The 285544-nt window shown below is 45.7% G+C and overlaps 1 protein-coding gene across 1 annotated transcript; it reads left to right on the top strand.

The window, feature by feature from the left end:
* Positions 1–75728: 75728 nt before the first annotated feature.
* Positions 75729–278168, top strand: adamts3 (ADAM metallopeptidase with thrombospondin type 1 motif, 3). The gene is made up of 23 exons (XM_056280392.1): positions 75729–75979; positions 77135–77156; positions 91702–92135; positions 120918–121074; positions 174302–174492; positions 186551–186634; positions 189393–189549; positions 200180–200285; positions 214383–214526; positions 215949–216081; positions 224179–224292; positions 225586–225731; positions 226072–226247; positions 229804–229937; positions 231022–231145; positions 240696–240779; positions 241332–241412; positions 248680–248843; positions 259498–259654; positions 261778–261910; positions 272331–272538; positions 273400–273517; positions 277678–278168. The coding sequence occupies exons 1-23, from the start codon at positions 75866–75868 to the stop codon at positions 278166–278168; spliced, it is 3672 nt and encodes a 1223-aa protein (XP_056136367.1). The 5' UTR covers positions 75729–75865.
* Positions 278169–285544: the final 7376 nt, after the last annotated feature.

The following is a 285544-nucleotide window of genomic DNA, read 5'->3' as shown; positions in this document are numbered from 1 at the left end:
TGGGAGTGTGTTGAAACTACATCCAGTGTGCCCTGTCAGCCTACCCCCAGCCGGTGGATTGGACACGTTCCCTTGGGATGCAGATAAGATTTATGAGATCTCCAACATTACCAATACACTACCCAGGTAGTAGTAGTATTAGTGATAGTAGCAATAATACATGTATTTACAAAGGATCTGAGCTTGGAAACACGCCAAGAAACTGAACCGAGTTTATATACTGACTGACTGTTTATACACTGACTGACTATTAGAGGGGAAATTGTTTATTATTTTGTTTTATTGTTTTCCACGTGTGATTCCCAACTTTATGGAATGCTGTTAAAAACCATTGTTACTGTTTTGTTTTTGTTTTTGTTTTTTTCCCTACTCAACCAGTGGTCGTGATCAATTCACTTCTGGAGCTGAATGTAATGTAGATTTTTGGCCCATATGTTGGCAACCTATGTTACGGCAATAGTAATGTGGGAATGTGATAGTAACCTTGGGTGCATGGACCACTTCACGGCGAGCCAGCCAGGAGCGTTTTGAGCACGACCAAGTCACACAGATTTACATTTTAGAGTGTTGTAATAGATACTGGTTATTTTCACTTTTTATGTAAAGTTTTTTTGTTGTTTGCATTGCGTGAAAGTGATTTGAGTCTAAGACCTGGATATTAAAAAGAAATATGGTATCAATGTAAAACGGTCCATCGCCTTGTCAGGCATTACCCAAACTGATACAGAAGACAACATCACTGCAACTTTTCAAAGGTATGGTGCAGTTGCTAAAATAGTGAGGGTGCAAAGTACAGAAAAAGAGGCTGATTGTACTGTCATTGTATAGTTTGCATCAGATGCTACTAATGCTGGGATTGAGCCTGATTTACCTTTTGACATACAGAATGTCCGTGACACCACTGTAACATGGCGCATAGATAGTATTAAAGTACTTATACAGGCTGCTCCCAATTTCAGCAACTCGGGTGGCAGTAGTGACGCTGATGATGGTGTCCACTCTGACCGTTGTACAACACCCCTGATTCGTAGATCTAGAAAGACACCCGACTTTGGGAAGCCCCTCCCACCCCAGGAGGCTCTTAGCCTGTAAAGACAAAGCCCAAATCTGTAGTGAAGGAGAGTCACTCCCCTTAGAGCTGATGTCCTAGATGAGGAGGTGATGAATCCGCCAGAAGTGAGGCATATTGTTGTCGAACACATAATAAAAAGTGATGTGCACAACTGTCAGAATCAATCCAAATGGTTGCGCTCTTTCTCTGGTCAAGTACCTAAGCCGCCAGGTGAAGCCGACTTTGAAACATGGCTGCTCCATGTACTTAGTGTTCCAAGAACATGTCTCTATAGAGGTACAGTGGAGGAAAATATGAGAGTTTGCTTCCCCCAACTTCAGATGTTGTGAGGCAGTTAGGCTCCTCTGCTCACCCCAGAGACTACATGAGGCTGTTGGAGTCTGCTTATGGCCTTGTAGAGGATGGTGAAGAGATATTCGCCAAGTTCCTGAACACAAACCAGGACCCAAGTGAGAGGACATCTGGTTATCTGCAGAGATTGCAAGCGCTTCCGAACACTGCAGTGAAAAGAAACGGAGTAAGACGTCTGAGGTCAGCGGCCGTCACCTGAAGAGACAGTTCAAGTGTGGCTGTTGGGACCACGACCTTGTCCTTCAATTGGAGCTGAAAACTGATGAGCCTCTTGACTTTGCTGAGCTTTTATTGCAGCTGAAGACAGAGGAAGACAATAGAGCTACTAAACTGGGCCGCATGCACCGCCATTTGGGGGGCCTCCAAAACAAAGCCCTCAATGAATGTGCAATCTGTGGCCGATTTCTCCTGTGTCTTTGATCACAATGTCAGTGTGTTACAGGCAGACATGTTGGACACCGAGAGCTTGAGGAAATAGGTTGCCAAGCTGCAAATGCAGCTGAACGCCAAGAAATCCAGGAGAGAGAGGAGGCGTGAGACGACAGCCCCTGAGGCCAGCCAGGATCCACCCATACCCAGAGCCGAGACCCAGGCTCACTAGGTGACTCCCCAGGTTACACCTAGGGCTCAGCCTAAGGCCTGGTTCTGTTTTAGGTGTGGCGAAGATGGCCACATAGCCAGAAAGTGAAAATTCCTTCAGCAAGGCTGCTGTTGACCTGAAGTATAAAGAAGAGGAGTGGAAAGCAAGGCAGGACTCGCCTTTAACACGAGAACAACCGGTATTTCATGCCTACCTAAAAAGACCATGGGCAGTCAAAATTACCGCCGGTTTTTAAACTCTATATTCTGTCTAGATAAATACCCAGTTGAGATATTAATGCATTACATATGTTAGTATGTCTGTTAGGAAACGGCTGACACCACAATTAACATTTTAACAACTTTAATACTATTTTTAAACAACTTGGGTGTCTGGGTAGCGTAGCGGTCTATTCCGCTGCCTACCAACACGGGGATTGCTGGTTTGAATCCCGGTGTTACCTCCGGCTTGGTCGGGCGTCCCTACAGACACAATTTTCCGTGTCTGCGGATGGGAAGCTGGATGTGGGTATATATCCTGGTCGTTGCACTAGCGCCTCCTCTGGTTGGTTGGGGTCCCGGTTGGGGGGGGGGGGACTGGGGGGAATAGCATGATCCTCCCACGCGCTACGTCCCCTGGTGAAACTCCTCACTGTCAGGTGAAAAGAAGCGGCTGGTGACTCCACATGTATTGGAGGAGACATGTGGTAGTCTGCAGCCCTCCCCGGATCAGCAGAGGGGATGGAACAGAAACCGGGACGGCTCGGAAGAGTGGGGTAATTGGCCAAGTACAACTGGGGAGAAACATTGGAAGAAAAAACCCTCCACAAACTTCAGAGAGACATGGTCGAACTTGGATAACAAAATTGAAAAAGTGAAAATATTACCTGAAAAACAAAACGGAACACACATATTGCTAATCTAACAAACGTACCAAGGCTTATGCGCTTCTCCCTTTCGTAACCCCTCCTTCCCATCCACCTCTGTATGTTTGTGCTGTGTTCATGTTGTCTTGTTTCACCCCGTTTATTATAAAGCGACTTTGAGTATTATAAAAACGCTATATAAGGTTGATTTATAATAATAATTATTATTATTATAAAACGTGAAATATAAGAGTAGAACTGAAAATAAATATTGAAACAGTCCCAAACAACGACCGGAACTTAAAAACTATTAGAATGACCATGGGTGGTCAAAATGACCGCCACAGTTTTTTATTCTATATTCTGTCAAGATAAATACCCAGTTGAGATATTAATACATTACATATGTTAGTATGTCTGTTAAGAAACTAACTGACACCAAAATTAACATTTTAACAACTTTAATACTGTTTTCCAAACAGTTTAAAATGGCCGCTGTCCAACGCCTGTAAATACTGCAGCGCCTCGGTGGTAGTCATGGTGCGTCTGTAACAGCGTCTGTAACCATCATGTTGGACATGATCACACATCAAGTTTAGACTATTTCTCTGCACTGGAGGACGCTAGTGTGTTTCTAGGACAGCAATAGCAATGAACTTCATGAAGGAAATGATGCGACCAACACACGTCATAAATACTGACATGAAGCACACGATGACACGCAAATTACAAGCCGTCTTTTTGACGGCTCGTGGTCATTTTAGGTAGATCTTATCATAACTTTTTTTGTGCAGTTGATCTAAAACTAATTTTAATGCAGATGTATGCAATTTTAGGAGCATTCGAGCAGCGGCAGGTCTGTAGTTAAGTAAATACTTAACATATTGTGACAAATGTACACTAACTTTCCTTTATGCAGAATTAAATTCCTCCACCCTACGCTTTTCCCGATAGCGCCATAACGCAATCCGCTCAGTGTAGGCGGAAGCCCCGCAGATGTAATCCGCTGTCTGGGGTGGATTCACTGAGCCAGCTTTCAGTGGAATAAAGGGCAGCAGAACATGTGAACTCCTTGTTCGTTCTGTTGAGGAGGTGCAGCTCGTCCATTTTGTCAGGCATGGAGTGGAGATTCGCCAGGTGAATCAGTGGGAGTGCAGATTGAAGTACCTGCCGTCAGAGCCTCCCCAGCGTACCGTTGCCTCCATGTCTCACAGAGATCCGCTGTTCCTCCAACTAAGATCTCCAAAAAACTTCCCGGGTTTGTGAAAACTGGTGAAAAACTAGCTGGAGTTTACTGCCTAGTGTTAAGCAGTTCTTCTCTGCTGAAAGTAATCGGGTTTGAATAACCAGACACAGAGAATAAACAAAAGCGAAAAACCTTAGGGAGCGCTGTACTGAGTCTGCCATCCTTGGCGGCATCTTGATGACCAGATGTCAAAAGGTTTTATTTACCCAGCTCTTCATCTAGTAATGGAGTGCTTGGGCAAAAGTTGTTTATCTCTAAAATGTAGAAGCAGTTACGTGTGGACAAGCTATGTGGCTTAATAATGATTTTTTGCTTTTGCCTTTTTTTGTTTTATCTCGATTTTGTCCCAAGTAAATTCATAATTTTTTGAACACTGCCCCTTTGTATTTTAAAATGAAATTCTTTGTTTTGTTTTGTTTTTTAAATTGGTCTGTTCAGAGTGGTGAGCAATCTGTTTAAAGTTGATTAAAGATCCAGTCCAGTGATTTTAATTCAGTCATGAGTGTTATTGTGCAGTATTAATATTAATGAGTCGTTTCTTGATCCTCAGAAGTAGCATTTGATTTGTTATCACTGTTAGCGTCCCCTCTCTGAACACAGACAATTCTCAGGAGGTTTCTCACAAAACTATTTATAGCTAGCTAGCTTGCTAACTAGCATGATGTTGCAGGCAACTATTCAAAAATAGACCAACTGACAGGCTGATGATGACAGTCATTGACTTTACAATCAAATCAGAGTGTTAGATGATGTCATTTATTAGCAGAAGCTGATTGGTTTTCTGAAACCATTTAATTATGTTGACAGGAGACTTTCTCAAGGGGCTTTAGTCATATTTTCACAACAGCACTTCTAATGGTTTGGGTAACTTTACATCAGCAAACCCTCAGTTAAAAAATACGAGATTGGAAAACACAATTTTCAGTGGACTGGATCTTTAATTTAACCTCCAAGGTGCATCAGCAAGGAAAACAAGTATAAACCAACAGTCATTAATCATGGCAACAAGTGGACTCTTGCCGCCACAAGGTCGTGTTCAACACATCACACCGGTCTTTCTGTTTCTGTCTCCCAACAGTGAAGCATCCAGTGTTGCCCTGCTAGCAATTTGAGATCAAGGAAGGTTTCACCCTTCACCCTTCATTACATTACATTACAGTCATTTAGCCGACGCTTTTATCCAAAGCGACTTACAATAAGTGCATCATTTAATGTAGGAGATCAGGAAAACTACTAGTCATCAGAGGTCATAAGTGCGTCTAAACAAGCATCTAAGAGCAAAACCAGTGCTAAAGTACAAGGAAAAGGAAAGGTTTTTTTTTTTTTTTTAAATGAGTGAATACATTAAGTGCAAAGAACAAGTAACAGGGTAGTAGTTCTTGAAGAGGTGAGTTTTCACCCTGCACCGAAAGATGGGCAGCGACTCCGCTGTCCTGACATCAGTGGGGAGTTCAGTCCACCACTGTGGGGCCAGGACAGAACAGAGCCGGGACCGGGTCGATCAGCAGCAGGGGCCTCTGAGCGACGGGTCAACCAGGCGTCCCGAGGCAGCAGAGCAAAGTGGTTGGGCGGGGTGTAGGGCTTGACCATGGCCTGGAGATAGGAAGGAGCTGTTCCTTTCACTGCCCTGTAGGCTAGCACCAGAGTCTTAAACTGGATGCGAGCAGCTCCTGGGAGCCAGTGTAGGGACATGAGAAGGGGAGGTGTGTGGGAGAACTTAGGGCGGTTGAACACCAGACGAGCTGCAGCTTTCTGAACAAGCTCCAGAGGTCTGATGGCCGACGCCGGGGCGCCAGCAAGGAGGGAGTTGCCGTAGTCCAGCCGGGAGATGACCAGAGCCTGGATGAGCACCTGTGCCATCTCGTCGGTGAGGAATGGGTGAATCCTCCTGATGTTATAGAGGAGAAATCTGCAGGACCGAGCAACCGATGCAACGTTTTCAGCAAACGACAGTTGGTCGTCCAGGATCACACCCAGATTCCTCACAGTCTGAGTTGGCGTCACCACGGTGTTGTCATGGTGATGGCCGGGTCTCGGTGCGGGCAACCTTTCCCCAGGAGGAACATCAGCTCTGTCTTGTCCAGACTGAGCTTCAGGTGACGTGTCACCATCCTCTCCGAGATGCCAGTCAAGCACGCAGCAATGTGTGTCTCTACTTGTGTATCAGAGGAAGGAAAGACAAGATCAGCTGGGTGTCATCAGCATAACAATGGTAAGAGAAGTCATGCGAGCGAATAACAGAACCCAGGGATGGCGTGTACAGGGAGAACAGGAGAGGACCCAGAACCGAACCCTTCACTTTGAAAAAATGGTTGCAGGCCTCTCTTTTTTTACCCCTTGCGGGATGTGACATGGTGTTTAAATAAAGAGACTCAAAGGCCTTTTCCTTGAGACTTGACTGATCAGGTACTTGTAGCTCATCGACTGTGAGGGTGCTAAAGTTGACTTGGTTCCATTGCGCCTCACGTTTTGCTTTGGGTTTTTTTTTTTAGTTGCAGTGAAACGGTGTAGTTCGAGAAAGGTTTCTTAGTTTTAATGTGGTGTAGAACTCAATAGGGTCGATGGAGAGTTTGGACACGCACCAATTTAATCTCCAAATGTGCAGTTTTTTTATGGAGAAATCCGGTTTGTACTTTGAATCGACTTTTTATCATCAGCTGCAAAAAAAAACCCAACTTTCCATCTACTGACAATTACATCTCTTGCTTTGTTCATTACATATTGGTTTTTTGGCTCAACAGTTCTTTCTATGTTTGTGGCTGTATCAGCAGGACTTCTGTTTGACGTTCAGTTTTATCTCTGTTGCAGCAAAGTCGGTTTTTGGTATTGGATCTTTAAGTTGACTAGACACACCATCCTTTAAATAAAATTTCCTTTAAATAGAATCCTTTGAATAAAAAGGCTATTCCCTTCCTTGACTTTTACTTTAAAATGAGGTCAGCGTACCAAAATGTTCGATCAGTCTTATTCTTTAAGAAATTTACACCATCGAAAAGATGAATTATACTTTTAAAAGAGGAAAAGCTGGATCTAAACCCCATATATCACAACATCTCTGCTAAGCACGTATATCTGCAAAAAGGTTTCAACGAGTCTTTCAACTACAGTCAGTTTTGTTAGATCGGTTTATTTCAGGTTTATTTCATATTTTTTTCCTCTTGTAATATTCTTATTCTCATTTTTTACATTTTCGTCATGACCGTTTTCATTGTTGTTTTAGTATTTACAAAATGAGGCAGCACGGTAGCGCAGTGGTTAGCGCGGTCGCCTCACAGCAAGAAGGTCCTGGGTTCAAGCCCCGGGGTAGTCTAACTTTGGGGGGGGGTCGTCCTCTGTGTGGAGTTTGCATGTTCTCCCCGTGTCTGCTTGGGTTTTCTCTGGGTGCTTTGGTTTCCCCCCACAATCCAAAGACATGCAGGTCAGGTGACTCGGCCTTACTAAATTGTCCCTAGGTGTGTGTGTTTTTGTGTTTGTGCGTGTGTGTGTGTGTCGGCCCTGTGTGATGGCCTGACAGGTCCAGGGTGTCTCCCCGCCTGCCGCCCAATCACAGCTGGGATAGGCTGCAGCATCCCCGCGACCCAGAGAGCAGGATAAGCGGTTGGGATAATGGATGGATGGATATTTACAAAGCGTAGTATAAGTCCTTCCTGAACATTTTGAGGTCTCAAGTGGCTAATATTTTGTTATTTTAATGTGGTTTGCAAGTATCCCGCTTAAAAATAAATTTCAATTCTGTGTATCTTAACCTTGCAGGCGTGTGTCCGACAGCTCGGCCGTTCAGACAGTTCTCTAACCTCCCGGTTCGACGTTGTGGATCTCGAGGCTTCTTTTCTGTGTTACCGCGGTTCAGAGGTGAGGTTCCCACAACAGCTGCCTTCCACGAGTTGGGTGCAAATCCAAAATCACACCATGCATAAGGAGTGGGCTAAATGGTGATGATGATGATGGACTCTTTATGTAATCGTTTAATCATAATTTTTAACAGATTGGTGAACACAGACAGTGTGCCCCGACATCTTTTCTGTTTGATGCAGCGCAGTCGCTGCAGGGCAGACCAGACATCCTTTATTTATTTATTTATTCGTACTGTTTTTCATTTTGCTCTCACTTATTTGGCCTTACTTGTATTTTTGCCTTGTCTGGTTTATTTTTTTGTAAAGCACTTGGTAACATTATTTTAGAAAAGCACTAAAAAATAAAATTATCATCATCATTATTATTAACTTACTGTACAGCTGCCCCCCCCCACACACACACACACCTTAAAACTTCATTTCCTTAGCCCTTAATCTAACCTTAACCTAATCCTGACCTTTAACCTAACCCTGCAATAGACCTTTAAAGAAGTGAGGACCATCCAAAATGTCCTCACTTTGCAGAAATGTCCTCACTCTGATGGTTAAAAACTTGAATTGGTCCTCATAAAGTTAGAAGTACGAGAACACGCACACACACACACACACACACACATCAAAACAGCTTTGGTTTTGTGTTGCTGCCATTGTAAACAGAGCTTAACTAAGCTGTTCCCGGTGAAGAATGACCGTCCCCCGGCCTCTGTTTTATCTGGCTCTTTGAAGTGCCGAGCTGTTAGGACAGACCCGAGTCCAGGAAGAGAGCGGCAAATTGGCTGTTAATCCTCGTCTGAGCAGCCGAGATGTCGGCTTTGAAAGAGTCAGGTGCAGGTGCAATTCCTGCTATTCCTCTGTAGCCTTTGTCAAGGGGGCTCTACCATCATCACATTTCTCCGGGCGGCAAATTCAGATTCAACCGATCCCAAAGTGATTCGGGGAATTTATTTTCTTTTTTCGGCGAAGCCTTTTCTAATGAGTCATGAATGGCTGTGTGAAAAGGCCAGGTGCTCTGTGTTGTCAGAGGGCTGCGGTTCATTTGGTTAGCTAACGCGGTCACTTTCAAGGCGGGAAACGGACCCCATCAGCTCCGACTCTTTGCACAGCTTAAAAGGGAAGGGCGGGAAGGGGCTTTGTCTTCCTGTGGATTCCGGGGTTCACTACCAGTTTAACGCATGATCGATAGAAAGGCTTGTTTTTTGTCGTCGTTGCCCTGAGCCTCGGCCAGCCGTGAGGACCACAACACATATAGACACACTCCAGGTGCCGCCGGAGCAAACGGTCACTTCCAAGTCCCGCAGACTTCATCCAGCGAGGGCAAGATGTGAACGTTATCCCTACTCTGCCTTTTTTTATCCGAACCAGACTCATAAGCCAGCATCCTTGAGACAATCCCTCCTGATGTTTCAACTGAAGTTGTCGTTTCTGTTTGCACGTTTAACCTTAGGTAATGCCCTGTGTGGTTTGTGCATAAACAAACGTTGAATTGAGCTGAATTGAATGTAGTTTGATTGAACTGAACTGATCAGTGCAGAAGCATGTGGACACATTTCCTCACTAGTGTTACGAAAGGCTGACAAGATTGTAAGTTAACTTCACCGTGTGCATGTGTTGTGTAACATATGTCAGAATCAACTCTTGTGTGTCAGTGCCAGATGGTTAAAAACTTGTGTAGTTTGTGCATGAACAATAAATATTGAGTTTAATTTATTTGACCTGGATTAAAGTGGGTTGAGTCGATGAACACAAAAGCATGTGGACACAGTTCCTCGCTGGTTTTACAGAAAGCCAACAAGTCTGTCAGATCCCTGAATGCTGGCGTTGTGCGACATATAATGTGTTGGAATGAACCCGACAACCACCTAAAACCCGGTGTCTCCGTCCACCTGTTGAACTAGGGGCCCGCCGGTCTTCGTTTTATGAGCTCCTTATTTTCAACGATTGATCGGTTTGATTAATTTAAATCAAAAGCCATCGTCCTATCTAGTTTTCCACAGGTTTACTTTCCCTTTAAAATTCCCCTGTTGCCCTCGGTTACGGGAATGTTAAAGCCCTCGTTGTGCTGTGAAAAGTGGACGTTTCTTGTTTTTTTGTGCTGTTTTGTTTGCTTGCTCGTGTGCGTGTGTTGCATGTCAGGACATGAACAGTAAAGCTGTGGGCTCTGTCTGTGTCCATCATAACAGATCTTCAGCGTCGGTCACACCAGGGCAGCTACTGACACGGAGAGGGAGTCTCACACCTAGAAACCAGATTAGTGACGCCACCGTGGACGAGCTTTAAAACAATGCCCTGATTTGGGTAAGTAGCATAGATGACTCGGTCGATGTCGCCCTCTAATATTATTTTATTTTAAGATATATTTTATTGAGCAGTTAATTCGTGCATGTACATATATGATATCATTTTTCAAGTACACAACAAATGACAAACGAGAAGAAAAACAACAGCTTAAACAACAACAGACGCTTCATGCAAAACAGATGTGAGATGCATACAACATATTGCATATTAATGGTACAAAACAGCTTAAGCAAATACAAAAATAAAATAAAAAGTCCCTCCCCGTCCCTCCACTACTCAGTAGGTGAGTAACAGTGAGATGTGTTAATTGTAGGATTAAATGTAGTAATTGTAGGATTAGCTGGTCGCACTAGCAGGCTAATGAATAAGGGGTAACCAGGTTTTTTCAGATGGTGAAAGTTTGAGAGAAGTCTTTTTCTCGCCACATGTCAGGTGTTGGACAGGTCGCTGAGTCACATCTTAGTCGTAGGGACCTCTCTGATATGTTTCCATGGTTATCCTGCACTGATGTCGGTTCAGAGTCCTGTTGCATTGTTTAAATGTGAATGGAAGTTAGATCAACAAACACCCAACAACAGCCAAGTACGTTCTGGATAAATGTAAATGATTTTTGCAAAAAAAAACCCTCACACGGTGAGCTGTAATAATCCACTCGACTTTAAAGACATTCACAACTCCTTCACTGGTGGCTCCAGAGAAATAAAGAGCAGGCGTGACTGTGTGCATAAGAAATGGCGCTTGTGGCAAGAGGACGGTGTCGCCATACCTCCGGGCGCCGGGGCACTTTACAGTCTGATGAGCTTTTTCCTCTTGAGTTTAGATGCACTTGCAGTTGTTGTATGGTGTGGAAGCCGGTTTGCGTTGTACTTCCACATGAAATAGAGTTCAGAAATATCACTCAGCCGTCGTTTCAGAGGAGTCCAAGAGTAACTCCTTCATTGCAAAACATTTTCCATCTCCCGTGGCCATGGCTCCCACTTCAAATTAAAAAACAAAACTGATTTGATTTGTGTGTTGAGGCTCTGTATTGTGTGTCTGTGCTGTGTGACTATTGCCAACATGAAAAGGACAAATGACAGCTTGCACACTGCAGGGCTCCAGTTTACACTTATTTGTTACACGTATATTTATTGCACCAACGCCACTGGGAGGTATGATAATGAAATATTGTGGTGCAACACATAAGTGGAAATTGGGGCCGTGCAGTGTGCGAGCTGCTCATTTGTTCTTTTCATTGTTTACTCGTTTTCAGCCCCCCAGCAGGCACCTGCCCCCCCCCTTTTTTTTTTGGCTTTGGATGTGTGAGTACATTCCTACTCAGTATGAGATTGAATGCATCATTTTTGTGAATGTATAGGGTTTTTGGATGAATGTGTGAAATTATACGTACATGTATATGTAACACTTTATGATAACTACACAAATGAAACATTAGTTAAGTGTTAATAACTACTGAATTCATCATTTATAAAGCAAGGCATACACCAGTGGTTTGTGAGTGTGTTAATAGATGTTTTATAAATACTTATTAATACTGCAATTCATGATTAATTCAGGTAGTTACTAGTTGTTGGGTAAGTATTTTGTATGAGCTCATCTAAAGTGAGGACTATCTGTGCCCTACAAAGCATTTACACATGAGACTGAAAGGCCAGCAGCACCTTGAGACTCACAAAAGCCTAAAAGATCATAAGATCCTTTAGAAAGTGAAAGTACATGATTAACAAACTATTTACATGTACATTTGTGCATGAATTAATCATAAATTGTGGTATTAATAAGTATTTATAAAACATCTATTAACACACTCACTAACCATTGGTGCATGTCTTGCTTTACAAATGATGCATTGAGTAGTTACTAATACTTAACTAATGCTTCTTTTGTGTAGTAATTATAAAGTGTTACCCGTGTATATATATTATAAAGTGTTACCCCCGTGTGTGTGTGTGTGTGTGTGTGTGTGTGTGTGTGTGTGTATATATATTACACACACACACATATACATATATAGCGTTTTCCAGAAACCGTCAATGGTGTTGATAAAAGTGCTCAACAAATGAGGAGCGGAATATCAATATTAATGCCATAAGCAGTTATCAGCTGTCAATATTAATTAAGATATATTAACATTAATTAACACTATTCATTATTGACAGCTGATGATTGCTAATGTCATGAAACAGGCTTGTACTGTCTCATAGAGAATTCACTTGACTGACTGGATTATTTTGCTCCTTATTTGTTGAGCACTTTCCCTACCGTTGACTGTTTCTTTTAACAAAGAAACAAATTTTCATATATATATATATATATATATATAGCGTTTTTTTTTCCCGAAACCGTCAATGGTGTTGTGAGTGCTCAGCTAATAAGGAGCGGAATATCAACACAGATACAGGAAAAAAGATTTTAATACACTGCAGTACAGGCCTGTTTCGTGCGTCTCGCACTCATCAGCTGCTGATGTGGTTCAACAAAGAATCGTGCAGTTTGCATTGCCCAGCGTCACACCCCGTATTCCAGTTGGACAGCGACCAATCAAATGGGGAAACATTCAAACCATAACAACCAATGGGGTAGGTACTTATGATGCACAAATATATCCCCTTTGTAACTATAAGTAAAACGTCTTTATTATTCCCCCCCCCATTAGATGATACACATATGACATTTATTAGTTTTTTAATATATTTTTTAATATTTTAACTGCCTGTCCTTCCAACTGTGCCCCAACACCACCTCAATATATAATTCACATAAGTTACCTTGTTATATTTTTAATGTGGGCCATTTCCACAGCGCCCTGGCCCCTACATGCTTTTCAAAACAAACCCCAGTCCCACTGGTTGTAATGTTTTCTACCCCTCCATTTGTTGCTGTGCATCATAAGTACCTACCCCATTGGTTGTTATGGTTTGAATGTTTCCCCATCTGATTGGTCGCTGTCCAACCGAAGTTAGGGGTGTGATGCTGGGCAACGTAACTGTATGATTCTTTGTTGAAACACATCAGCTGCTGATGAGTGCGAGACGCATGAAACAGGCCTGTACTGCAATGTATTAAAATCTTTTCCCTGTATCTGTGTTGATATATATATATATATATATATATATATATATATATATATATATATATATATGAAATGAATATGCTGGAACTTCGTCGATGTGTTTCAGGATAAAGGGTGCTCACTGTCGGCCTTTATCAGAGTCATGTTTAACCAGGTGTTGTGGACGGCTGTTGAAAAAGTGGAGCGTGAATGCAAACATAATGAGAAATCTTTGCTCCTGCAAAGTTTAATTCCAGAACAGAAATGAAGGAAGCTGGAGAGCTACCACCGCTATGCATCCCCCCCCCCCAATAATCGCACAGTTTGTCTTCTCTTTTTTTCTTTTTCATGGCTGAAAATTAAAGGCTTTTTAAACCTTTATTTATCCAAAGAATGCTGTCTGAGCACATTCGCTCCCTCACATAGACGACGTGCTTCCCACTCACAGCTTCATAAATTCCCATCTGGGAGCTTGTTGAACCGTAACCACAGTTTTCTGTGTTGCTCAACAAACGGAGCAGATGAGTATCACAATATTACAGTATCCTAGAACCCGCCTTTCATGTCAGTACCTCAGAACTGACCGCCTACACAAGATCTCACTTCTGTCATTTCCTTTGTACTCTCGTTCATTTTATTCTTATTTATTCTTATTATTTATTTGCACCAGCAGCTTTCACAAACTTTTTTTTCTCCATTTGGCTGAAAGTGACAAAGTAAAAGTACTTTGTTACTTTGGTACGTTTCTCGAGTATCTGTACGCCGTTAAATTTCAGCCACTTTCTCGACTTTTACTCCAGTACATTTCAGAGCAGATATCTATACTCCACTGCAGTCGTCTTAAAGAAAAACACATCAGGATTTATATTTATGCGTAGCAGAAGCAAGAAGAAGCAGTCGGACGGTTTCATTACAATGTTTTAAACTAGGATTCTTCAATTTAATCGTCGTTATTTTTACTGTTTTTTTGCAGTCTTTTCTTTTGTATGATTGCAGTTCATTGTTTAAGTCGACTTGGAGAAGAACGTCTCATTCTGATTTACAGACCAGTATTCATAAGTGGACATGTGGTTTGTAATGTGACCTGGATCACGTACAGTAAAAAACAAAACGGCTGCTTGTAAATGACTGCGACACCACCTGTCCTATTGTCTGATGTGTTGTAATCGGGGTATGTATTTGCACTTACCTACAGGAAAAGAGGTGTAGTAGATCTACCGTGAGGCGTATATAGGCTCTTTCATATCAGGGCAAAGAATACAACAAGTACTTTTACTTACCCCGGATCAGCAGACGGGGTGGAGCAGCGACCGGGACGGCTCGGAGAGTGGTGTAATTGGCCAAAGTGCAATTGCAGAGAAGGGGGGGGGGGCAATACAATATTACATGACTCTTTATCTATTGCCAAACATTCAGTCAGCATTTCTGCTCTCTGTTTATTCTCATTTATTTATTCCTACCTGATGACTGGCATTCTTAGTAAAGTACTAATAATTATAATGACATTTATTTATATTGCACCTTTCTGAACAGTGTTACAATGTGCCTTACACAGCAGGATAAAGTAACGCACATAGTCAAGATAAAACAACAAAATACAATCATAATGTAGCACATAATGCCAGATCCGCTCCACAGAACACAGTCAGGATAAAGTCACAAGAGCATCGTTAAAATAAAGCCAATTGGAGCCGATAAAACAGGGATTAGGATTAAAAACAGTTAAAATAAGGTCATGAAAGAAAAACAAATCTCAAGAAGATGAAAGGCAGAGGTATTTGGAAAAGGTGAAATATTTTATTCGGCCCCTGTGACGGCCTGGCGGCCTGTCCAGGGTGTCTCCGGAGCCGCCTGCCTCCCAATGACTGCTGGGATAGGCTCCAGCATCCCCGCGGCCCTGAGAGCAGGACAAGCGGTTCGGATAACTGATGGGTGGTTGGATATTTACAAAGTTTTACTTAAGTACACATGTCATTGTGTTACTTTCACTTTTTACCAGAGTAATTGTGTTTCAGATTATTTGAACATTTACTCAAGTAAAAGGTCTGAGTTCCTCTTCCTTCCGTCACTGACAGGTTTCTTGAAATGCCACACAGCCCTGCTGGGATGAGTGTGACAATAAAGGCAATAAAAACCAAATTATTTCGTATCACCAACAAGGTAAATACACACAGCTAGATTGGAGTCATAGATTTGAAAACATTTCACTGCTCATCTGATTTGGCTCTTTGCTTCAGATATCAGGTGAGTGCATCATGTCCTCTTATTGAAAGAGGACGTAGCTTCGGACATCGCCTCAGAGGACGTAGCGGTTATCTTATGTTTGCTTTATGGATGCACCAATACTCATATCGGATATGGGACCGATACCAGGCTAAAATGGAGTATCGCTATCAGCTCAGTGATCCAGTGGTCAGCACTGTTGCCTCACAGCAAGAAGGTCCTGGGTTTGAACCCCAGGCCGTCCCAGGTCCTTCCTGTGTGGAGTGTGCATGTTCTCCCCATGTCTGCGTGGGTTTCCTCCAGGTGCTCCGGTTTCCTCCCTCCATCAAAAAGACATGCATGTTACGGTTAGTACTCCTGCGTGTGCCCCTGAGCAAGGCAGTGGAAAGAAGAGCCGGAGTTGGTCCCCGGGTGCTGCAGCCGCCCTATACATTAGGATGGGTTAAATGCAGAGAACAAACTCCATTTTATGTTTGTACAGTGACAGTAAAGTATCTTTTTTTTTTTTTACTTTTTATTTCTAGGTGTTTTCTTTATTACAGGAACAAAAGGCAAAAAAACAGAAAACAAGAACAGGGAAAAAAATTCAAAAAACGAGGTCATGGGACGATCGGTCAACAAACTCAAACAAGAAGCTCATGATAAATGATGTAGAAATCGAAAATGTGTCGATAATCAAATTTATTGGTGTAATAATAGGCAATAAATTATGTTGGAAGCCACATATAAATTATATTAAAGCAAAAATATCAAAGTCAATTGCAATACTATATAAAGCCAAAGATCTCCTGCATCAACCAGCACTATACACCTTGTACTGCTCCTTCATACTTCCATACATCACCTACTGTGTGGAGGTGTGGGGGAACACACACAAAACAAACACAGATCCAATCCACATCCTTCAAAAGAGAGCCATAAGAATTGTAAACTAAACCACTTACAGAGAGCCTACAAACCCACTCTTTATCAAACTGAAAGCACTAAAATTTAAGGATTTGGTTGACTTCAAAACAATACAAATCATGTACAGAGTAAAAAATCAGCAGTTACCAAAAGTTCTTCCAAAAGAGGGAAAGTAAACACGATCTCAGAGGAATATGTACTGTATTCAAAAAATAACTAGTGAGGACAAATGCAAAACTTCACTGTATATCCATCAAAGGAGTCAATCTAGAAGACGTGAAGATGTGTACATCAATAAGTAAGTTTAAACAACTCTTCAAAAACAACATGTTGAATAGATATAGGACGGATGAACGAAGAGGTGGACTGGAATAACATGACATGACACATGACGTGTAAGGTGCCTTGTTTGACTTGTGCGGTTTTGTTTATTTTGAGCTCTATGCATTGGCATTTCTTTTCTTTTTTCCCACTTTTGGTTTATCTTGAAAGTTTTTGGTTGGTTTGATTTGATTGATAAAGTATAAGAAAGGGGTAGGACCAAAAAAGTCCTTTACTTCATCCTGCGCCCTTTTCCAACAGGGTCTAGTTATTACTTGTGGTGTTACAGAGAGTTTGGAAAATATGTTCACTATTATTTCCATTTGTTCTTGTATTCCTGCCTGTGTATTTTATTTTGTTACTTTAGCATGCTCGAAATAAACGAAACGAAATGATCAAGAAACCGCTTAAGTAGAATATCTCGTATACAGTATACTTACAATAACTATGAGCTATCCTTCTCATTGGCCAAATAAATACACCATTTTTCCCACCGTTTTCTCCCAGTTCTTTTTGGAGCTGAATAGAGTAAGTCATCTGTTCTGAAAGATGTAATCGGTTGACAATATCGATGAAAAGGCCGATAGTAGGACTATTTTTCTGAAGCCAGTGTTTCGTAATGGCCTTTTTACTTGCCGCCAGCAAGATCTTAAAAAGAGAGACATCAGTTTTATTTAGTCCATCAGGGACATGTCCAAGAAACAAAGATGAGAATGTAGTACTGATGCTAAAACCCAGGGTTTTTGAGATGATAACTGATATGTCCTTCCAAAAAGTCTGAATGGAGGGACTCAACCAAACAACATGAGCATGATCAGCCATGATTTCTCCACATTCCCTCCAGCAGCTCAGCTGAGGGCCGGTTTGTTTGGACTTCAGGTTTTTCCAGCAGACGTCTCTCCAGGTCCGGGAGTTGGTGGAGGACGATTGCGTTTTCTAGGCATCCAACCACATGTCCTCAGCTATTTCAGTGTCCAGCTCTTTTTCCCATCATTGTTTCACATCATGTGTGGAGTCCTTATTCAGTGATGTGATGCTATAGTATAACTTACTTATAAGATTTCTGTTGCTTTCTGAGTGAGATGCATCAATAAATAAATGAATGACAGCTGGAATCTCTCTTGGATTAGAACCTTTTATCTTTTTAGAAAAGTAATCGCGGAGCTGTAAATACCTATAAAAGTCCTGCCTCCCCACCCGATATGTCTGACATAGATGATCAAAACTGTCAAGCTCCCGGTTTTTAACAATCTTGCATATAAAAGTAAAGTATCTTCTTGTAAGAAGTGGTATCCCAGATTAAAATCCGATACCAAAAGTCATGAGTACCATGCAAAATGAAAGCACAGTGGCTTGATTTACTGCATTTTTGTACATTGAATCCTGTATTTCTTTGATGGGGGGAGGGGGGTAATTCCATATCAATTATTTTGCCCTTTGACCCCAAACTAATGGTCTAGATCTGCACCGTTTAGATCAGTGCTCTGTATCAAACAATACAGATTCATAGTCAGAATCGGTATTGGCCATGAAAAAATGATATTGTTGCATCCCTGATTTGCTCATATTTATTAGAACAGAAACAGTTGAAGGGAATGACTAATACGTGATGAATAGCAAATGGGAGATTAATGTGATGGACAGGTCAGAAAATATCCATTAGGATCTTTCGGCATTCTATGCAAAATTTAAACGACCCTGCTGGCAGGGGTCAACAACCTGATGGCTGGGGCTGTACAACAATTACATCGAATTGTACAATTGCCATCATCAGGGTATAATTCAAATCTATTCGGTCTGACTATCAAACTGACCTTGCATGGCAGTTCTCTCTTTCTGTCTGGGACAGAATTGAAACTAACTTAAATGGACGAGGGCGGATGGTTAGTCGCTTGTCTCAGTATTGATGGACATTAGGCCTCGACAACGGGGGCGATCCAGTTTGTAGAGAAAGCTGAGACATTTAGACTTCGGTGTCCAAATCTAACTTTTATAACATTTTTTCCGCAGTTTTTAATTTTTAATCAGCTAAATCAAGAGCCAATAAAGAATTAATGTAACAAGCTGCATATTTTGCAAACCAGCTGTACTTATGTAATCGATTAACTCTGTTTGCATTTGCGTTGGTTGTATTCTGGTCATGATGTTTGGGGGGGTTTGGGTCAGGAGTTCATTGAATGAGCCCAAATTATTTCTGCCCATCAAATTCTCATTGCATGGTTGCTCACTGCAGTGTTGAGCTTATTCGTTATCTTCAGTAATTGCTTTTATTTTCTCCCCAATTGTATTCGGCCAATTACCCCACTGTTCTGAGCCGTCCCAGTCTCTGCTCCACCCCTTCTGCTGATCCGGGGAGGGCTGCAGACTACCACATGCCTCCTCCCATACATGTGGAGTCACCAGCCGCTTCTTTTCACCTGACAGTGAGGAATTTCACCAGGGGGACATATCGCGTGGGAGGATCACGCTATTCCCCCCAGTTCCTCCTCCTGCCCAAACAGGCGGCCCGACTAACCAGAGGAGGCGCTAGTGCAGCGACCAGGACACATACCAACATCCGGCTTCCCACCTGCAGACACGGCCAATTGTGTCTGTAGGGATGCCCGACCGAGCCGGAGGTAACACGGGGATTCAAACGGGCGATCGCCACGTTGGTAGGCAATGGAATAGACTGCTACGCCACCCGGATACCCCCAGTAATTACTTTTAAAGCTGAAATCCACAATATTTCTCCATGACTTTACTTTATGCATTTGAAACAAGGTGATGTGGTGGTTGTGTTGGACAGGCAGTCTTACAGTAGAACAGTGTTGTGATATAGTTGGATGTGGGAGGCAGAGAGAAACAGACCTGTTGACACTGGTTGTGTGGGACTACAAACCAGGTGTAGCAGCCATTGTGGCTGGTGTGCTGTCAGCTCAGCAGTAAACAGTTCCCACCCTTGAGAAACTGGATCCTGGGACCACAGCTAACACACACAGTATAGTGTGATGTAGTACACACTACATCACACTATATGGGAACACTGTTGTACAGTCATATTGGTTGTCATGGACACATCACCATCATGCATCAATCCATTTCCTGTTTCAGTAGGAACATGTTTAGCGCTGCACCAGTGTTCGTCCTACCCGGTCAAAACATTTCATCAGCGGTATACGGAACCCGGAGAGTGTCTCCAACCATGGTAAAGATGACTGGTAGTGTTATGGAGCATGGCTCCATTGTCCAGATGGAAAAACAAATATTTATTAATGGAGAAAAAAATTCAGGATTTCAGCCTGAATGTGTTGATTGCTGACAAATTTTGATCTGGCTTCAGTATTTGTCACAATCAATTAATCAGTCGACAATCCATTAGTTCTCTCACTATAACTTAGGTATGTCCTGGGGATTCCTGTAAGGTCTCACATTGTGCGAGCTGCAGTCCATGCTGACCAGTGAGAAGTAGCAGGAGATGCTAAAGTCCTGGTTAGTCTGCCCATCAGCCCTCATAGTGCCGTAACACACCCATCATTGTGTATGTGTGTGTTTTTTGCACTTGGATGACATCGTGTTGCATGCCGATGACCTCTCAATGAGGTCGCCAGCCTGCGGTGTATCAAAGCTACCCACCCTCATTCCATCAGCAGGTCTTCATTTCTTTTACGAGACGGTCTTCAGCATGGCAGACTCCCATGTTGGTTAGACAGCTATGTTGGAGGGGTGTGTGAAGCTCAGCGGCGTTTGGTCCCTGAGGAGGAAGCCATTAAATAAGAAGATGCCAGTGTTGTTCTTTGTGGTTTCTTTTTGTGTGTTCGTGCTTTGGCCAGTGTCAATGGAGCTGTCATTTAATAAGAATGTGAGAACTGCTCTGAATCACAGCACTGACTGCATTGTAGAATGGCAGCATTTGAGTCACTTCATTTAAAAAGGCTTTTGAAATAAGTGTGGTTTTCTCTTGGCGGTACCTGTACAGAGATAGCTTTACCTGTAACAGAGCAATGCCGCATGCTATCAGACCTTATACAAGGACACCAGGTGTTTGTATTTAGTGTGTAAGGCGCCGTACAACAGATGGGTTACTGCGTACCTCTTTATAAATGTACATTCAGTTGTTTTGTGGTTGCAGCTGTGGAAGGCATTAGTGAGAGACGAGCCATGTAGATGACCATAGTATGAAGTCGTCACACCAAGTCGGGCAAAGTGTGTGAAATAAGATGCAAGCATAAATGCAACCCATTACCTATTACCTCTCTTTTTTTGTACCTACTTGCAGTACTGTTGGGCAACATGGAAAATATTAACATGATAATCATCAGGAATTTTACAGAATATTGATATACATCTTGGCATCTGTTTACATGTGAAAAAATTCAATTTTTAAGAATCCAAGCTGAGGTTCATCATGACGAACTGTTTGGTAATGTAAAATGTAATATGTGAGGGCAGCGGTGTTACAAATCAGTATCATAAAATCTCATTAATTTATTAACCAGTAATTTTGTTGTTTAATATTTTATATTAAACTACTAGAATTGATGGAATAATCAAATCAGTCTCATGAATCAGTCCCATAAAATCAGTCTCATAGATCTATCAACCAGTAATTTTGGTGTTGAGTAGTTATAATATTATAATTCAAGTTAATGGGATAATCAACATTGCACCAGTTGGAGTACTTTAATTGGCAGAGGATGGCATCAGTGAGTACTGTTACAAAACAGGCAGGGCAAACGCTTATTTAAAGTAAAACGATTTATTAAGATAATTACAAATCGACTAATACTAAACAACACTAATTGTGTACTGGCCATCAGGCATCTTCTACTTTCGGCTGCTCCCTTTAGCGGTCGTCACAGTGGATCATCCGTTTCCATCTCTTCCTGTCCTCTGCGTCTTCCTCTGTCACACCAGCCACCTGCCTGTCCTCCCTCACCACATCCATAAACCTCCTCTTTGGCCTTCCTCTTCTCCTCTTCCCTGGCAGCTCCATATTCAGCATCCTTCTCCCAGTATACCCAGCATCTCTCCTCCACACATGTCCAAACCATCTCAATCTTGCCTGTCTTCCTTTGTCATCAGTTGAATTGTCAAAGAACTGAATATTCCTGATGGCCGAGTTGCTCGGTCGTCACTGACCGATAAAGGCAGACAAGAAAGATCGAAAACAGAGACGTAATCATGTCGTTCTTCTGGAAGATGGATGTGAATACAGTGAATAGAATTTACACTTCAGTCCATCTCGGCTTTCTTCCTCCATGGAGTACATAGTGGTAATAGTCAGTGGATTTAAAGGGGATTTCCTGGGGATGGCAGCAGGGTTCAAAGGTTATGGCGTGAAGAGTACAAGGAAATGGAGGGAAGGCATGATGTGTGTAGAGAGAGTGAGCGGGAGAGAGCTTTAACTCCTGTCTCCTCATTCCAGCCCTCTCTGGCCCTGATGTGCTCAGGAGGAATTCAATCTGTGAAAGAGGACCGGGATTAAAACAGCCGCGGCCCGGCAGGTGGCTGGATCATAGAATAATAAAAAAAGGGGGGAAAAAAAGAAAACTTCTCAGTCTGTATCCAGTTGGCTCAACGGTCGACCCGTCATAACATTTCCCCGACAGCTGCCCTTTGATGTGACGAAGAGGATCAATTCATGAATACATCAAAAGAGCATTTCTGTTCTTTCTTTCCTCAAACGAGGTTCATACACACTGTATTAACCTCTTACTAGGAGGCAAACACAGAGGAGCACATTTAAACAACTCTTAATCGAGACGGGAGCCTTCCATCCAGAATGTTAGCCGGCCTGTGTGTATTCATGTCATAATAACTTTATTTATGTAGCACTTTTCTAAAACAATGTTATAAAGTACTTTATAAGGAAATAAAACTAGACAAGGCAAAAAATAAGAGTAAGGCCAAATAAGTAAGAGTAAAAATAAAAACAGTATAAATAAAAGCACATTTCAAATGTTTGTAAAAGTTTTTACAAAAATAAAAGTTTTAAGATGAGATTTAAAAGAAGCTAGAGACTTGGTTTGTCTTGGTTCAACTGGAAGCAAGTTTCATAATGTAGGGGCTCTAACAGCAAAAGCCCAATCACCCTTTTGTCACCAACTGAGATCTGGGAATAACCAGCAGGGCTCCATCTGCGGATCTTAATGGTCGAGAGGGCATATACCAGGTCAATAAATCAGATATATTTAGAAGCAAGACCGTTTAAGGCCTTCAAAGTGAGAAATAAAATTTGAAAATCGATTTGAACTATAACACGGAGCCGGTGTAGGGAGGCAGACACAGTGGGGATGTGACCATGGCTTTTTGGCCCAGTAATGAGTCGAGCAGCAGTTGTACCAACTGGAGATGGTGGAGGGAGAGGGAGATGACAGTGGACTTAAGGAGAAGCCCCCCAACACTGCCCCCGCCCTCACCACCACCATACTCCAAAGCATGGTGTCTGCTGTGAAAACGCTCAGGTTTCTGGGCTCCATAATCTCCCAGGACCCAAGGGGGGTGTCAAACAAATTCACAATCATCAAAAAGGCCCAATAGAGAATGTACTTTCTCCGTCAGCTCAGGAAGTTCAACCTGTCTTAGGAACTGCTGATTCAGTTCTATTCTGCAATACCCAGTCTGTCCTCTGCACATCCATCACTATCTGGTTTGGTTCAGCCACCAAACAGGACAGGGACAGACTACAGTGGCCTGTCAGGACTGCACAGAAAACCACTGGTACCAACCTGCCCTCCATTCAGGCCTTATACACATCCAGAGTCAGGAAACAGGCAGGTAACATCACTGCAGACCCATCACACCCTGGTCACAACCTGTTCCAGCTCCTCCCCTCTGGTCTAAAAAGACTGAAGATGTCGTTAGTTGAGTGATGAAATGTATCTGTCAATAAACGTGTCAAGATGAACTGATTCAACCTCCTCTGACTTACTGAACACAGTTAAAAACCAGCAGCACTGTATCAGACAGCATAAAATCAAAACAAAGCAGGTAGACAATAAAAAGTTAATACAACAGATAAGTATAAAATCATCATCTGCACGTAGTCCATGGTGGTGTAGCGGTCTAAGCATCGGCTTTGTGTCGGTGCAGTTGCCCACTGGGGACCGGGGTTCGCGCCTCGGTCTCGTCAACTCCGACTGTGGCCGGACTCGATGAAGCAGCAATAATTGGCAACGCTGTCTTCGGGAGGGGGGCGGAGTCGGCTTGTGTTCGTCACGTGAATGCGTCTCTGTGTATGGCGGAAAAAGCAGTGGTTTCGTCACGAAAGTGGTGAGGCGTCTCCTTCGAGACTGCCGGCCGGAGAGAGGCAGTTGGTGAACGCATGCAGTATGAGGGTGGGTGTTTGAACTAAAATAGGGATTGATTGGCCTCTAAATTGGGAGAAAAAGGGAAAAATCGGGAAAAAAATCATCATCTGCACAAAATTCAATGAAGCGTGGCTCAGACTGAATATGCCAGTTTGAAAAGGTGCGTTTTGAGATGGGATTTGAAGGTTGAAAGAGAGTCAATGTTGTGAATGTCTTGTGGGAGAGAGTTCCATAGGGACTGAAGGCTCTAGACCCCATGATAGTCAAGCGAGCTGATGGTGTAGTGAGTTGGAGAGCAGAAGAGGATCTGAGAGTGTGGGAGGGCGTGTGGATATGAAGGAGTTCAGAAAGATACGAAGGAGCTAGGTTATTAGGGGCCTTAAAGGTGAGGAGCAGGATCTTGAAGTCAATACAGTATTTAACAGGGAGCCAGTGGAGTTGCTGAAGAACAGGAGTGATATGATCTATGGAAGGAGTTCTGGTACTGATACGGGCAGCTGAATTCTGGACCAGTTGAAGTTTATGAAGACACTTGTGGGCAAGAACAAAGAGGATAGAACTGCAGTAGTCAATACAGGATGTAACCAGGGTGTGAATGAGTATGGCAGTGCTGTTAGGTGTAAATGACGGGCGAAGACGATTAATATTGCATAGGTGGAAGTATGCAGACCGAGTAACGTTGTTGATGTGGGCTTCAAAAGATAATGTGCTGTCGAAGATGACACACTGTATATAGTAACCTGTTAATAATTTATTCCAGCATCTTTGCACTATTGTCTCCCTGTTACATCATTGTTTTTTCTTTTTTATAATATACTTTTTTATGTACATCTATATCTGTACATAGTAGTTAAATGTTAATGTTTGCCTTGTTGCCTTTGTGTTAGCTGTATATCTAGTCTGTGTAAGTACATGGAGAGCAATGGAGAAACCGGACTCAAATTCCTTGTATGTGTAGGCCTACACATACTTGGCCAAATAAAACTGATTTTGATTCTGATTCTGATCCAGCCTTCAGGGCATCATTATCATTTTAGTTGATATTGTGCTTATATGGTGCATATTCATCAACAAATGTGCAACAGCAAACCTGGGGCCAATTAGTTTTGGAGCATAGGGCTACTCGTTAGCTTCTGAGGCCAAAAGCAAAATAAAATATGGGCATATCCTCATATGAGTCTTATGCCATAAAAGGTTTCAGATACCATACAAACAAGTTAGGATAATCAAATCCGTGTGTGCAGTTGGGGCCCCTTGTGTCCTGTGACTGCCAGCCATCCTACCAAATTGTGTAACTCATATCCCCATGTAATTAGTGCTGTTTACTTGGTCATGTCATGGTGTATGCTAGGTTTGCAGGTCAGGTCCCACTTTCTCTCAATGTTCGTAGATAGACTACCCCATTCTCTTAAGAAATTACTCTGTCATTTCTTCAAAATCCTGTGCACACCTGGTGTGCCCGACTTGTGTCACTATTTTCTCTCGTGCATTTTTAGCAGTCTCTTTCTGCCATGTGTAGTCTGCTGTGTTCACTGTAATTGGTGGACTTGAAGGGGGCGGGTACATGCACAATGAACAGACAGTAGACGAGTCAGGTTGGTGGAGGCCCATAATACATTTTTGCCCTAGAGCCCCCAAGTAGGTTAATCAGGCCATGGTTTGGGGGCATGGTTACCTTTGTTTACAGGTCTCTCTGGAGTGATTGACAGGTTTCTCATGCCTCTGAGTTAGGTTCATCTCGTTACACAAATTTAGATTTTTCCGGCTGCAAAATCTGACAAAATGGTGATGACTGTAAATCACACTGCTCAAGGCTTCAAAAAGGCTCTTCAAAGGCCTGTGGATGATGTCACAGATGCTGAGTCTATGTTTTTATACAGTTTACATTCTGAACTCATCTAAACCACTCGAGTCAATCAGCAACAACAGCCTGATGCTGGATGACAGTCCAACAAAAGTGTTGGCTAAAGGACACTGACCCTCTTTCTAGGACGCTGTTAGACTTTATTGCGTTTACATGGGCCTAACTTCATTAAACGAGGATTCCAGTTGACACTCATGGCAGCTCCTTATTGTCTCACAGCTTCCAATTTGAGTGTTTAATTTGTCTAAGTAAAGGGATAGAAGACGTAACATAAATCCATGCATGGGTTTGTAGTTTGTAATATTTAGAGCCTATACCAAAAGCTTCAAGCATTAGTGATAAAGACTGCTTATGTGTGTCTGTTGTAACGCCACTAGGAGGCGCCATGCAGTCTTCTGGAGGAGCAATGTGTGCCGTCACATAGACCATAGACTCAATGCTGAGAAACTCCACCGGTGTCATTCTTCAATACAGAAGAGACAAAACATGTTAAGTCCAAATCAGCTTCCACAGACCAGATGGTGGAAAGTGGCAGGGAAGGCAGCCAGTATGAATCAGACCAACAGTGTCCTTTAATAAACGCTTGATGTAATGAGCTGCCATCCCAGTGCTCCCAGTCTTAATGGCCGTGTGCTGAGCCCACATGATTTCTCTGACACCTTCACATAGTTTACACGGAATCCTCCAGGAGGAAAAAGGCCCAACAACGCCTGCATTTCCTGAGGAGGCTGAGGAGCGCCCGTCTATCCCCCAAAATTCTCACCAACTTCTACCACTGCACCATAGAGAGCATCCTGACCAGCTGCATCTCAGTGTGGTACGGCAACTGTACCTCAGTAGACCAGAAAGCTCTGCAGCGGGTCGTCAAGGCGGCCCAGCATATCACCGGTACTCAGCTCCCAGCCATATAAGACATTTATCACAAACGCTGCCTTCGAAGGGGTCTGAGCATCAGCAGAGATCCCACCCACCCCAACCATGGACTGTTCTCCCTCCTGCACTCTGGGAGGCGCTACAGGATCCTCAGAGCCCACACTACCAGGCTCAAAAACAGCTTCTTTCCACAAGCTGTTACCCACCTGAACCTGGCCACCCACTGCATATCTGTAGATATTTTTAAATATTTTGTACCATGGAGCCATGTTTGCAGCAGCCTAGCGATTGGTTAGCTGGTTGCCAGGAGAGATTGAGCTGTATTGGTGTTGTTTTGTGTGGCGAGTAAACGGAACTGACTCGACTCGATCTTTCCGTCTACTCATTCCTGCACTCCCACAATATAATATGTAAGCATAAGTTGTAAATATTCAACCATAACAAAACTGTTGTTGTGCATACATACTTACATCCAGTATTCTATTTATCATTCCATTTATTTCTGTTATTTATTTATTTCTTTTGTGAGTGACATATGTAAGTAGTAGACCAGCGGGTGCTAACCATGTGCCATGGAGAGCCATGTGTATGCAGGTTTTCATGCCAACCCGACTCCACACCAGGTGATTTCATGCATCCATTCTTCCTCTTTGGTTGAAGGTTTGCTAATCGGTGAAATCACCTGTTGTGGAGTCCAGCTTCAATGAAAACCTGCATACACATGGCTCTCCGTGGCACGTGGTTAGCCACTGCTGTACTAGAAGCTGCTGTAAACTGGAGTCAGATCCCTTGTGTGCATACACAAACTTGGCCAATAAATTCCATTCCGATTCTTTCTTCTTCTTTTTTTTTGTTGCTTTAGCTGATGGACTCGTTTAATAAATATATCGTTGCATTAAGCTGCATTTTCCCATCTAATATTGCTGTTATGTTTTTTTAATTCATAATAAATTAGACAAAGGAAGGTCTCTTTCCTCCACTGTCTACCATTACATCTTAACTATCCACTACTGTCCACATGAAGTCAGGGAAGCTTATCATCAATTTAGGGATTTTATTCTATATTTGCTGTTTCCGTCAAGCAGCGTTCGAAATTCCCCACAGCTTCCAGGACAGAAGCCCTCCCGTTGAGCATTAATGCCCTTGTAAAAAGCACTAGTTATAAAGGCAGCGTTGCCGCTGTGCCCTTCGTAGCAGTTTTTTTTTCCTCATTGTAACCGGTTTCAAGCCAATTTTCTGCTGTCTGTCTGTCTGTCTGTCTGTCTGTCTGTCTGTCTGTGTGAAAGGGCCCTCACTTTCCTCCCATGTTATTTACATCCCTCGCAACCCCTGACCCTGTGCGCTCATGCACGATTGCCCAGCGCCCTGCTGGGTTGGCAGGCGGCGGTGTAGGGGGTAACACATGGTCTACCGTTATCTTAACTAGCTAGCTAGCTAAGCAGCTCTAACAGGTGAGTTTGAAGATGAGTTACACGCATAACGTTACCATATTCCGATCGATCATAACATGTGAATGTATTGGGTCCATATTCTGGTACTTAAGCCTATATTCCAAATAAACTGATTACATGCTCTGAATAAACCCAGCCTCTGCAAATATTCCTGTATAACGTTACCTCCTCCGAATGTGTTTTCCCGCTGTAATTCCCTTGCCTTAGTGCTTTTGTTATCTCCAACTGCTATATGCTGTTAGCTAGCTAACCAAACTAGCAGTTTATTGACAAGTATTTAAAACGCAACAGACAGTTGCAAATACCACACATAGCTACCATAATACGGTGTTTAAACGAATTGGTAAGAATAATTGGCCATGTTTTTGTGTATTTTGCTGGAAGTTCCTATCTTCCAGTTAACCAATTTAGCTAGCTATATCGCTATGTTGGCTAGCTAGCAAGCGTTCATGCCCAATGTCGATATGGCACCACTCTCCGTATCGGGTGGGGGGAATCCACGCCCTTATAAGAACTGAAATGTAGTCTGCCGGCATTAATAACGATAAGCAAAGCTCCATTTGTCAACCAATGACCATATGACCGTTACATTTACATGATTCAATCTGAACACTACCTCTTGATATAGGATTTATTACAACTCTAGTTATAAAACCTTTTCAGGAAACCTCTGAAATCAATCTTGTAATATTTTCTTGTGGTATTTATTTGCGCAATGGTGTTGTGGGCTTGAATTTCTCAGTTGCCTTTGGTGCCCTGGTAAAATTAGGCATCATCCTAGGCAAGGTTGCCTTCCCCTAAAACAACGAATTTCGAACCCTGCCATCAAGCCTGTTTTCTTCAAAAAGACAATTCACATACAAGCAGCTGAACGGATAAATGGTTTGTAAACGCTGTTCTGTAATGAGAATTGATCATTATTTTCATCTGGTGTTTGAAACTCTAAATAGACAACCATTTAATGATTGTTCTTGTCATAATTAAAAATCTAATTAGACAACATTTAGTGATTGTTCTAGTCATAAGCCTTTGAGTCCTGGGTTAAGACACTAAACTGCAACCGTGGGCTGTAGAGGGGTAGCACCTTACCTCAGCAAGGGCCCTTTGGCGAAGGACGACGTCCCTACTGATAGCTCCGGTCCTCCTGCACTGCATGCCTGTATGGTACTTCCAATGGTGCCCCGTCCAGCCAACACACTGGGATAGGAGAAGGGCGCTCTGATTTCAAATCCACCTGCTGTCTTGTGGGTTGATGCCTCTTTAGGCAAAGGCTAGGAGAAGGTAACTCTGAATTCAGACCCCCGGGCACAGTCTACCCAGCTGTCAGTCCACCAGCTCAGTCAACTTGGCAGCGGTTCCAGCAACCGGCAGCTCTGTTTGTCAACTCGGCAGCAGTTCTGGCAAAAAGCAACAGGATTCCTCTGCGGCCGTCTCAGCTACGCTGTGCCACCGAACAACAGAGAATCTTGCCAAGGGGGCGCTATAGAGCACCAAATAGTGTCGTCATCTAGGGTGCTGCCTCACGTTAACCTGTGTTCTTGCTCGTTTCGGGTGAAGGCGCGTGTGTATATAGTCATAATTACTGAACAGGAAACGTGGACGTGATGTGTCGTGTTGTGTTGTTGGTTTTTGAAGTCGGACATAAATCAGTAGTCTGATTTAACTTTTCATGTCTGACAACCTTGAACATGGTGTAATAAAACATTCAGGGACAATGTTTTATTTGTAAATGACTAATAATGTATTATTTATACCTTTATCTATAACTGTGAGGGAGTGGTCTGGGCCTCATTAATATTCATGAGTCGAACTTTGACAAATATAATCAAGTGTGGGCGGGGTGTCATATTTTGAGGATTTGATCTGATTGGCTGTATGTAAATAAGTGTGATGACATAAGGATCAGAAAAAAAGATGGCTGAAAGCAGCTGAACTAGAGGACTCTAAATCAATCAGTCAATCAAGTTGCAGTTTATATAGCGTCTTTCTAGCTGCAACACTTTACAATTAATTCTCTCTCTCACACTCACACACACACACTTGTCATACACCGATGGCATGTCAACTATGCAAGGTAACAACTGCTCAAGTATTTAAGGTACAATTCAGTTTTTCTTTTTTCCTCTATTTGAGTCCCCTGGTTCAGCCTCTATCAGCCATCTTTTTTTCTGATCCTCATGATGTCATCACACTTATTTACATACAGCCAATCAGATCAAATCCTCAAAATACAAAACCCCGCCCACATTTGCTTATATTTGTCAATCAAATTTCGTCTCATGAATATTAATGATGCCTGGACCACTCCCTCAGTTATAAAGGTATAAATAATACATTATTAGTCATTTACAAATAAAACATTGTCCCTGAATGTTTTATTACACCATGTTCAAGGTTATTAGACATGAAAAGTTAAATCAAGACTATTGATTACAAATAGATCAGTCATTAAATGGTTGTCTATTCAAAGAGTTTCAAACACCAGATGAAAATAATAGTAAATTCTCATTACAGAACAGCGATTACAAACCATTTATCCATTCAAGTGTTTATATGTGAATTGTCTTAAATAGAGGAAAAAAGAAAAACTGAATTGTACCTTTAATACTCGAGCAGTTGTTACCTTGCATATCTTGCATAGTTGACATGCCATCGGTGTATGATGTGCGTGTGTGTGTGTGTGTGTGTGTGAATTAATTGTAAAGTGCTTTGAGTTGCTGTTGCAGCTAGAAAAGTGCTATATAAAATGCAACTTGATTGATTGATTGACTGATTGAATACTTATATTTTTACCTGTAGAAAATGCTAGTAAAAAATGCAAGCAATAAGCGATATTGGAAAATGTTAGTGTTTCAGCTTTGGTCTGACTTTTAAGGTCTTGAACAAATTACTGAAGTGGTTTATTGTAGTCCCCAAAAAAAATCACTTTACCATGTGACAAAAGACATTTAATTTTACCAGTCTTTGCCTTCTCACGTTTCTACTCGCCCCAGTGGTTGCCCCCATTCACACCAGCATGGCAAAAAGCTTACAGTGTGTCAACAAGACATTAGATGCAACACACACCACCCCTCTCACTCCCATTGATATTGACTGATTCACTTGCCTGTGTGCAAAAGAAGGGGACATTTATGCTCTGTAACTGAATCTGAAGCACCATTCAGTGGGAAGAAAACTAAGGAGCAAAGCTGAAATCCTTTATTATTGACAAAACACTGAAAGCAACAATTTCAAGAGCATGTGTGCTGGCTTTTTCAATACCCGACACCATCTGAGTTGATCCAAGCAGTGAATCTATAACTGTGTAAAAGGATGCATGCATTACCTATTTTATTATTATTTTTACTTTGAATTTTACCCTCCCTCCAATGGTTTGGTGTTATTGAACGAGACACATTTTATCATGCGGCTCAGGAGAAGACACAGAGGTAAATGTCATCTGGGAGAAGTTGCCTGAGTAAAGGGGTTCACAAGAGGCAGCTCCTGTGCAAGAGTCAGAAATCAGTCTTTGTGATGAAACCTATGCACATGCTGCAAACCACATGGGAAGTCCTCCATTAACATTCAGCAGAAGCATTACCAACATCCGTTCATTCCTTAGTGTTCAATGAAGAGCCTCATGAAATTCCCCTGAGGACTGTGAGACTTCAACCAACTGGCTCCTTGAAATGAGAGGCAGAAAATATTGTAGCGACCGGGGAAGGCAGTCGCTCTTACTGTTGGTTGCTCTGCGCTGGGGGAGCGCAGGGGCTCATGGAGCTGTCTGTGTTATTGAATGTTATGATTTATGTGTTTAAATGTTCTGTTCATGTTGTGATTATTGTTGTTTGTTTGGGGGTTCAACTCAGACTAAGTGGAAGACCATATACTGACTGACTGACTGTAGGACCGTGACTCAGACTGGTGTCGCTGGTTGTGACGTCGGGGGGACATCGTTGGGGTTGTGCGGTGTATTGGACATGGGTGCTGCCATTAAAACGAGATCTCTGCGTCTTGACTCATTCTTTCACGCCGGTTCGTCACATTGGTGTCAGAAGTGGGATTGAGCTGAAGAATGGAGAAGGGAGATCCAGAGTGTGGAGCGGGCCATCGAGCAGACCCGTTGGCGCTTGGAAAACTTGGCATGGCGAAAGATGGAGTCCACCATAGATAGAAGTTTTCCAGCCCAACCTGATGGCGCCAGTGCACTGTGGCTCCGCCCCCTAGAGTTCAGGAGGAACAGCACCAGGGAGCACATGCTGCTTGCCGCTAGTTCAGTTAGCGGCATGGCACAGTGGATGGAGCAATGAAGAGGCTGCCATCCACCCGACTCTGGCGTTGGAGGGAAAGGCTTTGCAGGTGCTCCTCGACCTAGCCCCAACGGAGCAGCGGGACTTTCAAACCCTGACTATGGCGCTGGAGAGGCGATTTGGGCAATGACTCCTCACTGACCAGAGCAGGGAGCAGCTAGCCAGCTGCTGCTGCCAAGAGGGAAAGAGCCTGGGTACCTTCGCTGCAGATGTGCAGCTACACACCCAACACAGTTAACCACAGTTCAACACAGCCACCCAAGAGGAGCTGGCCCTCCACGCTTTGCTGCGGGGGCTCACGCCGGAACATCTGCACCAGCATGTTCGCCTCACCACAGTCCCTTAGCGAGGCTCTCTGCAAAGCTGAACGGGCCGAGGTGATACACCATCGGGCCGAGGTGATACTCCAGAAGTCCATCGCTCTCCGACCACACGTCAGGTTGACCGATGATGAGGAAGAGGTAGAGGAAGTCTATCAAGTTCAACTTCTGCCACAACAGTCTCAGCAATGGCCTCCAACATCCAGGCGATGTCCACCCTGGCCAACTGACCGTTGTTACCGGTGTGACGAGCCTGGACACATAGCCTGCAACTGCCCAGCACTGGCGCCAAAAGCCAGAGTCAACCGGCCGGCGGGGAAATGACGGCGGAGTGGCCTAGTGAGGGGACCGCTACTCCAGTCTCCAGCCCCAGTTCAAGGCCAGTACACGCTGGTTGGCAGCCTAGGTCACGTCAAAGGACTGTATTTGGACTGCCAACTCAACGGTCGATCCTGCCGGGCCCTGGTAGACATGAGGTCTACTATTTCCCTGGTGCGAACTGGCGTCCTCCCAGGCACCACTGGCCCCCTCTCAGCGGCATGATCACCAACCAACACCCAGCTGATGACGGTGATAGGGAAGAAGGCTGGCATGAGAGGGAAGAGGTCACTGTGAGTCCAGGCTGGAGACCAGGAGCTGGCACATGAGTTCTGGCTCGCCAACATCCGGGACCCATGCATCATCGGCCTGTACCTGTTGACCCACTGGGGGTTAGCAGGGCCCTGACTTATACATTGGGGAAACTAAACAGATGCTGGCCAAAGAGGATGGCACAACACAGGAGAGCTAACACGTCAGGCCAGGTCTCCAGAGTCTACACCATCTACAGGCCAGTGGCCACTCTTTCAAGGATGAGGATGTGCACATCCTTGATAGGGAGGAGCCCTGGTTGGAATGGGGAGTCAAAGAGGCCATCTGTGTGAAAAGGGAACGACCATCCCTGAGCCGAGAGGGGGTCTAAGAGTACATCTGTCGCCATCTTATAATGCTGTAATTGCAAACATTCCCAAATCCTCTGTGAATAGTACACATGGCCATTGAAACTCTAGTTTATGGTCACGGCAATTTGAATATGAAACTGGTTATTTGTTTCGGTCATTTTGCAACTGTATTGTTAATAAGGGGTTGGGGATACCTGCAGTCAGTTTAGACTGAGGCTATCACTCAGTTGAGTGATAAAACCTATCAGTCCATAAACGTTGTATCCAGATGAACTGATTCAACCTTCTGTGGTTTTCTTACCCGGCTTGTTGAGCATGCATTAAGACAAGTTTATACGGAAGTTAGCCTGCTGCAACGGTCACAGTTCTTTGCAGTGGCAGCAGTTCAAATAAAAATGGCTGTCGCTTTGACCATCCTATGTTGATTTGAATGGGAATTTCTGTTCTACTCTCATTCCATTTCTATGGTTGTAACAGGGCTGCACAGAACCACAGCAGTAGGGTCACACTAGCTATGGCTCTTATCATGGTTTTGGCAGTATTACAATATATTTTCTTCATCTCTTGGCTGCTCCCGTTAGGGGTCACCACAGCGGATCTTCTGTTTCCATCTCTTCCTGTCCTCTGCATCTTCCTCTGTCACACCAGCCACCTGCATGTCCTCCCTCACCACATCCATAAACCTCCTCTTTGGCCTTCCTCTTCTCCTCTTCCCTGGCAGCTCCATATTCAGCATCCTTCTCCCAATATACCCAGCACCTCTCCTCCACACATGTCCAAACCATCTCAATCTTGTCTCTCTTGCTTTGTCTTCAAACTGTCCAACCTGAGCTGTCCCTCTAATATACTCCTTCCTAATCCTGTCCTTCTTCATCACTCCCAGTGAAAATCTTATCATCTTCAACTCGGCCACCTCCAGCTCCACCTCCTGTCTTTTCATTAGTGTCACCGTCAGCACAGTATCATAATATATCACACCATATCAATTTGTGACATTTGTGTCATGATACAAAAGCCAATGCACAACTTTGACATTAAGGGTTTTCTTCACGTTTTGATCCTGTTTTGGGGGAAAGAGGGTTTCATGTTTGATCAGCCAACACATCACACACAGTGGTGTGTGTGCTGTCGGTGAGCAAATCCCCTTTTTGGTCATTCAGTCGACACTTTAATCTAGACTCTGGAGCAGTTTGGAGCCACAAAGGAGTAAGATGCAGTTATGGGATCACGATCCAGCCAAGCAAAGTGGGCAAGCAAGTTGGGGTGTAGAAGGAAAACTGAGGGGCAGCCACGTCAGTTAGGAAAAGTAATGAAAATATGAAAATAGTACACTCTACTCAAGTCTCCCCAGCTCATACGTAACACGGTTCATGAAATCTTTGAATTCTTGAACCTCACAAGGTTTAAGAGCTGTGATTTCAGCGTTCAGTTGCTCTCAGGGTTAATGTGAATAACCGTAACCTAATCACCCCCTGCAAAAAAATTACCCTTTTTGCAATTCTGGGAGGAGAGCCATTTTTTTCCTCCCTTTTTCACCCATGGGAATCGGAACACTACAGCTCTGCTGCACCACACGAAAAAACAACACAGACATCTGCCTTTCTTTAAGTGAATCAGGAGCAACAAATACAACTCAAAATGTGCACATAATAAAATATAACTCAAAATGTGCACATAATAAAGTATAACTCAAAATGTCTACGCGATAAAATGTCAAAATGTGTATGTGATAACATAAAAATGAAAACGTGCGTGTAATCCTCATGGCATGATTGGCCGACTCACATCATCGTTGTAAGATGGGAGTGGCTGTTACAGGTATGTGGCATTTTCAGCATTTGCTAGGTTTTGCATACTGTGACCCATTTTACCTTCATTATCCAAACCGCTTATCCTTACTCAGGGTTGCGGGGATGCCGGAGCCTATCCCAGCAGTCATTGGGCGTAGGCGGGGAGACACCCTGGACAGGCCACCAGGCCATCACAGGGCCCACACACACTTTTCACACCTAGGGACAATTTCGTATGGCCGATTCATGTCTTTGGACTGTGGGAGGAAACTGGAGCACCTGGAGGAAACCCACACAGACACGGGGGGAGAACATGCAAACTCCACACAGAGGACAACCCCCCAAGGTTGGACTACCCCGGGGCTCGAACCCAGGACCTTCTTGCTGTGAGGCAACTGCACTAACCACTGCGCCACCGTGCCGCCCAGAATTAATAATTCCAAAAATAGGAAAATAAGTCACAGCATTACATAATAATTCTCTATCTCTTCAATACGGTGTCCCGTTTGAAAGCTCAAAATGCTCCATTAAAAAGTCTACAAAAACACACTGAATGAACCTATAAAAAAAAGGAAGCGATACAAAGGCTTTATGCCATGAAAAGTAACATTTTTCCACTTCTGACCCAGCGTTGCAACCCGAGTGGTAATGTTCTGAAAGGTTACAACGGAAAAGTACAGGGTGCCGACACAGTCTGTACAAACACAGACTTCATGGAGCTGTCAGCACAGCTCCATGAAGACCTGTTTTGTTAGGTGAAGATTCACTGTACAAATTGTGCTATGCATGTGATAAGTATGAGAACTTTATTTACTATGATAAAGCTCATGTATCTATGAAACCATGCTATGAATACTGAATAATTTCTAGGGGCCAAAGGGTCATGAAAATCATGCGCCATTGTTTAAAATTCATGCTCCAACAGGAAAAAGTTTTTAAAAAAAATCTCTAAAATTGCCCCTTACAGAATAAAAAAAAAACATATTTGCATTATGACCGAAGGCAATGGTTTTATATGCAAATTGCCGTGACCATTAACTAAAGCTACAATGCCAATGTATATTATTCACAGAGGATTTGGGAGTGGTGGCAACCACAGCATTGTAAAATGGTGACAGATGTACTCTTAGGCCCCCCTCGGCTCAGGGACGGTCGTTCCCTCTTCATATACTAGATGGCCTCTTTGACTCCCCGTTCAAACCAACATTCCTCTCCATCAACACACACACATCCTTTACATTGCCATTGTAACTCTAGTTAATTATCATGGTAGTGTTCTAGTACTCGAGATCAGTCTTGGTCTCGAGACCATTTTTTGAAGGTCTCAGTCTCGTCTCGGAATTGACTGCATTTTTACCTCAAAGAGGACTTGGGATTTTATTTCAAGACCGGTCAAGACCACAACAAGCCGTGCCTGTCTGGGAAGAGATGTCAGCAAAATCTTCTGTTGTAAAATTTAGCTACCTAAACCACAAACCTCAATAAGGCATCTGGTGGCCTGGCGGCCTGTCCAGGGTGTCTCCCTGCCTGCCGCCCAATGACTGCTGGGATAGGCTCCAGCATCCCCATGACCCTGAGTCTGAAAAAAAGCGTGAATTTTGCATGTGAAAAATCCTATGGGAACAGCCTCACATGTAAGATTTAACATGATTGAAATTAGGTAGGAAATATGGGGAAAATCTTGGAAATATTTTTCCACTTCCAGTGTGGGAAGATGGCGCCGCAAATTCACGTTTGCGGCGGCCTCCTCCAGTACCGTCCATGAACTGTCTGTCCACGTCTGCGTTTTAAGTTTTATCTTCACTTGATGGCTGGAAGAGCTGGTGCTGGATCGGCTGGGAGAGCTTGGTCTGCTGCATCCTGTCGGCCCAGGGACCACGGCCCTGCCTGGAGTGGCACCCAAAGAGGAAACATGGAGGGCGGTCTGACAGGACGCTGACGTAGGGCAGGCTAAGCTAACTGCTAGCCCATGCAGACCGGCAGTTCCGATAACACTGAGGGTGGTCTGGCAGCGGCCTTGCCTAGCATTGACTGTGTTTTTGGTGTCGTCGTGTGGAGTGTGGGGAGGTGTATCGAAGGTGTCTGGCTGGGAGAGCTGGCGTTGGCTTGGCTGGGGAGCTTTGTCTGCTGCGTCCGGTGGGCTGAAGGACCACGGCCCTGCCTGGAGCTGCACCTGAGGAGATAACACCGAGGGCGGTCTGACAGGACATGGAAGCGGGGCAGGCTAAGCTAACTGCTAGCCATGCAGACCGGCAGTTCCGACAGTCATCCTGGCGTTCGTTCTGTTGGACAGTGCAAAAGTTTTTTGTTGATATGTTGGATATGTGTTCTTGTAGTTTGGATATGTGTTCTTGTAGTTTGTATATGTGTGTTCTTGTAGTTTGGATATGTGTTCTTGTAGTTTGGATATGTGTGTTCTTGTAGTTTGGATATGTGTTCTTGTAGTTTGGATATGTGTTCTCGTAGTTTGGATATGTGTTCTTGTAGTTTGGATAAGTGTTCTTGTAGTTTAGATATGTGTTCTCGTAGTTTGGATATGTGTTCTTGTAGTTTGGATATGTGTGTTCTCGTAGTTTGGATATGTGTGTTCTCGTAGTTTGGATATATGTGTTCTCGTAGTTTGGATATGTGTTCTTGTAGTTTGGATATGTGTGTTCTTGTGGTTTGGATATGTGTTCTTGTAGTTTGGATATGTGTGATCTTGTAGTTTGGATATGTGTGTTCTCGTAGTTTGGATATATGTGTTCTTGTAGTTTGGATATATGTGTTCTCGTAGTTTGGATATGTGTTCTCGTAGTTTGGATATGTGTGTTCTCGTAGTTTGGATATGTGTGTTCTTGTAGTTTGGATATATGTGTTCTTGTAGTTTGGATATGTGTTCTTGTAGTTTGGATATGTGTTCTCGTAGTTTGGATATGTGTTCTTGTAGTTTGGATATGTGTTCTCGTAGTTTGGATATGTGTTCTCGTAGTTTGGATATGTGTTCTTGTAGTTTGGATATGTGTTCTCATAGTTTGGATATGTGTTCTTGTAGTTTGGATATGTGTTCTCGTAGTTTGGATATGTGTTCTTGTAGTTTGGATATGTGTGTTCTCGTAGTTTGGATATGTGTGTTCTTGTAGTTTGGATATGTGTGTTCTTGTGGTTTGGATATGTGTGTTCTCGTAGTTTGGATATGTGTTCTTGTAGTTTGGATATGTGTGTTCTCGTAGTTTGGATATGTGTGTTCTCGTAGTTTGGATATGTGTTCTTGTAGTTTGGATATGTGTGTTCTCGTAGTTTGGATATGTGTGTTCTCGTAGTTTGAATATGTGTTCTCGTAGTTTGGATATGTGTGTTCTCGTAGCTTGGATATGTGTTCTTGTAGTTTGGATATGTGTGTTCTCGTAGTTTGAATATGTGTTCTCGTAGTTTGGATATGTGTTCTTGTAGTTTGGATATGTGTGTTCTTGTGGTTTGGATATGTGTTCTTGTAGTTTGGATATGTGTGATCTTGTAGTTTGGATATGTGTGTTCTCGTAGTTTGGATATATGTGTTCTTGTAGTTTGGATATATGTGTTCTCGTAGTTTGGATATGTGTTCTCGTAGTTTGGATATGTGTGTTCTCGTAGTTTGGATATGTGTTCTCGTAGTTTGGATATGTGTTCTTGTAGTTTGGATATGTGTTCTCGTAGTTTGGATATGTGTTCTCGTAGTTTGGATATGTGTTCTTGTAGTTTGGATATGTGTTCTCATAGTTTGGATATGTGTTCTTGTAGTTTGGATATGTGTTCTCGTAGTTTGGATATGTGTTCTTGTAGTTTGGATATGTGTGTTCTCGTAGTTTGGATATGTGTGTTCTTGTAGTTTGGATATGTGTGTTCTTGTGGTTTGGATATGTGTGTTCTCGTAGTTTGGATATGTGTTCTTGTAGTTTGGATATGTGTGTTCTCGTAGTTTGGATATGTGTGTTCTCGTAGTTTGGATATGTGTTCTTGTAGTTTGGATATGTGTGTTCTCGTAGTTTGGATATGTGTGTTCTCGTAGTTTGAATATGTGTTCTCGTAGTTTGGATATGTGTGTTCTCGTAGCTTGGATATGTGTTCTTGTAGTTTGGATATGTGTGTTCTCGTAGTTTGAATATGTGTTCTCGTAGTTTGGATATGTGTGTTCTCGTAGCTTGGATATGTGTTCTTGTAGTTTGGATATGTGTTTTTGTCTTTTGGGGGCTGGAGGACGATATTTCGTTTAATTACATGCAGCTATGCAAGTGCATGAAATGAAATGACAAACGTTCCTGATTCCTGAAATATGCAGTTTTGGAATATTTGATGTGATATATGACGTAATAAAGTAATTCCATATAATGTAGCGCGTCATGTTGATGTGCAGAACAAGCCATGTGCTTCACACATAGCCACATGTAACGTGCAGTATACACGTGTGAACCGCACCTTACATCACATGGAAATTTCATGCATGTGTTTTCTGTCAGAGTGAAGTTAAGAATGTTATTTTTCGGCTCTGCAGGGGGAACATGGCTCTATCACATGTCCTACAAAATAAGGGAATACGAGAGGTTGTCATTCTGCTCTTGCAGCGTGAATAAAAACAGCTGTAACCTGGCGTGCTGCAACTACATGATGTCGGCTGGACGTCCCAAGACGAGCCGGTGGTAGTGTGGAGACGGCTATGACAAGGCTGAGATAAACCATCCAGATGTTCCATCCATCGATTGTCCAAGCCGCTTATCCTAATAAGGGTCACAAGATGCTGGAACCTATCCCAGCAGTCATTGGGGCCAACACATTCACGCCTAGGGACAATTTAATATCTGATAACCAACAAAAGTGAGCAAAGCCATTCAATCCCCGCTGATTCATTGATGTTAAATAATTTAACTCATATGTGAACTGATGAGTACTGCAAAACGTTTTTACGCTCGCTTGAGGAAGGAAAATTTGATGAAGGGAACGTTTGATGAAGGCCTATGGAGCTGATTTTATTGGAGTTTCTGTCATTAATGCTTGTTACCCCCTCCTGCTTTTCTCTTGAATGGTTTAGATGATGTGACCCTGCGCTAGTGGGGGTTGTTTAATCGCTTAAAGCTACACGTATGCATTTTTTAAATTAACAAATTGTTCTTGAGTTTATAGGCTACGGAATCAGTTGCACCCACTGGTGACTCAACACACCAAGCTGAAACACCAAGTTGTTTCACTGATCGTGCCTCAAGTGGTCTTAACCAGCCTTCTCACCTCTTTCTCACTTGCCACGTACATGTCTGGTCTCGCCATATTGTTGGTAATAAACAAGGAGAGCGCTCACACACTAAAGAGGGACTGGTGCTAATGCATCTGCAGTCATTCTGGATCAGTTAACACATGAGGGTAGACAAAAAATTGACCTTCTGGCATTGCAGCTTTGCAATTTTATATTGAACGCACTAAGGAAGTACCACTCACAGCCAACAAGCGGCGCTAATGTGCCAAACTTGTATAGCTTTAAAGGGACAAACCGTTGTTTTTGCATGTTTTAGCATATTTATTGCAAATGCCACATATTTAACATTACCCCTGTCCATTTTCCAAAGCATTTCTTAGTTTTTTATAATTCTGGTTGGGGTATTCATACCTTTCCAGGAGCCATTGGTTTTGTAGTGACCGGGGGAGGCGGTCACTCTGACTGTCAGCAGCTCCATGCTGCGGGAGTGCAATGGCTCATGGGACTGTTAATGATTGTTGATTTATGTTCAAATGATGTGTTAATGTTCTGATTATTGTGTTATTGTTGGATATTTGACCTGGACTGGGTAGACGACCATTTGACAGACTGCCTGTAGGACCATGGCTGATGTTGTTGCGGGAAGGCACTGTTTGGCAACTTTTGGATGGGGGCAGAATAAAGGTACATTTCCGGGGTCATGCAGTGTATGGGACACAGGAGCTGCCATTCTAAAATGCATCCTTGCCTCTTACCTCTCCTTTCCCATCAGTACCGAACGGAACTGATGGGGTGTTAAAATTAAATAACACTCTTGGGGTCGTGTGGTGTATGGGACACGAGTTGCGAATGAAGAGATTTCTATTTCTCCATTCTTTCACGCCGGCTGGCCACATCGGTGTCAGTGTAGTGGGACTGAGCGAAAACCTGGTGTGGCGGAACCCGCCAGAGATGGAAGTTTTCCAGTCCAAGCTGATGGCTCCAGTGCACCGCAGCTCCGCCGTCTCCCGGAGGCCTTTCCTTGGTGTGGCCTTGCGTTCTCCCGGGCACCACTGGCTCCTTTTCGTAGCATGGTCCTCAACCCACACCCGGGTGATGGGGATGACTGGGGAAAAGGCTGGGATGAGAGGGAGGAAGTCACTGTGAGTCCGGGCTGGAGACCAGGAGCTGACACACGAGTTCTGGCTTGCCAATATCCAGGACCCCTGCATCATCGGCCTGGACCTGCTGACCCACTTGGGAGCCAGTTAACATGTCGGAGGCAACCATTACCCTTGGCACAAAGACCGTGATGCTCCGGTCCGGCCAGAGGAAGAGAGGGCTCAGGAGCCAGCGAACCAGTTGGCGAGCAGCCGCTGCTCAGCAGGCTCTGAACTCTGGTGCAGCATTGGAGTGGTGCTGCTGCCAGCGGCAGGAGGAGCGAGGCCAGACAACGCCGACGGTGGCAGCCGTCCACACCGCCAGCAATGAAGAGAGGTTGTTCCCTTTGACCACACAGCAGCAGGAGGCAGATGTGGAACTTGCGCTGGTGAAGGGCTGGCTGGAGACAGGGTGGTGCCCCGAGTCAGTGCTGGGGCTTGTGGTGGGAGCCTACCACTCGCAGTGGGGCAACTTTGAGCTCCACCATGAATTGGTGCAGCGGAGGTGGCAGGTCCCGGGCAAGGCAGTGATCATTTGCAGTTATTGGTGCTCTGTCCCCAGGTTCTCCAGATGATTCATGGCTTGGTGGGGGCGGTACACTATGGGAATGCCAAGACTCTCCACCGCCTCCAGGGGCGGTTCTACTGGCCTTGTTGTCGATGCAACGTGGAGCTGCACGGGAAAGGGGCCTATGGCACACAGTGATGTTGTGTTGCTGTAAAGCCCCTTGAGGCTAATCTGTAATTTGTGATATTGGGCTATACAAATAAAATTGACTTGACTTGACACTGCTTTGGGCTGCCTGTTCGCCAGGAATAGCCCCCTGGACATTTGAGGGACTGTGTCTTGGGCGATAGGGTCGTCGGGGACAACTGACCCCTCAGGTGGGGGCTATGCAGTGACTGGGGGAGACGGTCGCTCCAACTGTCAGTGGCTCCGTGCGGGGGGAGTGCAATGGCTCATGGGACTGTTAATGATTGTTGAAGTTGTTGATATATGTTCAAATGATGTGTTCATGTTCTGATTATTGTTGTGTTTTTGTTGGATGTTTGACTCGGACTGGGTAGACGACCGTTTGACGGACTGCCTGTAGGACCGTGACTGATATGCGTATGTTCGGTGATGACTTGGAGTGTTGCGGTGTATGGGACACAGGAGCTGCCATTCTTAAATGCATCCTTGCCTCTTGCCTCTCCTCTCAGCTCCTTTCAGTTCTGACGGGGTGTTAAAATTGAACAGCAGTCACGGGGTGTATGGAACACGAGAGCTGCGAATAAAGAGACCTCTGTCTCCCCGTTCTTCCACGCCGGCTCGCTAGTTTTATCCCATTTCAATATGGTATGAAAATCAACTTGCAGAGTCTTGAAACTTACTTGAGATTAAATCAGGGATCAAGAACATTTGTCGTTTTATTTCATGCACTTGCGTACGTGAAATGAAACGAAATATCGTTTCCCCCAGCCCACAGCAGTACAACACAAAGACAAAGACACATATCCAAACTATAAACAAATTACAGAAACATATGTCCAACATTTTAAAAAAAAAATTCCACTGTCCAAGAGAGCGAATGCCAGGATGACTGTTGGAACTGCCGGTCTTATGGGCTTGCTGCTAGCTTAGCTTGCCCAATCCTGTCAGACCGCCCTCGGTGTTTCCTCCTCGGGCGCAGCTCCAGGTAGGGCCCTGGTCCCTCAGCCCACCGGTCGCAGCAGACCAGGCTCCCCCAGCCGATCCAACGCCAGCTCTCCCAGCCAGACACCTTCAACACACCTCCCCACACTCCACATGATGACACCAAAAACACTGTCAATGCTAGGCGATGCCGCCGCCAGACCGCCCTCGGTGTTATCGGAACTGTCGGTTAGCATGGGCTAGCAGTTAGCTTAGCCTGCCCTGCTTCAGCGTCCAGCATCAGACCGCCCTCGGTGCTTCCTGTCTGGGTGCAGCTCCAGGCATGGCTGTGGTCCCCGGTCCCACAGGACACAGCAGACCAAGCTCTCCCAGCTGATCCAGCGCTAGCTCTCCCAACCATCAAATAAAGACAAACTTAGACGTGGACAAAGACACTGCATGGATGGAACTGGGTGAGGCCGCCGCAATGACAACATAGCTCATAAATGCAATCTTGTTCAAGCAGCTGACTCTTAAAGCTATGATGACCGAATGCACTGGAACGCACCACTCCGATGACTTCATGCTTTCAGCTTCACTGTCCCACAATGATAGTATAACTCTGACAAAAACAAACATCAAAATGTTCACTGTGATGGGTTACTCATCTCAGGCAAGCTCCAAGTCTCTGCAAGTTTACTTGCATAACGTACTGAAATGAATGGAAACCAACGACCGAAAACCCAAAACACAGTTGTACGCTTTGGAAAATGTTCAGAGTTATGTTAAGTATACGGCATTTACAGTTAATGATCTAAATTTCAAAAACACTGGTGTGTCCCTTTAAAGGTGTAATTTGTAATTTCCACCTGAAGGCTGACGTCTTTTGTTTAGCAATACGGACAACACATGAAGCAGTCTCAAGCATGAAGCAAGTCAAGCAGATTCAAACAAAAGCAGCAGATCCATGGCACGTTGCCGTTTTCCAACTCCTTCCCTAAAGATCTGTTTTCTGCAGTCACTGCATGGTGGCCAGTGAACCATGCAGTGATTGTTCAGACAATAAAAACACTTGGTCCACACGGCGCCTGTGGAGCTGAAGGCAGAAATCTGGGGTGTGTGTGGAGGAGTGGGAGTTGTATGCTTTTTTTTCCCCAATCGCTGCCATTCAGTAACTTCTACTGATATTTATTAATAATGTAGTGCTGCAGGAGAGCAGAAATATATTGCAAAAAAAAACACACACACAAGCAAATAGAACATAACTTGTGCAACTGACTATTTTCATTTTGTTAAGTGATGGCATAACATTTAATTTACATTTCAGTGGATACGCAACCACTGATTTCTATAGTGCTGACTGAGCGTAGCGACGTGTTGGCACTGCACCTCATGGCCCTCATTATAACACAGCATGATGCTTCATAGATGGAGCAAGATGGCAGGAGGCATGGTGGCGGTGGTGGTGAACAACTGAAGGGGGTCCAGTTTAGTAAAGTGATTGATGGCTCTTCCTGAGAATCGATGGGTGGTCTTGGTGGGTCCACGTTCTGAATGGATTTAATGAAGGGGGGAAAGAAAAAGGTTGTTGCCTGCATCTGCAACAAAGTTGGCTGCAATAACCTCCCCTTACCCTTTTTTTCTTTTTCTTTTTCTTTTTTTTTTTTGCCCTGGTGTTGGGTACCTTCTCTCTTGTGTGTGCTTTATATTATTTATCATGTGTACCAGAAGATTTTAAGATGGCGCCCTTAACCGCTCCCATTGAGTGTTGCTCCTACCTCCTATTCAACATTATTAATGAGGCAAAAATCTTGATGACTGTTCATTTTATGAACGTCCATAGAAACTGAAAGTAGAGAAAAGGATTAAAAATTGATGAGCAAACACATTAAAAGAATGAAATTTGAAGAGAAATTGATCAAACTAATATTTGAATATCTTTATATATATATATATATATATACATACATATATACAGGTGTAGCTCAAAAAATTAGAATATTATGGAAAAGTTCATTATTTCCCGTAATTTAATTAAAAAAGTGAAACTTTCATATATTCTTGATTCATTACACATAAAGTGAAATATGTCAAGCCTTTTTGTTTTAATCTTGATGATTACGGCTTACAGCTCATGAAAATTAAAAATCCAGTGTCCCAAAATATCAGAATATTACAGAAGACCAATCAAAAAAAGATTTATAATACAGAAATGTCGACCTTCTGAAAAGTGTGTTCATTTATGCACTCAATACTTGGTCGGGGCTCCTTTTGCAGGAATTACTGCATCAATGCGGCGTGGCATGGAGGCAATCAGGCTGTGGCACTGCTGAGGTGTTATGGAAGCCCAGGTTGCTTTGATAGCGGCCTTCAGCTCATCTGCATTGTTGGGTCTGGTGTCTCTCATCTTCCTCTTGACAATACCCCATAAGCCACAGAAGGTCATTGCTGAAAGGGCTGGCTGTTCGCAGAGTGCTGTATCAAAGAATATCCATGGAAAGTTGACTGGAAGGGAAATGTGTGTAGGAAAAGGTGCACAAGCAACGGGGATGACCGCAGCCTTGAGAGGATTGTCAAGCAAGGCCGATTCAAGAATTTGGGGGAGCTTCACAAGGAGTGGACTGAGACTAGAGTCAGTGCGCCAAGAGCCACCACGCACAGATGTGCCCAGGAACTGGGCTACAAGTGTGGCATTCCTAGTGTCAAGCCACTCCTGAACCAGAGACAACATCAGAAGCGTCTTACCTGGGCTAAGGAGAAAAAGAACTGGACCGTTGGTCAGCGGTCCAGTTCAACCGACCAGAGAGGGCGCTAGTGCGGCGACCAGGACACATACCCACATCCGGCTTCCCACCTGCAGACACAGCCAATAATGTCTGTAGAGACGCCTAACTAAACCGGAGGTAACACGGGGATTCAAACCAGCCGTTTTATTCAAATCGCCGTTTTATTAGGCAACGGAATAGACCGCTATGCTACCCGGACAACTCTACTCTTATTTTTGTAGATTTTTATCAACTTTTTACATTCTGTATAGAAGATAATATGCTTTTTTGTTTGGCAACTTTTTATTCCTCTTGCCTCTGCCGTGGTGGAGAAGCAATCCCAAGAGCTGTGCTGTCCGGAGCTTGGCTCCTGCTAGGTTCGGTCAAGGGGGAGGTTCCAGACAAACTGCGATCCAACAAAGATCTCAACGGCGCAACTAGCGGAAGATGTCTCCAGGTCACAATGACAGTGAAGGCGGATGAAGGCTGTAACAGAGGGTGGTCCCCAATCGTCTTGGTTCTCCATGCCATTGGACCCTGGCCACCCCCTGCCAAGGACCGTGTGGTGGCTGTTTGAGCTAGCGGTGTGTAAAAACGAGGCATACTCCAAGTTAACAGTTAAGGGGCTTTAATGTCGAACTGTCAAGTATCAACAATACAGAGATGAGCTGATGTACGCAGGAGACTACGTGCCTTACGTAACATTAACTACAGTTAACATCCACTGGGTGGTGATATAATACCACCCGGAACATCTCCCTTTCCTTTAAGTAAACAAAACACTTCTTGAAATACCAACTTGTGAACTTCACCCAAGACATGGTTATATCTAGATTTCAAAAACAATTCAACAGCCTGTCTAAACACTGAACATTAGAACCAGTCCATGTGAGCTTATAGGTTTCGTCTGTTGCGAGGCCGTATCTGACAGCCATATCGAGAGAGAGCAGGGGAATGGGGTGACAATGGGACAGCAGAGGTGTCCAAAGTCTGTGGTGGGCCCGGAGCCCGTGGACTGCTGTAGAGCCTGTTGGGAGAGGGTCGAGGAGAGAACATGCATGCCCTCTCACCCTCCGTCATTTCACTCTGTGGCTGAGACCCACTGCATTCAGATGAAGGCCCCTCTGCACCAGCCCTAGGGTTTTGTGATGGCCTTGGCTCTGCCATATGCAGATCGACTTGATTGCGACGATACAAGGAGCCTCAACCTCTACCAGATATGACCGTGGGGCCACTTTCTGCAGACACACTCCCTGTTGCCAGATGCCAGTCCTGTCCCCTTCATCTGAACTGCTTCTCCCACTGCGAGCTCAGGTAAGTCCTTAGCAGTCCTGTCATAGATGAGTTTCGAGATTTGTCTCCTGTGCCGCAGTTTATCTACAACATCCGTAACGACGCGTGGCTCAAGAAGTGCATCAACCACTGGCAGAGCTGACTTCAAATGCCGTGACATCAGTCGTTGGGCAGAACTGCTGTCCTTACCCTCCATTGGGGTGTTTCTCCATTGTAAGATTGCCTTCCAGGCATCCTCGCCATCCCGTAGTGCTTTCTTGCACAGCTTCTTTGTGATTTTGACCGCTGCTTCTGCCTTCCCGTTGGCCTTGGGATGCCCTGGTGAGGAGGTGATATGGTCAAACCCCTACTCCATAGCGAATTGGCGGAACTTAGTACAGGCAAACTGGGGCCCATTGTCGGAAATGACCCTGTCAGGTTGCCCATAACGAGCAAATTGAGCCTTGCATCGTTTTATTGTTGTCTCCGCGCTAAGGTCTGGCAGAACATCAATCTCCCAGAAATCTGAGTAGTGATCAACTACCATCAGAAAGTCTTTCTCACTGTGTTGGAAAAGATCCAGACTTATGATTTGCCAGGGGCGCGTGGGCAGTTTATGGCTCAGTATTGTCTCCCTTTGCTGCTCAATCGCATACTCATTGCATGTAGGGCATTTACTGACATAATCCTTGATTTTGCTCTGCATTCCAGGCCAGTATATGGTCTCCCGTGCTTGTCTGTAGCAGGCCTCGCCACCGATGTGACTGCCATGTACTCTGGTAAGCATCTCAGGACGCAATGGTTTTGGGATCACCACTCTTTGCCCCCTAAACAAGACTCTGTTCTGGACGCTTAGCTCCTCTTTTTGATAGGCCAGAACTCTCTGACTGCCTGCTCTGTTTCATCCTTATCAGCGGGCCAACCCTTCAGGATAGTAGACTTCACGACTTGCAGCTGTCTGTCATTGTCTGTGTGTTGCTGTATCTGTAGCAGCCTTTTGTCTGTGACATTCAGATAGTTGGCCATATTTATGTGCTCAATTGCCAGCTGCTCTTCCACCATACTGAAGACTGTGTGCTCTGCATGCATAGAGCCAGGGGGTGTTTTGGAAGTGACAGCCCTGCTTAATGTGTCACTCACAAACATGTCCGGTCCTGGTTTGTAGATCACCCTCAGGTTGTAATTCTGAAGAGCCAGTAGCATGCTCTGCAAGCACTTGGGAGCATTGAGAAGAGGCTTGCTGAAGATTGCTACCAGGGGCTTGTGATCTGTCTCCGCTGTGATATTGTCTCTACCGTACAGATAATGATGGAAACGCTGGCAGGCAAATACTATACATGAGATCAGAATGTTTGTAGACAAAGAGCGCCAAGCTACTTCCGGGTGGATTCTAGTAGCTGGGTAGTGCCTAGTAGCTAACGTACATAACGGTTAGATGGCACTAGTTGAGCAGACAAATTAATTTTCAAAATGCCAAAATCGTGCTGTGTGTGGGGCTGTGATGCCAAATGTACCCCGGCAAACAAGTTTTTAGGCTTTTTCTGTTTTCCATCAGATAAATCTAAATCTACCCAGCGAAGTCTGTGGGCACAGAGGGTAAAACGGACGAAGAGCACTGCTAACATTACAAAGTGAGTGACATTGCCAGGAGGACTTGCTCGTGCTGAACTGGGAGGAGGATGGAAACCATCCATTCATGACCGGATCTGTGGGAGACATTTTATTACAGGTAAAAATTAACATTGTTGCCATTGTGTAGTGGGAGATTGTGTATCCGTTTCACCCGCTAGCTAACGTTACGTTGCCGTTGTTGCGTAGTGGGAGACTGGTGACACGAGGCTAGAGGGGCCATCCGTTTCATAGTTGGCCCACTAGCTAGCTACATTAACGTTAACGTTACTAACTAGCTTTGTAATTGAAAGAGAGAATATATACAGTCTGTATACTTTCTTGAGAAATCAAACGTTTTTCTAGCTAGCTATATTTTCTGTTGATTTTAGCTCACGATCAGTTTGTTGACCAAGACGGTCATCATGACAATCTTGTAACAAGGCTAGGTTAGTACGGTAGTCATGTTGACGGCGAGAGAGCCTACCCCTCTCGGTAGCCCAGCTAGAGCAAGTTGTCTAACTAACCTCAGTTAGACGTTTATCTTTTTTATTATTATTCTTATTATGCAGGTTGGCCAAGCCCTGACGATACCCACCCTGATTTTGCCCCATCCCAACACCTGGGACCCGAGTTGGCCAACTCCAGTTCCAAGAGAGCAGGAGATTCATTCACAGGCTCGGTACGAACGAGCTGTAAAAAGAAGAGTCAAAGTAACGTCAATCCCAGATCGCGTCATTTCTAATGAAAACAACATATAATATTGTCCATGAAACACCCAGCTTTCTATAGCTAGGCCTACTACTTTATTTTTGTTTCAACAGAATTATTAATTAATTAGTCGCGAACACTTCCTTACCTTCTCATTCAGCTAGGCGATCCAAAAATGTCCCAAATGTCCGTTAGGAGCAAAACGTCCAGAGGTGGACAGATGTCTCGAGAGATATGTCTCGAGACGGGACATAGGCATATTATGCCTCGAGACTGGTTTGAGCTGAATGTCCCACTGCTGGACGAGGCTCCAACACAAATAACGTTAGCTAGGCTAGAGAGCATAATCCAACCAACTTTTGTATTGATGTTTACACACGTTATTCACAGCAAGTTGAAGATAAAATGAACACAAAAACAATAGTTTAATTTAATCTGCACTCACAATTACTTTGTTATGCTCTTTATTTCATACACACATGGGACAAACCTCACAGACCCCTTGCTACAGACGTGTTTCGACTCTGCCTTCTGTGTTGTGTAAACATTGCACTCCGCAAAGCTAGCCACCCGGAAGAAGGTTGTTTGCTGTTGTGACGTCACGCTGATTTCTCGTATGCTAAGGCATTCCTTCTCTATCCGCGCATAGTTTTGCTCTGTAGGCGTGAGTGCCCTTGACGCGAAGGCAATAGGCTGTCCCTCCTGCATCAGACAGCAGCCCATGCCATGCTGGCTGGAGTCAGCTGAGTCACTCTGTACTGTGACGGGTTTTGACACGTCATAGTATCGCAGCACAGGCGTCTGGGTCACAAGCTGTTTTATCCCGCTGACAGCTGCATCGTGCTTCGGCAGCCAGTGCCAGACTGTGTCCTTGTCTGTGAGTCTCCTCAAAGGCTCGCATACTTCTGAGAGCCGCGGGAGAAACTTAGCCAAGTACGTGACGAATCCAAAGAGTCTCTGCACACCCTTGACGTCGGATGGGGCTGGCATGTCCAAAACCGCTCTGACTTTCCCCGGGTCAGCTTTTAGGCCTGCAGCCGACAGGATGTGGCCATGGAACCGCACCTCAGACACTCTAAACTGAAGCTTCTTGACACTGAGCCGCAGTTTCACTTGTCGACAGCGGTCCAGAAGAGCTACCAGCTTGTCATCATGGTCCTTGTTTGCCTCTTCATCGCTGTCGCCACAACCAACGATGAGGATGTCGTCAGCTATAGGCTCCACTCCCTCAAGCCCTTGCAACAGCTCCTGCTGTATCCTCTGGTAGACCTCTGGGGCTACTTTTGCTATGTCATCTATATATCTATACTAGAAGAACCCCGCTACAATGTAGCGGTTTGGTTCTCCACCCGTCTAAATCTCCCTCCTCTTCATCCTGCCAGCTAACCACCTTCCCCCTGCCCCTAAACCCCCCCCCATTCCAACTCCCTCCCACCAAATGCTCAGTATCATCTGAAATGCCGAGAAAAGTGGTTTTTAGGCATTTTTAGAAAATGCATATTTTGCATAATTATGCATAATTATTATAATTATTTTAATTTTCTGCTATTTTTCTGGCCCTCTCTGGAACAATACCTACCACCTCCAAAAAAAAATTAGGACCATAAGTGCATTTTTGCAAAAATGCATATCTACTCATATATTTTCGTAGTGTGTGTGTGTGTGTGTGTGTGTGTGTGTGTGTGTGTGGTGTTAGTGTGTGTGTGTGTGTGTTAGTTAGTGTAGATAGCGGGACCGAAAACTAAAGTATTTATGATCTTAATTCTTTTTGGAGGTGGTAGGTATTGTCCCAGAGAGTAAGGGAAAAATCCCAGAAAAGTAAAATTATGCATAAATATGCAAAATATGCATTTTTCTAAAAAACAATTTTATCGGCATTTCAGATGATTCTGAGCATCTTTGATTTTTTCACCTATATAACATTTTTTTTCTGGGACAGAAATGTTTTGGCATTATGCAAAATATATGCATTTTTGCAAAAATGCACTTATGATCCTAATTTTTTTGGAGGTGGTAGGTATTGTTCCAGAGAGGACCAGAAAAATAACAGAAAATTAACATAATTATAATAATTATGCATAATTATGCAAAATATGCATTTTCTAAAAATGGCTAAAAACCACTTTTCTCGGCATTTCAGATGATCCTGAGCATTTGGTGGGTGGGAGTTGGAGTGGGGGGGTTTGGGGGCAGGGGTAAGGCGGTTAGCTGGCAGGATGAAGAGGAGGGAGATTTAGACGGGTGGAGAACCAAACCGCTACATTGTAGCAGGGTTCTTCTAGTATATATACACTACCGTTCAAAAGTTTGGGATCACCCAAACAATTTTGTGTTTTCCATGAAAAGTCACACTTATTCACCACCATATGTTGTGAAATGAATAGAAAATAGAGTCAAGACATTGACAAGGTTAGAAATAATGATTTGTATTTGAAATAAGATTTTTTTTACATCAAACTTTGCTTTCGTCAAAGAATCCTCCATTTGCAGCAATTACAGCATTGCAGACCTTTGGCATTCTAGCTGTTAATTTGTTGAGGTAATCTGGAGAAATTGCACCCCACGCTTCCAGAAGCAGCTCCCACAAGTTGGATTGGTTGGATGGGCACTTCTTTGAGCAGATTGAGTTTCTGGAGCATCACATTTGTGGGGTCAATTAAACGCTCAAAATGGCCAGAAAAAGAGAACTTTCATCTGAAACTCGACAGTCTATTCTTGTTCTTAGAAATGAAGGCTATTCCATGCGAGAAATTGCTAAGAAATTGAAGATTTCCTACACCGGTGTGTACTACTCCCTTCAGAGGACAGCACAAACAGGCTCTAACAGGTACTATTTAATGAAGATGCCAGTTGGGGACCTGTGAGGCGTCTGTTTCTCAAACTAGAGACTCTAATGTACTTATCTTCTTGCTCAGTTGTGCAACGCGGCCTCCCACTTCTTTTTCTACTCTGGTTAGAGCCTGTTTGTGCTGTCCTCTGAAGGGAGTACTTATTTCAAATACAAATCATTATTTCTAACCTTGTCAATGTCTTGACTCTATTTTCTATTCATTTCACAACATATGGTGGTGAATAAGTGTGACTTTTCATGGAAAACACAAAATTGTTTGGGTGATCCCAAACTTTTGAACGGTAGTGTATATATATATATATATCAGCCAAGGAGAAATACAAACACGGGCCTAGTCCATCTCCCCGTTACAGCTCGTGGCTATTTCTTTCATTTTAAATCAGTACTGATCCAAAGACTGGTGGAACTAGACCAAAATAAGTTGCAATTCTAAATTTGTTCGCTGAAATTAAAAATAAATTATTTGATTTAATACAGAAACTATCCATCCAAACCGCGTATCCTGCTCTCAGGGTGGCGGGGATGCTGGAGCCTATCCCAGCAGCCATTGGGTGACAGGCGGGGAGATACCCTGGACAGGCCGCCAGACCGTCACAGGGCATACAGGAACTAAAAAGTGCTGAAATGACTTACCGTACTTCACCTGTTATGTGCGCATGAAACCTTTGTTTGGGCTACAGCGGTGGGTCTCACGGGAAAAATCCAAATCTTCTAACAGGTGTAATATAGGTGAAGTATGGTAGCTCCTTTCTGCACGTAGTACTTCTGGTATTAAGATTTTTTTTCAAAAGTATTTTTATTGGAGATGTAGGTACAAATACAGTATCCGATATTAACAAATATCTCCACGTTTTATAATGTTAAAGAAATGCAAAACAAACAGAACAGACAAAACATTAGATGACCCCCCCCCGTGCCTTAGGAGTATGGGAAGATAAAATGACATGAATACCATATCTCAGTGTCATCTGTTCATAACAGGTTCACGGGTTTACATTGATTTACTGTTATAGGCAAGAGCATTAAACAATGTACATTTGTAAAATATATGTAAAAAGTAAGCAAGCCAGCCAGAGCTGCAAGGGTACAGATGAATTAAGACACCTTCAGCATCGTCTTGATGGACTTAGGACAGAGCTCGTCCCCATCTGATCTCTACTGTGAGGGTAGTCCAGACAGGGAAGGAAAGGCTGCCACTTGCAGTAAAAACGTTCTTTTGAGCCCCTCAAAGTATGTGTAACTTGTTCTAAGGTTAAATATGACATAACATCTTTTCACCAGCCAGAATGTGGTGGGGGTGAGGGACATTTCCAGGCCAAAAGAAGAGATGTGAATGCAATAATATCACTTTGTTTAGGGTTCAAGGATAAGAACAAATTATTTGTTGGTACTGCAAAGACGGTGAGTTGTGGACTTGGTTCAATGGGGACTCCTAAGACATCTGAAAGGGTGTTGAAAACTAAAGACCAGTAATTTTGAAGTGTGGACCATGACCAGAACATATGGGTCAGATCTGCGGGTGAGTGAGAGCAATGGTCACACCGTGGATCTGAGCCTGGATATATCTCAGCTCATCTGGATTTACTGAAGTGGCTTCTATGTGAAACCTCAAACTGAATGAGTGTTAGGCTGGCACGTGATGAGGAGGAGTTTCAACGCTCCCTCCCAGTAGTCATCTGTCAGCTCAGTATCTACCTCCTTCTGCCAGTGTGCTTTGAGTTTCTGAGCTGAATGATGTTCTGAGCTGAAGAGGCTCTCATCCAAGAATGATGTCAGCCCTTCTTGAGCGGCGAGGACAGGGTTTAACTTTGTTTTTAAGACTTCAACTTAGATTTAAATTGTAAATAAGAGGTTTAGATAAAGTGGACTTGTTCGAGGTAAACTGAACCGATGTGTTAGTTTGTCCTACTGGTGCTGTTGTGAAGCAGAGTCTGTCTGGACCCGTCTCCAAAAACCTCCACAGTGAGGCCGGTATGCAAAATTGTATTACAATCAGTAGGAGTGATGAAAAATACTACAAAAATAAGACCCTGGTTAAAAAAAAAACTACACTGGAATTTTCCTTTAAATGTACCATGGAAGTTTCCAGGTAATCTATCAGACACCAGACTGCGTGTAGTACTGCCGGCCACGTGTACAGCCGAGCACCAGGAGCAGGAAGGAGTACTATTGTGGTAACTGGCATGAAACAGAGGGAATAACTTAACCCCACAACGCCCCCCTCCCCCCCCGTCTCTCTCTCTCTCTGTCTGTCTGTCTGTCTGTCTGTCTGTCTGTCTGTCTCGTGCAGGCCCTTGCCAGTTTTCATTGGCCTAATTGAAGAAGTGATTTGGGGTGCCTTGTAAATGTCATCTGGAAATGTGTTAAATCATAATAATGCAGAACAAGCAGTATACAACAGCTAAATGAGATGACTAATGCTTGGGTGGTGGTTTTTTTGGTTTTTGTTTTTTTTTGGTTTTTCATCCTGTTTTTACGAGGTATAGTGTAAAACGATCAGGCAGGGCAACGTGGCCTAGTTTTAACTCCGTATGGGGGCCACTGTTTCACCTCCTTTACAGTTTAGGTCAGCTTTACGGGCCGTTTCCAGTCGGGTCCCTCTGGTTTAGTAAAACTCGTCTAGATGAAGAGAAGCGGTGGTAGAGACGTGCTGCGTCCCATTCCTGTGAAGCCCATTTCACTGATGGCTCTCCTGTCTTCTGGACATCAAACAAGTGAACAGATTTTATCCAGGCTACACAGAGCAACACACACACACACACACAGGACCTTCTTGCTGTGAGGCGACCGCACTAACCACTGCGCCACCTTACCACGGTCTCTAATAATCTAACATCTAATTCCGTCTGTTCTAAATCAATCTAATTTGACCTAATCTCATTTAAGCTGTTCTGTTATCATTTAATATAATCTGAATTTCTTTTCTAATCTAACCCGGTCCCATTTCATGTAATCTGATCTAATTTAACACTGACTTGCGGAGATTTGCAGACTCTTGTGGCTCCGCTGTGCAAGAGGAGCTGCAGGAGCTAAAGGTCAAGAGAAGGAACCATTGGTCCAAGTGGTCGCCCCAGTGCAGAGCACATTACTGGGATAATACCTGCTGTTAGGTACACCTCCAGTTTTAGGATGAAATAGCAGTGAGGGAATCTTCAGTTGTCGCCAGGTTAATCTTTTGGGTGAAAGAATTTGCAGAATATCCCTTTTATCGCACAACCCTTCTCTTGATACCCCTGGATAGTTGGGTAGTTATGATCCCAGCAGATTTCACTCCATAAGCATATTATAACACAGTGCACCCTCTTTAACCCCCTCCAATTTAATTGTTTCCCCTCTGTTCCCAGCTAAGACCATTTAGAGGCGTTTGTGCTTATGCAAGAGCCGCCGAAAACGAACCTAGCAAAAATAAATCGCCTCCTCTCCGTAGGAGGGAACACGGGCTTTGTCTCCATTCAGAATATGACAACTGTGTTTTAAATTATGTCGAATCACGCCGCTCCTTCCATGCGCTGGAATGTCTCTCTTTGCAAACGGGGACTTTTACTGCCGTACCTTCCCCTCTGTCCTGGTGACAGGCGGGGACAAAACCAGCGCTGACCCCACGGGGGGGAACCGTTCCGCTCGCCACCTAGATGGACATTGTGACTCCAGCATAACTTCACCGTTAGACGTCACCAGTCATTGTGCGGGGAGGGGTTTTTTTTTTTGGCTGTTGTCTAAGGACAAAGCGTGAAAGAGAGAAAGGAAAACAATTGAGATGCCCTTCTCCGAAATGTGCTGGCTCGCAACCCCCCCACCCGCCCCCCCTTCCCTTTTATAATGCGGGTGGGGGTCAGCTTTGTGTTGGTCACAATTTAAAAGAAAGCCAACTTTCAAGGCACATACCTATGTCTTGTAGGTCAGCCGCCTCTTTTTTTGTTCTGGGCTTGCTGAGGACCCCGGGTCATTTGAAGGGGGTCATTTCCCCTCCGCAAATTTATACAATTTAACATGACGTAAGAGCTATGTGTTCGTCGTCCCACACTGATAATGGTACCCCTAACCTGTAAGAGCTATGTGTTCATCATCCCACACTGATAATGGTACCCCTAACCTGTAAGAGCTATGTGTTCATCGTCCCACACTGATAATGGTACCCCTAACCTGTAAGAGCTATGTGTTCATCATCCCACACTGATAATGGTACCCCTAACCTGTAAGAGCTATGTGTTCATCATCCCACACTGATAATGGTACCCCTAACCTGTAAGAGCTATGTGTTCATCATCCCACACTGATAATGGTACCCCTAACCTGTAAGAGCTATGTGTTCATCATCCCACACTGATAATGGTACCCCTAACCTGTAAGAGCTATGTGTTCATCATCCCACACTGATAATGGTACCCCTAACCTGTAAGAGCTATGTGTTCATCATCCCACACTGATAATGGTACCCCTAACACGTAAGAGCTATGTGTTCATCATCCCACACTGATAATGGTACCCCTAACCTGTAAGAGCTATGTGTTCATCGTCCCACACTGATAATGGTACCCCTAACCTGTAAGAGCTATGTGTTCATCATCCCACACTGATAATGGTACCCCTAACACGTAAGAGCTATGTGTTCATCATCCCACACTGATAATGGTACCCCTAACCTGTAAGAGCTATGTGTTCATCATCCCACACTGATAATGGTACCCCTAACCCGTAAGAGCGATGTGTTCATCATCCCACACTGATAATGGTACCCCTAACACATTAGAAGCCATGTGTTCATCATCCCACACTGATAATGGTACCCCTAACCTGTAAGAGCTATGTGTTCATCGTCCCACACTGATAATGGTACCCCTAACCTGTAAGAGCGATGTGTTCATCGTCCCACACTGATAATGGTACACCTAACCTGTAAGAGCTATGTGTTCATCATCCCACACTGATAATGGTACCCCTAACCTGTAAGAGCTATGTGTTCATCATCCCACACTGATAATGGTACCCCTAACCTGTAAGAGCTATGTGTTCATCATCCCACACTGATAATGGTACACCTAACCTGTAAGAGCTATGTGTTCATCATCCCACACTGATAATGGTACCCCTAACCTGTAAGAGCTATGTGTTCATCATCCCACACTGATAATGGTACCCCTAACCTGTAAGAGCTATGTGTTCATCATCCCACACTGATAATGGTACACCTAACCTGTAAGAGCTATGTGTTCATCATCCCACACTGTACCCCAACACGTTAGAGCGATGTGTTCATGGTCCCACACTGATAATGGTACCCCTAATGCAAGGCCTGGTTAAAGGCCTGTGGAACAGCGGGAACTTAACCATGTGTACGTTTTCTTCCTCGTCCAGGTTTAGAAAAGTCTGCCAAAGTCAACACATCAAAATCAGCAGCACAACTGAGAGAGGAATATGGAGACACGACGGAGGAATGAGACCCTACTGTCAAATCTTCTTCCTCAGTTGAACTGGGCGATTGTCATTATGGGCAGCTCACACAGTTGTGGTCCTGTTGTGAGTTTAATGTGGACCGCGAGTGAGGAAGATATCTGTTGCAAATGTGGAGTTTTACTGGAGCGAATGTGAAAAACAGGATATGAAATGGTGGCTGACTTCAGTGTTTAGCCCCATATTAAATTGTAAGGACATGGGGATCTTGTGAAAAACCAGATTTTTCTTTTTTTCTTTTTTTTAACCACAGGAGAAAAATACGACAGCAATTTCATCCGCACCCTTCAGAGGATCTCATTTTTAACACAATTGCCTGGTAATTGAGGACATGTGGCGTTATTAACACACCTATGTCAGTGGCACGTATCAATCAGACATATAATTAAAGCAACAAGGTTTTTTAAAAAAGAGCCAAAAGCCCCTTAATTTAATGGATGTGTTGTATTTTACAATATCCTCACGGGAATCCAACTTTCCCACACAGGCCTGTTTTCAGTTTTGCTTCAAGTGATTCATTGCCAATTATAACAGCGACTTAGTTGTGGCTTCATGGCGGCGGGAGGAAGAAAGACCAGATGTTGTGTTGGGTTCAGGTCAGATGTCGGAAGTCAGGGTGTCTCTCCTCGACGGGTCAAGGAATGAGCAGGATGTCGATTTACAGACAAACTACCCATCCTTGAGTCTTCACCCTGCTCCTCTTCTGCCAAGCTTTTCTTTACCCCCTCGTGATGCTATTTTTCTTCCCGTATCCCTTGTTTCTCTTGTTTACATCTGCCCCTTGACCCCCATCTCTTTTTGCTTTGTCTTGTCACTCTTTCTGGCCTCTAACTCTCGTTTTGCTTCTTTCTCTTTGTCTCGCTCTCGCTCTCGCTCTCTAACACTCTCTCTCTCTCTCTCTCTCTCTCTCTCTCTCTCTCTCTCTCTAACACACTCTCTCTCTCTCTCTCTCTCTCTCTCTCTCTCTCTCTCTCTCTCTCTCTCTCTAACACTGCCCCCCTCACTCTCTAATTCTCTCTCTCTAACACACACACTCTCTCTCTCTCTCTCTCTCTCTCTAACTCTCTCTCTCTCTCTCTCTCTCTAACACTGCCCCCCCTCGCTCTCTAATTCTCTCTCTCTAACACTCTCTCTCTCTCTCTCTCTCTAACACTGCCCCCCCCCTCGCTCTCTCTCTCTCTCTCTCTAACACACACTCTCTCTCTCTCTCTCTCTCTCTAACACTCTCTCTCTCTCTCTCTCTCTCTCTCTATCTCTCTCTTTCTCTCTCGCTCTCTAACACTCTCTCACTCTCTCTCTCGCTCTCGCTCTCTAACACTGCCCCCCCTCGCTCTCTAACTCTCTCTCTCTCTAACACTCTCTCTCTAACACACACTCTCTCTCTCTCTCTCTCTCTCTCTCTCTATCTCTCTCTTTCTCTCTCGCTCTCTAACACTCTCTCTCTCGCTCTCTAACACTCTCTCACTCTCTCTCTCGCTCTCGCTCTCTAACACTGCCCCCCCTCGCTCTCTAACTCTCTCTCTCTAACACACACTCTCTCTCTCTCTCTAACACACACTCTCTCTCTCTCTCTTTCTCTCTTTCTCTCTCTCTCTCTCTCTCTCTAACTCTCTCTCTCTAACACACACTCTCTCTCTCTCTAACACTCTCTCTCTCTCTCTCTCTCTAACACACACTCTCTCTCTCTAACACTCTCTCTCTCTCTCTCTCTCTAACACACACTCTCTCTCTAACACACACTCTCTCTCTCTCTCTCTCTAACACACACACTCTCTCTCTCTCTCTCGCTCTCTCTCTCTCTCTGCAGGCCATGAGGAGTGCAGATGTGCCAGTTAATCATGTTTCATTACCTGCATGCAAAGCATCTTCCGTCCAGCTTGGGCGGCTGTGGGACATGAGGGAGCAGACCTCTAAAGCAAGTCAACAACAAAATCAGACTTTTCTCTTTCTAATTAGGCAGTTTACGAAAGTCTTGAGCAGTCAACTGCATATGACTAGTAGTATATGAACTAGAGCGGGTGTGTGAGAGAGAGAGAGAGAGTGAGAGTGTCGAAGGAGGGCAGAGGAGCAGTGGTGAACTGAATGCCTCAACACAGACCTCGAGCAGCTATTTAGCTGTTTCCAATAAACGCTGTGATATACGATCATGTGTCTCCCATGTGTGATGTCGCTAAAGTCCTGCCTCACACAGCGCAATGGGAAGCAGGCGAGAGAGAAGCGATGGAGCTTTTGTCACCATCAGTGCAACTACCACTGGCGGCCGAGTTGAATCAGAATCAGAGACACTTTATTTGTCATTTCATTTCATGCACTTGGGCACATGAAATGAAACAAAACGTCGTTTCCCCCAGGCCCCAGCCCACAGCCGTGCAACACAAAGACAAAAACACATCCAAAAACTACAAGAACACATATATCCAAACTAACACATATATCTAAACTAAAACATTTTTTTTTTAAAATCACTGTCCAGGACAACGCCAGCCTGGATGACATTCGGAGCTGCCGGTCTGCATGGGCTAGCAGTTAGCTTAGCCTGCCCCGCTTCCGCGTCCTGTCAAACCGCCCTCGGTGTTACCTCTTCGGGTACAGCTCTAGACAGGGACATGGTCCCTGGGCTCACAGGATGCAGCAGACCAGGCTCTCCCAGCTGATCCAGCACCAGCTCTCCCAGCCGTCAAACAAAGACAAACTTAGACACAGACGTGGACAAAGACACTGCACGGACGGTACTGGTTGAAGCTGCCGCAAAGGTGAATTCACGCCGCCATCTTCCCACACCGGTACTGGATGAGGCCGCTGCAAACTTGAATTTGTGCCACCATCTTCAGTTAGGTAAAACAATCCCCCAGTTTCATGACTGCTTCACTGAAAGTTATCCTTTGCCTTTAGAGTCAAATTGAGATTGCCTTCATTGATGTCTGCACAGGTGAAGACGTGACTCCAGCGGAGCAACACAAGCCTTCTGCAATTTTGGTCTGAAAAGTCAAATATTATACTTTTAGAAAATTGCTTTGGCTTCTGACTCATGGGCGAAGGGACAGCTGAAGATGGGAAAGCAATTTTCCACCATTTCTCAAAATAACCCTGAAATTTTGGTCAAGAGGTTCTCATCAAATCGCCATCATTCATTTGCGTTTTGAAGGAAAAACAAAGTGTGAATGTACTGAAACAAGTTGACTCAAACTGTCAGGTCAACACCCAGGTATCTCCAAAAAAGTGACACTTACTCATACTGCTAAAAAAATGTTTTAATACTTTTAATTGCTTTTTTAAAAAGTACTAGCTGCTGCTCCATCGCTGTGGGTGGGCCTAGGTGGGCCTGGGCCCACCCACTTGGCACCCAGTCCCACCCAATCAGAAGGCTTCCTTTTTTGCTGGATCAATTACATGGATTGTCAAAAATGTTGGTCGGCTGTCTTGCAGTTTGAGCCATATCGCGACCGGACTTCCCACAATTCAGTGCGAAAGTACCTTTTTTGTCATTCATGTTTCTTTTTTATTGAAACGTTTAAATTCTGCATACAACAAACATAAAACAAAAGAAAGGGGGGGGTAAAAGTAAGGAAAATTAAAAAAAATTAAATTAAATTAAATACATAAATGAAAGGGAGGGGAGTCCTAGGGGTTCTCTGCAAGTTCAAGTTCTTCTATCGAGTCAGAGAGTCCCACAGCGTTCTTCTTCTCCATTAACCTCAGTGATGAGAAACAATGACACACTTTCCTATGAAATACGCAGACATTTGGCTGCGAATTTCATGAATCTGTTCTGATGTAAAAAGAATTTTCCAAGGATAATAATGGTGTTATTTGCCAAATCATGTGTTCCATCTTTCACAAGCATACCAAAAACCACATCCTCTTTTTTTTTAAATTCTGAGAAATTGTCAAATTTAGCAAACAATCAGTAATGCAGATCTTCCCAAAAGGCACCAGGAAACCGACATTCATAAAACACAAGTTCTGTTGTTTCAGTGTGTTCATTGCAAAATGAGCAGTTGTTACAGCCTACACCAAATCCATGTCTCAAAAATTCTCCAGAAGGATGTGCTCCATTAAGAATTTTAAAGAACACTTCCTTTACTTTTAAAGTGCACTTCCTTTACTTGGTCGGCACGGTGGCGCAGTGCAGTGGCCTCCCAGAAAGAAGGTCCTGGGTTCGAGCCCCGAGGTAATCCAACTGGGAGGAGACCCCGGGGAAGACCCAGAACTCGCTGGAGGGTGTTGCTGGGGAGAAGGATGTCTGGAGTGCCCTACTTGGCTCGCTGCCACCGTGACCCGACCCCGGAGATGCAGCTGGAGATGATTGAATGGATGGATGGATGGATGGATGAATGGAATTGTCAATGGACAAAACTGTTTGGCGTTTTCCCTGTAAATGTTCAGTGTGACCACAAGAATTGATTTTAAAACTCTGCTCTGGGTTTATAAAGCACTGAGTGGTTTAGGGCCAAAATACATTTGTGATCTACCTCTTACTCTATGAACCATCCAGACCTCTCAGATGGTCTGGAACAGGTCTGCTTTCTGTTCCCAGAGTCAAAACTAAACATGGAGAGGCAGCTTTCAGTTTTAATGCACCACATATCTGGAACAAACTCCTGGAAAACTGCAGGTCTGCTGCAACCCTCCGTTCCTTTTAATCAAGGCTGTAGACTTTCCTGTTTGCTGCTGCCTTTTGTTGAATAAAACTTGAAGCTTTTGATTATCGTCTTACACTGCACTGTAACTTTTATTCAATTTAACTCAGTTTATTGTCATTCAAAAAACAATGTGCAGAGGTCCGCGGTGGTGTAGCGGTCTAAGCATCGGCTTGGTGTCGATGCAGTTGCCTACTGGGGACTGGGGTTCGCGCCTCGGCCTCGTCAGATCCGACTATGAAAGGACTCGATGAAGCAGCAATAATTGGCAGCACTGTCTTCGGGAGGGGGCCGGAGTCGGCTCGTGTTCGTGAAATGAATGCGTCTCTGTATGTGTCAGAAAAAGCAGTGGTTCAGCCTGGAGTCACCTTGTCACGAAAGTGGGGAGGCGTCTCCTTCGAGACTGCCGGCCGGAGAGATGCAGCTGGCGAACGCACGCAGTACGAGGGTGGGTGTTTGAATTAAAATAGGAATCGATTGGCCACAAAATTGGGAGAAAAAGGGAAAAATCAAAAACAAATTTAAACAAAACAATGTGCACGCACATGTAAACAATGAAATAAGGGCTGCGGCTTCACCAAACAGTGCAAGACAAACACAGCAAACACAGTATAAGATATACACACATGAAGACCAAAAGCTAAAAATAAGTTAAAAAAGAGCACCAGTAAAAAAATATTCACAGACATTCAGTGGGTAGCCAGGTTCAGATGGGCAGCAGCTTGGGGAATGACACTGCTTTTGAGCCTGGTAGTGCAGGATCTGAGGATCCTGTAGCGCCTCCCAGAGCGCAGCGGGGAGACCAGGCCATGGTTGGGTGGGTGGGATCTCTGTACCGGTGATATGCTGGGCCGCCTTGGCGACCCGCTGCAGAGCTTTCTGGTCTACTGAGGTGCGGCTGCCGTACCACACTGAGATGTAGATGGTCAGGATGCTCTCTATGGTGCAGTGGTAGAAATTGGTGAGAATTTTGGGGGGTAGACGGGTGCTCCTCAGCCTCCTCAGGAAATGCAGGTGTTGTTGGGCCTTTTTCACAAGGGCCTGGGTGTTTGATGTCCAGGAATGTTCCTCGCTGATGTGGACTCCAAGGAATTTAAAGCTTGAGACACGCTCCACTTCCACCCCATTGATGTGAAGGGGGGAGTGGCTGCAGCTTCTAGACCTCATGAAGTCCACAATCAGCTCCTTCGTCTTCTGCACATTGAGAACCAGATTGTTGGTAGTGCACCATGATGTGAGGTGCTGAATCTCGTCCCTGTAGGCCATCTCATCGTTGTTGGAGATACGGCCAATGACTGTGGTGTCATCTGCAAACTTAACTATAACATTTGAAGGGTGAGTTGGCAGGCAGTCGTGGGTAAAGAGGGAGAAAAGGAGGGGGCTCAGAACACAGCCTTGAGGGGCAGGGTCAGGTTGGAGGAGGTGTGTGGTCACCTAATCTAACAGACTGAGGTCTGTTGGTCAGGAAGTCCAGGATCCAGTTACAGAGGGAGGGTTTGAGGCCAAGGGAGAGGAGTTTGGTGGATAGTTTGGTGGGGATGATAGTGTTGAAGGCAAAGCTGTAATCTATGAACAGCATCCGTATGTATGTGTTGTTAAGTTCAAGGTGGGTCAGAGCAAAGTGCAGGGCAGTGGCAATGGCAGCCTTCGTAGACCTTTTGGGATGGTAGGCGAACTGATGTGAGTTGAATGTGGGGGGGATAGTGTTTTTGATGTGAGCCAGAACCAGTCTCTCAAAGCACTTCATGGGGGTGAGTACTATGGGTCGGTAGTCATTCAGACATGTGAATGTTGTTTTCCTGGGGACAGGAATGATCGAGGTGGTCTTAAAGCGTGCTGGGACTATGGATTGGGACAGTAAGAGGTTAAATATAGTTATGAGGACCTCAGCCAGCTGGTTGGAGCATTCCTGGAGGAGCTGACCAGGTATGCTGCCCGGCCCGGCTGTCTTCCGTGTGTTCACTCTGCACAGTGATTCTCTGACCTCTGTGATTGATAGAGTGAGCACCTGGTTTTCTTGATGTCTGGGGATTTTTGTGGCTGGGTCAGTATTATAGTAGTAGTAGTAGTAGTAGTAGTAGTAGTAGTAGTAGTAGTAGTAGTAGTAGTATCTTTTGAAGCCCACATCAACAATGTTACCCGATCTGCATACTTCCACCTATGCAATATTAATTGTCTTCGGCTGTCACTTACACCTAACAGCACTGCCATACTCATTCACACCCTGGTTACATCCCGTATTGACTACTGCAGTTCTATCCTCTTTGGTCTTCCCCTCAAGTGTCTTTATAAACTTCAACTGGTTCAGAATTCAGCTGCCTGTATCATTACCAGAACTCCTTCCATAGATCATATCACTCCTGTTCTTCAGCAGCTCCACTGGCTCCCTGTTAAATACCGTATTACTTCAAGATCCTGCTCCTCACATTTAAGGCCTTAATAACCCAGCTCCTTCATATCTTTCTGAACTCCTTCATATCAACATGCCCTCCCGCACTCTCAGATCCTCTTCTGCTCTCCAACTCACTACACCATTGGCCTGCTTGATTACCATGGGGTCTAGAGCCTTCAGTCATTCTGCCCCTTGCCTATGGAACTCTCTCCCACAAGAAATTCACAACATTGACTCTTTCAACCTTCAAATCCCATCTCAAAACGTACCTTTTCAAACTGGCATATTCAGTCTGATCCACGCTTCATTGAGTTTTGTGCAGATGATGATTTTATACTTATCTGTTGTGTTAACTTTTTATTGTCTATCCTGCTTTGTTTTGATTTTATGCTGTCTGATACAGTGCTGCTTGTCTTTTGCTGTGTTCTGTAAGGTGTCCTTGAGTGCTCTGAAAGGCGCCCATAAATAAAATGTATTATTATTATTATTAGTAGTAGTAGTAGTAGTAGTAGTAGTAGTAGTACGGTCCTTGTCGAAGCGGGCATAGAAATGATTTAGCTTGTCTGGCAGGGAGGCATCATGGACAGTGGGACCGCTATTGGAGCTTTTGTAGTCTGCGATAGACTGAATGCCTTGCCACATGCACCGGGGATCGGAGTTATTGTGAAAGTGGTCCTCTATTCGTAGGGAATGTTTATGTTTGGCTGTTCTGATGCCCTTTTTGAGGTTGGATCTGGCTGCGCTGTAGGTCTCGCAGTTACCTGACTTGAATGCTGCATCCCGGACTTTCAGCAGCTGCCGGACCTCACTGCTCATCCAGCGTTTCTGGTTTGAAAAGGTGCAGACTGATTTTTTTGTTGTGACACTCTCAGTGCAAAAGTTAATGTAGGATAGTATGGCAGATGTCTGTTCATTAATGTCTGTAGGGGAGCCATGGGTAGCTGAATGTGCAAAAATACTCCAGTCTGTGTTTTCAAAACAGTCCTGGAGTTCAGAGACTGCTCCTTCTGGCCAGACAGTGATTGTCTTTACTGCTGGCTTGATCTGTTTTATGAGGGGTTTGTAGGTTGGGACCAGGAACAGGCAGAGTCAGAATGCCCCAGATGAGGGCAGGGAGTAGCTTTGTATGAGTCCTTGATGTTTGTATAGAGATGGTCCAGGGTGTTTTGTCCCCTAGTGGGGCAGGAGACATGTTGGTGGAATTTGGGCAATACAGCCCTGAGGTTAGCCTGATTAAAGTCACCACCTATGATAAAGACATTGTCCGGGTGTTGGGTCTGTTGTCTGCTGATGGCACATTGTAGCTGCTTCAGTGCTACCTTAGCAGTAGCATGTGGGGGGATGTATACAGCGGCGATGGTAATGGCCGTTAGCTCCCTGAGCAGGTAGAAAGGCCTGCACTGAATCATAAGGAGCTCCAGATCAGCAGAGCAATGCCTTTCGACCATCTTTATATTGTTGCACCAAGAGTTATTGACATAAATACTCAAACCTCCTCCGCGGGTCTTGCCGGAGTCCGCTGTCCTGTCGGCACGGAAGGCTGTGCGGCCCGCTAGCTCGACTGCCGAGTCGCTATGTTGCTGTTGAGCCAAGTCTCCGTAAACATCAGCAGACAGCAGTTCTGCAGCCTTTTCTGAGAGGACAGCCTGAGTCTTATCTCCTCCATGTTGTTAGCTAACGACCGGACATTAGCCATGAAGATGCTGGGGAGGGACACTTTGAAGGGAGCGCTACTTAGCCCGCCTCGTGTCCCCCTCTATTATTTACATTGCCGACAGGGGGCAGCGTTTCCACTGCGAGACCGGTGAGCGGATCATATGGATGGGGAAATTGTCCGTGATGGTGGAGGGAAGTGAGTAATCCCTTCTGAGGTTTAACAGGTCCTGACGGCTGTAGAAGAGCACTGGACCTACACTTGTAAATAAACTTAAAACGAACGTATTGTAACATGCATGGATAAGTAAACACGTTAGCCCTTAGCTAACGGGGCAGGCCTTTTAGTCGACTGGTTAACGTTGTCGCCCGTGGTGCGGAAGACCCGGGTTCGCGTCCCGGCTGCGGCGGTTCCCGAGCCTACCCCCCCCCCCCCGAATTCGCTACAGTATAAATAACAAAGAAAACATCACTGAACAGGGAGTTGGTTTGAGATGAATTCTGAAAAGATTCAGAATTCTTGGATCCACGGGAACTCTGTAAAATCATTGCAGACAATGACCTCCCAGAAATCCACTGCCAGGCATAACTTGCCTTGCCATCATTGTGTGCATCACATGCCCTCGTCCCCAGACAGCATCTGGATGTGGGCCACTTCAGGCAATGATGCGGCACTGATGGTCTTCTTCTGGCCCTGACAAAATGGATGTGAGCCTGAAGTGGCCCACATGTATAATAGCAAATATGCCAAATCAAATGTGGGCCTTTTTTGGCAAAGATGCGGTGTTCTGGGCAACATGTGATCTGGATGTGACCCTGAAGTGGCCCGTGTGGTAAATGGTGAATATGGCCCAAATATCACAAAAGAAAATATGGGCCAACTTTGGCAAATATGTGGCTATGTGGCACATGCGGCATTGCTGTGCCTTGGTTCTGGCCCAGATCTGGCAAACAGGAGCGGACTGCCCCAAGTGCCATCATTCCATGCGGTATGTGGTTCGGATGAAAGTGTCGGGTGTGGGACGGGTCTGGGCCACAGCAATTCTGCTATCTGGGTCACCTTCTATCAAACTATGGCTATTAAAATGGATGCAGCTGAAATCACCGTGGCAACACTTATCAGGTCTTGGAGATTCATCGCCATGTTTAATTGGAATGACTATCACGAGAGGAGAAACTGCAGCCTTAACCGTGTAACATCACTCACAGACCATTTGTGTTTTGTCGACTGTTTTATAATCGCTTCTATTTTGCAGAAAACTGCAGTGGAAACCTGCCTGTGTCTATCTTGTGAAGGGAAGATAAGGGGCTCTGTGCTGACGACCAGAAATAGAGCCAAATCTTCTTTGCTTGTTCCTGTAACTGTGAAGAGAGGTTTCCAGGACAAGGTCGCGAAAACAACTCCGTGGACCTAGAATTCCCAGTGAGAAAAGAGAGCTGACACACAATCCAGCCATTTACTGGATGCCCTTCTCCAGACTGGCTTGCAAAGAGAGCAAAATTAGACTTTAAGCTTCAATTCCTGGATCACTTGAACACTATAATTACAAGCAGCTAGCGGTAGGAAGGCCAGAGCCACAATGCCCTGACAGCAGTCCAGGTACAGGCCCTCTGAACATCTGTAGTCCAGTTAGCGGTGTGGAAGTGTAGCGATGATGGCGTATGGGCCAGGTCAAAAAACATCACCGGTACTTCTAAATCCTATCGATCATTGATATTCAGAGTATTTGGACCAGGACCAAATGCCCTCTCGTTAAGTTTACATGAAAAGAGACCATTAAAATGTATCCCTGCTGTTATTATTACAGAGCTTTACTGACTGTGACGTATGGCGCGCCAACTTGACCATCCTGGGTCTAATGGTCAGATGCTCCGTTGGGCCTTTTTTGTAGAGCTAATTTTATGTCATTTGTTTGGCTTTGATGAGAGTGTATGCGTCAGAGAAACAGGAAAAAACACAAGAGAAGGGAGACAAGGGAGAGAGACAGAGGGAGAGAAGACATGCACATGGACATACTGCAGGTCACCGTCATAAACGCTGACGTGGACAATGTTCCTCAAACACGCTATGTACCCCGATACCCTGATACCCCACATAGCACCCACCGACCTGCCTGTCAGCTGAGATGGCTACTTGGAAAATTATACAAAAATGTATTATTAAAGGCATTATGTAGTGAGAATATATCAATCAAGAGGCGTCCGGGTAGGATGGCGGTCTATTCTATTGCGTACCAACCCGGGGATCGCCGGTTCGAATCCCCGTGTTACCTCCGGCTTGGTCGGGTGTTCCTACAGACACAATTGGCCGTGTCTGCTGGTGGGAAGCCGGATGTGGGTATGTGTCCTGGTCGCTGCACTAGCGCCTCCTCTGGTCGGCCGGGGTACCTGTTCGAGGAGGGGAGGGGGAACTTTGAAAATTCGATTTTTTTGGGGGAGGGTTCTCCTCAGTTGTATCCGGCCAATTACCCCAATCTTCGTTGTTCCCCCCCCCCTGCCAATCCGGCGAGGACTGCAGACTACCACATGCCTCCTCCGATACACGTGGAGTCAGTCGCCAGCTGCTTCTTTTCCTCTGACAGGAGTTTCGCCAAGGGGATGTAGCGCGTGGGAGGGTCACACTACTCCCCGCAGTTCCCCCTCCCCCCCGAACAGGCGCCCCGACCGACCAGAGGAGGCGCCAGTGCAGCGACCAGGACACATACCCACATCCGGCTTCCCACCCACAGACACGGCCAATTGTGTCTGTAGGGACGCCCGACCAAGATGGAGGGAACACGTGTTGGTAGGCAACGGAATAGACCGCTACGCCACGCCATCAAATTAAGGTTAAAATCGATGTCGCATTAACAGAGCTAGATTTCTCATCACTCATTCGGTTTACTCTGCTGTGTCTACACCTTTATCGGGGTTGTGTAGGAGTAACGGTTGTCCTGACCCAAACGATAGCCAAAGGACAAAATCTGCCCTTCTTGCTCTGTCATCCTGGGTTTAATTCATGCATGGGCAAGACTGAGATTATTGATCATGCTCAGTGAAATGAAGGATCTTACTGCCCTAAAGGGTTTCTGTCTTTATAGTCGTCAAGTTTCGCCCCCTCTCAAAAGACATAATTATATTTACTCTACTTCTAGAGCAGCATTTGTCATGTAATATTTATCTATTTATTTGGCTTATGAAAGGCTTTTTGGATTCTGGAGGGTTGCATTGCAAAGCTGGCTCCTCCATATTGGAGAGTTGAAATATGCAGTGAGATTAATGTGTGGCGACCCATCCCAGATAGCAGAATTGCTGTGGCCCGGACTCCTCCCACACGACACTTCAGCCGGCCCACATACTGTGTGGAATGATGGCACTTGGGTGGTCTGCTCCTGTTTGCCACATCTGGGCCAGAACCAAGCCATAGCAGTGCCGCATGTGCCACATATTTGCCAAAGGTGGGCCATATGTGTTTTGTGATATTTGGGCCATATTCACCATTTACCACACGGGCCACTTCAGGGTCCCATCCAGACTACATGTTGCCCAGAGCACCGCATCTTTGCCAGAAAAGGCCCACATGTGATTTGGGCCATATTTGCTATTATACATGTGGGCCACTTCAGGCTCACGTCCATCTTGTCAGGGCCAGAAGAAGACCAGCAGTGCCGCATCATTGCCTAAAGTGGCCCACATCCGGATGCTGTCTGGAGTCGTTTTGTGGAGAGACATTGGATTTCTAGAGGGTGGGACGCCCTCTACTGGTTCGTTCACCGAGCTAGAGATTCTAGGATGGAACGCAGGATTTGAAAGCCAGAAATCTCAGCACCTGGCAAAGCTATCGTTTTGTAACTGGCATAGATCAACAACTCTTTCCATCCAACTGTTTCCAAAACTGAATCAATTCAAAAGATTCTACAACACGTCACCTGCTTTGACCCCTAAGAAGGGAAAAATAGGATTTGAGGTTAGAAAATACCGGAGTATTTCTTTATGTATCTTTAAATTACTTTACATTGTTCTTTAAACGCAACATACCACACTTCATACAGTAAACCACACTTGAATATATGAAACAAGTGTCTGTAGCAGACAACCCCAAACAGCCCCTCTACCTATTCAACACGAGAGTCCTGTCCAGTCGCAGTCTCGGGTCCGTAGCCTGTAGAAGAGTCTGCTTCTGCAGGAGGCTCGTCCCCTCTGCAGCTTCAAACATGGTAACCAGCTGAAAGTCTTCATCTGCACCTGTGCATCATGCATACATACATACCTGTATGTATTATGTAGTAGTACCCGTGCACTTCTGTGTGGTTGCATGGATGCATACATATTTGGAGGTATACTGTTTTTATGTACGGACTGTGGCAACAAACTTCCTTAAGCAGGACGATGAAGAATTTCTATATCTATCTATCTATCTATCTATCTATCTATCTATCTATCTATCTATCTATCTATCTATCTATCTATCTATCTATCTATCTATCTATCTATCTATCTATCTATCTATCTGTCTATCTGTCTGTCTGTCTGTCTGTCTGTCTGTCTGTCTGTCTGTCTGTCTATATCTGTCTGTCTATCTATCTGTCTGTCTGTCTATCTATATCTATCTGTCTGTCTGTCTATCTATATCTGTCTGTCTATCTATCTGTCTGTCTGTCTCTATCTATCTATCTATCTATCTATCTATCTATCTATCTATCTATCTATCTATCTATATCTGTCTATCTATCTGTCTGTCTGTCTGTCTGTCTATATCTGTCTGTCTGTCTGTCTATATCTGTCTGTCTATCTGTCTGTCTATCTATCTATCTGTCTGTCTGTCTGTCTGTCTGTCTGTCTGTCTGTCTATCTATCTATCTATCTGTCTGTCTGTGTGTCTATCTGTCTGTCTGTTTGTCTATCTATCTATCTGTCTGTCTATCTGTCTGTCTGTCTGTCTGTCTGTCTTTAACATGACGGTTATTCGGTTTGTGCATCCGTGGGATAATCGGCTGGTCTGCCTGCAGGCTGCCAAATGTTCCGGCTTTTCCAAAAGTAAATTAACTTTTTCTCACAGAGGAAACTTTGCTCTTCATTTCTGAGCGCCATGTTCCTGTTTTATTTATTTATTTATCAAGTTATTTATTTATTTATTTTTAATTTTCGTGTGTTTATTGTATTATTTGGTTTGACTGATGCTTTTTTAAATCTATTTATTTGAGTTAAATGGGTTATATCAAGTATGCTCACGAGTGAATGGACATCGCCTCTGTTTGATAACATGTAGCTAAATTAAAGTACTATGTTACATTATGTTAAGGTCCTCCACAACTCTGGCAGTGTATGCTGTCGGGGGATTGCGGTAAAAGTGCAAATCATTATGAAACGAAAGAGAGCCGGCGGGCTTTTCATATGTGTTGCTTTGCCTCTGCAGCTCTTCTCTGGGGGATAAGTGCTGTGTTTTCCGTCAGCTCTTCATTCTGACGGTTCATTTTCACTGGGTAACAGCTGAGGCACACGCAGGTCAGGCCCCCACATGTACTGCATGTGGGACGGATGCTGAATGAGAGCGTTTAGGCAGAGGATTACCATCATTACTGACCTACCCATTCCACGTGACCGGCTATTGATCACCTATTGATAATGTCTCATTCGGTTCGGACAAACCGATCAGAGGTCGTTCACCAGCCACGAGGAAACAACATTTGGGGTGACTGGGAATTTGGGGTAACCGAGAATGAATGTGTTCTTCATGGTGTCGGACCAGTTTACTGGACCACACCCGTGCACACGTTGTGGTGGAGGCGAGCTGCAGCACTGGCACCAGTGCCCAGGTGTCTTCTTCTTTTTGAAAGGACGGCAACATCTGTACTTTCGTAGCAGACTTGAGTTATTTCAAAATCGATTAAACTGTTCCCCTAATCCTCCATGGCGAGTGTGCTGCCCTGCGGTTTGTGCGTTGGTGTGGAAATAGAACACTGACAGGCCCTTTTCCGCCTCCCTGGTACCGGTGCCGGTGCCTACTCTAGAACCGGTTCCACGCTTTTCCACCCGAAAAAAAGATTCGGTGCCGGTGCCAAAAAAACTGGCACCAGCACGGCACCGCAAACTTTTTCTTTAAAACAAATTTAATTAATAACATGCAAAAATAAACAGCAACAATCAACCAACACAAATATAAACAGGCATGTATGCCAAGGGTCGTCAGGTAAATAACACATAACATGAAAGAAAAGAAAGGCACTGCAAAATGGCGGGGACCGGAAGTTGGAAGCTGACGTCAGCGGCTATGGGCGGGGCTACCGCAAGAAATTCGCCGCCCCTTAACCCTTAGCGCGTGTCTGTCGACGTCAAGTTTCGCGGTAAAAATAAGAAATTCGCCGCCATTTTGAGAAAGCACGAGTGAGAGCGGAGTGGAAGCGTCAGCAGAACTTCTTAAAGTCATTGTTCTTAAAGAGCGAGCCAAGCAAATGTCTTTTCTCCCTGCGGAAATTACCCGAACTTCCGCTACCTCACCTTCAGTTCGGTTCTCAAACCTGTCGAAATGCGGGCCGGTTCTCAAAAGAACTGGCTCCGCACCGGCACCGGCACCGTTCTGGTGGGAAAGAGATAAGCGGGGGGGGGGGCAGTAAAGAGCGGGTACGACAGTCGGATCTCGATGAACTGAACCTCTCTCGACAGAACCGGTACAAACCGGTACTTTGTATTGATCAGTCACATCCTCCGTCTATCGACAAGACGATTTAATGTAAAACACCAGGAATCGAACAAACTGTTCCGGGCTCTGATTCATCATGGCGGCCAAACACCCAGTTAAACAGTCATCCCGCAAGGACTCGGATCATGATGCTGTTTGACCGTTCACTTTGCCCCTTTTGGAGGACATTAAACTCTATCTATCTATCTATCTATCTATCTATCTATCTATCTATCTATCTATCTATCTATCTATCTATCTATCTATCTATCTATCTATCTATCTATCTATCTATCTATCTATCTATCTATCTATCTATCTATCTATCTTTGTCTGCCTGTCTGCCTGTCTGCCTGCCTGTCTGTCTGTCTGCCTGCCTGCCTGCCTGCCTGTCTGTCTGGCTGTCTGTCTGCCTGCCTCCCTGTCTGTCTGTCTGTCTGTTTGTCTGCCTGCATGTCTGTCTGTCTGTTTGTCTGCCTGCATGTCTGTCTGTCTGTCTGGCTGTCTGGCTGCCTGCCTGTCTGTCTGTCTGTCTGTCTGCCTGTCTGTCTGGCTGTCTGTCTGCCTGCCTGCCTGCCTGTCTGTCTGTCTGTCTGTTTGTCTGCCTGCATGTCTGTCTGGCTGTCTGGCTGCCTGCCTGCCTGTCTGTCTGTCTGTCTGTCTGTCTGTCTGTCTGTCTGCCTGTCTGTCTGTGTGTCTGTCTGTCTGTCTGCCTGTCTGTCTGTCTGTCTGTCTGCCTGCCTGTCTGTCTGTCTGCCTGTCTGTCTGTGTGTCTGTCTGTCTGTCTGCCTGCCTGCCTGTCTGTCTGTCTGTCTGTCTGTCTGTCTGTCTGTCTGTCTGTCTGCCTGTCTGTCTGTCTGTGTGGCTGTGTGTAGCTACCCTGTAATCCTCAGGTTCTGTTCACTAATTAGCAATGGATTTAGTGAACAGAACACGAGTCATATTGACCCAAGCCACCTTTGGATTTAATAGCGGTACAGTTGTAATATTTATCTAAAAACACCCAATGCGTCTTATCCTTATCTCACTTATTACTACTATTAACTAATATTAACACCGTTTTTATTAATACTATTAACTAATATTAACACCGTTTTTATTACTACTATTAACTAATATTAACACCGTTTTTATGAATACTATTAACTAATATGAACAGTTTTTATTACTACTATTAAGTAATATTAACACCGTTTTTATTACTACTATTAACTAATATTAACACCGTTTTTATTACTATTATTGACTAATATTAACACGGTTTTTATGACTACTATTAACTAATCTTAATACCGTTTTTATTGCTACTATGAACTAATATTAATACCGTTTTTATGAATACTATTAACTAATATGAACAGTTTTTATTACTACTATTAAGTAATATTAACACCGTTTTATGAGTACTATGAACTACTATGAACTACTATGAACTGCTATGAACTACTATGAACTGCTATGAACGCCGTTGTGGTTAGTTGTGATTCCAGACGGGACATTGCGAGCCACCCAGAGCAGCAGGGTTGGTGTCCTTCCTCCCCCGCCGGGTCCGGGCCGCCGGGTCCGGGCCGCCGGGTCCGGGCCGCCGTGGCGGTGGCGTGTAGTTCCGCTGGGCGGTACGGAGGAATGTTGGACTTTAGAAAGTGAGGGAACCGCCAGAAGATAATAACCCGTCCTTCTGCCTCAGCACCACCGAATGACGCGCCCACAGAGCGCGTGGTAGGCAGCGCGTGTTGGGGTGGCGGAGGGAGGGGCGTGTGTGCGTTTCGGTGTGTGCGTGCGCGTGCGTGCGTGTGTGTGCGTGTGTGACGTCAGGGTGGGGCTGGTCTCGACTTTATTAACTCCCAGGTTCGAGGGAGCTCGCCGTCTCTCTCCCCCCTCTCCCACACATACACATCTACACACTCGCGCTGTCCGGACAGCGAGCGGCTCCCGAACTTCCCGAAGGGATGGTTTTCCTAAAAGTTGGGAAGTGAGTCTGCACCAACTCTGACCCGAGTGAAAACTCCTCAACGACCTTCTTGTTTAAAGAGCGAGCAGCTGCAACGTTCACTCCAGTTGATCACTTCTTCTTCCTCCTCTTCCTCTTCTTCTTCCTCCTCCTCCTCTTCTTCTTTTTGAATGAGCGGGATACTTTTTTGTCGTCTTGTGTGTCTTTTGTAAAAAAAAGAAAAAGAAAAAAGAAAAAGAAAGCAACAGGAAAAGAAAGAAAAAGAAAGCAAAAAGAAGAAGAAGAAGAAGAAGAAGAGCGTCTCTTTGAGAAAGTGCTTTGGGATTAGTTTCCTCCTCCACTTGCTGGCCAGACCCTGCAGACTGGTGATGGCAGTCCTGTCCCGGACCGCGCCGCCGCCGCCGCCGCCGCTGGTGCCCCTGCTGCTGCTGCTTCTGCCCCTGCTGCTGGGACTCGTGCTGAGCCTGGCTGCGGCTGACCAGGTACGTGCGCGCGCGCGCGTGTGCCCCCTCCGCGCTGCGTGGGGTTAATGGCAGCGAGAGCGCATCGTTTTGGGGGAGGGATGGCAGTTCCACTGTAAGCTTAATGATGCTGTGCTGCTGCTGCTGCTGCTGCTGCTGGCGAGCCCACCCGGGGCAAACGTGTAGCTCGTGATACCGGGCGACACAAACCCGGCGCACTCCCCTCCCTCGCCCTGGCGTCGGCCTGCGGTGATGGGAGCGCGCCGGGCTGCTGTCTGCTGCCGCTGCCGCTGCCGCTGCGCAAGTGCGGCTTGTGCAGACTGCTTGCTTGTTCCCCGGGAGGAGCAGCGGCGTGTGTACAGAGGTGTAGTCTGTTACGTAACACATGTAGATACAGGGCTCTTCTTGCTCTCGGGCAGTTCTCAAGCAGTCCAGCAGCCTACACTAACAGTCCTACAGTATATATATATATATAATGGATGTGTGTACATATATTATTTGTGTGTGTGTATGTGTGTAAATATATATATATCAGTATATATCTCAGTATATATCTCAGTATATATGTCAGTTTATATCTCAGTATATATGTCAGTATATATCTCAGTATATATCTCAGTATATATATGTCAGTATATATGTCAGTATATATCTCAGTATATATGTCAGTATATATGTCAGTATATATCTCAGTATATATATCTCAGTATATATGTCAGTATATATCTCAGTATATATGTCAGTTTATATCTCAGTATATATCTCAGTATATATATGTCAGTATATATCTCAGTATATATGTCAGTATATATCTCAGTATATATCTCAGTATATATGTCAGTATATATATGTCAGTATATATCTCAGTATATATCTCAGTATATTTCTCAGTATATATGTCAGTATATATATGTCAGTATATATCTCAGTATATATCTCAGTATATATCTCAGTATATTTCTCAGTATATATGTCAGTATTTATATGTCAGTATATATCTCAGTATATATCTCAGTATATATCTCAGTATATTTCTCAGTATATATGTCTGTATATATATGTCAGTATATATCTCAGTATATATCTCAGTATTTCAGCTGGACGTTTCATTGTGAGAATATGATTTCCCTGACACGTGTTTAACTTGCTCTTTTTGGGGGGGGGTTTCTTTCGCAGGCTGGTGAAATAGATAAAGAGGGTAAGTTTTTAATTCATGTTTCCTTCAACACAACTGGCGACACGTAGAGCGGTGCGGAGTGTCGGGAGTATAAGGAGTTTTCCTATTTCCCCTGAAAGAGTCACACACAGACAACTGCACTGAGGCCAAAGTGGGAGAGAACTGTGTGGGTGTGTGTGTGTGTGTGAGGCGTTGTACACCCCCCCCCCAAAAAACATTCTCAAGCACATGCAAACACACACACGCACACACACACACACACACACACACTGATATTACTCGACTGAACCGCTTGAAGGGCTTTGTTATACAGGAAAGAAAACCCCATTTCTAAATCCTGCACATCTGTTCTCCATTCTGAGGTTAGGAAACAAGTGAGCTGCAGCGGCGTCCACGCGGGATCCTTTCCCACCACACATTATCCTCCGAACACCTTGAGCTGCAGCGGCGTCCATGCGGGATCCTTTCCCACCACACATTATCCTCCGAACACCTTGAGCAGGCCCAGTCGCCCCGGTCGGCCTGCACAACCTCCTCCCGCCTGCCATCTAGTAGCTCCCACCACCGTTCGGAGGGCAAACCGGAGGTGGGATGGGGGGTGGGGGGCGAGATTGCCCTTGGCCCTTGTGCTAAACACACCCAGAGACCACCTCCCCTCCCCGCCCCCTCCCGCGCTCCCATGGGCCACCAGGAGGGCTTGCAGCTTTCAGCCGCCTCTGAGTGGCTTGTGTTTGAGTTGGAGCGGTGAATAAGGTGTCACATGGAAGCCGACTGCGTCGCAACCCCGGGCCTGTTAATAACACCGGCCGAGGGGATGAAGGGGCCATAAACACTTTCTTAGCTATTTATTTATTTATTTGAGTTCATGATCAATGTTAAGTCCTTATTTTAAGTAAAGGATCAAAATCAAAGCCTCACCGTGTCAGTCAGCATAGTAGCTCTCCAACGCCCAACTAGCCGCAGTATGTTCTTCCTCGGTTAAAGAGGCTCGTTAGACGTGAATGGAAAGGACCGGTACCCCTGTTAGTCAGTAGGCACGGATGCTGCTTTTACTATTTCTTCCTCTTTCCTCTTCTTGCTCGTCTTTTCCTTCTCAGACTTTGGTTTCGGGCGAGTCTCTCACGCTGAGCAGGAAAGTGCTCGGACTCGAGGCCGCGGGGTTGTCTTCAGCTTTTTGATGATTTTCCATACTTGTAAGGTTTTGTTGTTTTTTAACTTTTATGGCGAATTAGACATTAATGGCCAAGTGTTGGGGTGGATTAGGAGCCTCACAGACTTCAATAACTTAGTTACTAGACGTTCACTTTCACTTGGTCTTTTTTCCCCCTCTCCTCATACAAGTTCTCTCCTCGAACCTTTCTCCTTTCTTTCTTTTAAATCGATCAACCACACCCATAGCAACACCCTAGCAACCACCAAGGAACGACGAAGATCAACTATCCTAGCAACCACCTAGCGACAACAGGAACCCACCAGCAACCGCTTAATACGTCTCGGCAACCACCTTAACAACACTCTCCTAACCACCTAGCAACCACTCATCAGTGCCCCTAGCGACCATCTAGGCGTTCTCTCAGCTCGGCCTAAAATGGTAGAATAAACTGGAGTCAGAGCAACGGACTCGCTTGTTTCTTTCAAGAAAGGCCTAGATGTTCCTTTTCCAGGCCTGCCTTAATCCCCAGATGATCTGGAAGCACGAGTGGTGTGCTGGGTTTTGTCCACATTATTTGTCATTTGAAACTTTGTGATCTACCTGTTGCTCATTTAACCCAATTAGACTTGGAATGACGCCCACCTTTCTCACTTTCATCCACTTTTTTCTTTCTTCCTTCCTTCCTTTTTAAGATGGTCTCAAATTCATAGCCTTCTTGGATATTTCTGGTTCCTCCTCGTCTTCTGGACTGATCCGTCTTATTGTTTTAAAGGTGTCCCCTGCACAGTCAGTCCTGTGTGGCTCAGCAGCTTTGCTCGGTGGTTTGGTGACAGTGAAGCTTTTCAGGTGTTTCATCTTTGCTTTTAGCTTGCTCACACTTTTCCTCCAGCGAATGTACCTCTTCTAACGCTAGTAGTACTATTTCTGCTAGTACCAGTACTAAATGTACCTCATCTAACACTGGTAGTACTATTTCTGCTAGTACCAGTAGTAAATGTACCTCTTCTAACGCTAGTAGTACTATTTCTGCTAGTACCAGTAGTAAATGTACCTCTTCTAACGCTAGTAGTACTATTTCTGCTAGTACCAGTAGTAAATGTACCTCTTCTAACGCTAGTAGTACTATTTCTGCTAGTACCAGTAGTAAATGTACCTCTTCTAACGCTAGTAGTACTATTTCTGCTAGTATCAGTAGTAAATGTACCTCTTCTAACGCTAGTAGTACTATTTCTGCTAGTACCAGTAAATGTAACTCTTCTAACGCTAGTAGTACTATTTCTGCTAGTACCAGTACTAAATGTACCTCTTCTAACGCTAGTAGTACTATTTCTGCTAGTACCAGTACTAAATGTACCTCTTCTAACGCTAGTAGTACTATTTCTGCTAGTACCAGTACTAAATGTACCTCTTCTAACGCTAGTAGTACTATTTCTGCTAGTACTAGTACTAAATGTACCTCTTCTAACGCTAGTAGTACCATTTCTGCTAGTACTAGTACTAAATGTACCTCTTCTAACACTAGTAGTACTATTTCTGCTAGTACCAGTAGTAAATGTACCTCTTCTAACGCTAGTAGTACTATTTCTAAACATAGTCTCTTCCTTATTTCATTGAGGACTGAATTGTCTTTGGGCAAAAACTCAGTTAAGGTAACGTGTCAGTCCAGGACGTCTTGTCTCTAGATATGTGAGGGGGACCCCCTGACCCCCCCCTCCTCCCACCTGTTGTAGGTGTGCGCTTTTTGCTATGTGAGCTTTTTTCTTTTTTTTCTTTTTTTGCCTTTTCTGTGCAATTACCCCACTCTTCCGAGCCGTCCCGGTCTCTGCTCCACCCCCTCTGCTGATCTAGGGAGGGCTGCAGACTACCACATGCCTCCTCCCATACATGTGGAGTCACCAGCCGCTTCTTTTCACCTGACAGTGAGGAGTTTCACCAGGGGGACGTAGCGCGTGGGAGGATCACGCTATTCCCCCCAGTTCCCCTTCCCCCCTGAACAGGCGCCCCGGCCGACCAGAGGAGGCGCCAGTGCAGCGACCAGGACAGATCCCCACATCCGGCTTCCCACCCACAGACACGGACAATTGTGTCTGTAGGGATGCCCGACCAAGCCGGAGGCAACATGGGGATTCGAACCGGCGTTCTCCATGTTACGGTACCCAGACGCCCTTTGCTATTTGATCTTAACGTTGTTCCCCCCAGCCTACATTTACCTGCTCCCTGCGGGACAGCCAGGCTTTTACCTCCCCCACCTCAGGTGTCCACTTAGTTCAGCGTGTTTGGCTGTGAGAGTACAGAGATGTTGACGTGTGCCTGGTCTAGTGTGTATCGTGTGTCCAGTGTGTATAGTGTGTATAGTGTGTCTAGAGTGTCTAGTGTGTCCAGTGTGTGTAGTGTGTCCAGTGTGTCTAGTGTGTCTAGTGTGTCCAGTGTGTCTAGTGTGTCTAGTGTGTCCAGTGTGTCTAGTGTGTATCGTGTGTCCAGTGTGTATAGTGTGTCTAGTGTGTCCAGTGTGTCTAGTGTGTCTAGTGTGTATAGTGTGTCTAGTGTGTCTAGAGTGTCTAGTGTGTCCAGTGTGTCTAGAGTGTCTAGTGTGTCCAGTGTGTCTAGAGTGTCTAGTGTGTCCAGTGTGTCTAGTGTCTCTAGTGTGTCCAGTGTGTATAGTAGTGTAACGTACATGGATAAGTAGACACGTTGATCCTTGACTAACGGGTCGGACCCTTTAGTTGACTGGTTAACGTTGTGGCTTGCGGAGTGGGAGATACGGGTTCGTGTGTCGACTGTGGCAGTTCCCGAACTGCCCCCCGAATTCGCTGTAGTGTGTATGGTGTGTCTAGCGTGTTAGCAGTAGCGAACCGTGCATTTCAGGCCTAGGCCTTCGGTGAGACGTCACCTCCTCATAATTATCCAAAGACAGGCTACAACGTTTTAGTCCCAAAAGTGTTTTTCATCACAATCATCACCATCATCGTTATTTGACACTTTTCACTTTCACGACAGCGACATCCTGTGGCGACATGGTGTAACGTACAGCCTTACTGGAAGTAGTCCCGCTGGGCATATAAATATGCTATCAAGAAACTCAACAAACACGTCCCAGCCGGGCCGCCGGGCATTAAAACAATCAAACATTAAGCAAAGCAACCAGCTGTACAAAAAGAAAATACATTTGACTCAGCAGTGTTGTCTATTTGAAGACACAATCCGTTCTCCTTTCTTCCTGGATGAAACGGTCCATCACACGGCCATACAGCACTCCTTTGGCCTTTCAACAAGACCAGCCAGGTTGTGGAAGCCTGTGTGGTTCCATGACCCCTTCTCTGAGGAGAACAGCAGGCCCGCCCAGCAGCAGTTCTCCGCCTTGCTCGGATCCAGGGAGCCCCGGGTACCTTTCGGAGGTGCCGGCCTGGAAACGCCGCACATACGTCGTCCCCGGTTGGGTCAGAGCCGCTACCTGTGGGGTCGGTCTGCCCACCTCCACAATCCTTTGCTTTCCCCAAACGATCGTCTTGAAAATGGCGTGACTAATAAATCTGCCACCACATCATTCACGACTTCTCCTTGAGACATTATTCTCATCCGCGGCTAGCTAGCTTAGCTAACTAAATCAAAAACACAAACGCTAGCTAACGTTAGCCACCACCTACCGCGACCTAGGCGCTGCTGCTGATTGGCTGAACAGTCAGTCACGTGGCTGTATGCAGCAAAGGCCCTATGACGCTGTGGAAGTGTAAAAGAATACGCCCATCCGCTACACATCAAAATCTGATTGGTTGAGTAATCTGTCAATCCCGTATTAACGCCTAACTTATTTAGATAGCGGAGACCTTCACTCGAGATGCCGAAGGCGCTGGCAGGAGGAGTCTTCTCACACGGTTACAACAGAGGGGAAAAAGCTGATTGGATGATTTTTTTTTTGGCCGAGAGACTGCAAGCAGAGCCTCCCGAATTCGTATGTGTAGTCGAAATCGAAACGTAATGCGATATTAACAGATTGATTAGAGGATTTATTATATTTATGAAAGTGTTTTCCCTTTTCTGTGGAGTCTTGGGCCTTCACCGAAGGCCTAGAAGGCCCTGACGGTTCGCCACAGGTGTCTAGTGTGTCTAGTGTGTATAGTGTGTCTAGTGTGTATAGAGTATATAGTGTGTATAGCATGTATAGTGTGTCTAGTGTGTTGGTCATTGGTCATCAAGATAACAAGTGGGGGTTGTGGTGTTGTGTACAAAACGTGCAGTATGGATGAAGAAAGGTTGACGTGTGGTTGTTTGTCCTGTTTAGTGTTTAGTGTTTGGTTGCAGCAGTGTGACGGTGTTTTCCCTTCACACGTTTGTCTGTGGAGACACTAGTAAAGCCTCTGCATGACTCTGCGTACTGGATTTCAAAATGTAGGGTGAGTCCCTCATCACCGGTACCGAGTTCAGTATGTGTAGGGTGAGTCCCTCATCAACGGTATCGAGCTCAGTATGTGTAGGGTGAGTCCCTCATCGCCGGTACCGAGCTCAGTATGTGTAGGGTGAGTCCCTCATCACCGGTACCGAGTTCAGTATGTGTAGGGTGAGTCCCTCATCACCGGTACCGAGTTCAGTATGTGTAGGGTGAGTCTCTCGTCACCGGTACCGAGTTCAGCATGTGTAGGGTGAGTCTCTCATCACCGTTACCGAGTTCAGTATGTGTAGGGTGAGTCTCTCATCACCGGTACCGAGTTCAGCATGTGTAGGGTGAGTCTCTCGTCACCGGTACCGAGCTCAGCATGTGTAGGGTGAGTCTCTCATCACCGGTACCGAGCTCATTATGTGTAGGGTGAGTCCCTCATCAACAGTACCGAGCTCAGTATGTGTAGGGTGAGTCCCTCATCACCGGTACCTAGCTCAGTATGTGTAGGGTGAGTCTCTCATCACCGGTACTGAGCTCAGTATGTGTAGGGTGAGTCCCTCATCACCGGTACTGAGCTCAGTATGTGTAGGGTGAGTCCCTCATCACCAGTACCTAGCTCAGTATGTGTAGGGTGAGTCTCTCATCACCGGTACTGAGCTCAGTATGTGTAGGGTGAGTCTCTCATCACCGGTACTGAGCTCAGTATGTGTAGGGTGAGTCCCTCATCACCAGTACCTAGCTCAGTATGTGTAGGGTGAGTCCCTCATCACCAGGACCGAGCTCAGTATGTGTAGGGTGAGTCTCTCATCACCAGTACCGAGCTCAGCATGTGTAGGGTGAGTCTCTCATCACCGGTACTGAGCTCAGTATGTGTAGGGTGAGTCCCTCATCACCAGTACCTAGCTCAGTATGTGTAGGGTGAGTCCCTCATCACCAGGACCGAGCTCAGTATGTGTAGGGTGAGTCTCTCATCACCAGTACCTAGCTCAGTATGTGTAGGGCGAGTCTCTCATCACCGGTACCGAGCTCAGTATGTGTAGGGTGAGTCCCTCATCACCAGGACCGAGCTCAGTATGTGTAGGGTGAGTCCCTCATCACCAGGACCGAGCTCAGCATGTGTAGGGTGAGTCCCTCATCAACGGTACCGAGCTCAGTATGACATATGTGCTTCACGTACACATGGACTTCTGTGGTGTTGGGCTTAACAACGTTTAAAGAAGTTGATAAAGATGCAGTAGTCCCTATGGTACCTTCACGCTATAAAGGGAATATAGAGTGTGCTCTTATTGTACACACACACACACACACACACACACACTCTCTCTCTCACACACACACACACGCACACATAATCACTCACTCAGTCACTGACTCTCACACACACTCACACACGCACACATAATCACTCACTCAGTCACTGACTCTCACACAAACACACACACACACACACTCTCACACACACACACAAATACATATACGCATACACTCACTCACTTACACACACACATACAAATACACACACACACACACACACAGAGTCAGTCAGTCAGTCACTCACACACATACACACACACACACACACACACACACAATAAGAGGGTGCTCTGTAAAAGTGTACTCGCTGTGCGTGCAGCACTGGCAGGTCAGGAGTGGTGTGAAGCTGGGTCCACTGAGCATCTCGTAGTCTCTTTAGATACCGACAGCAAAACACCTGCTGCCAAATGTGATCGGTGGTCACGTTTCACCAGAACATATTGTTCAGCTCTCCAGATACAGTTTAAAGATTAAAGACGTAGCGTCTGCGTGGGTTTCCTCCCACAGTCCAAAGACATGTAGGTCCGGTGAATCGGCCGTACTAAACTCTCCCTAGGTATGAATGTGTGTGTGTGTGTGTGGGCCCTGTGATGGCCTGGCGGCCTGTCCAGGGTGTCTCCCTGCCTGCCACCCAATGACTGCTGGGATAGGCTCCAGCATCCCCGCCACCCTGGATGGATGGATGGATGGATGGATGGATGGATGGATGGATGGATACCTCTGTGAATAGATTTATTGGTTAGTAATTGTGCAGAAAAAGCACAGCATGTAAAGAAGGTGAGAATGTGCTTCACGGGCGCGTTTTAGCGAGGGACAGGCAGGAAGTCACATGACCTGCTCGTTAGCGAGGGACAGACAGGAAGTCACATGACCTGCTCGTTAGCGAGGGACAGACAGGAAGTCACATGACCTGCTCGTTAGCGAGGGACAGACAGGAAGTCACATGACCGGCTCGTTAGCGTGGGACAGACAGGAAGTCACATGATCGGCTCGTTAGCGAGGGACAGACAGGAAGTCACGTGACCGGCTCGTTAGCGAGGGACAGGCGGGAAGTCACATGATCGGCTCGTTAGCGAGGGAAAGACGGGAAGTCACATGACCTGCTCGTTAGCGAGGGACAGACAGGAAGTCACATGACCTGCTCGTTAGCGAGGGACAGACAGGAAGTCACATGACCGGCTCGTTAGCGTGGGACAGACAGGAAGTCACATGATCGGCTCGTTAGCGAGGGACAGACAGGAAGTCACATGACCGGCTCGTTAGCGAGGGACAGACGGGAAGTCACGTGATCTGCTCGTTAGCGAGGGACAGACGGGAAGTCACGTGACCGGCTCGTTAGCGAGGGACAGGCGGGAAGTCACATGATCGGCTCGTTAGCGAGGGAAAGATGGGAAGTCACATGATCGGCTCGTTAGCGAGGGACAGACGGGAAGTCACATGATCGGCTCGTTAGCGAGGGACAGACGGGAAGTCACATGACCGGCTCGTTAGCGAGGGACAGACGGGAGTCACATGACCGGCTCATTAGCGAGGGACAGACGGGAAGTCACATGATCGGCTCGTTAGCGAGGGACAGACGGGAAGTCACATGACCGGCTCGTTAGCGAGGGACAGACGGGAAGTCACATGACCGGCTCGTTAGCGAGGGACAGACGGGAAGTCACATGATCGGCTTGTTAGCGAGGGACAGACGGGAAGTCACATGATCGGCTCGTTAGCGAGGGACAGACGGGAAGTCACATGATCGGCTCGTTAGCGAGGGACAGACAGGAAGTCACGTGACCGGCTCGTTAGCGAGGGACAGACAGGAAGTCACATGATCGGATAGGCTGGCCTTGCAGAAGGACAGACAGCATCTGAATGGTGTGTCGCTCTTCACATGACCCTTTTCTTTCTTTTTTAATTTAAGTTTTGATTGAGTTTCTTTAAGGGACATAAATACAAATGAAAAAGTACAAAAGGCCCAAAAAAAAAAGGGGGGGGCAAAAACAAAAAAATCCTCTTTTGAGTATGGCAATAGTTCAAAACGCGACCTTTCAAATCCTGCCGTCATGGGCTTTTTCTGTACGCCCACGGACACAACGCCTTCCTGGGAAATAAAGACGCCGTTTCCTTCCCCAACGTCCAACTTTCCAGAAGCTTCGGTTGGAACTGTTAATGTAGTGCCGATAACTTCCGGTGGGGGAAGATGGCGGCGCGAATTCACGTTGGCGGCGGCCTCGCCCGGCACCGTCCATGCGGTGTCTTTGTCCACGTCTGCGCCTAATGCCCCTTTTCCAGTACGTGGTACCGCCTTCACTCGACCCGACTCGACCTTATTTCGTTTTCCATTAAAGGAAAGTTCCGGCATTTTGGTAACTGTTACCGCTTTTCCTGTACCACCTTTGTCGAGGTTCCGAACAACACACTGGAGCGGGAACCGACATCAATGCAGACCTCTGATTGGTCAGAGAACCACGTCACTGCGTTATTTTGCGTCACTGCGTCATCAATACGCGCACGTGCTATCGCCCGGAATCTTTAAATACCGAAGCGGAGTTACGTTTTGAAATTGAAAATACTGGCGAACCGAAAATCCACGCCGTGCATTACGGTAATGGAAAACGACACAGAAGCGTGTCGAGCTGAGTCGGTACCATGTAGTGGAAAGGGGCACAAGTTTGTCTTTGGTCTGCCGCGTCCGGTGGGCCCAGGGACCGCGGCCCTGTCTGGAGCTGTGCCCGAAGAGGTGACACCGAGGGCGGTCTGACAGGACGCAGAAGCGAGGCAGGCTAAGCTAACTGCTAGCACATGCGGACCGGCGGTTCCGACAGTCATGCTGGCTGGTGGTCGCTCTCCTAGACAGTGATTTGTTTATTTTCATTTTTATTTTTTCGTTTAGATACATGTGTTGTTTTGGATATATGTGTTGGTTTAGATATATGTGTTGGTTTGGATATATGTGTTGGTTTAGATATATGTGTTGGTTTGGATATATGTGTTGGTTTGGATATATGTGGTGTTTTGGATATATGTGTTGGTTTAGATATATGTGTTGGTTTGGATATATGTGGTGTTTTGGATATATGTGTTGGTTTAGATATAGTGTGTGTTGGTTTAGATATATGTGTTGTTTTGGATATATGTGTTGGTTTGGATACATGTGTTGGTTTGGATATATGTGTTGGTTTGGATATATGCGTTTGTTTAGATATATGTGTTGGTTTGGATACATGTTTTGGTTTGGATATATGTGGTATTTTGGATATATATGTTGGTTTGGATATATGTGTTGGTTTAGATATATGTGTTGGTTTGGATATATGCGTTGGTTTGGATATATGTGGTGTTTTGGATATATGTGTTGGTTTAGATATATGTGTTGTTTTAGATATATGTGTTGGTTTAGATATATGTGTTGGTTTAGATATATGTGTTGTTTTGGATATATGTGTTGGTTTAGATATATGTGTTTTGGATATATGTGTTGGTTTAGATATATGTGTTGTTTTGGATATATGTGTTGGTTTACATATAGTATGTGTTGTTTTGGATCTATGTGTTGGTCTAGATATATGTGTTGGTTTCGATATATGTGTTGGTTTTGGATACATGTTTTGGTTTGGATATATGTGTTGGTTTAGATATATGAGTTGGTTTGGATATATGTGTTGGTTTACATATAGTATGTGTTGTTTTAGATATATGTGTTGTTTTGGATATATGTGTTGGTTTAGATATATGTGTTGTTTTAGATATATGTGTTGGTTTAGATATATATGTCTATGTTTTGGATACATGTTTTGGTTTGGATATATGTGTTGGTTTGGATACATGTTTTGGTTTGGATGTATGTGTTGGTTTGGATACATGTTTTGGTTTGGATATATGTGTTGGTTTGGATATATGTGTTGGTTGGTTTGGATACATGTTTTGGTTTGGATATATGTGTTGGTTTGGATATATGTGTTGGTTGGTTTGGATACATGTGTTGGTTTAGATATATGTATGGGTTTAGAAATATGTGTTGGTTTAGATATGTGTTGGTTTAGATATATGTGTTGGTTTGGATACATGTGTTGGTTTAGATATATGTGTTGGTTTTGATACATGTATTGGTTTAGATATATGTGTTGGTTTAGATATATGTGTTGGTTTGGATACATGTATTGGTTTAGATATATGTGTTGTTTTAGATATATGTGTTAGTTTGGATATATGTGTTGGTTTGGATATATATGTTGGTTTGGATACATGTGTTGGTTTAGATATACGTGTTGGTTTGGATACATGTATTGGTTTAGATATATGTGTTGGTTTAGATATATGTGTTGGTTTGGATACATGTATTGGTTTAGATATATGTGTTAGTTTGGATATATGTGTTGGTTTGGATACATGTGTTGGTTTGGATATATGTGTTGGTTGGTTTGGATACATGTGTTGGTTTGGATATATGTGTTGGTTGGTTTGGATACATGTGTTGGTTTAGATATATGTGTTGGTTTGGATATATGTGTTGGTTGGTTTGGATACATGTGTTGGTTTAGATATATATGTTGCTTTGAATATATGTGTTCTTGTAGTTCTTGTAGTTTCTGCATATGTGTTTTGTCTTTGTGTTGTACTGCTGTGGGCTGGGAGGGCACATGAAATGAAACGACAAAGTATTTCTGATTCCTGATTTTGATCTATGGGATATAACCGGGTCAGGTCCGGTCAGTCGATATGTACTGGTCCTCCAGCGGTACCTGTTTGTATTGTGCATCTATATTAAGTGGAAACTAGAGCTTTAGGGACTACTGGGGAAGAAATCCCTTAAAAAGTTGCTTTTGTAAAGTCTACATTAATATGTTGTGTCAGCACAGTCAGTAGCTGGTGTGTCAGTAGCGCCGTGGATCCATGTTGAACTTGTTTTTGAAGTTAAAAAAGAAAGACCCTTCATCTTATTTTCACTCCTGTCAGCTGAGCATCGGTTTATGTTGGAGAATATTGGAGGGTTTGGGGGTAGTTTTTTTTTGTTTGTTGGATTTTCCCCCGTTTCTCTCCAATTGTATCTGTCCACTTACCCCACTCTTCCGAGCCGTCCCGGTCTCTGCTCCACCCCCTCCGCTGATCCGGGGAGGGCTGCAGACTACCACATGCCTCCTGTGATACATGTGGAGTCACCAGCCGCTTCTTCTCACCTGACAGTGAGGAGTTTCACCAGAGGGACGTAGCGCGTGGGAGGTTCACGCTATTCCCCCCAGTTCACCCTCCCCACCAAACAGGCGCCCCGACCGACTAGAGGAGGTGCTAGTGCAGCAAAGCTGGAGGTAACACGGGGATTCGAACTGGCGATCCCCATGTTGGTAGGCAGCAGAATAGACCGCCATACCACCTGGATACCCCTTTTGGGGGTGGTTTTTAAGGAAGAAATGCAGTTTTGTCATACATGTTAAAGCCAGTTAACTTTAATGAATTTGTTACTCTTGCATGTCGGAATCCCTAAATAAGAATGCTGACATGCCAGATTAGAACCAGGCCTGTTTAGGATTAGACACTAAAAAACTAAACTAAAATACTAATACTCAGATCTAGTCCTTGACTTCTCTCTGACCCATTGATTCATATCCTCTTCATCCTTGTAGCCACCTTTGCAACAGCGTGGTGGCCCAGTGGTCAGCACTGTCGCCTCACAGCAAGAAGGTCCTGGGTTCGAACCCCAGGCCGTCCCAGGTCCTTTCTGTGTGGAGTTTGCATGTTCTCCCCGTGTCTGCGTGGGTTTCCTCCGGGTGCTCCGGTTTCCTCCCACCATCAAAAAGACGTGCATGTTAGGGTTCATACTCCTGTCTGTGCCCCTGAGCAAGGCAGTGGAAAGAAAAACTGGAGCTGGTCCCCGGGCACTGCAGCTGCCCACTGTTCCTATACAATAGGATGGCAAAATAAAGTGGCTGTAAAATGCTCCAAAGCCGAGGCTTGTTACACTACTCACCCACAGCAACAGAAAGGCGATCAAAGCTCGCGTTACATTACCCACATGGATTTTGTTCATACGGAAAAACGCTATGCATGGGTTAACTGGCGTACAGTAATGGTTTGGTCATTTGCCCGTAGAGGAAGAATGAGCTGAAGGAGGAAGAGGCCTTTGATGGCTTTGCATGCTAAACCAGACTCGTGCAGGTGATTTGCTTTGGCTGCAGGTGTGGATGTGGGAGGGCGGGACGATGGCGGCGGCGTGTTGCCTTATCAGCGTTTGACCTTACAGCAAGGTCAGGTTGTGATTGTGCCACTTCAGAACTGCTTTCCACAATATTCATTTTGCCGGTAATCAGAATGGCCCTTTATAATATCTACCATCTGTCCAGATGTTTGTTCAGAGCAAACACGCGAGGATTTGTAGAGTGCATAATTTCTTCAGACTTGTAATTTTTAGTGTTAAACAACAACACCTGTTTGAAACACTAGTTGCCCCAAAGAAAAAGAAAAAAACCAACAGACTAAATAACAAGGTGTTCATATTCATGTTGCCTTTTCTCCTGCTCCATCCATCATTTCCAGACTTCTTTAACTGCTTGCTGCTGTTCATGTTTGCACAGCAAATCAGACTTGATGGAAATTTTCCCGGTTCTGTATCAAAGAACTTTGTGTAATGTTGATTTTTACTGCAAATGGGCTGCTGAGTTTTGTGACTGAAGCACAACGCCGGGGTTAGACTGACTGCCGTCCCAGATATGATGGCCGACTGTTTTCCTTCTGTCTGTCTGACAGTTGCTTCATATGTTAAAGGAGACAGAAACTCGGGAGTCCTTTGGTGGTGTAATGTTGTGTGAAACAGTTGAGGTCAGAATCAGAAAAAGGCACCTGTCCAGGTGGCGCGGCAGTCTGTTCCATTGCCTACCAACACAGGGATTGCCGGTTCGAATCCCTGTGTTACCTCCGTCTTTGTCAGGTGTCCCTACAGACACAATTGGCTGTGTCTGCGGGTGGGAAGCCGGATGTGGGTATGTGTCCTGGTTGCTGCACTAGCGCCTCCTCTGGTCTGTCGGGGCACCTGTTCAGGGTGGAGGGGGAACTAGGGGGAATAGCGTGATCCTCCCACGTGCTACGTCCCCCTGGTGAAACTCCTCACTGTCAGGTGAAAAGAAGTGGCTGGTGACTCCACATGTATGGGAGGAGGCATGTGGTAGTCTGCAGCCCTCCCCGGATCGGCAGAGGGGGTGGAGCAGCGAACGGGGCGGCTCAGAAAATAGGGTCATTGGCCAAGTACAATTAGGAGGGGAAAAAAGCGGGAGGGCGGTGTATATGAGGTGCACACGCTGACCCCGTCAACGATGACTTCCTGTCAGATAAAATGAATGCGACTGGGTTTTTTGGTTTTGTTTACCAAGATGTGTCTGTCTTTTTGCTGTGAGGTTGTCCAGCAGTGTTTTTCAAAGTGCAGGTTGGGACCAACGGGTGGGTCTTGGGGAGATGTCAAATGGGTCCCCAAATTATTTTCTACAAGTATTAGACATATCCAGCCTTCTGTGGTCCATCGAAAAACAGAGACGACAAGTAAAACACTGAAGAACAATAGTTAAAGTTATACAAGCATGGTGAATGTGGCCCTGTCAGTCAGCAACATACTCGGTAAAATCAGTTTGGGGTCACGAGAGAACTTACCCTGACAATGTGGGTCCCCTTAACAACGTTTGAAAACCACTGTTGTACAAGTTATATATGTTTATGTGAAGACTGTGTACTGACATTGTGTCCTCTGACAGACCTGCTGAAGAACAGACTGAAGGAATATGGCCTCGTGACGCCCATCAGCACCGACTCTCAGGGACACTACCTGTCTCACCTCCTGTCCGCCAACCACAAGCAGCGCGTCAAGCGGGAGGTGTTTACCACTGGCGAGACTGAACCGGGCCTCTTCTTCAACATCACCGCTTTTGGGAAGGAGTTCCACCTTCGCCTGGAGCCCAACGACAGGCTGGTGGCCCCGGGTGCCATGGTGGAGTGGCACGACGAGGTCCAGGGCCTTGGAAACTTCAGCGACATCGATGACACCGGCGCCAGCGCCAACTGGACCGAGCCCGCTGGCGGGACGGAGAGGATACTGCACCGCGAGCTGCTGAAAACCGACTGCACCTTCATCGGTGACATCACAGATGTTCCCGGGGCCTCGGTTGCCATTAACAACTGTGACGGACTGGTGAGTCCTTCTCACTTGTAAAACCTGCTTTGTCCCTCCTCTTTTCCTCACCATTACAAAAGTAGCATGACCTTATTTTTATTTTTTATTTTTTTAGATGTCCGTAGGCCTACAGCGTGGCCTCTTCTTTCTTTGTTTTTGTTTTTTTGTTGACGTCAGCACTTGGCATTTTTACAGCACGTTGTTCTTGGAGTGACTTCTCGAGTTGACTGACGAACAGCTTTTGTGCTGAGGTTTGTCATGGGTGAGTGGTCCGCTATTGGCGCCCACAAACCCCGCGGATTTTCCCCCTCGACCACGTCCCAGCATAAAGCACGGGTTCCCTTTGTGCTTCACAAAAAGTCTGCAACCCTCCCCTCCCCATTAACCCTCATAAAACAGTTGAACGGTAATTGTGGGAGGACTCCGGGCCAGGAAGCCTTTTGCTGGCTTACATCTTGGCTCTCAACACTCGATTCAGATTCTCGGCAGGGGCAGAGGCCAGCTTATCAAACCCCGAGTAAAAAAGAAAAAGGAAACAAAACGAAAAACCAAACTTGAAATGAAGGTCTTTGCAGAATTGCGGCCAGGTCTTGAGACGTAACCACGCACACTTGGGCATGCTGTCAGGGGCAGTTGTGGTACTCGTCTCTTGCAGGCTGTGGTGGGATTGAAGCAGGGAGATGATAGTAGATATGAAGAGATCCTCGAGGTGCTTCCTTCCCATTCTTCCTTCAATCATGGTGAAACATGAACGCCAGGCCTCCGGCCTTTTGCTGTGTGTTGTCAGTGTGTGTGTGTGTGTGTGTGGGGGGGGGGGCAGGGGGTGTTTCTTTTTTTGTTTTTGTTTTTTTGCTCAAAAAGTGCCTGCATCCTCCACGTTTTGAGTCTCAGAGAAAAGGCACAGAGGTGCTCTGCAGGGGTTGTCTGTTTATTATTTTTTTTCCTTCCCCCTTTCCACGTAAAACTCCCATAACAAGGCGGCACATGTCGAGAAATTCCAGGAGTCGGGCACGGAGGAGGAAGAGGTTTGGACACGGAGGAGGAAGGGGTTTTGACACGGACGCCAGCGAGCAGAAACTGAGGGGTTTATTTTACTGACCCACGCTTTTGTAGGTTGAGGCTGGAGGTGGTGATGATAAACGGGCAGATTTCCGAGAAGTCTCCGGAGATCGCGTCACAACCAGACACCTGAGAGCCACTATTATGGTTTTGGCTGAGCCGTTAGTCAGCAGTTAAATGATGTGAGAAACAAACACAGGTCTGCTGTTTCAGCATGTAGCTCAACATCTTAAACTCACCATCAAACCGTCCCCTTTCCGTACACACCATCAACCTGGTATGAAGCTGATTGCAGAGGTATTAAAGTAAAGAATATATTTTGCCCGGGTAGTGTGGCGGTCTATTCTGTTGCCAACCAACTCAGGGATCACCGGTTCAAACCTTCAAACCTCCGTGTTACCTCCGGCTTGGTCGGGCGTCCCCACAGACACAATCTTGCATGTCTGCGGGTGGGAAGCCGAATGTGGGTATGTGTCCTGGTCGCTGCACTAGCGCCTCCTCTGGTCGGTCGGGGCACCTGTTTGGGGGGCAGGGGGGAGTAGCGTGATCCTCCCACGTGCTACGTCCCCCTGGTGAAACTCCTCACTGTCAGGTGAAAAGAAGCGACTGGTGACTCCACGTGTATGGGAGGAGACATGTGGTAGTCTGCAGCCCTCCCCGGACCGGCAGAGGGGGTGGAGCAGAGACCAGGACGGCTCAGAAGAGTGGGATACTTGACCAAGTACAAGCGGGGGGGGGGTGTATATATATATATGTGTGTGTGTGTGTGTGTGGCATAGTCATCTGTGCATGGTGTGTTATGCGTTGTCGTTCAGACGGTTTCCTGAAGGTGCAGGGTGTGGAGCACAGTAGTGGAGAAGGTGTGTGGTACGATACTGAAGAGAAGCTGTGCGACCGCGGGAAGCTGTGTGAGAACACGTGTTGTGCCCTGCTGAGTTGTGCACCCGTTCAAAAGTCTGTTAATCAGTTTACTGTGCGGTGAAATCCCACTGTACTTCCTGTGGAACCGGTGAACATGTGACGAGCAGCCAAGAGTTGTCTCGTGTCCTGACCGAGGCTTTAATCTCGTGTAGGCACGTCCGGCAGCACTTCCAGCGCGGCCAAAGTCACAGTTTTACAATGAGTCACGTTAACATAACTTGGTTTGGTCGTTGACTTGTCTGAAGTGTGTGACTCACCACAGCCTCCGGCACGGCGGATGACGTTAGTGTGGTCTTTCTCCGGGCTAAAACAACCCCCGCGTCTTAGGAAAGCCTTGACATTGATCGTTTACATCTTGGGTTGTTTTCCTTTTCACTTCTGTGGCTTTGTGAGCTCGAGGTCCTGAAAACTTCTACGTGATGGAGGTCAGTAAACATGCCGAGGCCACCGAGCCCGAAGTGTCCTGAGAGCAGAGCAGAAAGCCTGATGTGGTCCATGTAAACAGAAAAGGGCCACGGGGCCCAAGCCTGCCATGTCTCACAAAGAGACTAGAAGTATGTGAGTCTGACGAATAACAAAATCTGTTGTTAAGTGCAGTCGAGATGTTCATTAATTCAGGTTCAGCCACACACACATCAGAGGAAACACTGGTTGACTTTGGCCATACAGGGAAAAGTAAACAAATATTGTCTTTTTTTTTTTTTTGGATTCTCCCAATTGTACCCGGTCAATTACTCCACTCTTCCCAGCCATCCCGGTCTCTGCTCCACCCCCTCTGCCGATCCAGGGAGGGCTGCAGACTACCACATGCCTCCTCCCATACATGTGGAGTCACCAGCCGCTTCTTTTCACCTGACAGTGAGGAGTTTCACCAGGGGGACGTAGTGCGTGGGAGGATGACGCTATTTCCCCCCCCCCCCGAACAGGTGCCCTGACCGACCAGAGAAGACGCTAGTGCAGCAACCAGGACACATACCCACATCCGGCTTCCCACCCGCGGACACAGCCAGTTGTGTGTGTAGGGACGCCCGACCAAGCCGGAGCTAACACAGGGATTTGAACCAGCGTGCCCCTTGTTGGCAGGCAACGGAATAGACCGCTACACCACCCGGACGGCAAAAGTAAAATGTTGACCTGACAAACATCTGTGCCAATGAATTGAATTGAATTTTAATCCATCCATCATCCAAACAGCTCACCCTGCTGTCAAGGTCACAGAGATGCTGGAGCCTATCCAAGCAGGCAGGGAGACACCCTGGACAGGCCACCAGGCCATCACAGGGCCCACACACACACACACACACACACACACACACATGAAATTATTATATTATCAAATCAATCAAATTGTAAACTCCTCTTTTTTAATTATCATAATGTTGGTGATTGGTGATGAAATTACACCCGACAATGTACCCTATTGTGTCCAATCAATACAGATGTGATTCTTAGCTGATTTGAGCTAATGGCTAGTTGGACCATTGCTGTCTATTAATTTTCAGTTTTCTTTGAACTGGAGTTGTATAAAGTCCAGTCAGTACAACCTAGAGTTGTGGGGATGTGTGTGCAGCAGTGCTTGCGAGGACCTCGCTCTTCTATGAAGTGTTTCCAGCATGGAGGGAAAGCTTCAGCACACATGCAGAGCAGGTTCTGAACATCTGCAGTCCCATGTTAGACGTCACGTGTTAAACAGTCACGTAACAGCACTTGAATTCGGACCATAAACTATTAACAGCAAACGAATACCCAGAATCCAAACACCCAGGGGACTTTTTAACACCATCACTGCTGACGTGCCCACTCCCTCTGACAGACTCACCTGCCATAAAGTTCTACTTTTATGTACTGTACGGCTTTTAACCACATGGAAATGACCTCAGCAAACACGCCCTCGTCCTACACAAGCATTTTGTTCTTGTCTGACCTTCCAGTCTGACCTTGTGTCCAACACAACAGGCGAGGAACGGTCCCGTTGATTTGGAACAGGAGGAAGTTGTTCACGCCTGAGGGACCAGCTTGTTGCTTCTTCAGGAGTATTTACCGATGAACTTCTGTTTTTTTTCCCTTTTTCTTCTTTTTTTTGGCTTTTTTTTCCCCCTTTCTGCTCCCCAATCGTACTTGGCCGATTACCCTACTTTTCCGAGCCATCCCAGTCGCCGCTCCACCCTTTCTGCCGATCCAGGGAGGGCTGCAGACTACCACATGTCTCCTCCGATACATGTGGAGTCACCAGCCGCTTCTTCTCACCTGACAGTGAGGAGTTTCACCAGGGGGACGTAGCGCGTGGGAGGATCACGCTATTCCCCCCAGTTCCCCCTCCACCCCGAACAGGCGCCTCGACCAACCTGGTGTCCTTGGTCGTGCTAGTGCAGTGACCAAGGACACATACCCAAATCCAGCTTCCCACCCACAGACACGGCCAATTGTGTCTGTAGGGACGCCCCATCAAGCCGAAGGTTACACGGAGATTCGAACCGGCGGTCCCCGTGTTGGCAGCCAATGGAATAGACCGCTACGCTACCCGGATGCCCCCCGATGAATGTCACAGGCGATTCAAAGCCCCTGACAGGTCACACAGGATGTAAAGGCTTCATGTAGAAAATACTGTTTTGTCTGTTTCAATATCAGTCTAGTCATGGGACTTGATTATAATGGACTGAAGATCTGAGAAACAGTTCTTCACACCGCCACCATCATTAAAACACCAACACCATTTGGTGTTTTGATGATGATGATGGTGGTGGTGGAGAGTGCTGTCCAACATGTTGGTCCAAAATCTCCCATAGGTGTTCAGTTGGGTTGAGATCTGGTGACTGGGAAGGCCACAGCGTGTGATTTACATCATCTTCATCCTCATCAAACCATTCAATGACCCCTCGTGCCCTGTGGATGGGGGCATTGTCATCCTGGAAGTGACCACTTCCATCAGGACAGAAATGTCTCGTCATAGGATGAAGGTGATCACTCAGAATAACTTTGTATTGACTTGCAGTGACCCTTCCCTCTAAGTGGACAAGTGGACACAAACCATGCCAGGAAAATGCCCCCCACAGCATAACAGAGCCCCCGGACCCCCTCATTGTAGGGGTCAAGCATTCAGGTTTTTCCTTTCATGTCATTCACCCAATTGGCCACTTAAACATAAATAGGACAGGAGTCCGGGTAGTGTGGTGGTCTATTCCGTCCCCTCACAACACAGAGATCTCGGTTTGAATCCCCGTGTTACCTCCGGCTTGGTCGGGCGTCCCTACAGACACAACTGGCCGTGTCTGCGGGAGGGAAGCCGGATATGGGTATGTGTCCTGGTCGTTGCACTAGCGCCTCCTCTGGTTGGTGAGGGCGCCTGTTCGGGGGGGGGTGGGACTGGGGGGAATAGCGTGATCCTCCCACGCACTCCGTCCCCCTGGCGAAACTCCCACTGTCAGGTGAAAAGAAGCGGTTGGCGACTCCACATGTTTTTGAGGAGGCATGTGGTAGTCTGCAGCCCTCCCCGGACCGGCAGAGGGGGTGGAGCAGCGACCGGGACGGCTCGGAAGAGGGGGGTGATTGGCCAAGTGCAATTGGGGAGAAAGAGAGGGGAAGAATCCACAAAAAACCCCCAAAACTCATAAGTAGGACTGAGCATGAATTGACCCAAGAGGATTCTGTTCTACCGAAAGTTACTTTACCAAACTTAACTACAGTACATGGTACCATAAGCTGCACCTCTACTACCCGCTCTACGCTTGCAGTTGTAGCAAGGTAGCAGAAGTCCACTGCTCTCTCTCGGGGTTTGCAGCGTAAATGGAAAGCATAAAGCATGCTGCAACTTCACATCAAACGGCTGCAAAACCTGCAGTCTGCTGGAGCAGCCTGTCGTTGAGGCCGGCGCGCTTTGATCTCGAGTGGTAGCCCTCGTCCTCGCTAGGTGTGTGTTTTACTGTTTCTTAATTATAGCCAGCCTGGTGTCTGGAAGTCTTTACTGCGGCAGGCAGGCAGGCAGGCAGGCAGACAGGCAGGCAGGCAGGCAGGCAGGCAGGCAGGCAGGCAGGCTGGCAGGCAGGCAGGCAGGCAGGCAGGCAGACAGGCAGGCAGGCAGGCAGGCAGGCAGGCAGGCAGGCAGGCAGGCAGGCAGGCAGGCAGGCAGGCAGACAGACAGGCAGGCAGGCAGGCAGGCAGGCAGGCAGACAGACAGGCAGGCAGGCAGGCAGGCAGGCAGGCAGGCAGGCAGGCAGGCAGGCAGGCAGGCAGGCAGGCAGGCCGCTAGGCCGCCTCACTGCCTACGCTTATGAAGCGAGGTACTTCCTCTGGGATAGACAGGAGTTAGCTGTGTATGGGGGTGAAGCAAGGGCCCTCTGCACTGGTGTGTGTGTGTGTGTGTGTGTGTGTGTGTGTGTGTGTGTGTGTGTGTGTGTGTGTGTGTGTGTGTGTGTGTGTGTGTGTGTGTGACAGCCTTTGTGTCACATGTATATGTCAAAGGCACGTGGAGTGTTTTTGTTTTTTTTTTCGGCAGAAAGGAGGCAAAGACTTTGTAGTGTCTCGTCTCCTTTTCAGCTGTTACGTGTATGTGGACATTGTAGCTGTTACATGTATGTGGACATTTTATCTGTTACATGTATGTGGACATTTTATCTGTTACATGTATGTGGACATTTTAGCTGTTACATGTATGTGGACATTTTATCTGTTACATGTGTGTAGACATTTTAGCTGTTACATGTGTGTGGACAAAGAGTGCGTCTGTTTTGAATCACATTATGCCAAAGCAGTTTCAGAGGCACAAACAAAATGCCAGGCCCGGTCCAGTTTCCCAGCCTCCGGAATGGCCGAGTCACCTCTGCTGTTCCCTGCAGAGCCTTGTGCTATAATAAAGAAGCCACCTTGTGACTGATCCACATTAAGGGGTTAAAACTGAAGTGCATGACTGATAGAGTGGAGTATTGTATACAACCGGGGGCCCTTCCTGTTTTTTATGAGGGAGAGAGAGAGAGGACAAACAGATAGAGAGAGAAAGAGGGAGAGGGAGCCGTGGCACCTATGGCCAAAACCTACAGTAAATGACCCTGTGGAATGTAGTTCTAGCAGAATCCCTGTTTTGTATCTCTTCCTTATTGAGTTGGCGCCGAGATCCCTTGGTCACATGGTGGAGACGATCAGAGCCCGTCTTAAAACAGTTTGGTACATGTTTTACTACATTTGTAGGCGCTCTTGTGGCATCGATCATAGAGATGTTGCCATTAGCAAAACCCCAACAGACAGATCACCACAGAAGAAGTCGTTCTGTTCTCAGCTGTGCTGTTGAATCCAGCAGTGTGTTCTGCAGCGGACCATCTTCACATCCACGTCTCTGAAGGCTGCATTACAAACTAAACCACAGTGCAGTGTTTTATTTTTGGAGTACAGCAGTAAGAGCGGTGGACTGTAAAGATAAAGCTTTTTCTACTTTAATTCATTTCCTGGTTGTTAGGCAGAAGAGATCAGAGGGTTGTACACAGTGCTGTGACTTTGAGGTCCCATGAAATGGCATTTTGAGAACAAATTTGATGTTTATCTGAATGAAACCGAACATTTGGGTGGGCTTTAGAGAGGGGAGGGAGATTGACTTGGGGGACAGCCAATCAGTGACGGGCATTTTTAGAACGCAGATATTGATATGGTATTGGCTGGTCGCAGATTGGTGGTAGAAAATCATTGACTGGACAATTTTTTTTAAAAATGTCCCCCCTTTTTTCTCCCCATTCGTATCCGGTCAATTACTCCTCTCTTCCGAGCCCTAGGGATGCCCGACCAAGCCAGAGGTAACACAGGGATTCAAACTGGCGATCCCCGTGTTGGTAGGCAATGGAACAGACCGCCACACCAGCCGGACGTCAAGAGAAAGGCATTTTTAGAATGCAGATATTGGTATGCTATTGGCTAGTTGCAGATTGGTGGTAGAAAATCATTGACTGGTCATTTTTGTTCAGGATGACGTTACTTTAAAGGTATTGTATTGACCAGTAAGAGAAAAACAGTTTGTATGAACACAAAAATGAAAAAAATTTTGCTGAATTTCACCCAGCTGGTATTAGAAAGGTATAAATTAAGTGCAGATAAAAGAGTAAGGGGCTACGTGGTGACAAAGCGCTTCACAGAAGTGTGTCACAGATGCAAGAAGAAGAATGACAATACGTTTTCATTTCAGGGGATGTGTTGAGATCTGCAGTTTTTAGGATTCCTTGAAAATAAGCTGCAGGCTTTTGCATGTGAGGTCTGTCATCTCTCTTTAAAGCTAGGCCTGCAGTTCCAGTCAGAGCTGAACAAGAGCAAACTGCTGAAATCTGCATCCACAGAACGCTGTGACTTCTTCTGCAGAAAGCAGTGCTCTCTCCCGCTTTTCCTGCGTGTTGCATCACTTCGGGAGACGGTTTGCTGGGTCTGTGGAGGCGTTTGCTTCTGTTTACGGGGTAATAATGATAGTATTTGATCCCTGGAAACACACCTGGTCTGCATGGAGCGCTGCTTAGATTTACAAGTACAGTAAGTCCTTCGTAAACGTCCAGAAGCGAGGGCAAGCGAGCTCACATGTCTTTTTCTCTTTTTTGTTTCATTTTTTATTTTTTCATGGAGATGAACGGTACAACAGGACACAGCCCCTGACATGATGGGCTGCAGTAACATGACGGGCTTCATTAACATGACGGGCTGTGGTGACATGATGGGCTGCGGTGACATGATGAGCTGCGGTAGCATGATGAGCTGCGGTGACATGACGGGCTGCGGTATCGTGATGGGCTGCAGTAGCATGATGGGCTGCAGTAGCATGATGGGCTGAAGTAACATGACGGGCTGCAGTAGCATGATGGGCTGCGGTGACATGACGGGCTGCAGTAGCATGATGGGCGTAGTAGCATGACGGGCTGCAGTAGCATAACGGGCTGTAGTAACATGATGGGCTGCAGTAGCATGATGGGCTGTAGTAACATGACAGGCTGCAGTAGCATGATGGGCTGCAGTAGCATGATGGGCTGCGGTGACATGACGGGCTGCGGTAGCATGACGGGCTGTAGTAACATGATGGGCTGTAGTAACATGACAGGCTGCAGTAGCATGATGGGCTGCAGTAGCATGATGGGCTGCGGTAGCATGACGGGCTGTAGTAACATGATGGGCTGCGGTAACATGACAGGCTGCAGTAGCATGATGGGCTGCAGTAGCATGATGGGCTGCGGCGACATGACGGGCTGCGGTAGCATGACGGGCTGCGGTAGCATGACGGGCTGCAGAAACATGACGGGCTGCGGTAACGTGATGGGCTGCAGTAGCATGATGGGCTGCAGTAGCATGACGGGCTGCAGTAGCATGACGGGCTGCAGTAGCATGACGGGCTGCAGTAGCATGACGAGCTGCAATAGCATGACGAGCTGCAGTAGCATGACGAGCTGCAGTAGCATGACGGGCTGCAGTAGCATGACGAGCTGCAGTAGCATGACGAGCTGCAGTAGCATGACGGGCTGCAGTAGCATGACGAGCTGCAGTAGCATGACGGGCTGCAGTAGCATGACGAGCTGCAGTAGCATGACGGGCTGCAGTAGCATGACGAGCTGCAGTAGCATGACGGGCTGCAGTAGCATGACGGGCTGCAGTAGCATGACGAGCTGCAGTAGCATGACGGGCTGCAGTAGCATGACGGGCTGCAGTAGCATGACGGGCTGCAGTAGCATGATGGGCTGCAGTAAACAAGACAGGAATGTGATTGACCTTGATGTCAGCGGTGGGCGTAATGCTGTCATGGGTAAACTCTCTCGCTCTTCCTGTCTCTCTTGCTCTCCCTCTCTTTCTATCTATTCCCCCCTCTCTTTCTCTCCATCTCTGTCTCTCTCTTTCTATCTCCTTCCTTACCCCTCGCCTCTTTCTCTTCTTCTCTCTCTCTATTTCACTCCCTACCCCCCCCCCCCCTCTCCCATTCTCTCTCTCTGTGTCTCTGTCTCTCTCTCCCTCTATCTATCTCCCTCCCTCCCTACCCCCCCTTTCTCTCTCTCTCTCCCTCCCACCCGCTTGTGCTTCTCAGATCCTCTCTGGTCTCCCCCACTGACAGCTAACATAACTCCCGGTTTACATCTCCAGCCTGTCTTCATCTAAGTTCATGTTGGGCCTTGCCTGTTGTTGGACTGTGATTGTTAACAGACGGCAGATTTCTTTGGTAATCATGTCATTGATAGAAGAGGTTTCTCTCTTTAATATTTTTTTTTTTAAACAAAACCAAATACTGGGGCTGAGCATCATGGAAAATATTAGTATTATGACAACCAATGGGAATTTTTGCCCCCTTTTTCTCCCCAATTTTATGTACTTAACTAATTACGCCACTCTTTCTAGCCGTCGCGGTTGCTACTCCACCCCCTCTGCTGATCCGGGCAGGGCTGCAGACTACCTCCTCCTCCGATACATGTGGAGTCACCAGCCGCTTCTTTTCACCTGACAGTGAGGAGTTTCACCAGGGGGACGTAGCGCGTGGGAGGATCACGCTATTCCCCCCAGCCCCCCACCCCCGAGAAGGCGCTAGTGCAGCGACCTGGGCGCATACCCACATCCGGCTTCCCACCCACAGACACGGCCAATTGTGTCTCTAGGGACGCCTGACCAAGCCAGAGGTAACATGCGGATTTGAACTGGCAATCCCCGTGTTGGTAGGCAACAGAATAGACTGCCATGCCACCCAGACACCCAATGGGAATTTTAACACCATATCGATGTTTATGATGATATCAGCCTATACTGTGTTTCAGAGTCCAGCTGAGGTTCATCACGTTGAACTGTTTGGTAACGTGTGATGTCGAACCAAACCTAGTTTTAAATACTACCCCCTCAGACACGTCACACCTCACATCTCGAGAAACGTTAGCCAACAGGTGCTTGTTCTCATTCATTTGGGCAGCAAAACTGTGTATCACGATATGACAACGTCCGCATGTCATTCCAGTGTAACGCCGTTGAGAGGTGATAAATCGTAAGATTGATTTCTTGCCCAACCTTTATTAAAACATAGAAAGTGACGTAAGAGTTTATAAATTCAGGGTGTGTTTCATGTTCCGTAGAAATCTTGATTGAGGACGTCAAACACCTAATTCTTATTGAACTGGGTAGTCTTTACGGAAAGATCCTGTAAGTATAGAATCCTCTCTGATCTCAGTTTAGGAGGACATCTAGGACTTAAATCATTACAGAACATGTTATAACGAATTCAGGGGGCAGCCGGGACGTGAATCCGGGTCTCCTACACCATGGGCCACTGCGCTAACCAGTCAACTAAAGGGTCTGACCCATTAGCTAACTAGCTAGTGAGTCTACTCATTCATGCTTGTCCCGCTACCCCCCTCCTTCGGGAAGCACATCCCCGCACTTCAGCATACCCGCTCCCTCACGCCTCTGGGCGCACGCGCTTCTGATGGTCTCACGGTCTCACCTTCCCACTTCTGACACCACTGTAGCGAATTCAGGGGGAAGCCGGGAACGGCCACAGCCGGGACGCGAACCCGGGTCTCCCACGCCACGGGCGGCTCTGTTATGGCACGCTGCGGGCGGCTATGTTAACGTAGTCGCCCGTGGTGTGGGAGACCCGGGTTCACGTCCCGACGGCGGCGGCGGTTCCCAGCTGCCCCCTGAATTCGCTACAATATGTTCCCTAACTGCACTTCAAAAAAAAGTATCCCATCTTTACGATATGATTTCAGCTATTACAGAAGTGTCCCGACCGAAGAAACATCCTAATTTAAGAATCCTGTCGTAGGAGGACAGCAATGCGTCCATCTTGAATGACGACGAGGCTTTTTTCTGTTGGGTGTAGATGAAGCGAGGGAGAGAAGAGATGTGATGATAGAGAGGCTGGTAATGTCAGATGACGACATCCTTGACGTCTCAGATGAAGTGTTATTTCTTATTAGTAACCTGCAGTGTTTACAGACACCGGCTTTTAAAGAGGCTTGTGTGTCTTTATGTATTCTGTGTCATAAGTTCTGGTTATAAATCTCAGTCTAAATCAGCTACTTATGATGTGAAGACATTGCCTGGAGCTCCCTAGTCCTATGTAATCCTATGGAGTCCTATGTAGTGCTATGGGGTCCTATGTAGTCCTGTGAAGTCCTATGGAGTCCCATGTAGTCCTATGGGGTCATAGTCATAGTCCTATTGGGTCTATACTATATAGTCCTATGGTCTATAATACATATACTACATATGTAGGTCTGTACTACATAGTCCTGTGGGGTCTATGTAGTCCTATGGGGTCCTATGTAGTCGTAAGGGGTCCTATATAGTCCTATGGAGCTCCCTAGTCCTGCACCGCTTTAAACCGCAGGTCAGATTCAAACCCTTACGTCTCAGCTTGGCCTTCGGTCACCGCTTTCGACAGAGAAGGCGTTTGGCCGCCGCTCGTTTCCGGATTTTGGTTTTTAACGTGGACGTGAAGCGCCGTGCGGTTCCCGGTGTTTCGTTTCAGGATGACAGAGATAGTGTAAACAGTCTGCGAAGGCCTCAAAGCCACCGTGAAATTCTGCTTCAGCCTCAGATCATTTGTTTCCATGAAGCAGGACAGCTGGAACAAAAAACCTCCCCCGGTCCTCTGTTTCGTGGAAGACCAGGCTTCTATTTTTTCATTTTCATTTCTTTTTTTTCTTCAGCGTTTCCTTGGCAGGACTCGGCACCCTGACATCCTGACAGACAGAAACAAGAGACAGACAGACCAAAGAGAAACTGACCTAAATACAACACTGACTGGATGTCTGACTGTTGATTTTGCTTTTCTTTTCCTTTTTTCCTTTAACCTTTATTTCACGGGAGTGGCGGTGGGCTAAAACTTGGCTAGGCGCTAATGTGTGTCATGTTGCGTAATCGCACGCTGCCAGCCAGCCGGCGGGGGCACGGCGGCTGTTTCTGAGCCCCACGAATGTAAATACCACCCTGATGGGCAAAAATGCATTACTGAAACTGCCCTTTTCAACGGCAAGTCTGCCCTCTTTTTTTTTCCCTTTTGAAACTGAAATGAAGTATTTTCCGGATACTTAACCAGCGATCTAAGCGGGTGGGCAGTTATTCTACTGCCCGGCGTCGACTGGCGAGACTCGGCGAACAGCCACAATGCCGAGATTCATGTAAAGGGACAAAGTACGCAGATTAGATATGCTAATGTTTTGCTAGCAGCCGCATGTGTGTGTGTGCGTGTGTGTGTGTGTGTGTTCAGCGGGCCTAAACTTTTGGCCTCTGAGACATAAAAGAGCATTCTGGGTACATACAGCTCCTGACATATCTGGAGTTACTGGTGGAGAAAAACTAAGAAGAAGAAAATATCCCTTTTGATTAGAGGAGGAACGTGAGCCAGTTCCTCTCTGCAGCGAGGTGCAGCCGGGCACAAGACTTGTATTCACGGACAGTTCTTAGTGCTCCTTGTTGACTCAGCCGAGGCTTGCCTGTTGCAGGGGTTTGACCCCAGAAGCTGTTTGGGTATTGGGTTTGAGGTGCGGGAGGGGAGGCGCACCAAGATATGCAAAGCCCAGGCTATTTCTTTCCAAGTTTTCTCCTCGGCAGCGAGGAGTAAGTAGCTCAGTGTGTACGAGGCGCTGGATGCCTCTTTTTTTATTATTGGTATTTATGTGTTTAAACATTTTTAATCGTGACCTATATAAACTCCGGAGGAGCCCACAGTTTCTGTTGTCGGTGTGGACAGACATTGAGACTCATTCAGCGGCGTGGGTTTCTGTTTTCTTGTTTCTGATTTTAGGCGAAGTGTCTTGCAGACTCCCTACCGCCTTCTGGAAGCAGAAGGTGAATGTTTGTTCCGTTCGGAGGAGCGGCACAAAAAAAAAAGAGAAAAGAAATGGAGCCAGTTCAGATTTTCGTTTTGTGTCTTAAGGGAAATTGAATACCATTAGTGTCCATTTTGACCCGACCCTCCCCCCCCATCACCACCACCACCACCCTCCCCTCTGCCCCCTCCTGTCGTCCTGTCTCGTTATCCCATTAACTAATTGACCAGTTATTCCTTTAATGAATCATTCATCGCCCGTGCACCCTTTTTCTCCTTTGGGTGCGACTCTCGTAGTAGCTTTTGTTGTCTTTGGTCAACTTTTTTGACAACAGTTTGTCACGTTGGACAAGTGAAGTCTCGTCATGAATTCACGCTGCTGCTGCTCGGCGTCGGCTCATCTGTCAGTGTGGCGTTATTCGTTTTCTACTGGTCTGTGTGTTTCTGCAGACGTGTTGGTTTCTGCAGGCGAGCCAGCTTGAACACATGCAGGAAAGCCTTCACATGCAACATGCAGGCCAAGTCAAGGTAGTAAGACGGCTGATGAGCGGGTAATATGTGTATATCATTAATATGTAGACGTTTCCTTGGTGTACCTCCTAGGTATTTTTGTGGCTGTGTTTATTAATTGGCTTTTTGTAAAAAAAAGAAAAAGAAAAAAAGGTGCAGCTTTCAAATTTTCCTCCTTGCGACGGGTGACTTTCAGTCCTTTCTCTCCGCCCCACCCCACACACGCTTTCTACAAATCATAAGAAATTACCTTGTGTATTTTTTCCTTCGCCGCTTGAAAGTTCCTTTAAAGGCCGGGGATGAAAATGGCAGGTAATGATGATGAAGGTTTGCACACATTTTTGAAAGCAAACACACCTTTGAACAACACGGAGGGTGAAAGGTGGCAGTGTCCCGGCTCAATCCAGGCCTTTTTTCAGCATAGCACTGCCCTCCACTTTCCCCCCCCCCTCCCTTTTTTTTTTTCACGAAAGCACGTTCATACCGACCTCCTTAAGAAGTTTAGACTGAAAGGGACTGTTTTTAAAAAACTGGAGCCCTTCGGCTGAATCCCATATGTTTTTTTTGGCAGAGGAGTGCTGTCTGCTTGGCCGGGGCTGATGTTGGGGATATTAAACTGATGGAACACAGGACTCTTGATCCCTTTTTTTTTTTTTTTTTTTGAGGGTTTTATTTCGGTACCGGCGAACCGAGCCTCTGTCAGACACCTGCCATTGTCTCTCCACCTAAAGCGGTGCAATTATCTGTTGACTTTTTTTTTAAAAAAAAAGAAAAAAAAGTCATCCGTAAACCGATCTGGATCTTTGCAGAAGGGTTTTCAAAGTGCCCATTTAGTCGGAGCTGAACTGTGTCCAAAACAGATTTGGACACAGAATTTGAAAAACGTGTTGTAATTCAAATTCTTTTACAATAACAACTTAGTTCTAGTCAAATATACATTCAGCCAATTACTGAACGACATGATACAATAAACTTTATTTGAGGGAATTTGTCTTGCCGTTTCACAGAAATATCAGTCAGAAAGAAAATCTGCCCAACACATTTCTACACACTCACGTCGGCACAACACAATTACAACTACACAGTCAATATAAAACAATATAACTACATAAATACCAGTGTTTCCCCCTATAATTTTCCAGGTTTGGCGGCCGCCACGCTAACGAGAAGCCCCGCCAGGCCAAAAACAATATTTTTTTCATCATCAGAATCAGAATCAGACTTATTGGCCATGTAGGATTGCACACATATGGAATTTGACTCTGGTTTCATGGCTCTCTCAGTGTACATAACCTAGACTAACAACACAACAACACAGCAATCGTCAGATATATATACACAAGGATTGACACAAGGATTTTTGAAAGCCAAAATAATGCCAAATAGCCATTCATTCGGAAATCAATAATCATTTGCGTTTGGGAGCCTCTGTGCAGCGCTGTTCCGAAACGTAAGTCAACCTCTGTGTCGTTGCCTAAAAAACTCTTGACATGATGCGCGTGCCACTGCTATCAGAGTCCCTTTAAATGACTGCATAACGAGAGCATGAGCGTATGGGATGCAGGTTAGCTAATGTGAGCATGGCACCACCTTAAGAGGAAAAGCTCAAACGCGGGGGACGGACAACCACATATTAACTTTGTTCTCCAAAATGTTTCTCCGAGTAATTTCCATATCATGATGCCATGGGGACTGGAGGGTGTGCTCCAATTATCAGGGCATCACACTGCTCAGCCTCCCTGAGAAAGTTTACGCTAGGGTGCTGGAAAGGAGGCTCTGACCGATTGTCAAACCTCGGATCCAGGAGGAACATGTTGGATTCCGTCCTGGCCGTGGAACAACGGAACAACTCTTTACCCTTGCAGAAGTGCTGAGGGAGGCATGGGAGTTTGACCAGCCAGTCTACATGTGTTTTGTGGACTTGGAGAAGGCTTACGACCGTGTACCCCGAGGCAGTCTATGGGGGTACTGTGGGAGTATGGGGTACTGGAGCAGTTGCTACAAGCCATCTGGTCCTTGTATAACCAGAGTGAGAGCGGTCTGCATTCTCAGCACAAAGTCAAACACGTTTTCATTGGGTGTCGGACTCCGCCAAGGTCGTCCCTTGTCTCCAATTCTGTTTGTGACATTCATGGACAGGATCTCAAGGCGCAGGCAAGGCGAGGAGTGTCTGTTTTAGGAACCTCAGAATTGCATCTCTTCTCTTCACAGATGATTTGGTTTTGTTGGCTTCATCAGAACGCCACCTCCAGCGCGCACTGGGGTGGTTTGCAGCTGAGTGTGAATGGCCGGGATGAGAGTCAGCACCTCCAAGTCTGAGGCCATGGTTCTCTACCGGAAAATGGTGGATTGCTCCCTCTGGGTTGGGGATGAGTTGTTGCCTGAAGTGAAGGAGTTCAAGTATCTCGGGGTCTTGTTCACGAGTGAGGGCAGGAGGGAGCAGGAGACTGACAGGTGGATTGGTGCAGCATCAGCAGTAATGTGGACGTTGTACCGGACCGTTGTGGTGAAGAGGGAGCTGAGCCAGAAGGCAAAGCTCTCAATCTACCAGTCAATCTTCGTTCCAACCCTCACCTATGGTCATGAGCTTTGGGTAGTGACCGAAAGGGTGAGATCACGGATACAAGCGGCTAAAATGAGTTTCCTCCGTAGGGTGTCTGGGCTCAGCCTTAGAGATAGGGTGAGGAGCTCGGACATCTGGAGGGAGCTCGGAGTAGAGCCGCTGCTACTTCGCATCGAAAGGAGCCAGTTGAGGTGGTTTGGGCATCAGATTAGGATGCCTCCTGGGCCACTTCCTTTGGAGGTTTTCCGGGCACGGCCAACTGGGAGGAGACCTCGGGGTAGACCCAGAACTCACTGAGGGGACTACATGTCCAATCTGACCTGGGAACACCTTGGGATCGCCCAGGAGGAGCTGGAGGGCATTGCTGGGTGGAGGAACATCTGGAGTGCCCTACTTAGCTTGCTGCCACCGCGACCTGACCCTGGAGAAGCGGCTGATGATGATGATGATGCCATGGTGAAATTTTTCTCCAAGCCAAGGAAGATTAAGTGCAGCAATGACTCACGCACCTTTGCAAAACAAGTAGCACATCATTAACACAACTTATTTTATGCAATATTTTTATGCAATAAATGCAGCTCATAGTCATCCTCTCCTTGTGTTCACTTTGTTTTAAGTCTTGAATATACCAAGCAAACAAAAATTTGAGCGCAAATATAAATTGCAGACCGCCTGCTGCATCATCTGACTGAAGCCAACTGTGCCAGTATGCCATCCTGTGCGTCTCATCTGTTTAGGGTTTTTTCGGGGCGTACCACCAGGCCTGAAAAAGGTTCTAGGGTAAACACTGGATACAGTCACAGTATTTGTCAGTTACCCAGGACTACGTTGCAGAATTTCTCCGCTGCAGTTGCATTTATTGATTTATTGAGATGTGATTCCAATGCCAGTTTAATCACCTCGTGTGTTTTTTTTTTCTTTTTTGTCGTCATTTTTTCTTCAATGATTTCAGCTGGATGAGGTTTGAAAGAGGAGGTTTTGAGGTTTTGGTGAGGATTAGCACTAAGTACACAGTAAATTCATTTTTTTCCAGTGTTAAAATAGAAAACCGACCGAGTTCAATACATTCTTATTATAAGAATGTATTGTTTCAGTATAAGTTCTAGTTCCCCCTCAGAGTCCGGTACATGTTTTTGATGTTGTAGTTTCTAAAAGGGAGACATAATAAACTCCAATACCCCCGATGCTTTGTGCATGGGACGTTACTCCATGCATTCTCCAGCTGACTGTTTGCAGAATAATTGTCTGAAAATCTGGAATTCTTCTTAATTATTTTTTCTCCTGTTTTTAAAGGCTAGCTGTCCGCCATGTTCCATAATGTTGTCCAGGGTTAGCCCACCGACTCATCCGAGCAACTTTTTTTTGTGTAATGTGAAAAGGATGACAGCTAGCATGAAGCATTAAGTCGCTAGTTAGCTGATAATGGCCTGTGTATTTGAAAATTGTGTGAATCACTGCTGTTTAGCTTTAGCTATAAAACTTAAGAGTATCACTACTTCATATTCGTTTACCCAAAATACACAAGAAACAGTGAACCTAAACCAAAAATCATGAACCGAAGTAATGAAACTTTAACCACTCCGCACCAGCAAGAGTGTAATGTACCGTGTTGTTGGTCTGTTGCAAATGGAGATACTGTGTGTGTTTGTGTGGGGGGGGGGGTCTGTCCATACAGTCACATTCTTGTCCTAGTCTGTTTGACAATTAAAGCCAAGTTGACCTCTTCTCAACCATAAAGTTCCCTCATCAGAAGTCATAGAGAACATCCTGCCATGTTCAGCTCGTACTTACTTTTGCGTGACGGTTCTGCGTTTGTGATGAGGAGTAAAGCTGAATGTCCCATGGCTCCATCTGGGAGTCGTGTCACGTCTGGCAGCCGTATCTCCTGCAAAACCAGTGAGATTCGGGGTCATTTGTGCTCCGTTGCTACTTGGTTGAGAAGGTTTTTGTGTGAACGAATAAGTAGTGCCACATACACATCTTTCTGGACAAAGCTGACAAGGCAGAAAACAAAGTAGGCTACAGAGAAGTCGGTCGGGGGGAGATAGTTCAAGTACAGCAGTCATTTGTTCCAGGAAACTTTAATTCATGACTGAGGACATAATATGATTTATTTATGTCTGTGTAAAACGTCTTGGCGATGATTAATATGGTAGATAACATTCCCAAGTGTATGTCCACACTTCACTGATGCATGAGGCTCCAGGAAAATAGACTGGGAGCAGAAACGACGTGCTGAGGAAACACAGAACAAAATGGTTGCATGTCAAATCCAATACACGCACACCGCCCGAAAGCCCCGGAAAATAGACATCGGCCTCATGGAATCACCAGTTTACCAGTGCATCTAAAGTTTCCTCTGTTGGAGAGTTTCAAATCCTCGTGTTTGAGCCCATGCAAATAATAACAAGCACATAGAATCTTATTTATTTCGTTATTCCATCCATTATCCATTCCCTTATCCGAACCGCTTATCCTGCTCTCAGGGTCGCGGGGATGCTGGGGCGTATCCCGGCAGGTGGGGAGACACCCTGGACAGGCCGCCAGGCCATCACGAGGCCCTTTTTCTATTATGTATTATTATTATGTATTTATTTGTATTATTTATTTTTATTTATTAATATTTAATACGATTTATTTATATTTTTAATTAGATAATTTCAGCCCGAGTTAGGTTAAGTGGAAGAAACCACATCTACAAGTCCAACCATCCTAAAATATTGTATAGATATGCAGACGAGTGGTTATTGTGTACGTAGCCTCGATTAAAATTCCAAGTTGAAGATTGTTCAGCATGATTGAGACCCCGTATTGGAGCAAAGCAGAGGGTGCACTGTACTAACACGTGCACGCATGCACACACACACACACACACACACACACACACACACACACACACACACACACACAGGCGTACATGTGCAGAGCATCTCCTTTCTTCTCCCACACAGTCTTGCAAGCTCTTGCATAGTGGTTCAGGCTCTTGCATAGTGGTTCAGGCTCTTGCATAGTGGTTCAGGCTCTTGCATAGTGATTCAGGCTCTTGCATAGTGATTCAGGCTCTTGCATAGTGGTTCAGGCTCTTGCATAGTGGTTCAAGCTCTTGCATAGTAGTTCAGGCTCTTGCATAGTGGTTTAGGCTCTTGCATAGTGGTTCAGGCTCTTGCATAGTGGTTCAAGCTCTTGCATAGTGGTTTAGGCTCTTGCGTAGGGGTTCAAATGTCCAGCTAATTTAAAGTTATTGTAGCTGTGGATCGAGGGGCCAGTGAAACAGTGTTGAATATTTGCATCACCTCGAACACTGTTTGTCCTCTGCAGAGCAGCAAATGGCCCGAATCTAGAAGCAAAACTAAAGCCTTATGTTAATTTTTGGGACAGACGTGGCAGCATGGATCTATAAAGAGAAGAAGCCGTGCATGTCACACGTAGCTGACGGCTGTCAGCTCCAGCTAGATCACCTGCTGACTTACCTAACAGCCTCAATGCACGCTGCAGTGATTGACAGATCATTATCGAATATTACACCAGAGAAATCACTCTCATCAGCTCCAAAATCATCATTCCTTCAACCAACAGCTGTTGAAATGAGTGACAGCTCTTTTTGCGCCTGGTCTGGTTTGGTGGTTTACTGATACTCTGCACAAATTTCCCACTGAGTGAAAATAAAACTCGTTTTCTGCAGCGCAGTCAGTAGTTATTGTCATCAAGTGTAATTGTCCAAAGTGTTCTCCTTTTGTGAGTATGGGGGGGCTGCAGTAATCCTGCCTGCCTTTTGCATGAGGACTCCGCTGGCGTGGTGCTCCATCATGTGTCACCGAGCCATGTCTATTCAGCTGTTCATTACACCGACTCATTTCACCTCCTTCAAACAGGGCTTGGACCCTTGTATGTAAAGCATCCCAATGAAGCTGTGTGGGGCTAGACAGTCCTGCCTTTCATTTTCCCCTGAAGAAGATGGTTATGGGTTATTTGGCGAGTGACACCGAGTTGGTGTGTTATAAACACCGGCCCTGTCAAAGGTCAAAGTCAGTCACTGCTGGACCACAGACAGAGATTCCTGTCCTGTCTGAGAATGAAGTGATCACTAACAGATGCTTTTTTGGGGGGGGGTCCCCCCTCTTTTTCTGCCCAATTGTATTCAGCCAATTACCCCACTCTTCCGAGCCGTCCCGGTCTCTGCTCCACCCCCTCTGCTGATCCGGGGAGGGCTGCAGACTACCACATGCCTCCTCCCATACATGTGGAGTCACCAGCTGCTTCTTTTCACCTGACAGTGAGGAGTTTCACCAGGGGGACGTAGTGCGTGGGAGGATCCCCTCAGTTCCCCCTCCCTCCCGAACAGCCGCCCTGACCAACCAGAGGAGGCGCTAGTGCAGCAATCAGGGCGCATACCCACGTCTGGCTTCCCACCTGCAGACATAACCAATTGTGTCTGTAGGGACGCCCGACTAAGCTGGAGGTAACGGGGATTTGAACCGGCGATCCCCGTAGGAAAGCGAATAGACCGCCACGCTATCCCGACGCCCGATGGTTTTTTTTTTTTTTGGCATGGTGTGTCATCAAGTCATCGAGGCCTCAACATTGACAACATTAAATGAGGGTCTCTGGCCCTTTTCTCTCTCTCAGGCTCGAGCAGCAGAGGAAGTAGAGACAGATGAGCAAGGGAATGAAATTGAATTTAGTGCACTTTGATTTAAAAGGGCTTCATCACAGACTCTTTTCCCCCCTTTGGTTTGTTTTTCACACTTCACAGTTTGCTTACATCTTCATTGAACAAGCTCTAACATAGCAAATCTAAAATCATCCATACACTTCTTCCAGTATCAGCCGCCTCTGCTGCCTGTGCCCTGGCTTTACTCGGGGGCCTTATCACGGTGCCCCTTCTTGACTTTCATCTTGAAGGTATTGAGGTTTTCTACCTGGATGATGGCCAACAACAGCCTGTTCCAGTCCTGCTCACCGGTGAACGTGAATGAGCTCCGACCCATTTATTTTCTTGCTGCAGCTTGCCGGGAGCAGATTAGCTAGACTAGATCTAGTTCTGTGATTGTGGGCTTCTCTTAATCTTGGGAATTAGTTATTGAGTTATTTGGGGGCCCTGTCATTGACTATCCTGTGCATCATATTGAACTTTAGCTGCACAAATCTGGCTTCTCCTGGTTGTCAGTTGTAGCCTGGTTGCCAGTAGCGGTGTGATGGTGTACTGGTATTACAGTATACCATCATGTTTAGCATAATTACAGAGTGTTATGAATATGGTATTATCAGTTGTCAATAAGTACAAAAAAGAGAACTGTGGGATAATGTGCAATTTATCCAACACTCTAGAGCAGGAGTGTCAAACTCCAGGACTCGAGGGCCGCAGTGTCTGCAGGTATTTGTTGTAACTGTGCACTACACCACCTGGTTTAACTAAGTAGCTCACCACCTGGATCAAGGAGGGAAAGGAACTAGTTTAATCAGGTGGTGTAGTGCATGGTTGCAACAAATACCTGCAGACACTGCAGTCATCGAGGCCCGGAGTTTGACCCCCCCTGCTCTAGAGTCTTTTTTTTGTTGTTGAATTTCCCCCTTTTTTCTCACCAATTGTACCTGGCCAATCACCCTGCTCTCAGAGCCGTCCCGGTCTCTGCTCCGCCCCCTCTGCTGATCCGGGGAGGGCTGCAGACTACCACATGCCTCCTCCCATACATGTGGAGTCACCAGCTGCTTCTTTTCACCTGACAGTGAGGAGTTTCACCAGGGAGATGTAGCGCATGGGAGGATCACGATATCCCCCCCCCCCAAACAGGCACCCCGACCAGCCAGAGGAGGTGCTAGTGCAGCGACCAGGACACATACCCACATCTGGCTTCCCACCCACAGACACGGCCAATTGTGTCTGTAGGGACACCCGACCAAGCTGGAGGTAACACGGGGATTCGAACCGGCGATCCCCGTGTTGGTAGGCAAGCAAATAAACCGCCACGCTATCCCGACGCCTGATGTTTTTAGCACGGTGTGTCATCAAGTCATCGAGGCCTCAACATTGACCACATTAGATGAGGGTCTCTGGCCCTTTTCTCTCTCTCAGCTCGAGCAGCAGAGGAAGTAGAGACAGATGAGCAAGGGAATGAAATTGAATTTAGTGCACTTTGATTTAAAAGGCTTCATCACAGACTCTTTTCCCCCCCTTTGGTTTGTTTTTCACACTTCACAGTTCGCTCAGGGTCCGTGTGCACGTGTTGGAAGGATATCTGCGGTTGTGAGCTGTCGGATGAAGGACAAAGATGAGTTTCGACTTAATGAAAAATGCGAGCATTCCCCCGCCACGCTGCCTTGTGGAGTCATTTTAGGGCTGATCATCCCCAACCTTGTGTTTGAATTTATATGACTTGTGAGTGTTGTGTAATTGGCAGGTTGCTGAGCAAAGCAGTTCTGCATGAGAAACGGTGCTGACACGCAGGAGTCTTGTAATCTGGACCTCTCAGGGGTTCTGGTCCTGTAGGTATGAGATAAGAAATAAGGAGAAGGGGGGAAAGGGGTAGGAAAAGAGCTTTAGTGGGAAAACAAATGTGTTGGAAAGTTTGTTGATGTCAACTTTTTCACATGAACTCAGTTTAAAATGTTCATAAGACCTGACTTCATAACGGCTTCATGACGCGTAAATTCACATACACAGTGAAGGGGTCACACAGCAGGCAGGCTGTTTTTTCTTTTTGTTTTTTTGGCCTTTATCTCGCTTTTTCTCCCCAATTGTACCCCTCTAAGTACCCCACTCTTCCGAGCCATCCCGGTCGCTGCTCCACCCCCTCTGCCGATCCGGGGAGGGCTGCAGACTACCACATGCCTCCTCCCATAGACGTGGAGTCACCAGCCGCTTCTTTTCACCTGACAGTGAGGAGTTTCACCAGGGGGACGTAGCATGTGGGAGGATCACGCTATTCCCCCCAGTCCCCCCCCCCTGACCGACCAGAGGAGGCGCTAGTGCAGTGACCGGGACACATACCCACATCCACTTCCAACTAGGGTTGTGTATTGTGAGAATCTGGCGATACGATACGTGTCACGATACAGGGTTATGATTCAACATATGGTGATATGTTGTGATACTGTAAGAAAGGTGATATGTTGTGGTTTCATAGGCCTGTGTTCTTTGTGCTTATGCTACTTCCTGTCTCAGTTTACGTTTTGGGTCGGAGTGGAAGAGTCAGATGGCTGAAGATAGATGACAACACTGTTATGTAGCGGTCGTGGGATTACACACAACACAACATGTTATTCATGAACCGTTACATGTAAACAATTAAAATGGATATAGTGGTTTTGAGAATCGCTACAGTATCACAAAAGATAATATCGTGATAGTCGAGAGTATCGGTATTTTCTTACATCCCTGCTTCCGACCCGCAGACACGCCCAATTGTGTCTGTATGGACGCCTGACCAAGCCGGAGGCAAGATGGGGATTCGAATCAGCGATCCCCGTGTTGGTAGGCAACGGAGTAGATGGCTACGCTACCCGGATGCTCCAGGCAGACTGTTTCTATTAATCAAGAAAGTTATTTTATCATTATTGTTTCTTATTAACCTTCATTGCTCTTTATATTAGCTGTACGGTGGGGTAGCGAGCGTCTCTTTTGGCCAGGTGGCGACGTTAAACCCAGATGAAGGAAAGCTATGAAACTTTTAGCCACGGTCAAAGTAATCTGCTGAGGATGTGTCTCTGTTTGGAGGACAGGACGTGCACCAGAGACCAGTGTGTCAGAATGGTGATGTGACTTCATATGAAGGACGATGGCGGCGCGAATTCACGTTCGCAGCGGCCTCACCCAGTACTGGTGTGGGAAGATGTGGCGGCCTCACCTAGTGCTGTCGATGCAGTGTCTTTGTCCACATCTGCGTCTAAATTTTTGTCTTCGTTTGTTGGCTTGGAGAGCTGGTGCTGGATCGGCTGTGAGAGCTTGGTCTGCTGCGCTGTGGGCCCAGGGACCGCGGTCCTGCCCGGCGCTGCACCCGAGGAGGTAACACCGAGGGCGGTCTGACAGGACGCGTAATCGGGGCAGGCTAAGCTAGCTGCTAGCCCATGGAGACCAGCGGTTCCAACAGTCATCCTGGCTGGCGTTTGTTCCCTTGGACAGTGATTTTTTTTTTTTGTGGTCTGGATAGTTGTGTTGGGTTGGATAGGTGTGTTTGGGTGGGATAGGTGTGTTGGTTTGGGTAGGTGTGTTGTGGTTTGGATAGGTGTGTTGGGTTGGATAGGTGTGTTGTGGTTTGGATAGGTGTGTTGTGGTTTGGATAGGTGTGTTGGTTTGGATAGGTGTGTTGTGGTTTGGATAGGTGTGTTGGTTTGGATAGGTGTGTTGTGGTTTGGATAGGTAGGTGTGTTGTGGTTTGGATAGGTAGGTGTGTTGTGGTTTGGATAGGTAGGTGTGTTGTGGTTTGGATAGGTAGGTGTGTTGTGGTTTGGATAGGTAGGTGTGTTGTGGTTTGGATAGGTAGGTGTGTTGTGGTTTGGATAGGTGTGTTTTGGTTTGGATAGGTGTGTTGTGGTTTGGATAGGTGTGTTGGTTTGGATAGCTGTGTTGGTTTGGATAGGTGTGTTGGTTTGGATAGGTGTGTTGGTTTGGATAGGTGTGTTGGTTTGGATAGGTAGGTGTGTTGTGGTTTGGATAGGTGTGTTGGTTTGGATAGGTGTGTTGGTTTGGATAGGTGTGTTTTGGTTTGGATAGGTGTGTTGTGGTTTGGATAGGTGTGTTGGTTTGGATAGGTGTGTTGGTTTGGATAGGTAGGTGTGTTGGTTTGGATAGGTGTGTTCTTGTAGTTTTTGGGTGTGTGTTTGTCTGTGGGCTGGAGGAAACAGCATTTCATTTCACGTCATTTGTGCAAGTACATGAGGTGACATGACAAAGTTTTCCTGATTCCTGAGTCCTGGTGTATCCCCCCCGTTCTAGTGCCTCGCTCTTTAACCGTCCAAATCCTCTGGCTGCTGCCTCACTTGTGTTATCAGGGTTGTATCTGCATGCAAAAATCATTTGTCAGTCTGTTGCTGGGATTCAGCTTCCTCCATCTGTTTCCTTCACTTGTGTGGAAATCCATATAACAGGACTGCTTTGATACACACACACACACGAACACACACACACATAAAAAAACTTGACATGAGTCATGTGTCTGACAGTGCAGAATTACGGACACTCTGTGTGTGTGTGTGTGTGTGTGTGTGTGTGTGTTTGTTTTAATACTCGTTTTCTGCTGTTCTTCAGCACCCCTCATATCTATTTGTGTATAGCAGATGAAGTTCCTCAGTCAGACGTTGTCATGTTGTGATTCATGCACGATGGTTTTATTGTGAAACTTGTGTTATGGGGAAAACGGCAACAGTGCCACATAATGTTTGGAGGGTTTTTCAGTTGTTGCAGGAGTGAGTGTGTGTGTGTGTGTGTGTGTGTGTGTGTGCTGGCTGGGGGGGTTGGTTGCATTAATGGAGAAGTCAGAGTCAGGTACGGCCAATGTGGTGCAGCAGCAGAGTTGAACTGACTTAGTTTTTTTTAAAAATTTTCTCCCCAGTTGTACTTGGCCAATTACCCCACTCTTCTGAGCCGTCCCGATCTCTGTCCCACCCCCTATGCTGATCCGGGTAGGGCTGCAGACTACCACATGCCTCCTCCCATACATGTGGAGTCACCAGCTGCTTTTTTTCACCTGGCTGTTAGGTGTTTCGCCAGGGGGACGTAGCGCGTGGGAGGATCACGCTATTCCCCCCCAGTCCCCCCCCTGAACAGGTGCCCCGACCGCCCAGAGGAGGCGCTAGTGCAGCGACCAGGACCCATACCCACATCCGGCTTCCCACCCGCAGACACGGCCAATTGTGTCTGTAGGGACACCCGACCAAGCCGCAGGCAACACAGGGATTTAAACCGGTGATCCCCATGCTGGAAGCCAGCAGAATAGACTACTACACTACCTGGATGCCCCCTTTGCAATTTTGTTAATCAGTTAATTGTTCTTGAGTTTATACAGAAGTAATTGCACCTGCTGGTGATTAAATGTGCCTAGTAGTATGGCTGCTAGACCCAGCTGCTCTGGGTCGTTCACTCCGAGGCCGTCGGAGCTCGCTTGTGTTTCAGAGCGTTGCCATTCAGAAATTTAGAGCGCTGCAGTCTGGGTGTGTTCAGAGATAGTAGACGCTCCAGCTGAAGAGACGCTTCGTCTCCGGCTGAAAATGGCGGAACACAAGGTAATGGCATAATGCTACGCTGTGGCGTACTCGGCAAGCTACGAGAGAATTTACAAACACATCCTTGGTCTTCATGCATACAAAGAGGGCTCTGGCATGCTGGAGAAGACAAGCTAACGGGCTTCACTAGTGTTGAATAGGTTACAATATGGCCGTAGATGAAAAGAAGAGAGATTTTTCTAATATTTACTTCTGTAGTTTGTCCGGGAAGCGTCTCAGTAACGTCTCAGAAGCTGCAGGTCCTTGGTTTAGCAAAGCTGAGTGCCAGCTCAGATATGTCAGGAATCAGGACTCTTTTATTTTTCATTTCACTTCATGCACTTGCGTACATGAAATGAAGTGAAATGCCATTTCCCCCAGCCCACAGCAGCACAAGACAAAGACAAAAACACATCCAAAAACTACAAGAACACACATACCCAAACTAACACACATATCCACACTAAACAACAAATCACTGTCCAAGGGAACGAGCTCAAGCCAGGATGACTGTCGGAACCGCCGGTCTGTATGCTTGTTTTACGGTGGCGCAGTGGTTAGCGTGGTTACCTCACAGCAAGAAGGTCCTGGGTTCGAGCCCCGGGGTAGTCCAACCTTTGGGGTCATCCTAGGTCATCCTCTGTGTGGAGTTTGCATGGTCTCCCCGTGTCTGTGTGGGTTTCCTCCATGTGCTCCGGTTTCCTCCCACAGTCCAAAGACATGTAGGTCAGCTGAATCGGCCGTACTAAATTGTCCCTGGGTATGTGTGTGTGGGCTCTGTGATGGCCTAGCAGCCTGTCCAGGGTGTCTCCCCGCCTACCACCCAATGACTGCTGGGATAGGCTGCAGCATTCCGTGACTCCGAGAGCAGGACAAGTGGTTTGGATGATGGATGGAATGGAAGGTACAACTGACCCGGGTGCTGAAAACCTATAAATACACTAAGTCATTAGGCAATGGAGGCCAAAGTGTCGATGAGGTAGTTACAAATGTAATGGAATATTTCTCATTCTGCCTTTCCCAAAGTAGAGGAAAAGGGCACATGTGACAAATGCATCAGGTGAAGGAACTCTTCACGTTAGGGGAGGAATTTATACCGCGAAGAGAAACGAACAGGTCAGTCATCCAAAGGAATTGAATCGAGTGCAACTGGACTTGGTATATATCCAGACCAAGCTAGTCTGACTAGCTTGGTCTAGTTAGAGAGGCACGAACTGGTGAAGCCTCTTGGATGAGAGGCGAAACGTCTTCATGGATATATACCAAGTCCAGTTGCACTCGATTCAGTTCCTTTGGATAACCATGACCTGGATGAATGAGAACATTCACAGACATGAACAGGTCAGTCTTTGAAAGTTCATAATTTCATCCCAGCTGCACACAGAGGCCTGTAGCCCCATCTGGATGAAGACAATGTGATCGAGCGAGTGAGTAGATCATTCAAAAGACACCGTCTCATCAAGGGTAGTTGCTGATGGATGTCCCGTTTTCACAGCTTATCATCACACTGCGCTGAGCTGTCCTCTAACTCCCTGTGATTGTGCAGCCGGCTGTGTGCTGCTCAGGATCTATATTTAATCGACTCATGAGCTCCAAGGCTGTGTCTCCTGATATCGTCTCCTACTATCAATGTGAAGGCAATATCCTGATGTGTCGCCAGCGGTCATTCGACTGGTGGTGTCAGTTTAGCCAGTCTGGCCTGGTTGTCCGCCATGCTGCTTCACAGTGCACAAACAGGATCGTCTCTGTGTTAACTGTCATGGCCTAACGCATTTCCCGTGTGTTGATACAGGCTGGGATGATCCGGACCGACACGGACGAGTACTTCATCGAGCCGCTGGAGAGGGGCACCCAGGAGCAGGAGGACCAGGGCAGGGTCCATGTCGTTTACCGCCGGTCAGCGCTCCTGCGAGAACCCTCTGACATTTCTGTGGACTACGAGCTACCAGGTAAGCTGCACCCATCACAGCCTTCAGTTTGGTTTAGTTTACTAGAGAGCAGTTGTTCATTCGTTGGAAGGTCGCTGGTGCGATCCCTGGCTCCTCCTCACCTTGTGCCGAGGTGTCCTAGAGCTAGACACTGAACCCCTAACTGTTCCCAATGAGCAGACTAGTACATTGCACGGCAGCCTGTGCTGCCATCGGTAGGTGTGGTCGTGTAGTTTGAACGGGTGATAATGTGAAGCTTAAATTGTCAAGTGCTTTGAGTAGAAAAGAGTGATATATAATTCACATCCATGTACATGTTTCTAGAGGAATACTTCAGATTTTTGGAAGTCTTTCTTTATTTTATACTCAATATTCATGTAGTACGTAGCAGGTAAGTTTAATCTTAGCAGTGATCCATTTTCTTCGTACTGGACACACAGCTCCAACTTGCCATCTGCACTTTGATGCAATTAATGGGGGACAGATCCACATTCCTCATTCAGTGTAAAAAACAAAACACTCCACTGTTCAGCCAAAGCTGTCGTGACACTATGGCAGTCCGTCACAGCAAATCTGGATGGTAATTTGAAGTATTAACATTTGTTTTTACTGCTAAATTCCATCTTGGCATTGCTTTGCTGTCTCTTGTGGGCTGTGTTGCAGGAAGTAGCACTGTAGGACAAGTCTCGAAGCGACTGTAAAGAACGATTGTATTTTTTCATATTGTCACTCAGATTCGCTGTGATAGACTGCTGTAGCGTCACGTTATCTTTGGTTGAGGTGTGGAGCATTTTTTACGCTGAACGAAGATTGTGGATTTGTCCTCCATTAGTTGCATTGAGAATAAGGATAAGAGAAATAAGGGGAGAATAAGGTCAAAATGATAATTGGCCATAACTTTGTCAAAAATGATTTGATTTACTTCAAACTGACACCAAAATGTTTGATTTTCTGTGACAAAGCTGATGTTGCCCTCACCTATTATTATATCTGTAGATGATTACAGCATTGGTGACATGGTGGTGAAGTGGTTAGCACGGTAACTTCACAGCAAGAAGATTCTGGGTTCGAACCCCAGGGTAGTCCAACCTTGGGGGTCGTCCCGGGTCGTCCTCTGTGTGGAGTTTGCATGTTCTCCCCGTGTCTGTGTGGGTTTCCTCCGGGTGCTGCGGTTTCCTCCCACAGTCCAAAGACATGTAGGTCAGGTGGATCGGCCGTACTGAATTGTCCCTAGGTGTGTGTGTGTGTGTGTGTGTGTGTGTGTGTGTGTGTGTGTGTGTGTGTGTGTGTGTGTGTGTCGGCTGTGATGGCCCAGCGGCCTGTCCAGGGTGTCTACCTGCTAGAGTTGGGTATCGTCCGAAAATGTTTGATACCGATACCAAAACCAATACCTCTAATTCGATATGATGCCTAAACGATACTTTTTTTGATAATATATATTATGAAAACCTTATAGGATTATCAGCAAACTACTTTTCTGTACAGCGAGCACCACAATTCATTGACACATTGTGTTATTTTGGTTCTGTACTCTAGCACTTTGAGATTGAACGGATACAATGACAATGAGGTCAACGTACAGGCTGACATCTTTAATGTATGTTTGCTCATTCTGATTTAGCGTTCTTCTGCAGGAAGATAAGCATATCTGCCCTTTCTGGCAGGAGACGGGCCCTTTCTACACTAATTGTGTCCCCAGCTGTTGAGAATGTTCGCTCAACCGGAGTGGAGGATGCTTGGGGACACAAATACCTAGCACTTAGACCAAACAAGACTGGTAAAGTCTCCTTTCTCTCAAACCACCAGATTACTGGATTTGTTGAGGTCAGCATATTAGGTAGGCTTCTATACAGCTCCAACTCCTTTCTTGCCCTCCCTGCTTCAGTCTGCACGTTTGTGCTGACACCCTCCACATTTCTGCTGATGGTTAGGACCCTGTCTTTGTCCTCAAAGACTTCATGTATTTACTGTTACTTTTCCTAGTAGATTGTTGCAAATGTAACTTACCTAAAAGATGGAGATTCAACTGTGTTGAAGGGCTGCAACCCCTTAACTATTAAGCGGGTTAGTCCGCGGTGGTGTAGCGGTCTAAGCATCGGCTTTGTGTCGATGCAGTTGCCCACTGGGGACCGGGGTTTGCGCCTCGGTCTCGTCAGATCCGACTATGGCCCGACTCGATGAAGCAGCGATAATTGGCAACGCTGTCTTCGGGAGGGGGGCGGAGTCGGCTTGTGTTCGTCACATGAATGCGTCTCTGTGTGTGTGTGGGGGGGAAAGCAGTGGTTCGGCCTGGATTCGCCTTGTCACGAAAGTGGCGAGGCGTCTCCTTGGAGACTGCCGGCCGGAGAGATGCAGTACGAGGGTGGGTGTTTGAATTAAAATAGGGATGGATTGGCCACTAAATTGGGAGAAAAAGGGAAAAATCAGAAGTAAATGTAAAAAAAACAACAACTATGAAGCGGGTTACAGCCCAGTGACATTCCCCTCTCTTTTCTTTCCTCATCTTAGCATTGGTACTAGCCAAAGAGAATGGAGTCATGGAGACTTGACTTGGCTCGACTTGGCGATCTACACTACTGCAGGCTTGGAGTAGGGACGAATGAAATAGGAGATAAAGTCAGGAAAATGCAGAGCTAACGTTATCTTTTCTTTCTTTTTTTTAACCTCAGACTGCTAACTGTTAACTAAAGTTAGCTAAAAAAAAAAAAAACTAAAGTTAACTAGTGCTAGCTACGTTAGCTTCATTTTTATAACCTAGCGTAGCTAATGTTCTATGATGTTAGACTAGCTTCATTTCTTTTTTACCTCAGACATACTGCTAACGTTAGAACCAGAAACACTTGACAGAACCGTCCTTACCTGTTTCATAATGCTAGCAGTGGCACCAGAAGACCCAGTGGCAGTTGTCCCAGAGCTAACGTTAACGTTGGCAGCAGCATGGACATTAACGGTATCAAACACAGAGCAGTTGTCCACTCGTAAATTTATCCCATGTGTGATCGGACGTTTCATCATATTCGACGCGTTCCCAGACGTGCATTTGATGATCGCTTTGCGGCGGTGGCATCTTACTGTGTCAGGTTTGCTGTTTATTTTTACAAAGTGTAGCCACGCTTTGGAACGCATCTTGCCCGCGAGTTTTCAGCTCCAACCAGTCACTCACGAGACGCACACGCATACCAAATAGCTTCATGCTGATTTGTCAGTCTGTGTACAACAACGCCGGCAGTAATTGGCTGGCTGCGATAGTGTTCATGTCGTCTACCGTAAAGTATCGAAATTTTGCACCGTTTTTTTCCAAATAGTTTGATACTCGGTAGGACCGAGATATTTTGGTCGGTGCCATATGGGCCCCGTTTTCAATACCCAACCCTACTCCCTGCCTGCCACCCAATGACTGCTGGGATAGGCTCCAGCATCCCCGTGACCCTGAGAGCAGGAAAAGTGGTTAGGGTAATGGGTGGATGGATGGATGGTTGCATTGAACTCTTGATCACAAGCCAGAGCTGTGTATCCAGTTTGAAGAAACATACATGTGACTGTAAAGATGAAACCTTCCTACTTACTAAAGAAATGCTGAGCATTAAATAGAGACAGACTTCACAAAATCCAAACGATTCCTTTAAAGTCATGAAGGATAACACAAAAAGCCCCAGACTTTCCATTGGATTCCTTGTTCTCAGCACACACAACATAAAACACATTCTGCATACATGGTCATCTATATACAATCAATATCAACAACTTACATCTTCATTGAACAAGCTCTAGCATAGCAAATCTAAAATCATCCATACACTTCTTCCAGTATCAGCCGCCTCTGCTGCCTGTGCCCTGGCTTTACTCGGGGGCCTTATCACGGTGCCCCTTCTTGACTTTCATCTTGAAGGTATTGATGTTTTCTACCTGGATGATGGCCAACAACAGCCTGTTCCAGTCCTGCTCACTGGTGAACGCGAATGAGCTCCGACCCATTTATTTTCTTGCTGCAGCTTGCCGGGAGCAGATTAGCTAGACTAGATCTAGTTCTGTGATTGTGGGCTTCTCTTAATCTTGGGAATTAGTTATTGAGTTATTTGGGGGCCCTGTCATTGACTATCCTGTGCATCATATTGAACTTTAGCTGCACAAATCTGGCTTCTCCTGGTTGTCAGTTGTAGCCTGGTTTCCAGTAGTGGTGTGATGGTGTACTGGTATTACAGTATACCATCATGTTTAGCATATTTGCAGAGTTTTATGAATATGGTATTATCAGTTGTCAATAAGTACAAAAAAGAGAACTGTGGGATAATGTGCAATTTATCCAACACTCTAGAGTCTTTTTTTTTTATTATTTCAACCCTTTTTCTCGCCAATTGTACCTGGCCAATGTACCCTGCTCTCTGAGCCGTCCTGGTCTCTGCTCCACCCCCTCTGCCGATCCGGGGAGGGCTGCAGACTACCACATGCCTCCTCCGATACATGTGGAGTCACCAGCCACTTCTTTTCACCTGACAGTGAGAAGTTTGACCAGGGGGACGTAGCGCGTGGGAGGATCACGTTATTCCCCCCATTTCCCCCTCGCCCCCAAAACAGGCACCCCGACCGACCAGAGGAGGCGCTAGTGCAGTGACCAGGACACATACCCACATCTGGCTTCCCACCCGCAGACATGGCCAACTGTGTCTGTAGGAACGCTTGGCCAAGCCGGAGGTAACACGGGGATTCGAACCAGCGATCCCTGTGTTGGTAGGCAACGGAATAGACTGCTACGCCACCCGGATGCCCCAGTCATTTTAAATAACAAGGCTAAATGACATTAATCTAATGCACTTCGTGCTACATGCTCATTGTTAATGTTGACTGCCCCTGCAAACAGCCAGATGAGTGGAATAGATATCCGAGGTGACCCCGGCTTGGTGTCTGTGACACCCCTGGAAGTTGTAATCATATTTTGTGTATTTTGCACAAACAAATTATATCCCGAGGTGCCAAATTGAAAAATAGGATAATATTATTGCTGTTTCCTTTTCAAACTTTTCCTGTATAAGAGCAGCATGAAAGAGCGCTCAGCCCTGGAAAGGCCTCTTTACTTTGAGGATCCCCACGTGGCGGCCATGCACGCCGATTTTGATGAATGGGTTCACAGATACACACACACACTCCCATCCTCCATAAGTCCTTGAAACGCCTCTCTTCCAGCGGAGCCCTATGGCCTGTCTGTGGTCAGCTCACCGGGGAGGAAAGAACCGCTCCGCTCTTAATTTGATCAAAAGGAGACAACAGGAAAGGGAAACCCGCATGACATTAATGGCTGCGGGGGCTCGAAGCATGGCAGGAAAGAAAAACACAAATTAAGAAATTGCCAAGTTGTTCCACTCTGTAAAGAACAAATTGCTTTTGGTTTAAACTCTGGAGAATCCTTCCCTTTTGAATTATTTACACCCGTCTCGGAGATGAAATGAGATGAAGAGTCAACTCGCCACCGCCCTGATGGGAGTCATCACGAGAGGTTGTCGATGCCACGTGTGTGTGCACTGCAGCACTGCCTTTAATGAGTTATTTCTCCAAGGCCTTGGAGTTTTACATGTGACGCACCTCTTGAAATTAGCTTCTGTCTCACTCCCAATCTGACGGTCTCCTGTTCAGCGGTACCGTTTATCTGCGGGGGGGATCGCCGCTCTGGAGGTCCTCCTGCAGACAGGATGTGCACGATAACATGCTCTGTGAATGGACAGAGGAGAGGCGGAAAGAAAAGTGGAGAAGAGAAAATGAAAGATGAGAAGAGAAGATTTGGCAAAAGAGGCGAGGAAAGGGGAAAATAATGGGAGCAATCGGAGACAAAGAAGGCGAGTAGGAGAGAGAAGAGCCGGAGGAAATAAAATGAGGAAAGAGAAGGACGGAAAGAAGTAAAAGAGAGGAGGAGAAATGAAAGTAGTAGGGAAGAGAGGAGAAAATAAAAGAAAGGGGAAGGAAGATAAATGAAAAAAAGGAGAGTAAAGAGAGAAAACAAAAGAAAAGACAAAAGCTAGGGGGAAATGAAAAAGTAGAAAAGAGGACAGGTGACAAAAAGAGAAAAGAAAAGAGATGAAGATGAGAGAGGAAAATGGTGGAGAGGAGAGAAGACAAAAGATGAATAGAGAGTGTCTGACCCGATTTCAACATGGCGGCTACGCATTAGCGCTCATCTAGCTCAGAATACATCTGTCTGAGTGTAACCCACTTTCCAAACTGTTTAATTCATTAATACTTAATCCTGTATCGCCCTAACGACCGCAACTTAACTGTCTAAGACACACAACACAAGTCCACATATTGTAGTATAGCGCTTTTAAATAGTTGTGTTGTGCTAGCTGTTTAGCTCTCCAGCTAAGAGATTTATGATGCTTTCCCACCGCAGGGCTCAGTGGCTGTGAGCACAGAGAGAAACCATTCCAGTGGCGTTTCCATTACTGAGCGGTATTGCTGTGGAGCGAGCCCAAACCGTGTTCATTTCTGGAGTTTCGGTACCATTTGGACACAGCCAGATTGAGCCGCTGGGAGGGTTTAGTGACGTTGGTATTCAATGATTGGTTTTATACTCCAGCCAAATCCAGTGGATGCCACATCTGGTACGGTGTTGATATCCTACAGCACCATCATTATCCTACAGGGCATCAGAATCAGAATACTGACTAGCATACTGAAATACCAACCAGCAGTCGTCTTTCCATCACACAACAAAACAAAAATGTCTGAATCCGTGTTGTGGTCTGCAGAGGAGACATGTCGAAAGTGTATTATGTCGCCGTTACATCATGGCGTCTTTGTTGTAGTCATTGTAGTTTTTCTGTGGGACTTCCTCGTCCTGATATCAGTTCCAGCACTAATGGAGCTGAACATTACACCCCTATTCCATGCCTCCATTGCACTCCCACATTACACCTCCCCATTACATTTTGCTATTACACTTCTCCATTATACTCTCTTGTTACACTCCCCCATTATACCCCCATTACACTCCTCTGTTACACCTCCCTGTTACATGCTCCTCTTACACTCCACCGTTATACCCCCATTACACCTCCCTGTTACACTCTCCAGTTATACCCCCATTACACCTCCCTGTTACACTCTCCAGTTATACCCCCATTGCACTCATCCATTACAGCTCCCTGTTACACTCCCCCGTTATACCCCAATGATGCTCGTCCATTACACCTCCGTTACACTCCCCCATTATACTTCATTACACTCCTCCATTACACCTCCCTGTTACACTGTCCTGTTACACTCCCCTGTTATACCCCATTACACTCCTCCATTACACCTCCCTGTTACACTCCCCCGTTATACCCCCATTACAATCCTCCATTACAACTCCCTGTTACACTCCCCTGTTATACCCCAATTACACTTGTCCATTACACCTCCGTTACAGTTTCCTGTTACACTCCCCCGTTGTACCCTCATTACACTCCTCCATTAAACCTCTCTGTTACACTCTCCTGTTACACCCCCCAGTATACCCCATTACACTCCCCCATTATACCCCATTACACTCCTCATTATACCTCCCTACTACACTCTCCTGTTACACCCCCCGCTATGCCCTATTACACTCCTCCATTACACCTTCCTGTTACACTCTCCTGTTACACCCCCCATTATACCCCATTACACTTCTCCATTACACTCCCCCGTTATACTCCTCCATTACACCTCCCTGTTACACTCCCCCGTTATGCATCCCCATTACACTCCCCTGTTATACTACTCGATTACACCTCCCTGTTACACTCCCCTGTTATGCATCCCCAATTGCACTATTTTATTACGCTCCCCCGTTACAGTCCCTCATTACACTCCTCCATTACCCTTGGTGGTGGGGGTTATAGAAGAGTGTGTGGCAGGGGTGGAAATTAACTTTTTTGCCCACCTGCCACTGTGGCTGGTGGATTCCAAAATCTACCAGCCACTCAATTTTTTTACCAGCCACTTTCTTGTTTTAGCCGGCAGTGTGTAACTGCAGGTGAAAAATAATAAAACAAGATCTACAACATTCAAGCAATAGGCTATTTTAAATATTCAAACTCTTAAAATACTATTTTCCAAATCTAGTTTACTCTTCTATGGTTTTCAAAATTGTGTACACTACCTTTAAAACATTTAACATATTTGTCAAAAAGTAACCAGTGTATCAGTGCCACCAAAATCCCCTTTACTATTACATAAAGCAAGACTGTAACAAGAAGAAGGGATTGTGTCAGTATGGGTCTTAATTCAACACTTAAGCTAACGTTAGTAAATGACGATTTACTTGCTAACTACACGTAACGTTAGCTAGCTAATGACATCACATGACGGCTATATTCTGACCTTAACTCAACACTTAATCTAACGTTAGTGAATAGATTTCTAAAAAATTATGATTTACTTGCATTGCCACACGTAATCTGTAAACGGCCTTCCTTTTTTGGCGATGGCGTGGGCATTTCTAAACAGTAGGCTCATCTTCTCCAACTGGGACGTGTCCATGGCAGCGGTATCCTGCGGGGTCGATTTTCCCCGTACTATCTTTATTACATGGATGTGTCATTTGGATGATTCGTGGTCTTTTATGGCTTCCAATTTTAGGTTTTTAGTCCCAATAATGAAACTGTTAGCTTTCTTGTTGGCATCCGAAGCGTGTTGACGACATACCCAACAGAACATTGTCTGGCTTGTCTCCTCGTAAACTAACCAATCACGGGACTCTCTGTCTCCCTTGTCAGTTATTCTTATTAAAAAAAACGTTTTCGTGTCCGCGGTGGTGTAGCGGTCTCAGCATCGGCTTTGTGTCGATGCAGTTGCCCACTGGGGACCGGGGTTCGCATCCCGGTCTCGTCAGATCCGACTATGGCCGGACTCGATGAAGCAGCAATCATTGGCAACGCTGTCTTCGGGAGGGGGGCGGAGTCGGCTTGTGTTCGTCACGTGAATGCGTCTCTGTGTGTGTCGGAAAAAGCAGTGGTTCGGCCTGGAGTCGCCTTGTCACGAAAGTGGGGAGGTGACTCCTTCGAGACTGCCGGCTGGAGAGATGCAGTTGGCGAACGCATGCAGTACGAGGGTGGGTGTTTGAATTAAAATAGGGATCAATTGGCCACTAAATTGGGAGAAAAAAGGGAAAAATCAGAAACAAATTTATATATAAAAAAAACGTTTTCGTTTCGTCTTCGCCTCTTTAGCCCGTGTCTCCTGCTGGGATGTTTTCTCTGCAGACCTCTTAACCCCTGCGATGTGACGCCACATTGTGTTTTCTGGCTCTCTCCTCGTACTCGAAAGTGTCTCTGTGAATTAGCAGACTCGCGAGACAAGCGTCCCTATACTCTGCCTCTGATTGGCTAACCAACGATGGCAACAAGTACTAGCCAATCAGAGGCAGAGTAGGGCGGGTCATAGGGGGGAAAATAAGGCAGATTCGCGATTCAGTACCTCACACATTGCTACTTTTCTTTACCCGCCACCGTGGCTGGTAGGTTGAGCAAATTCACCCGCCAATACGCAAATCCACCCGCATTTGGCGTGTAGTGGGTGCTAATTTCCATCCCTGGTGTGTGGCCACCGCTACTGTTTTTGTTCGCCACCTTTTACTTGCTGTGGAGAGCTGACCAGTAGTGGAGTGTTAGCGGACGTGACTGGAAGGGGGATGAAAGTGAGAGACACTCTGCAGACTTCCAGAAAAGCTCCATTTGGCTTCTTCTTGTTGATGCACAGAAGTAAAACTCATTGGCATTTGATGCCGGCCGCCCCGAAACAGTTCTATACAGCGCACACTCTGGTTGAGACTGATATCCCCCAGCCAGCTCATTTGACAGCCAGAGAGAACTTCTCAACCTTTTCTGAGGTGACTTTGCCTGCTTCTCTCTCTGGGAATTTTCCTTCCCATTGGTCCCCATGTATAAGAGGGATTATCCAGCTGTTATGGAATCAGATTCTATGTAAATAACTGATACATTTTCACTTAATTTCTCGGTTTTAGAATTCAGTTTGTACAAAGAGGGGATTCTGCCGACAACCCCTGCAAAATTAAACAACCGAGAGCCATTCCCCTATTTTCCCATTTCCCAGGTTGCTGTGATATCAGACTCCAGGGAAAGCAAACAGAGGCCTTGAAATTACACACTGTAAAGTGCTAATAATCATGCAGAACATTGTTTCTTTACAGAGCTTCACAACGTCAACATTTCGCTTCACGGAGGACATTTTGAGCGGCAGCCGCCCTCCTCAATCAGAACTTGAGCCAGTGAAAATGCAGATAGGAGGCTTTGTTACCAAATGACACAATTCTCCATCTTTTAAAACCGAGAGAATTTTACACCACATGTGACTTAGTTAGTCCTGGCGTCCGTAGCTGTTATTTGGTGTCTTCAACAGTTTTCCTTAGTAACCGTTTCATAGTGTTAATATTGAGTTAAATAATGCTTGCGTGGGCGTCCGGGTGGCATGTTGGTCTATTCTGTTGCCTACCAACACAGGGCTCGCCGGTTCGAATCCCCATGTTACCTCCAGCTTGGTCAGGCATCCCTACAGACACAATTGGCCGTGTCTGCGGGTGGGAAGCCGGATGTGGGTATGTGTCCTGGTAACTGCACTAGCGCCTCCTCTGGTTGGTCTGGGCACCTGTTCAGGGGGGAGGGGGAACTGGGGGGAATAGTGTGATCCTCCCACATGCTATGTCCCCCTGGTGAAACTTCTCACTGTCAGGTGAAAAGAAGCAGCTGGTGACTCCACATGTATCGAAGGAGGTAGTCTGCAGCACTCCCCGGATCAGCAGAGGGGGTGAAGCAGAGACCGGGACGGCTCGGAAGAGTGGGGTAATTGGAGAGAAAAATGGGGGGGGGGGGAAATAGAAAACATGTTTACTATCCCTTAAATGGAATGGAAAACGCCATTTCCACTCATCCGCCTTACAGTCTCCCGAACTTGATACCACAAACTCAGTTACGGTGCACATCAACAGCAAGCATTGAGAAATCCAAATGTTACGTCTGCCAGGGGGAAACAATAGGAATTCTGCGTTCTTCACTTTCATTGACCTCCATTAGTAAGAAGGGTCCTTAATGCATCATGACAAGACTGAAACGTGTAGTTGTACTGATGTGTTGTTGGACGGCTCTAAAGAGTGGGGTAATTGGCCGGATACAATTGGGGAGAAAAAAGGGAAGGGGGGAATAAATGAATAAAAAAAAGTAGATCTGCAGGCAGGTATTAACTGGATCCAAGCCCCCACCCTGTGCAAGTCGCGCCTGGCGGCCCGAAGTCCTCCCAGTTTGGACCTGCAGGTCCACAGACCCGATGCAAGCTACGAGCTGAGAGCAGCACAGAGGGTTTAGAAGTGTTGTGGGGTGAGGCAGCTGCAGCCCGAGTGTCATATACTGTGTATTGGTCTACGGGTATGGTAGGATAGGATAGGGTAGGGTAGGGCAGGGTAGGATAGGATAGGGTAGGGCAGGGTAGGATAGAATAGGGTAGGATAGGGTAGGGTAGGGTATGATAGGGAAGGATAGGGTAGGGTAGGATAAGGCAGGGTAGGTTAGTATAGGCTAGAGTAGGATAGGATAGACTAGTGTAGGGTAGGATAGGATAGGCTGCAGTAGGATAGGGTAGGGTAGGATAAGGTAGGATAGACTAGAGTGGGGTAGAATAGTGTAGGGTAGGATAGAATGGGGTAGGATAGGATAAGGTAGGATAGACTAGAGTAGGATAGGATAGGATAGGCTGCAGAAGGATAGGATAGGGTAGGATAGGATAAGGTAGGATAGACTAGAGTGGGGTAGAATAGTGTAGGGTAGGATAGAATGGGGTAGGATAGGGTAGGGTAAGATAGGCTAGAGTAGGGTAGGATAGGGTGAGGGTGAGGTTGCAGCAAAGTGTCACACAGGACATGTATAGTACACATTTCGATAATAAAGGCCAACAGGTTTTGTGTGGTGTCAGGTGTTTGAAGGTGAAGCTGCCATTTTAGTTTTTTTTTTTTTTTGTGTGTAATTTTTCTAATCTAGCAAATAAAGTATTGGAAATATGTAGACACCTAAAATCAAATATTTAAAGTAGATAATCAAGGTAACATTATTTATACTGAACTAAAGGGATTTAACCTAAAAAGTAATTGTTAATTTATGGAAATAATGTTTAGTGGTTGTGGTGTAGTCATGTGGTGTAAGTTTTTTATGAAAGGTAAATTGGATCAGTGGAATCCAAAAAAAGAAGAACTAAGTAGTTGATGTCATTTCATTACTTCCAGCCTTGGCTTGCACAGTACAAGCATCTGTGGCCTGAAGTTGAGTGACGTCTTTAGAAAACCTTATTACTCAAAGATTTTAAACAACATGGTGGTGTTGGCTTCCATCACGCAAACCACATCATTTGTGTCATCCCAGATGAGCCGTGTAGCCGCAACGCTCAATGTTCAGCCTATGAACCACAACCTCATAGTGCTGTACGGACCGCCATCATGTAAAACTGGCCTATTCAAAAGCCCGACTACTGTAGTTTGTCATTTTAACAACTTTCAGGGGGCAAAACAACAACGGGTGATTTTACTGACAACACACTTGTTTTGAAATCAACAAGGTTGCAGTTAAATTGTAGCCACACCAGCAACAGAAAGTAGCACAGTATTTCATCACATTTACATAAGAGACATTGATCCTAAAATTGTTAATGTGCAAATAATATCCATAAACAGCAGCTAGCATGAACATGTTGCTGCGGGTTTCTTGCTCGATAGCTCGGCCCTGCAACAGTCATCACAAAAGTAGGTTTTGCATATTTGGCAGTTTTGTCAAAAAGCATCAGCTAGCAGCCGATTGGTGCCAAATTGTGCACAGAGCCCCGTGGAAAATGGGAAATTACTGAGCCAAGTTTCATGTTTATAGGACTGATTATTGCTAAGATATGCAACACTTCCTGTTTTGACAGGTGTGCCAGAATCATTTCAGTAGTTGGGGGGGGGGGGCAACAATGATGCATGTGCAGGGTGTACTGTATAGTGCTATAGGAGCGCAGCGGAGCGCAGCTCCGTATGCCTGTGCTTGCGGTTTTAATACAATAAAGTACGTTATTGAAGACACGTGTCCGCCCCATCTTTCTACTTCGTTGCAGTTAGGCAGTCTCAATGTAGTGTGTTGAGCTTGAGTGCTTTAGTGATACATTGTATTCAGTTTTGAAATCCCACTCTTTCTGCTGCCTGCCCATGGGTTAGCGGTATAATTCTGCATCTGTTTTAGGACAGTCATACATTCCTATGATGTCTTTGTGGACAACATAGCCAGCTGATACCCATCCCACAGACAGAGACAACTGTTCCTGCCCAGCAAAATCTGGAGTTTCATCCACAGTAATTGCACTTTTTTGCAGTGCTTTTTGTTCGAGTTAAGAGAGTCGTGAGAGATTCCCTGCACATCTCTTGTATAAGTTAATTGATTGACTCGTGTGATGCATATTTCCCGGCGAGCATGAAGCTTTTCCGAGTGGGGTTTTCTCCGCTACGAGTTCGACAAGCTTTCGAACATTGCTCTCCTTGTCGGTATGCCCCCCTGATCGCGAGCCCTCGCCAGGTTAGGAACTGCAGACAGCGCAGTTGCTCCGTCATTCCATCTCGTCTTGCCTCTTCTCGTCTCCTGTTCAATATCCTCTTGTTTGACAAGGTGAATATTGACTGGTGTTTGACTGACGTATGCACACTTTTTTTGCACACACTCTTTGTGATAGTGCGACTTTTCGTGGCGGTCCTGGAGGCTTAGGCACTTTTTCCAATTGTTAATTCCTGACTTTACAAAGCCGTCATCTCCACACTTGGAGAAAGTTACAAGCTGCTTAACAGCAGCAAATCTGCATATTTCACAGAAGGTTCGCTTACAGGGTTTGCATAGAATTAACCACTCTATTTTTATACCATTCTACGTTGAAGTATCTTCCCCTTTGACCAAACAACCCAGCAGTCTCCTTTTTGTCAATAATTAGCTGTGCAGCTTTACCCGTCTTTATGTCCCGACAACAATCCTCCACGCAGTCTGCGCTAGCACTAGCCTGTTTTGGTTCTATGCTGGTGGTTTCAACAGTCTCAGCAGTCCCGGTCCTGGAGCTGCTGCTTCGGGGTTGTGGCCGTGCTGGTTCTCGATTTTGGGGGGCCAGGCTCCAGTGGAGTTGTGGACGGCGGGGGTGTAACATTACTGTTAAAGTCTAGTTTTGTTTGGCTTCATTTTACTTTCTTATACACTGGTTCTTTTGACATTTTTGCAGAAGCATGTGTTTGCAGTAATGATAGCTAGCAGAGCTGACGTTAGCTAAGTTAACGGCTCAAACAGACAAACAGCGCAAACACACATCATTTTATTGGTTGCTATGTAGGCTACAATGCATTTGATTTGTGTTGCAGTGTAGCCTTAGATTGGATTAAAATGTGAATATTCTCCCTGATTCATGTCTGCATGTGTTATTTGACCTCATTTCTTAGAGTGGACGGGAATGATGGAAACGTCTTTTTACCGTCAGTGTTGCAATATAGGGGCATTAGTGGGGATATAGGGATTCCTGACTTTAAAAAAATGCGGAAAGAGGGTAAAATTGTGCCCCCCCGTTCCAGCGCCCCTGCTGCAACCTAGAGGAAGTTGCTACCTTTCTAACTTTAGCATTTTTTGGATTAACAAAACTCTTTTAGTCCGGGTAGCGTGTTAAGTCTATTCCATTACCTACCAACACGGGATCACCGGTTCAAATCCCTGTATTGCCTCCGGCTTGGTCGGGCGTCCCTACAGACACAATGGGCCGTGTCTCTGGGTGGGAAGCCGGATGTGGGTATGTGTCCTGGTCACTGCATTAGCGCCTCTTCTGATCAGTCGGGGCACCTGTTTGGGGGGCTGGGGGAATTGGCGTGATCCTCCCACGCACTACGTCCCCCGGGTGAAACCCCTCACTTTCAGGTGAAAAGAAGCAGCCGGTGACTCCACATGTGTCGGAGGAGGCATGTGGTAGTCTGCAGCCCTCCCCGGATCAGCAGAGGGGGTGGAGCAGCAACCGGGACGGCTTAGAAGAGGGGGGTGATTGGCCAAGTACAACTGGGGAGAAAATCCCCAAAAAACAAAACAATAAAAATCCGGGGGGGTTACAGTAGAGTTGCCAGCCCCTCGGCTTGAACCCCTGATTAAGTGACAGTAGCGTGAGTGTGACACTGTGGCACGTCGGGCGAACGGTTCACATCACATCGCAGATTCTCTGTGTAGCTTGGCTTCAAGAGAACTCGTAGCTAGATCTCATGGTTTCACAGTGTGAACACCCCATAGTTCCCAAGAGGGCTGAAAGAAACACACACACACACACACACGGGCAGAGATGCTTACTGGAGGCAGAATAGTAGTGCGGGGGGAGCTAAAATGACTGGGGGACAAACAAATTGAAAACGTGCTTGGAATCTGAAAGAAGACGGGGCTTGTTCCCATGACGATACTACCAGCCCAGACTGTCATCTTAATCTGGACAGTGTCTCCCCAGCTCATTGTACGGTCCCTTCTCATGGCCATGGAGATTTGTTGAGAGCGTGCAGAGATGTCTGAGGATTATGAATAGCCTGTGGAATATGAAATGGCCAGGAGGTGGTGGGGTACTCAGTGTTTTCAGGGGGAAATGCGGTGATCTCAAGAAAAAAACTCCCAATTTGAGATGTAATACCAAAACGCTGTAGTGAAAGTTTGAGGAGCGAGTAAGCGCTTGTCTTCATCCTGTCTGTCGGGGAGTAAAAAGAGGTGCAGCTGTAGAGGACAGTGATGGCAGTGCTGCCTTTTTACTCGCCTCATATTTGTGTCGTCTGTGTCACATGGGTCTGGCCGTCTATGGTGGCCCCACATGACGGAGACGGTTCGGAGGTGGTTCATCGTAATGTGTTTTCAGCCTGACGTGAGGAAAAGCAAAGACCCCTCTCCTCGACGCCGCCATGTGACGCGTCACATCCTACGTTGAGTCCATCATGAGGACAACCTGTTCTCACGTCCTAGACCCACACCGGCATGTTTTCAGTTAAAACAACGTAGAAAGGGGGCATCCGAGTAGTGTGGCAGTCTATTCCGTTGCCTACCAGCACAGGGATCACCTGTTCAAATCCCCGTGTTACCTCCGGCTTGGTCGGGCGTCCCTACGGACACAATTGGCCGTGTCTGCGGGTGGGAAGCCGGATGTAGGTATATGTCCTGGTTGCTGCACTAACGCCCCCTCTGGTCAGTCGGGGCGCCTGTTCAGGGGGGAATGGAACAGTGACCGGGACGGCTCAGAGGAGTGGGGTAATTGGCCGGATACAATTGGGGAGAAAAAGGGGCAACCCCCCCCAAAAAATGTAGTAAAAGTGTTTACTGCCCCTTAAGTGGAAAACACCATTTCTGCTCATCCGCCTTCCAAGCTTCTGAACTTGACACCACACACTGACGTGGCAGTTACCATGCACATTAACAGCAAGCAACGAGAAACCCAAGTGTTGGTCTGCGGGGGGGAAACGATAGGAATTCTGCGTTCTTCACTTTCTTTGATCTCCTTTAGTAAGAAAGTGCACCAATTTTGAAAGTGCTCAGTGCATCGTGACGAAGTGCTCAGTGCATCGTGATGAGGTGCTTAGTGCATCTTGACGAAGTGCTCAGTGCATCGTGACGAAGTGCTTAGTGCATCGTGACAAAGTGCTCGGTGCATCGTGACAAAGTGCTCAGTGCATCGTGACGAAGTGGTTAGTGCATCGTGACAAAGTGCTTAGTGCATCGTGACAAAGTGCTCAGTGCATCGTGACGAAGTGCTTAGTGCATCGTGACAAAGTGCTCAGTGCATCGTGACAGAGTGCTCAGTGCATCATGACAGAGTGCTTAGTGCATCGTGACAGAGTGTTCAGTGCATCATGACAAAGTGCACAGTGCATCGTGACAAAGTGCTCAGTGCATCGTGACGAAGTGCTCAGTGCATCCTGACAGAGTGCTTAGTGCATCGTGACAGAGTGTTCAGTGCATCATGACAAAGTGCTCAGTGCATCGTGACAAAGTGCTTAGTGCATCGTGACGAAGCGCTCAGTGCATCGTGACGGAGTGCTCAGTGCATCGTGACAGAGTGCTCAGTGCATCGTGACAGAGTGCTCAGTGCATCGCGGCAAAGTGCTCAGTGCATCGTGACGAAGCGCTCAGTGCATCGTGACAGAGTGCTCAGTGCATCGTGACAGAGCGCTCAGTGCATCGTGACGAAGTGCTCAGTGCATCGTGACGAAGTGCTCAGTGCATCGAGACAAAGTGCTCGGTGCATCGTGACGAAGTGCTCAGTGCATCGTGACGAAGTGTTCAGTGCGTCGTGACAAAGTGCTCAGTGCATCGTGACAAAGTGTTCAGTGCATCGTGACAAAGTGTTCAGTGCATTGTGACAAAGTGTTCAGTGCATCGTGACAAAGTGCTCAGTGCATCGTGACAAAGTGTTCAGTGCATCGTGACAAAGTGTTCAGTGCATCGTGACAAAGTGCTCAGTGCATCGTGACGAAGTGCTCAGTGCATCGTGACGAAGTGCTCAGTGCATCGTGACGAAGTGCTCAGTGCATCGTGACAAAGTGTTCAGTGCATTGTGACAAAGTGTTCAGTGCATCGTGACAAAGTGCTCAGTGCATCGTGACAAAGTGTTCAGTGCATCGTGACAAAGTGCTCAGTGCATCGTGACAAAGTGCTCAGTGCATCGTGACAAAGTGTTCAGTGCATCGTGACAAAGTGCTCAGTGCATCGTGACAAAGTGTTCAGTGCATCGTGACAAAGTGTTCAGTGCATTGTGACAAAGTGTTCAGTGCATCGTGACAAAGTGCTCAGTGCATCGTGACAAAGTGTTCAGTGCATCGTGACAAAGTGTTCAGTGCATCGTGACAAAGTGCTCAGTGCATCGTGACGAGACTGAAACGTGTGTAGTTGAACTGACGTGTTTCATCAAAGAAGAGCCGAGCAGAATTTAAAGTTCCTGGGGCGCTCGAGGTCATGACTGTCATTTATCACGAGCTCGAAATGTAAATAACATGGGTTGGGTCAAACGCCAGACTGCACGCACGCAGACATATTCATAGACACACACACACACACAGACACACACACACACACACACAACCAATCACACTGATAGATTTGTGTGATGGTTGAGAATTGAGGATCACCGTCAGAGTGATTCTCCGGACTGCCTGATATGCCTCCCTCACATGGCATCTCCTGTCCTCTTGCTTGCCCGGTAAGTGGGGGATTCTCCCACCGCAGCACTTGGATATTAGGTTTTATTTTCACATTACAGTGAAAATGGAGTTGCAGACGGGTCAAAGGCCGCTGGACGAGGGGGGCGCTGATGACTTTCTGGTGGGGCTTAGGAAAACAAGCAAATCTGCAAAGTTTGGAGTTGGGCTTGTATTTCCATGCAGAGAGAAGGGAGGTGGGGGTGGTGTGGATGGGGGGGGGTCCTGATGGTAAGGGAAGATGGTGATTTATATTTGTCACACAGATGTGTTAAGCAGAATGAGGGCTGGCTGCACGAGGAGGAATTTGGTGAGCTGGCAGGAATGAACAACACTCCGAGGAGGAAAAGGGGGAGGAGAAAAAGTGAGAAGGAGCGGTTTCTCTGGTGCATAATCCTGCTAGAAAACTCCTCGAAAAGCACGACCACTCGGGGAAGAAAGTGAGTAAAGTGAAGATGAAGTCCTCAGAGTAGCTGGCAGCTGGGCAGTTTTTGAGTGGGGCATTTCCACCGGTGCAAAGCCGCTTACTGTGGCAGTTATTGAGCTAATCACTTTATTATGATAATCACTTTATTATGATAATCACTTTTTCTCTGAAAACTCTCGAGGGCAGTTGAAAACCATGGAGATGCACACCTCTGTGCTGTGTGTCCCGGAACGGAGGTAGATCCCCCTGCTTATTACCCGGTCAGACGGATTTGCAATTTAAAAAAGAAAACTGTTGAGGGTGTTCTTTATGGAGTGTAGACAAAGGCTGCTGCTTTTTACTGTTACATCACAAAATGTCATGAAATTGGTTTTTAAAGTTGGTAATCCAATTTAACGTTTCATGTCTGACAACCAAGAACACGTCTTAATGAAACGTTCAACTTTTTTTTAGTTGTAAAATTACTAACATCGTATTTTCTATTACTTGATAATTGTTGTCAGTTGACTAAAGACCAGTGAGGGACTGGTCTAGTCCTGCATTAATATTCATGAGCTGACCTTTGAGTGACAGGTACAAGCAAGGGTTGATGGTAAGGGTGGACGGGGCTTCATATTTTCATGATTTGTTCTGATTGGCTGTATGTAAACGATCGTATGTGATGACATCGTGAGTATCAGAAAAAAAGATCGTCTGAGAGATCAGCTGAACTAGAGGGACCTCTTTTTTAATTTCAGATTTTCTTCTCCCCAATTGTACCCGGCCAATTACCCCACTCTTCCGAGCCGTCCCGGTCTCTGCTCCACCTCCTCTGCCGATCCGGGGAGGGCTGCAGACTACCACATGCCTCCTTCCATACATGTGGAGTCGCCAGCCGCTCCTTTTCACCTGACAGTGAGGAGTTTCACCGGGGCGGTGTAGTGCGTGGGAGGATCACGCTATTCCCCCCAGTTCCCCCTCCCCCCTGAACAGGCGCCCCGACCGACCTGCCAGAGGAGGCGCTAGTGCAGTGACCAGGACACATACCCACATCTGGCTTCCCACCCACAGACATGGCCAATTGTGTCTGTAGGGACGCCCGACCAAGCCAGAGGTAACACAGGGATTCGAACCGGCGATCCCCGACAGGGAGCTCTTTTAAAGATGGAACAGAAAAACGGAATTCTGCCTTCTGTACTTATAGATTTCTTTCAGCAGAAAGAGGCAGTACAGTTGCTAGATAATTAAAGTAACAAGTGGTGTTATAAGACGTCAGGGTTTCAGGTTGGGTCTGAATTTAAATGTTGGCTCAAGTAAATCCTGTATATACCACAGTGTGGCCCCTGTCTATGACCTGGATGTTACTCAGGTTAGCTGTGAAAATCTTTGGAATTAAAGTAGAGAATGACCCACATGCTTTCTTCCAGCCGAGGTGCCCCTGGGAGGGGCCCTTTAGTCCCCCAGCCGCTCCGGGGAAGCTCCTCAGTGGACACCAGTAGAGAGCTGTGTGTGGTTTCCCTGCGTAACTCGTATACGGAGCAACTCACAAGGTGCCAGCTCGCCTCTCTGCTGTTCTTTCCTGCAGACTTCATATAGCCTACCTTTGAATTGTTCGTTGTTTTGTGTCAAGCTCAGGAAAGTGATTTCCTGACTGTTCCCCAGGTTCTTTTTTTTCCTTTTTCTTTTTTGACTGAAAAGCGCCAAAGGAGAAGTTTATGTAGTCTGCCACAATATTCCCGTCAGTAAAAGGGTTAATCTCTTTTTCCCATCTGTTTCCATAGTACTATGGTGGAACAAGGGGGGTGTTTATGAGGTCTTTTCATCCAAGACGCGTTTTATGTCCGGGCTTAAAACCAACTGCTGACACCATAGAGTGGAATAAAACCCTGCGGTTTTCGCTACTTGCTGACCAGTTTAATTATCATTATTGGCTGATGTTATTGTACCTTGGAGTAGTGGTTGAATCCAGGATAACACAATGAGAGCAGAAGTAGCTTGGTAGTGGCACTTACGTAATAGTTACATAAGCGCTCTTCTGAGTTGGAAGACTACAATTTTGAATCCCTCAGACCAAGGAGACTCTGTTAGGAAAATGTCATGCCTCTCCTCATCATCAGTTATTGTTCACTTGCCATTGAGCAAGGCACTAAATTCCACACCACTTTAATGGCATGAAATTGATGGTCTGCTGAACAACATGGAACTTACTGGATTCTAAATGTGAGTGTCTGTAAATAAGACCCTGTAATTAGGTGGATGTTAGGGTGAAGAAAAAGGGGGAAAAAATCTGAGAAATGTATCTAAGTTGCAGTAGTGACATAATACTTCGCAGCACATAAAGGATATCCAAAAGAGCCTCCGATCTCAACGCGCTGTGAATCTGGTAAGAAGTCATGCGGTTTCGGTTGACAGTGGGGAATCGTGCTACACATCTGATTTTGTAATCGAGACGAGGCTGTGGAAAAGCATTGATCTCACATGTCCGTTGTAATGGCGCCGTTGTAATAGCGTCACACCACCAATGATGCATCTCAAACCTGCATGAGTTGTCTCTGAGTTTGTTTGATTTTTTGATTTTGATATTGATAAACTTGATTAATCCCTGTGGGGAGATTCCTCTCTGTATTCAACCCATCCTAGCTGTGTAGCTAGGAGCAGTGGGCAGCCGCCGTGCAGCACCCGGGGACCAACTCCAGTTGGTCTTGCCATGCCTCGGTCAGGGACACAGACAGGGGTATTAACCCTAAGATGCATGTCTTTTTGATGGTGGGGGAAACCGGAGCACCCGGAGAAAACCCACCGCAGACACAGGGAGAACATGCAAACTCTACACAGAGGACGACCTGTGATGACCCCAAGATTGGACAACCCAGGGGTTCGAACCCAGGACCTTCTTGCGGTGAGGCAACAATGCCGACCACTGTGCCACCGTGCAGCTCAATATAATATAATATAATATAATACAATATAATATAATATAATGCTCTGTAAAACGTGATACATTCACTATAAACTTACAATGCAGCTAAAAAATGCAAATGGGAACTCCAGCAAGAGAATGGTTGTTTCTGAAGGGCAGGGCCAGACACCTCTCCTCTGTAAGGAAGGGGGGAACGGGGGCGGATCTGAGTTTGTTTGCATCATCGTATGTTCGCGTGAATATCACCTTGATCAGTGGTTCTCAGTCGGGTCCTGGGTACCACCCATCCTGCTGGACTTCTATTCTACCAGGTAGTTCCTTACATCTTCCTGTTGTTCCACGTGGTCCAGCCTCCAGTCAAGGAGGTTTTGCACCTGGAACAACAGATGAATGTAATGACCTACCTGAGGACCTGATTGAGAACTGCCGGGCTCAGTGTTCATGAAAGAGAAAAGAAAGGAAACTTCTTCAGTGTTTTTATTTGGAATATGAAGTACTTGCCCTTTTTTTCACCGACATGGGTATTTATGTGGTGCCGGTGCTGGTTCTCAGCCGGGAAACCAGCAAACCTTTTTATGAACCGGCTGTGTTTCCACCGAGGTTGAGACATGAACAATTACATAACTGGATGTTGGAGTTCCCTATTAGGAAAACAGAAGTCGATTAATAATTCGTTTTGGCGTCCGTGTTGGTCGCTTTTGTTTTCAGTCGAACCTCCAACCTCTGCTTGCTGCTCACGCTGCTTCTTGCCGGCTGAGAACCTGTCTTGTTGGCTTGTTGTTGTTTTTCGGTGCAAACGTGAGGAATGTTGAGACTGGGTTGAGGAGCTGGCGAACAGCACCAGCCCTGCATTGGGGGAAAAGGAGCATCTGAGATCTTTCCAGGCCTGCAGGCATAACTCAAAAGGGTCCTTGTTGTTTTTGTGTTTGAGCTCTTCACATCGGTGCCGTCGATCAGCACCGATAACATGGAAGATGTGGTTGGTGGAATCGTCGGCTGTGATGAGTTTTAACGTCAGCAGTGTTTTGTGTTGTGACGTTCCTCTTGTGGAGAACACACGAGGTCAGTGAAAGGCCCGCTTAGTTGTATTGTTCCAGCGTCTGCAGTGCTGTGGTTTAATTTCCTTTTACTTTCATTTTGCATTAAAAGAACAGAACACTGCATTTTTTTTAGCCCCCTTTCAAGATAATTGAGTTTTACGTGGGCCTCCCTCTGATTTTTATTTTAGGGCGGTAGGACGTGTGTTTTGAATTACAAATGCTGCCAGGAGACCTGGATGTGTGGAGCCTCTTTGCCGATAGAGAGGGAAAGTAGTTCCCCCTCCCTGATCCAACCCAAGTAAGGTTATCAGCTGTTTGTTTTGTGCAGCTGATGTGAATGGTTCCTCAGACGTGCTGTAAAGGAAGGTAATTTCAGTAAGTTCAGATGTATGAGATAACAAACCACGGCATGTGGCATCCACTATACACACATTCTTATTGCACACGCAAGTGTGTGTGTGTGTGTGTGTGTGTGTGTGTGTGTGTGTGTGTGTGTGTGTGTGTGTGTTGTCTGCACAGCAAACCTCCCAATTATAGATGCGGTAAAGTATGACGGATAACCAACGATGCAAAGCAGGTGCTTGGTAAATGTAAATACGAACATCCAGTGATAGTTTCTCTGAAGTTTCTCTGTAGACTTTTTTGCAAATTTTTTTTTGGTTGCAATTTTGCAAGCCAAAATTGCAACCAAAAAAAAATTGTCCATTCTTAATGATGCATTCAAATTTTAGAACACACACACACATAAACTGAAATGTCAAAACATCTTTTCAATGAAGGCAATATTGTCTTTTGTGAAATTTCTGCCTTTCTGTCTGAATGATGAAGGCACACATTCTGAAGATATTTTCCATTGCTGGTGCTGTCAGCAACGCTAACCCGAACGCGCCTGATGAATTCTTTCCATTTGAAACCTGGTGATAATTAGTGACTCCGGCTCAAGCCAAGGGTCTGGAGGATGGAAGAGACCTTGGGAATATTGAGCAATATGTTGTATCAGAAACGCTCGGTTGTGCGCTCTCCTCACTTTGCTGTGACTCATTCAGTCGCTATGTCACATGGCAAGTAGAGGAGGAAAGGTTTATGAGCATCTCATTCTGTTTTCGTCTCCATCCATTCAGTACGCTAGCTCAACTTTCCTGCCAAATGCTTATAATTATTGATGCTTGTCGCACTATTGACGTCCATTGTGAAGAAGAAATTACAGCTTTTTTGCCGGCCGTAAAAACAGAATTGTGTTTCTTTATAATGTGTTTCAGTCCCTGTTTTTTTTTTTTCTCACTGCCAGGCTTTTGTGAAAGAATGCAGAAGGAAAGCTGTAATAACTGCCCATGGCTCTGGAAAATACACTGCGCACATAAAATATGAAAGAGATGTAAAAGAAAGTTGTGAGTTGTTTTGGGCTTAGCGATGGGTCGAAACAGGGACATTCACTAGAGTTGTTTATTTCAGTCCAAACCTCAAAGCTTAGTTGTGTGTCTTGACTGTTTGTGATCATTGGGGAGATATTTATGGAGTAGCAGTGTCCTCTGCAGATGCCATGAGGGTGCAGTAAAGTGAGAGCATGACAAAAGTGTGTGTGTATGTGTGTGTGTGTTCTCCTGGATCGCCACTTTTCCGTGGTGGAGAAGCTTGCGTGTACTAATGATCCCAAGAGCTATGCTGTCTGGAGCTTGGCTCCTGGTAGGGTCACCCAAGGCGCATAGGTCAAGGGGGAGATTCCAAACGAAGCGTGATCCAACAAAGACCTCAACTGCAGGACTGGCGGAATATGTCTCCAGGTAACAACGGCAGTGAAAGTGGATGAAGGCTGCAACAGAAGGTGGTCACGAGAGATCTTGGTTCTTCATGCCATTGGACTCTGGCCACCCCCTGCCGAGGACCATGCTCACCCCAGTTGGTGAGGGGGCTAGAAAAGGTGCCCTAAACATAATCTGCCTCATACCTCCTGTCTGGACCACCACTTACAGAGTGATCACAACCATGCAGTCAGAAACAGAAACTAGTATATTTTGGAGCCTGGAACATACGAACCTTCATGGACAATCAATCCATCCGTCGACCTGAATGGCGTACTGCCATCATCGCCCGAGAGCTGAGGAGATTCCGGATTGATATTGCTGCACTCCTTGAAATCCGACTGGCCAGCCAAGGGCAGCTGAAAGAGGAGAAGGGTGGTTACACTTTCTTCTGGAAAGGAAAAGCAGCTGATGAGCCAAGGATCCACAGTGTGGGCTTTGCCATCAAAAACAGCCTCATTTGCCACCTTGCTGAGCTTCCTCTTGGCATCAATAAATGCCTGATGACAATATGGCTGGCGCTTGTAAATAACCAAAGCGTCACTGTCATCAATGAGCTAAGACGAACTCTATAGCTTCTTTTAAATCTCGTCTTAAAACTTTTATTTTTATGAAAGCTTTTACAAATGTTTGATATCTGTTTTTATTTTTACTGTTTTTATTTTTACTCTTATTTGATCTTACTCTTATTCCTGCCTTGTCTGATTTTATCTGTTTTTTGTTTTTTTGTGAAGCACTTTGTAACATTGTTTTAGAAAGGTGCTATATAAATAAAATTATTATTATAATTATTATCATCAATGGAATACACTCTTAACACTTGACTCACAAGATGAAGTAAAGGAGACCTTCGATGCCGACCAGGACAATGTTCTCACCAAAGTCCCCAAGGAGGATAAGCTTATCCTGCTTGGAGATTTCAATGCCAGAGTGGGATAAATTACAACTTGTGCAGAAGCATATTTGGCAGGGAAGGAATTGGAAACACAAACTCCAATGGCATACTGCTGTTAACAACATGCCCAGAACACAGCATAATCATCAGCACACACTCTTCGGTGAGAAGAATAAATTTAAAACACCCTAGAGGCACCCTCCTTCTAACATTTGGCACCTCACTGACTACATTATCATCCGTCAAAGAGACTGATGAGAGGTACCTGAGTGATGATCAGTGCAGATGACTGTTGGACTGACCAGTGCCTTATCTGCTCCACCCTGTCTATCCATATTCACTGGAAAAGAAGGGTGCAGAAAAAGCTGAGCCACCCAAAGCTCACCCTCAAAAGACTTACTGATACCTCCTCTTATCAACAGTTCCAGGCCATGCTCAGTACATCATTGCCTAAGCAGTATCAAGATATTGAAAGCCGCTGAGATATGCTCAGGACTGCAATCACTGGCACCTGTCTGGCAGAATGACATCAACCACCAAAATAAATGAGCTGCCCATGCAAGAGCAAAGTCGGCCGTCCAAAGCCGGGTCAGGGAATTGAAGAACCAGTGGTGGACGAAGAAACAAAGAAGTCCCTTGAGATCCAACACCTTGCAGACTCTGGGGATACCAGAGGCTTCTTTGATGCCTATGAAGCAATATACGGTCCGAGTCATTGCTACCTAACCCCCTTTCACTCCAAAGACGGGCACACACTACCAGCAGACAATGAGTCAATCAAAGAGAGTTGGAAAGAGCACTACCAGGACCTTTTAAACCGCTACCCAAGCCCTGAGATGGATGCTTTCCAAGAACTCCTTCAACAACCCAAAGAGAAGGACATGGCAGAACCACCTAGTCTAAGAGAAGTCCAGGATGCCATCAGGAAGATGAAAATCAACAAGGCTGCTGATCCTGATAGAATACCAACAGAAGTACTGAGGGCAGGTGGACGTCCTCTCCTCAGACATATCCATGCCCTGCTACTTGAAATATGGGGGGAAAAAAGGAAATCCCTGTGCAACTTAGACACATTCATTGTCTCTATCTTAAGAAAGGGGATAAAGCTGAGTGCGGAAACTACCGTGGCATTTCCCTGCTTTCCACCACAGGGAAAGCCCTGGCTAGGGTCTTGGCGAACAGACTCCTCCCAATATCAGAGGAAATTCTGCCAGAATCCCAGAGCGGTTTTTGTCCTAACAGAGGCACCATGGACATGATTTTTACCGCTTGCCAACTCCAAGAAAAAACCCAGGAACAGAATCAACCATTGTACATGGCCTTTATAGACTTAACCAAAGCCTTTGATTCCATAAACCGCCAGGCCCTCTGGCTAGTTCTGTCAAAAATAGACTGCCCTGACAAATATATCAGATTACTACGACTACTACATGACAGCATATTAGCTAGAGTGTTCAGCAGTTATGCAGATGGACAGAGTCCTTCAAAGGCAACACAGGCATTAACCAAGGCTGTGTCATTGCCCCAACCCTGTTTTCTGTCTTCATTGCCACCATCCTCCAGCTCACAGGTCCCAATCTGCCTCAGGGAGTTGAAATCATGTACAGAACTGATTGCAATCTTCTGAACATTAACAGATTCAGGGCTAAAAGTAAAAGCACCACCACATCATAGAGCTACAGTACGCCAATGACAATGCCTTAATGTCCCTCGTAGAAGAGGAACTACAGAGCATACTGGATGCCTTTACAAAGATATGCAAGCAGCTTGGCCTGGCCATTAACATAAAAAAGACCCATATCCGCTACCAACCCCCACCCAATGGAAATATGCCCGCTCTGCCCCAATCCATCTCTTTAGACAACAGAAAACTCGAAAACATGGAACAGTTCCCATATCTTGGCAGCCTTCTCTCCTCCAAAGCCAACATTGACATCGAAATACACCATCGTCTCAGCTGTGCCAGCTGGGCCTTCTCAAGATTGCGAAAAAAGGGTTTTGAAAACCGTAACCTTCAGGCAAAAACAAAAATTCTGGTGTCCAAAGTGGTCGTGCTGCCCACCCTACTGTATGATTCAGAAACATGGACCACATATGGCAGGCGCCTGTAGGCACTCGAGGCATACCAACAGCGATGCATCAGTAAAAACAATCCTTAAGATCAGCAGGGAGGATAAGTGCACCAACCTCAGCGTCCTCGAGGCGGTCAACATGCCTACTGTAACTGCCACCATTGCACAACATCAATTGAGAGGGACTGGCTGTGTCCTCCGCAGTCTGGCTCTTGCCCCCCGAAACAAGTACTTTACTCTCAGCACATGACAGGACGCCGTGCCCCAGGAGGACAAAAGATGTGATATAAAGGTAACATCAAGGCCCTCATCAAAAGGTTTGGCATCGACCTTAATTCCTGGGGACAAGCAGCAAAAACCAGGGAGGCCTGGAGAATGGCTGACCATGAGGGTGCTGCGCACTACAACCATGACCTCCACCATGTTGCTGAAAACAAGTACTGACTCAGAAAGGAGCGATTTACCAGGTAGACCGAAATCACATCTTCAACATCGCCCCAAAATATGCGGCTCCAGGATCAGCGCCCACCTGAAGATCTATAATGACTCAGAAGGAGGACAGTTATACTCGACCCTGCGTGACCACTGATGATGAGGATGGTGTGTGTGTGTGTGTGTGTGTGTGTGTGTGTGTGTGTGTGTGTGTGTGTGTGTGTGTACACATGTATGCGTGCATGTGGGAGCTTCAGCCCCTGCCATGCCAAGTGTTGTTATTGCATTGATTGCCAAATCCAGTGACTGTGTTTAGTGATGGTTCCATTAAGGGGTCTGCATTGTTTGGAATAATGCGATCACTTCGATTATCTGAGTTTACAAGACTTCTTGGAGAGCCAAATCATGGAAGTGACATTACGTTGCATATGATCCCACTTCCAAAACCGTGCTAGAGATTTGTTTTTTGTTTTTTTCGGCCATCTCAAACCTTAAGGATATTAACCTCCTTCATTTTATTGAGCTGATAGGTTGTTTGTCTCTCTCCAGAAATGTGTCTGTTTACTGCCACTCACCATGTTGTCCTTTGTCTGTTGTTTCTGGGTCAGATGTCGGTCACTTTTTGGTACATATGCACAAACAATTCTCTGAAGGAACTGTTATTAAGGTGAATAATAGGCAATGTAAATCAAATAATTGATGGAAAAAGTCTAGCTCTGTTGCAATGATCAAATTATTGTATTAAATGTGATTAAAATCACGTTTTTAATCTGATGGTTGCTGTACTGTAGCTGACCCTATGGCAGTGTCATTTCACCGGGAAGGATGGTACATTGACAGAAGTTCCTAACCGGCATCATTATATATCCTTATGTAGTACTTTGTTAGTGCTTTCAGATTTGGGTGTAGGATTACTTAATCTCTGGATGTTGTATCTGTTCTCTTTCGACATGAGGGTAATGAAGGATTTTGCTTTTCTCTGCCTTGTCTGAAAACTGGAACTAAAATATTTTGTCCATACCTCAAACAATCTGACATTAGATGGATAGATACAAACCCCAATTCCAATGAAGTTGGGACGTTGTGTAAAACGTGAATAAAAACAGAATACAATGACTTGCAAATCCTTTTTGACCTATATTCAATTGAATACACTACAAAGACAAGATATTTAATGTTCAAACTGATAAACTTTATTGTTTTTTGCAAATATTCACTCATTTTGAATGTGATGCCAGCAACACGTTCCAATGAAGCTGGGACAGGGGCAACAAAAGACTGGGAAAGTTGAGGAATGCTCAAAAACCACCTGTCTGGAACATTCCACAGGTGAACAGGTTAACTGGAAACAGGTGAGTGTCATGACTGGGTATAAAGGGAGCCTCCCCGAAAGGCTCAGTCGTTCACAAGCAAGGATGGGGCGAGGTTCACCACTTTGTGAACAACTGCGTGAGCAAATAGTCCAACAGTTTAAGATCAATGTTTCTCAACGTACAACTGCAAGGAATTTAGGGGTTTCATCATCTCCAGTCCATAATATCATCACAAGATTCAGAGAATCTGGAGAAATCTCTGCACGTAAGCGGCGAGGCCCAAAACCAACATTGAATGCCCGTGACCTTTGACCTCTCAGGTGGCCCTGCATTAAAAACCGACATCATTGTGTAAAGGATATGACCACGTGGGCTCAGGAGCACTTGGGAAAACCATCGTCAGTTAACACAGTTCGTCGCTACATCTACAAGTGCAAGTTAAAACTCTACCATGCAAAGCCAAAGCCAGATATCAACACCACCCAGAAACGCCACCGGCTTCTCTGGCCCGAGCTCCTCTGAGATGGACTGACGCAAAGTGGACAAGTGTGCTGTGGTCTGACGAGTCCACATTTCACATTGTTTTTGGAAATCATGGACGTGGTGTCCTCCGGGCTCAAGAGGAAAAGGACCATCCAGATTGTTCTCAGCCCAGAGTCCAAAAGCCAGCATCTGTGATGGTATGGGGGGGGGTGTTAGTGCCCATGGCATCATGGGTAACTTGCACATCTGTGAAGGCACCATTAATGCTGAAAGGCACATACAGGTTTTGGAGCAACATGTGCTGCCATCCAAGAGAGGTCTTTTTCAGGGACGTCCCTGCTTATTTCAGCAAGACAATGCCAAGCCACATTCTGCACATGTTCCAACAGCGGGGCTTCGTAGTAAAAGAGTGCGGGTACTGGACTGGCCTGCCTGCCTGCAGTCCAGACCTGTCCCCCATTGAACATGTGTGGCACATTATGAAGCACAAAATATGACAACGGAGACCCCGGACTGTTGAGCAACTGAAGTCGTACATCAAGCAAGAATGGGAAAGAATTCCACCTACAAAGCTTCAACAGTTAGTGTCCTCAGTTCCCAAACGCTTATTGAGTGTTGTTAAAAGGAAAGGTGGTGTAACACAGTGGTGAACATGCCCCTGTCCCAGCTTCTTTGGAACGTGTTGCAGGCATCAAATTCCAAGTGAGTGAATATTTGCAAAAAAACAATGAAGTTTATCATTTGGAACATTAAATATCTTGTCTTTGTAGTGTATTCAATTGAATATAGGTCGAAAAGGATTTGCAAATCATTGTATCCTGTTTTTATTTACGTTTTACACAACGTCCCAACTTCATTGGAATTGGGGTTTGTACATGGCGGCCTGTCCAGGGTTCCTCTCCTTCTGCCACCCAATGACTGCTGGGATAGGCTCCAGCATCCCCGCGACCCTGACAGCAGGATAAGCGGTTTGGGTAATGGATGGATGGAGATATATATATATATATATATATATATATATATATATATAAACAACCGTGGAGTGGGTGGAGAAGAGTGTCAGGAGTGATTTGTGACAGAAGGGTACCAGCAAGAGTTAAAGGCAAGGTTTACAAGATGGTAGTGAGACAGTGGCGCTGATGAACAGACAGGAGTTGGAGCTGGAGGTGGCAGAGTTGAAGACGCTAAGATTTTCATTGGGAGTGATGAAGAAGGACAGGATTAGGAACGAGTATATTAGAGGGACAGCTCAGGTTGGACGGTTTGGAGACAAAGCAAGAGAGACAAGATTGAGATGGTTTGGACATGTGTGGAGGAGAGATGCTGGGTATACTGGGAGAAGGATGCTGAATATGGAGCTGCCAGGGAAGAGGAGAAGAGGAAGGCCAAAGAGGAGGTTTATGGAGGTGGTGAGGGAGGACATGCAGGTGGCTGGTGTGACAGAGGAAGATGCAGAGGACAGGAAGTTGTGGAAACGGATGATCTGCTGTGGCGCCCCCTAACGGGAGCAGCCGAAAGTAGTAGTAGCAGTAGTAGTAGTAGCATTAGTAGTAGTAGTAGTATTAGTATTAGTAGTAGTAGTAGTAGTAGATATGCTTAAGAAAATTACGTAACAAAACAAAAACTATGTAAAATATCTATCTGTCTAAAACAATAGCACGTTACCACCTTTATGCTAATGTCAAGTCATGAAAAAGCATATATTGTCTTAACATTTGAATATGATCAATAATGTAATCTTCCTAAACTGAAGCTCATGCCTGCTCTGTGTGTGGAAGGACGCTTTCCTCTCTTCTCATTTTAATTTAGCCCAGGGAGATTTCCTCATACATTGGTATACTTTGTGTTACCGTAACATTTGCATGACTTTTTGGTTATCAAAACCCATGCTTCCTCAAGCTAGCTACGGGCAGTGGGCTCAGATGGGGGAATAACAATTGGGGATTGCAGATCTGTCTGTTGCTATATGGGCTGACATTTCAGGCTCTCTGACTTTGCATAGAAATCCACATACACACACACATACACATATTTAGTCACTATTTTATCATTTGTTGTACCCACCCATCCAGTGACGGCCACATCTGGTACTATGGCGATACGCTACGTCATTCCTACGTTCTGCACTGACCCAGCAGCACGTCCTGAAATCACATCCAGCAGACGTTTGTCTTCTTCCATCAGAAAACAAAACTAAAGTAAAATGTCTGAATCCATGTCATGGTCAGTGGAGGAGACGTGTCACATGACGTAGACAGACTCTGTCACATGGCAACATCTGTTCTAGCCATAGTAGTTTTTCTGTGGGACTTCCCAGTCCTGATTTCAGCTCCAATGCAAATGGAAACCCAAATGAGTAGACTCCTTGCTGGCACGGCATCACATTCAGTTGCCTCATTGCAGCCTCAGCAAAACAATGGGGTAAAAGGTAAAAGGTGCTCCAGTTCACCTTAAAAAAAAATCAACACAGATACAGGAAAAAAAGCTTTAATACCTTGCAGTACAGGCCATTTCTTTTATGTTATGGCGGCACGGTGGCGCAGTGGTTTGCGCGGTCGTCTCACAGCAAGAAGGTGCTGGGTTTGAGCCCCGGGGTAGTCCAACCTTGGGGGTCGTCCCGGGTCGTCCTCTGTATGGAGTTTGCATGGTCTCCCCGTGTCTGCGTGGGTTTCCTCCGGGGGCTTCGGTTTCCTGCCACAGTCCAAAGACGTGAATGTGTGTGTGTGTGTGTCTGTGTCTGCCTGTCTGTCTACCTGTCTGTCTGTGTGTGGGCCCTGTGATGGCCTGGCGGCCTGTCCAGGGTGTCTCCCCGCCTGCCGCCCAGTGGCTGCTGGGACAGGCTCCAGCATCCCTGCGACCCTGAGAGCAGGATAAGCGGTGTGGATGATGGATGGATGGATTTTATGTCATACAAAGTTGACAGGCCTACAGAATGTGTTATGTTGTGTTCTGAATTCAGACCCAACTGCGGCTCCCATGTGGGTATGTACGCCTTAGCAGCCAATCAAATATTTTAGTTTGGATGGATCCAAATTTAAGTGGCCGCTGAGACTTAACGTCATCCCCTGGTCTTAAAGGCTGTGTTACAGTAAAGTGAGGCAATTTTCCGAACTTATTCGACTTTTTTAGTGAAAAAGTCGAATGAATGTCTCTAGCTGCTCGGTCGTCATATCCACATTACCGATGGCTATTCATGAGAACACCAAGAGTTGTCCACAAAGTATTGTCACATTATCAATGTCATAGCGTAGCGTGTTCACTCAAAAATATCGTTAAATTCTATTTGGTGAATATTGCCCAGCCCTGCTCACGACAATACTGCCCCACGCTGTGTTGAATAGACACCAGCACCAACATGTCACCTGAAACTAGAGCGGCTGCGTTCCCGTTTTCCGTGTTCACCTCTGGAATAGCAAGGCACCGCCACAACCAGCCAGCTCCAACCTGGAAATACTCCAGCCTGTTGCGCCTCATCCACTCCAGCACTCGTCTGCTGCAGGTCACGTCCAGTGGCTTTGTGATTTCACGAACAAAGAACGTCTACTTGGTGTGCTTTGTTGGAAGTTGAACTCACTCAGAAAGAACTACAGGATATATTTCTTCTAGGGGACCAGTTCACACCCAATCATGAATGAAGCCTAAGAGTTGTAATTCATGTTGTAGTGGACCAGCCTAAACAAGGCCCACCGTTGTTTACTTCACGTGTGTGTGTGTGTGTGTGTGTGTGTGTGTGTGTGTGTGTGTGTGTGTGTGTGTGTGTCTCTCTCTCTCTCTCGCTCTCTCTCTCTCTCTCTCTCTCACCCTGTTCACACCAGCGCTAACTACGGATGTCTCTCCTTGTTTTAGTGCTTAACTTGGTCAAGTTCACGCCGAGACAGGTTATTAACTGGGGCAACAACTCCTGGAAATGTGTCTTGCTGGAAACAGGAAGTGACAACCAGACATGACTCCGGTTTCTATTTGACAGAGTTTGTCTGTGTGTGTGTGTGTGTGTGTGTGTGTGTGTGTGTGTGTGGGAGTCGACATCCGATAGTTGATGTAATTAAATGTACGACGCTCCCTGAATGTTTCGTTCCCCTTAAAAACAATGGTAGGGGCGGTGGACCGTAGCACAGCTTGGACAGACGCTGGGACAAAACTCATTTAAATGTATGGACGGAACTTTTTTTTTTTTTTTTTTGCTGCATTCGCTACCAGAAAAGACATGAAAACACACATCTTCTCCGGTTTCTCTCGGCAGAAATAAATAAAAACTTGGGAGTACTGTCTCTGTTTGTTGACAGCGGAGAACACATTTACACCATCCATCCACCCATTATCCAAGCCGCTTATCCTGCTCTCAGGGTCCCGGGGATGCTGGGAGCCTATCCCAACAGTCATTGGGCGGCAGGCGAGGAGCCACCCTGGACAGGCCGCCACACCCACACCGATATTTGAAATGCGAGACCAGGGTGTCTCCCCCGCCTGCTGCCCAATGACTGCTGGAATAGGCTCCAGCATCCCCGTAACCCCGATTGGGATAAGCGGCTTGGATAATGGATGGCCTTAGCGTTGAGAGCCACTGCCACGCTACGACAAACTTCACGGCGCTGCTGTAACTACAGGAGCAAGTCCTGTTAAGGCCCACCTATGTTCATTTTATGTACGAAAATAATTAAGTCCATTTCAAACTATGTAAGCGTCACTGCCCACATATACTTCCATGCGTCCTTGACATTGGCGTGGATTTTAAGCAATATATCCACTAGAGGGCAGTTCAGAGTCCAACGTTTCTGACAGCAACAAACATGGCGACGGTGGAGGAGGTCGTTTGTCCCTGTGCCCAAGCGATGTGACGTCATAGATGTTTAAAATGTCTTAACCAACTCGCACAACCTCTGCTCAAAGAGTTCCGCCATAAAATAAATAAATATATATATATATATATATATATTATTTTAAGATATTAAAAAATATTATAAATAAATAAATAGGATTTTTAAATAATAATAATAAATGTCTTTGTCGCGTCTCGCTGGTCTCGCTTGAACTATTGGCTACGCTGCCCCCACGATTTCCGATGGAACTGCTCCGTTTTTTCCCCCTCCATTTTTTTATTTAACAAATGTTATTTATAAATTGCAAGATTAATCAACATCAATATATACAGACATAGGGGTTTATGAGGTAAATCAAATATAAAATGAAAGAAAAAGGAATTTAAAAAAAGAACAAAAATTAAATAAAAGAGAGGTTCAGCAGTTCAGACAATTATATAGTTAACACACGTCAAGAGTTTTTAAGGCCAATTTGGGGTTTGTAGAGTGTTTTGGTGATTATTTCTGTAAATCTATCAAAACACTTGATTCAAATGGCAATTCTTCAATCAAACTTAAACATGGTACTCACCCTGGTCCCAATTATCTCGAGGAGTTCGTCAAGGCTGCCCTGTCTCCCCTTATTTATTTTTGCTTGCTGCCCAACTCCTCTCCACATGACTTCTTGAAAGGAATATTCACGGTACCTCCCTTGCTGGCAGACATATTACCATAAGTCAGGTGGCAGATGAAATGGCTCCGTTTTATCCGTGTCCGAAAGCTTTCAGGTGACGGGCACAAAGATGGACGAAATGAACGCAGAGTACAGACAGAAGGCCCCATCCGTGTCCATGTACGTATTAAACATTGAACACAAATGAGGCTTTACTTGTTCATACATGGAAGTGTTCTTAGTTTTCCATATTTGTGTGTGTGTGTGTGTTTGTGCACAGACACAAAACGCAAGCAACACCAGAAGAAGTGTTTTGTGGAGCCCTAAGGTGAACAGGGCCCCTGTTTCTCTTTCTGTCTGTCTGTGTGTGTGTCTGTGTGTGTGTGTCTGTCTGTTTGTGTGTCTGTATGTCTGTGTGTCTCTGTGTGTGTGTGTGTGTGTGTGTGTGTGTGTGTGTCTCTCTCTCTCTGTCTCTCAACACTTACAAAGAAGTACAAACAGGATAGCAATATGGCATATGTTGTTTGTGTTGTGGGTCTCTCCCGCAGAGCAACAGATGTTGTTTTGTGAAACAGGCCGCTTAGGAGTTGTGCGGCTACTCATAGACAAGCAGGTTAAACAGTTTGTTTGGTTTTTTCTGCTGACATGAAAGAACAACACAGCAAAAGCAAAAAAAGAACCTGAATTAGCTCTTGAGAATATTATTTTTTTTTAAAAACTATCTTAATATAGTGTTCCTCTGGAACTTATCCATTGATTTGTTCTTGATTTAACTTCCTGATTTCTCACCCAGGGATACCTTCGATCTGCACTCCCACCGGTACGGCGGCAGCCTGTTTTGATTCACTGAACAATTTTAATCTTGTTATTATTGACTTTACGACAATGGGAAGAACAAAAACAAAATAAAATAAAAAACATGGCAAAATTGCTCATCTGTTGAATGAGGAAACTCGTGATCAGTGTAGTCCGATGTGGGTATACTTGTTGTGGCAAAGGTCATTTTGTAAAAATGAGAGTGCATGCTGTAGTCAGCAGTCCAGGTTGTAAGAGTTCTAGTCAGTGCTTAGCTTTTAAATCAGGAGGTCCTGGACCACAGAGAGGCTTCTGTTCTGGTGGGTCAGGGGAAAGAAAAAGTCATGGAACTCATCAAAAAGTCCACAGTGGGGCGGTCGGGTGGTGTGGCGGTCTATTCCACTGCCTACCAACACGGGGATCGCTGGTTTGAATCCCCGTGTTACCTCCGGCTTGGTCGGGCATCCCTACAGACACAATTGGCCGTGTCTGCGGGTGGGAAGCCCGATGTGGGTATGTGTCCTGGTCGCTACACTAGCGCCTCCTCTGGTCGGCCGGGGCACCTGTTTGGGGGGGGGGGATAGCGTGACCCTCCCACTCACTACGTCCCCCTGGTGAAACTCCTCACTGTCAGGTGAAAAGAAGCAGCTGGAGACTCCACATGTATGGGAGGAGACATGTGGTAGTCTGCAGCCCTCCCCAGGTCAGCAGAGGGGGTGGAGCAGCGAGCGGGACGGCTCGGAAGAGGGGGGTAATTGGCCGGATACAATTGGGGAGAAAAAGGGGGGGAGGGGTGAATTCCCCCCCCAAAAAAGGGAAAGTTTTGACAGAGCGTGCCATTTTCAGATGTAAAGCAGACCCTGCAGCCTCCTTCCACTATCTACCAAAGACTGCCATTATACTGCTGAAATGGTTCAGATTTATTTGCAGACATCAGGCTCGATGGCTCATATGCCTACAAACAAAAACTGACAAGTCTGTTACCACGAGGGGGCTTGGACAGAAGGGACGGAGGCAAATATTGTCAGTCACAGATATATTTATTAGGACACGTACATAGAGACACAGAGTGGACAGTCGGCCACGGATCTGGCTGGCTCGGAGAGCTTTCCCAGTCTTCCCCTGCCGCACCTCGCGCCCCTTCCTTTCTTCCCTGCCTCTTCTTCCTCATGATGACGCTGAACCAGCGGTGGCCCCGCGTGGCGCCGGGTGCTGTCCGTGGCACCCGTGGCATCTCCCTCTATCTCGGCCCAGCATTCCCCCGTGGCGTCGGGCCCCTCTGGCTCTCCCTCCATCTCTCTCTCCGTCCACGCTAGCTTGCCGTCTCTCTCGTCTGTCTCAGTCGTCTGGTACATTCGCCTCCACCCAGTGTGGTATTGGTGGCGAGGCTCCACTTGCCATGCTGGCTTCAGGAGGGCGAACCGGTGGCTTAGTGGCCAGCGGGGAGGATAATGGCTCCACAATCACGCCACAGCGACCCTGTCCAATTTGCTCTTCTTCTTCAGAATCGGTTTGTGGTTCAAACACGTATGGCTGAGTTACTCCTGTACTACTGCTTGCCATTGTGTAGCGTACAGCAGCAAGCGAAACAGAAAACAAGCCGAGGTTACTGTGTTTGCCGAGCAGAGTCGACGGTGAGCAGGTTTATGCACTGCAGGCGAGCGGCGGAGGGGTGGCGAGCTGCAGGCGGGGGGGTGGGAGGTGGGGGAGATTTGAACTGAAGGCAGAGATAATATGCATATTCATAGATTCTGGATTTTTTTTTAATGTGGGAGGAGTAGATGTGATTTCCGGGACTTTTTATTGTGCAGATAAAACACAGCAGACTGTTATGTCAAGCAGAGCATCAACGTGAGTTGAAGGGGGACTTTCATGATAATGAGATACTGGACAGAAAGGTCTGAAAGTGTTTCTAAGATCAAGATGGTGAAAGTATGAAACTAAGATGAGATGTAAATGGCCTTCAGAACCTGTTTGCGTTTAAATTCTTCTTTTATAATGACCATTTAATAATCTACCTATTATGGTAAATATGGTGCTGACTGAATGCAAATGAGCTGCAGAGGTGCTTTTATTTATGAAAGTCAGCCCAGGGAGTTCCATGATGGCCTCAGACAGACAGACAGACAGACAGACAGACAGACAGACAGACAGGCCTCCTCAACAGTGATTTTAACTGACGTTTAACTCTTTCATTTTTACCCAGGTGGCACGGTGGCGCAGTGGTTAGCGCGGTCGCCTCACAGCAAGAAGGTCCTGGGTTCGAGTCCTGAGGTAGTCCAACCTTGGGGGTCGTCCCAGATCGTCCTCTGTGTGTAGTTTTCATGTCCTCTCTGTGTGGGTTTCCTCCGGGTGCTCCGGTTTCCTCCCACAGTCCAAAGACCTGTAGGTCAGGTGAATCAGCCGTACTAAATTGTCCCTAGTTGTGAATGTGTGTGTGTGTGTGTGCGGGCCCTGTGATGGCCTCGGCCTGCCCAGGGGGTCTCCCCGCCTGCCGCCCAATGACTGCTGAGATAGACTTCAGCATCCCCGCGACCCTGAGGAGGATAAGCGGTTTGGATAACGGATGGATGGATGGACTTTTACCCGGCATGGAGACGGTGCCTCCACTGGCCTAAAATGAAACGTGTTCAACGAGGCTGAATTGACGCGACAACCTGATGATGCAATTGGCCTGCTGTGACAGGTTCTTCATTTTCCTTTAAGAAACGGGAGCTTGTGACTCCATGTTGAGAATGGTAGTGGGCGTAGCCAACGGTTTCACATCATTAGCGATGCTTTAGTGGAAGGCCTGCTGGGATGATGAATCCTGGTCTTTATTAAATGCTGTTGACGCCGCAAGAGCTCGTAAGTGTTTTAGAAGCTTGAGGTGGCTTGTAAAGGGTGCACGTGAACACGCTTGCATGCACACGTGTGCACACACACACACACACTTTAAAAATCTCATAACAATAATTTTCCTCCATCTTCAAAGCCGGTGTAATTAGCCTGACGTGTGTACTGTATGCCGTGTTGCTGACAAAGCTTTTAAAATAAACACATTGCAGGACGAGGCACCAACAATCAGATCCAGCTTGTGCTGTAGAGTAATTATTCATTATGTTACATGAAGCGTGAGGTTTATTTTAATGTTTGTGAAACGTAACAATAAACACTGCTTATGCAGAAGTGCTTATTGAACCCCCCCCCCCCCCCCGTGAATTTGTGAGCCCGAGGCGTTGCAGTGTTCAGTAAGACAGCCCGGTTCACATCACTGCTTAATGCCCCTCGCCCCCAAGAAATCCATATCCATTTGAAAGTGGAAGACTTCATGTTACAGCAGTAATGGGGAATATTATTCACTGCTGTTGTGAATTGAAACGTCTACCGCTTCCTCCAGATTTGTGGCGTTAATGGTTTCGGACAAGCTTTGCTCTGTACGTTCTCAATAATGGGGAATGTGACTCGGACCGTTTGCAGTTTATTTTTGTGATTATTGACTAATGCTACACTTGTAAAGATGCCAGGGTTTGGTTATAGACAAGTATGAAAAGGGAATGCATCACAATTCTGGTCAGAATAAGTGCTCCTCATTTTGGTGCATCCTCGCTGTTGGAGAAATGAGAGCTGGTACTGAGCAACATGGAAAATATTGTCAAGATGGGGCGCCTGCGTAGCGTGGCGGTCTATTCCGTTGCCTACCAACACGGGGATCGCCGGATCGAATCCCCATGTTACCTCCGGCTTGGTCGGGCGTTCCTATAGACACAATTGGCCGTGTCTGCGGGTGGGAAGGAGGATGTGGGTGTGTGTCCTGGTCGCTGCACTAACGCCTCCTCTGGTCGGTCGGGGCGCCTGTTCCGGGGGAAGGGGGAACTGGGGGGAATAGCGTGATCCTCCCACGTGCTACATCCCCCTGGTGAAACTCCTCACTGTCAGGTGAAAAGAAGTGTCTGGTGACTCCACATGTATCGGAGGAGGCATGTGGTAGTCTACAGCCCTTCCTGGATCGGCAGAGGGGGTGGAGCAGAGACCGGGACGGCTTGGAAGAGTGGGATAATTTGCCAGATACAATTGGGGAAAAAGAAAAAAATCCCCCAAAAAACTATTGTCAAGATAATTATGGGGAATTTTACTTGATATCTATACATTTATAAAGCTGCAAGAAGAAGTTTATAAAATGTGGTCTGATCTTCATCTACGTCACAATAATAGACAAACGGTCTGCTGAAAGTAATGACAAACATAATTTTACTTGTTCTTGTCAATACTGAATAGACCATTGAAACATTCCCAGTCTAAAAAACTATGTTAACCTCTGGGCTGATGACTCCTCCCAAAGCTAATTGGAGTCAGATGTTCCCATCAATGAGATGAGATTGGAGGTGTGGGTTGTGGAGGTGCCCTGCCCAATAAAAAAGTCCCACGATGTCTGGTTACTGACAGTCTGCACTTCCCAAGAAAGAGCTGTTCATGTAAACCATGCCCCGATCAAACCACATGTCAGACGATCTTAGAAGAAGAATTGTAGAGATGCACGAAGCTGGAAAAGGCCACAAAAGCTTTTCTAAAGACCTGTGTTTCCTTCAGTCCGGTTAGACAAATTGTGTAAAAATAGAGGGAATTCAGTACTGTTGCTACTCTCGCTAGGAGTGGGCGTCCTGCAAAGGTCACACCAAGAGCACGACCTGCAATGCTTAAGGGGGTGAGAAAGAACCCAAGCGTAACAGTAAAAGACCTGCGGAAATCCCTATAACTTGCTGAAGTCTCTGTTCATGTGTCCACTATAAGAAAAACACTGGGGGAAAAAAAAGGTGTTGATGGAAGGACACCACAGAAAAGCAACACAAAACAACATTGCTGCACATCTCAAGTTTCCACAAGACCATCTGGATGTTCCACAACGCTTCTGGGACAATGTTCTGTGGACATGCGAGACACAAGTTGGGACTTTTTGGCAGAAATGCACAATGCTGTGTTTGGAGGAGGACCCCCCCCCCCCACTGCACACCAGCACAACACCTCGCCCCATCTGTGAGGCATCTCGGAGGGAGCGTCCTGATGCGGGGCTGCTTTGCTGCCTCAGGGCCTGCAAAGCTTGCAAACACTGAGGGAACAGTCAATTCAGAATTGTACCGGGACATTTTTACAGAGGAAGGTCAGGGTGGTGCTTTGTTTACACGGCAACGTTTTCAACATAAAACGGTAAAGTATTGTAGCGAATTCGGGGGACAACGCAACCACAGGAGCTGCCGCGGCCGGGACGCGAACCCGCATCGCCCGCACCGCAGGACACATCGCTAACCGCTCGACTAAAGCAGTGGTTCTCCACCTTTTTGGGGTCCTGGACCCCCTGCGTATTTTTGATCTCCCCTGAGGACCCCTCCACCTGATCTTGGGGGAGGGGGGTTGCAATTTGATAGAAACAGTAGAAACTGCATTTTAAATTGCATTATAGCATTTATTCACTCTTTGGGGCAAAAATAAGAGCTTTCAGTTGTAACTTAGATATAGTTAACACAACAGAGTACTTATGCAGTAACTTTCAGATATATGTAACAAAACAGAATTCTTATGCAGTAACTTTCAGATATATGTAACAAAACAGAATATGTATTCAGTAACTTTCAGATATATGTAACTAAACAGAATATGTATTCAGTAACTTTCAGATATATGTAACTAAACAGAATATGTATTCAGTAACTTTCAGATATATGTAACAACACAGAATATGTATTCAGTAACTTTCAGATATATGTAACAAAACAGAATATGTATTCAGTAACTTTCAGATATATGTAACAAAACAGAATATGTATTCAGTAACTTTCAGATATATGTAACAAAACAGAATATGTATTCAGTAACTTTCAGATATATGTAACAAAACAGAATATGTATTCAGTAACTTTCAGATATATGTAACTAAACAGAATATGTATTCAGTAACTTTCAGATATATGTAACAAAACAGAATATGTATTCAGTAACTTTCAGATATATGTAACAGAATTTTTATGCAGTAACTTTTAACAATGCAAACGGGAGCGAGATCTCTTATTAAAATACAATAAATCACACTTGTGAAACAGATGTAATTACAGAAAAAAAGTCCTGTTACCCTTTATAGTTTAGGTAGATAAAGGTCTCAGTCACATTTTAGTAAAATAATCCTATTTCTATAAATGTCATAGGATCTTTTTTTAAAAGATATTTTATTTTCACGGACCCCTTGCAATTACACCACGGACCACTAGGGGTCCGCGGACCCCCGGTTGAGAAACACTGGACTAAAAGGCAGACCCGCCCGCCACCCAGCGGCCAGCGTGTCTTCTTAACCATGCACGTTACAGTATTGTTGCGTTTTGGCCGTTCGTCCGTCCACACGACTGAAAACCTGAAAACGCAAACGTGTGGAACCGGGTTCCAGAGGGAAATCTTATCGAAAACGCAGCTCCGGCGTCGCCGTGTGAACTGGCAAAACCGGCTCCTACGAGAGCGGTGACGTCACGGTTCCACTTCGCACATGCGTATTACGTTTTCGGTCAAGCAGCCACGCGCGGGTAAGACGACAGCGTGAACAATGGCGGATTAGCGGGCCGTGTTTGTGCTCCGGTCTCTGCCAGGTTTATTAACGCTCCTCCAGCAAAGTGTGGCTTCGCTCCACCATCACCGTGGTCGGCGGAGGCGCGCCATGCGCCAGATCCTCAATCCACCTACACGCCGACGGAGGGCCACCGAATGGCGCTTTGGGACCAGACCCGGAGAACAAGCCGGTGTTTTCCCCGCCGCTCTGAGAACACAGCGTTTGTGCGCAAGCGTGTAGTGTCCACCGGAAGAGCTCTCTAGTACAAAGTTTCACACCGCCACCTACTGGCCTGGCATGCGTACTACAGCGTTTTCAGTCGGGTTTTTTTTTGCGGATCTGTGCGCGTGCAGATATTCAAAACGATGTCGTCTGAACGCGGAACTTTTTTTAAAACGCAAAGGAAAAACCTTCCCGTTTTTCGCAAGACCGTTGTGGTGTAAACGTAGCGTTTTGCTGCGGGAATGGGGACCGCGAGAGCAACGCAGGGGCAAGCCAGTCACGTAACGGGGGACAGGTGAGCAAAGCTGGGGCCGAAATGCCAAGCCACATCCGGGAATGGGCAACGGGTGAGCCGAGCAGACCCACACCACACGACCACGACAAGCTCATAGCCTGGCATTTTTAGCATACTGTTGTTGAGTCTTTTGCAAAAGACTCGCCCGGTTCTTTGATTCAGGTCGACATAGGCAAATAAGAAGTCAGACGGCTTCTTGCTGCTTCGTGATGTTTTATTGGCACACAACAGATAGTTCACAGGTAATGCTGCAGACGTGCCCTCGGTGCAACCGGGAGTCGTCTCCAAATAGTGGAAGAACATAATCTTAAATACTAAAACAACAAGGCGTGGTGCTTTTTCAGAGACAGGCGTGATCTTCTTCTTCTTGGTTTCCTTTCGTCACTGTCGGTCCCGTTTCCCTCATGTTGTCTTGCAGGTGTAGCACGTGTCCTAATCAGGTTTATGTGCACGGCGCTCCTGCTCCAAGGCCCTCCTAATGAGGTGGGTGCACATAGTGTTTCTACTCCAAGGCCGGCGTACAGTGTTCCTACTCTCAGGCCCAGCTCCTCTACTGTCTTTTTCCGATCTACAGTGATTTTTATATGCAGCCGAGCGGTTAGTGGTGTCGCCTTGTGGTGCAGTATCGAATCCCGTGTCGAATCCCGCACCGGGCAAGAAAAGAACCGGTACAGTACTGAAGCCATAATATGGGTATTAAGACAAAACAGCGTCCTTTGGCACAAACTTTAATACTCGACGTTGTGTACGTTTCTGATTATGAAACGCAAGTGGTGATATGTGTCTCAGAATTTGAGCTGTAGACGGTATAGACATTATAAAAGGCAAAGGTCCAGTCTTGTTGGTCAGGAACATTTCCCAAGATGGTGGCCGAGGGGGACGACTTCTGTAGAGGGGCTTTGCCGTCATCGCCCCTTTCCAGCCCCTCTGGGTGGGCGGTACCATGGGAAGTACATGTGGTGTAAGGCAGTCTTCCGTCTTTGAGATTACGAGGCTCCATGAGTGCAGTAAAAGCTCTTTGTGGTTTTGGCAGTGATGTATAAATGTAAAAAACAGAACAAAACCAGTTTCGTTAAAAGGGAAATCCATCATAAAGATGACTATGACCACTGTTATTGCAGGTTAATAGGATTTACTGTTTCAGCATTGAATGTTTTTATATTGTCGCGGGACTGGGTTTAGATGTTCTTATATTAAGTAGTTGGAGGCTGGGAATTATGGTGCGACAACACAGTCTCTGGCGTTAATTAGCCGGGCTAGGCTACGGGTTTAGCAACCCACCTTGCACTGCTCCTGCAGTCTGCAGACGATGACGGACGCTGGCTAGCCTGGCTGGGATGGTCTCACTCTGCAGACACTCGCACTGTCACTGGCTGCACACTCTGATCTCTCTCTGGGGGCTGGTAATCACTCTTACTGGTTCTATTATGGTCGTCGCTGGTTAGTCACTGTCTAGCGTCAGCTCAGTCGAGGTGTAGGAGTCAGGAATGTTACGTCTGATCGCTAACACGTTATGCTAAGCTAACACTGTGTGACAGTCTGTAAATCACTATAACAACTAACCCACGCTGTGCTGTGCAATGGATAACAATAGGCAGCACGCACGCATTCCTAAGTCTCTTCTCATTGGCTAACAGGGTCTCGCGTTACTTTAGTCAGACTGTCCGTCCGTCACTATCCGTCAGGGAGCTGTCCCGCAACAATATGTAGACGTTTGGACGCGTGTCTTGCCATACACGTTCTGGGAGGGTTGATTTTACCGGCGGCTGCTGATGACGTCACGTTTCGCAGTTTGAAACGTGCGCCTCCTCTGCTTGTCTGGCTCTTTATTTGGCAGGAAACAAATGCTCAACGAAAGGCAATTAGATCGTGACCATATCTAGGCTTGTTACGGGAGAGCTGCCATGTTGACCGGCATTGTGTTGCTCCACAGGGGGTGGACAAGATGTCGTCAGCGGGCTGTTGCTGTTGCACAGCTTGTGTTAGTGTTGGTGGCGCGTGTCGGCACCTGCAAACCAATTAACGAATCAAAAGACAATTTTGGCATTAACACCACTTTGCCTTGTTTCCAGGCATCCATGAAATGAGTTGCAGTGGTAACTGACACGGCTCTGTGGCTTAACATGGATCTGATAACTGGGCTTCTGGGTGGCGTAGCGGTCTATGCTGTTGCCTACCAACACGGGGATCGCCAGTTCGAATCCCCGTGTTGCCTCCGGCTTGGTCGGGCGTCCCTACAGACACCATTGGCCGTGTCTGCGGGTGGGAAGCTAGATGTGGGTGTGTGTCCTGGTCGCTGCACTAGCGCCCCCTCTGGTCGGTCGGGGTGCCTGTTTGGAGGGGGAACTGGGAGGAATAGTGTGATCCTCCCACGCGCTACGTCCCCCTGGTGAAACTCCTCACTGTCAGGTGAAAAGAAGCGGCTGGCGACTCCACATGTATGGGAGGAGGCATGTGGTAGTCTGCAGCCCTCCCCGGGTCAGCAGAGGGGGTGGAGCAGAGACCGGGACGGCTCAGACAGCGGGGTGATTGGCCAAGTACAATTAGGGAGAAAAAGGGGGAAAATCCCCCAAATTAAAAATAAAACATGGACCTGATAACTTGGATTTGAAAGTAGGAACCCATCCATAACCAGAAATCAAGTTGCTGAGGTCATGGATATTCATTTTTGTTGAAATTATGGATTGCACTGTTTTTGCAAAACGAGTGAGTTTCTGAACTCATCAGTGTGAACGTACTAATTTATTTTAGTTTTACCTCATTTTTCTTTACAGACACGTACCCTGTGGTTTCTTTGATGATCACATACCATGAGCATCCCGGGCTATCAAGACGATCATAATAATATACAAAGATAAGATGTATTATGAGAAGATACTGAGACATAATAGCATAAAGGTGCCACAGTGGATGGCCACAATGTTGTTAAACTTGACAATATCATAACAAATTCTTTACAGTACATTACTAAGGAGAAAGGCCATGCCAAAGTCCTGCCCAGGACTGTTGTAGTACCATGGTGGGTTTTTTTAAAGATGCCAAATAAAATTAATCTCCTTTTGTTCACGGGTGGTTTTGAGCGATGGGTCATTCCCAATCATGAAGCATCCTATCAGTACTACCCCCCCCTCCTTTTTTTCTCCCCTATTCCATCCGGCCAATTACCCCACTCTTCCGAGCCGTCCCGGTCTCTGCTCCACCCCCTCTGCTGATCCAGGGAGGGCTGCAGACTACCACATGCCTCCTCCCATACATGTGGAGTCACCAGCCGCTTCTTTTCACCTGACGGTGAGGAGTTTCACCAGGGGGATGTAGCGCGTGGGAGGATCACGCTATTCCCCCCAGTTCCCCCTCCCCCAGAACAGGCACCCCGGCCGACCAGAGGAGGCGCTAGTGCAGCAACCAGGACACACACCCACATCTGGCTTCTCACCCGCAGACACGGCCAATTGGGACGTCTGACCAAGCTGGAGGTAACACGGGGATTCGAACCGGCGATCCCCGTGTTGGTAGGCAACAGAACAGACCGCCGCACCACTCAGATGCCCTGTATTACTTGATGTGTGTGGGCCAGCAGCCCACCCACCACCTTAACCAGAGCACCAGATTAGGACCCGGGATGTAGCTTGGTGTGTTTGACAGGTTTTCATACCTGAAGATTTATCTTGCAGTTTGACGTGATCAGACTCTGGAAATAGACCAAATGGAAAGCACGGCAACAAAAAAGGAATAAGGTCCAACAACTCTAGCAGTAGTGTTGTCATTTGTAGTCATGCATATTCATGTGTTTGTGCACACACACACACACACAAACATACACACTCCCAGTTTTCATGAATTAATGCATTTTTTACTCCATTTTAAAATTACTACATCCTTGTATATTTATTCAGCAGTGTAGCCATGACCAAATATTCATTCACTGCCAAAGGGGTATTTGTGTGTGTGTGTGTGTGTGTGTGTGTGTGTGTGTGGAGGGTGGGTCTTAATTCCGTCCCGGCCGACACAGTAGATTTCCACTCGGGGCCGATGGCGGCGTGCCTGTCGCCTGCCCCTGTGCCGTTTTTGGCCCTGCGGTGGCTCAGTCTGGCCTCCTTGCTCCCTTGCCACGTGTGGGCAAACGCTATCCCACCTTTTCCCTGGCCGCCGCTACTACTGCTGCTGCTGCTACTATGGCGGGGCTCCCCCCTGGGACCGGGGCTGCGGGCCGGGTCCGGGTTGTTGGGGGGGGGGGGGGCTTGGGGGCACACTGGCCTTCTCAAGGAGAGCGCTGAGGGGAAGTCCTGTGCTTTTGAAGCAGGGACCTCAGAGAGCCTGTTTACTCTTGAGGAGGGAGGTGTGTGTGTGTTGTGTGTGTGTGTGTGTGTGTGTGTTGTGTGTGTGTATGTGTGTGTGTGTGTTGGGGAAGGGGGGGGTGCTGTTTAGCCCTCTGCACAAGAATGCCTGTGTCACGATGGGGGCGGCAGAGAGGAGGAATGCGCTCCACAATCCCAACACTGTCAGGCTCAGGGCACAGCCGAGGTGGCGGCCGTCTCTCTCTGTTTATCTAAGCCCGCCGCGCTCAATCGCCGGCTGTGTCTGCGGACCCGAGCATCACCGGAAAAATGAAAAGTGGCTCACGCTTCACATTTGTGGCAGGAGTTAGTTTTTTTTTTTCCAGGGATTTTTTTTTTCGTTGACGCAACATGTGCTGTGAATGTGGATAAATGATTTAAAAAAAAAAAAAAGATGTTAAACTTTATTTACTGTGTGTGTGTGTGTGTGTGTGGGGGGGGGGTTGATGCCGTACACACATGCAGTGTGCTCCTTTCCTGCAACACCCTGCTTTATTCTGACACCACGTCTCCATCATGTTCTGTCCGTTTCGGCTCTCCTTCCACACTAATCCGCTGTTCTCGGCCACTGAAAACGGACTTTTCAGAAAGCTGATGTGTGACTGATCACCTTGTGATCTGCAGTAAAGCTGCAGTTGTGTGCGCCTGCCCAGCAGCAGGGACTCTAACGCTGTTCTGGTGTTTCAGCATTTCAACGTGGACAACGAGCTTCTCAAACGACCTGAAAAACCCCAGCGTCGCCGTAAAGGCTTCGACATGGAAATGACATTTTATATTTTGTTTTATGTATATATATATGTATATATACACACACACATATACACATACATATTATTATATTTTATAATTTGTTTTATTTTTTTATTTATTTTTTATATATTTAATTATGTTTATATATTTTTTAATATTTTATGTTATATATTTTTATATTTACATTTTTTAAATTTTTGTAATATTTCTGTTTCATATTCTCTGGATAAAACTGGACAGAAGCCATGTTTCCATCACAGCGTTTTTGTGCGCATTAGAAAGTATTGTATTAAAAAGGCTAGATGGGAAAGGGAAAATTCAATTAAACCTCCCCAGTATCACAAAAGCAGTTTTTACGTCTACTTAAAATGGTTTTGGAGGCGTCCGGGTAGTGTAGCGGTCTATTCCGTTGCCTACCAAAACAGGGATCGCTGATTCGAATCCCCGTGTTACCTCCAGCTTGGTCGGGCGTCCCTACAGACACAATTGGCCGTGTCTTCAGGTGGGAAGGAGGATGTGGGTATGTGTCCTGGTTGCTGCACTGGCGCCTCCTCTGGTCGGTTGGGGCGCCTGGTTGGGGGGGGAGGGGGAACTGGGGGGAATAGCGTGATCCTCCCACGCGCTACGTCCCCCTGGTGAAACTCCTCAATGTCAGGTGAAAAGAAGTGGCTGGTGACTCCACATGTATGGAAGGAGGCATGTGGTAGTCTGCAGCCCCCCCCCGGATCGGCAGAGGGGGTGGAGCAGAGACCGGGACGGCTCAAAAAGGGGGGAAAATCCCCAAAAAAGGTTTTTGGTATCGTCTATAAAGTATTTATACATTAACTGGGTGATGGAAATGCATTTACCGAATAACTAGTATGTGATCACATGATCAGTTGTTTCCTCATGTTTAACTGGTCCAGCTTCCTGCTGGGTGTTGAAGTTCAGACACGTGATGTTTAAACAGATCTGGCGGTGAGGCGTCCAGTTCTCATTTTCTCACCGCGGCTTTAGAAAAGTTTGTTTAAAACGTCCTTGACAGTTGAATGCAAACCTAACGGCTGTCTTCGTCACAAACTTTCATACCTGCGATTTGCTGGACACAAAGCAGCTCCAGTAGAGCAACTGGAGGCCTCAGTGCCTTGCTCAAAGGTAGTTGTCTATGGAAAGGAGGTGCTATTCAGTATTATATGTTTCTGAAGCTCTCCTGCTCAGGTTTCTCAGACCAGCTCTAAACCTACTGCTCCCTGGTCGGAGGGGCTGTCCTAAGTATTTCCGCTCCTTGCTGCAGGGAGATTTATGAGGTCATTAGTGTGCATAAGTCAGTCTGCAGAAGGTTGTATGTACAACTGTCAGCATAAAGTCTTAAAGGCAGGCCTTATCAAGAGGCGTTTTGATCTAAAATAAGGTCTCATGATGCTGACGGACCTGCTGAGGGGTTCTAAAGCAGCGGGCGGGGTCGACAGAGACCGGCATTATAGCCATCCAAGTGTACGTCGACGCTCCGTCAGGGGAAAGTTGAGTATTGGTGGGTCACTCCTCCAGAAGATGAATTATCATCAATTTCATTGAAGACCAGGGAGTGTGGGGGGGAACCGGATAATGTCAAGTCAGCTGATTTTTTTTTTTTCATAGGAAGCGGAGACAGACTAAACTTTGACGACAAATCTGATTTTCTTACTATAAAGCCTCAGACGATAATCTGAATTGTAAAATACTGGCCTTAGATAAGGTCTTAACTTTTCTGCATTATCATGCAACCCCCACCGGTTTTACCGAATCCCAGAGGGCTTCATGCTGAACAAGAGACATCAATAAAATTTTGTGTTCAAGTCAGCAAAGTCGCCTCCCGCACGTCAGGCAGTTTTAAAACGCTCTTATTGGACCCATTATCCCTAAACACACTTCCATGTGAAGCCCCGTGGCTGCGTGGCGCTCACATGTGGGCTTTCATCTGCAGAACTGAGCCGAGGAGCTGAGCTGAGCTGAGCTGGCATCCTTTAGCAGCTGCAGCACATGACTTGTGCCAAGGAAACGAGGTGTTGATGAGTTATACGGACATTTATTGTTTAAAAAACACACCTCAACATGTTTATTCTTAGGCAGGCGTAACACACGGAGCGACTTTTTTTACGCACGTAAGGTGTCTTGTGTGATCACATGCAGTTCCCACTGAAATAGGTCTGATATGTTTTGATTGTCTGTGAATGTTCTCATTCATCCAGGTCATGGTTCTCCAAAGGAGTTGAATCAAGTGCAACTGGACTTGGTATATATCCGTGAAGACGTTTCGCCTCTCATCCAAGAGGCTTCCTCAGACTAGCTTGGTCTAGTCAGAAAGGCACGAACTGAGGAAGCCTCTTGGATGAGAGGCGAAACGTCTTCACGGATATATACCAAGTCCAGTTGCACTTGATTCAACTCCTTTGGATATGTTTTGATTGTGCTTCATCAAAATATATCAAATATAGATTTGCAATTACTGTCACGTGGATGTAATCAGCAAAACTTGATAATGCATGACCTCATCAAGCCCTTGTAGTTTTTTTTGTTTTTTTGTTTTTGACCAGATTCAGTGTCTAATGTTTAACTAGCAAACTGGGCTAATGTTTAACTAGCAAACTGGGCTAATGTTTAACTAGCAAACTGGGCTAATGTTTAACTAGCTAACTGGAGCTGTCAGGGAAGAGGAGAAGAGGAAGGCCAAAGAGGAGGTTTATGGATGTGGTGAGGGAGGACATGCAGGTGGCTGGTGTGACAGAGGAAGATGCAGAGGACAGGAAGAGATGGAAACGGATGATCCACTGTGGCGCCCCCTAACGGGAGCAGCCGAAAGTAGTGGTAGTAGTAGTAGTAGTAGTAGTAGTAGTGTGGCACTAACGTTTGGCACTATACAGTTCAGCCATGGAAACCAGGCCAAATATGTTTGTATTTTTTCACACAGTGTCACAAACATTAATAGTTGCGTGACTGGATGTCATTATACTCTTTCAGATGTCGGCACTTAAATATTTCAGTGTTTTCACAAAGCCTGTTGTCCATACTGATGTAGGTGCACCCGGCGGTTCCAACAGGAGTCTCAGTTTCACAGCAAATGGGGGTTGGTGACTAAGCCAAGTGTTCACGTCATTGACTTTTTGTTTTTAACCCCCCCCCCCTTTTCTCCCCAATTGTGTCCAGCCAATGTGGCAGTGAGGTCCGTGTGAAACGTAATTTCGTTCCCTTGTGTGCATGAGACATGCATATGAGGCAAAGACAAATAAAAGCAGTCTAAGTCTAAGTCTAACAACGACCGCCATTGGTGCTGTGCCCTCACAGGGTACCGATGCAAACTATCATATCCACTGTGGTGACCCCTGGGAAACTGGGAACAAGCCAGAAGAAGATATGCAGCTTTAAATAAGCTCTGTTTGTATAATTTACCATGCAAACAATGATTGGGGTGGTTTTCAGGGGGGAAATAAAGCAGCTGATGAAGAAGTCATTAAATCAGATGTAATAATGTTATTTATCAGCTCCATTAGAACAGCACTTCCCGAATCTTCTCATGCTGTGAGCCCTGTGTAATTTATGGCTCTAGACCCATTAAATATTTTGTGCTATGAAATAAGCAGTAACTTCTCATTACCTGTCAGAAAGCGGGATAATTAATCTACATTGTTCATTAAGGCAGTATTCTCCTTCCGGTTTTCAGCCTACTATTGAGCAAATGAAACAGACGAGGCCCGGCAACAGTAACTACTACTACTACTACTACTACTTTCGGCTGCTCCCGTTAGGGGGCACCACAGCGGATCATCCGTTTCCATCTCTTCCTGTTCTCTGCATCTTCCTCTGTCACACCAGCCACCTGCATGTCCTCCCTCACCACATCCATAAACCTCCTCTTTGGTCTTCCTCGGTTCCTCTTCCCTGGCAGCTCCATATTCAGCATCCTTCTCCCAATATACCCAGCATCTCTCCTCCACACATGTCCAAACCATCTCAATCTTGCCTCTTGCTTTGTCTCCAAACCATCCAACTTGAGTGGTCCCTCTAATATACTCGTTCCTAATCCTGTCCTTCTTCATCACTCCCAGTGAAAATCTTATCATCTTCACCTCTGCCACCTCCAGCTCCACCTCCTGTCTTTTCATCAGTGCCACTGTCTCCAAACCATACAACATAGTCGGTCTCACTACCATCCTGTAAACCTTCCCTTTAACTCTTGCTGGTACCCTTCTGTCACACATCACTGCTGACACTCTTCTCCACCCACTCCACCCTGCCTGCACTCTCTTCTTCACCTCTCTTCTGCACTCCCCGTTACTTTGGACAGTTGACCCCAAGTATTTAAACTCATATGCCTTCATCACCTTCACTCCTTGCATCCTGACCATTCCACTGTCCTCCCTCTCATTCACACATAGGTATTCCGTCTTGCTCCTACTGACTTTCATTCCTCTTCTCTCCAGTGCATACCTCCACCTCTCCAGGCGCTCCTCAACCTGTACCCTACTCTCACTACAGATCACAATGTCATCCGCAAACATCATCGTCCATGGAGACTCCTGCCTGATCTTGTCCGTCAACCTGTCCATCACCATTGTAAACAAGAAAGGGCTCAGAGCCGATCCTTGATGTAATCCCACCTCCACCTTGAACCCATCTGTCATTCCAACCACACATCTCACCACTGTCACACTTCCTTCATACATATCCTGCACCACTCCTACATACTACTTTTCTGCAACTCCCGACTTCCTGGCAACATTAAATGGCCCGTAAACATTAAATGTGACTTAAATTATATCTTGGAATGCAGTTAATTAGTTGCATTGTTTGCATTGACTCAAACAGTTTGAAAATAAGTGTTTTCTTTCATTTCATTTTCATTTAAATGAAAAACATATCCGATCACAAAAAAAGAAAATAAACATGTCCCGTTTTTCTTCAGACACACAAACGGTGTTCATTTTGACACCCTGCGACTCAGTTGGTCACAACCCGTAGTTTGAAAAGCACCGCGCTAGAAGACTTTTCCTTAGGAGTAGTCATTAAAAAGTGCACCTTGCTGGATTTTCAATTATTTTCTATGAAGCAGTAACAGTTTGAGCCTGTTACGACTGATGGGCCCAGTTTGCAGAACATGGCGTCGTTTGCATCATGACTATCACACATGTCGCGATGTTGATTGTGAAACGATATGTTGTTCAGCCCTTGCAGAAAGCGTCCTCTCTGATGTTGCCGTGTTCCCCTGTCTTCTTCCTGGTGCAGAGCCGGAGCTGGACATAGCAGGAGCCCTGGATAGCGTTGCCCGGCAGGTCAACCAGACCGTGAGAAGATGGCGGCGCCATGCAGGGGATGATGACTACAACATTGAGGTGTTGTTGGGGGTGGATGACTCGGTGGTCCGCTTCCACGGGAAGGAGCACGTCCAGAACTACCTCCTCACACTCATGAATATAGTAAGCCAGCACTGCTTCTCTGACTGTCTTCTGGTACCCAACCAGTAGGCCATCATTTCAAATGTGCATGTGTGATGGTTTGTTTCTGGCCTTGCATGGTGCATTGACACGGTGTAGGTCTGTTTTGTTGGTTGGTTTGGGTGTGGACTGATTTAGTGTTGAATGGATTGTGAGGTCATCTTTCCAACAACATACAGTAGGAAACTCACTGGCTTGTACGCACTGCAATACAGAAGTAAAACTGAACACACAACGGAATAACAGATTGAGAGCCTTTTCACTTTATTTTCAGAATAGTGATGATAATAATAATAATAAATTCAACTTATATAGCACTTTTCTAATACTCAAAGTCGCTTTACACTTAATTTGGGTGAAACAAGACGACAGATAAACATAACACAGACATACGGGTGGATGGGAAGAGGGGCTACGAGGGTGGATGGGAAGGGGGACTAAATGTAATAATATTACATTTATGTAGTGCTTTTCTGTACACCCAAAGTGCTTCACATTGAATGATAGTAATAAATAATAATAGTTACAATAATAATAATAATTAATAATGGCAGCACAGTGGTGCAGTGCTTAGTGTGGTCGCCTCACGGCAAGAAGGTGCTGGGTTCGAGCCCCGGGGTAGTCCAACCTTGGGGGTGGTCCCGGGTCGTCCTCTGTGTGGAGTTTGCCTGTTCTCCCCGTGTCTTTGCGGGTTTCCTCTGGGCGCTCCGGTTTCCTCCCACAGTGCAAACACATGTAGGTCAGGTGAATCGGCCGTACTGAATTTTCCCTAGGTGTGTGTGTGTGTGTGTGTGTGTGGTGGTGGTGGTGTGGGGGGGGGCGCCCTGTGATGGCCTGGCGGCCTGTCCAGGGTGTCTCCTCGCCTGCTGCCCAATGATTGCTGGGATGGTCTCCAGCATCCCCATGACCCTGAGAGCAGGATCAGTGGTTTGGATAATGGATGGATGGATGATAATCAGAATCACCTTTATTCGCCAAGGTACTTTACATGCATTAGGAATTTTACTCGGTGTTCTTCGTGCAGCTCAGTACAGAACAGTAACTAAACAGAATACACAATAAATACCATACAATGTACAATACAACAGTGGCTACAAGACATACAACATACAGTATAATACAATACATATGGTATCAGGATGGTGAGTAGTATTAACTAAATATAAATAAGTGATAAATGATGTATAGCGTTTACAGTAGGTAAGTGGTGAAGTGGTGTGAGTGATTAATACTGAAGGCTCAGTGGTACCACATAAATACAGAATACAACATACAGTAGAAGGGTTCAGGAGGTAATGAGAGGGCTACTGTGTTGGGACAGAAGCTGTTCTGGTGGTTTTAGTCTTGACAGACCTGCACCACCATCCAGACCAGTCTTCTGAACAGGCTGTGGGCTGGATGGGAGGGATCAGCCACATTCTGCCCTGCGTGTTTCCTGTCTCCGGAGCTGTGAAGGCCCTCGATAGCGGGTAGGTGGCAGCCGGCGACCGTCTGAGCCGCGTGCATGACTGTTTTTATCTTGGCCGTAGATCGGGTAGACGCAGAGTCGTACCAGACAGTGATAGAGGATGATGATGGCTGATTTTCAGCTGAGATTGTACTGAACATGAACTACTCATCCTCCTCCCTAGACATGATGGGAAATTAACCTCGAAACGGGGTCACAGTAACGATTTACCGCTATTTATTCTGCATTATGAAATAAGCTTCAAGATGGGTTTATATCACGGAGAATATTATTGAAGATAAGCTTTTAAAATGGGTTATTCATGGGACTGCTGAGTCTGGACTGGTTGCCATATGAGATCTTATTTCACCTCCTAATCGGCATCTCTGTCATGCCAAAGCGCTGCTCCCGCTACTCCCACTATTCAGGTTGAATTGCAAAAGATTTGAACAGCATTCCAGGAATTATCACCAACCCCTCCCCCCTTTTTTGTTTTTATACCAATAGCATGACTATATAAAATTAAGACTCATTTGAACAAATTTCGAAATTGAATAATTCCCAATAAAATCTTACTAAGCTCAAGTCCAGCAGTGTTGTGTTGATTCAGTTCATCTGGATGAATCTTTCATGCTCACATCACTGACAAACCCAAACTGTCCGTAAAAACGATTTCTAACTATTCTCTCCTTTGTTCCGTAAAACTTAAGGACGTTTTTAGCAACAGGTTGTGAATGCTGAAACAAAAAAGCAACTAACCGCCTGTTTGTCAGGCTGCTGTAGAGTCACGGAAGAGAAATGATCAATATTCACACATCCTTTAAGCCTTTCATACTGCCAGTTTCTGGCTGTCTCTCATAGAAGTCAATAATCTCTGCCATTTCAAACTTGTATTTATTCTGAGAATGTTAACTGAGTCTAGTCAAATCAGTTTTATTTGTATAGCCCAACATCACAACATCACAAATTAAAAATGTTCCTCAGGGGGCTTTACAGCAACACAACATCCTGTCCTTAGACCCTCGCATCGGATAAGGAACAACTCCCTAAAAACCCTTTGACAGGGAGAAAAAACCTCAGGGAGAGCAACAGAGGAGGATCTCTCTCCCAAGACGCACAACGTGCAATGATGTTGTGTTTACACAATTTACACAATACAACATCGAAAGAGGATAACACAATTCTAATGGAATTATAAGATACCAATCAATAAAGTTGCATTTTATAGAGTGCTTTTCTAGCTGCAACAGCCACTCAAAGCGCTTTACAATCAATTAAGACACACACACACACACACACACACACACACACACACACACACACACACACACCGATGGCATGTCAACTGTTCAAGATAACAGCTGCTCAAGAATGTGACGAGGAGGATGCCAAGCAATGTCCAGATGCTATTAGAACAGCCCAGGACCTGAGCCACACAACCACCGTCACCATGGAGACCTGGGAGGAGGACAGACTGACTGCACATGCACACAGGGGAGGCTCACATCACACCATTCACGCACACGGCAGAGGAGACAAGAAAACGCATCAGTCACAAATCTTAGCGAGAGGAGATAACGTTGAGACAGGATAACAAAATTATATGGATTTATAAGACGCGTTACAAAAAATGTGATGAGGGGGATGCCAAGCAGTGTCTAGGTGGTGACCACCGTCACCATGGAGACCTGGGATGAGGACAGACTGCACGTGCACATAAGGGAGACTAACACGACACCATTCACACACAGAGAAGAAGAGAAAGGAGAAGACATCATTCAGAGAGAGAAAAGACGTGTGAGAGAAGAGAACAGTCTGCAATAGTCAATAATCTATACTCTATAATCTATACGTTATAATTATACTCAATAATCTATACACTATAATCTATACCCTACTCTAATCTATACTCTATAATCTATACACTATAATCAATATGCTATAATCTATACTCTATAATCTCTACACTATAATCTGTACTCTACAATCTATAATCCATATGCTATAATCTATAGTCTGTTCGCTATAATCCATACTCTAGTCTATACTTTATAATCCGTATACTATAATATATACTCTAATCTATACTCTATAATCCATACGCTATAATCTATAGTCTATTCGCTATAATCCATACTCTAGTCTATACTCTATAATCTGTATGCTATAATATATACTCTAATCTATACTCTATAATCCATATGCTATAATCTATAGTCTGTTCGCTATAATCCATACTCTAGTCTATACTCTATAATCCGTATGCTATAATATATACTCTAATCTATACTCTATAATCTACATGCTATAATCTATAGTCTATTCGCTATAATCCATACTCTAGTCTATACTCTATAATCTGTATGCTATAATATATACTCTAATCTATACTCTATAATCCATACGCTATAATCTATAGTCTATTCGCTATAATCCATACTCTAGTCTATACTCTATAATCCGTATGCTATAATATATACTCTAATCTATACTCTATAATCCATATGCTATAATCTATAGTCTATTCGCTATAATCCATACTCTAGTCTATACTCTATAATCCGTATGCTATAATATATACTCTAATCTATACTCTATAATCCATATGCTATAATCTATAGTCTATTCGCTATAATCCATACTCTAATCTATACTCTATAATCTACACGCTATAATCTTGTCGGCAGAACAGTGAGACAGAAACCGACCCGCCATGCAGTACAAGTTGTGAAGCACTCAGTTTAAAGGCAACTAATTGTAGGTTAAGGCAAAAAGATGAGTTTTAAGTTTGGACTCAACAGACTGTCTGACGGCAGCAGGCAGGTTATTCCACAAGAACGGGGCCCGATAGGAAAAGGCCCTGCCACCAGCTGACTTCCTTTTAACCTTGGGGCCACACAGGAGCCCTGTATTTTGAATTAGTGTAATATGGTCGAAGGTTGTCGTGTCGGTCAGGTCAGACGGTTGTAATCTGCTTGTTTTCCAGTGGCAGTGGATACTGAATCTAGGCAAACAGAAGGCCCTTGGTTCGCGGGGTGGATTAAAACTGCATTGTTTACTCCTCGGGTTCTGACAGATGTCGTGGTGCGGGGGATGAGTGTGAGGAGGTGAGCCTCACAGGTAGCATGAGAAATTAGCCGCCATATGTGCTGCTGTTTGCCGGTGGCTCGCTGTAATGCCATCCTCGGTGGTGAACATCTGCAAACGTCTGTTTTGAGCACGGGGGCGAGCTAATGAACCATTTTTATGCAAATTTAAATGCAGGGATGATGGTTGCTCTGTTGGTTTTCATGCTGTCTGAGGAGAGAGGGGCGCTTCCCAATGGAAGCTGTTGCCGGATGTTTCTCCACAAGTTGGTGTGATGATCAAAGCACGCCTGGCACGCCTGAAGGAGGACACAAGTAACTGGGTTGTGATGACAGCGGATACACACACACACACACACACACACACACACACACACACACACACACACACACACACACACACACACACACACCCCGGTTGTGCCAGTCCCTTGGGGATGGTTCACACTGTGCGTTGCAGGGGAGGACAGTTGGACTGTAAACATTATAGTAAGTTTGTAGTGAATATGTCCAAAGCCCCCAAAAGCTAAGAAACAACCAGATCAGAGAGACCGCTTGTACATGGGACGGCAAGATAAGGCTTCCACGTGTTCCGCGTACTTCTGAAAACCGACTGTGAACAGTTGTGTTGCAGCACTATGGAGTGTGTGACATTTTCAGTTCATCATCTTTTGATGGCAGCAAAGGCTGTTTTTTGTTTGTTTCTTGTGACGCCACTGTCATAGAGTACTACTGGACCAGAATAAGCCATTTCTTATCCTTCAGAAGGGCAAACTAATACTCTCTGAAACATAATGTTCAAAAAGCATGGATTACATCATTTTATTTGCTCCTTGTAGGTGGCTGTCTGGCTTTGTAGGAGTTTTTTTTCTTCTCCCCAATTGTGCTTGGCCAATTACCCCACTCTTTCGAGCCGTCCCAGTCGCTGCTCCACCCCCTCTGCCGATCCGGGGAGGGCTGCAGACTACCGCATGCCTCCTCCCATACATGTGAAGTTGCCAGCCGCTTCTTTTCACCTGACAGTGAGGAGTTTCACCAGGGGGACGTAGCACGTGGGAGGACCACGCTATTCCCCCCAGTTTCCCCTCCCCTCCAAACAGACACCCCGACTAACCAGTGGAGGCACTAGTGCAGTGACCAGGACACATACCCACATCCGGCTTCCCACCCACAGACACGGCCAGTTGTGTCTGTAGGGATGCCCGACCAAGCCGGAGGTAACACGGGGATTCGAACCGGCGATCCCCGTATTGGTGGGCAACGGAATAGACCACCATGCTACCCAGACGCCCCGCTGTGTAGAATATCTGTCTGGTAAAAATAATGGAGGGGGGAGTCCTTGATCATCTCTCATGCCTCTGAAGGTTTCACACTTGAAGAATGTGCACAGTTGGTTTATTTGAGTGAAATTTAAGAGAGCATCTTTAATGCTCTACTGTAAATGTTTCAACCGCTCGCCGAAATGAGAAGTTTGTGAGGACCACTAGACAAACTGTAACTCTACAGAGTTGACTAATTACTGAGCAGGTGCAAGATGGAGAAAAGTCAAAAACTCTTACTTGCCATTTTACAGCTCTCTCTCTAAACTCTGTCACCTCTCCATCAGCAATTTTTGAATCTAAATTCTGTAGGGTCCCCCACCAGTGACCATCGGGGGTGCTGCAGAAGCACCAGCCAGATGATAAAAAGTGGAATATTAGAGTGCTAACTAAAGAGATAGACCTGATTTTAACCCCATGGTTAACAAGGTAGACGTTTGGTAGAATCGAATAGAATACTCTTTATCAGTACTAATACCCTTTATTATAGGGGTAGCACGGTGGTTAGCGCGGTCGCCTTGTGGCAGGAGGGTCCTGGGTTCGAACCCCAGGGTAGTTCAACCTTGGGGGTCATCCTGGGTCGTCCTCTGTGTGGAGTTTGCATGTTCTCCCCGTGTCTGTGTGGGTTTCCTCCCACAGTCCACAGACATGTAGCTCAGGTGGATCAGCCGTACTAAATTGTCCCAAGGTGTGAATATGGGTGTGTGTGTGTGGGCCCTGTGATGGTCTGGCAGCCTGTCCAGGGTGTCTCCCCGCCTGCCGCCCAATGACTGCTGGGATAGGCTCCAGCATCCCCGTGACCTTGAGAGCAGCATAAGCGGTTTGGATGATGGATGGATGGTTAACAAGGTGTGCCATGGAGACGATAATGGTAATAAGTAAGGGATAATCCACGACAAGGGTTAAAGGATTTTGATGTATGAAGCAGAATCACATGACCTGAAGTGGTGGGTGGTGGCCGCTTCGGGTCACGTGACCTTGTTGTGGATTATCCCACTTGTACCGTGGTCACTTGGTCACCAAAGAAATAATTTTTTATTCAACGTTTTGGACTCAGAATTAAACAGTTATTAAGCAAAAATTAGCCCCTAAGCTAACTTTGAATGTTCACTGGTCTTCCTACTGGTTCAGCGTGTTGCTATGGTTACAACATATGAATGTAGAACAGTGATAAACTTGAGCCGAGCTACATGTGTATTAACCGGTTTTAACGAACACCCTCCAGCCTACCAGAGACCAGTTTTCTCGGTCACCATGGTGTAATGATGTAATTACAATAATGATGATGATGAGGGTAATGAAAGTGAGAATGATAATGAAGACGCTGACTGTGTGGATGCCAGGGTAGACGTTGGCTTGAAGTTTGAAGGTTGTTGGTTCAGAGTCACAACCCAGTATATCTTTGTAAAAAGAGAAGTGGTTTGCTTTACATCCTAATCATCCATCCATCCATCCATCCATTCATTCGTTATCTAGTCCCACTTAACCTAGGTCAGGGGTGGGCATGAGTCTACCCCAGCATGCATTGGGATGGAAGGAAGGGAGACTCCCTTGACAGATAGATAATCCATCACTGTCACTGAGTATGATTTAAAAAAACCCCACTTATTAGAAGTTATCACTTCCTGTTTTTATTCTGATTGCCACATCTGCCTGATGTTTTGTATAATCGCTGCATGTTCCACAAAAACAGTTTATGAACTGCTTCCCTCCATCTCTCTCTGTCTCTCCATCCTTTAGCCTCTGCGATGGGTTTCTGTCACTTAAATCGACAGGCAGTTTTATTTTTCTCGTTATTACAATATTAGCAGACAAAATAGCAACCGAAAGCAGACGGAAGGACATCATGGAAAGGCCTTCACACGGGCATTTCAGTAATCGCCGTGTGAGCAGGGTAAGATCGGGTGTATTATGCCCCTTTTCCGCTCCGCTACATGGTACCGGCTCGACTTGACTTTTTCGTTTTCCATTATTGGAAAGTTCCAGCATTTCGGTAACTTGTTACCACTTTTCTGGCACCACCTTCGTCGAGGCTCCAAAAAACGAGCAGGTACCAAAATCGATGCAGACCAGCTACACTGAGGGGGGTTCTGTTACAGTGATGGAAAACAACACTCTGCCAGTCGAGGGGAGTGGAGCTGGAACCGTGTAGTGGAAAAGGGGCATTAGTGTGCATGCAGATACACCCATCCACTCACACACCATTCACACCTGTGGACAATGTGGAGGCCAGTTCAGCAAACATGTCTTTCGCCTGTGGGAGGAAACTCATGCATAACATTGGGGAGGACATGCAAACGCCACACAGATAGGCTGGATTTTGAACCAGGGGGCCTACGTGACGACCCCCCCGAACCTCTGTTCCTACTTATTGGCAGATGTAAATCCTCTGTCTGCTTGCTCTGTACCGCTGTGTTGGGGTGAGCGTTTCCGGTGCATCATCCAAGTGGACCTTTCACATTAATGGTGGAGGAAGTGAAGGTTCCAAACCGCTTATCCTGCTTTGAGGGTCGTGGGGATGTTGGAGCCTATCCCAGCAGTCACTGGGGAGCAGGCGGGGGGACACCCTGGACAGGCCGCCAGACCATCACACAGGGGGCACACAGACACACACACACACACATTCACAGCTAGGGACAATTTAGTACGGCTGAGTCACCTGACCTCCATGTCTTTGGACTGTGGGAGGAAACCGGAGCCCCCGGAGGAAACCCACCCAGACACGGGGAGAACATGCAAACTCCACACAGGACGACGAGCATAAGTCAGGTGTAGAGCAGCATGTTTCAGAGGCCGGATGTAATGTGTGGTTGTTCAGTGTGTTGTCCAGAAGGGGTCGTTATCCGTCCCTGCGTTTAGTCATTGCACTGATTTGCATCAAAGCATCAAAGGCATCTCTCTCTCTCTCTCTCTCTCTCTCTCTCTCTCTCTCTCTCTCTCTCTCTCTCTCTCACTTTCTCTTGCTCTCTCTCTCTCTGTCACGCTCACAGTCACTCTCTTTCTGTCTGTCTGTCTGTCTCTCTCTCTCTCTCTCTCTCTCTCTCTCTCTCACTTTCTCTTGCTCTCTCTCTCTCTGTCACGCTCACAGTCACTCTCTTTCTGTCTGTCTGTCTCTCGCTCTCTCTCTGTCTCTCTTTCGATCTCAATTGCCTCCCTTCCCTTCCCCCCCTCATCCTCCACCTCTTCACTAGTAAAGGGATTCCTGAATAATTGTCACTCAAGAGTAAAGGGGAAATGGGTCTGCCTCTCCAAAGGATTGCATTTGATTACAACACACACACACAAACACACACATTCCTCCTCCTGTTCCTCTGTCCTACGAGATGCGGTTGCCCATCTGTGTTTTTGGTTCACATGCGCTGCGTCGAGGCTGCTGGCCTGACGGATGGAAGTGTGTAGCGCAGTCCGCTGGACCTTAAGTAATCCGTCAGTTCGGATTTGCTTCTACGCCACTGACGAACTCCCACTTCCCCATCTTCTGCCGCAGCCTGTGCAATTTTGACCGACCGCACTCTCCGGACAATTTAGTGTGTGATTATTCACCACTTTGACTGAGAACACACACACACACACACACCTCCTTATTTACCTTCTCCTCTCCACATAGAATATGCTGATGCATGTGCAGCGAGGCGGATCACAGAGAAATCACCGGCCCCAAAATGAAAATGTGGGTGAAACTGTGAACTACACCTTGTAATCCGCGTGTGAATGTGCATTGTTGCAAATGGAGGTCATGTGATAGACGTTATGTAGGTGCGGTGGTGCTGGTGGAGCAGCTGATCTGTTCACCGCATGGCAAACAGAGACGTATTTCAGCACCTAAGGTGCGCTGTATGATGATGCGGTCGCACCTCGCACTCGATGAGCTGGCTGTGAGCGGTCGGATGGACAACGTTCACGAGGCTCAACGTTTTCGGTTTTTACCGATTTTCACCGAAAAATGCCCAGATTGTTTAAAAGGAGCAGATCGGTCTAAACTGATTTTCACCCGGATTTTATGTTTCCACGCATCCAAAAGTTGTTCCTGTTCGTGTGAGGTTATGTAACAGTGTCCTCTTGTGGTGAAATTCGGCATGCTGGATGGCTTTGAAAAATAAAAACCGAAAACACTGAGCCTTGAAGGTTCAGTAAGTCAATTAAACTTTATTGTGATTTTAATTCACCTTTCACCTGTGAAGTGATGCAATGTGCTTAACTACAAGACTTCATTTTATCTGTGTGTGTGTGTGTGTGTGTGTGTGTGTGTGTGTGTGTGTGTGTGTGTGTGTGGCGGGTGGGTACAAGCCCTGATTAAAGTAAGGGTCCAGCCAAGGCTGGATTAGTACCCCCAGGGGTCCCTGGGCACTGAAGCTCATACCCCCCACCCACGCACACACCACGCCATTAAACCCCACCTTAATTATTTGGAGCTTCTGGTCAAGCTGGCATGTCAGATCCACCAGACCATAATCACACACCTATTGGTCAAAGGCTGAATAACCAGTCCAGCTGAGCAGGTATGCCCATACAGTTCAGTAGAATTGTCCATTTCTTCTCCCGTTTTCTCGTCGTTTTCCCTATCTTGTTGCATCCCTAGCAGAGGCAGTGTGTCGCTGCTGGAGCTAAAAACGTTCAGGCTAACGTTTTTGTTACTAGCTAGCTGAGGCTGTGCATTTCGGCAACTGATGGTGGACGCTTCCAAGCTATCGTTACTACCAGCTAGCTCGACATCTTCTATCGGAATGCCCTCTTCACTTTGTTTAGCTTTTTTGAAAAACGACTTATTAGTGGGACATTTTTTATCGTGGCCACTTCTTTCACTTCCTTTTCCTTTCTTTTGGCAGCCCTGCTGGACGTTTGGTTAACGCTGTCCATTTTCTGCTACTTGGCAGTTTTTCCCGCACACTTCTCACTGATACAACCTAACTGATAGCGGGTCAGGTGAAAATTAATTCCACTGTTTTTAACCCTGACTTGGCTTGAGAAAAACTGATCTGGAATCTGTGCAATGTAAGCCACCTGCTCTCTATGCCCACCCACCTTGACCGTTAGCCAGTCTATACAGTGTATTGCCGCTTGCTCACCAGCCACACCCGCCCAGCCATCTCACCAATATAATAATCAGTCATGAGACTTAATTTTCTTGGAGACAACTTTAATTTCATTCTGACTGGATAATTATCAAGAGAATGGCTCAAGCTCGGTGTCATGTCTGTTGAGCCCGACATAAAAAAAGAAAGCATACATTTTTTTCCTCCTATTGCGGAAGGCCCTTTTACACTTAGGGACCCCTGGGCACATGCCCAGTTGCTCATATGGTAGATCTGGCGTAGGGTCCAGCACGTGTATAGTATGGATGTGTTTATGTGAGCGGGCCGGTCGGTGAAAACAAGCCCCAGCTCGAGGACGGGCTGAGGGTATGTCAGAGTGTGTTAGCGTGACAAGTGTGTGTCTGAGTGTGTGTATGTGCGAGTGTTTCTGCACATGTGGAATAACTTTAAACAAAATCAGTGTGTCAGTACCCTCCAAATGATGTCAGGTAAAATGCAGAGTTGATGTGAAATGTTGGGTTAGTGTTGCATAGAGTCAAGTGGGATACGATGCAACAGGCTGCTTTAACTCCCCCTCCAGTCATGTTCTTTTTTTCCTTTGGACCCCCCCCCCCCTTTCTCCCAAATTGTATCCGGCCAATTACCCCACTCTTCCGAGCCATCCCGGTCGCTGCTGCACCCCCTCTGCTGATCTGGGGAGGGCTGCAGACTACCACATGCCTCCTCCAATACATGTGGAGTCACCAGCCGCTTCTTTTCACCTGACAGTGAGGAGTTTCACCAGGGGGACAAAGCATGTGGGAGGATCACGCTATTCCCCCTATTCCCCCCAGTCCCCCTCCCCCGAACAGCGACCCGACTGACCAGAGTAGGCGCTAGTGCAGCGACCAGGACACATACCCACATCCGGATTCCTGCTCGCAGACACGGCCAACTGTGTCTGTAGGGATGCCCGACCAAGCCAGAAGTAACATGGGGATTTGAACCAACGATCCCTGTGTTGGTAGGCAATGGAATAGACTGCTACGCTACCCGTACACCCCCAGATAAGGGTTTCTCATGGACACTGTGGAAGAAACAACCATGAGCAGCACTTATGATCTCCAGAATCTTCTGAAGAAATGCAGATCCTCATCTTTCCTCTGTTTTCTTCAGGTGAACGAGATTTACCACGACGAGTCTTTGGGGAGCCATATCAACGTGGTTTTGGTGAGGATGATCATGCTCGGATATGCCAAGGTGAGTTCTACGTTTTTGAGTCTTTTTGGTTTTCATTGACTTACCATTACATCTGTGGGAAATAGGCCGTTCTTATTTCCGAGGGTTGTAAATGTCTGTGAGACTTCAGACCTATGTTCAGTTCAAACACCAAGAGATTCGATTCAATGAATGACACGTCCCACCTGCAAAATAACGTGGCTCTGATGGCAGCCACATCATGACCGTGTTGAACCAAAATTCTCAAAAACAGTCAAAGAACCAATGTCTGGAGGGTGAGGTTCCGCGCTGGAAGTGTGAAATTACTTTGTTGTGAACAGGACGGTACAGGATCATTTTCTTAAGTGTTATCCAAAGGAGTTGAATCAAGTGCAACTGGACTTGGTATATATCCGTGAAGATGTTTCGCCTCTCATCCAAAAGGCTCAGACTAGCTTGGTCTAGTCAGAAAGGCACGAACTGAGGAAGCCTCTTGGATGAGAGGCGAAACGTCTTCACGGATATATACCAAGTCCAGTTGCACTTGATTCAACTCCTTTGGATAACCATGACCTGGATGAATGAGAACATTCACAGACATTGTCTTAAGTGTGTATTATGAAGTAGGTCTAGTACTGACTGCACATTTTCTATCCTGTAGCCAACATTACACATTATTTACATCATATCCTGACTGGATGCTTGACGCTGACATTGTAAAACAGATGTTTTAGCAGCGGCTCAACAGAGTTAACGTTAGCTTGTCTGTCATATTTTTAGCTAACCGACAACCCAGAAAATCAAGCTGACACATCAGAAACACTTAAAAACTTTAATTTATGGATTGATTTGTGTAAGCGGGTTAATGGTGATGGAGAACGTCTTACTTGCATCTCTGTCGATGGAGTTTCTGTGAAATCCTGCCTTGAATGAAACGACACGGACAATACCAAGAGATAGAACACGAGGTAGAGACTACGAGAGGATAGTGGTGGTGGGGGGGGGTTTAATTTACCACTTCTCTTACCAGTGCAGATTATAATGTTGATAAAAGAAAACACAAAATCTCTTAACATTTTACAGCAGCATATATTGTTAGATGCACCCACTGGAGTGGTCACAGTCACCCACCCCGAATCTATGCAGGTGGTACAAGCTTGACGTGAGACTCAAGTGTCAGTCTGTGAGCGAGTTCGAGGCAGGTTCATCATTCAGGATATCTTAAAAAAAAACAAAAAACTGGGGATTTGCTTTGTAAAATGTTTTCACTTTTTCAGCTGTTGACTTGACATTTGGCAAACAAGTCACCCAATTTCCATTTAATAAAGAACGTCTGGGAATGGCTGTCTGCCCCGTGGAATGCTGAAAGCTTTTTTCCCTTAATTTTCTGTTGGGTTAACAAATGTGCAGGGCGGCTTCAGAGGTTGAGGCAGCCTGCACATGCACACGGATAAAGCAGAGGCGGATGTCGCAATACCGGAAGTGGTAAATGGTAGGCCCCAGATGTGAAACGCCTAGAAAATGTATGCAGGTTGCAGGGGTTTGAAGGAGACACAGCTTCTTTCCCTCTCTCTCTCTCTCTCTCTCTCTCTCGCTCTCTCTCTGTCTGTCTGTCTGTCTGTCTGTCTGTCTGTCTGTCTCTCTCTCTCTCTCTCTCTCTCTCTCTCTCTCTCTCTCTCTCTCTCACTCACTCGCTCGCTCTCTGTCTGTCTGTCTGTCTGTCTGTCTGTCTGTCTGTCTGTCTGTCTGTCTGTCTGTCTGTCTGTCTGTCTGTCTGTCTCTGTCTCTCTCTCTCACTCACTCGCTCGCTCTCTCTCTCTCTCTCTCTCTCTCACTCACTCGCTCGCTCTCTCTCACTCACTCACTCACTCACTCACTCACTCACTCACTCACTCACTCACTCACTCGCTCGCTCGCTCGCTCTCTCTCACTCACTCACTCACTCACTCACTCAATTTCAGTTCAGTTCAGTGATGTTTTATTGGCATGACTGCATTAATTACAATGTTGCCAAAGCAGGTGACAGCAAAACAGGTCAACAGAGCACCACACAAAACAAAATGGAAAAAGGAATAAATAGAACTGGCAGAAACATAGAACACTCACTCTCACTCTCTCTCTCTCTCTCTCTCTCTCTCTCTCTCTCTCTCACTTACTCATTCTCTCACTCACTCACTCACTCACTCGCTCGCTTGCTCACTCACTCTCATTCACTCACTCTCTCTCATTCAAATTTGTTTTTATTAGCATGACAAATATACATTTGTATTGCAAAGCATTTTCACATAAAGGACAATAACAGTGCACGAATAACCTAGATGGTCAATACTCTCTAAAACTTAGATGGCCAATACTCTCTCTCACTCACTCACTCATTCACTCTCTCTCTCTGTCTGTCTGTCTCACTCTCTCTCTCTGTCTCTCACTCACTCTCTCTCAATTCACATTCACATTCAGATGGCTTTATTGGCATGACATAATGATGTACATATTGCCAAAGCAAGCATCCAAACATTGAAAAAAGCCAAACATCAATTGGAAAACACCATTGAAAACAAACATACTACACTTTCATCTGCCTGCCGTGTGTGTGGCGAGCGCTGCTGAGACCATCCTGAGTTAACAACGCAGCTATTTCACTTCCCCAGCAGCGTATTCATTAAGCTGCTCCGTCCGTTGTTTGCTTTTCTTCTCTAATGACATGCCAAGTGTGAACTTAATGGTGGTTGCTTTCTAACCCCATTGCCCCCCTCCCCTTCCACCCCCCCTTTTTTTCACCCCCTATTTTCTCCCCTGTCAGTCCATCAGCCTCATTGAGAGAGGTAATCCGTCACGGAGCCTAGAGAACGTATGCCGGTGGGCCTTTGTGCAGCAGAAAGCCGACCCCGACCACTCGGAGCACCACGACCACGCCATTTTCCTCACGCGCCAGGGCTTCGGCCCCACCGGGATGCAGGGTAAGGGCCAAAAGGACACTCTAGCAAAGTGTGTTTATGGGGTCAAGTTAGCCCCATTTGGGACTAGCCCACACTGCTGAGTGGGTGCTAATCCCTCAGAGAGTATCAGCGTTTTGCACTGTTTGTGGCACTTTTTGACTCGGAGTGGCCGAGGTTTCCTGGCTGAAATTGATGGATCTGATGAGCTTTCTGAAATCCTTGAACCCTTTTCTGTTGCCTGAGGGAAATATACTGCTTAAAGATATTTGTAATTGGGGAATCCGGGTGGCGTAGCGGTTTATTCCGTTGTCTACCAACATGGGGCTCCCCGGTTCGAATCCCCGTGGGAGGGATGAAGATTATTGGCTGACCTTGTAAAATATTACCTGGGGGGCGCCCCGGTGGCTCACCTGGTAGAGTGCGTACCACATAAGGGTGAGTCCGTACTGCAGCGGCCTGAGTTCAAAGCCGGCCAGGGCTGCATGTCATCCCCTCTCTCTCCCCTGCCTTTCCCGTCTCTACCGTCGCTATCGAATAAAGGCGGAAAATGCCAAAAAAAAAAAACAATTACCTGCTATATTGCAAAGTTTATTGGTGAAAATATGTTTGGACATCACCCCCCCCCCCCCCCGCTTTTTCTCCCCAATTTTACCCGGCCAATCACCCTGCTCTCTGAGTCGCCCCAGTCTCTGCTGCACCCCCTCTGCTGATCCGGGGAGGGCTGCAGACTGCCACATGCCTCCTCCCATACATGTGGAGTCGCCAGCCACTTCTTTTCACCTGACAGTGAGGAGTTTCACCAGGGGGACGTCGCAAGTGGGAGGATCACGCTATTCCCCCCAGTCCCCCCTCCCCCTGAACAGGCGCCCCGACCGACCAGAGGAGGTGCTAGTGCAACGATCAGGACACATATCCACATCCAGCTTCCCACCCGCAGACGCGGCCAATTGTGTCCTTTGGGACATCCGGCCAAGCCAGAGGTAACACGGGGATTCGAATCAGTGAACCCTGTGTTGGTAGGCAACGGAATAGAATGCTATGCTGCCCAGATGCTCCTGCTTGGACATTTAATTTAAGAGTGTGTTGCTATCATGAATCCTGTTTGTCTTGTGGTGGCTATGACATGAGCTCAATATGATCCAGTTATATCATAATCAGCGTGTCTGTCAGGGACAGATAAATTTATGAATCCTGCAGATTAGCTTGAAACTCTTCAGCAGACGACAGGTTGTGGTTGTGATAAATTGTGTATCGTAGACCAAGTAGTAAAAGATAGTCATGTGATTTCCTTCAGAGGGAGCGAGTTACTCAGTCGGTTCAAACCAGGTCCAAGTTATTGAGAAAACATCACTAAAAGAACAATTCATCCATTATCTATGCAGATGTGGGCCTCCTGATAATAAAGCTGCAGGCTGGACAGCTGGTCTGTCCTGGATGACTGTGACAAACAGCTCTTGTGTGTCTTATTCACAGTGATCTGAGCTGCCAAAACCGATTCGAGCTTGGCAGTCCTGCCGACAGACTCTAACTACAAAACTTGGTCCGAAATTGGAGCTTAGGCTTGCTTGGGATTTCATTCCTGGGTCTGTTCCTGGATTTCCATGCTCATCAGTGTGGGCTTGCAGAATCTGCAGGATTAAGGCCATTTAACACTGTGTGCCAGATATTGACAGATTTCTCTCCCACTTGTTAACTTGTTAACTTTTCATCAGCCAAACTAAAACAATAAGGGGGGGGGGGACAGCCACAAAAGTGTGATCTATATGCAGAGTTAAGACCCAGTGACATGGTGCTTTCTCACAGTTGATCTCCACCCTTTTTAGCAGCATCTGACTTCATTCTTTTGTCTTGTTCAGGTTGTGATGAGCCATTATGAGTGAATGAAAAAATTAGAGAGGAGGAAGCAAGGTGCAAAGGAATCTACCTTAAACCGGGTGCAATTAGATGTGTCAGACTAAAGGTTTTCATAAATATTATCTATATAAAATCAGCCTAGTTAGATTGCTGTCTGCCCATGTGGTGAGTGCCAATTTGTGATACTAGGCCTCATTTTTCAGAGACTGCTGCTGCCAGTTTGCCTTTTTCAGGTCCGTTGTAATCCACTGATGTTCTTGAATAGTAACTGTGGTACAGATTTATGTCATTGTCCAGCTAATTTCGAATCCTCCATACCTGGCATCACTGCTGGTGAGCTACCTGTCGCTAGCTTAATGCTAATAGACTAGTCATAGTCATCGACTAGTCATAGTCACTGGTCATAGTCATCGACTAGTCATACTCACTAGTCAGTGCTGACTAGTCATTATGCTAGACTAGTGACCATGACTAGTCTATGACTGACTAGTGACCATGACTAGTCGATGACTATGACCAGTGACTATGACTAGTCGATGACTATGACTAGTCTATGACCGACCAGTGACTATGACTAGTTACTATGCTTAGTGTATGACTATGACTAGTCTGCTATAGGTGCCTGGAGCCTGACACACGAGCGTATCTGCAAATTGCTAACTCTTTTAGGATGCTTTGGATAAAATTGCGGCACGGTAGCGCAGTGGTTAGCGCGGTCGCCTCACAGCAAGAAGGTCAGGACCTTCGAGCCCCGGGGTAGTCCAACCTTAAGGGTTGTCCCGGTTTGTCCTCTGTGTGGAGTTTGCATGGTCTCCCCGTGTCTGTGTGGGTTTCTTCCGGGTGCTCCGGTTTCCTGCCACAGTCCAAAGACATGTAGGTCAGGTGAATCGGCCGTACTAAATTGTCCCTAGGTAGGGGTGTGTGTATGTGTGTGTGTGTGTGTGTGTGGGCCCTGTGTGATGGCCTGGCAGCCTGTCCAGGGTGTCTCCCCACCTGCCCCCCAATGACTACTGGGATAGGCTCCAGCATCCCTGCGACCCTGAGAGCAGGATAAGGGGTTCGGATAATGGATGGATGGATGGATGGATGAAAGTGTCTGCCTAAATGAGAAAATATAGAGTGTAATGCAGTGTTGGACAAGCACGTATGCAGGTTGGTTTAGTTATAGGCTTGGTTTTATAATAGGCTTTAGTAAGTAAAGAAATAGCAGGGCTTATGATCATCACAGATGATTTGCACATGTCATGATAAATAAAGAAGAGATGATTTCCAGGCCAGCAGATATTGGGACCAGCTGTGGATGGATGTCACAGAGCTGCAGCGCCATAAAGGTAGACCATTAGTAGATTCATAATGAGCACCATGGATCACTCGGGTGTGATGTAAAACAAACTGACCTACACTCCTGAGAACGCCGTTGGTGCCGGTACTGATTTAACAGATGTCAACAGAGCAAAGTACCTCTAAATCTGGACACCGATAGTAATGTCAGTAAACCAGGGCTATTAGCCACTACGCTGTGTAGTGCTGTGCATTACTTGGCCCATGTTGTTAGCGAGGTCTGTTTTTAAGCCATTCCTTTCAAATTACGTCTAAGCACGCAGCATTGACCTATCAGTTCCCACGGACTCCGACCCAGCTGGCTGCTCCAACGAGAACGTCTCCCCTAGGAAAAAAGTCCTTATATGAAAGTATATGAAACAGGAGAAAAATCAATCCACCTCATGACCACGTGACCGCACAGTAGAACACGATAAACACAAGAGACTGGTCCGTGTAAGAACCCCGTCGGTCGTCTTCAGAGAGAACGATCAGGGGATCCCCGAAGCTGAAGTCACGCTTGTCTTGAAACTGCATCTGCCGGACTTTCAATGAAATATTTTTGCTGACATGTCCCACATTTATTTTGTCTACACTTGTAGCTGCTGTTTTGTGGCCGCTGGTGACGTAGTGTGTAAGGACAAGTGTTCTGCATGGCTGCTTTGTGACCTTTGCATACCTACACAAGTCCCGTAACCTAACACGGCATCATCAGAACCGAAGCAGAGATGCTATAATCGAGCACAGCCCGCTGATAACATTAGCCCAGTTTGGGTGAAATGAAATTACAGTGCAGGAATCAGCGACGTGAAGTAAACAGTACACGTGTCCAGCGTCTGTCGTGCATACGGGACAACGTTTACTAGATTACAAGAAAGGTCCACGGCCGCCCTTCTTTTCCCAAAACTGTTCAAAACTTCAACTGGCCTGATGTGAAACAAGACCTGAACAACCTGATGTGTGTTATGATGTCGTCTCACAATCAGCATCACAGTACACACTTAATACACACATGTACACATCACAATACACACACGTAATATGCATGTACACATCACAATACACACATATTATACACATGTACACATCACAATACACACATAATATACACATGTACACATCACAATACACATGTAATATACATGCACACATTACAATACACACATGTAATATACACACGTACACATGACAATACACACACGTAATACGCATGTACACATCACAATACACACATATTATACACATGTACACATCGCAATACACACATAATATACACATGTACACATCACAATACACATGTAATATACATGCACACATTACAATACACACATGTAATATACACATGTACACATCACAATACACACATGTAATATACACGTACACATCACAATGCACACACGTAATATACACATGTACACATCACAATACAGACATGTAATATACACATGTACACATGTAATGTACACATATACACATCACAATAATACATGTAATATACACATGTACACATCACAATACACACATAATATACACATGTACACATCACAATACACACACGTAATACGCATGTACACATCACAATACACACATAATATACACATGTACACATCACAATACACATGTAATATACATGCACACATTACAATACACACATGTAATATACACACGTACACATGACAATGCACACACGTAATATACACATGTACATGTCACAATACAGACATGTAATATACACGTACACATGTAATGTACACATATACACATCACAATAATACATGTAATATACACATGTACACATCACAATACACACGTAATATACACATAAATATCACAATACACACATGTAATATACACATCTACACATCACAATACACATGTAATATAATATACACGTACACATATACACATCACAATACACACATGTAATATACACATATACACATCACAATACACACTTGTAATTTATATATATGTACACATGTACAGTAGTGGCATTGTGAAGGATGTCATGTAGGACAAAGTGGCCCATCTGTCATATTAGATTAAAACACTTACTGCTTGATAGAAAAATGAGGTCTAGCAAGGTCGACTTTTTATCCTCACTGTTGACGAAGAACATTCTAGCACATCTGAAAAATAACATTATTTAGTCTGATTTAATGACTTCATGGACAACTGCCTTGTTTCCTCCTCTAAAATCACCCCCATCACCCTGCCATTAAGTGATGACCTCTTTACAAATGGAGCTTTGAAAGATAAAAGCTGTGTGTGTGTGTGTGTGTGTGTGTGTGTGTGTGTGTGTGTGTATGTATGTATGCATGTATATATATATATATATGTATATATATATATATATATATACACTACCGTTCAAAAGTTTGGGATCACATTGAAATGTCCATATTTTTGAAGGAAAAGCACTGTACTTTTCAATGAAGATAACTTTAAACTAGTCTTAACTTTAAAGAAATACACTCTATACATTGCTAATGTGGTAAATGACTATTCTAGCTGCAAATGTCTGGTTTTTGGTGCAATATCTACATAGGTGTATAGAGGCCCATTTCAAGCAACTATCACTCCAGTGTTCTAATGGTACAATGTGTTTGCTCATTGGCTCAGAAGGCTAATTGATGATTAGAAAACCCTTGTGCAATCATGTTCACACATCTGAAAACAGTTTAGCTCGTTACAGAAGCTACAAAACTGACCTTCCTTTGAGCAGATTGAGTTTCTGGAGCATCACATTTGTGGGGTCAATTAAACGCTCAAAATGGCCAGAAAAAGAGAACTTTCATCTGAAACTCGACAGTCTATTCTTGTTCTTAGAAATGAAGGCTATTCCATGCGAGAAATTGCTAAGAAATTGAAGATTTCCTACACCGGTGTGTACTACTCCCTTCAGAGGACAGCACAAACAGGCTCTAACCAGAGTAGAAAAAGAAGTGGGAGGCCGCGTTGCACAACTGAGCAAGAAGATAAGTACATTAGAGTCTCTAGTTTGAGAAACAGACGCCTCACAGGTCCCCAACTGGCATCTTCATTAAATAGTACCTGTTAGAGCCTGTTTGTACTGTCCTCTGAAGGGAGTAGTACACACCGGTGTAGGAAATCTTCAATTTCTTAGCAATTTCTCGCATGGAATAGCCTTCATTTCTAAGAACAAGAATAGACTGTCGAGTTTCAGATGAAAGTTCTCTTTTTCTGGCCATTTTGAGCGTTTAATTGACCCCACAAATGTGATGCTCCAGAAACTCAATCTGCTCAAAGAAGTGCCCATCCAACCAATCCAACTTGTGGGAGCTGCTTCTGGAAGCGTGGGGTGCAATTTCTCCAGATTACCTCAACAAATTAACAGCTAGAATGCCAAAGGTCTGCAATGCTGTAATTGCTGCAAATGGAGGATTCTTTGACGAAAGCAAAGTTTGATGTAAAAAAAATCTTATTTCAAATACAAATCATTATTTCTAACCTTGTCGATGTCTTGACTCTATTTTCTATTCATTTCACAACATATGGTGGTGAATAAGTGTGACTTTTCATGGAAAACACGAAATTGTTTGGGTGATCCCAAACTTTTGAACGGTAGTGTATATATATATATATGCTTGAAGTTATGGAACTCTCTTTTTGTGGCTCAGAATTGCAATATATATCACAAAAACAAATATATCACAATGTTGATATTTATTTTATTCTAGCATCGTTCATCCCTGGCCAGTATTGTGTAGCATGTTACCGCGCCTGATAATGATCTGAGGACATTAACATACATGCAGTACGTCTCCTCGGGGAAGACTAATCTTCTCATCTTTTCTTTTCTCATTTGCGTACATTCAATTCATACAGCTGTAGCTCTGTCGCTGGCTTTCAGAAGTAGGCCTGTTGACAGAAGCCCTCTTTTTGCCCGGTTCTGTTATTTGGTGCTGGAGAGCATAAGAGTGCTTTCACCCTTTCCTCCCCCCAGCAATTAATCCGCTTCTTCTCCCGAAGCTGAACAAGTGGATTTATCCATCACACACCTTGGCATGTCTGCTTTGTATTTACGACCTGCGACCAAACGATGTGGTTTCTGATGATGTATGGCCACTGTGCCAGGTCAGATGGTATCTACGGGAGGAAAAAAATCACAGACATCCGAGTTACTAATGTTGTTGTTCTTTTTGTCTGAGAATCAGCCAAGGAAGACAGTTTTTCCTCTCCATCCAGTCCCAGGTGTCTTTCGGGTAATTAAGAAGATGTAGCGATGACGTCCTCCTCTAGGACTTCACTAATCCAAGGCAGGAATTACTCTAATGTGTACTGTGGAAAAGAAAACAGAAATAATGAGCGACTGTATAGGGTTTTTAAAACCTGTAACGATCAACAATACCCAGAATCAGAATCATGTTTATTGGCCATGTAGGTTTGGACATACATGGAATTTGACTCCGGTTTCGTGGATTGACTTATACAGGCGAAATAAGAGGTGATACAGTGCAATGGTGCAGAGAATATATCAGAGATGCTGAAATAGATGGTAGCAGGTTACTTACATACATGTCTGGTAGATGGTCATGACAACGTACCAGTACGTACATGCACAGTACAGGAAATACAACATGTACAGTATATACAACATGGTTGGATTTATTGACAGTGTTAAGTGTTCATTTGCATGACAGCCTATGGAAAGAAACTGTTTTTATATCTGGTTGTTTTGGGGTACAGTGCTCTGTAGCAGCTGCCAGAGGGGAGGAGCTGGAACAGGTTGTGACCAGGGTGTGATGGGTCTGCAGTGATGTTTCCTGTCCGTTTCTTGACTCTGGAGGTGTGTAAGTCCTGAATGGAGGGCAGGTTGGCACCAATGATTTTCTCTGCAGACTTAACTGTCCATTGTAGTCTGTTCCTGTCCTCTTTGGTGGCTGAACCAAACCAGACAGTAATGGATGTGCAGAGGACAGACTGGATTATTGTGGTGTAGAACTGAATCAGCAGTTCCTGAGGCAAGTTGAACTTCCTGAGCTGGCGGAGAAAGTACATCCTCCGCTGGGCCTTTTTGATGATTGTGTCTATCTTGGATGCCCACCATAGATCCTGGGAGACTGTGGAACCCAGTAATCTGTAGCTTTTCACTGTAGACACCGTGCTGTTGAGTATGGTGAGGGTGGCAGTGTTAGGAGACTACTCCTGAAGTCCACTGTCATCTCCACTGTTTTGAGTGTGTGCAGCTCCAAGTTGTTATGGCCGCACCAGAGGGCCAGCTGATCAACCTCCCCGTCTATATGCAGACACGTCACCATCTCGGATAAGGCCAAGTTGTCATCTGCAAACTTGAGGAGTTTAACAGATGGGTCACTGAGGTGCATCATTTGTGTAGAGGGAGAAGAGGAGAGGGGAGAGCACACATCCCTGGGGGGCGCCAGTGCTGATTGTCCGGGTGCCGGATGTCATTTTCCCCAGCCTCACCAGCTGCCTCCTGTCTGGCAGATGGGGGCTGGTACAGTGAGCTGGGTGAGTTTGGAGCGGAAGATACCCGGGACAATGGTGTTGAACGCTGAGCTGAAGTCCACAGCCAGAACCCTCGCATATATCCCTGGGTAGTCGCGGTGTTAGAAGATGTAGTGCAATCCCATGTTGACTGAATCCTCTACCGACCTGTTCGCTCGGTAGGCAAACTGCAGAGTCGAGCAGGGGGCTTTTACGTTGAGAAAACATCTTATGTAACTTTTATAGCTCGGTGACAAGAGTGACAACCAAAGTCATCAAAATGGAAAGGTGAAAATACGTATTGTCCTTTTTTTATTGATTTGTGAATAACACGGAATGCCTTTTGTCCTGGACTTAGATTCAGAAATACAATGAACGGATGGCAAAGTGATACGAAACATAAACAAAACACTTTGAAGAACCGCAAATTTTGGCGAATGCATAGAACTCGCAGGGACTCGGAAGCGTTTTTATTTTCTGTTTTAATCTGTTAAATTGAGCAGAAAGATAGCTTGTGACTGCAGTTGAAAGGAGAGTTACCAGGGTAGCCCCCCCCCTTTCTCCCCTGTTGTACTTGGTCAAGTACCCCACTCTTCCGAGTCGTCCCGGTCGCTGCTCCACCCCCTCTGCCCATCCAGAGAGGGCTGCAGACTACCACATGCCTCCTCCCATACATGTCGCCAGCCACTTCTTTTTACCTGACAGTGAGGAGTTTCACCAGGGGGACGTAGCACGTGGGAGGATCAGGCTATTCCCCCCTCCCCCTCAAACAGGCACCCCGACTGACCAGAAGAAGCGCTAGTGCAGCGACCAGGACACATACCCACATCCGGCTTCCCAGCTGCAGACACGGCCAATTATGTCTGTAGGGACGGCCAGCCAAGCCAGAGGTAACATGGGGATTCGAACCAGCGACCCCCGTGCTGGTAGGCAACGGAATAGACCGCCACGCCACCCAGATGCCCCAATCCACAATTTCAATACAGTTTAGCCTTTGTGACATGCAGGACACTGACTCAGACTTGTAGCATGTTTGCTCCCCCTCCCTCCCTCCCTCCCTCCCTCCCTCCGTTGTGAAGGTAAAGGTTTGGGTTTTCTGCAGAATCTCCAGTTTGTGTTTGACTCTCAGGAACGGCTGCAAACCTGCTGGAAACTGTTTACCTGGGGGCCGTCTGCTCCTTGAAATGCTGATGTCACCGAATTAAACACAAACAAAAGAGGAATTATCCAATACGGCAGCTCAGCCTCTCCACGGCTGGTGGACTGGGAAATGGTTTGGAGTCAGACTGAAGGATTGTAAAGGGATTTATTTATTTATATCAGAGAAAGAGAGGATAAACAAACCGAGGGAGAAACCAGAAATAGGATTAGAAGACTGGTGCATCATTAAAGCTTAACCTTATTTTCCTCTCGCTTTCTCTCGCTCGCTGTCCCTCTCTCGCTCAATCTCTCTCGCTTACTGTCTCTCTCTCTCCCTCTCAATTGATATGTGAGGTGGTTCTGTGGTGAAAAATGAAGTCTTTATTGGACAGGTTAATGTGAAGGAGTGACTGTTCATATTGTTAAAAGGATGTCTTTCTTGTTAAATAAAGTGACTTGTTTTAAAATTCAGTTCGCTCTCCTCACTCTCTCACACTCTTCTATCTCTCTCGTTCCTCACACTGGTTTTTGTCTTTGTCTCCCTTCATTTCTGTCTGTCTCTCTCTCTGTCTTCTCTTACTCTCTTCTCTCTCTGTCCCATTCTCTCCAGTCAATGATTTATTTTTTATCCATCTCATGTCACTGTCTCTCCCTTCTCCCTTCCCTTTTGTCTCTCCCTTAATTTCTCAATTTCTCGCTATTCTCTCCCTCTTCTCTCCCTCTCTCTGTTTCCATCTATCCGTCTATCTGTCATGCTGCCTCACTCGCCCTGTGATTATCATGCCGCACTACTCCTCCAAACAACATGCGTCAACGCTTTCATAATTTTCCCCATTACATCATCATTATCTCTCTCTTTCTCTCTCAGGTTATGCTCCAGTAACCGGTATGTGCCACCCAGTGCGGAGTTGCACCCTCAACCATGAAGACGGCTTTTCCTCTGCCTTTGTTGTGGCCCATGAGACGGGACATGTGTAAGTTCCCTGGTCTTGAAGGAGTGAAGAATGTGTTCGCTGTTGTGTTGCTGAGCAATGGGTGTTTATTTTCACTATAACCAGTAAAAAAGTTTTGGAAAAAAATATTCACCATTACGTTAAAATGTTTAATTAATTTAAAAAGCCCAAATACCATCAATGAATGCTTGTGTGACAGGGTGAATGTGATGCATACACTGTAAAGAGCTTTGAGTGGTCAGTAGACTAGAACAGCTCTTTAAAAATGCAGTCCATGTACCATTTTATCAATGACTACAGACCTTCTCCAGCATCAAAATGAATTAAAAGTTCAGGTTTAGTCAGCTATTGATTGAATAGATGGAGAAGTATAGAGAAGGCCAGAAGGAGTTACATTGTGTCTTTGTGGATTTAGAGAAAGCATATGACAGGGTGCTGAGAGAGGAGGTGTGGTATTATATGAGGAAGTCGGGAGTTGCAGAGAAGTATGTAGTAGTGGTGCAGGTTATGTATGATGGAAGTGTGACAGTGGCGAGGTGTGTGGTTGGAATGACAGATGGGTTCAAGGTGGAGGTGGGATTACATCAAGGATCGGCTCTGAGCCCTTTCTTGTTTGCAATGGTGATGGACAGGTTGACGGACAAGATCAGGCAGGAGTCTCCGTGGACTATGATGTTTGTGGATGACACTGATCTGTAGCGAGAGTAGGGTGCAGGTTGAGGAGAGCCTGGAGAGGTGGAGATATGCACTGGAGAGAAGAGGAATGAAAGTCAGTAGGAGCAAGACGGAATAGATATGCGTGAATGAGAGGGAGGACAGTGGAATGGCGAGGATGCAAGGAGTGGAGGTGATGAAGGTCTATGAGTTTAAATACTTGGGGTCAATTGTCCAAAGTAGCGGGGAGTGCAGAAAAGAGGTGAAGAAGAGAGTGCAGGCAGGGTGGAGTGGGTGGAGAAGAGAGTCAGGAGTGATTTGTGACAGAACGGTACCAGCAAGAGTTAAAGGGAAGGTTTACAAGATGGTTGTGAGACCAGTTATGTTGTATGGTTTGGAGACAGTGGCACTGATGAAAAGACAGGAGGAGGAGCTGGAGGTGGCAGAGTTGAAGATGCTAAGATTTTCATTGGAAGTGATGAAGAAGGACAGGATTAGGAACGAGTATATTAGAGGGACAGCTCAGGTTTGACGGTTTGGAGACAAAGCAAGAGAGACAAGATTGAGATGGTTTGGACATGTGTGGAGGAGAGATGTTGGGTATATTGGGAGAAGGAAGCTGAATATGGAGCTGCCAGGGAAGAGGAAACGAGGAAGGCCAAAGAGGAGGTTTATGGACATGCAGGTGGCTGGTGTGACAGAGGAAGATGCAGAGGACAGGAAGAGATGGAAACGGATGATCCGCTGTGGTGACCGCTAATGGGAGCAGCCGAAAGTATTAGTAGTAGAAGTAGTAGTAGTAGTAGTAGTTTAGTCAGCGATCAGGACAACCACCATCTCTCTGGTGGATCACATGGACCAAGTAACCCAAATGCTAAGCTAGCTGTTGCTAGCATTTTGTTTTTGTTTGTTTTGTTTCATTGTAGCTTCAAAATTGGTTCACAGTCACCTTAACAGATACAGAAATCTATATTAACTCCACATTTCTTAAGCAAAACAGTCGGTATTGGCCAGGGTTGCCAACCCTCCCGGATTGGCCGGGAGTCTCCCGGACAGCACCAAATCCAATCCAGGAGATTTTCTGACCATCTGAAATTTAAAAATGTGTTAAAATTAATATCAACGGGTTTACTGAGCGCAACTCTTATTATGAAGACTGGTGCTGTGATATTTAAACACTTAAACCAATCGTGCACAAGCGTGGATGCGAGGGCGCCGGGTGACGCTGCCATACGCGCTAGCTGACGACGTTCATGTCGTTGCTAGTCTACAGCTAACATTAGCTAGTATTCTCGCTACAGAAAGCATTTTATACTTGCAATTAACATTAACCCGAGCCGCGATCGACATGGCAGAACCACAGAAAAAGACATACCTTTGCCATTTTCAAGACAAGTGATGTGAGGAAGAGGGTTTCAAAAACTGGGTATGAAAAGTTGATGACATGACTGCTGAATGCACGCTGTGCCGCCATGGTTTCTCTGTAAAATATGAAGGAAAACGAGCACTGGTTACTCCTGCTGAGAGCCAGAAGCATAAAGATGCTGAGAAACAACAGAAGAGAACACCTCAAATAACTTCTTTTTTTGCGAAAAGGTACTCGTCCCAAGAAGATCTCATAATCGCCGCCGAGGTAGGACAGGTGTATCATTCGGTTTTGCACCATCTAAGCTATGCTAGCCTGGACTGCGGGAACAAGATGCTACAAAAAGTCCTTCCCGATTCTGACATCACTAAGAAAATCTCGTGCGGTAGGACCAAGGCCAGTAGCATCACAGGGGGTGTTTTAGCCCCCAAATCGCAGGAGCTGTTGCTGAAGGGTTTAGAGACGGCAAATTTCTTTTCAATTCATCCGATGCATCAAACAAGGGGAACAAGAAATTCTTCCCCTTGGAAGTATGATATTTTTCAGCAACAGAGGGAATAAAAGATGGCTTGTTGGACTTTTACAAAGACAACAACGAGAGCAGTGCGGCAATTGTGACACACATTACTGGTATTCTGAATGAGAATGGGCTCGGTACGGACAATGTGGTTATGTGGCTGACAATGCATCCGTGAACTTCGGAAAACATAACTCCATCTACCAAAAACTCAGAGAAGAATGCAGGGCTCATCCAATGTGGATGCAAGTGCCACATTATTCACAATTGCCTAAAAACACAATGAAAGTAATGAGCTTCGATGTGGAAACACTCGTACTGAAAATATACAGTGAGTTTTCTTCCTCAGCAAAAAACGCAGCAAGTCTCGCCTCCTTTTTTGAGCTCGCTGAAATGGAGTACCATGATGTCTTAAGACATGTACCCACAAGGTGGTTATCACTTCTGCCTGCAGGTGAGCGCATCCTTCACAGCTGGCCAGCTTTACGTGCATACTTCATGTCTGAAGGAGAAGACCAATGTAACAGAACAGTGTGGGAAGCTTTCTCCGCCGAGGAACCAGAGTCTCTCCCACTGTGTTATGTGTATTTCCTACACAACCTTATGGTCATCTTTCACAGCTCTTTCAGAAACCTTGAGCACAACGAGGAAAACTGCATCCACTCATGGAAGACCTTCCCTCCAAACTCAAACAGAGAATACGAGACCGGTTCTACGGAAGATCTGCAGAGGCCATTCTGGGGAATCTCTCCTCAGCGGACGCGAGGAAATTCAGAGAAGAGGCTGCTGCAACACTGACATGTTGCATTACTTACCTGGAGAAATGGTACAACTGTGAAGGGTCCATATTCAAACTAATGCTGTCCTCTCTCTCAGTAGCCTGGTGACGTGGCCTCAGATCGAGACTCTGGTTACAGGCCTGCAGTTGGACATTGACGCTGACAGACTGTATGATGAATACTGCGTTGTGATGCAAGTGCAGGACGAGATCACACAGGAGTCGTCTGTGGACCAGAAATGGGTGCAGGTTTTGAGACGGTTACCTGAGGGAAGCAGCAAAATGAAGAAACTGATTTCCTTGGCACTCTCCATCCCAATATCGAATGCATACTGTGAGACGGTCTTCAGCCTCATGACCCAGCTCTGAAGCAAGGAGCGAAATCGGATGACCGAGAATCTGGTTAAAGCCAAACTGCAAGTGTTGCTCAGCTTCTGCATGACCTGTGGAGAGTTCTCTGAGTATTTGAAAGAGAACATGGACTTGTCGCGTGCAGCGAAACGTCAGAAGTACAAATTCAAGCGGAGGGAGCTAGAGGGACAGCAATAAGGTAAGAAAAATATGTTGTTCATTTCTGCTGGGTTTCTGTATATTTGAGCAGTGTATGTAGAGGTTGTTTTTATTGCTGGACTATTAGGCCTACTTGTCGTTGTTGTTGTGTGGTGCTGAAAAGCACAGCTCCTATAGCGAGAGGGACAGTAGGCCGTGCGTGTGTGCAATTTTGCAATTAGATTTGTTCTCTTGTACCGTGGTGAGGCTATTTATAGGTTGCCGTGACAATTCTGATCTACCGAACACACTGAACCCCCCCCCCCCAAAAAAAAGGATCTGCCGGAATACAACCAAGTGGAGTTGGCATCCCTAGTATTGGCGCCTGACATAGTTTGAAACAATAGTTTTATACTCCTACTCATGTTCCCATTAGTCTGACAAGATGATGGAACTTATTTGGGCAGAATGTTTTTCTCACTCCATTGTACACTGTCATCTTCTTCCTTAGCATCAAGATTAGGAAAAAAAAAACATTAACGGAGTTTCAGTGTTTGTAATGACTGAACGGACCTCGGTCAGTTTTCAGAAACACCAAAGATGAGCTGAAAGGCGGGCGAACCGCTCAGCAGTCGTGCGTTGTGGACAGGCAGGCAGCTGGCTGGATGTGGCAGGATATGCAGGTGCTGGTGGTGGTGGGTCTCTGTATATGGGGGGCATTTCGTTGTGGTTCTGTGTGCTTTTATTTATGTGTTTGTTTGTCGCCCCATCCAAGGGCGGGCAGACAGAGGTGCCCCGGTTCACCCAGGTTGTGTTGGAGTGCAAGGCAAACAATTATGCTCCCCTGTAGAATCAGGGTCGCACACATTACATATTCAGCAAACATCTCCCACAAGCTTTTTTTTTTATGATTTCAGTGTTAAGTGACACCAGGGACCTTTAAGCAGATTGGCTTTGGGTGTTTTGACCGACAATGTGTTCTTCTTTATTGGATTTCGTTGTTTATTAAGCATGTCCTTCAACACAGGGACCTGGTCGCTGGTTAATCTGATCTGAGTGCACCAATTTGCAGACAACCGAAATAGTCCATCCGTAACCCCTCATCTGTATTCAGTCTTTGCCTGATTTGTATGTTTTGTAACATTTTTCGTCTCTGTGGTTTATGTTCCTTTAATGGCCTGATAGAAACGACTCCGTCAAATAAGGACAGCAATGAAAGAAGGAGGATGCAGCCAAAAACGGCCTTTTAAAAAACAGAATTTTTCACCCCAGAAAACACAAAGTTAAACAGAACAAAAAGAAGGGGAACCCACCGGGCCCTGCCATTAACACATCAACTCATAACCAACATATCAAAACCTCAAAGCATTAAAAGGGGGAAAACTGTGCAGGGCTGTCGCGCCTTCCACCCAGTTCACCACCGATTCCCAACAAGCGTCTTCTCATAAAACCAACTCAGGTGGAGAAAAATCAGCAATGGCTGCCAAACACTTAATATTAATATTATTAATAATAATGATAATAAATCAATCTTATATAGTGCTTTTCTAACACTCAAAGTGGCTTTACAATGAACAGGGTGAAACAAGACAACAGATAAACACAACACAGACATACAGGGGTGGATGGGAAGGGGGGCAAACATACAGGGGTGGATGGGAAGGGGGGCAAACATACAGGGCTGGATGGGAAGGGGGGCAAACATACAGGGGTGGATGGGAAGGGGGGCTACGAGAGGGAGAAGCGGCAGCCACACACGACGCCAGCAGGACTCTCCCACTTAAACCCACACAAAAGGGCAAGAAAAACACAAAACAACAGCATTGTGGACATTGATGTTGTGTAGGGGTTTACTCCCGTAGTCTATTCCTCTCCCGAGGTATCCACTAGGTGGCACTATTTAACCCATAGCTGGGGGCTGTTTCGTGGGCATCAGGGAATATCCACACACCGGTGGGCCTGTGTACCGCACGTCTAGGGGCCAGACCTCCTCCGAGTCCCTTGTCAGGGTCCACGGTGTACCTAGTTGCTGTGTGTCGCCATGAGGAGGCGCTACATAGGGCTTGCTGTTGGAGAGGCTGTGTACTGGCAGGGAGAGACTTAGGTGCTCGGCTCTCCTGTTCACATTTATGCTAGCCAGCGGTGAAGGTTGACAGCGAGACGTGACGGACACACAACACTACACCAACACACTAGACGCTTCACAACAACCCCACTTCTTACCAAGAATGTCACACACACAATGACCTTTAGATACCCAAACCCTGACAAAAGAAGGCACACAAATCAGCTACCATTTTCTGTCAAGTCATGTACATATGTTCACAGTATGTCGTGTACTTGTGTAGGTAGCCATGTCTAAATGTATGGATGGATGGATGGATGTCAGTCAGAAGGGAGTTAAGCTTGTTTTCTAGTGTCCAGGCTGTGGCATCAAATTTCCCCTAGAAGGAATAATAGTCCAGTCAGGTATCAACCAAAATCCCAGTTTAGTTCCAGAGGGCTTTACAGTCACAACATTCTGTATAATGTGCGACAGCTCCTGTCCTTAAACCATCAATTCAGATGAGAAGAAAAAGATCTTATCAGGAAAAAAAGGTGGACGAAACCTCATGGAGATTATCAGAGAAAGGATCCCTCTTCGAGGACAGATAGACATGCAGTAGAATAGAAAAGGAGTAACAGATTCTAAAATAAACATCCAATAAGTTGCTTAATGAATACCTAAATTATAGCAAAACAATGCAGAAAATTACAACTACTACACAAGTTGTTGTGAAACAAGTGAAACTTAATGATTATATAAGTTACAGTAAATAATGAATAACCCAGTAACGAATCTAAAAAAGGATTCCGGAAATTAATTGTCTAGAGAGGGAATAAAGGGAAGTAAGGAGCAGTGGGACCATCCCTGCCCTGTACTCGTGTGTCAATGGGAGGACAAATATCAAGATTTCCTCCCCTGCTAATCATATGACTTGACTCTGTCCTCAGAGGAGTGAAGTCTTCCTTCCTTTTAATTAGTCTTCAACATCTGCTGTTGATACACGCCATTATCCCTCACAAAACAAATTGCTGCGTTTTGACTGGGTAGGACGAACACTGGTGCAGCAGTAAACACGTTCCTACTGAAACAGGAAATAAGATTGAAATGTGATGTTGATGTGTCCATGACAATCAATATGACTATACAACAGTGTTCCCATACAGTGTGATGTAGTGTGTACTACATTAGACTGTCTGTGTTAGCGTTGGTCCCAGGATCCTTTTCTACAAGGGTGGGAACTGTTTACTGCTGAGCTGACTGCACACCAGCCACAATGGCTGCTACACCTTGTTTGTAGTTCGTAACAGTCAGAGTCTAGTACATATAAATGCAATGCAAATAGCGCCACAGGGTGGCCGCTCCTTTTTGTTTGGTTGTGATGCACTAGTGTAGAGCCATTCTCAGTGCTGCTTCGACCGACGTCCACAGGAACGAACTCTCACCATAACAAGTTGGTGCACGTTATAATTTTCATGTTGTACTGTGTATGTATGATCAGGGAACACAGTGCCGTGAAGACCTGGCATTGTATGGTCGATGTATGTACAACAGAATAAAGCAGCACTGTGGAAATCCCCATTGCTTCCGGTGTGGGAAGACGGCGCCGCAAATTCGTGTTTGCAGCGGCCTCACCCAGTGCCAGTGTCAGAAGATGGCGGCGCAAATTCACATTTACAGCGGCCTCACCCAGCACCGTCCATGCAGTGTCTTTGTCCACGTCTGCGTCCAAGTTTGTCTTCGTTTGATGGCTGGGAGAGCTGGCGCTGGATCGGCTGGGAGAGCGGGGCAGGCTAAGCTAACTGCTAGCCCATGCAGACTGGCAGTTCCGATAACACTGAGGGCGGTCTGGCGGCGGCCTTACCTGGGGTTGGCTGTGGTGTTTTTGGTGTCCTTGTGAGGAGTGCGGGGTTATGTGTTGAGGGTGTCTGGCTGAGAGAGCTGGCGCTGGATCGGCAGAGAGAGCTTGGGTCTGCTTCGTTTGGTGGGCCTGGGGACCACGGCCTTGCTTGGAGCTGCGCCCGAGGAGGAAACGCCGAGGGCGGTATGACAGGGCGCAGAAGTGGGCCGGGCTAAGCTAACTGCTAGCCCATGCAAAGCGATGGTTCCAACAGTCATCCTGGCTGGTGTTCGTTCCCTTGGACAGTGATTTTTTGTTTAGTTTTGGGTTTGTGTTAGTGTGGATATGTGTGTTCTTGTAGTTTTAGGATGTGTTTTTGTCTTTGTGTTGCTTGCTGTGGGCTGGGGGAAACGGTATTTTGTTTCATTTCATGTACGTAAGTGTATGAAGTGAAATGACAAAGTGTTCCTGATTCCTGATCTCGTCTGTCGACTCTGAGCTAATCAGCTATCCCGGGGCTCTTGCTAACTAGCCACATGCTGCTAGCTCTCGCCACCCACACCAGTCCAACGTTATAAGTTCTCATGGATTTCTGCTTGAAATTTGTAAAAAAGACTTTGGCGTTGGCTCTCTGTGTTACATATTTGGTGCAGGTTTTTAGTTCCGTCAATTGCCCACATTTGCTTATCTTAAATTAACTGTTGGACACGGGACCACCGCTGGACTCAGCTTTACAACAGCGTCACATGGGAAAAGTGAACAGGAATGTTAAATGTGTCCTTTAAGCTACAAACCCCCCCTAGTGTGTCGGTCAGACTGTGTCCATGACTGTCCATTACCTATGAATCAGGAACATTTATTTGTCGTTTCATTTCATGCACTTGTGTACATGCAATGAAATGAAATATCGTTTTCCCCAGCCCACAGCAGTACAACACAAAGACAAAAACACATCCAAACTACAAAAACTACAAAAACACATACTATTTCCAACATACAAAAAATAAAATAAAATCACTGTCCAAGGGAATGAATGCCAGCCAGGATGAACTGCCAGTCTTCATGGGCTAGCCGTTAGCTTAGCCTTCCCTGCTTCCGCGTCCTGTCAGACCGCCCTCGGTGCTTCGTCTTCGGGCACAGCTCTGGGCAGGGCCGTGGTCCTTGGGCCCACAGGACACAGCAGACCAGGCTCCCCCAGCCAATCCAACCCCAGCTCTTCAGCCAGACACCCTCGAGACACCTTCTCTATTGTGACTATTCTTACTTTATTATGACTTCTCTATGGTGCTGGCCAGCTAGTTTATGGATGGTTACTACTATCTACGGTAAGTATAGGCTGCTACTTCCTGCAGGTTGAACCGGGAAGTAGATCAGCAATGTCAACCACCATTGATCATATTGGACATTTCACATCATAACTTTCACCTAGGTTCGCACTTCCGAATACGTGGTTTAGATTATTGGGTTAAATTGGACTTGTTGAAATATGTCTGTTCAGTTGTCCCATAAGACACTGTTGTGAAGCAGAGTCCAGCGGTGGTCCTGTGTCCAAATCTACTAAATGAAGCTGAACAGTGAAGTGAGATCATAACCGATATGCGCAAAACTAAGACCCGGGTTTTAAAAAAAGGGAATTATCCTTTAAGGGAAGACACCATTTTCTGTCTGACTTATCTTCTTCCACTTGGATTCACATACATTATACTCTTCCCTCCTGTAGACCGTGACAGTCAAAAGGTGACGTTTTTGTCAGGCGGGTACAAAATCTCTTGACATGTCAGGCGGAGCCCCCGAATGCCAAGTTTGATCTTAACTCAAAGTGAAAATCCCAGACGCCTCCCGTTAGATCTGTGGCACAGCGGGACATCTTTGAGGAGCAGGGTGTCATTGTTTCTGTTAAATGCGTGGAGCTCATGAATACAAAAGAAAAAAAAGGCTTTTATGAGAAGGCTAAAGCTCGGTGACTGGCTTAACAGTAGCCCATATTATACGTCGGAGAATAATTCCTACATCGGAGGTCGTCAGTCACCGTCAACATGACCTCTGTGATGTCTTAAAAACTGGAAAAAAAGATTTAATATATATAATTTTATATATGATTTGAATTTCTGAAATGCTCTGACCAAAGGAAAGAGCTTGAGAAAGACAGGATGGTGTCAGAGCGAGGCTCTCTGCAGTATATAACCCGTTAACACACTGAAAGTAGAAAAACATGGAGGCTTGGCAAACTCTACTACTGTCATTGATTTATTGACTGGTTGGTCGGTTAGATTGATTTGATTTTGAACACTTATTATTATCATTGTTATTATTATTCCTTGAAGTAGTATTGGCAGCACGGTGGTGCAGTGGTTAGCACGGTCGCCTCACAGCAAGAAGGTCCTGGGTTCGAGCCCCGGGGTAGCCCAACCTTGGGGGTCGTCCTGGGTTGTCATCTGTGTGGAGTTTGCATGTTCTCCCCGTGTCTGTGTGGGTTTCCTCCAGGGGCTCCGGTTTCCCCCCACAGTCCAAACACATGGAGGTCAGGTGACTCAAACACATGTAGGTCAGGTGACTCAAACACATGTAGGTCAGGTGAATCGGCCATACTAAATTGTCCCAGGGTGTGAATGTGTGTGTGTGTGTGTGTGTGTGTGTGTGTGTGTGTGTGTGTGTGTGTGTGTGTGTGTGTGTGTGTGTGTGTGTGTGTGTGTGGGTCCTGTGTGATGGCCCGGCGGCCTGTCCAGGGTGTCTCCCGTTGGGATAGGCTGTAGCATCCCCACGACCCTGAGAGCAGGATAAATGGTTCGGATAATGGATGGATATGTAGTAGTATTTTTTCTTCCTCATATAATAATAATAATAATAATAATCATTGCATTTATATGGCGCTTTTCTAGACACCCAAAGGGCTTCACATTGAAGGGGGAAACTCGCCTCAACCACCACCAATGTGTAGCACAACCTGGGTGATGCACGGCAGCCATTTTGCGCCAGAACGCTCACCACACATCAGCTTGAGGTGGAGAGCAAGTAATCACCGAGCCAATTACATGGGGGGATGATTAAGCTGCCAGATGGAGAGAGCCAGGTTGGGAATTTTGCCAGGACACTGGGGACTCCCTACTGTTTGTGATAAGTGCCATGGGATCTTTAATGACCACAGTGGGTCAGGACCTCGGTTTAACGTCTCATCCGAAGGACGGCATCTCCTACAGCACAGTGTCCCTGTCATTGCACTGGGACACTGGGATTTGATATTTGTTGATTTTGTTAGGACCAGAGGGAAGACTGCCCCCGACTGGTCCACCAACACCACTTCCGGCAGCAACTCGGTTTTCTCCCATCCAAGTACTAGCCAAGCCCGCACCTGCTTAGCTTCCATCATTATGCAGAGCCAGGGTACATGTATGGCTGCCGGCATATATATATATATATATATATATATATATATATATATATATCATACATGTTTTGTCAGGGTGTATGGGTGTATCAGGGGTACTAATGGGTGAGGGGGTTAGTTGGAATGGTTATGGAGGGAATAATGGAGCTTTCTATAAAAGATAAAATGTTCAAAGGTTGTTTCATGATACTGCACATATCCCTTTTTGCAGTAGAAAGAATATGTAAAACATGTAATGCTTATTAGCAATATCGCCTAGTACATGTTGGTGGTAATTGGGCCCAAAGTTAACTTTTGTTTAAAATGGATGTTTATTTTTGTCACATCACAGTCGAGGAGGTCTTCATAATGAGATCCAGAAAAAAAAAAAATCAAAGTTAAACTCAGAAATTGAACTGGTTCATATATAGGGCCAGGTAAGTGGAAGTCAAAAGGGAAGTCACCTCTTATGATCCAGAGAGGATAAGAACTTTGCATATTTTCCACCCATATAGTCATGGCTGTTATCCCTAAAGGGCTTTACTGTTTAAGCTGCGGTAGTGAAATCTGGAGGGGGAGGATGGACCCTGGATAGAGTAACACCATGGGATTAAAATAATGGGACCTTTTTCTTCTTAGAATTCAACATTAGAGTCTAGGTTTAATTCACCATACAGGTGTGGTGGGGTAGTCTTCCTGTGTGCAGGTACATCTGAACCCGTGAGCTTCAGAATAATGAGCCATAGGCCCCGACAGGACTTATTTCCTTACAGTTACTTGATGATGCAAATCTTAGTGTCTTTCTATCTTTAGCAGTGGTGGCTGGTGCTAACGATGTTTGGGGGGGGGGGGGGGCAATCTACCTTGGTGCAGCACACCTGACAGCTGCTTTAATGTCCAAACAGTCACAGAGTTATTAAGAAGGACCATGTAGCCTATAGATTTTATCAGGGTTCGTAGACGGTGGATGATTGACAGTCGAGACGAGGCGTGGTGGTGGGTGTGAACATGATTGACAGCCACAAGAATTGTCCAATCACATCAGATAAAAAAACATTAAAACAATACCAGTTCATTGCCAATAACAGTGGGCGTGTCTGGGGTGCACAGAACTGCGCCCCCTGGAAAATCTGAATAAACCAATCAGACAGCAGCCTCAGGTCACCTGCTCGCCACAAGTCTGAGGGCTTACATAAGATATGGTTTGGCCGGCGCCCCTCAACCAGGAAGTATATGTATTCAGACAGGAATCAACCAAATACCATTTGAGCCAATATTTAATGCTGCTGACAGACACTCACAGACTGAAAACACTTTTCTTTCATAATTATTTGCATTATACAACTAAATTATATTTAACACTAGGAGAGGTACCTGGCGTTGCCCGCGGAAAATAGTCTCACCAAAACAACCAACATCATCTGATCTTTACGATATAATCGACGATGAACGAATGTTATTAACGAAAATGATCAAATGTCATAATTTTCAATCCATTCATCAAGCTTCTTTGCCAATGTGTGTATTAATCGCCCCAAATCCCCCACCGCTGCCGCAAATCACCACAGAATAAACTCAATTTCGCAAATCAAATTTTTTACTTGGTTTTTGAAATATTTTTCGAACTGTGCAATCCTTGGGATGTGCTGATTCTACGGATACCTTTGTTTTTGTTCTACAATGAGTGTATATATATATATGTGTGTGTGTGTGTGTGTGTGTGTGTGTGTGTGTGTGTGTGTGTGTGTGTGTGTGTGTGTGTGTATGTATGTATAGAGATATAGATGGATATATATATATATATATATATATAGATATATATATATATATAGATAGATAGATAGATAGATATTTATGTAGAGTTTCATCTCTTGATATTTGAAGGGGGTGGTGCCCAGCATCCTGTACTGGCCAGCCGCCACTGAGCTTTAGACAAGAGTGTGTGTGTGTGTGTGTGTGTGTGTATACATATAAATAGGAAAATTAGACGTGATCACAAAATTTTTTCACAAAAACTCAATGAGTAAGTGAATGAATAAGGTTTTGGTTTATGAATCAACAATATGAAAAAATAAATGAATGGATAAATATATATATAATAATATAATGAGGGAGGAGAAGTTAATAAAGAAGGATACAGAAATGATAGCAGACGTTTATAATAGGAGCAGTAAATTATATCAGTCACTACCGTCACTCACGCAAAAAAATAATAAAGTGTTGTAAATATAGTAGTGGATATATAATACGAATAAATAAAGCAAAAAGGATATATATGTAAATATTCATGTTAATACATAGCTGGTAACATAGGTAGAAAACATATTAATAAATAAACGTAAACTGCGATATAAAAATGTTATAAAGTTCTGTAAATATATAAATGAAATAATGATATAATATATTAATTATATAGTAATAAATAGTATTAATTATAGAATATAAATTAATTAATTATACATTATTATGTTATCCATCCATTATCCGAACTGCTTATCCTGCTCTCAGGGTCGCAGGGAAGCATATATAATAAATATATAACAATCTAATGATGATAACATATTTAGAAATAAATATACATATAAAATAGAATTGCTGTAATGTCCGTGTCAGGTGTGCTTGTGATGTTTGGGTCTGTGAAATAATTCTTGTTTTTAATGTACTTTTTCTTTTTAATATTTATTGTGTCGTTTGTTTTTATGTGGCACTGAAGTCCTTGTGAAATGTAATTTCGTTCCCTTGTATGTGTGAGACATGCATATGAAGCAATGACAAATAAAAGCAGTCCAAGTCTAAGTATGACAGTTTGTGTGGTGTTTATAAAGATGATAGTATTTTGCCTGTGGACCAAGCGGATGTGATGGCCTGGCGGCCTGTCCAGGGTGTCTTCCTGCCTGCCGCCCAATGACTGCTGGGATAGGCTCCAGCATCCCCGCGACCCTGAGAGCAGGATAAGCGGTTAAGATAATGGATGGATGGATATTTGTATATGTTGGTATCTGTCTGCTCAGATGGTAAATGTGTTTTTGTACAATGCTTACCTTTTCTCCATCCACTCGGACACAGATTGGGGATGGAGCACGATGGCCAGGGCAACCGCTGTGGGGACGAAACAGCCATGGGGAGCGTCATGGCGCCTCTGGTGCAAGCGGCCTTTCATCGCTACCACTGGTCCATGTGTAGCGGACAGGAGCTGAAGCGATACATCAAGTGAGTCAGACACACACTAGCAGTCACGTCACATGTCACACACCCCATGTCACATGCACCACACAGCAGGTGGGGGGTGAGCTGGGGGGGGGGGTTTGGGTACTCATGCAGCTGAATGTCTTTATGCATGCTCAATAATCCAGGTAAGAAAATCGAAGTTGGCTGAATCAGTTCATCTGGACACAACGTATACATAGGGTCCACACTAATACAGCTTCTGAGACTACGCCTGCCTGTGTGAGATGGCTGATTTGACTTATCGCTATGTGTATTTATATATCATTTTAAAATTGATCTGAACTGAATGATCTGCTACTACTATTACTGCTACTACTACTTTCAGCTGCTCCCGTTAGGGGGCGCCACAGCGGATCATCCGTTTCCATCTCTTCCTGTCCTCTGCATCTTCCTCTGTCACACCAGCCACCCGCATGTCCTCCCTCACCACATCCATAAACCTCCTCTTTGGCCTTCCTCTTTTCCTCTTACCTGGCAGCTCCATATTCAGCATCCTTCTCCCAATATACCCAGCATCTCTCCTCCACACATGTCAAAACCATCTCCGTCTTGTCTCTCTTGCTTTGATCTGAACTAAATAATAAAATAATAAGTTTAATTATATATTACCCATACAGCCTCAGGAGGGGTCAGCACATCTAGTTTTCCATTCAGCTGTAAAGTGATCAATACGTGCTAGGGAATATTCAGTGGAGCACGTATGCCAAGTATTGACAGTTCACCAAGGTAAATGGCAATCCAACGTCAGCTGCATACAGTGTGGTGGGTTTCAGAATGAGACCAACTTTAGTTAGTAGTCGCAGAAGAGAAAATAACCAGTACGTTACAGGCTTGGATGCAGAAGGGGTTAGTTTGGGCAATAGAAAGGAGAAATTTTACTCAGAGAGACAAACGAAAAGACTTGAGAGGGGGAAAAAAATTGATGGAGGAGGAGACAGAGCAGCGAGACGAAAATTAAAAAGCTATTTAAAGGGACATTTCCAAGCGTTTCAATGTTGTTTCCATGTTTTCGTCGTGGCGGTGGCATCTTTATAATGTACACAATACTTGCTGACGTCGTCTCTGTCGCTGTAGTTGCTATAGCAACCACAAGGCAGATCGGCTGAGATGTTCATCTTTGAATCTCCACCAATGGAAAAACTCACAATTCATTCTGTTACATGTAGGCAATATAGAACAACTCTCTCCGTCAAAATGAATCACATTCAACCGGTTAGAGATTTACAAGACTAGGTAGAGTACCAGCACTTGTTAGATGTGCAGATTATTGGTGGCGACTTTAAAAACGTGTAATAACCTGAAAAGACTTGTGCCTCATTAACACTGGGGTCATCCTAGAGTCATCCTAGCAACTCCTCTAGCTCAAAGCAGGATGTCCTCTTTGTCTCGTTTTTTTTCTGATAGCACCTATGACTGTCTTCTGGACGACCCCTTCAAACATGACTGGCCTCAACTGCCCGAACTTCCTGGCATCAACTATTCTATGGATGAGCAATGCCGGTTTGACTTCGGTGTGGGTTATAAGATCTGCACCTCGGTGAGTAGAACAGCAGATATTAGTTAAACAGACATGAGTAGAGACACACCACAGACATGGACTTGTTTTTTTTGTAAAACCATTAAAGAGAACAGGGACATTAGGGCTGGGCAGCAGTTTAATACTGACGTTCATTGTCTTTCCATGGTATTACATCGAGATGAAATTTGGACATTCTCATTTCGTGATGCACAATTGTGTTGTCTTAATTAATGATATCCATCTTTTTTCAAAAATACTCACACAATAAGGTCTGAAATATGTTAGGGAGGCGGCATGGTGGTGCAGTGGTTAGCGCAGTCGCCTCACAGCAAGAAGGTTCTGGGTTCGAGCCCCGGGGTAGTCCAACCTTGGGGGTCATCCTGGGTCGTCCTCTGTGTGGAGTTTGCATGTTCTCCCCGTGTCTGCGTGGGTTTCTTCCGGGGGCCCCGGTTTCCTCCCACAGTCCAAAGACATGTAGGTCAGGTGAATCGACCATACTAAATTGTCCCTAGGTGTATGTGTGTGTGTGTGTGTGTGTGTGTGTGTGTGGGCCCTGTGATGGACTGGCGGCCTGTCCAGGGTGTCTCCCCGCCTGCCACCCAATGACTGCTGGGATAGGCTCCAGCATCCCTGCGACCCTGAGTAAGGATAAGCGGTTTGCATAATGGATGGATGAATGAATGAACGAACATCAAAATAATTCGTCTGAAGATCGTTGCGAGCGTAAAGCAAATGAACAACTACACACAAAGCACCATGTTCTTGACAAAACAACTCTTTAAACAAACATCACGAGACTTGAGTTGGAGAGGCAGACACCACGCAGACCTGCATCTCAAACAGACGTCTGCTAATTGAGCACTGCCCCATCTGCTAGCTGGCTTTGTAGCATGCAGCGCAGATGGCAGGGTGGGCAGGGTGATGAATATTCTGTCACCGGCAGTGTAAACACAAGCTAAACAAGATGGATCCCCGTTCCCGAGATGTGCTTCTGACCTTTTACCTTCGTTTATTTGTTCAACTAAAAAGCCGGGTCACATCGGGGGAGTAAGCTGACCACAGACGTCGGGGGTGAAACACTCGTCCTGTGACATGACGTGTTTTTCTCACAGTGCACTTCAGTGTACTCTGTTAGAACCAGAACCAGAATCAGAATCAGTTTTCTTTATTACGCCAAGTATATTTTCACATGCAAGGAGTGTGTCTTCTGAGGTCGGTGCATTACACTACAACTGAACAGACAAACAGCACGAGGTTACACACAAAGTTACACAGTAAGTTACACACTAAGTTAAGCATGAAGTTACATACTAAGTTACACACTAAGTTACACACACTAAGTTACACAGTAAGTTACACACGAAGTTCCACACTAAGTTACTAGACTATAATACAGGGGGTAAGAGATGAAAAGAGATGAATGAGAGATAAAAAAAGAATTGATATCAGTCAATCAAGTTGTATTTTATAAAGCGCTTTTCCAGCTGCAACAGCCTCTCAAAGCTCTTTACATTTCTGGTCAAATCTGAATTTCAGACACCTGTTACAATAGAACACAAGCCGTTTTCTGTACAGTCGCTGCCTGTTTCGTATGCGTAAGGCCACCGAAATGTGATTTACAACGATTAACTTATTCACACATGTATTACAAAAAGATCTGACATATGACAGTTCTTTTCCATTATTGGATAAGAACTGTCATATGAATATTGACGTTTCTTATCCATATCAATAGTTTGAGACTATTGATCCATCCATCCATCCATTATCTTGACCGCTTACCCTGCTCTCAGGGTCGCGGGGATGCTGGAGCCTATTCCAGCAGTCATATGGTGACACCCTGGACAGGCCGCCAGGCCATCACAGGGGAGACTATTGATATGGATAAGAAATCAAAATTATAAACTATATAGGGGCTAAGAACTATATCATGTTTAGATGATATAAAATATGAATTCCGTGTTTATTAGGGTTGTGTACTGGGGAGAATCTGGTGGTACAATATGTATCACAATACAGGGGCTATGGTTCAATATATGGTGATATATTGTGATACTGTAAGAAAGGTGATATATTGTGGTTTCATAGGCCTGTGTTCTTTGTGCTTATGCTACTTCCTGTCTCAGTTTACGTTGTTGGGTTGGAGTGGAAGAGTCAGATGGCTGAAGATAGATTACAACACTGTTGTCTAGCGGTCGTGGGGTTACACACAACACAACATGTTTATCATGAACCTTTACATGTAAACAATTAAAAATCGATACAGTGGTTTTGAGAATCGATACAGTATCACAAAAGATAATATCATCATACTCAAGTGTATCGATGTTTTCTTACACCCCTAATGTTTATATTGATGTCAATACATAATCCTGGAAAATGTTCGGTTACATGTTTTGAAGATTTAATTTTTTTCATTGTTCATGATAGCTACATTCTGCTGCAGAACATTTAGAATCGAGGTAGCCAGAGCAGGGACCGTGAGTTTTGGTGGAGGACGCTGCGATTGCTCTTTAAATTTGTCGTATATTATTTACAATACAAATGCAAGTTATATATACAATTGCAACGTTAAATTGCCTATGTATGAAATGTGTTATACAGATAAACTTGCTTTCCCTATATGGTTACCCAGTTTCCCCTCGGGGATGAATAAAGTATTCTGATTCTGATGAAGTATTCTGATGATGGTTCTGCAATAGAGAGGGTGATTGTATTAGAATGAGGCAACAGTCATTTTCTAGCTGAGTGCATGAATGGCAGGTGGGACAAAGCCTCTGCCAAAGGTGCCTCCCTGCATGTGAGCATCTGGTATCTACAGTCTTTTATCTACAGGGGTGACTATGATGCGTGATGAAATATATGGAAATAAGCTCTATTATTAAAAGTCTTACTAGAATAGAAATTCTGATCTGAAGCCACGACAGTTATTATGATGTGCTTACTGATCACTAACGCAAGATCAGCTTAATTTTCTTTTGATTTTTTTTTTTCATTTTGACTTTAGACAGTTGGTTGACAACAAAAGTGGCCAGATATTTGAGAGTGGACTCGGCCAGCCCTACATCCGCCCTTGCTCCTGGGTAATATAGCTGGGAGCTGCTGCCGCGTCGCAGTCTTATGAGACGGTTACATTTTGTACCACGTGTATTATTAAATGTGAGCTGTACAAAAATCAGACCTATTCCCGTTCTGATCACTGAGACATGGTTGGCTCGGTACCGGGCTAGTCCGTCTTCATTTAGGTAGATATTTTATTGTCTTCAGGTAGGAGGTTCTTTTCCATGTATAGAGAGAGCAAGAGACAGAGAGAGACGGAGCGAGAGACTATTGGCATTGTAGGCATACAACAAAATGATGTTTGGTGACTCAGACCAGCAGCAATAGAAAAACAAGATAAATAAACAAGATAAATATAATGAGTTAGCATCCTCTATCGCTATGTCTAATAAATAAGGCACTTAGGTGAGGTAGGGAAACGGTGCAGATAGTGCAGTAAAATGGTACTGCACAAGTTAGATAGTTTAAAAAACAATACAGACCAGTGGCGGCTGGTGTTAAAAATGTTTGGGGGGGGGGCAATTTAGCTCGGCGCAGCACACCTGACAGCTGCTTTAATGTCCACACAGAGCTATTAAGAACGACAATGTAGCCTATAGATTTTATCAGGGTTTGTAGACAGTGGATGATTGACAGTCGAGACGAGGCGTGGTGGTGGGTGTGAACATGATTGACAGCCACAAGAATTGCCCAATCACATTAGATCAAAAACCATTAAAACAATACCAATTCACTGCCAATAAAAGTGGGAGTGTCTGGGGGTGCACAGAACTGCGCCCCCTGGAAAACCTGAAGAAACCAATCAGACAGCAGCCTCAGGTCACCTGCTCGCCACAAGTTTGAGGACGTACATAAGGTATGGTTTGGCCGGCGCCCCTCACCCAGGAAGTACATGTATTCAGACAGGAATCAACCAAATACCATTGAAACCAATATTTAATGCTGCTGACAGGCGCTCACAGACTGAAAACACTTTTATTTCATAATTATTTCTATTATACAACTAAATTATATTTAACATGTTTAAGTAGATTTTCATCTCTTGATATTTGTAGGGGACGGCGCCCCAGCACCCTGTACTGGCCAGCCGCCACTGAAATAGAGACATGTGGGAATACAAGTAGTGTCCTCTATGTGTACATAATACACAACAGGCACTTATGCATGGCAAACACCTCAGTCCTCCATAGCTATGGGAGAGTGGGGGTGATGGAGGCTACAGCTCTGGGGAAGAAGCTGCTCTTCAGTCTGTTAGTTCAGGCTTTGATGGCCCTATTTCTCTTCCCCGATGGAAAGATGATGAACAGACTGTGACCTGGGTGGGTTGGGTCCCTAGTGATGTACCTAGCCTTCAGGTTTGGGAGCACAATTCCCACAATCTTCTGTGCTATTTTTACCATCCGGACCAAGTCCTCCTGGTTCTCGGCAGTGCTGCCGGCATACAGCACCGTGGCACAGTCGTGGAGGATGCTCTCTATGGTGCTTCTGTAAAAGTTTACTAGGAGCTGAGAGGGAAGTTTTCTCTGGAAGAGAAGCCGCTGTTGAGATTTCACAGAAAATTGAATCGGTTCATCTTGACCCAACTTCATGTCCAACTGTCTGTGATTTTCTTACCTGGATTATTGAGTGAGGCGGCACAGTGGCGCAGTGGTTAGCACGGTCGCCTCACAACAAGAAGGTCCTGGGTTCAAGCCCCGGGATAGTCTAACCTTGAGGGTCATCTCGGGTCATCCTCCGCATGTTCTCCCCGTGTCTGCGTGGGTTTCCTCCGAGTGCTTCGGTTTCCTGCCACAGTCCAAAGACATGTAGGTCAGGTGGATCAGCCGTACTAAATTGTCCCTAGGTATGAATGTGTGCCCTGTGATGGACTGGCGGCCTGTCCAGGGTGTCTCCCCTGACTAAGTATGACAGTCTATGTGGTGTTTGTAAAGGTGACAGTATTTTGCCTGTGGACCAATTGGATGTGATGGCTTGGCGGCCTGTCCAGGGTGTCTTCCTGCCTGCCGCCCGATGACTGCTGGGATAGGCTCCAGCACCCCTGCGACCCTGAGAGCAGGATAAGCGGTCCAGATAATGGATGGATGGATGAAATATCTACTTTTCAAAAAACGAGGCTCCTCCATTGGACTTTGTAGAAGCAAAGCGACAAGATTCAGCACAGTGTTAAGCCTCTCAATAACAAAGGGGTGGTTTGAAATGACGTGTGACATCTTTTTAGTGAGATCCGGGTTCGAAAAAGGGACCCTATCCTTTAAGAACCAGAGTTTTACAGCAACATGAAGTGGCAGTGAGCTAAACATCACTGGCTTGCATGTGTTCCTCTTGCATAAGTGTTAAAGTTGGAGTGCAGGACTAATACATATTGGAACGACCACGGATGACTAGACTCACTAGCCCTTGGCTAACGGGTCAGACCCTTTAGTCGACTGGTCAGTGCAGTCGCCCATGGTGTGGGCAACCCTGGTTCGCATCCTGGCTGCCCCCTGAATTCGCTACAATGTAAGTTAATGTAGGGCGGCACGGTGGCGCAGTGGTTAGCGCGGTTGCCTCACAGCAAGAAGGTTCTGGGTTCGAGCCCTGGGGTAGTCCAACCTTGGTGGTCGTCCCGGGTTGTCCTCTGTGTGGAGTTTGATTTTGATGTTCTCCCCGTGTCTGTGTGGGTTTCTTCCGGGTGCTCCGGTTTCCTTCTGGTTCAGATAATGAATGAATGAATGAAACAGTTGGATCCAGAATCTCTTATCTGGCCATGAAATTGATGTCACACATTGAAAGGTTTATTAGGAAGACATGAGGTCCGTATGGATTTTGATTTTCAACCGAGAGAAAAGACAAGAAGACACAGGGTGGTTTCTGGGTGACAGTGGTTCAGGAGGTGGAGCAGGTCATCTGGTAACTGGAGGGTTGCCGGTTCGATCCTCGGCTCCTCCTTGCAGAAATGTCGAGGTGATGGACGTCCAGGTGGCGTGGCGGTCTATTCCGTTGCCTACCAACATGGGGATTGCTGGTTCAAATCTCTGTGTTACCTCTGGCTTGGTCGGGCTTCTCTACAGACACAATTGGCCGTGTCTGTTGGTGGAAAGCCGGATGCAGGTATGTGTCCTGGTTGCTGCATTAGCGCCTCCTCTGGATGGTCAGGGCGCATGTTCAGGGGGGAGGGGAAACTGGGGGGAATAGCGTGATCCTCCCATGCGCTACGTCCCCCTGGTGAAACTCCTCACTGTCAGGTGAAAAGAAGTGGCTGGTGACTCCACATGTATGGGAGGAGACATGTGTTAGTCTGTAGCCCTCCCCAGATCAGCAGAGGAGGTGGAGCAGAGACCGGGATGACTCGGAAGAGAGGGGTAATTGGCCGAGTACAACTGGGGAGAAGAAGGGGGAAAATCCAAAAAAGAAATGTCGAGGTGTCCTTGAGCAAGACACCTAACCCCTGACTGGCCCTGAGGAGCTGGTTGTTACCCTGCAGGCGGGGTGCATGGGTGGATGTGAGGTATTTATTGATTATAAAGCGCTTTGAGTGGCTGCTGCAGCTAGAAAAGGGTCCTTTTATTTGTTTGGTAGGTGGTTTTCCGTGACCTTTTAACAGGCGGGTGAACAGAAGTCTCCGACCGTGTCCGTCTCTGCTGGAGCGGATTCACCGCCTAATTTATCGCCGCACATATGGAGCAGTCTAAATAAAAGGGTTATTGAGAGGGAAATGGAGTCACACCAAAACCGCCGTCTTGGTTTTTAATTCTTTGAAGACATTTTACACTAAAGCGCACCAGTAATTATCCAGTCCCCTTCATAAACGGAGGCTAAACACCGCAGACACCGCCTCTCGGCTGAACTGCTATCACTTACTATCAGCTACTAGGTAATTAACCAATCACTTCCGCTTGCAGTCTGATTATAGACGACTCACATCAAAGCCCTGTTAATCACAACCTGAAGCCCCGGTGGATTCGTTTGAAAAATACTGTAATTTACTGATTTATAAAACGATGGCATGGGAATGCATCAGATAATATTGGGCTCAACATCATGTGAACAACCTTTGTGCGCCAAAGATTTTCACTAAGTGCTGCTTGATAGCAGGAGACAACTGGGTATATTATAATTATCATTAAATAATAATGATAACTGCACCACCGTGCCGCCTAATATAACAGTAATATCAACATCAATAATATCTAAATATTTCTGCCTCTGAATTTGCATCACAGTAGTACTGGGCAGTACGGTCGCCTCACAGCAAGAAGGTCCTGGGTTCGAGCCCCGGGGCAGTCCAACCTTGGGGGTCGTCCTCTGTGTGGAGTTTGCATGTTCTCCCCGTGTCTGTGTGGGTTTCCTGCCACAGTCCAAAGACATGTAGGTCAGGTGAACCAGCCGTACTAAATTGTCCCTAGGTGTGTGTGTGTGTGTCTTGGCCCTGTGTGATGGCCTGGCGGCCTGTCCAGGGTGTCTCCACTCCTGCCGCCCAGTGACTGCCGGGGTAGGCTCCAGCACCCCCGTGACCCTGAGAGCAGGGCAGGCGGTTGGGGTAGTGGATGGGTGGATTATGTTTTGCAGCTTTCAGTCTTGGCATCAGGATCCGCTTGCTCTGGTGGTCTGGGGAGATGTGATCCCAAGTTTCTACGCCGCAATTGCATTTTTGACCGATACACATCTCTGAGGAAGATTTGTTTGTGCAACGATGGTCTACCAACCATCACAGCACAGCACCGAAGACACAGGCGCACACGCACACACACACACATACACATACACACAAACATATGCAGCCTTGTTCCAACAAAGAAAAAGAAATGCACCCTTGTGTGCTAGTATGTGAAAGATAGAACTTAGCCATCTTTTCTCTCAGAGACTCTTCAGTGTTAAATGTGAAGTTATAATTGAATTTTGTTGCACATCTCAAACTGCCTCTAAATGTTGGCATGATAATCTGTCCATCTGGCTGTGTTGAGCTGCAAAACTGTTGTTTAGGTTTGGTACACTCGTGCTTGCATGTGTCACCCCTGTGTATATGTCCTGTCTCCCCTAGTTGTGTTGTTTTATGTCTTCCTTTTTGTCTTTCAGTTCCGTACATTTGACCCGTGCAAACAGCTTTGGTGCAGTCATCCAGACAATCCTTATTTTTGCAAGACCAAGAAGGGTCCGCCCCTCGATGGGACAGAATGTGCACCGGGGAAAGTGAGTTCTGTTCATTTATCCCTTCTTCCATGCTGTGTTTCCTTTACACCAGACTGAAGTCCGTCATCAGGTTTAACTTTTCATATCTAAAACCTGGAACACAGCACAGCAAAACACCCAGCAGCGTCTTTTATTTACCCATAACTGTTATCAGTCATCTCAAGAACTGTGAGGGCGTCGTCTAATCCTCGTTAATATTCATCAGCTAACCTTTGAGTGACAGGCACAAGCAGGGATTAGTGGGCGGAGTTTCATAGTTTGATGATTTGATCAGAGTGGCTGTATATATAGTCTGATGTGTGTATGTGTATATGGAGATATATATATATATAAACTTAGCACAAAAAGTAAGTAAATGTGTGTTTGGTAGATTATGTCTTTGTTGTAACAATGCTTCATGGCAATAAATCTTACATGAGGCAGCTGATTGGCAGCACCTGGGGTACCAGAAGCTCAAAACAAGAGTCAATAGCAACAGCAAAATAAGCTGTTTGGCATTGGCAGAGAAGATCTGGCAAATTTTTCATGGGTGCAACCCACATACTCAGCTCTGCTGCTCATCCCACAGATGCATGTTCCTTACAAATGTGGCCCCATTTAAAAGGGAAATAAACAGGCTTTCCAACGGTGTAAGATTTACTGCCAACAAGCATTGTTACAACAAAGAAATCATCTACCAAACACACATTTCCTTACTTTTTGTGCTAAGTATATTTAAATATATATATGTGTGTGTGTGTGTGTGTCTGTGTGTGTGTGTGTATGTATAGTCTGATTTAACTTTTCATGTCTAATAACCTTGAACATGGTGAAGTAAAACATTCAGGGACAGTGTTTTATTTGTAAATGACTAATATTGTATTATTTATACCTTTATGTATAAATGTGAGGGCGTGGTTTAGTTTTCATTAATATTCATGAGCTGAACTTTGACTGACAAGTAGAAGCAAGGGTGGGCGGGGTTTCATAGTTCAATGATTTGATCTGATTGGCTGTATGTAAATAAGTGTCTGATGACATCATGAGGATCAGAAAAAAAAGATGGGCTGATAGAAGCTGAACAAGGGGACTCTTAAATAGAGGAAAAAAGAAAACCCGATTTCTACTTTTTATACCTTTTTTCTTCAGTAGAGACAGTACAAAATACATGATACTTAAGTTAATAACTGCTGTTAGAAAATATTAGTGTTTCGATTACAATCTGACTTTTGTCTTCATACTAGGAATTCCTTGTGTTTCTTGCTTACTTTTGTCCTCCTCCTATTTCTAACTGCATGTTTTTCTATATTTTAGTGGTGCTACAAAGGTCACTGCATGTGGAAAAATCCTAATCAGGTGAAGCAGGATGGAGTCTGGGCGTCTTGGAGCAAGTACGGCTCCTGCTCGCGCTCCTGTGGAACCGGGGTCCGCTTCAGGACACGCCAGTGCAGCAACCCAGCGTGAGAACCCAGCCTCTACCAAAATAACAGAAACCAGCATGCAATGATGATGAATGGGGGAAATGCCTACTTTTAGCTGTCTGTAAAGGAAAACAAGGGAGGGAAAAACTTTGTTCATTATTGTGTGTAATGAATCCTTTTAACAGCACAAACCGTATTTTTTCTAGCGTGTAATCGAGCTCCATCGCGATGTGCGGTGAATGTTTTTGTATAAGCTGCTTATTGTCTAATAGGATTGTACAATGTGATAACAGAACACTGTCATTCCCCGCTTCTTAGAACCTCTTTGTGTGATCCAATTCCTTGTTGTGATGTCTTGGATTTCGGTTTCTTTCCCAAGGCCCTCCAACGGCGGCCAGGACTGCCCGGGAGTAAACTACGAGTACCAGCTCTGCAACACAGACGACTGCCCCAAGCATTATGAGGATTTCCGAGCCCAGCAATGCCAGCTCCGCAACTCTCAGTTTGAGTACCAGAACACCAAACACCACTGGCTTCCCTACGAGCATCTCGACTGTAAGCCTGTAAAATGTCACCAGAATGTCACCGTTTGTCTTTGTGTCCACCGATGGAGAGCCATCGATATTATCATACTGCCACTGTAGATGCTTGGTGTGGATGCAGACGTCTAACAGAAACACTGCTTTATTACTTCCTGTCCTGATCTATTCCCGAACACTACACTGCCTCCAAGAGTCTGCACTCACTCACATTTGCTCTAAAATAGGTTGATCCATGAAAACTGCTCTGTGAAATGCTGACTGCAACACAATCATCACAATGAGTTTTTAGAAATGCACACAAAGGCATCCGGGTAGTGTAGCGGTCTATTCCGTTGCCTACCAACACGGGGATCGCCAGTTCGAATCCCTGTCTTACCTTCGGTTTGGTCGGGCGTCCGTACAGACACAATTGGCCGTGTCTGCAAGTGGGAAGCTGGATGTGGGTATTTGTCCTTGTCGCTGCCCTAGCGCCTCCTCTGGTCAGTTGGGCGCCTGTTCGGGGGTGGAGGGGGAACTGGGGGGAATAGCGTGATCCTCCCATGTGCTACATCCCCCTGGTGAAACTCCTCACTGTCAGGTGAAAAGAAGCGGCTGGTGACTCCACATGTATGGGAGGAGACATCTGGTAGTCTGCAGCCCTCCCCGGATCAGCAGAGGGGATGGAGCAGAAACCGGGGCGGCTCGGAAGAGTGGGGTAATTGGTCAAGTACAATTGGGGAGGAAAAGGGGGGAAAAAATCAGCAACAAAAAAAAGAAATACACATAAAGGTGGATATTAACTTTATCTATTCAGATTAGACTAGTAATTGTCACAGTGAAACAAAAATAGCCCACACAACAGGTATTTCTTTGAAGGCTGCAGCAGTCTGTCTGTCTTTCCATCACTGCCTGTCGTTGTGTCGGCTCATAATTCAAGTGTCGTCATGTCTGTGCAGGAATTCGATATCTACCACAGTAATGATAACACATTTTTAATCAGATACAAACAAGCTGACCAATATATCATGTACCCCAAACTGGAACTTTCTTTTTGATTAATTTCCCACATTACAATGAGACAATACCCAGACCTACAATTAAGACCACACATAACACAACGCAAACAAACATACATGCAAAAATAAGATCACAACCCATTAAAGGCTAATTCCAGTTTCTTTAATACCCTGTGTCTTCTCGTTGCAGTTTTTGTCATAGTGCATGTTAGTTATGGTGTCATCATTGTATACATATTTTTTCACGTACTTATTTTACTTTATTTTTATTTTGTCCTATTTTATTTTATTCTCTGTACCAACAATGGCAATCTTAATTCCCAGTGCATGTAATGCACATGGCAATAACAGAATTTCTGATTCTGATCAGTTATGGTATCATCACCGGCTTCTTCTGGACATGGGACAACGGGGTTTTATGGGACAACTCAAGTCTAATTCAACCCGGTTATCTAAACCACATATTTGGAAGCAAAAATGAAATGTAAAAGTTAGAAGTTATTACCTGAAATGTCCAGTATCGTCAATGGTGGATCATATTGTTGATCTACTACCTGCAAGAAGTAGCAGCCTGTACCCTGTACTTGCTGTAGGTAGTAGTAACCATCCATAAACTAGGCGGCCAGCACCACAGAGAAGTCATAGATGATGGACAGTCATGGACACAGTCTGACTGAGAAAACTGTTTTTTTTATTATTATTATTATTATTCTTTTGAGTTTGAGCATGAGTGAGTATGCACTATGGCAAAAAAAAAAAGCCACATTGTAAAAAGACGGAATGTTCCTTTAAAGTTACAGGGTGTGATTTGTAAACACCTATTCTGGTGTATTTGTTACCCCCGTGCATAAATACTCAACAGTTATTCTTTCAGATTCATAACAGTTATTCTTTCAGATGTTACAGTGTAGACAAACAGCCCTTTACAAACTCTGCAAGAGCACTGTTAACACACGACAGTCTCTCCGTCAGGGCTGTAAGAAAACATCGATACACTCACACTCGAGTATGGCGATATTATCTTCTGTGATACTGTATCGAGTCTACCACTATATGCATTTTTAATTGTAAAGGTTGGTTGTGTTGTGTGTAACCCCACGACCGCTAGATACGTGTTGTAATCTATCTTCAGCCATTTGACTCTTCCACTCCAACCCAACAACATAAACTGAGACAGGAAGTAGCATAAGCTCAAAGAACACAGGCCTATGACATCACAATATATCACCTTTCTGACAGTATCACAATATATCACGATATATTGAATCATAACCCGGTATCGTGATATGTATCGTATCACCAGATTCTCACCAGTACACAACCCTACTCTCCAGAGGCAGAGCGGATGTGAAGGTATTGGTACTGGAGTCTAATCCCAGTACACAATGGTGTGGCTTTATAAAGGTCATAACTATCCCAAATACTCTCTTCATCTCACTTTGAATTCATAGAAAGCCGCAGCTTTAGAGCAGAACACATAAAACAAGTTCATGTGTCACTTTTCTTTTAACATTGTGGGCTTAGTGGCGAGTGCAGAGGGTCAGATTTACAGTCAATAGATGGCGTTACAAGTAGTTTGTGAGTCATCTTGTATTGGATCTCATAGGATTTGTTAGAACATGTCGTCCAGACATTTTGTCATAGATAAAACTTCTACCTTTCTTTCCTTGCGAGGAGGCTTCCAGTCCAACTGGAATCAATCAGCCGGATCAGTAGGCTTACTCCAGCTGGGATGGTAAAAATGGTAACCGAGGGATTCCGGTTGGTTACCATTTTTGCAGTTTTTGGGCTGCTCTGACATTTTTGGCAGACATGAGGTTTATGCTGCAAAACTCGTGGATGTAAGAGGGTAATGGCATCTCTTCAGTGTCACAGCCAGAACTGGAAAAAGGTCATCTCACATGACAGCGAAGGTTCAAAACCAGGAAGCTCCAAGCACTTATGAAGAGAACTGAAAATCTCATCATGCGCTGTCTCGGGCATGGCTGAATGTGCACGTGAGTGTGTTTGCGTGCCAAACGCCTTGTTTGTCTTTGTGTGTGTTAGTGTGCCTGCTATACTGTTTATGTGAGATGATTATTTTGCTATTTGGCCTCCTTGCATGGGTTTCTCCTGTCTCACCCTCTCATCTCTGCCTGTAGTATGTGGTCAAGGTAAACTGCAGCGTAGATGGCGTGATGCCTTCATATCCCCAAAATGTGGTCTTTCAGCTCAGAGATGGCACGCCACTGTGCACCTCCAATACTCTGTTCTCTTCAATCTGTGTCTGCTCAGCTCTCTGTGTTCCTCTGTTCCACACTGCTTGTGTGGGAGTGGGATTTGACACCGAGTGCTCCTGTGTGCGTCCAGGAATTTCAGAGACAGTAAGAGGGAAGTGCAATGGAAAATGTCTCGGGGATGATATAGAGGAGTTTTGAGCCAGATGATGTCGAGCGTCATTAGCCACCTCAAAACAAAAGACTTGGCTGTGCAGGCTGCTTTTTTCATCATTTTGCTTTGTTTTCCAGGCAGGAATGGGAAGGGAGGAATTATTCAAGTGTCTCATCCTTGATTTCCCTGTTGTCTTTTTTTCAGCCAACAAGAGGTGCCACCTGTACTGCCAGTCAAAGGAAACGGGAGATGTGACTTACATGAAGCAGCTGGTGCATGATGGGACTCGCTGTTCGTACAAGGATACATACAGCATCTGCGTGCGCGGAGAATGTGTGGTAAGAACGGCAACATGGGAAACACTTCAGCGTTCTCAAAAAGCTCACATTTCAAAAGTCTTCACAACATGCATCTGCAAGAATATAAAAACATATTTAAATATATAAGATATGTATATATAAATATAGGAATATATTTACGGGTAAATGAGAGCATCCGGGTGGCGTGGCGGTCTATTCTGTTGCCTACCAGCGTGGGGATCGGCAGTTCGAATCCCCGTGTTATCTCCGGCTTGGTCGGGCGTCCCTACAGACACAATTGGCCGTGTCTGTGGGTGGGAAGCCAGATGTGGGTATGTGTCCTGGTTACTGCACTAACGCCTCCTGTGGTCGGTTGGGGCACCTGTTCGGGGGGGAGGGGGGACTGGGGGAATAGTGTGATCCTCCCACGCACTATGGCCCCCCGGTTAAATTCCTCACTGTCAGGTGAAAAGACGTGGCTGGCGATTCCACATGTATGGGAGGAGGCACGTGGTAGTCTGCAGCCCTCCCCGGATCAGCAGAGGGGATGGAGCAGCGACCGGGACGGCTCGGAAGAGTGGGGTAATTGGATGGATACAATTGGGGAGAAAAAAAGGGGGGGGGGAGAAGCCACAAAAAAAGGGGGTAAATGAGATATGAGCATTAAAACAGGGTTTATCCTGGCGTCACTTTTTAAACTCAAGCTTATTGCCTGGTGAACAAAAGCTGAATAATCAATCGGAGCTTTGGAAGGACCTCACAGACGTGTACTTTTTACTTCAGAGGTGAGAAAGAAAAGTCGAGAAGTTTTTAGGCCTTAAAAGGAATACAAATAGTCCTGTCCAGATGTGTGTGTGCTTGTGTAAGTGGGGTCGTGTCATTTGAATGTCAACAGCTTAAGTCTGACCTTTATTTCAACTTACAGACAAAATCTAACAGGATGTTGAGGCCAGTCGGCCTTTAAAAGCTGTATTCGGTAACACTTTTTCTGAATGTGACAACTCTCCGCAGAGTCGGCTTGTGTCAGTGCCCCTAATAACCGATGTTATGAATTTCCCCTAGAAACCTCAGCTCACACCATGGGCTCCATTTTAACTCCCCAAACTTTTGTTGCGGCATCTAGAAAGTTGGCTGTGACAAAGAAATCGGCTCCAGCAAAGTCGAGGACAAGTGCGGCGTCTGCGGTGGGGACAACTCTCACTGCCGCACGGTTAAAGGAACCTTCACCCGCACCCCGAGGAAAGCAGGTAGGAAACCATGACACTACTGCAAACTCAATGACCGTTCACGGAATGAACATATCTTCTGCTTCTTCATGGGACATCTCTTGGGAATCTGTTTCACACTGAAATATAATTACAGGATTCTAAGAAACTGAATTTGGAAACTTGCTCACATGTTTTTCTGGGCTGCTTTGTACAGTTTGTTCACAGGCAGTTGTGTTTGGGTAGCAACTTGTCCTCATGTGCACTTTAAACTAAGGGTCATCTATAGTCAATGCTCAGAACAAATCTTGAAGGACCAACATACTGGGCCGTCTGGGTGGTGTGGCGGTCTATTCCGTTGCCTACCAACACAGTGATTGCTGGTTCAAATCCCTGTGTTACCTCTGGCTTGGTCGGGCGTCCCTTCAGACACTATTGGCCGTGTCTGTGGGTGGGAAGCCGGATGTGGGTATGTGTCCCGGTCGCTGCACTAGCGCCTCCTCTGGTCGGTCGGGGTGCCTGTTCGGAGGGGAGGGGGAACTGGGGGGGGAAGAGCGTGATTCTCCCACGCGCTACGTCCCCCTGGTGAAACTCCTCACTGTCAGGTGAAACGAAGCGGCTGGTGACTCCACATGTATGGGAGGAGGCATGTGGTAGTCTGCAGCCCTCCCTGGATTGGCAGAGGGGGTGGAGCAGCGACCGGGACGGCTCGGAAGAGCGGGGTAATTGGCCGGATACAATTTGGGAGAAAAAGGGGAGGAAAAGAAGGACCAACACATGTAATTTAATTGACAAACACACTTGTCCCTTTCCAGAGGGTGCATTAAGATGAGTTATTCGGTACTTGCTGACGGGGGTCTTCGTTGCGTGTGCAGTGCATACGCGATGCCTCTGTGTGATGGTTTAGGCAGCAGTCGTGGCTCTGCTGATTACCGAGGCACCAGTCTAATTATCCACCAGAAGGCCCCGTGTTATTTGTGAAACATGAGACGATGAGAGCTGACATTTTCAAGTACGCCTCGAGGAAGAAAAAAGGCCACTTCCAATTATTCTTTGTCCCCAAATGACAATGTGCACAATCATGAGTATTAATGTCCTTCAAGACGGAGTCGCACACAACACCTCTTTGATTCTCATGCAAATCACACTGATTGTCTTCTCTGGGTTGTTCCAATTAACTTTTAAGTCTGAACGGGCATGTCCATAATGACTGGAAATTGACAGACCTGGCATGATTTAAATGGATCAAGCTGTGGGATGAGAAGTGTTTCTCCTCGGAGGCCATCAAAATTATGTCCTGCACAGCTAGAAGGCCATATTATCTCACTGGTACCACCAGTATATCTTGCACAGCTAGAAGGCCGTATTATCTTACTGGTACCACCAGTATGTCCTGCACAGCTAGAAGGCCGTATTATCTTACTGGTACCACCATTATGTCCTGCACAGCTAGAAGGCCATATTATCTTACTGGTACCACCATTATGTCCTGCACAGCTAGAAGGCCATATTATCTTACTGGTACCACCAGTATGTCCTGCACAGCTAGAAGGCCATATTATCTTACTGGTACCACCAGTATGTCCTGCACAGCTAGAAGGCCATATTATCTTACTGGTACCACCAGTATGTCCTGCACAGCTAGAAGGCCATATTATTTTACTGGTACCACCATTATGTCCTGCACAGCTAGAAGGCCATATTATCTTACTGGTACCACCAGTATATCTTGCACAGCTAGAAGGCCGTATTGTCTCACTGGTACCACCAGTATGTCCTGCACAGCTAGAAGGCCACGTTGTCTCACTGGTACCACCATTATGTCCTGCACAGCTAGAAGGCCACGTTGTCTCACTGGTACCACCATTATGTCCTGCACAGCTAGAAGGCCGTATTGTCTCACTGGTACCACCAGTATGTCCTGCACAGCTAGAAGGCCACGTTGTCTCACTGGTACCACCATTATGTCCTGCACAGCTAGAAGGCCACGTTGTCTTACTGGTACCACCAGTATGTCCTGCACAGCTAGAAGGCCATGTTGTCTCACTGGTACCACCATTATGTCCTGCACAGCTAGAAGGCCATGTTGTCTCACTGGTACCACCATTATGTCCTGCACAGCTAGAAGGCCATATTATCTTACTGGTACCACCAGTATGTCCTGCACAGCTGGAAGGCCATGTTGTCTCACTGGTACCACCAGTATGTCCTGCACAGCTGGAAGGCCATGTTGTCTCACTGGTACCACCATTACTTACTAATGCTAGAACATAATGGTTGCTCAGTGAGTCTTTAGGAGTTTGTTATTGAATGTTCAGACTTTCTGCTAGCTGATATCTTTGTTGTCTGCTGCACCGTGACCGTCAGACTAATACCTGGAACATAACAACTCCATTATGATCCTCCCTGTTAATTCTTATGCAGAAGAAGTATTTCTTCACTTCTCCAGCATGAACAAACTCACCACCATGTGTTTGTTTTCAAATACACAGTCTCAAGGTTAAAGCAAGATGCTGGTTTTTGTTTTTTTTATTCTGTGAATTTGAAGAATAGAAATGTTAGCGTGCACAAAGTATTCATAGTGCTGGCAGCACCAGAGGCAGTGCTGCGTAGTAAAAAAGCAACAAAAAAAAAAAGTCCCATTAAATCCTAAATGCTGCAAAAATGTTTGTCGAATCTCCTATTTAAATAAGAAAAGTTAATTCACTATGATAAGGCCACTTTAAAGTAACGTCACAATTTATCCACTTTTGCCATTAATCCAGATCAGTAGTTTTCTTCATGTATGAATACTCCCCAAAATATGGGTGGAGTGTAAATATGGTAACACTGTTTATATAAAACTGTATTGCGGTTTCAACATTGCTCTTAAAAACTTGTTCTAAAATACGAGTTACAGTCGACAGCAGAGCAAGTCTACAAACGTCAGCATAATGACAGCGTCACCTCTGTCTAAACCCAGGGTGGCGCTGCTCTGAACACACACTCTGCTCCTGTGATGACCGGGACAAGAAAAAGAAAACGCACAGCTTGCTGTAAGTCAGTGTGACTGAGCAGATGCAACGCAGAGCATGACCAACTGCACCGTGACCGTGACCTCACACAGTCTCCTGAATACGTCTGAAGCTAACGAGCATTGGAATAAAGGGCCATGACTGACTTCCCATGTTCAGCCAATTACTGGCCCAGTTAGCTTTCAGACCAGTCTTCTTGTAACTTGAATACCGGTCTTCTTTTAACTTGAATACTGATCTTCTTTTAACTTGAATACTGGTCTTCTTTTAACTTTAACACTGGTCTTCTTTTAACTTGAATACCGGTCTTCTTTTAACTTTAATACCGGTCTTCTTTTAACTTTAACACTGGTCTTCTTTTAACTTTTATATCTTCTTTTAACTCTAACACCAGTCTTCTTTTAACTTGAATACTGATCTTCTTTTAACTTTAATACCGGTCTTCTTTTAACTTTAACACCGGTCTTCTTTTAACTTGAATACTGGTCTTCTTTTAACTTTTATATCTTCTTTTAACTTTAACACCAGTCTTCTTTTAACTTTAACACCGGCCTTCTTTTAACTTTAATACCGGTCTTCTTTTAACTTTAACACCGGTCTTCTTTTAACTTGAATACCGGTCTTCTTTTAACTTTAATACCGGTCTTCTTTTAACTTTAACACTGGTCTTCTTTTAACTTTAATATCTTCTTTTAACTTTAACACTGGTCTTCTTTTAACTTTAATATCTTCTTTTAACTTTAACACCGGTCTTCTTTTAACCTCAACACCGGTCTTCTTTTAACTTTAACGCCGGTCTTCTTTTAACTTTAACACCGGTCTTCTTTTAACTTTAATATCTTCTTTTAACCTTAACACCGGTCTTCTTTTAACTTTAATACTGGTCTTCTTTTAACTTTAACACCGGTCTTCTTTTAACTTGTGATGTCGGTTCCTTTTAATTCAAGTTCTCTTTTTACGTCAGCAGATATTAAAGACCTGAAAGAGCTGAGGTAGTTTTTATTTCTTAAGCTTTATGGTCCATTCAGACAATTGTTTGGCTAAATTAAACAAAAAAGAGCGTCCGGTGGGTCTAGTGATCTATTCTGTTGCTTACCAACATGGGGATCGCAAGTTCGAATCCCCGAGTTACCTCCGGCTTAGTCGGGCGTCCCTACAGACACATTTGGCCGTTTCTGCGGGTGGGAAGCCGGATGTGGGTGGTTGGCAACTCCACATGTATCGGAGGAGCGTGTGGTAGTCTGCAGCCCTCCCCGGATCGGCAGAGGGGGTGGAGCAGCGACCAGGGCGGCTTGGAAGAGTAGGGTAATTAGCCATGTACAATTGGGGGGGGGAAATAAAAAAAAATTAACACAAAAATAGTATAATGCAAAATGGTTATCTTTCTCCGGGGTGTTTTTGTCTGTACACGTGTTTGTTTGTATATAGTGGTTGTCACATAGCAGACCCCAAACAATAGACCCACTGAAGTCTATTTTAACTCAAATCGGGCTGTCAGTGATTTTCTGAACAGGGAATAACTGACAATACACTTGAAAAATGCACTAGAAATAAATACACCAAAATACACTCGAGACAACTGAAAATACACTAGAAGCTTTAAAAATAAAAATAGTGCATGTGTGCATGCACACACACACATTATTTGTCATGGCTTAAAGGTCAACGGTAAACCTGTAGGTTGTGTTTCATTGCTCACTTCTCATTTCTAAAACATTCAATCACATTTGGAGCTTAATTTGTAATTCCAGGCAATAAATAAGCTTAGTTAGAGAGCAGTGGTGTACTCAGAGATATGCTAAATAGTGAGCGCCACTTCTGTTAACACTCACCAGGCAGGTGCACCGTGCAGCTGGGTTCACGTAGATTAAAACTTAGCATTTGTAGCCTGGGAACCAGACGAATTCGCAGATGCTAGTTTGTCTGGCTCCTCTCAGTTCATTTGTGATTTGCAGGGGGCGCTATCAACGGCCGCACAACGAAATGCCTCTGGATGCAGTTGGATAGACTTACAACCAATCAGAGCAACGGAACATGTGACGTAGCACTTAAACGTTTACCAGATCCTGTAGGAAGTACGGCAAACACATCTTTCTTATCAACAGAAGCTTGACGTGTCGTTGTTTGTTACTCTTAGAGAGAAAATATACCGTCCAGTTCGTTTAATTCTGTCACCATATCGGATTCAACAGACCGTTCCACATCAGCGGCAGCCAACGGTGCTCCTCCTCATGTTTGCATTATTTTTTCCCACCCGCATTCCTTGAAGACCAGCCTCTTCTCTGCCTCTGATTGGCTAGCCCAATTCCTAACCCCACCCCACCCTAACCTTAACCTTAGTCAACCTAACCAATGGAGGCAACGAGTACTAGCCAATCAGAGGCAGAGTTCCTGGAATGCGGGTGGGAAAAAAACAAGGCTGTACGTCATCATATCAAACCCGCCCCATATTAGATAAACAGTTGTGATTGGACCGACCTGGACCAGGTCCACTGGAAATCTGGCGGGAGGGTGGCCACACATGTATAACAGAGCAAATGTAAAACATGATCTCAGATTCGTCCGGTTCCCAAGCTAAGCCTATTAAATTAATAAATTAAATTAATTATTGATTAAATTATCATGAATATATCATAATCTAAAAATATAAAATTAAGTCATAAATTAGGAAAAAAATAAATGGGAAAAATAAATTAATAAATTATCGAATTAATAAATAAATCCCAAGCCCAGATAAATTAGTTTATTTTTTTTTTTTTAATTTTGATGTATGGATAAATTAACTTAATTTTTGATTTTTTGATTTTGAGACACTTCAGAATTTTAAAAAAAATCAAAAATTAAATCAATTTATCCGGGCTTGGGATCGGCACTGAGAATTCACCGGCTTTGCCTCCTCAGTCGCGGGGTTCTATTAAATGAAAAATTAATAAATTAAAAAAGAAGCGATTAAAAAACCCCACATTACTTATTCATGCCTCTTTAATTGTCAACAATTAGTGGCTTCTCCCAGTCAGCGACGCCTCTGTGCTGCCACACTAATGTAACATGTTTGTGTGATTGACCCTGTTGATCCTTTTCATTTGTGTTCACATATTTTTCCTTAATTTCTTAGTTTTTTTTTTTAAATTCAGTGTCACTCAGAATCATTACACCTTCCCTCCACATTTCCACAAGGAACATTTAGTTGATTGGAAAATGTCAAGGTGGAGGCGATGAATGCACAAAAACACATATGCACAATCACGCAACGCAACACATCATGACAAAACACAATGCAACAGACAAGACGGATTCTGTTTTGCTGGCCGCAGTAAAGGTTACCGACCACGTGGTATCGAGCTTTGCCTTTTATTATTATTGTTGTTAATGTATTTTAGTCAAGATTTATGTACAAGGGGAATTTCTTTTCTTGGCAACATGTGATGCTGTTATCTGTTAACATGTCTGACTGAGAGGGAGTAACCAAGTTAAAAATGTGTTTCATTTACACCTGGACACGGTGTTATGATGCCTCATTAATCCTGATGCTGTTTATATGTGGACTTTCATAAGTCATGCACGCACAGGTGATACATCATAAATTACACACTAGATTCAAAATGAAGTGCCATGTTTTTTAGCTTTATAGGGAGCATTGAAGTAAAAATAAAAAGGTGGCCATTCTTTCACCACAGCCATATTTATAATGTGGAAGATATGGAGGAAAACACAGAGGCCTCATCAAATCGTTCCATGATGTGCATGGTTATGACCAGTGGCGGCTGGTGCTAAAAACGTTTGGGCGGGGGGGCAATTTAGCTTGGTGCAGCACACCTGACAGCTGCTTTAATGTCCACACAGTCACAGAGTTATTAAGAAGGACCATGTAGCCTATAGATTCTATCAGGGTTCGTAGATGGTGGATGATTGACAGTTGAGACGAAGCGTCATGGTGGGTGTGAACTCGATTGACAGCCACAAGAATTGTCCAATCACATTAGATCAAAAACCATTAAAACAAAACCAATTCGCTGCCAATAAAAGTGGGAGTGTCTGGGGTGCACAGAACTGCGCCCCTGGAAAACCTGAAGAAACCAATCAGACAGCAGCCTCAGGTCACCTGCTCGCCACAAGTTTGAGGGCTTACATAAGATATCGTTTGGCCGGCGCCCCTCACCCAGGAAGTGTATGTATTCAGACAGGAAGTATATGTATTCAGACAGGAAGTATATGTATTCAGACAGGAAGTATATGTATATAGACAGAAATCAACCAAATACCATTTGAACCAATATTTAATGGCTGCTGACAGACACTCACAGACTGACAACACTTTTATTTCATCATTATTTGCGTTATACAGCTAAATTATATTTAACATGTTTAAGTAGATTTTCATCTCTTGATATTTGTAGGGGACAGCGCCCCAGCGCCCTGTACTGGCCAGCCGCCACTGGTTATGACTGTGAGAAATTCACCTGCTGTGGTTACATCTCTCTCTCTCTCTCTCCCTCTCTTCGTCACTGTTTTTAACTGTTAACCACTGGCCTTTTTCGACAGGAAAACAGTTAAGCAAGAGAAACCAAAAAGAAACCCCTTTGTTGGAAAACCCAATATGCAAGTATCCAGTGTTGCTGATCCTCTGACGGCCTCTCCTGTAGTTTTCTGTTCCACTGACTGCTTGTAGTTCGATGTGACTAGCTAACGTACGACTAACAGCGTAGACGTCAAAAGAGTGACTAGTCTGTCCTTTCTCCCTTTCCTCTGTAGCTGTTGAATTGTCCAGATGGGTCTGTGTAGCTGATTCATGGAGGAGTCAACTATGACCCACTGAAAAAACCTTTTTTTTTTGTGTATTTGACATGTCTTGCTTTTTGCTGTGTTTGACTAGAAAAACCTATTCTCTGTAGCTACTCTTAGCTTAATGGCACATCAGAATGTTATATTTAATGCACTCGCAGACCTGTAAATTACAGTGTGGACTATCAGCCTGCCCTTTTAGTCTCTAATGGATAACCCAAAACAGAACACACATCAGTGCTTGTGTCTTACCTCACCCCAAGCTATTCTTGGACACCAATAGTGTGTATGTATGTATGTGTGTGTGTGTATGTACAGTGATCAGCCAAAACATTAAAACCACTGACAGATGGAGTGATTAACCTTGATTTTCTCATTACTACGCCACAGAAGAGCTACTGTAGCTCAAATTGCTGAAAAAGTTAATGCTGGTTATGATAGACAGGTGTCACAACACAGTGCATCACAGCTTGCTGTGTATGAGGATGCGTAGCTGCAGACTGGTCAGTGTCCATGATGACCCCTGTCCACTGTAGAAAGTGCCTACAATGGGTACGTGAGCCTCCAAACTGGACCATGGAGAAATGGAAGAAGGTGGCCTGGTTCTGATGAATCATGTTTTCTTTTACATCATGTGGATGGTCGGGTGCATGTGTGTTGTTTACCTGGGGGAAGAGATGGCACCAGGATGTTTACCTGGGGGAAGAGATGGCACCAGGATGCACTGTGGGAAGAAGGCAAGCCGGCAGAGGCAGTGTGATGCTCTGGGCAATGTTCTGCTTGGAGACCTTGGGTTCTGGCATTCATGTGGATGTTACTTCGACACCTACCACCAACCTAAACATTATTGCAGACCAGGTACACCCCTTCATGGCAACGATATTCCCTGATGGCAGTGGCCTCTTTCAGCAGGATAATGTGCCCTACCACACTGCACACGTTGTTCAGGAATGGTTTGAGGAACATGACAAGGTGTTTCCTTGACCTCCAAATTCCCCAGACCTCAATCCGTTCAAGCATCTGTGGGATGTGCTGGAAAAACAAGGCTGATCCATGGAGACCCCACCTCGTAACTTAACGGACTTAAAGGATGTGCTGCTAGCGTCTTGGTGCCACATACCAGAGGAGACCTTCATAGGTCTTGTGGAGTCCATGCCTCGATGGGTCGCAGCTGTTTTGGTGGCACGAGGGGGACCTACACAATATTAGGCAGGTGGTTTTGATGTTTTGGCTGATTGGTGTGTCTATATACGAGAAATTGGCTTTGTAACGTGTCATTAGATTGTAATTTTGTCCAGTCGAACTGGTGGTTACAAGATCCTTCGTTATCACAGAATGCACCCTCAGAGGCGAGGGAGTGTTTTTGCCTTTTTTCAAGAGCTAGATGGCTTTTTATTTTTGTGACATAGAGCGGTCATCCAGTACTCTCTCCCCTGACGTAACCGTAGCTCAACTCAGAGACAGCACACTGGCTGAATTCTCACTTTAGGGACCCCCAGTTCTCCAGTAACAGGTGGTCCAGAGTTTTGTCTGCCTGTCAGATCTAATGCAGAGTAATCATAATGATTTTATTTGCATTCACCATGAATGACAAGTGCCTGTCTGCAGCATCTCTTCAGCTTTCCCAACAGAAACGGTTTGCTTCCTTGTCTGGTGCAAAGAAAAAAAAGTCTGTCTGTTTCTGCTGTGCTAATTAATGTGTCTGTCAGTGACTTAATGAAAGACATGGTGAAAGAAGTCAATGAGGAACAAAGCACTTGCAAAAACGAACTAACCACTTCCTTCCATTTTCAAAGGGAAGACCAGAGGAGCCTTCTCCTTGCCCAAAGGAGCTCGAAATGTGTATCTGAACGAAACGGAGGATTCTAGAAATGTGTTTGGTGAGTTGGCGGTAGGTTTGCGAGGGGTGGGACATCCACAGCAGAAGTTGACTTTGCTGCGTGCAAAATGTTGAAATATGCTCAAAGGCCTTCTCGTTCCTCTGTCCCTCAGTGTCCACGTAGTCAAAACCAGCACAGATTTAAGACAAACCAGATGATTTTCAACACTATCCTGCAAAAATATATAGTATCCTCATCATTATCATCCGTAGGTTGATGTCTTTTCATTACACTGTTCGTGGATACGAATGAGAAACCTTTCCAGCATGTTTCAATAAAATATTTTCTTCTAGGTCTTCATGGCCTTGGAGAAAGTTGATGTAGAAATATGTAATAGTTATTTTTCTCTCTCTCTCTCTGTCTCTCTACCTTCATTCCTTACAGCTTTGTAGAGCAAAGTTGGAAAAAAAAACTTGTGCAGCATTTGCGATGTCCCCCCCTGCAAACGACAGAGATATTTCTGTACCTGCTCTCTAACCTTTCCCTGTATTATCTTTCCTAACCCGTTCGGCCTCTGCTGCTGCTGCTGCTGCTGCTGCAACTCATGCAAAGGTTACCTTAAGATGTTTCTCATTCCACCCGGGGCTAGACATGTGGTCGTCCAAGAGCATGAGGCGTCCCCTCAAATTCTTGGTAAGTGCTGCTCATTTCTTGGTTGACGCTGACATGTAAAGGTGTAGAAAGGTTGACTCCATGTCCACGCCCCTCTCCCAGCATGCCCTCTGGTGTGCATGGCAGCGAAAGAAAGAGGCAGGTGTTGTTAAATCATAATGTCAAACAAGTTGCATTCACTTATGAGGCTATCAAACAGCAGCACATTTGTCAGTTCATTTCCTGTTTCCTGTTTAGAAATCAAGCCTATTTAAGAGGTGTTTATTTATTTATTTTTCAGTTTAAAATCTCATTTCTTTCTCCATAGCATGGTTTGGAAACCTTTTTTTTTTTTTTTTGCAGCAAGATGTAGTTTTTCATATCAATGCTAAGTTCACTTTGCAGTGCCCGCCATGCAGATCCAGACAAACTCAGCATTATTCTTGACCAGACACATATAAGTCAATGAATTTCCATAATGGGGGATAATATATTTCTACACTTTGGGGGAGACGAGCCTTATGCAATTCCAAAACAATAATGAGACAGGACATACAGCTCTGGGGACCTGACTGGTAAGATGGTCTCTTTCACACACAATTCCTAACCAGCCCATTTGATAACTGCATTAGTATAGACAGTAGCAGACTCCAAGTGGACCGAGAGGGGAGGGAGGGGAGGGGTGAGCGGGTGAGTGGGTTAGTGACAGCGAGTGGGTGAGTGAGTGAATGAATGGGTGGGGCTGAGGATAATGCATCCAGTTATGTATGGAAGCAAATGATTGCACACACTACAAACAAAGCAACAAGCAAACCTCACAAATTACTCAGTTAATTTTTTATATTGTTTACATTTTACTTTGTTAAAAATCACTTTGAAGGTTCGACTCCCTGTGTTACCTCCAGCTTGGTTGGAGTTGGCCGTGTCTGTGGTTGGGAAGCCGGATGTGGGTATGTGTCCTGGTCGCTGCACTAGCGCCTCCTCTGGTCGGTCGGGGCGCCTGTTTGGGGGGGAGGGGGAACTGGGGGGAATAGCGTGATCCTCCCTCATGCTATGTCCCCCTGGTGAAACCCCTCACTGTCAGGTGAAAAGAAGCAGCTGGTGACTCCACATGTATGGGAGGAGACATGTGGTAGTCTGCAGCCCTCCCCGGATCAGCAGAGGGGGTGGAGCAGAGACCAGGACGGCTCGGAAGAGTGGGGTAATTGGCCGGATACAATTGGGGAGAAAAGGGGGGGGGGGTGACACTGTAAAAACCCTGAAACAGAACCGGACTGCTGGAAGAAAATCCAGAAACACCACGAGGTGTTCAGCAGGTGACAGAAGGGAAGGATGAGGTCGTTGATTTGGTTTTGTAGTCTTGTGGACTTGTGGATATGGCTTAAAGAAAGTATTGTTTGTCGTGTGTGTGTGTGTGTGAGAGAGAGAGAGAAGCGGGAGATGGTAACCATCTTTTTCAGTGTGGCCTGCAGAGGTCAGTGACATTTACCTTTTACATTTAAATATTACACTGACATTCTCACGAGGAGAACCTTTATAATGAGTGCGACAGTAAAGTCGATGTGTTTTTCACATATGACACTTCACAAAGTCCAGACCCGCCTCCACATGAATGTTGAGTTGTATTAAATCCAGTTCGTTTCATGGAGCCACATTTATTAAAACTACCTTTTGGTTAAAATCTGAACTTGGATGAGGAAACCAGGAGGTGGTCCACGTGGGACGTTGAGGCTTTAGGTAACCTATTGTCATGAGTCGTGGGCTCAAATGTACCAAGCCAAAATAAATGGCCAGCAGCAGTTGAGACGTCTCACTTTGTTGTTCTGTTTAGCCAGTCTTTTCATCCCTAAAGCAATCAACCCATAATGCATTGCATCATAGGCTACCTCCCTCAATTTAGACCTTATTCAGATTACATTACTTTTTTGTAATCCAATGGATTACATTACTAAGTGCAAAAATTTCCGTGTAATTTGTATTCAGTAACCGACTACATTTCAAAGTAATCTGACTCCACCCTGGTTGTTGACAACTGGAGATACGCAAAGAAATAAGCTTTAAATTTCTTGCCAGGGTCTTGTCCCTCATTTTTTTTTTTATCATTATATCATTATTTTGCAATGATTTCAACAGGGCGGCACGGTGGCGTAGTGGTTAGCATGGTCACCTCACAGCAAGAAGGCCCTGGGTTCGAGCCCCGGGGTAGTCCAACCTTGGGGGTCGTCCCGGGTCGTCCTCTGTGTGGAGTTTGTGTGTTCTTCCCGTCTCTGTGTGGGTTTCCTCCCACAGTCCAAACACATGTAGGTCAGGAGAATCGGCCAAACTAAATTGTCCCTAGGTGTGTGTGTGTGTGTGTGTGTGTGTGTGTGTGTGTGTGTGTGTGTGTGTGTGTGTGTGTGTGTGGGCCCTGTGATGACCTGGTGGCCTGTCCAGGGTGCCTCCCTGCCTACCGCCCAATGACTGCTGGGATGGGCTCCAGCATCCTTGCAACCCTGAGAGCAGGGTAAGCGGTTTGGATAATGGAGAGGTGGGTGTTGTTAAATAAGTTTGGGCATTTATGGATTATAGATATATTTCTTAAAAGCTTAAAGATCATGTTGAGATAAACGCAAAAGCAAAATGTGGAAAAAGTCATGCAGTGCATGCTGGGAAAGGCTCCAGCCTCCTGCAAGCCTGAACTGCGTTAAGGGTGTATAGATAACAGATGCACATGACCAATAGCTTGTCTTCCTTCCAACAAATACATCTTAACATTCCTAAGCATTCCAAATATGCGAACGAGCAGGAATTCTTTCTACCCTGAATTTGGCCGTTTTCTGCCCCGGGATTACCATCTCGCATTACACCTGAAAGAATACATGATGCCCTTTTCAATGCCCGAGAGGAGACGAGAGCTGGCCTTCAGAACTTCTCATATAAATAATAATGTTAAGACTATTCTGCAATCCTACATTTCACTAAAGCAGGGTAATTTCAACATAAGAGAGAAAATTACCACTCTGATATGATATTCATCATCGGGTCGATGGCGCCAGAGAGATACCGTGAGGACAGTTGCCCGTATTTCAGCTGGGCTTTAATCAAATGAAGGTTCAGCTTGCAAGTTTGGAAGAGTCTTTTTTTCCCGTGTTTAGATTCGTCCTGTTCGGCATGACAATGATACAGTCAGGGCCTCGGAAGAAATGATTAATGCCCCCAATTTCATCTCCTGCTGACCCTGCAGATGTCCAGATAGACAGAATGCAGAATATTTAGCCCGGTCCAAATTAATCCCAGTGCCATTCTGCGCCGCATCGAGCTGGGGGGTCATTTTGATGTGCATCTGGTTGTGAATGGTTTTAAATTAGATATTTTACACCTTCAAGTCATAACAGCGGAAAAAATAAAAAATCTCATTATTGAGGGGGGGTGTCTGGGTAGCATGGCGGTCTATTCCATTGCCTACCAACATGGAAATCGCCGGCGGTTCGAATCCCCGTGTTACCTCCGGCTTGGTCGGGCGTCCCTACAGACACAATTTTCCGTGCCTGCAGGAGGGAAGCCGGATGTGGGTATGTGTCCTGGTCGCTGCACTAGCGCCTCCTCTGGTCGGTCGGGGCACATGTTCAGGGGGGAGGGGGAACTGGGGGGAATAGCGTGATCCTCCCACGTACTACATCCCCCCCGGTTAAACTCCTCACTGTCAGGTGAAAAGAAGCGGCTGGTGATTCCACATGTATGGGAGGAGGCGTGTGGTAGTCTGCAGCCCTCCCCGGATCGACAGAGGGGGGTGGAGCAGAGACCGGGACAGCTCGGAAGAGTGGGGTAATTGGCCAAGTACATTTGGGGGGGGGAACGGTGGGGGAAATCCAAAAAAATAAAAAGACTAATTTTTGTGTTTTTCCAAACATTACATTTTGTGAGGACGAATCACAGCGGGTTTAACACCAATGTTCAGAACTCGCTGCTTTCCAACAAGCCATACGGCACAGCCTGCACATTAGTCCATACTACGATTCTTATTCTCTGTGAAGGAAGAAGGCTCTCAAGGGACCTTGATATAAGCGACCTGTTGATATTTTACCCTCATTATGTTTATGTGACGTGCAGCTTTGTTGTTTAACCCTTTCTGTGAATACATGATGTACGATTATCTTCATTTACACCATATTCTAGACAGACTTACTCTACTGGTGGGGAAGAACAGACTTTTCTTCATCTTGCGTTTTGTGCTTCATGGAAATTTGCCTGTTTGGATTCAATACCGGCGCCCCGGTGGCTCGCCTGGTAGAGCGCGTACCACATAAGGCTGAGTCCTTACCGCAGAAGCCTGGGTTCGAATCCGGCTCGGGCCCTTTAGGGGCGGCATGGTGGCGCAGTGGTTAGCACAGTCACCTCACTTCAAGAAGGTCCTGGGTTCGAGCCCCGGGGTAGTCCAACCTCGGGGGTCGTCCCAGGTCGTCCTCTGTGTGGAGTTTGCATGTTCTCCCCGTGTCTGTGTGGGTTTCCTCCGGGTGCTCCAGTTTCCTCCCACAGTCCAAAGACATGTAGGTCAGGTGAATCGGCCGTACTGAATTGTCCCTAGGTGTGAGTGTGTGTGTGTGTGTGTGTGTGTCGGCCCTGTGACGAACTGGCAGCCTGTCCAGGGTGTCTTCCCGCCTGCTGCCCAGTGGCTGCTGGGCTAGGCTCCAGCATCCCGCGGATGGATGGGTGGACAGTATACTCTGTATTTACACTGTAAAACTAAGCTGAAGAAAACCATTTTGTAGCTTTAATTGGACAAATGCATTCTCAAGCATCACAAATGCACTCAGAACGGAGTTTGTGGAATTAAGCTGCCTCACAGAGCAGTAAAGATTATCAATAAAATCTCCGGGAATGCATGTAGATCTGACACAATGTCCTGAAAATGTGTGAGGGTCCATTCAAATTCACGGATGTGAGTCAAGTTAAAACTGACAGCTATAACAGGTGCTTAGCCGCTGTCCGCCCCACCAGAGCAGATAAGGTGGATGAGGAGATTCTGGGAGCTACGTGTGAAGGAAGTCTTTAACAAAAGGTATACATGAGAACATTAGTATGGTAGAAAGTAAAAGGTATAAATGAGAACATTAGTATGGTAGAAAGTAAAAGGTATACATGAGAACATTAGTATGGTAGGAAGTAAAAGGTATAAATGAGAACATTAGTATGGTAGAAAGTAAAAGGTATAAATGAGAACATTAGTATGGTAGAAAGTAAAAGGTATACATGAGAACATTAGTATGGTAGAAAGTAAAAGGTATAAATGAGAACATTAGTATGGTAGAAAGTAAAAGGTATAAATGAGAACATTAGTATGGTAGAAAGTAAAAGGTATAAATGAGAACATTAGTATGGTAGGAAGTAAAACGACCACACTGAGCCCCATCATATAAAGTAATCTGATTCTGGTAGACGATTTCTACTAAACTACTACTGTCTAACTACTACCAGAGTGAACTTTGCCTCCTAGAATTTAATTCAATTTCAATTCAATTCAATTCAATTCACTGTCATTAAAAACAATGCAGGCACATGTTAAAAACTAAATGAGGGCTGCGGCTTCACCAAACAGTGCAAGACAGACACAGTATAAGATATACACACACGAAGACTAAAAGCTAAAAATAAGTTAAAAAACAGCACGAGTACAAACATATCTACAGACATTCAGTGGGTGGCCAGGTTCAGTCAGTGGGTAGCCAGGTTCAGTCAGTGAGTAGCCAGGTTCAGTCAGTGGGTATCCAGGTTCAGGTGGGCAACAGCTTGTGGAAAGAAGCTGTTTTTGAGCCTGGTAGTGCGGGCTCTGAGGCTCCTGTAGCGCCTCCCAGAGTGCAGGGGGGAGAACAGTCCATGGTTGGGGTGGGTGGGATCTCTGCTGATGCTCAGACCCCTTCGAAGGCAGCGTTTGTGATAAATGTCTTTTATGGCTGGGAGCTGGGTACCGGTGATATGCTGGGCCGCCTTGACGACCCGCTGCAGAGCTTTCTGGTCTACTGAGGTGCGGTTGCCGTACCACACTGAGATGTAGATGGTCAGGATGCTCTCTATGGTGCAGTGGTAGAAGTTGGTGAGAATCTTGGGGGGTAGACGGGCGCTCCTCAGCCTCCTCAGGAAATGCAGATGTTGTTGGGCCTTTTTCACAAGGGCCTGGGTGTTTAATGTCCAGGAGAGGTCCTCGCTGATGTGGACTCTAAGGAATTTAAAGGTGGAGACACGCTCCACTTCCACCCCATTGATGTGTATGGGGGAGTGGCTGCATCTTCTAGACCTCCTGAAGTCCACAATCAGCTCCTTCATCTTCTGCACATTGAGAACCAGGTTGTTGGTAGTGAACCATGATGTGAGGTGCTCAATCTTGCCCCTGTAGGCCGTCTCGTCATTGTTGGTGATACGGCCTACGACTGTGGTATAACTGTGTGTAATTCCTACATCCAAAGTTTGTAAGAGCATAATGTTGTTAGTCATACGTTAAGACCCTCTCAAAAGCAAGACATCCCAACAGGGGATCTAAGATACTCGGGTTTGTCACATGGCATGTAAGGAAACGTTCTCCACCGCCATCGTAAAGTTAAAAGACCCAGCAGATGGTAGTTTTGTATGGTAGTCATTAGAAGAATTGATCTTAAGCTCTACAGGAGATGTCTGGACCCAAACCCTGCTAGATGAAACACTTCACCTCATTACGGAACATTTCTTTACTCCAGTGATATATTTTAATACAGCTGTTGCTTTTCTTTTCACCATACCGCGTAGTTCAGAGAGGAAGGTAAGAATACTACAGAATAGGAAGGTTTGGAAACATTTTGTGTACTATTGACTAGTTCTGTCTTTTCAACCCTCTTGTCTTTTGTTTTCCTTCAACCAAAAAAACAAAAACCTGCATGTCTTCTGCTATTTAAGCCCCTAAAGTTCAGCTTGTGGAGAATTATTTTGCTCTGTAAAGTAGTGATGTAGTCATTGCATCCATCATTAGTGTTGATGGATGATAGCAACTAGTTCTCTGACTGGCTGTATCTTGAGCTACGCTAAATGACAGTCTTCTAAATACAAATGTCCATTTTGTAATGTTTGTATTGCTGACTGCTTTGATAGTCATGTAGAGTCACATTTACATTTTTCTCTCAACTTTCATATATATATATATACACTATCAGATCTGCTCACATTCTTTACTTGAGAAACTCCCCCTGTTGAGATGGGAAATTTATTCGCCGTCATATTAAGTGTAACAGTGTTATGACTGATCTTTTTCAGAGTAAACCAGTTTCACTTATATTAGTGGCATCTGACATACGTTTGATTGCAGCGATCAAGAACCAGGCGACGGGCCATTACATCCTGAATGGGAAAGGCGAGGAGGCCAGGTCCAAAAGCTTCATCGACCTGGGCGTGGTGTGGGACTACATCATCGAGGACGGTGTGGAGACTCTGCACACAGATGGACCTCTGCATGATCCCGTGGTGGTTCTGGTAATGCAAAGAAACAATTCCTCTTCTATTCAACACACACATATCTATCTATATATCTATCTATATATCTATATCTATATAGATATATAGATAGATATAGCGTTTTTTTCCCCCAGAACCCATCAATGGTGTAAAGTGCTCAACAAAGGAGGAGTGGAATATTAAGATAGATGTAGGGGAAAAAATGGCAGTTGATGAGTACGTGATGCACGAAACAAGCTTGTACTGCTATGTATTAAAGTTTTTTTTTCCTACATCTATCTTTTTGTGTGTGTGCATATATATATATACGTATATATACATACACAGGTCCGGAAATATTTGGACAGTGACACAATTTTCATAATTTTGGCCCTGTACGCTACCACAATGGATTTGAAATGAAATAATGGAGATGCAATTGAAGTGCAGACTTTCAGCTTTAATTTGAGGGTATTTACTACTACCCTGTTACTTGCTCGTAGCACTTATTGTATTCACTCCTTTTTAAAAAAAATCTCTTTGTCAAGCTTTTACTTTAGCACTGGTTTTCTCTCTTAGATGCTTGTTTAGAGAGAAGATGCACTTATGACCTCTGATGACTAGTAGTTCTGCTGATTTCCTACGTTAAATGATGCTCTTATTGTAAGTCGCTTTGGATAAAAGCGTTGGCTAAATGACTGTAATGTAATGTAATTTACCTTAAAATTGGAGGAAGGGTTTAGGATTTGCAACAATTTTCATACATAGTTCCCTCATTTCAAGGGACCTAAAGTAATTGGACAAATAATAATAATAAATCAATCTTATATTGCGCTTTTCTAGTACTCAAAGTTGCTTTACAATAAATGGAGTGAAACAAGACGACAGATGAACACAACACAGACATACAGGGGTGGATGGGAAGGGGGGCTACGAGAGGGAGAAGCGGCAGCCACAGACGATGCCAGCAGTACTCTCCCACTTGGACAGATATAAAGGGAAGGAAAAACAAACATCATAAATCACAGATGCAGGTCAAGCGCTCAGTCCCCAGCCTGCCCCAGACCAGGGGTGTATGAGTGGACGGGGGGGGGGCATGAGAAGGCAATGGAGAAAAGGTGTGTCTTGAGACGGGATTGGAAGAGTGGGAGGGATTCTGAGTCTCTAATGATTTGGGGAAGTGAGTTCCAGAGCCTGGGCGCTGCTCTGGAGAAGGCTCGGTCACCAAAGCCGCGGAGGTTGGACCTGGGGGGTAGAGAGAAGGGAGGCTGAGGTGGGTCTGAGGAACCGAGAGGGTTGGTAGGGGGAGAGGAGGTCGGTGAGGTAACGGGGAACCAATTTGTGAAGGGCTTTATAAGTAAGAACCAGGAGTCTGTAATTGATCCGGTGGGAGATGGGTAGCCAGTGGAGGTCTTTTGAATGAATATGAATATATGAATATATATATGAATATAATCATAAATTAAATGTTCATTCTTAATACTTTGTTGAGAATCCTTTGCAGGCGATGACTGCCTGAAGTCTGGAACCCATGGACATCCTTTGTGATGCTTTGCCAGGCCTTGACTGCAGCTGTCTTCAGTTGTTGTTTGTTTGCAGGTCTTTCTGCCTTAAGTTTTGTCTTCAGCAAGTGGAATGCATGCTCGATCGGATTGAGATCATGTGATTGACTCGGCCATTGTAGAATATTCCACTTCTTTGCCTTGAAAAACTCCTGGGTTGCTTTCGCAGTATGTTTTGGGTCATTGTCCATCTATACTGTGAAGCCCCGTCCAATCAACCTTGCTGAATTTGGCTGAATGTGAGCAGACAGAATGTTCCTATAGACTTCAGAATTCATGCGGCTGCTTCTGTCTTCTGTCACATCATCAATAAACACTAGTGACCCTGTGCCATTGGAAGCTATGCATGCCCATGCCATCACACTGCCTCCACCATGTTTTACAGATGATGTGGTGTGCTTTGGATCATGAGCCGTTCCAAGCCTTCCCCATACTTTTCTCTTCCCATCATTCTGGTACAGTTTGATCTCAATTTCATCTATCCAAAGAATGCTGTTCCAGAACTGGGCTGGCTTTTTTAGATGTGTTTTGGCAAACTCTAATCTGGCCTTTCTGTTCTTGAGGCTTATGAATGGTTTGCACCTTGTGGTGAACCCTCTGTATTTGCTCTCATGAAGTCTTCTCTTCATGGTAGACTTGGATGATACGCCTACGTCCTAGGGAGTCTTCTTCACTTCACTAGATGTTGTGAAGGGATTTTTCTTTACCATGGAAATGATCCTGCGATCATCAACAGCTGTTGTCTTCCGTGGTCATCCGGGACTTTTTGTGCTGCCAAGCTCACTAAGTGCTTCCTTTTTTCTCAGAATGTACCAAACTGTTGATTTGGCCACTCCTAATGTTTCTGCTATCTCTCGGATGGATTTTTCTTTTTTTTTTGCAGCCTAAGGATGGCCTGTTTCATTTGCATTGAGAGCTCCTTTGACCGCATGTTGTGGTTTTGCAGCAACAGCTTCCAAATGAAAATGCCACACCTGAAATCAACTCCAGACCTTTTACCTGCTTAACTGATGATGAAATAACGAGGGAATAGCCCACACCTGCTCATGAAACAGCTTTTGAGTCAATTGTCCAATTACTTTAGGTCCCTTAAAATGAGGGGACTATGTATGAAAATTGTTGCAATTCCTAAACCTTTCCTCCAATTTTAATGTAAATACCTTCAAATTAAAGCAGAAAGTCTGCACTTCAATTGCATCTCGATTATTTCATTTCAAATCCATTGTGGTAGCGTACAGGGCCAAAATTATGAAAATTGTGTCACTGTCCAAATATCTCCGAACCTAACTGTATAAAAGGGCGTCCAGTTAGCATAGTGATCTATTCCGTTGCCTTCCAACATGGGGATCGGCAGTTCAAATCCCCGCATTACCTCCAGCTCAGCTTGGAAGAGTGGGGCAATTGGCCGGATATAACTGGGGAGAAAAGGGGGGGGGGGACACATAGTATTTTATACAAATAAATAAATAAATACAGATGCAGGAAAATAACTTTTAATACAGAGCTGTACAAGCTTGTTTTGTGCGTCACACACTCATCAGCTGCTAATGGCTAATGCTAATTTATACATACCGTTGCAATCAAAATTATTCCACCCCCACTGCAAATTAGGTTTACTGGCAAAGTAGAGCACCCTTTTGCTGTTATGACCTGCTGCAAATGTGATGCATAGCCAGACACCAGCTTCTGGCAGTGTTCCTGAGGAATCTTAGCCCATTCCTCATGGGCAATGGCATCCAGTTCACTAATATTCCTGGGTTTGCGTGCTGCAACCGCCTTCTTCAAATACCACTACAGATTTTCTATGGGGTTTAAGTCAGGCGACTGTGACAGCCACTCTAGAATCTTCCAGGACTTCTTCTGAAACCAAGCCTTGGTGGACTTTTGAAGTATGCTTGGGATCATTGTCCTGTTCGAAGGTCCAATGACGCCCAAGCTTCAGCTTCCTCACAGACGGCATGACGTTTTCTCCTAGGATTTCCTGATACTTGATTGAATCCATCTTGCCCTCTACACGCTGCAGGTTTCCAGTGCCAGAAAAAGCAGAGCAGCCCCAGAGCATCACCGAGCCACCGTCATGCTTCACTGTAGGCAGGATGTTCTTTTCAGCGTATGCTTCATTCTTCTTCCTCCAGACATACCGCTGATCCATAGGCCCGAAAAGTTCCAGTTTTGTTTCATCGCTCCACAGAACAGAATCCCAAAACCTCTTTGGCTTATTTATATGGTTTTGAGCATATTGGAGCCGACTTGTCTTGTGCTTTTGGGTCAGTAGTGGTGTAGGTCTTGGAGTTCAGGCATGGAGCCCTTCAGCGTTTAGTATGCACCTTACTGTGCAAACTGCAACCTCAGTGCCTGCTGCCACCAAGTCTTGCTGCAGGTCTTTTGCAGTCACTCGAGGGTTTTTGACCACCTGCCTCCTCAGGAATCTGGTGGCAGCTGTTGATAGCTTCCTCTTTCTGCCACATCCAGGTAGTGTAGCCACTGTTCCTTTAACTTTGAACTTGCGAGCTATGCTTCCAACTCTATCTCTAGGAACAGTCAGTGCCTTTGCTATCTTTTTGTATCCTTTTCCTTGTTTGTGCAAGGCAATGATCTCTTCTCTTAACTTTTTGGACAATTCTCTTGACTTAGCCATATTTCTAGCATACAATCAAACGTCACCGTCAACAAACCCCTAGCCAGTCCAGGTATTTGATGTGTTCTATCTCAAGCACACCTGATGCAACTAATGAAGCCCTTGATTAGTTGCATCATATGTGCTTGAGACAACACCCGATTTGCAAATGTGTGCTCGTATGAGAGATTTTATTCAGGGGGTTGAATAATTTTGAGACTGCAGTAGTCATTAAAAGTAATATTTTGTGTTGAATTTGGATAAAACCCTTGTAATATTACTTTTATTGAACTATTTAAACTGTTATTGTGTAATTTGCTGATTGCAAACAGCTGAAAATTTGTACATTTTGGCAGTAAACCTAATATGCAGTGGGGGTTGAATAATTTTGATTGCAACTGTGTGTGTATTTATATAGGATTGCTAACTCTGGTTTCTGCAAGGTGTTTTGTTTGGCAGTGAATAACATACTATATAATAACATGTTATATGAATAACATACTATATAGTTAGCCAGCCTGTTGAATCTCACACCACCTCCCCTCAAGCATTTTCTGAACGGTCATTTCAGTAAGTAATTCATAGTGAGGATTGCTCACTGGTTGTTGACATGCAGTATAATGATGCAGTATCTAGTGACTGAAACAACTCTGTTTCAGCATAATCTACATTCTAGGTTAAATCATGTCATCTGAGCTTTTCAGTTTCCGTAGGAGGTTTAGTAAACATAAGCCGACTGTCTCCAGTGACAACTGACACAGCTTACTCATTGTCTTGCACATATGAAGCTGACACAACTACCTGTTTGTGGTCGCAGTTTGAACATACATGTTGACATTATTGAAAAACTCAGATGGAAGTATTACTTTTGCATGTTAGTACAAATAAAAAACAAAAAAATAAAACATATATACATATAGCGTTTTTTCCGAAACCGTCAGTGGTGTTGTTATAAGTGCTCAACTAATGAGGAGTGGAATTAGGAGTGGACTTTTTTTCCTGCATGTGTGTGTGTGTGTATACATACATATATATATATGTTTACACAGGTGAGGCGTTATTGGATTCTTGACATGACAGACCACTGAAACACAACTCAGTAGCAGATGACATTGGGGTCTGTTATTACAGTCCTGTGGATGAGGAAATGAAGGTTTTGCTATTCCACACTGTGCTGTGAGTCTGAAACCTGTGTCCTGATGGCAGAAGTAAATGTTGAGTAGATGTTGTGTCCATAATGGCTAGGTAAGCTTTGTGTCGTACCTGTGGTTAGCATCGGGGTGTAATGTCGCTGTATTTCATTCTGCAAATTTTGCCTGAGATATCGACCAGGTTCTGGGTTCGAGCCCCAGGGTATTCCAGCCTTGGGGGTCGTCCCAGGTCATCCTCTGTGTGGAGTTTGCTTGGGTTTCCTCCAGTCCAAAGACATGTAGGTCAGGTGAATTGGCCATACTAAATTGTCCCTTGGTGTGTGTGTGTATGTGTGTGTGTGATGGCCTGGTGTGTGATGGCCCGGCGGCCTGTCCAGGGTGTCTCCTCGCCTGCCGCCCAATGACTGCTGGGATAGGCTCCAGCATCCCCACGACCCTGATTTGGATAATGGATGGATGGATATTGACATTGTCCTTAACTTGGCTTGGGCAATTTTAATTCTATATTTAATCACATACTTTTTCCCAGCGTCAATCATGGTTATCTTGTTTGGCCACTAATTTATTCAGCAACAACTGCATCCTTATTCAGCTGCACAAATATATAAATTTATATTCGTACATTTTAATTTGCCTGTTGGTCACTATATTACCAAACAAAATCTGATATAGATCAGGGCACTCATGTATGCAATTAGCTCTATTGTTGGACCAATACAACCCCGGCCTTTCTTCACCACCACCTGCCAGCAAACTGCATACAAATTGAAGACAACATGGTTCACACACACACTGAAGACAGTTGGGGATGAGTTGCTGCCTCAAGTGAAGGAGTTCAAGTATCTCGGGGTCTTGTTCACGAGTCAGGGTAGGATGGAGCGGCAGATTGACAGGCAGATTGGTGCAGCATCAGCAGTAATGCAGACGTTGTACCGGACCCTTGTGGTGAAGAGGGAGCTGAGCCAGAAGGCAAAGCTCTCAATGTACCAGTCAGTCTTCGTTCCAGCCCTCAGCTATGGTCATGAGCTTTGGGTAGTGACCGAAAAGGTGAGATCACGGATACAAGCGACTGAAATGGGTTTCCTCCGTAGGGTGTCTGGGCTCAGCCTTAGAGATAGGGTGAGGAGCTCGGAGTAGAGCTGCTGCTGCTCCTTTAGAGGTTTATCGGGCACGGCCAACTGGGAGGAGACCCCGGGGTAGACCCAGAACTCGCTGGAGGGACTACATGTCCAATCTGGCCTGGGAAGGCCTTGGGATCCCCCAGGAGGAGCTGGAGGGTGTTGCTGGGGAGAGGGACGTCTGGAGTGCCCTACTTAGCTTGCTGCCACCACGACCCGACCCGACCCCGGAGAAGCGGCTGAAGATGAGATGAATGAATGAATGCAACACACTGTGATATGGAGCTAATTGAACAGGAAGAATTGTCTTTACTTACTTCATAGAGAAAATGTCTTCGTTGTAGCTGATAAGCTCTTTCTACTGACCTGTGGGACATTAATTCAGCTTTGTGCTGTGCAGTTAATTAACAACCTGAGGCCACCTGAGGTCACCTGGGTTAAACTGCAGATTTAGCACAAGAATCTGCCTCGTGTCAACTCTGAGGAACTCAGGACGGGTGCAAAATGTGTTTTTGTTAGCATTTAATACATTTTATATTCTTTATTTGTTTTCTGGCAAGTGAAGTCAAACTTTTCCCCCACCCTTTGGGAGAAGTCCTTGTGGGGAAAAAGTTATTTTAGCTGCAGTAAGCTGGATAACTTTAAATTAATATTCATTCATTCATTCAGTTATTCATTTATTAGTTATTCATGTGGTAGTTTTACTAGTGGAACAGGTCTGGTGTGTGACAGACAACATGAGGGACTTGGACTGATCAGACACGCTCATCACTTTTCATTCACTGTTCAGCCAAGCTGCTCAGTTCCACCAGCGGTCACTAGGGTGGAAGTACTCGAGTATGGATTTGGTCTTGAGTCCACATTTTGAAGGTCGCGTTCTCATCTCAGACTCCACAGCATAATGACTTGGACTTGACTGAGATTTGACTCGGTGTCGAACACCATGGACCCATGATAGTTTTTCAGGATCAGTCAAGTACAAGACTTGAATTTGCTTTTGTTAGTTTGTTTGTTTTGTAACTATCAAACTTGCGCTGAACAGATCAATAAACCACAGTCGAGTCTTATTAACTTCCTTTTTTCTTTTTTTTCGTTTTTGGAGTTTTCCCCCCTTTTCCTCCCAGTTGTACTTGTCCAACTACCCCACTCTTCCGAGCCGTCCCGGTCTCTGCTCCACCCCTCTGCTGGTCCGGGGAGGGCTGCAGACTACCACATGCCTCCTCCAACACATGTGGAGTCACCAGCCGCTTCTTTTCACCTGACAAGTGAGGAGTTTCACCAGGGGGACGTAGCGCGTGGGAGGATCACGCTATTCCCCCCCAGCTCCTCCTCCCCCCCAAACAGACGCCCCCCAACTGACCAGAGGAGGCGCTAGTGTAGCGACCAGGACACATACCCATATCCGGCTTCCCACCTGCAGACACAGCCAATTGTGTCTGTAGGGACGCCCGACCAAGCTGGAGGCAACACGGGGATTCGAACCAGCGATCCTCATGTTGGTAGGCAACGGAATAGACCGCTACACGACCCGGGCGCCCCTTTTTTATTATTATTTCTTTATGTCTCTGAAACATCGGAAAGTTTGGAATTTGAAACATTCCTTGCTTGGTGAAGGAAAAAGGACAAGCCTGAATAAATAACACAACGTAGTGAAGTTGTGTCTTACGGTGGACCCCTGCAGTTACAGGCGTGGTGTTTAATTGGACTTTTACTGTTCTGGTTTGGTGTTGAGTTGGACTCACTACCTGAAAGACTTGGCCTTGACTCGGGTGGTGTTGACTAGAAAAACACATGTGGTGTGAGTGCGGAGCGTGCATCATCCAGGGCTGGTGCAGACTGATGGGAACGAGGCTCTGGGGTGTAACATGAACAGTACGCCTGAAATTGTTGCGATTTTACACGTTTTGTTTCCCCTTGATAAGTTCCCTCTTTTGCCACTTGTGCCGGCTGCAGTTTATCCCTTTATAACTCTGAGATGATGAAAGAGGCGGATGTTTGTCAGACACCACTTTCTTCTAAGAAAATTACACTGTCAGAAGTTTTCATTTAATTTGTCCTCCTTTTATCAGAACAATGCATTTCTTTTTTTAAGTTGAGGCTTTAGACAGGGTTGGGGAATTGTGGGTGACGTGAACAAAGAACCGTACTGAAGACCCATCAGAGCAGCTTGCAGCTAATGATGGAAATCAGCAAAGGAGTCAGATAACACCGTGGAACGGAAAACAATTTCTTCTCCTGTCTTTTCTTTTGGGGTGTTTGTGTATCACTAGTAGTAATAATCCTTCCTTTCCTTTCTGGTTGGTTTTTTGAAGGTGTGGAATTTCAATTTCATTGAATTTATAATGGCACAGGGGCACAGTGGTTAGCGCGGTTGCCTCACAGCAAGAAGGTCCTGGGTTCGAGCTCCGGGGTAGTCCAACCTTGGGGGTCGTCCTCTGTGTGGAGTTTGCATGTTCTCCCCGTGTCGGCGTGGGTTTCCTCCGGGGGCTCCGGTTTCCTCCCACAGTCCAAAGACACGCAGGTCAGCTGAATCGGCCGTACTGAATTGTCCCTAGGTGTGAGTGTGTGTGTGTGTGTGTGTGTGTGTGTGTGTGTGTGTGTGTGGGCCCTGGCGGCCTGTCCAGGGTGTCTCCCCGCTTGCTGCCCAATGACTGCTGGGATAGGCTCCAGCATCCCCATGACCCTGGGAGCAGGATAAGCGGTTGGGATAATGGATGGATGGAGTAATTAAGACTTTTAGTTTAGCATTTCATTTGTTCTCATTTACTATCAGACTTGCACATCGCCTACTTCTGCTGCAGTTATTGATGGAATAACTAATAAGTTGTTCCCTGAGGATCGAATCAGCCATAAATTTACCCGTCAGTTAACAAACTGCCAAAGGTTACTGTGGAAAACAGCCGTGTGGCGTCTTATAGAAACCTATATTCCCCCCACAAATGTGCAGAGTTTATGCAATAGGTCAGATTATGATAATGATTCCAGGGGAATGTCAGCAAGGCACTCAACTACCTAAGGATATGATTAATATTGAAAACACCATCCCACAAAGGGCAAAGCTCAACAGTAATACCATTTACACGATGAACATATTGAGGTATACTATATGATCCTTGCATGTGATGCGAAGAGGCAGACAGGAAACAGGGAGAATGAGGGGTAAGACATGCAGCATTGGTCACCAGCTGGAACCGAACCAGCGACAGTTGCGACCGTGTGGTTATATGGTATACGCAGTAACCACTGGGCTATGGAGGTGCCCCAGGACGGTACAAGATTTTGACCTGATGCGAGTTTAAACATAAGTTGATTATGGCACAGTGGCCCAGTGGTTACCGCTGTCGCCTCACAGCAAGAAAGTCCTGGGTTCGAACCCCGGGGTCATCCAACCTTGGGGGTCATCCCAGGTCGTCCTCTGTGTGGAGTTTGCATGTTCTCCCTGTGTCTGCAGTGGGTTTCCCCCACCATCAAAAAGACATGCATGTTAGGGTTAGTACTCCTGCCTGTGCCCCTGAGCAAGGCAATGGAAAGAAGAGCTGGAGTTGGTCCCCGGGTGCTGCACGGCGGCTGCCCACTGCTCCTAGCTACACAGCTAGGATGGGTTAAATGCAGAGAGGAACTTACCTACGGGATCATCAAAGTATATCAAAACCAAAATAAGTAAGTGTGTTGTTTTCGGTGGCTTTATCGAGTCGGGCTACTGGGCTTTGCTGCCTGTTTCAGTTACAGCGCTCGCTCCTCTGTTGGGACGTCTGCAGAATAGTTTTTTTTTTCTTCTGGAATTTGGCGTGTTGTAAATACTCATGCAACACCTTGTAAATATTTGCTTTCTCCAATTCTGCAGGGTATTTTGCTCCGCCAACATCCTTTTAGTTAGGATCTCATTTCCTAATCCTCCCAGCAAGACGTCTGAAAAACACATCCATTCCCCTCGTCTGCACCAACGCCGTTTCAGAGATACGAGTAGGAGGGATTATGTTTGGAAAGGGGTTTCTTCCCCCAGGTTTAAGACTCATTCTGGGTGTGAGGTTACTCTGAAGTGATGACTCACTTTCCCTAATCTGGGGAACAGTAGCATGATCCATGCCATGGTAATCCACTGTGTAGCGTTTATTACTGAACACGTGTCTTCCCAACAGGCTTGTCATGTTTTCCAGAAATTAACAAAAGGGCGGCTGCATAAATTCACACATTTTGATGCAAATGACATTTTAAAACTGGTCTGTTTCTCTCTTGCGTTTATAGATTATACCCAAAGACAATGAGACCAGGTCCACTTTGATGTACAAGTACATCATCCACGAAGACTCGGTGCCCATCAACAACAACAACGTCATCCAGGAGGACACGTACGAGTGGGCTCTGAAGAGCTGGTCCCCCTGCTCCAAACCCTGCGCTGGAGGTACCGCACACATTACCATAACATTAGGAATGAACAGAACAGAACGGTGGATGCTGCTTATTCTTCTTTCCACTCATCACATCAGCTGAAGGTCACCTTCACTTGCGTAGTATCAACATATACAGTGGCTGGGTTCTGAATACTAAAACTGAAACAAATTTTGATTTTGGAGCCGTGGGTTCCCTTGACTGTTTCTCAGAGAAAAAAACTGAATGGATTTCCTGCTTAAAGCCCTCGAATGAGGTCACCGGTCAACATGAGCTGACAGGATTTGAGTGTTTTTATGTGAGAAAGAAAAGCAACCAGTAACCCCAGTTTGGCAAATGTTGTGCTGTATTTGTGTAACTGTAAGACCAACAGAAGGCAAACTGTCACATACAAGCAGCGCCAGTTACAGATCAGCATCACAAACATGTGAACGGTGTTTATGCCTCAAAACACGTCGTTATGATGAGGATGATGGGTAAAAGATGATAGCGTGCAGCGTCTGAATCCTTTTTAAGGTTCAGATGATGGAATATAGTTCAGGTGTTGCACCAAAACCGCTTTTCACTTTTCCCCACATAGAGGGAAAAGACCCACAGAGAAGCTCAGTTTTTGTTGGCCTACAAAAAGATAAATCATCGTCCAGGTGGCGTAGCGGTCTATTCTGTTGCCTACCAACACAGGGATCGCCAGTTCGAATCCCCGTGTTACCTCCGGCTTGGTCGGGCGTCCCTACAGACACAATTGGCCGTGTCTGCGAGTGGGAAGCCGGATGCGAGTATGTGTCCTGGTCGTTACACTAGCGCCCCCTCTGGTCGGTCGGGGTGCCTGTTTGGGGGGGGACGGGGGAATAGCGTGATCCTCCCACGCACTACATCCCCCTGGTGAAACTCCTCACTGTCAGGTGAAAAGAAGCGGCTGGCGACTCCACATGTATGGGAGGAGGCATGTGGTAGTCTGCAGCCCTCCCCAGATCGGCAGAGGGGGCGGAGCAGAGACCGGGACGGCTCGGAAGAGCGAGGTAATTGGCTGGATACAATTGGGAAGAAAAAGGGGGGGAAATTCAAAGAAATAATAATCTCTGAACCACTTGTTATCAGTTACACTACTCTTGTGCGTCATAGATCCAAATTCCCCCAAACTGAAAGCTGACCAGTGCAGCTGTTTCCTGCAGGACCGCTGCTACTGAGAGCCATTATTACTACAAGGGGTCTAAGAAAATATCGGTCCATTTGAATATCACAGTACTGTCTTTCCCGTATCTTATCAGTACTCAAAAACACTGCATTGATTCTTAAGATTACACACAAAGATGTGGCAGTGGCTCGACCTCACAATGTAGTTTCCATCTCAACCACTAGGTGACAGATGCAGTAATGTAACATGGCTGCGTAGAACCACAACAACAGCTTTTGCTAGTGGCACACTAGCTATGGCTCTGATTACTCTGATTTTACGCATATTTAGATGTTTGTTTAAGATTTTTTTCTAAAATTTTGAAAAATATCACAATATACATTGCAATGTTTGTGGTATTATTATACATCACCACATCATGAAACGTGACAATTGTATCCAAAGGAGTTGAATCAATTGCAACTGGACTCGGTATATATCCGTGAGGTCCAGTGAAGATCCGTGAAGTCAAGTCCAGTTGCACTTGATTCAACTCCTTTGGATAGCCATGACCTGGATGAATGAGAACATTCACAGACAATTGTATCATGATACAAATTGTATTGCCAAATTCTTGCCAATGTGCAGCCCTGATTAGTACTGTTGATAAGTGGCATTAACACCTTACAACGAGCTGTTAGGTTTTCCTTGTTTTGCATCTCCCCCAAACATTTTGCATAATTACTCCAATTCTGGAAACGTCTGTGCTAGCATCCATCCATCCATTATCCAAGCCACTTATCCGAATTCGGGTCGCGGGATGCTAGAGCCTATCCCAGCAGTCATTGGGTGGCAGGCGGGGAGACACCCTGGACAGGCCGCCAGTCCAACACTGGACCAACACATTATCTGGGTTATTACCACTGCTTGGTGGTACCATTATGTGTGACTGGGAAGAGTGCCCACCCAGACAAGTGTCCCTCTGTTACTGATCTGCCTTTGAATGTCAATTTGTTTCGTAGGGTTTCAGTACACCAAGTACGGATGTCGAAAGAAAGGCGATACCAAGATGGTCCATCGAGGCTACTGCGATGTCAATAAGAAGCCGAAACCCATCCGCAGAATGTGTAACTTGCAGGACTGCACACAGCCCCAGTGAGTAGATCCATGTCCTTACTTACCCCCTTCAACAGAGAAAACAATGTCGTCCTCACCGCGTTCACCGGTATTGATTAGAATCGAGCCGGGAGGTGGCTGTGATGTGACACGTGCACACCGGGCGGTGGTGTTGTGAGAAAACAGGTCGCATAGTGGTGCTGTTATTAGCGTGGCAGCTTCAGTTTAGATTATTCACCTAAAGTCACTGTGACAATAACTATTCTCTTATGTGGTTGGTTTAAATGAGAATTTACCCCTCTAGCTGGTAAACACCTCAAATGAATCCAGACTTACCCCTCAGGCAGGTTAAGTCAGGCGGCTCCCAGCTCAACCTGGGAACAGATTGTATAAAGCCAGACTGCAGTTACATCAACGGTGAGATGTTCGCAAAGAATTCACACGTTTCATGACGCCGACTATGAACTGCAATATGCTTTCTCTCACACTTGTGTTCATACATGCAGTAATTCTGACATTTCTGCTTCTAGATTTAGTCAAAAATGGCTAAAATAATGCCAAATTATGGAACAGATGACTCAACAAATTGTGCTTTAATATCCCTGACCATAAAACGAAAACATCTAAAGTTTATTTGCAATAAAATTTCATAAATCTCAGAGTCATACATTATTCAACAGATGTAACTGGGTTACACTGTCCGTAAGAATCTCCTCTTTATTCCTCAGTGACCTGACCAAGATGCAGTTGTAGCCTTAAATCAAACAGAGGTTGCAGACAAATAACTTACATTGCTACACCATACAGCACTAAACTATGAACAACGTGACATTTAGGGCGTCATTTTCAAGTGTTAAGGAGACGTGAGATATATATATATATGTATATATATATATATGCTTGTGAGGGTAAGAAAACGTGATGTTGCTCGCATGGCTGTTTAAACTGTGTGTCTCATTATCAGCAGGAAACATGTAAACCAAGGAAAAAGCATAACTCTGAAACAGTTGAAGCTGTGATTCAGAATGAACGGATTCTCTGTCGTCAGACAAGCGTTCAACATTTACATGAAATGATGCGCGGCACAAACGTCTTTCCCATTCTGGAAGGGATTTTTTTGTTGTTGTTGCATAAAACAAAGGTAAATACAGTTCAGGAAAGTATCAGAGCGTCGAACCATAAAACATGGTCAAAACAAGAGAGCATGAATGTTTCAAGTTGGTAAATAAACATAGTTACATGTTTATAATGGTACAAACTGCCAGTAACATTTCATTTATTTGTATCATTATACGCAGACTTAATTTCACTGTGACTGTAAATGCCTGGATTCATTCACAGCTTAAATCTCCGGACATATGCGGCGTCCAGGTAGCGTAGCGGTCTATTCCGTTGCCTACCAACACCGGGCTCACCGGTTCGAATCCCAGTGTTACCGCCAGCTTGGTCGGGCGTCCCTACAGACACAACCGGCTGTGTCTGCGGGTGGGAAGCCGGATGTGGGTATGCGTTCTGGTCGCTCCTCTGGTCAGTCAGGGTGGTTGTTTGGGGGGGGGCGGGGGGTAGCGTGATCTCTGGACATATTTATATTTCATCCTTTGCTGCTACCTGGTTGTTGTCGTAAGCAGCGGTATAAATCTGATTAACATTAAAACTTCAGACTTCATTTGATCCCAAAATGCCAATAATCTTCAGCAGCAAAACAAACTGGTTAAATTAACTGCGGGGCATTTAAACCCGTCAGTTTCATACAGAAACCGTCCTTCAGGATGCGGCAGAATTTAACACCACCAAAGGCAAGTTAAGAGGCAAGAAAACCAAACAGACACATAACGTGTCGTGATAAGAACGGACCTTAAGTGGCACGTAGGTGTAGTCCAGGCTACAGTCTTGGTAGGGCCGTGTTTGCCTTCAAAAAAGCGGAAGAGACTAATGTGCCAGCGACGGTGATGCGGTCTAAATCACGCCGCTGTGACACACAGGTCTGCAGGAGACGGAGCGAGCACGGCTCATTTAAGATAAAGACAGTCACGTAAACTGATTAGCGACAGACACTTGGCCAGCTGAGACGGAGGAAAACAAACACAGCTTGATCCCGTAACGAAGAACAGGGAAGTCCTCCTTACATCTGCAGCACCGTCCCCCGTCCCATTGTCCATGTAGTGTGGACAGTAATGTCCTTTTAACGAGTCACTGCAACCTACACAAAAACAATGCAGGTAAACCTGAATGCACTGGATTAGCATCTGGTGCAGAGTCGACAATGTATTGTAGGTTTTCCAGGCTGGAGTTGTTGTGCGTCGTGCTTATCGTGTCCAGCCACGTTCTGAGTGGAAGACCGCAGTCTTCAACTAAGACAAAACAATATTTCACCTCAAGACTGATCCAGAATCTGTTTATTGAAGAATTAATTGCAGATCCAAATTAGGTTTCTTATTGGCGTCATTATTTTCTTTGCATGGTTTTCATACACCCTCCCTCCCTTCTCATATTTCCCGCTCCTTGCTCCCTTCCCCCTCTTTCATGCTGATTTTGTCAACAAGGTGGTACTAATGAATGAACAATCCAGACAAATATAAATGCAGCCAGTATATTTGCAGCCAGTAAGAGCACAGCCATCTACCAAGGTCTTTTTCTTCTTCTGTGTCTGCAGCTTCTTCGCATTCTGCTTTAATGATAGTGTTTTCTCATGCATAGAAATGAACTTCCAGGGTGAACAGCACAGACCCGGAGGTTGTGCAGCCAGATAACTCAAATTACCATAATGTAACATTTCTATGATACATTATGGCTGGATTTGTATAACAACAGTTGCTGTATACCCATGTTTTCTTCACAAAATAATAACCCAAGGCGCCCGGGTAGTGTAGCGGTCTATTCTGTTGCTTACCAACACGGGGATGGCCAGTTCGAATCCCTCCGTTACCTCCGGCTTGGTTCGGGTTGTGCAAATACACGGTTAGGACTTTTACTTTTTGGACCTGATTTTTTGACCTCGGGTAATTAGAGTACTGCGCATGCTGACCTTCAAAATGCTCCTGATTGTGAATACCAGGACCACAAACCCACACGACTTGTTGAGACTTAATATTTAATTACTCTTAACAATGAACTGAAAATGTTCTCGTCTCTTCTTTTTTGCCCATAAATTAACTGCTGGGATAGGCTCCAGCATCCCCGCCACCCTGACAGCAGGATAAGCGGTTTGGATAATGGATGGATGGAAATTGTATACATGTATTGAAGAGGATGTTTTGTGGCGCTCGGAGGACACGAGGGACTTTCATGTTGGTGTCCCAACACTGCTTCTCAATTCAAATCCCTGCTTGGCCTGGCGTCCAGAGTCCTGTAGGGGGTCTGCTCTGTGGTCCTTTTGTAGTAACACACTGTCATCACAAGATGGATGATGCTTTTGTCCCAAACCCCATTCTATATTTCTATTTGAAAAACAAAAACATGCATCAAATGAAGTCTATAACTAACGCAGGTAAAGGCCGCTTATTATTTTTTTTTCCTCCCGAGTTAAATGCTATCGTTTAACAGCACCCATCACAAGGATGCTATTGCTAACAAGATGCTAGCGGCAACAGTGCGACTGTAATAGTGGCCCAGCCAGCTAATATATTAGCCAAATTGATTTTGTGAGTAAATGACTGCTCCAAAATTCACAAGAGTGCTACCATAAGATGGCATTTGACTTGTAGAACAAAGTCAGTAGGTAAATTAAGCCTGTGTGAAACAGATCTTATTGGTTATTTAGCTTTTTCACATGGGTAAATATAACGGGGACTTTGGCATGTGAATCATCCACCATCTTATGGCTAATTTTATCCTACAAAGTGATGACCTGGCTGGGAAGCTGTATTGGCAGGATGCTCGCCTGGGAGCCTGCAGGGTTATTCTGTCTCTCGATGGGAAGTGACCCCTGCATGTGGTAGGCCACCTCTACAACTGCAGGGGGCTCTGAGGGAACTAGCATGAGCCTCAGCATGCATTACGTTCCCCCGGAGCAGAGAAACCTGCAACTGGAAGGTGTAAAGAAGCGGTCGGCTGGCTCCGGGCACACTGGAGGATGCAAATCCAAGTCTTTGTTTTCCTCATGTGCCTTAGGGGCTGTGGTCCTGTGCAACGGCAGCACCAAGGAGAACAGGGAATTGGATATGTCAAATTCAAGATGAAAAACAGAAGAGAATAAAAAAAAGAAAAGAGGGGGAGATGGAGTTCAGACAATTTCTACCAAAAAAAATGAAATGGCTAATCTATGAGCCAGAATAATTGCCTGTGGTACAAATGTATTCAAGTATGAATGTCTCCCAGTCCTCCTCAAGGTCTCTATAAGCATCTATCAGGTCACCCACTGTGACGGCGAGCACCTTCCAGTCTCTACTGCAGCAATTTCAAAAAGGCGCAGCAACGCCTGTGGCCACTCACATGGGATTAAGAGCAGAACTGGTTATAGAACGATCTGGGATGAAGGACGATCCGGTTGAGTTCAGAAAATTGTGTGGCTAATCCCCGAATGGATCGAACGATGTGTCATGGTAGACCGGCCTTGAAATCTTCTCATATAAACACTAAGCCCAACTCAGAGCACTTACAGAAAGCCTTTTCTTTTTTTTGGTGGTCTTTGTGATTTGGAAATGTTGACACACTTGGAGCCGTTACTCCCAAGTACGAGGCATCAGTGAACACATGAAGCTCAAGTGGTCCGTGTGTGTGCGGATCATAAGCCTGGATGACTGCTTATTAGCAAAATTATTGAAAAGCTTAGACGGAGGCAGAGCATCGCCGCCTTCCCACCGGGATGTCGGTGCCCGTCTAGTGTTCACACTCCAGGTCAGATCCTCTGCCAGCTACCGACTGTACTGTCTTTTAATTACACTTAAAAAGAAAAAGAATTGACTAGTAACTGACAGGGCAGTTAGCACTGGGGGGGGTTAAATAGTTGAGGGAGTTTGATATTTTACTTACATTTTGTACTGGTTCTCCCCAGATGCCCCAGCCAGTTTTCCTTTTAAAGACAACCATTTTAGGTGAATTTGACTCTAAATTGTCTATAAGGTGTGTGAATGACTCTGTGTGTGTATGAGTGGGTGTTTATCAGCAGAAAAAGGCGAGAGAGGGGATGGTACATGAATGTACAGTATATTGTTTTTGTATTTTCTATGTTCTAGTCTGTAAAGTGAGGGATGTAAATGGTGGGGATGCAAGGAGTAGAGGTGACAAAGGCGTATGAGTTTAAATACTTGGGGTCAACTGTCCAAAGTAACGGGGAGTGCAGAAGAGAGGTGAAGAAGAGGGTGCAGGCAGGGTGGAGTGGGTGGAGAAGAGTGTCGGGAGTGATTTGCGACAGAAGGGTACCAGCAAGAGTTAAAGGGAAGGTTTACAAGATGGTAGTGAGACCAGCTATGTTATATGGCTTGGAGACAGTGGCACTGATGAAAAGACAGGAGGCGGAGCTGGAGGTGGCAGAGATGAAGATGATAAGATTTTCACTGGGAGTGATGAAGAAGGACAGGATTAGGAACGAGTATATTAGAGGGACAGCTCAGGTTGGACGGTTTGGAGACAAAGCAAGAGAGACAAGATTGAGATGGTTTGGACATGTGTGGAGGAGAGATGCTGGGTATACTGGGAGAAGGATGCTGAATATGGAGCTGCCAGGGAAGAGGAGAAGAGGAAGGCCAAAGAGGAGGTTTATGGAGGTGGTGAGGGAGGACATGCAGGTGGCTGGTGTGACAGAGGAAGATGCAGAGGACAGGAAGAGATGGAAATGGATGATCCGCTGTGGCGACCCCTAACAGGAGAAGCCGAATGTAGCAGTAGTAGTATTTTCTGTTAAAGATATTGGAAAACAGGATTTCACTGGACTGCTGGAGCTTTAAACCCACTCTCTGTTGAACATTTTGTTGGAATCAGTCCATCACTGAAAACAATCCTGGGGTAAACTGATGACGCCTTGAATGGGCTGTAATCTTCTGTTGGTCGCTCTCGAGTTTCTCTTCAGCATTAGCCTCCACCGATTCTTCAATCACAGCAGTAGTTGTGTCCCTCGTCTCTCCGACCCTTTCCCCCCCCTTCTGCAATAATGCTTTTCAGAGTGCAATCAACAGCAGCCACAATCTTTCATTAAACATGGAGTAGTGTTAGGTACTAACATCGAAAGGAACAAAGCAACAGTTGAAGAGATGCCTCAATTTGAAAAGTATAGTTCATCCCAAAATCCAAAACAGGTTTTCCTCTTACCTGTAGTGCTATTTATCCATCTACAGTTAAGGTCAAAATTGTTAGCCCCCAAGCAACTATGGCACATTTCTCTAAAATTCTGCCCAATGTTTGCATCATTCATAAAACTTTACATAGTAAAACATTCATCAATGTTAAGGCCCCTATTTGGTATATTTTGGAATGTAAAATAAATCTTCAGGTTTGCTTTATACCAAATGTAGTGAAAATTGAGGTCAAAATTATTAGCCCCCCCCCATGTAATTTTTTTTACTTTCAAACCACAGCTGAGCAATCAATCAGCATCGAGCTTTACTTAAGGGACTCCAGTGAACAGGGCTAGTGGCACTTGAACACTTGACTGAGAGGGACTACTCTTAAATTCTTGGTAAGAAGTAATTTCATCCTGCCAAAAAGTGAAGAAACCAGTCTGGAACTCAGAAAGAAGATAGTGGATGCTCATCTTAAGGGGGAAGGCTATACTGTCATTTCCAAGTGTTTCACAGTGCCTGGAACAGCTGTGCGTTGTATCATTGCAAAGCACAAGGAGACAAATTGTGTTAGAAACAAACCTGGGCCTGGTCCAAAGTGCAAGATTTCAAAAACTTTGGAGAGGAAAATAGTCAAGAGATGTCAACAACAATCCCCGGATCTCTGCCAAGATGATTGTTGCTGAACTGGCCTCTTCTGGACTTGAAGTTTCAAGGAAGACTGTTGTGAGGGCTCTTCATCGTGGTGGGCTTTGAGGTCATCGTCCAAGAAAAACTCCATTGCTCACACAGCGGCACGTCAAAGCCAGACTGAAGTTTGCCCGTGAACATCTGAAACATGGGGATGAGTTTTGGAAGGCTGTCCTTTGGTCTGATGAGACTAAACTTGAGCTGTTTGGGCACATGGATGTTGCTTTTGATTGGCGAAGGAAGGGAGAGGCAGGCACAGGGAACCTTGTTCGGGGTCATGGGGTCATGAAGAAAGAAGATTATGTTGACATTTTGAAGGATAATGTAAAGAAACCTGCAGCCAGTCTAGCTTTAGGTCGCTGCTGGGTCTTCCAGCAAGACAATGACCCGAAGCATACATCCAAGTTGATCCAAAACGTTTTGAAGGACAACAAAATCCAGATCCTGGAGTGGCCCTCTCAGAGCCCAGATCTCAATCCTATTGAGTATCTGTGGTGGGAGCTCAAGGTTCATGTCCATGCTGGAAAACCACGCAATTTGGATGAGCAGGAACAACTTGCCATGGAAGAATGGGCTGAGATCCCTCAAGAGACATGAGCCAACCTAGTTAGGAACCACCATAAGAGGGTGTTGTCAGTTGTGAGTCAGAAAGGTTACACTATATTGACTATTAATTGTCAGAGGGCTACTACTTTTGGCCTTGTCATTTTTGCTTTTTCTTGTTTCATTTCAGCGCATCAGTAACATATCTTAATCAAGCTTAGTGGAGACGTCGTCTTTATTCTTTTCAATTCAATTCAATTTATTGCCATTAAAAACAATGTGCAGGCACATGTTAAAAATGAAATGAGGGCTGTGGCTTCACCAAACAGTGCACATGAAGACCAAAAGCTAAAAACATGTCCAAAAAGAGCTGGAGTACAGAATATTTAAAAATATCTACAGACATTCAGCGGGTAGCCAGGTTCAGGTGGGCAACAGCTTGTAGAAAGAAGCTGTTTTTGAGCCTGGTAGTGCGGGCTCTGAGGCTCCTGTAGCGCCTCCCAGAGTGCAGGGGGGAGAACAGTCCATGGTTGGGGTGGGTGGGATCTCTGCTGATGCTCAGACCCCTTTGAAGGCAGCGTTTGTGATAAATGTCTTTTATGGCTGGGAGCTGGGTACCGGTGATATGCTGGGCTGCCTTGACGACCCGCTGCAGAGCTTTCTGGTCTACTGAGGTACAGTTGCCGTACCACACTGAGATGCAGCTGGTCAGGATGCTCTCTATGGTGCAGTGGTAGAAGTTGGTGAGAATTTTGGGGGATAGACAGGCGCTCCTCAGCCTCCTCAGGAAATGCAGGTGTTGTTGGGCCTGGGTGTTTGATGTCCAGGAAAGTTCCTCGCTTATGTGGACTCCAAGGAATTTAAAGCTGGAAACACGCTCCACTTCCACCCCATTGATGTGTATGGGGGAGTGGCTGCAGCTTCTAGACCTCCTGAAGTCCACAATCAGCTCCGTCGTCTTCTGAACATTGACTGTGGTGTTTTGATGTCGTTGTGAGGAGTGCGGGGAGGTGTGTTGAGAGTGTCTGGCTGGGAGAGCTGGCGCTGCTTCGTCCGGTGGGCCCAGGGACCACGGCCCTGCCTGGAGCTGCGCCCAAGGTGGAAACGCTGGGGGCGGTCTCACAGGACGCGGAAGCGGGGTACGCTAAGTTAACTGCTAGCTGATGCAGACCGATGGTTCCGACAGTCATCCTGGCTGGCGTTCGTTCCCTTGGACAGTGATTTTTTGTTTAGTTTGGAAATGTGCGTTAGTGTGGATATGTGTGTTCTTGTAGTTTTTGGATGTGTGTTGTACTGCTGTGGGCTGGGGGAAACGGCATTTCTCTCCTGGACAGTGGAACTGGGTGGCGCTCAGCTTGTGTTGCTCAAAGCATAAAAAAAAATAAATTGAAAAATTGAAAAACTCAACAGCAACGTTTTTTTCCAGAAATCCTGACCCGGTTACTCGAGACAATCCACACACCTTGTTGTGAGCAGTTTCCTGTGGGTGTAGTTCGGTCTAAGAAAATAGTTCTTAGTTGTTCTATCAGACTAGAGACACGTTTCATTTTCAAATAGAAACGATGAAGCTCAGATTTAACTGAGCTTTCACTGCCGTTGTGTCATCAGCATGTGAACGCTAAACATTCTTAACCACATTGTGAAGCTATGAGTGTTCATTTTGTAGGTCAGTTGCACCTGAGTCACCTCATGACTTCTCTTTAAGTGCGAGCAGGTTTTCAGCGTAGCTTGTGACGCCATTAAGAATATTAACCTTCACAAGTTAAATAAAGAGAAAATAAGATTACCTGTAGTTCTGATCTGAAATTAATTAATTTTCCAAACTTTTTTTGCTTCGTTCGGTCTTCACCCAAATTAAAGGCCCAGTCCGTGACTTATTTGACCTTATGAAATTGTGCATTTTTTTGTCTTTGTCAACTGGTGGTAATTGAAAATACAGCCTTGTTTTACTCCAAATTTTCCAACCATTAGTGGTGTGACCAAACCTTTTACAGCGTCAGAAAATTCAGATTTAGTTGCAGAGTAGTATAAAGCCTCCTCCAGACTGTGTGCTTTTAGCAGTCCTATAAATTTACTGCAGGCCACACTATGATACAGATCTAATAAACTCAGGTACGTATCAGCACGCGTCATCAATCTACGCCGCTGGCAGAGCAACGTGACGCCAAGCAGGACTCAAGTCCTTTCAATAGTCGCCGCAGCTCGTTTTGTTGCTCGTTGTGTTGAATCCATGGCATTTGGGTCACAGATGCTAACGGTCTGTTTGTGTTTAGCGCCACCACAGATTGTGCGTGGTGTTGATCAGTGCGTCATGTCCTGCAGCATTTCTATTGGTTGGTCAGTAGACGTAGGTCATAGCAGCAGTCACATTGTGAGATGGTCATCCTACATTTCTGACACTGTCAGACTTTTGTCCCAGGTTATCTTCGGTCACAAGACCGTAATAATGGCCATCTTTCAACCTGTCTCACAGTGCCACGAAGGACCGCCATTTTGGAGCCACGACCAAAGATATCGCCACGTGTAGTCACCTTTCACCTGAGACGGCCCAAATCCCACAGTGTAGGAGGCTTGAGTCCTTGTATTAAGAGACCTGCCAATCAATATGGGAGTGACAGGAGCTTCCTGTCCTGTGTTTTGTATTTTGGTACTGGGGCGACCCATTTCTTTACATTCAAATTACAGTTTGTACTTTACCTTCAAATCTTTCCTGTTTCTTAATTACAATCATTTAAACATCATACATAATGAATACACTGCTGAGATGCTGAAATGCATCAGACCACGAGACGGTTCCAAAATAACAACAAACCCCAACTACTTGGTCACTCCTTCATCCAAACCGCTCTCCCTTAAAACCGTCTACCTGACACAGCTTGCAAACAGGAGCTTTGCCTGCAGGAATGACCTCTGCCTGCAGGAATGACCTCTGTCTGCAGGAATGACCTCTGCCTGCAGGAATGACCTCTGCCTGCAGGAAAGACCTCTGCTCATACTGATTTATCCTCCAGGTGGATGTCAGAGGACTGGGAGCATTGTTCCAAAACCTGCGGCAGCCTCGGCTTCCAGATCCGCACCGTGCGCTGTGTGCATTACCTCCACGACGGCACCAACCGCTCAGTCCACAGCAAATACTGCAGCGGCGAGAAGCCCGAGAGCCGGAGGCCATGTAATCGGGTGCCGTGTCCGGCCCAGTGGAGGACCGGAGTGTGGTCCGAGGTTTGCTACCGTCTATCTTTCTATCATTTTCACCCATATCCATCCAGGACAGGGAAAACTCACATTCTGAATCACATGTGTAATGTAAAAAATATTTCAGGTAAGCTCCTCAAGACAGAAAATAGCTTCAGTATGTTAAACTCAGCCATCCAAGACTCACTGTGTTAGAAGAGATGTGGGGCATCCGGGTAGTGCAGAGGTCTATTCCACTGACTACCAACACAGGGATCAGTGGTTCGAATCCCCTTGTTACCTCCGGCTTGGTCGGGCGTCCCTACAGACACAATTGGTCATGTCTGCGGGTGGGAAGCCGGATGTGGGTATGTGTCCTGATCGCTGCACTAGCGCCTCCTCTGGTCGGTTGGGGCGCCTGTTTGGGGGAAATAGCGTGATCCTCCGATGCGCTACATCCCCCTGGTGAAACTCTTCACTGTCAGGTGAAAAGAAGCGGCTGGTGACTCCACATGTATCGGAGGAGGCATTTGGTAGTCTGCAGCCCTCCCCGCATCGACGGGGGGGGTGGGGTGGGGTGGCTCGGAAAAGTGGGGTAACTGGCAATTGGGGAGAAAAGGGGGAAAAAAATCAACAAAAAAAGAAAAGAAGAACAGATGTCACCTCTTTGAAACAGTAAATATATCATTTTCAAAAAGACTCAGTGGCCCTCAGTACCAGCGTGGACAGTCGTCCAGATATTTTTACTCAAGATGTGTTGCAGCAAATTTTCCATTTGGTTTTACTTTTCTCTGCCGTTTCTATTTTCCTGTGCTTCAGCACAGCCGACAGTTGTGGAGTTTTATTTCTCTGAGCTTGTGCGTATCACTGCCATACGGCTGAAATGATCTGTGTGCCACTTTCCTGAAGTGCTCGGTGACCTGCGGAGAGGGGATGGAGAGACGTCTGGTGACCTGTCGGATGGGAGATCAGTGCAGCGGAGAGAAACCGGAGGCCCTGAGGCCGTGCAGACAAGGACCCTGTCACGGTAAACTGTTCACTTGGACAAGCAGCTATGCTAGGCTTCAGAGAGCTGCAAAACAACACCGCATCTCACACACCGACACCAACCTGACAAGACGACCAAACACACACGGTGACAGGAAACGCAAGAAGCCCCTTCGAGTTTGGGCTAGAAACTTTTCATAATAACCCAGCCACATCTGAAATCTTAGGATAGACAGACAGACAGACAGACAGATAAAGACTTTTTTTTACCCTTAAGGAAATGTGTTGCCACGGTCTGTGCTTAAAGAGTTAACCTCCACTACACACTTCCATACAAACATCCACGCATCCGTGGTGGACCAGTCTGAGGCCGCCTCACTATTTTCACTCTTTCTCATCATCAGAACTGCTAAAAGTACACAGCACCTCTGCTCAAATGTTAAAATGTTCAGCTCCTGGACTACACCTTCTTAAATGTTAGTTCATCATATAACCATATATATACCAAGTCCAGTTGCACTTGAACTTGATTCAGCTCCTTTGGATAACCATGACCTGGATGAATGAGAACATTCACAGACTTCGTCATATAACAGAGTATCAATATCAGAATCTTGCAAGCGGTGTTCCATCATCAGCAGGTCATAATTTGTTGTTTAGGTGGCGTCCAGGTGGCGTGGCGGTCTATTCCGTCGCCTGCCAACACAGGGATCGCCGGTTTGAATCCACGTGTTACCTCCGGCTTGGTGAGGCGTCCCTACAGACACAATTGGCTGTGTCTGTGGGTGGGAAGCCGGATGTGGGTATGTGTCCTGGTCGCTGCACTAGCGCCTCCTCTAGTCGGTGGGGGCGCCTGTTCGGGGGTGGGGGCTGGGGGGAATAGCGTGATCCTCCCACGTGCTACGTCCCCCTGGTGAAACTCCTCACTGTCAGGTGAAAAGAAGCGGCTGGCGACTCCACATGTATGGGAGGAGGCATGTGGTAGTCTGCAGCCCTCCTGGATCAGCAGAGGGGGTATTCAGGAGATGAAACATCTAAGTTTATGTTTATCTACTACTACTACAACTACTACTTTCGGCTGCTCCCGTTAGGGGGCGCCACAGCGGATCATCCGTTTCCATCTCTTCCTGTCCTCTGCATCTTCCTCTGTCACACCATCCACCTGCATGTCCTCCCTCACCACATCCATAAACCTCCTCTTTGGCCTTCCTCTTTTCCTCTTCCCTGGCAGCTCCATATTCAGCATCCTTCTCCCAGTATACCCAGCACCTCTCCTCCACACATGTCCAAACCATCTCAATCTTCTCTCTCTTGCTTTGTCTCCAAACCCTCCAACCTGAGCTGTCCCTCTAATATACTCCTTCCTAATCCTGTCCTTCTTCATCACTCCCAGTGAAAATCTTATCATCTTCATCTCTGCCACCTCCAGCTCCACCTCCTGTCTTTTCATCAGTGCCACTGTCTCCAAACCATACAACATAGCTGGTCTCACTACCATCTTGTAAACCTTCCCTTTAACTCTTGCTGGTACCCTTCTGTCACACATCACTCCTGACACTCTTCTCCACCCACTCCACCCTGCCTGCACCCTCTTCTTCACCTCTCTTCTGCACTCCCCGTTACTTTGGACAGTTGACCCCAAGTATTTAAACTCATACGCCTTTGTCACCTCCACTCCTTGCATCCTCTCCATTCCACTGTCCCCCCTCTCATTCACACATCTAACTTTATGTTTACGTTGTGTTAAAACGAGTCTCGCACAGGGTGTTGGTGTGCAAAACAACGGTACTACACTGCCATGAGCTCATTCACCCGCTGAGGTCAAAGGCTGGACCTGGGATGTTTAGTCTGGTTATGTCACCATGTTCATGAACATACAAACAAACTGTCCAGTTCCTGTGGCGCGCCGCTGGTTTCAGCAACATCTGCTTTTCTGCTCTTTTCCTTTCTGCTCCCTTGTTTGTTGCTGTGTTTTGGGTTTTTTTGCCCGGGGTGTTTTTCTCTCATTTCTGCTGTTGAAGGTCAGTGTTCACATGTTTGTCTTTAAGCATGTAAAACACACTACACCACCACAGCAGTGGAGCTCCTCGTTGGCTCGTGTACTGGTCAGCCCAGAAGTACTTTCAGTAAAACAGCTAGGCGTCTCAGTAAATGTTAAAACGCCGTCGTCACATGTTTCAGTAAATTATTTCATCGTTAGCCGGACAGGGTTTATCACACCCTGTTAAAATGTCGGCCATGTGGGAATACTTCCTTTATGTGCGGTAAAAACCACACAAGAAGGTCAGGAGACAGTCTGGGCGTCTTCAGGGGTGAGGAGCTTCTCCCCCACCCAGCATGATGGTCATGGCACACTTTGCTCCATTTCTGTCTCTGGAAATCCTTTTGGTAGAAAGACTGGTGAGGGCGTCCGGGTAGCTGGCGGTCTATTCCGTTGCCTACCAACACAGGGATCACCGGTTCGAATCCCCATATTACTTCCAGCTTGGTCAGGTGTGTCTGCGGGTAGGAAGGCGGATGTGGGTATGTGTCCTGGTCAGTCGGGGCGCCTGTTCGGGGGGGGAGGGGGAACTGGGAGGAATAGCGTGACCCTCCCACGTGCTACGTCCCCCTGGTGAAACTCCTCACTGTCAGGTGAAAGGAAGCGGCTGGTGACTCCACATGTATGGGAGGAGGCATGTGGTAGTCTGCAGCCCTCCCCGGATCAGCAGAGGGGGTGGAGCAGAGACCGGGACGGCTCGGAAGAGTGGGGTAATTGGCCAAGTACAATTGAGGAAAAACGGGGGGAAATAACAAACAAAAAAAAGACAGGCGAACAGCATGAAACATTATCTGCTGTGACATCACAACAGGGAATTTCCTCCTTCAGCATCCTTCAGATAAGATAAATGTTCACTTGTGGAACACTTCCAGTGTTTGACATTTCCTCTCATGATGCTTGTTAAACAAATCGAAGTATATTTATTTTAATGGAAATGAGTGACCGCCATTCACTCATTGGCCGTCCCGTCCTACTTCCACTCACAGATACTGAGACGTCTTCGTCATGTCAAACCTCTGCTGATGGAGTAACGCCGAGTTGTTTTGAGACAAGCTGCTGTTGTTTTAATAAACTGGTCAAATTTGAGGCTGTTTCTTGTTCTTTCAGATTTGCTTGTAAACTCACACACACACACACAGTTAGCGTTAAAGTAGATATCTGAGGATGTGCAGTAGGATCAACACAGAGTAGGAGGAAGACCTTCATACAAAATGTCCATAGACACGTCCAGGTAGCATAGCAACCTGTTCCATTGCCCACCAAAACACAAGGATCGCTGGTTTGAATCCCCGTGTTGCCTCCAGCTTGGTCAGGCGTCCCTACAGACACAATTGGCTGTTTCTGCGGGTGGGAAGCCGGATGTGGGTATGTGTCCTGGTCGCTACACTAGCGCCTCCTCTGGTTGGTCGGGGCTCCTGTTCAGGGGGGAGGGAACTGGGGGGAATAGCGTGATCGTCCCCCTGGTGAAACTCCTCACTGTCGGGTGAAAAGAAGCAGCTGGTGACTCCACATGTATGGGAGGAGACATGTGGTAGTCTGCAGCCCTCCCCGGATCAGCAGAGGGGGTGGAGCAGAGACCGGGACGGCTCGGAAGAGTGGGGGAATACACACACAAAAAGAAAGTCCATTAAGTGAAGGAGCACATGGAACTTCTCTTATTATTTAGTATCTGGCTGCAGGATATGAAAGATGGTTTCATAAGCTTCATATCAGGCTTCCTGTAGCACACTGCACCAAGTACCCCCGGAGGGTTTAATAACAAGTACCCTCAGCACCGCAGAAAAGCTCCGTTATTGATCAATCGTTGATCAATCAGCTAAGTGGGTTTGATCATGGGAATTGATTTACTCAGATGTTTTGTTTTACTAGGAGCTCAGCTTAGCCCTCCATATTTCTGCTCACCCCAGTTCAAAACACTGACGTCTGTTGTACTATATAGTGTACTCTATAGGGTACTTACAATATAGAGTACTTACTCTATAGCGTACTCTATATAGCAGTGCAGAATACACAGTGAGATGACAGCGTTGTCTTACAAATCAATGGTGTCCCCTTTTTCACTGCATTCCTTGGATGAGAGTTCAACATCGCTCTGTCTCACTTTTCAGTGCCCCCATTGAGAGGCGCTGAACTGATGCCGCATGTTCTTTGACTTACAGATGAGCCCTGTAACGGAGACAAATCCATCTTCTGCCAGATGGAGGTCCTGGCGCGGTACTGCTCCATCCCGGGCTACAACAAACTGTGTTGCGAGTCCTGCAGCAAACGTAGCGGCGCCTTCTCTCTGCTCCCCGAGGCCACCGAGACAGAGGAGCGGCTACGGTTCGGGTCGGCCTCCCAGCTCCTGGAGACGTTATCAGCCACAGTCAACGCCAGCAGCACCCACGGTGGCAGAGGCAAAGGACCGGTGCCATCAGGGAACTCTGCAAAGCAGACGGCCACCCCTGCTCCGCTGAGGAAAGGCCCGCCGCAGACCGGCAACGCGCAAAAGCGGGTTTTTCCGCAGCACAGCATTCGCGGGGGGAGGAACCTCCCCGCCTTGGCGCCGCCGTCGCTGGCGGCCGGGCCCAAGAGACGGGAGGACATGGTGGAGGAGGGTCAAAGGTCAGAGAGCCGGTGGCCCACGGCATATTCTGAGGTGGAGAGATGAAAGTGACACTCTTCCCATTCAGGACTTGTGTACATTAGATTCTCAGCTTCATCGTAGATCTTCTTTGCCTTAGAATACCACAAGGGAGAGAGAGAGAGAGAGAGAAAGGAAGAATGAAAAGAGAGAAAGAAAGAAAGTGCTGGTTCACTTTGTGTATACAATGCACCCCCCCATATCTTTACATCCATTCAAACTCACTCCATTTCAGTGTACTTCGAGCGCCGTATGTTAAGTATTTGGATGGAAACAGACTTTTTCTCTCCTGCGTTTGAGCGATGGCATCATCATCATCATCATCGTTCTGTGGAGGTTTAGGGGAGCAGATATGTGCCTTTCAGTTTGAGGCGTATCAGCTGAGGATGTGATGCGCCGCAGCCTTTTTGTCGATGGTCCTAACAGACGCGGGGTTTATCTTAAAGAATCGGGCATTTTTAGAGAGCGTTGTCAAACGCCTGCCAAAGCAGCGAGCCCGCGGGCTTTTGTCTCGAGTCCCACATCCCGAGATGTGCGATGTGTCATCCGCAGCTTGGGAAGGGGGATCATGCACAAAAAGGCTTTTAGTTCTGAAATTGATGTAATCGGGAATCCTCTCGAGTTTAATCTGATTCCGTTTCCCATCCGAGTGTTGAGCGTAAGATGCCCCAAAGGAGAAAAAGGCTGCAGCTGTTCAGTACTTTCAGACGGCGCTGTGCGTGGGTTTTGCATATCGCCCACAAACACAGTTCCCGTAGAGATGTAAAGAAGCCAGAGATAAAACAGTGGCAACCATCAGGACAATGGTTTTACTTTTATACAGAGGTTATATAATACACAGCGGTGTTCGGTTACCGGCACACTACAGTTTTCTGTGGAGAACAGATATTTATAAAGGTTCCTGTAAATACTGCACAGGGAAAATATCAGTATTATTTAGAAGGAGGTAAGCTAAGGATGCCCATTTCACCCATTCAAAGTAGAGTTTAATGTAGTCTGATGTGGTTTGCGTCTCAGCAGCCATGTCTGCTCATCACAACTGAAGGAGGTCTGAATCTCGGTGTATTTGGCTCTTAAGACGTGGCGGTAATGTGCTGTCAGCTGTACCTGACAGGAAATAAGGTAATTGATAGGAATCGGTCAGCCTGATACCTTAAATACAGCCTTTAACTTTAATAAACAGACTGGGCATCAGTGGCGCCAGCCTCCAACTCCCCCCCCCCCCTTTAAGTTGCCGTCATCGGTGTTCTTGTTGGCACAGAAAGCCAACGAAACCAAAGAAAGGAACCATGTATGGTGCTCATTTTTATTGGTACTTACGGAATTTCAGATGTACCGCAGGTCCTGGTTTATCAGAAACACAGCCAGATAGGTATTCTGAGATGTTCACAGCAGGGAAATAAATCTAAATATCACATCAATGAATCCTGTAATAACGTCAAGCATGCAAGTACACACACCCCGAATTCCCGTCTGCTGTTCGGACCCCGGCTTCCGTTATTTTCAGCTGCACATCTCGAAGTTGGGCATATTTATGCAGAGCCACATATGCATTTGCGAGTCCTGGGTGACCATAAACCAGGTCCGAACGAGCGGCGCATCCTGGCTCACGTGCAGAGAGCCGGACTTCCACAAGGCTCTCTGCTGCACAGTAGGTGGAGGCATTTTACTTAGCAGTTTCTCCAGCGGAAAAGAAGGTTTCTGAAAAGAAGGAATCTATTTATTGAAAAAAATGATTTCCTCACAACCACCATGCATCTGACTGCAATAGCCAAGACACAGTTTCTGTGTTTCAGCAACGTTAAAAAGTACGCAACTATTCACACTCGCTCCTGTGTGCCAATGTATAGTACTTGTATATAGCGATGAGTAAGTGAATATTTATTGAAAGTAACGTGGTTCTGCTTTGTTTCTATGGGTCATTTTGGTGCAACATTGAAGCCCGGTATTCAACACGGCCTCCTCGGGTCGGCCACACTTCTCACTTTTAAGCGGATGGCTACTTAAACCGATAGGGTGGACATGACATTGTTTTTTTGCAAACAATTAGATGTAAATATACACGCTCAATTTTGAGATGTCTTACTTGTGCCAGGAAGCTGTCTTTTTACAGCGGTTACGTAGAGGTCCTTAACATAGCTGTTACGCCACGGCAGCGCACGCCGACCAGACAAATGCTTTATTTTAACCAATAAAACATGAATAGTGTAGTACCAGTAAACAACGTTTAGTTTTATTCCGTTTTTGTTTCGTTGTTGTTTTTTGATGTGATATGTAGTTGTGAGATTCTGTCTTAACCATTTTGCTTTTATTCTCTCCAGTTTTTACTTGCTGCCTATGAAACATTGCTGCTAATGTTATGCAAAGGCTTGTAATGAGTGAGTAGGATAGTTTGACGTGTTACCAGAACAACAATCCCTGAGCCTCAGACAGATATTACTGCATAGGACTCACCATGTACTGTATCTATACCCCTGTGCTATCGGTGCCTTGTATGCATTACAACTGTCATGCCCATCACCACCACCACCATCACCCCTCTCCTCTCTTGAATGCCTGTCTATGTGTTTTTGTAGATTGAAGTGTACACTACTGATGCTGTTTGTTGTAACGGGGAGCACATAGCAATAAATGATAATTAACTACAGCCGTGTCCTCTCTCTTGCACATCTGCTCCGGGCCGGAAGCCTCGGCTCGCAGCCCGGCACGCCGCACGTTGCTGGGTTTTTGCCGTGATGGTATGTGAAGTCAGTGTTTTAATGAGAAGATGCCGCATGTTTATTCTAGGACGTAAACCTCAACCACAGCTAAAGCGATCGTAAATGTCACTCCACATCCCGGGATGAAGTGCAGACGCCTTCTGACGCAAAACACCCCGCTTACATCTACGGCGGCCCTCCATCGAAAATAACTCCTACCCCAATTCAGCCAGGCAACCTGAATGAGACATTCATTACAGTGCACTCTTGTTTCAGCCAGGGCCTGGGGGGGGGGGGGAGCGGCAGCAGCAGGGAATCTCTGGGCCGCAAGTCGCTCCACTCTGTTCCCTTCAATTACAGCCCGCGTGATCGCTTGTTAGCAAAATTAGTAAAAAGCCGAGATGAGCATCGCCGCCTTTCCAGCGGAATATCAGCGTTCACACTCCAGAGGAGACCCACGTTTCACATTCCAGGTACTACTTTCCCCTGTGAAGTCAGTCCTTTAGTTAAGTAACTGACAGGAGCAGTGAGCATTACGGGGCTTAAAAGGTTGGAGCAGTTTGTGTATTTCACTCACATACTGTACTGGTTTTCCCAACTATCCCAGTTTTCCCTCTCACACATTCACGTTAAGTGAATTTGACTCCAAATTGTCCACAGGTGTGAGAGAGTGTGTGTGATGTGGGCTGTGTGATGGACTGGCCGCCTGCCCCGGGTGTCTCCCTGCCTCATGCCTGCTGGGAAAGGCCCTGAAGTGAATCAAATGGACAGAGAGCCGGCGAATGACCGTAATAATTGACATGGCACGCTGTGGAACGGAGACTGTATTCTCCAAACCAAGCTTGCACAGAAATAATAAAAATCAAGAAACACAAAGCAATGTCCGGAGAGCACTTTCATGCAGAAATAGGGAGGATAAGCCAAAAAGAAACTGCACTCATGGCAAGTTGACACTGTAGGTATTCAGTCAAAAAAATGATGGTGACAGGAAAAGCCAACAACCCGTTTGTTTCTGTGGGTGCTGAGACACGCTGGTCTGAAACTCGTGGTGAGTCCGAGTGTCTCGGGTTAGCTGAATCGCTGCAAACGAGCAATTCCCTTTTTAAGCCTTAACCACATTAGCTGTGTATTCATTTCAGACATGATTATGTGAGCAGAAGCCAGTAATAATAATAGTAATAATAATAGACAGTTCTGTATGTTTTAAGTAAATCTAGAGACAATATTCCACATATGACTGATAACACACCTCCGATGTTGCAAAATGCCCTTTTCTTTAAAGACGGGGGAAGAGAGAACGGATGTCTCCTGAGATAATTCTGACTTCTCTGTGTGATCAAGAGTAACATCCCCACTGAGGGTAGGGAAGGTTTTACAGCTGCAGGTATTGGCTCATTACAAGCCGAGGAGCCATCGAGACGGGACGAGCAATAAACACATGAAGTGACGGTGTTAAGGACTAGTCGGGTCCAGGGGTTAAGCATGCAATACTAGTCCTAACCTGGAGGGTGTAGAAAAGATGAAGAAACTGGAAGAAGGACTGATTTCCAAGACTAGCGAAATAGCTGAGAGGTGGGCTAGCTTACCGAGGTAGCAGGCTAGCAGGTCCCTCCGACAAGGCCTCGGCCGCGTGGGTCTCCGCTCCCGTAAGCGGCGGACTCAGTCTCGGTAGGTCAGTTCAGGTTAGGTTGATGGTGTTGAGCTGGAAAGGTGTGGACCTGTAGTGTCCTGGACAGCGTATTCAAAATGGCGCATCCTGAGGCGTAGGTATGCAAACTGCCGCCATTAATTAACTCCAGGGGACGCGCTGGCGCCTCACAGTGACGTCCTCTTATAAACGCTGCTTAACCAGGCCGCCAATCATTTCTCCATGAAAACCAGTCCCAAGTATGTAAGACAGGGAAGAAGGGAAAAGGCAAATATAACCCCCATCACCTCTCGCCATGGGAGATCAGGGTGACACATTGGGGGGGGGGGGTATTCATCGAATGTTTGTGCGAGGCTTTCCAAGCCCTCCACGACGGCTTTCACAGATACAACGAGAACTTCTGTTTGAAAAAAACAAAACAGGAAATGCTGACCACTTGCCTTGATTGACAGTGGGTGAATTTGACCCTATTTGTTTTTCAAGAGGGCAGAATACATGAAACAAGGGGCGTCCGCATACCGTAGCGGTCTATTCCGTTGCCTACCAACACAGGGATCGGCGGTTCGAATCCCTGTGTTACCTCCGGCTTGGTCGGGCATCCCTACAGACACAATTGACTGTGTCTGTGGGTGGGAAGCTGGATGTGGGTATCTGTCCTGGTCGCTGCACTAGCGCCTCCTCTAGTCGATCAGGGCGCCTGTTCGGGGGGGGAGGGGGAACAGCGTGATCCTCCCACGCGCTATGTCCCCCTGGTGAAACTCCTCACCGTCAGGTGAAAAGAAGCGGCTGGCGACTCCACATGTATGGGAGGAGGCATGTGGTAGTCTGCAGCCCTCCCCGGATCAGCAGAGGGGGTGGAGCAGAGACCGGCACGGCTCGAAAAAGTGGGGTGATTGGCCGGATACAATTGGGGAGAAAAAAAAAGGGGGGGGGGGATGCAAAAAAAAGAATACACAAAATAAACGAGAAAATGTGGTTTAAAATGTCAGTTTCTGTTCATCACTAGGCTTGGGCGGTTGGACGAATGTATCGGTAATTGGCTGAGTCCTATCGGCAGTTGGTTTCTTGTGCAATTTTTGCCCTTTTATTTTGTTAATTTAACGGTCTGCCTCCTCAAGAATTCAACTTGGTAAACAATCAACCTGTAAAGCACAATTCAAAGTGTGCGCGAATAAGAACTGGCAGTTGGAGTTGGGTTGACGGTGGCCGGTAGGAAGATTTTGACATATCGCCTGACCCTATTCATCACCACCTCATGGAACATGGAAATCTGTGACGTGATTCCGTTATGTTAGTTTCTCTTCACAGCACTCCTGAAGCGTCGACACGGAGCGTAGTGGATTCCGGTAGCCTCTGTGCATGACAGATGCTAGCTTATATACTCCGAGCTGACATGTCAAACTGCTGTGAAACTCAGCTACGCCTGCCACTTTTGCAGAAATGTGACATCAGCTACACAGAGATGTCTGAATAGTCTTCCAGACATGCTGACATCATAACACATTAGTACCAAACAACTTTGTTTTGAAAGCCACCCAACACAGACATGCTAAGTGCAAAATCTGGGATCATGTCGGAGACGTTCTGGCACGCCGAATACATGAAGGATTGATTCAGTCATTCATCATCTTGGCCTGTTTAGTTCAACTCAGGGTTGCATGGAGCTGGAGCCAGGCCAAGCAGGCATTGACCAGCAAAAGACACTCTGCACAGGTCCCTAGTCCATCACGAGTCATACACGCATGCACACCCACACAGCCCCATACAGGTAATCCTGTCGTCTGTCCGCCATGGCCCACTTCAGAGCGAAAAACTCAAGTTTATGCATGGGATCGTTTTTCTGCGATGGAGACAGACTCCTGCCAATAAATCCAACAGGCCGCAGTCGCTCATTGTGTTGTTGGTACAACACGCCACCCAGGCCATTCATACTAGCATCAACATACAAGTAACGGGTAAGCAGGCTAATCCAAGCGTCCACAAAAAGGCCAGACTCAGAGCTTGTTCATTCTCATACGAGGCTGTTCATTTCTCCTCAAGGCCCCGAAAGCACGGACTGTTTTGGGGCCTTTCACGGCTCTACTCTGCATCACATTGTTTTGGATAACATTGAGGTTGATGGTGGGTTTCTCATAGCCTTTGGGGGATTTGCCTCAAGCCACACAAAACACTTTGAACCTCTCTCATATTCTGGCACTAATGTCTGAGCTGCAGAAACGGACCTAAAGCACCACACAGCATCGCAACTTCCTTACATACCCGCAACTGGTCCAAACACAAGTGAATTCCCCTCCACCCAGCACTTTGGTGAGAGTCGGGAACAAGAGATTGAACCTTTTGAGGGCATCTGGGTAGCATAGCGGTCTATTCCATTGCCTACCAACACGGAGATCGCCGGTTCGAATCCCTGTGTTAACTCCAACTTGGTCGGGCATCCCTACAGACACAATTGGCTGTGTCTGCGGGTGGGAAGCTGGATGTGGTTATGTGTCCTGGTCACTGCACTAGCGCCTTCTCTGGTCGGTCTGGGTGCCTGTTCGGGGGGGGAACAAGGGGGAATAGCGTGATCCTCCCATGCACTACATCCCCCTGGTGAAACTCCTCACTGTCAGGTGAAAAGAAGCAGCTGGTGACTCCACATGTATGGCAGGAGGCGTGTGGTAGTCTGCAGCCCTCCCCGGATCGGCAGAGGGGGTGGAGCAGAGACCGGGACGGCTCGGAAGAGTGGGGTAATTGGCCAAGTACAATTGGGGAGAAAATGGGGGAAAAGCAAAAAAAAAGAAAAACAAAGGATTGAACCTTTTGAAATGGGCCTCATACCTCGATTGCACCAGTAAATCCCTTTACAGCAGAATTTAGAATCAAAGCCCGCATTCAGAATTGTCCTGGTGCAATCGAGGTATGATGATTTTGAATTCAAAATCATCATTTAGCACCGTCACATCCGACTCGCCCAATTTCAATAAATATGTTCCTAAGGGCCAGCCTTACTCATCTGTCTTTCAAGGTAATCTGTTGAGTATGACGTCCTCACTGCAAAAATGCCTTATCAAAAC

This window comes from Lampris incognitus, chromosome 1 (assembly GCF_029633865.1).
Source record: "Lampris incognitus isolate fLamInc1 chromosome 1, fLamInc1.hap2, whole genome shotgun sequence".
Classification (NCBI taxonomy): domain Eukaryota; kingdom Metazoa; phylum Chordata; class Actinopteri; order Lampriformes; family Lampridae; genus Lampris; species Lampris incognitus.
Note: the sequence above shows the minus strand (reverse complement) of the source record. Positions and strands in the feature narration are given on the sequence as shown.

Coding starts and splice junctions, on each gene's coding strand:
- adamts3 (XM_056280392.1), top strand. CDS start 75,866: ATGGCAGTCCTGTCCCGGACCGCGCCGCCGCCGCCGCCGCCGCTGGTG. Junction 214,527..215,948: donor GAGCTGAAGCGATACATCAA/GTGAGTCAGACA, acceptor TTTTTCTGATAG/CACCTATGACTGTCTTCTGG. Junction 216,082..224,178: donor GTTATAAGATCTGCACCTCG/GTGAGTAGAACA, acceptor TTTGTCTTTCAG/TTCCGTACATTTGACCCGTG.